This window comes from Mauremys mutica, chromosome 9 (assembly GCF_020497125.1).
Source record: "Mauremys mutica isolate MM-2020 ecotype Southern chromosome 9, ASM2049712v1, whole genome shotgun sequence".
Taxonomy (NCBI): Eukaryota; Metazoa; Chordata; order Testudines; family Geoemydidae; genus Mauremys; species Mauremys mutica.
In genome coordinates this window covers 2883348-3171705 of record NC_059080.1, presented here as the reverse complement: position 1 = coordinate 3171705, position 288358 = coordinate 2883348, and the positions used below count along the sequence as shown (strand labels likewise).

The following is a 288358-nucleotide window of genomic DNA, read 5'->3' as shown; positions in this document are numbered from 1 at the left end:
ATCAGCTTGATTGTTCCCCGCGTAGATTATCCAGTCATATGCAAACATCTCGCAGCTCCCACTTACAGTTGGATGCTATCCTTCCCTGACTGGTGAACACCAGTGCAAGAGCGTGTACAGAAATATGTGGAGGATAATGCAGGAAATCCCCAACCTCCTAGATTGATTATTAAAGCATATGGCTCAATAACCCATAAATGTGGTTGGTTGTGCAGGATGAGGGTGGCTGTAGGTGGGTTGTGAAAAAGGAAAGTGGCACTGGCTGAAATGAGAACTGAATAGTGTCATGTAATTAATAAATGGGGCTATTGAATGACTCAGCCTCTTGTTTCTTTGCTTTTGGGAGGGTTGCTTTGGTGGCTTGTTTATACAGCTTTTAAAGGAAAGACAGTGACTACATAGAGAAGACCCACACAACTCTGTCTCTGAGCAGCCATGATCCAGAGTTACATGATTGAGGGATAATAGCTGGGGGACAAATTAATAAATAATAATAATAAGGCACCAGGACCAGATGACATTCACCCAAGAGTTCTGAAGCAGCTCAAATATTCAATTGCAGAAAAAACAACTATTGTATGTAACTACTGCTTAAATCAGCCTCTGTACCAGATGACGAGCACAAATAATGTAATGCTGATTTTTTAAAAAGGCTCCAGAGGCGATCCTGGCAATTACATGACAGTTAGCCTAACTTCAGTACCAGGCAAATTGGTTGAAACTATAGTAAAAAACAGAATTATCAGACACATAAATTAAAATGATATGTTGGGGAAGAGTCAATACAGCTTTTGTAAAGAGAAATCATGCCTCATCAATCTATTAGAATTCTTTGAGGGAGTAAACAAGAATCTAGACAAGGGTGATCCAGTGGATATAGTGTACTTGGACTTGCAAAAAGCCTTTGACAAACTCCCTCACCAAAGGCTCTTAAGCAAACTAAGCTGTCATGGAATAAGAGGAAATGTCCTCTCATGAATCAGTAGCTAGATAAAAGATAGGAAACAAAGAGTAGGAATAAATGGTCAGTTTTCACAATGGAGAGAGATAAATAGTGGTGTCCCCCAGGGGTCTGTACTGGGGCCAGTACAATTCAACATATTCATAAATGATTTGGAAAAAGGGGTAAACAGTGAGGTGGCAAAGTTGGCAGATGATACAAAATTACTCAAAATAGTTAAATCCAAAGCTGACTGTGAAGAGTTACAAAGGGATTTCACAAGACTGGTGGCTGGGCAACAAAATGGCAGATGAAATTCAATGTCGATAAAAAGTAATGCACATTGGAAAACATAATCCCAACTATCCATACAAAATGATGGGGTCTAAATGAGCTGTTGCCACTCAAGAAAGAGCTCTTGGAGTCATCATGGATAGTTCTCTGAAAACATCCTCTCAATGTGCAGCAGCAATAAAAAAAGCAAACAGAATGTTAGAAACCATTAGGAAAGAGAGAGACAGAAAATATCATAATTCCACTACATCTCCACAGTACACCTGTACCTTGAACACTGCATACAGTTCTGGTCCCCCCCATCTCAAAAAGTCATATATTAGAATCAGAAAAGGTGCAGAGAAGGGCAACACAAAGGATTAGGGATATGAAACAGTTTCCATAAGAGGACAGATTAAAAAGGCTGGGACTGTTCAGTTTAGAAAGGAGATGACTAAGAGGGGCTATGGTAGAGGTCTAATCAAATTGTGAATAGGGAAGTGTGATTTATCCCTTCACATAACACAAGAATCAGGGGTCATCTATTGAATTTAAAGGCAGCATGTATAAAATAAAAATAAAAAAGGGAAGTACTTTGCACAATGCTCAGTCAACTTGTGGAACTCATTGCCAGGTGATGTTGTGAAGGACAAAAGTATAACTTGGTTCAAGAAAGAATTAGATAAATTAATGGAGTATAGGTCCATCAATGGCTATTAGCCAAGATGGTCAGGGATGCAACCCCATTCTCTGGATGTCCCTAAACCTCAGATTGCCAGATGCTGGGACTGGACGATAGATGTTGGAAGGGAGTCATAGTTGATCACAAGCTAAATATGAGTCACCACTGTAACACTGTTGCAAAAAAAAAAAGCAAATATAATTCTGTGATGGATTAGCGGGAGTGTTGTAAGCAAGACACAAGAAGTAATTCTTCTGCTCTACTCTGTGCTGTTAAGGCCTCAGCTGGAGTATTGTGTCCAGTTCTGAGCACCACATTTCAGGAAAGATGTGGAGAAACTGGAGAAAGTCTGGAGAAGAGCAACAAAAATGATTAAAGATCTAGAAACCATGACCTATGAAGGAAGATTGAAAACATTGGGTTTGTTTAGTCTGGAGAAGAGAAGACTGAGGGGTGACATGATAACAGTTTTCAGGTACATAAAAGTTATTTCAAGGACAAGGGAGAAAAATTGTTTTCTTTAATCTCTGAGGATAGGACAAGAAGCAATGGGCTTAAATTGCAGCAAGGGAGGTTTAGGTTGGACATTAGGAAAAACTTCCTAACTGTCAGGGTGGTTAAGCACTGGAACAAATTGCCTAGGGAGGTTGTGGAATCTCCATCATTGGAGATTTTTAAAAGCAGGTTAGAGAAATACCTGCCAGGCATGGTCTAGATAATACTTAGTCCTGCCATGAGTGCAGAGGACGGGACTAGAGACTTCTCGGGGTCCCTTCCAGTTCTACGATTCTATGATTCTAAAATAATGTTTTCTGTTGGTTTTTGAAAATGTAAATGTTCTGGTTTAATATTTTTATTTTGGGGGATTCCCCCTTTCTCTTCCTTTTTTACTTTTTCTACTGGAAACAGGGGGAAATAGTAAGAATGTGTGGGAAAGTGGGGAAACATTTTTATATTTTATTAGTTTTTCAAGTGTCAAAAATGGAGTTCCCACATTTTCTTACTGTTTTTCCCTGGTTTCCAGTGGAAAAAGGAGGGGAATGTATTAAAAAATGTAGCGGGGGGAATCCAAAGACAAACCATAGAAAACCAAAATGTTTTCGCTTCCAAAAGCCAAAAATGAAATGACACTTCAAGATGAAATAAAATGCAAAATTTCCTGTAAAAAAATCTGAAAATGTTCAGTTGAAAAAATTTTAAAAGGGATTTTTCCTGTTGAAAAAATTGTTTTTTCTGACTAGCTTTAGCAATGAACATTTGAATCCAGCAAGAGACAAATTCTTTGGTTCTTCATTTTATATTATATATATTTATATTCCTGCCTATGAGATTCATCTTATGTGGACATTTTCCACCCACCACCAAATAATCAATGAATAAGGCAACAACAGTTCACTGTAGGGAGCTAACTTCTTTCTGACACATTAAACATTCCTTTCATTTTGCATCTGCACAGTAATTTTATAAGTACGTTACTGAACCAAAGCAGAATTAATTTATCAGCACTTGCCAAGATGACATGCTGATCATAATTGTAGTTACCTTGTGCTTCCCCCGCATCTATCTGTTAGGTCCACCTGATTTCTCTTGTTGTCTCATACTTAGGTTGTAAGCTTTTTGGGCCACCTCGTTATGTGTCTGTACAGCACCTAACACAATGCGGGTGGGAATCCAGGCACTACTGCAATACATTAATAATTAATTAATAATAAGGCAAATATTTCTGGCCAGAGCTGGAAGCTGAATGGTGGGTCTTTGTAACTTAGGCTAAACTTCTAAACTTTTAAATACTTGTACGGATCCTCATTCTTGAGGAGTGGATAGTCTCCTCTACTTCAGAGTCTGCAAGTAGTGCATTTTAAGATTATGACAGTCCTTCATCTTTCCATACAGTACCTTAGCCCTCAATCCTGCAAAGACTTGTGCACATACTTAATTTGATGCACTGTGAATATTCCCATAGACTTCAATGAGATTACTCTCAGTACCTCAAACTAAGCATGGGCATGAGTCTTTGCAGGGTTGGGGTCTTAAATGGGACTCCACATTAAGGATTTCCTGTTAAAATATATTGCAGGTCCAGGAACAAGCTGAATTAGATTCATTATAGGTAGTTGTGATGTTATCTAATTAAAATATAATCAGATCATTATTGCTACCACTGGTATATAATTGCAACAAATTTTACACAAAGTATAACACATAGCCAGAAAGGGTTAAACAGCTGGCAGGCTAACTAACCAAGAGCCAACCGGTAGAGACATGTTAGAAATGGTAATTAGGGCCATTCTATAGTAGATAGGCTAGAACTTTGAAATGCAAACCTATATTGTTAGAAGTGATACTAATTGTGTACTCATAAATGTTAGCCATGTAAACAGACAGTTCCTGTCTGTCACTCTAGCTGTTGATTTAGAGATCAAAAGGGAATATTAATATTTAGATGAACTTTGGGTGCAATAATATCATTGTCTATATATCTCTTTGAAGTTCGTGATATCCCGCCTAATGGATAAATTGCCCTGTTAATTTGTGTAACTAATTACTGGGGGTGTTTAGGAAACAGAAGGTTACATCAAAAGCCTATTGTTTACACAGAACTGTATGGTCAAGTGGATGCTAAAACACTGGCTCTTGGGTCCTGATCCTATCATCTCAGATCTGCTTAAGCTTCATCGGGGAAGTTTGAGTCCCAGCCTGAGCTGGAACACCCTAATATAATATTGGACATTGAACTATAACCTATGGACTAAATTCTAAAAGAACTTTTTGCAACTATAAAGCTCACCATCTCTGCTAGGAATCTGAATTTCAAGATAGTGCTCATGTCTGTATGTATACTGATCTTTTAACCAATTCTCTCTCTCTCTTTTCTTTTTTAATAAATTTTAGTTTAGTTAATAAGAACTGTCTGTAAGCATGTATTTGGGAGGTAATCTGTCTGATCCCCTTTTTTATATGATTAATAAGATTTTCATTTATCCTCATCATACCTGACTTGGATGTCTAGGCGGAGCCCTGAGGCTGGATCACTTTAAGGGAACTGTGTCATTTGGACTTCTGAGTAACCGGTAAGGTAATAAAGAAGCTGTTTTATGCTGGCCTGGTGAATCTAAGTATTGGAATATCCACCAGCCGGGAAGCGGTGCAAGCCGAGGGATGTGCTGGCCGCCGCTTCCAGCAGCTCCCATTGGCCTGCAGCAGTGAACCGTGGCCAGCAGGAGCCGTGATTGGCCAAACCTACAGACGCGGCAGGTAAACAAACCAGCCCGGCCCGCCGGGGCTTTCCCTACACAAGCGGCAGACCGGCTTTGAGAACCACTGCTCTACATAGCATGTGGGCTTAGGCCAGTCTACACAGGAAGCTACATGGCCTGCTCACAGCATACATCCAGAGGACGGGCTGGGCCTTCAGCTCCAAAACCATACACCTCTAGCATTTGAGCCAAAGGACACACCTAGTAAGTTCCCATTCTCTCTGGACTTGCCAGTGACTACGCGGTGACATCACTCACCAAAAGGCAGTAATGGGTGAAGAGTAGCAGCCAACCAGATGACAATGGGTTGTGGGGGGTGGGGGGAAGATGAGGAGGGAGGGCACTGGGCACATCCTTAGGAAGTTTTTGTACTTCTAATAATAGGTAAGGTGGGAGCTGGCTGGAACCCTGCACGTTTATGTAGGAAACAAGAGGGCAAATATCTCATGCAGCAAATTACTGACGAGTGTTCAATACATAGCTCATATTCCTAGTCTGGCAGTCAGCATGACACATAGATCCGTTAAAGACAATAGAGTGGTCTCTAAATTATTAAAGCTAATGATGTAATCCTAATTGGAAAGACAGACCTCTACAGAAGTTCAAAAACCACGAAGAGCTTCTTGAATTTAGTACTTTGCCAATAGCTGAAAGAAATTGTAAAGCCGAGTATATTGTTGCCCAGAGGAAACGGTGTAGAGAACATTATCATCTTAAAGATCACCAAGAGCCCAAGTCTGGATTTACTCAAGTATAACGCCATTTACTCCTGCTTTGTACAAGCTAAAGATCAGAATCAAGCCCAATTTCCTATCTGTAGTGATCTTTGCCCTCACATTCTGAAAACTCTCATCCTGTGAATGTCTGAGAAGATTCACAGCAATTGTTAGACACTATAGCAAGTCAGTAGGATTATTACCACAGCACTAGCAATCAGCAACCTAAATTTCCTTTATCGGTTTGGACAAGTATAAAGTTGCATATTATGAAGGATTTTTTAGAGATGTCATTAAGCATCAGCAAATCTATTTGTTGATCAGAAGAGGCTAGAAAGGAAGGTGTGCACAAGATTTGGCAGCCACAATGCTATGTTTCTGCCAAGTTCATAGGAGCAAAACAGAAGAGTGTCTTCCATGGTTTTAATCTCACTCATATTTCTTCAGGGTGCGGTCAGGTGTTTTCAGTTTGTTTTAAAAGGTGAATATTGTTAACTTTCCTGTTCCCAGCCAACCAGAACAGCACAATTTGGGTGTAGCAGGAAGGGCCGTCTCTCAGGCGGTATGGGAGCCTGGGGCAGAAGTGACGAATCCGTCACTTCCAGGACTAATCCATCACTTCCAGGACCAACTACACCGGCCAATCACACCGGCTCTCAAAGCGCAGGGCCAGGAGCGTTCGTCCCGATTCACCATACCATAGGGACAGCTCTGGTAGCAGGAATACAGTTTCCAGAGATATAGTGTACAGTTCATGACTGGTATTACAAATTATTCAGCCTTTTTTCCCTCCAATCCAAGCAAATCTTTGCAGATAAAACTTCTGATTGGCATTGCACACGGCTGTGCTGAGTGCTTTGGCAGCAGGTAAGCAGAATAATGATCGCTGTAACTGAGAATTAGATTGTCTGGCTGAGGCTGGATTAACTACAATGCAGCCCCAATCTGGCATGAGGCTATGACCCCAGCTATACTGGTCCTAACCCAGCAACGAGGCTGTAGCAAATGGCCACAGGGCCCTGCTGCGAACGGCACATTTCATATTCACTGAATACTCATAGACGGCGAGGGAGTGGCACTCACCTAAGCCAGAGGTGAATTTGGCCTGAAAGAAGCAGAACACCTGTGTGCTCAAAGCAACTGTCACTGCAGAAAAAAATTAACAGGCCAAGGTTAACAATCGGGTCAAAGTGTCCTTGGTAATGCCAGTAATCTTAAAAATGTTCCAGATCAGTCAGCTCTCACGTGGCTGTGTGAAAGGGGAGCTGCACGCCAAAGGCAGAGCATGGAGAAAATGGAAATGAGTTCCTTGTAGTAAGTGCTGAGTGCACAAGACTTGACTAAATTGACAGCCCTGGCATTCCTGGCCAGTCAGTAGGAGTTCCCAGCTGAGGTGGCTCTGGCGGTTTGGTCTAAGGAAATAAAACAATCTGTCGATACTGCCTTTCTGTGGGCATGGCTGGAACACATCAAAGGAATGCCACAGGGGAAGGCTCACAGCTCTGGATGGGCTGTACCTGCCACCTGTGTGAGGAGGGAACTGGCAAAAACCTTTGAATGGAACATTTATTTTTTCTGGCTATTAAAAAAAAGTGAAACGCTGGTTCTGGTTCTTCCCTACAATCTGGCTGCTTCGCATCACTCCGGCTTAACAGGTTACCTGCCCCCAGTGGGATAGAATCAGAGTAGCGGCTCTGCCGCCTGCCCACTCCCGCCCAAGCTCAAGGAGTGTGGCCAGGTAAAAAGATGAATGAGTGGAGTGCTGTTGTGTTCTGGTGATCCCTGGAGGTCCTGGGTGTAACCTAGAGCAGCCCTGAGGCTACTCCAAGTTGTGCAATGGGCCAAACCTATCACTAGTCAGCCTCAGGGCCACAAAATTAATATAAAACTGCCTTTGTCCCTCCCAGACCTGGAATGAGCACAGCTCAGCAGGACACAGGAAATCTGGGCCATGGTTTCTGCACCCTCAGGAGCAAATTAAGCTCTGGCATTAGCAGGTGCAATTACCATTAGCATTAACAGGTGTTGCAGCAGCTCACCCCAGAGCCATTTTGCCTTCCTGGTGTCATCAACCAAGAACTGCCATGACAGCCACAATTGACAGGCAGTCACAACCAACATCAGCTAATGATTGTTGGTGTCTCCCCTTGGGCTTCCTTCCTCTCCCCCTTGTGATTGCTGTGCGGCCTCCTCTACCTCCCATAAGCAACACCCCTGTACACTGAACTTAATTCCTCACTTCATGTCTAGAATGTGCCATCTTGGTTCAGTCCATGTAGTTCCTATATGGGGGGTGAGGGTCAACTGCCAATGTTTGGTAAAGAAAGAGCGCCTTGGAAATGTTAACCTATAATTTCACTGGGTTTTCCATGGAAAGTGGAGTCTTTGTAGGGTCACTGATATACTGGTCTTGGAGTAGATCTCTGGCTTCCTGGTTAAATGATGATGATGGTTTCTCTAGTGCCCCAGAAAGTGCTCGGCGCTTTACAAACGTATCAAAAATCTCTAGTCAGGTCCCTACCTAAAGAGTTTACAATGGCCACAGGCAACACGCAGACACATAGCTGGGCAAAGGGCGGGACTGCCTTTCTTTAAATAGCCAAGAGAGGATGCTGTCTGAAGCACTGTGAGAAGAGGACCAAAGAGAGGTCGTGCTGCCTATAGGACGAGGAGGATATTCCAGGTGTATGAGGCACCATGGAGAAAGGGACAGAGGTACGGCTGTCTGTCTAAACAGCCCCCAGCATAGTAGCTGCTGAGCCACTCACAATCGTTAACCGATCTGCCCAAACCCCTGGGAAGGAGGGAAGTGTTAATATCCTCGTTGTACAATGGGGAGCTACAGCTCAGTGTAGATTAAGCAATACTCCAGCTGAGGCCTCACCAATGTCCAAAATGCTGTTGGCCTTCTTGGCAACAAGGGCACACTATCGACTCATATCCAGCTTCTCGTCCACTGTAACCCCTGGGTCCTTTTCTGCAGAACTGCTGCCTAGCCACTCGGTCCCTAATCTGTAACAGTGCATGGGATTCTTCCGTCCTAAGTGCAGAACCAAACTGCTTTGTCGGGAGCGAAATATGTTTGTTTCTTTTGGCAAGGAACTGCACTAAGCATTCAAATAGCATATAATGCCCATACTGATGTGAGACTCCAAATTGCACTGCTACTCATTTTCTGCTAGACAGAAAAACAAACAGCTGAGAGAACTCTCAGTGGAGCTACCCATCTGCCTCTTCAGCTGTCCTCCCAAAACTCAGAGTGCAGAAGTACTTATGTTTAAAGAGTTTTCCTGCTACTTTATCATCTTAGTCTTACAAATAAAAACATTTTAATTACACAGATTTGATGTAAAGACTTGTTCTTTATCCATTATTACTGGCGTGCTGCCAACTTTTGCATATGCAGATGAGCTATATCTCAATCTTTGCAAAAGCAAATATTCTATTGTCAGAAGTGCCATTTTTTATTTTTGTCTGGAACAGTCCAGGTGTGTGTGTGTGTGTGACTATATAATGGTTATCATTTTGTTTTCTGTGTCCTACTTCATTAAATATCTAGGAATCAGCTGCCATTTTATGAAGCAGAGTTGATACATCATTCTACAGCAGCACCACACAGTGTGGTCTCTCCTGGAAACTGCTTTTGTTGTTCCTGGTCTGTTTTCATTAAGCTAAAATAGAAGTTCTTCACACTAAGAAGTAAATGAGGTCACTGTTTATGCATGGAAAATGTGTGATACAGACAACTTTCTTTTAATCAGAGTTGGCAGGTTTACAAAGTTATAAAATAATCCAAAATTCATTAAGAAATTCAAAGAATTTTTTTATAAAATAAAGGAAATATTTTCAAACACATTTTTTGTAAAACAATCTCAGGCTTGAGAAAGAATATTAAAAATTAATAAAATAATTTAAGCAATTGATTTTGTCCACATTATCCCCACTGGATCCCACTCAAACCAAAGTGGCTGGGTTCAAAACATTCTCATGAAAGTCAATTGAACGCTATGATTGACGACACAAAGTATTTTGAAATGATTGTAACTTTATATGTTATAATACTCTAATGATCAGCATTAAGAAAATGTCCCAGTTCCCAATTGTCACAAAACTGTTCAAGGATGTTGTAGATGTCTGGGAATTGTCTCCTCCAAAAGGTAGATGGAGAAGGGGAACCAGGCTTTCTTGGGTTACGGTTGGAAGTTTAGACGAAGAGCTTTTCACTGAGGCTTTGTGCACCACCGATGGTCCAATATCACTTCAGATTTCAGACTCCTTTTTCTTCTTCTTCTTCAAAACAACTGGATGGATGACTAAATCTTCTGGAGAAGATGATTTCAGTGCAGCATTTTACTTGGAGAAAAATATAGCTGTTCCTGTGATGGAGAGAGATCTGCTAGGCCAGCAAGAATGAGAGGACTTCATCACGACACTTTGCTTCAGATGACACAATGTTTGGGCTGCGTGCAGAGCCATTAAGAACATAAGAACAGCCATACTGGGTCAGATCAAAGGTCCATCTAGCCCAGTATCCTGTCTTCCAAAAGTGGCCAATGCCAGGTGCTTCAGAGGGAATCATCAGAACAGGGAATCATCAAGTGATCCATCCCCTTTCACCTATTCCCAGCTTCTGGCAAACAGAGGCTAGGAACACCATCCCTGCCCATCCTGGCTAATAGCCATTGATGGACCTATCCTCCATGAACTTATCTAGTTCTTTTTTGAACCCTGTTATAGTCTTGGCCTTCATAATATCCTCTGGCAAGGAGTTCCACAGGTTGACTGTGCATTGTATAAAAACATACTTCCTTTTGTTTGTTTTAAACCTGCTGCCTATTAATTTCATTTGGTGGATGCTAGTTCTCGTGTTATGAGAAGGAGTAAATAACACTTCCTTATTTACTTTCTCTACACCAGTCATGATTTTATAGACCGCCATCATATCTCCCCTTAACCATCTCTTTTCCAAGCTGAAAAGTCCCAGTTTTATTAATCTCTCCTCATATGGAAGCCATTCCATACCCTTATTCATTTTTACTGCCCTTTTCTGAACCTTTTCCAATTCCAATATATCTTTTCTAAGATGGGGCAACCACATCTGCACGCAGTATTCAAGGTGCGGGCATACCATGGCTTTATATAGAGGCAATATGATATTTTCTGTCTTCTTATCTATCCCTTTCTTAATGATTCCCAACATCCTGTTCGCTATTTTGGCTGCTGCTGCACATTGAGAGGATGTTTTCAGAGAACTATCCGCAATGACTCCAAGATCTCCTTCTTGAGTGGCAACAGCTAATTTAGACCCTATTGTCGTGTGACAAGCATCCACTCTCTAGTCTTTCAACTCTTGCTCCTAAACACACCTTTCACAAAGCCTATCACTGAAACCACCACCCTAAGCAGCTCCATTCTTCATCCGTTCGACCCACACAAGCCGCTGCACTGGTGTGTAATGAATGCACCTGCAGGTCATGCAGAGCACCATGACTCTCTGTTGTATGTTGTCTTGGACAGTAAGCTTCGTAGGAGTGTGTGTGTGAGGGAGTTTGTGGCCGTCCCTCCCCGTCAGTCTCGGAGGGAGACCACACCCCTTCACTACAGTGTGGTATATGAACCTATATAGAGCAGATTAGCTTCATTTTCAAGGGGACATCAAGAGCAAAAAATAAAGTAAGTAGCTATAATTACCTACCTGTTTGTACAGCTTGGTCACTGAGCTATGTGACAGTCTGATGTAGAGCTGCTGCACTCTGGATAAATAATGAAAGAGTGGTTGGAGCAGGAGGACGGGATCCAGCTAACCACGGGGCTACAGAGTCATTCTCTCTGGCCCAGTGACCACTCCACTGTGGGCAAATGGTTAAACAGTCATTGAGCCAGAGAAAGAGAGTGAAGTACAGTCTGAAGAAATGTGTGGGCAGAACACTGCTCGGTATGTCACACATTCTAGTGCTAAGGCACAATAGGATGGGTTAATTCTGAATGTGCAGATTTTCCTGGGTTTAAATCAGATCCTGATAGTTACTCCTATACCATGCATCCACCTACTGGTTTAATTTTAGCCATGTACAGCTAAATGTTCATTCAATGCTGTATTATTAACTAATTTAAATGTCACAGTCCTAGATGAAGCACTCAACACTGGAATTAAATTAAGGGTTTCTGCTTCCGTCATGGTCTAGGAAAGCACAGTTTGCATGTTCTACAGTAGCAGCAAAGCCAGAATTACAGCCTGGGTATTCAGTCTGCATGCACACCTGACACTAGAGACAGCAACAGTCCAAACTTGTAAAGGCTGAAGCCAAGAAACAATGGAAATGCTGTGAGTGATTTTAGACCTAGCTTTGGAGGTAAGAGAAGGAATAGTTCCCAATGTTGCACTGGGATCTGCCGGTGTGGGCTCCCGTTCCTGTGCAGAGTAGCACTGGGCCTCTGTCTGGGCGTAGGGGTTCATGCTAGTGTGAGGCACTGCTTACTGTGCAGTACACATCCCTCTTGGTACGTGATGCCCAGAGGAGCTGACACTGCTACAGCTCCCAGCTGGAAGACTCCCCATGGGAGTCCTTTACAAATCGGGCCCTGGGTGTTTTAGTAGCTCACATTCTGGGTCAGGGAGCTGCCGGGTTCACGCCCCAGGTGTGACTGGGACGATCGTCACAACTCTGGCAGATTGTACGGCAGGATCAGGGTTTCAGCAAACATTAATTTAGCACAGACAAGGGATCCAAGCCAACCCCCTGGACTGCAACGATCTGAAGTCCTTTTCACGCAGGGAGAGGAGAAGCACTATGGTGGTTGTGCGGGAGGGAAAGCTAGAGCTGCGGGTAAATACACCCGTGCCCTGCAGCGCTGGCGCTGCCCTGGTGGAAAAACACCAGTGGGAGAAGAGAAGGAAAGGGCGAGTGTCTGTCCTGCCACTAGAAGGAGGCCCCCTGCTGTTGTCATCAGGCTCATCTACCCACTTGGGGGAAACACCTTCTTCAGAGGGAATGTGTCATCCTCTGGGGATGAGCGCATGGCTGGTTTGTGGGATCTCACAATAGCTATTGGGAGGCGGCATGGCCCAGTGGATAGCGCGGTATCCTGGCCATAGGAGTCTAAGTTCTCCCCTTGACTCCGCCCCTGACCTGTGTGAACTTGGACACAGTCTGTCTTGTCTGCTTAGCCTGGGAGCTCTTCAGGGCAGAGACTGTGTTTGTCCAGGACAAGGAGGCTCCAGCCGTGTTTGGCGTTATGCAGTGATACAAATAATAGGAAAGTGGAACTGGATAGAAGAAGCAGCCACTCTGCGTGCATGACGGGAGGTGAGAAGATACACAGCGCACACATTAGCTGCATCATTTTAGGGTGACGAGCACACGATTAACGTGTTTAACTGCGATACAATGTAGCTGTGAGCCTGTAGCATTGTTCCCAGCCCTTTCAGTGAGTTTTTAACGGGGTGATGGTATGGCTGGCTGTGAGGATAGGTCATGGACGCCCCACCTCACCAGCTACCTTCCTGTACCTGCTTCAAACACACAGAGTTTTGTTTTTGTTTTAAACCTTCAGCCCAGAAGGATTTTAAGTGCATCTACTTTTCTGCTTCAGCACCAGTAACCGTGAAGTCCTCCTATCTATGAACAGGATTACCGAGCTTTACCCCGTCACTAGCAGAGAACGTTCTAATCCTCAGAGTCAGCTGGCTGTGTTTAGCACTAGCATATATTATCAGAAATGCACCAGCCAACTGCTCCTCCTTCCACCTGCTGTCAGAAGGGAAATGTTTAGCTGTATTACCAGGGGAGGTCTGCCTAGGGATGTGGCCTGCTAACAGCTCTTTTCTACAGTTTGATACAGTGTAAGAGCCAACTCGGACGTTTTGCAGTTCTCAAATTGCCTTTGCTTTTTTTTCTTATCCTCCTAGCCACATTCAGGACATAATGAAATTCCCCTTCCTTTCTTCAGCTAATACTTAAAAAGGACAACAAACAACAATAGGAACTTTTCCAAGTGGATATCATGTGCAATCACACACACAGGCTTGCTACAGAAATGCTTGACTAGATCTTCACTACTGAATATCTCATCCCCCCCTCCACCCCCAGGACCCCTTTGGCAGATTCTGTAGATTCTCTAGTCCCTTCACTTGTTCTGCAGATTATTCCTTTTAACTAAAGCTAGTCAGAGAATGTTAAGTATTGGCTATGGAAAAAAATTCAAAAGAAACTCCCCCCTCCCAAATCTACACAGACATTTTCAGTTTTTTTCAATTAAAAATATTTTATGGATTTCAAAAAAGTTTTAGGCTTTTTCAATGAAAAACCAGAAGATTTAGGAAGTAAAAGTTTTCTGAAAAACGTTTGCTTTGAAAAAAGACCACTTTTGTTGCCAAGATTTTGACCAGCTCTCCTTTAAACAGTGTTTGTTTTCTCTGCACTCTTCTAGGCCAGGTCTGCCCGGAAGTTGCAATAGTGTTGCTAATAACAATGACGGGGGTCGTTGCGCCACCTCACCAACGAGGCGAGTACATTTTGAGAAACTACATTATAGTCTATACAGTGATTGCCATGAAATTCCATACAGCTGTTGCTTGCAAGTCACTAATGTTACTTTGCTATTTACAGAAATACTGTGGTAATTGGACAAAAAGCAGAGTTTAAAGGATTTTAATGACAACTTTGGAAAGACACCTTGTGCTATACAGTAACACGCTAATAAGAGTGGGATGGATTCCCTAGGCACATAGAATCATAGAATCTCAGGTTTGGAAAGGACCTCAGGAGGTCAACTAGTCCAACCCCCTGCTCAAAGCAGGACCAATCCCCAGACAGATTTTTGCCCCAGATCCCTAAATGGTCCCCTCATAACATAGACAGCCACAGCCCTTCTTAAACAAGAGACATTTGTTAGGGACGACAGCAGCATGCTATAGACAAAACATCTCGGCTTCCATCTTTTGTCTGTAACCAGAGCGCGCTCCTTTCCTGGAGCTCCAAACACAGCAGAGATATGTCGCAGGTGACCAGCATAACTGACGGCCTAACTGCAGGTGAGTAGTGTTCCTTCCCTCTGACAAATGGCAGCAGCAGAAGTCCAGGGCTTTGCAGACCTGCTCCTTCTGGGAGGCGAAATCACGGGTGCAGGGTCTGAGCACATGCTTTGTGCAATTTCTTTTATCGACACATACCCACTAGTCCTGGAACAGAGCAGGTCACACAGCGGGCAGGCAATTCCTTCTTCCAGAAATCTCGGCCCAACTCCAATGCCTGGCTCCCAGGGACCCATGCTGCCCCAGAATACACTCTCCTTAGAGAGATTAAAACAGAGAGCAAACTCCCTGGCTGCTGGCCATAGCTCCCCGCAGAGACACAGCATCAGAAAACTAGCAGCACAGCATTTCTCCAGGGACTGAAAACCTGCTCCCTTGCTAAGAAAAATCTCCAGGGACATGGTGTACAATGTCAGGGCAGAGGCCAGGTCAATCAGACTGGGAGGAAGTGTTGTTATCGTCATGTCAACTGTCATGGTGACTGCACCTGAGGTGGGGTCTGGGCCGTTTTACTGCACCTGTTTGGTGATGTCAGTGGTGAAATTTGCATGGGTGCAGAGGGCCTACAGACAGCCCTTCACGCTGTGTCTGTCTGCCTGCTGGTGCAATAGCAGCATGCCAAAGAGGTGTCTGCAGCTGGTCCCCTGGAGGGTCCTTTCTTGTCTTGATGGTGATGGGGCATGTGGATGGAGCAGCTGCAGCAGCTATGACTGGACACTCCAGTGGCCTTAGCACCAACCCTCTTGTAAGTGGTATGAACAGCCAGTAGCCAGACTCATTAGAAAAGGAGGGGAGGAGGGTTTGAGCACTGGCCTGCTAAACCCAGGGTTGAGTTCAATCCTTGAGGGGGCCATTGAGGGAACTGGGGTAAAAATCTGTCAGGGGATTGGTCCTGCTTTGAGCAGCGGGTTGGACTAGATGACCCTCCTGAGGTCCCTTCCAACCCTGATATTCTATGAAAAGCAGCAAAGCACATGCATTCCCCAGTAACACACAAACACCACAGCCTCTCCACTTAACTCCACTCAATACATGTTAAGGCAGCGTCCATGTTGTTTCCTGACTGATAGTCAGCTGTTAAGAAGCTGTAACTGAAGAGTAACATACACTGGGCAATGGCTATATGCTGCCTTTTGAAATTCTCCTTGATGCCAGCATTTGATGTCCAATTTCAACAGACTTTTACACAGGCCAGAGAAAACGCATACGTGTGGTTAGCAAAACTGATCAGTAAATAGCACCAGGCAATACCCACTGGTGACTCTCGGCCAGTACAACTAAATTCACTGCTGAGGAATGTGAAACGCCTGGAATAGTTTAGCATGCAGCCACTTTTGGGAACTGGGGTGGGGGCAGCCACTCCCACTGAAGACCCCTGGGACCCACTGCTTAAACGGTGGGCTGCTGCCCTCCACATCTGCCTGGGTTTGCAGATTTTCTGAAGGACCAGCCCCACCCAGGGTCCTTTGCAGTAATCAAGCCCAGCGATGCCAGAGGCAGGATCTCAGTACCCAGGATCACAGCTGCAAGGCATAGCTGGTCTCCCACCCAAAGATAGTGACGGCAGTGGTGCCAGAACAGGGGGAGCCAGGGGGCTAGGGCCCTCCCCGTTTTTGAAAGTGGGCAGGCCTGGCCCATCCACTTTTCACTGGGGTAGACCCCTTGCCCTTCCCCTCCTCTTCCCCCCGAGGTCCCACCCCCTGGCCAGGGCAGCAGGGACCTAGGGGCAGGGACACAGGCAGGGGCCTGCTTTTGGCCCTACCCTGGGTGGGATCCCTGGCCCCACTCCGGCTTCTGGTTTGGCTGGGGACAGGGCCTCAGGGGGAAAAGGTGGGGCAGGGGTGGGGCCTCAGGGGGGCCCCTAGACCTCCCCTCTTTTGTGAAGGCTCCCATGCCCTTGAAGGCCTGTCCTGGGCAGTGCTGCATGATCATCTAACAGCAGGTCAGGATCCACCAGCACCCCAGGGTATGACAGACGCACACCCCCAGCAAAAAGGGCATTAAGAATTCTTGCCAGAGCCCCCAGTTGCTGCCCCGACCTGCCGCCGTAAGAGCTAGGCTGCATGGGCTGTATCTGAGTTCCCCAACTGCAGCTAGTTTGACAGGTGAAGCAGCCAGTCGATTGGGTTACACCAGAATCCGCGCACGGGGATTCCAGCCCGAAAAGGGTGACGTGCTCAGACCTGTGTCTCCAGTGAACCGGCTCTCCTTGTTTAGCTTCTGTCCTCAGGGCCGGCGCCAGGGGTTTTGCCGCCCCAAGCAGCAAAAAAAAAAAAAAAAAAAAAGCAGTGATTGCGATCTGCAGCAATTCAGCGGGAGTGAGGGACCCTCCGCCGAATTGTCGCCAAATACCTGAAAGTGCCGCCCCGCTCCGGAGTTGCCGCCCCAAGCACCTGCTTGATAAGCTGGTGCCTGGAGCCGGCCCTGTCTGTCCTACCAAAATGATAAGTAAACTGTGGGCCTCATCCCGCTGCAGTCACATGAACGGGCTGGATCAGGACCTAGAGACCAGAAAAATGCATCCTCTTCTGGGGGGAAAAGTGCCGTTTGTTTAGCAACGAACAGAAACACCAGCAGTGGAGATTGGCAATGGAGGAGAAGACCACACCCTGCTGACATCTTCTAATGTAAACGATCAGGGCTGCAGTGTGAGTAGGGCCCCAGGACAAACATTCCCCACAGGTGAACAGAGTCACAGAATTATTACTGACCACAGGTCGGCAGGCCCTCAGGCTCACACCGCAGCTGAAAGTCGGGACAAAGGGCAGCAGAGTGTCACTGCAAGCAAGAGTTTAACTTAGCCTGCCTCCAAGGACCCTCCTTCCCAGGAGAGTGCCCCTACGCAACCCCACAAGAACCTGCAAATTAGCTGGTTCCCAGGTGCCACGCCCGAGGGCTCTGGCTACTTTCCAAAGGGCGAAGTGCTACAAAGACAGAAAAGAGGAACACAGCTGCAAGGAAGGAAGTGGGTCAGTTTCTGAGAGGGAAGCTGCTCCAGTTTGCATGTGGATATAAGGGATCAATGGAAAACTACTGAGAGTTTGCTTTTCAATACAACACCAGAGGGTGGTGCTCTGGCCTCATGCTTATAATCACACACAGGTTTAAAAAAGGAAACTTAGTGACAGCAAGAAAAACTACAAAGGGCACCAGGGTTTTCTTGGGTTATGTTAGCAATGTTGGACAGCAAAGCAAACTCTAACTGAAGTACTGGGTTTTTCCAACACCATGCAGACCTTATGATCTATAACAGTGCAAGACAGTGACCTGAAGGAGATTTCCTAGAGCAGCACTGTATTTAAACGCCTACATTTAAACTGTGAATCCTAGCACACAAGAGAAAAATAATCTGAAAACCAAAACTGAGGCTTAAAAAAGACATCATTCACGGAAAAAGCATAGTAGATGCACAGTAATGTGTTTTTTCTTAGAAGACATCCCTGAGAACTAACCCTAGACATGGTGGTGGTCTGATTGCTATGGAAAGTTGCTAATGAATTTTCAGAAATAGCAATGGAATATTGTTTGCAAAGGTACGGTGTCGTCTCCTGCACAAACAGCAAACTAATGACTGCTGTGATTGCTGCTTTTAGAGATGAGATTGGAAGAGCAGAATGACTAACAGCACATGCACACATCCCCCTTTTAAAGCATTCAGGTTGGCCCCGGCACTGCTTACTCAAGCAAAAGTCCCACTGAAGACCAGGGAAATCTTTTCCGAGGAAGGACAGCAGGGCCGTCCTTAGGATTTCTGGTGCCCTAGGCGAGATTATTAAACTGGTGCCCCTGTGCCTGATCTGCTCTTAGCAACACAAATATAAGCATACAGTATTAGAAAACTTGCCACATTCACGTTATTAAAACCAGTTTAACTTAATTAAGCACACTGTAATGCTGATGCACTAGCACTAAAGAAGTAGCACTATAGAAAAAATTCTGATTTGACAGAATGATGCAAATAATATAATTTTTTTAATTTGTCAAAATTTTATTGGAAATTTATATGAAGAGGTATTGAAACAAAGATTTGTTTTTAATTAAAAGCAATCTTTCTGGCTTTTTTGGCTGCAAAATCAGTTTAATAAGCTGGGTTTCCAAACAGTGGGAAAATATAACCCTAGTTTTACTGCTAGGTAAAGCACAAAGTGACCAAAATGAAGTCAGCACAGAATCATCTCATCTAGATTAAGGTAGCACAGAAATGTTACAGAAGTCCTATTGTACCTTATTTTTGTTTGGAAAGACATTAGCAATAGCAGCACATTCACATGATAAAATACATGATAAATCACTGCCTCTAAAGTTCCATCAAAAACTGACATTTTCACAGCTCTAGCATGATCTGCTATACAGATTCTTCACAAGGAAGTGTCCCTGGCCTTTTTAACTCATATTAACTATGTATTTACTTTATGAAAGTTGAAGAAAACATTGTGAAAACGTAAAACATTGGCTGCCCAACTTCTGGGCTGGCAAAAGCTATACTGACTCACAGGAAAAAAAAAAAGGAAGGAGAATCTTAGTACAACATATGGTCAGTCTATACCAGGGGTCGGCAACCTTTCAGAAGTGGTGTGCCAAGTTCACTGTAATTTAAGGTTTCTCGTGCCAGTAATACATTTTAATGTTTGTAGAAGGTCTCTATGTCTATATTAAATAAATAAACTATTGTTATTATCTGAGGTCCTGGCCACTGGTCCTGCTCAGGCCACTGCCAGCTGAGTAAATGAAACCCCAGACCGGCAGCGGGCTGAGCGGGGCTGGTGGCTGGAGCCCTAGACAAGGATCCCAGGCCCTGCTCAGCCCGCTGCTGGTCTGGGGTTCTGACCACCAACTCCTGCCAGCCAGGATCCCGGCCGCCAACCCCCCTCAGCCTGCTACCAGCCTGGGGTCCTGCTCACCCAGGCTGGCAGGAAGCAGAGTGGGGCCGGCGGCTGGGCTCCTGACTGGCAAGGGGCTGGCAGCCGGAACCCCGGAGTAGCAGTAGGCTGAGTGCTGCCGGCACCCCAGACTGGCAGCAGACTGAGCCACTCAAGCCTCCACCGGCCCTGCTCAGCCTGCCACCAGCCCACTCAGCCTGCTGCCGGCTGAGTGAATGGAACCCCAGGCTGACAGCAGGTTGAGTGGTTCAGCTGGCCTGCTCAGCCCGCTGCCAGCCTGGGGTTCCTTGGGGGTCCCCAGGCCAGCAGCAGGTGCTGAGTGGGGCCGGCGGCTGGTATCCCAGCTGGCAATAGGGTAGCAGCCGGAACCCCAGAGCAGTGATGGGCTGAGCCGCTCAGCCTGCCGCTGCGTACCATCAAAAATCAGCTCACCTGCCACCTTTGGCACGTGTGCCGTAGGTTGCCGACCCCTGCTTTATACACTAGTAAGGAGATGAGCATATTACAGTTGTTGGAGGGCTCTTATCAGGAGTAACAGGCTATAGGAAAGTCAGTCAACATTTTTTGTTTCTCTGATGAAAACTGGCCCACTCCCTGCCTAAAACCAAACCTGTCACTAATAATTGTCAACAACTTAATTTTCTGTTTTTGGCTAAGATATTGATTTAAAAAAATATTGAAATTGGATTCAGGATTGTTAGCAAGAATTTTTGGCAAACAAAGTTGTTAAATGACAATCTAAATGGCACCACAGCACTGCTTTCATGCTTGGCTCACCCCCCAGCCTGCTGGTCCAACAGCTGCAGTAGACCCCAAAATCCACCTCTTGGGGTGCAGAGTGGCAACAGCAGCAGCAAACCCTCAGGTCCAATCACACGCCAATGGGCACCACCACCAGCCTTACGGACCATGGTGAAGTTAGCACAGCATCTGATCTCAGGGACAGGTCACCCATGGAGCCACAGCAGCTCATCCTGCCTGTGTAGCTCCCCCCGGATGAGGTGGATCGCTGGCAGCTGCCAGCCCGGGAGAGAGGCACTCCCCAGCTAGGGTGCCCAGATCCAGATGTCCTGATTTTATAGGGCCAGTCCAGATATGTGGGGCTTTGTCTTATATAGGCATCAATTACCCCCACCTAGAGTGACCAGACAGCAAGTGTGAAAAATCAGGACAGGGGGGGCGGAAAGGAGCCTATATAAGAAAAAGACCCCAAAATTGGGACTGGCCCTATAAAATAGGGACATCTGCTCACCCTACCCCAACCCCCGTCCTGATGTTTTACACATCTGGCTAACCCCAGCCCAGCCCTGTGTGACATTCCAATCCTGGCCGAGGAAGTGAGTTACTTTCACTTTCATTCCTCAGCAGGCAGGCAGCCTCCCCCCCACCTACCCCCCAGCACCTCACCCAACCCAGCCCTGACGGAGGGGAGGGAGGAGAGAGAGAGGGATGCTCCTGGGGAGGAGGGAGAAAGGAGGGGGTGCTCCATGGGGCAGGGCGGGAGAAGAATGGATGTTATGGGGGACAACAAAGGATACTGGTTCCAGAGCCTCTGAGCCTGCCTCGCCTCACCTCACCTCAGCCGGGGCGGGGGGGGGGGGGGGAAAGAGTCACACTCACAGGTTAGCTCCTTCCCCAACCCCTACCCCCTCCCCTTCCCAGAGACCCCAGCAGCCAATCCCCTCCTTCAGCCTGTGCTGCATTCGGCTCTCTCTAGGACCCAGCAGCCTGCTCTTACATGCTCCACTGCTTCCCTTCTGTCTGGGCTCCCGGCAGAGTGGTGCCCCCAGACCTAGTGGTGCCCTAGGCGGCTGCCTGTTCTGCCTATGGCTAAGGACGGCCCTGAAGGACAGCAGAACCGGGCTCATTGTAAATACCTCATGAAGGCTCTGATACCTTTCAGCACAGGGCTAGCCAATGACACACCTACGACACGTCACTTAGTGCCTGGTCCTGCAGCCCTTACACGCGCAAGTGATTCTATGAAGTCAATAGTGTGACTTGCATGTGTGAGCACTACTTGTCTGAGTATGGGATTGAAATACTGGGCCCCTGTTCTTTACCCAACGCAGATTGGGGCGGCATTGTCACATCATTTTAGTCAGATATGAGGAACCATTGTGAAAGGAAAAACAATATGTAGCTTCTTCCATGAACTGCAGACTAAAAGAAGTGATTTGAAGTCCAGGAAAGTTGTCTCGACTTTGCCTACTGACATGAGTAGACTGTGTCCTGTGCTTTGTGCCTGAAAACCTGTTCGCATGCTCATCACTGCCTTGTGATATCCAACAGGAACCCATGTATCCTTGATCACCTCTTAATAAATGGGACCCCGGGGGAGTTTCTCCTGCTCAGTTTCTATGATTAGGCTCTTGGGACCAATTGCAATAACAGAGCCAATAGTTTAGCAATAAAATGAGCCCAGGTTTGCCCCTGACAACCTGAAGTTTTGAGTTATGGTTTATTTATTTTTTTAAATTTCAAGTTTAAAAAAACCCTCAGACTAGATTTCACCAAAATTTCAGAAAGCGTGAAAGCTAAATTGTCCCTGTTCCCGTACAGAATCTATTTTAAACAGGGTAATTCCTAAAAGTTTAACTTTTATCCTGAATCTCCTGGTGTGACGCATGGCTAGAAAGGGTTAAACAGCCTGCAAAATAAGTAATCCACAGAAGACAAGTGGGAGATAATTTCTGTGTTTTTGTGTATTTACGTATGTGTAGGGTCCACAATGTAATCAACAGTCCCTGTGTCTGCTGTATTCCGATATCATTTACATGAATTGTAAACATGGGATACCTCGGTATTCATCTCTCTTTGAAATGTACTGTGAATGGTGGAGGAGAAAGCAAATGGCCACCTCCTTCAAAGTTATCTTAATTGCCTTGTGTTCCCAGAGGAAATCCCAACTTGTCAAAGAGGACATGAAATTGTATAAAAGATCCTTGGGTCCTGATTCTGTCTCCTCAGATCTACTTAGACTTCATCAGGGGACGTTTGAGTCGCCAGACTGAGGCCCCAGTTATGCTGGTACGCCCTGAATATGAGATTTGGACATTGGACTATGACTTATGAACTGAATTCTAAAGAAACTCTTTGCAACTACGAAGCTCACCATCTCTGCTGTGAATCTGCACCTCAATGAATTGAAATCATGTCTTCACGTATATTGATCTTTTAACCATACTCTCTCTTTTGTTTTTTAATAAATTTTAGTTTAATTAATAAGAATTGGCCGTAGCGTGTATTTGGGTAAGATCTGAAACATTTGTTAACCTGGGAGGTGATGTGTCCGATCCTTTGGGATTGGTAGAACCTTTTCTTTTATAAGATGAAATAAAATTTACAAAAATGTTCATCATATTTAATGTGGGTTCCTGGATGGAGGCCTGAGGCTGGATGTTGTTTGGACTTCTGAGTAACCAGCAAGGTAAGAAAGAAGCTGTTTTATGCTGGTTTGGTGAATCTAAGTATTGGAATATCCACCACCTTTACGGGGATTGTCTGCCCCATTCTTTGCAGTTCACCTTAATTGAATCCTGTGGCACCTTATAGACTAACAGACGTTTTGCAGCATGAGCTTTCATGGGTGAATACCCACTTCTTCGGATGCAAGTGGTGGAAATTTCCAGGGGCAGGTTTATATATGCAAGCAAGAAGCAAGCTAGAGATAACGAGGTTAGTTCAATCAGGGAGGATGAGGCCCTGTTCTAGCAGTTGAGGTGTGAAAACCAAGGGAGGAGAAACTGGTTCTGTAATTGGCAAGCCATTCACAGTCTTTGTTTAATCCTGAGCTGATGGTGTCAAATTTGCAGATGAACTGGAGCTCAGCAGTTTCTCTTTGAAGTCTGGTCCTGACGTTTTTTTGCTGCAGGATGGCCACCTTAAGATCTGCTATTGTGTGGCCAGGGAGGTTGAAGTGTTCTCCTACAGGTTTTTGTATATTGCCATTCCTAATATCTGATTTGTGTCCATTTATCCTTTTCCTTACCTCAACTGCTAGAACAGGGCCTCATCCTCCCTGATTGAACTAACCTCGTTATCTCTAGCTTGCTTCTTGCTTGCATATATAAACCTGCCCCTGGAAATTTCCACCACTTGCATCCGAAGAAGTGGGTATTCACCCACGAAAGCTCATGCTGCAAAACGTCTGTTAGTCTATAAGGTGCCACAGGATTCTTTGTTGCTTTTACAGATCCAGACTAACACGGCTACCCCTCTGATACTTGACACCTTAATTGAGTAACCTGAGCTGGCTCCCCATTAGGACCCTGGTCACAGTGGCGTAGTTGTGCTTGGATACCCATTACCGCAGGTTTATTAGGTTTTTGGATCCGAACCACACGCTTGTCAAAATTTAATTTTGATATTGGAGAGTTTAAGGGTTAAAAATCAGTTACAGTGAGTGGCCTACGATCAAGATCCTGACAGAAAAAGCCTGGAAGAAATGTGCTCACAGAGCGGGTTGTATTTTAAGCAAAAGGCCCCAGAGCAGGAACTAAAAAATCTGTTGATTGCCAGTGATAAGGAAGCAGACCCAGCGAAAATGCTTGCAGTGAGAAACCAGCAGTTAGAACGTGAACAAAAGCAAAAAAATAGCCATTATGGAAGGAGAAGCTGCTGAAAGAGAACGCCTGGGCTTTGAACATGAACAGAAAATGACATAGATTCAATTGCAGGAACTAGAAGCTAAGGCAAAGTGGACAGACTTAAGCTCCAACTCGAGAGAATAAAGGAACAGGAACTGTATCATCCTGAAGAGCCAGCTCCTCTCAGCAACAAGATGGGGATAGAATCTATCCAGTTTGTAACAATGCTGGTATGTTGAGCAGTTGTCTGTGTGTAACCAAATTTACCCCAACACTGCCACCTTTTATGTAAATGATTTTACTGTGAGCTCAGGTGAAGATAACCCCATAACTTGTGCAGAGATTGTAGCAGTCAAGGGGAAAAGCTGTTTAGGGCAAATTACAACTTCTAACATCATTCTTGTTAAAGCAGATCTTGTCAAAGAGGTAGATTATTTACCAAATCAGAGTGTGAATATTGTGATCCTCTGTGAGTTTACTGTACGTGTGCCTTTAGCCAGAATCCATGGAATGGTGTTAAACAGGAAGTTAAAACTGGTGTAAGAAAGTTATTGCCTACGGCTCTTTTGGTTGGGGATGATATTAAAGCTTTGTTCAGTCAAGCTGATGACATAAATCAGCCACAGGAAAGCAATAATACTGAACCTGTGTCTACTAGGGGCAAGGATTTGCCTATGGAGGGTTTCTCCAAATGTTTGTATGAGGAAGATAGTTGTTTTTCTGTGCAAAGAAGCGTCATTAATTTCTAAGTGTCTGTCTGGTATCTCAGAAGTGAATCTGGCATTAGATGAGGCTCAGGGAAATGTTTCTCTAGAGCAAATTAAAATTGGGTTAAAGCCCTGACTGAGGAAGGAAGGGGGACATTCTTAGTGAGTGATACCAAGTGTTGGCTAGTAAAGCTTGGGAAAGTAAGCCTGACCCAGGGAAAAGTGATGTGCTTAAAGTGCACTAACTGAGTGACCACAGCTGGCCCCCACTAGGACCCTGGTCACACCTGGAGTAGAGGAAATATTGTCCATTGCAACCTCCTCAAAGAGGTTTCACCAGTGGGCTAAAGGATAGAGGAAAGAGCTCATTCAGGGGACATGCACTGGGGTGTAACTCTCCTTAGAGATTTCCCAAGGCATGGCACACATTACATTACCCATTTCCTCAAGCAGAAGAAAAAGGTAACTCTGCCAAGATGGAAGGGCGCAGATTCTCCTGCAGTAACAGGCTGGCAAAGTGCATTACTGCAGGTTATAAAAGTGGTATTTACTGTAAAGAAAATAGACCGAATATGTTCCTCAGAAAATGGGCTAAAGCATCTCCCCAGGTAAGAGAGACCAGGCTGTGTCCTGCTGTGACTGGATTGCCTCGGGATGGAGGCTGGGATTTGTCCTCTCCTCCACTTCCTTCAATAACCCATGAGGAGTGTGGCTTAGCCACGCTTTTGTCAGTGTTTTCCCCAAAGGGGCTGGCAGTTCTATTGTTGGCATGGCAGGCCTCACCGCGGTAGCGTGTGTGTAAGTAAAACATTTTTATGAAAGCTAATGTTTAAAATCAAATTTACACAAGTTAAGAGGGAAGGTCCTGTACATCTGGGGTCAGGCTTGAGTTGTGGGGGATTACAAGTGCCAGTTACAAGGTTCATGAGATACATACATAGCACATAACCAGCATAGGCCCAGATTGGGGTGCGGGAGTTTTTAAAGCGTCAGTGGATAAGTGGGCTCAGGTACGCCACCCAAGGAATGTATTAAGCATCCAAGTCAGTATTGGTGTAGTGAATAAGTACATGGGTGGGGTGCATCCCTTGGTTCGTCAGGCAAGGAAGTGGGTTATTTCCCTGGTCAGCGTTCTCAGTTACTCAACCTGGTACTGGTGGTGTCCCGTGATGTGTTCTGAGTAGATGTCTCTGGACCACCATGAGCTGTCTCATGAGCTGGGCATAGCGCCGACCGACTCTGCATGCTCTCAGCACTGGCTTGTTGTGGGGGTCCCACGCGCCCAGGGCTCCCACGATCAGGGCGTGAACCTGGACCTTGTAGCCATGGGCTCTCAGGGTGTCGGCCAGCGGGGTGTATTTCAACACCTTCCAAGCTCAGAAGGTACACTTAGGGGTTGTCCACATCCTAAGCCCTAATTTGTTTTTACAGTAAGAGAACAAAGGTCTAATTCTACGAAGCCCACAAATACGGCCTTGCCTGTTTCTGAGGCCAGTGCTGGAATACCCAGCTCTCTAGGCCAGTGATACTCAGACTGCGGCTCGCAAGCAGCTCTTTGCAGCACATGCTATTAAAACACTGGGTGATTTCATTCTTAACCCATCTAGGTTATTAACCAATCTGGATGCGTTTACTATATCGTTGTTGATAAAATAATTATACTTGATCAGTTGTTTTGCTGTGAGAATAATATATATATGTATATAGACTAAATATTTCCCCTGTCATGCTGTTTCAATATGACTAGGTAGTACGATATCAAATAAAAACTATGAATTCACACTGCTGAGGCTCTTTTGGGTAATGTCGATTGCTAATTTGGCTCCTGAGCCACTGAGGGTCTGAGTATCGCTGCTCATCTGGCTTTGATCTCAAAGCAATAGGTCCAAGGAGAGAAGAAAACACATTCCCTGATAGCACATTGCATTTAAAAAGCCCAGTGTGTGGCTGCTGGTATGAACTTACATCCTGGAGCAATGATGTCAGTCTCTTCAAACAGAAAAGTTCAACAGCTTCACAAAAGTCAGCACTGCCCCCTCACTGGTACATCTTGTTTCAGGAGGCTGGTTTATGAGGGCTCAGGCCTAAGGCCAAGTACCTGCTATTTTCAGCACTGTTCAGAAACAAAACTGAGTTCCCCGAACCAGTTCAGAGTGAAGACAAACAGTGACATTCTGGGGAGGAGAGCATAAAGTCGCAAACAACACCTCCGATGAAACTTTATTTAACCAGACAGAACCTTTATGCTTAGACGCAACTGCTAAATCCACCAAAGACCAAATGTCAGCCCTTGCCCTTTAAAGCACAAGACAAATGACCATACTAAAGGCCACATTACAATAAGTAAAGTTGAAATTGTCATATGTGCTCAGAGTAATTGGAGGAGATGAGTGCTGGTTAGCCCCAGCTTTGGGCTGATCACCATGCTGTTGTGAGGGCCAAATGTTTGGACCCACAATTAAATACCTACCACAAGACACTGTGACCAGTTTCCTAAAAAAAACCCAAAGAGACAATTTCCTTTTCTTCTCTAGGGCATCAGGACATCAACGATTCAGCTCCTTCTAGTCAGAACCAAGCTGCACTAATTAATTTTCATGAATAGCTTTCTCGAAGGCAGAGTGCAGTGTATACCTTTGTGCAGTTATGTTGGGCTGGCCAGCCATGACTAAACCCCTAAGATGTGAGCACCCACTGTTCAAAAAACCCAGAAGAAGCAGAGTGAGCTCCAACATGCTTAATGTGTGAATTCTGGATTGAAATTAGACAGGTATGAATGAGCTCCTTCATATACAAGATGTGCCAAGAGACTGGTCCGAATCTCCCACCTGTTTACCTTGTGAAAGCATATGAATGGCTTGGCCGACCTGTCCAATCTTACTGCTGCCTGATGCATTTCTATGGATGACGGGGATTATTATGAACCGAATCGCACTGCCACACGCACAGCTGATCTGACAGGACCACCATTGCAATGGGAATGGCATCTGCTCAAGGTATTGCTTATATGCTTAGCAGTCCAAAAGGCGGCTAGTTAAATGTCTGGAGGGAGGTTAGCCAATGGAGCAGGAACGCTGGGAGAAAGGCAATCACTACCCAGACACAGAACTAATGCAGATGAAAGGAGCCCAGACTGACAGTCACTGCTATAGAGATGTAGGAACTGGCCTGTGGGCAGGTCTAATGGTTAGAGTCAGGGGCATGGAATGAGAGCTGGGGTCAGAGCCAGGTGTCAAAGCAAAGGACAGAGCCAGGTGCCACGCTGGGGGTAAAGCTGGAATCAGCATCACAGGTAGGGTGTAGGAGCAGGGCTCTGGAGCAAGGCAGGGCCTGGGAACAGACAGGGTCTGGGATGAGGAGGGCAGGCAGGGATCAAGAGTCAGGCAAATCTGCGGCTGCCAGGGATTCACTTCGTTGCTCAGACAACTTCCCGTCCCTCTTTCTGGTTTCAGTAGCGCATCCCAGCCAATCGGTGGGGCTGGGCATCTCCCCCAGTCAGGAGCTTCATGGATGGGGCCCTTTGTGAGCTACAGTTTTGCTCATCCCATTCTCCAGTGGTTTGGATGAGAGCCCCGGTCTGAGTGATAGCGGAGGATCTGCAGGCCTGGGGTTGAAGCTCACAATCCCTCCCAAGGAAGGCATATGAGTTCTAGATAATCAGGAGTCCCTTGTGGTTAGCAACAGGACAGGGGGGTAGTTGGAGCCAAACAGCCTTCCACTGCTTGTCTACACTAGTCAGGGATAACTGTGTGAATACTCTTCCTCTGGAAAAACAGGGGCCTTTTTCCAATTTAGCTTAATACGTTTTGGATTAAGCTAAATAAGTGTCCACATAGAGCTATTCCGCAATAGCTTTCCAGTCAGTGTCCCTGTGGAGATAAGTCCTGAGTCCCCAGGCGCTCTAATCCAAGTGCTTCATAGAGCCATTGCATCCAACGGGCTGCAGAAATCAGGGCAGAATTTGGTCCTATATATTAGTATAGTAGGGATACATTCGGTGTGTACAAGGAATATACTTGGTTCTACGCGCTGGCAAAGCAGAGTAGATCAGCTGAGGTGGCTGGTTACATGCTTATGAAATATTTAGCATGAACATCCCCACTGCCTCGGTTACTCTCCTGTTGCGCAGTCTGGCGGGCAGTAACGCAGCTGTTCTCAAACTGGGGTTGGGACCCCACAGTGGGTCGCGACCACCAGGGCTGGTGTTAGACTTGCGAGTGGCCAGGGCCAAAGCTGAAGCCTGAGCCCTGGAGGGCAGGGCTCTGGTTACAGGCCCCCTGCCCAGGGCTGTGGGGCTCAGGCTCTGGCCCCGCTCCTGGCGTTGCCTAGTGATTTTTGTTGTCAGAGGGGAGTTGTGGTGCAATGACGTTTGAGAACCCCTCTACCTCAGCTGCTCTAGGTACTGTTCAGTGGACTGATTTGTGGGGAAGTCGATTGCAACTGTGGGCACTCAGCTCCTCTGGGAAAAGTCAGACCATGGATGGTCTATGGGCTGCAGGATACATGGAGGCGGCTGGATGGGGTAGGAGGTAGGAGGATGAGAACATCTTCCCCTGCTCACGATGCACTCCCTGCCCCAGGAGCAGTGTGTAGTGCCTCACAGGGGGCACTGCCTGGCCCCTTTTAGCTGGATTGGCAAGTCTCTCAAAGGGCGGGGCTTTGACAGAGGGTGGGAAACTGTGTGTGAGAGAGAGATCCTGGAACAGAGATTTGAACCCACTCTCAGGCAAGTCCCCTAACCACTAGGCTATGGGGCAATCTGAGGTGGGGACTCCCCAGTCTCTCTTGTTGATACTGTTCCACTTTATGTGACACACTTAAAAGTCCATGGGCCAGGGAAAGCGTGAGAATGACTCTTCAGCCAACGGAGACGAGGAGAACGTAGCTGGGCCATGGGTGCATATCCCTGCTCCCCATCAGGCAGAGGGGGAATTTGAACCCAGCTCTCACCCGCCAGCCTGGCGGAGGGCTTGAATCGCTTGGCTATAGGTTTTAAGGGGGCGGGGGTTGCATTCAGGCCTAACTCCAGGAGAGGATTCGTGGCTGTGCAGCCTGAGCAGAGGGAGGTGCTGAAGTGCCTTTGAGGGGTGGAGTAAGGCCCGTCTTCTCTCCTAGGCCTTTCCCATTGGCTAGGTTCAGCAGCTCCCCATGCAGCGTGCTGGCTTTGGTGAATCCCATTCTGCGGTGCCTACCTCTCCCTAGGCACGGTGTAAGGAGCCGGGGCACCTCGCACGAGGCTGGGGATTCCACTAGGGGGCAGCGTCCCTAACCATTAGGCCTTGTGATGCTCAGCCCGTCCCCACTGCGAATCTAGCCCCAAATCTGCAGCAGCAGAGGGGCAGTGTCCCCCCGGCATGCTGCTCCTGCCTCCCAGCCCTGCTGTGTGAGAGCCCCAAACCTGGGGCCGGGGTAGCGTTCTGAGGGTGGGGCAGGAATGACCGCTGAACTGGGCACGAGTGTCCCACCTGCACCAAGCTTCGTAGCCAGAGAGAGCTGTGCTGCCAAGGGAGATGGAGCGCCGAGTCCAGGACTCCACATCGACAGGACCCAGAGGCAGGGTTCTGCACAGACTTCTCCACGGGTCTCTTCATCCTTTGCACTGGCCTAACCTCCTTCCCCCTCAGGCAGGGCAGCTGTGCCTTCGATCCACAGCACTCGGGGTACATATCTTTAGGGTGACCAGATGTCCCAATTTTATAGGGACAGTCCTGATTTTTGGGTCTTTTTCTTATATAGGTTCCTATTGCCCCCCACCCCCGTCCTGATTTTTCACAGTTGCTGTCTGGTCACCCTACATGTTTTAGCTCCTCATGGATTTATATGCAGGAATGTAAAACAAACACCGTGGTTTTTTTAAACTCATGCTCGGAGCATGGGGAATCCCATAAGCAATGCAGTCCCTGGCTCCCCCGTGCCAGAGAAGCCCCATCCGACTCTGCTCGGCGACAGGTACTAGCAATAGTTCCAGGCCTTGTTGCAACTGAGCAAGCTTTAGTTTGCACTTTTGAGCTTGGTGATGAGCTATGAGACACACAAGAGGCCTAGTTTTCAAAAGGGAAATGCTGCATCCTACTGTCTCAGCCTCGCCAAGCTCCCCTGGCTGGACGCTCACCAGGCTGCGGGTTTGGGTTCACATGCTGGACCCACGTACCCTTAAGCATCCCTTGGTCCCAGCCAGCATTTGTGCCGCCCCAAGCGGCAGGAAAACAAAATAAATCCGCGATCGGCAGCAGCTCTACCGCTGCCGCTTCATTCTTCAGTGGTGGGTCCTTCCCTTCAAGAGGGACTGAGGGACTTGCCGCCGAATTGCCGCTGAAGAGCTGGATGTGCTGCCCCTTTCTGTTGGCTGCCCCAAGCACCTGCTTGCTGTGCTGGTGCCTGGAGCTGGCCCTGGTCCCAGCAGAGTCCTTTCCCTTGGCCTCTCTGGCACACACACTGATCCCTTCCCCAAAGTGGAAGCTCACAGTCCGGACAGTCCATCTGCCCGAGGCCCCCAGGGCTGACCCCTCACATCCCCAGTTGTTGAAGCAGACCCTTTTCCAGAGCTCCAGCCTTGGCAATGCACCTCTTCAGGGACAAAGGAAGCAGCTAGCATACAGGCTTTGGAAGGGTTCCCAAAACCCAACTGCTCTTCCCTCTAGATAGCACAAGGGTGACACAGATCTAGACAACACAGCAAAAACCCCTGGATGCCTTTCCCTGCCTCATTTCCCTCACCACTCTGGAGCATGCCTTGGGTCAGAGCCATCTGAGGAGTCCAGAGCCCACCCCCCAGCCTAGGCCTTCTCCTCAATCCTTGGAGTCTCTCTGCTCTGCAGCCAGTTTCCTTCTTGCTTAGCCGGTCCCACCCTTAGAGGTCCCCTATGCAATGGAAGCACACCCTGCTGTTCCAAGCTTCCTTCATCTCTCTGAGGTTCCCCTGAGTTCCCCCTTTTTCAGGCCTTCAGTCCCACCCCGAGCCATTGCCTCCTCCCAGAGTTCAGACCTGGAAGAACGAGTTTGTCCAAACAGCAGCCCACTCTTTGCCCCAGGGAGCTTCCGAGTGACTAGGGGACTGTCATAGGTTTATTCCCCACTTGGAACTTTAGCATCCACAAGATGGGGACCTGCATGGACTCCTCTAAACTAAAATCCTAGTTTGGATCTGGTTCTTGCTGCCACCAGTCAAGTTTTAAGTGTCTGACACACTCCCTGTTCCCCCAAAACTTTCCCTGGGGAACACAGATCCAAACCTGAATCTCAGCACAAAGGGAAACAAACCATTTCCCCCCTGCCCTCTCCTAGTGCTTAGGAGAGATACCTGGATTCAAATTTTTTGAATCAAGACAAAGAGGGATTCACTTTCCCCCCCTCCCCTTCCCCTGAAAATCCAAACAAGGGAAGAAACCAATCGAGTTCTAAGAAGAAAAGATTTTATTAAAAGAAAGAAAGAAAGAAAGTACACTAGCTCTGTAATACCAGGATGGAAAAATTTACAGGGGCTAACTTATAAAAACTGAAGAGACTTCCCCTCCCTCCTCAGAATAATCAAAGTAACAGCAAACAGAAATAAAGATATTCCTTCAGCAAACACACAACTGCACATGTAGAAATCAAATTATAAGACTAGTCCGCCTTTCTAATACTCACTAGACTGAATAGAAGAAAATACTTCAGCAAACTTGGAGAACTTGAAGAATATGTCTGGCCTCTCTTAGATCCAAAAAGAGAACAAAGACCCAACAAGGAACACAGAGATTTTAAATTATCTTGTCCCCTGATTGGTCCTCTGGTCAGGTGTTCATCAGGTTACTGAGCTTGTTAACCCTTAACTATCTGTTATGACAGGGACCATCAAAGTTTAACACCCCCCCTTGTTCGCCTTGTCGAGGTTCCAGTGTGGGCTGGTGGGCTCCCTTGCCAGCCCCAGAAAACTCAGCCTCATGCCCATCGCTTTCAGGCTCTTCCCTCAGGGCACAGGTTATGAATTCAACTAAAAACCCCTCAAAGAAACCCAAACCAAAGCCATTCCCCTACCCAGCACCGCCTGCTGGGGCCTTTCACTCTATGCCTCCTGGTCTGCTCTAGGGCCCATCACGGCAGCCAACCTCCCTCCAGCTGAGCTCTCCCCAGCCTTTGTAGGGATTGCTTGCCTCTGATAACTGAGCGGCGCTGGCTGGCCCAGCTACCTGGCCCTTAAAGAGGCATGCCACAAGCAAGAATTTCTCTGGTTCTCTCCTGTGAGTTTTACCTTGCCAGGAAGCCAAGAGACAGCAGACACAGCAGCCAAGCCCCACACCCGTACTGGAATTTGCAGTTGGCACCAGATACACAACCCCCCGTCTCACACAGAGTTCATAAAGTGCATGGCCAGATTCCCACTACGCTTGGTAAGTACGCTCATGTCTGACCTGCCGGAGAGAAGCAGGGACTAGCGATCACAGAATCATAGAGCCATAGGGTTAGAAGGGACTGCCAGGGCCAGCTAGTCAATCCCCTACTGAGAGGCAGGATTTGTTGTGTCTAAACCATCCAAGACAGCTGCCTCTCCAGCCTCCTTTTGAAAATCTCCAGTGAAGGAGCCTCCACAACCCCCCTAGGCAGCCTGTTCCATTGTCCAACTGTTCTTACAGCGAGGAAGTTTTTCCTGAGATGAAGCAAATGCAAAGCTGTGGGGAGAAGGTGGCAGCTGCGAGCCCGGTTCTCCCCTGCCACTCACACAGTCATTGACACTTGTGCAGAGCGGGTGCCCAGTGCCGTGAGTAAGTGGTGAGTTCTGACTGCCTGGCCATTCACACTCCCTGTGCCCAGGTGTGAATGGCTGGACAAGGTACAGGGCAAGGGAAAGGCAGGCGCCAGAACACCCAGCCTGTGTCGATAATGTGAGAAAATTAATTTGCTGCTGACATCATCCTACTTCCCTTAGGACACCAGGTCACATTTTGCCCAGGTGTAAATGGGCTGAAATCAGTGGAGCTTCACAAGGGACAGGCTTGGGTCATTCTGTCTACATTACCAAAAAGCTGCGAAACAAGCCCGCAGAAGCAGCAGTCCTGCCTCCCAAGAGGTCCCTGCAGAACTGGAAGAGAAGAGGTGCTGGAGATCTTGACTGGCTGCATTGATTGCACCGTGTGCAGCAGTTACCCTTAGCCAGCCTGTGCTCTGCCTGCCTCCAGCCAGCTCTATAAATAGCTCGCGTTCATGAGCGCTGAATTCATCACCGAGAAAGAGCAAACAGACGTATTTAACTCACACCAAGCCTGGCCTAGTCTTAGCCCAGAATTTAGCCAGGACTTATTATGACAGGTATTAGCTATATAGCACACAAGTGTGCTGGACAATCGAGTGCAATGGAACCACACAGGATGTCAGGGGGCAGGGACTGTTCCAGGGGGCGACTCGGACAGCCGGGCCTAGTTACTTGTAATGACGTTCAGGGACAAAGTCAGCCCTGCTGCAAGCGGCCGCATTTCTGCTGGAATCAGAGCTGACGTTCTTTTCCATTCATAAGAAGTCGTCAGCCAACCTCTGAGGACATCTGCAGCCAACTGCAACCCACTGGGCGTCTGGATAGAGCAGCGCAAACACACAGAGAAATGACTCCTCCCCAACGCCCAGGAAAACAACCCCTGGAAAAACCCTGGCTAAACAAAGAAGCCTTCAGAATGCCCCAAAGAGCAACATACTCTGGCTCTCTCAGCCCAGGGCGAGAGAGTGCCAGTGGGGAGGGTGCTCCACCACGAACACCCTGATCCCAGTCCCAGACGTGCCAATCTAGGCACTCTCAGGTATTCGTCTCAGCTGAACTCAGAAGCTGGGATGGATGACAAAGAGAGAGGCAGGTCTGAGATACATTGGACCCAAACCATTAAAGGATGCCAGTGTCAACAGTTATGAACTGGAGCATCGGTGAAGCATGCTCAGGGTGAGAAGCCCCGGTTAGCAGACCTGTGCATTCTGCACCAACTGGATTTCTGGAGTAGCCCCATCCAGAAACCATTGCAGTGACTCAGTCCAGACATGACAAAGGCAAGGACAGCTGTTAGGAGAACACCGGTAAAGTCACACACTCTTCTTGCCAAGCACATTTGCAATCTAGTTCAACTCTGATTTGAATCAAACCTCTCTCTATTGATACCTGTTCAATGAACAGTTCCACAGGCCAGTATACAGGTAAGAATAATAAATAGTCCCTAGCTCTTTTCATCAAAGCACTTTACAAAAGGAGATCAGGATTTTACAGAGAGGGAAATGAGGTACAGGGAGGGGACGTGACTTGCCTAAGGACACACAGTAGGCCAGTGGCAGAGCCAGGAAGAGAATGCAGGTCTCCTGAGCCCCACCTTAGTGCACTCTCCATTACATCACACTGTCTCCCCACTGCTGGTGGCACTGAAGTCTAGTTCTGTATTGGAACCAAAATTAGCATTGAATAAAATTCTAGATGAGCCGTAGATCAGGAATAAACCAGAACACGGACAGGAGCCATGCTGGATTTCTCTGCGTTGTTTAATTTAGACAGGTGCCAGGAAGAGAGGTGCTTTAGGAAATACAACGTGTACAATTCTGAAGGATGCATCTGGCCCTCAGCCTATTGAAATTTTAAACCCACTGTCATCTATACCACTTACCTCTGATTTCCTATTCAGCCAATAATGATTGTTTTATTTCCCCCTATTGTAATTTATTAGATCTAAAGAGCAACTATACTGGCTCACCCTAGGACACCTCCCATAGTTTACACCGATTTATACCGACAGAAACCTAGTCATGAATGTGAAATGGGGGAATCTGCTTTGAGTCCTTATAATCTAAACTACTCTGAGGCCGAAAAGTGCCTGGATTTACATCCCAACAGACATTTAGATAAAGCAAATATCACATACTATTGAGCTGAGTGCAGGCAGCCCAATCACAATGCAATGTTTATAATCAAAGGACATTACAAATCTGATTCAAGTGCTTGCTGCTGCATGTATACCAATAACACAAAAGTTCCTGGTTTGCAAAAGGAACATGATGGGGAAAATGCTAATGTGGCTTTTGTGGCCTATTTCCACTGGTAAACCAAAGCCCCAAGAAACAGAAAATTGTATCGAAATAAAGAAAAGACAGGTTGGTTCTACAGAATGGCTTTACTGCCTTGTTTGAAATAATTGCAAAGTGACAGAAAGGAAACAATTGGGGAGGAACAGTACACAACACATTGTACTCTGAGGGGATTGTTTCTAGTCTGGTAACTATACAAGTTGCAGCCCACAAAGAAAAGAGAGATCCTATGCACCTGGATCATAACTAAGTCTAAATAAGCCATATAAATACTGGAAGAGAGGGGCTCACTTCTCAACACCCTACACTCACAGGTTCGCTCATTCGGTTGTACTATTCCAGGAGGCTCAGTTAGTCTGCATCGCTCCTTATAACAGCCAGCCTCTAGTTCCTACAGAGGAACTGAAAAGCTTTGTGCTTGCCAAGACTTTGGTTCAAGACCATGTTCATATGTGTTCTTTGGTGGGCAGCAGAGCTGATCAGACATCTGCATTCCGATATTTCAGCACTCCCATTTGTCCCGAATCAGGACAAAATGTCAAAACATCACTTTTTTTGATGAATAGAAAGTTGGAAAACTATTCAGTTTGGAAATGTGAAAATATTTCATTTTAGGTCAGTTCAGCGTTGAACTGCCTTTGTCTGCACTGCTGCAATTCTTCCTGGGAGATGTCGTTTGGGCGTCTTATGCCCCTTCTTCGCCATGGATCAGCTGCCCTGGCTGAGTACATTGCCCAGGATCTACTAGATTAGGGGTTCTCAAACTGGGGGTCGGGACCCCGCAGGGAGTCATGAGGTTATTACATGGGGGGGGGTCGCAAGCTGTCCAGCCTTTGTTGTTGTTGTCTTCCTCTAAGTATTCAAAAGAAAATAACAAACCAATAGCATCTGCGTATCGGGGACATTTATTCTGAGTAGAGCTGGATGAAATTTTTTTTGTGCAAAACCTTTTTTTGCTAAAAAAAAATTACAGATTTGGGTGAACCAAAACAATTTGTGCATTTGGGTGGATTTTGGCAAAACGTTTAGGCCAACATTTTTTTCATAAATGTCAAAATATTTCACTTCAGCATTTCCCAAAATGAAACATCTGGAATTTTCATTTTGGAAAAGCACTTCTTTTCCGAATTTCCCTGAATTCTATTTTTAAAACAAAATGAAATACCGTGGGTCAAACTAAGTGCTTTGTTTGACTTTAAATGAATTTTTTTAGATTTGCTGAAAAAATTGACAAATTTTAATTTTGGATCAGCCTGAAACAATTTTTTTCTGGTTCAGCCAGTGTGTCAGGGGACCGGGTCATAGGTGGTCATGCCTAGTGGTCGGCCCAGGAGTCAGGCCTAGTGGTCGGAGTCCAAATACCAGATCCAAAGGTCAAGACAGAGCCTGAGTCAGAAGTCAGAGCTGAGGACTGGAACCAGATTACCAAAAGTCAGGAACAGGCCGGAGCAAGGCTGGGACCAGATGGGAACAAGGCTGGGTGCAGGGCAGGATCTGGGCTGGACCTGTAGAGGAGCAAAGCAGGAACAAGGCTTAGAGAGACAGTACAGGGAGGCAGAGAGTCCATGGGCAAGTGCATTGAGCAGCCTATGAGGAGCTGCTGCTGCTGAGTTTAAGAATCAGCCTGCTGGCTTCCTCAGCCTCCTGTCAGGCAGCCTAGCTGGCTTGTTAGGGCATCAGGAGTACTGAGCAGGTGCAGCTGAGGACCTCATTCCTGACATAGTGAGGCAAAAAACTGGATATTTATACAGCTGTACCTATGGTGCCTTGAGTCCTGTACCCTGGAACAGACCATCAGCTGGTGTAAACTGATATAGCTCCCTTGAGGTCAATAGATATGATGATTTACACCAGCTCAGCTAATTGATTTTATTCGTGTAGTACCACTACAAATACCTTGCTCGAATTAAGAATGATTTCACGTCCCTTACATTATGTTGGAATGTTTGATACATGTGTTCTGCCTGGATGTTTTTTACTTTTTTGCTAGTGTTTGTTTATTATAAAATCATAGAAAGGTGGTGGTGGGGGGGTTTTAAAAAAAGGTGGAGCCCTTTTGTAGCACTGGTTAGCACAGTAAGTTCATTTGAGCTTCTCACAAGCCAGAGGCTAGCGTGGCTATTTTGATTCACTATTTTTATAAAATGAGAGTAGTTCACCCTCTCTAACAGGATTGGTTCATTCATCAATATTCCCTCTTTCCTAGATGCATCGGAACATTTATCTGCAGGGGATGACATCGCAGCCACTCATTCCAGGTGCTTATGTGCAGAAGAGTGTGTTTCTGAGAATGCCATTAGAGCATCTCACACCATCAAGTACTCTGGTAATTTGGTTCTACCTCCAGGTGGGCCCAGATACTGTGCAATCTCTCTCTCTAGGAGCTAGCTACATACTGGGCACTATAGCCTAATGCACAGCACTTCCCGAAGAAACGACAGTCATTTGCATGCTGAAAGCTCTCCGTTATATTTAGGAATGAACAGAGCCTTTTAAAATTCCTTCTTTCTAAGCCAGTTCAAGTTTCTCCAGCTATCTTTTTGTATTTTGGGAACACAAGTCCCACCCCCATTGAGGAGAGATCTGCCCGAGGATGCTTTCTACAACGACTCTGAAAATGGAAAATTGAGTCATAGCCACAGAACTACGTAATGGAGAGGCAGCGGAGACGGCCCTTCACAATAAATATCTGCTCTCCACCTGCTAGAAATGTGGTGTTGACAAGATCCAGCAGGACAATTCGATTGTGGTGTTCTGGCTGTTCATTGCTTACGCTGGCCTTTTTCTGCAGGCACATGTCAAAAATCCCATCTTCTTTAATATTCTTAGGAGTCCTGGTTCAAAGCTGCTCCGCTGGGGCGCCTCCTTGCAGCTCATCTGGGGATTAGCTCTCAGTGGGTCTGGCACCCCCTCCTTCGGTTGCTCACTCTGAGGTGTCTCTCTCTCTCTGGACTCAGGGTGCTCCCTCTTTGTGATTTAGGGGGCTCCCTCTTCGTGGCTTGGCCCTCCAGCCAAGTCACTGTAGTTTGCTCCTTTTGGGGTGTCAGAGTCTCTCAGGACTAACTGTCCCAGGCAGTCTTCAGCTCCACAGCCCAGACCATGGCACTTCCCCAGTGGCTGGTAGGGGAACCCGGGCCCACCCTCTACACTGGGTTCCAGCCCAACAGCCACGGTCTGTCTAATCTCAGACCCTGCGGCTGTTTCCCTGGGCTCTTTCCTACCTTCCCTTCTCTGCCTGCTGGCCCCCTCTGGGTTACCACTGGAGCTCCCTCTGCTCCCTGTGGCCACTTCGCCCTCTCTCGGGTTCTTGTCTGAGTCTGTGTTCCCAGGCAGGGTCCCAGGGCTTCTGCCCCACTGCTCCCTAGGGAGTGACTGCGGAGTTCCTCCCTACAGTCTCCTCTTACCACCATCTTCTTCTTTATGCCTGTCTCAGCTCCTCCCCCAGCTGGGCTTCATCCACCATTTGGGCCTCGTCAGCTCTGACTCTCCTCCAGGGGCAGCTTCTCATGGGGTTAATTGGCCCTTTCCCCCGCATCAGGCCTTGGTGGGGTAGACACCCCAGCACACTGAGATACTCTACATCACTCCCGGGATAAAAGCACGGAGGAATGATCAGTGCTAAGAAAAGCCCAGCTAAATGGAGCAGAGTGAATGGGTAGGTGATCGGCCAGCGTGGCGTGTAGTCCTTTGCATGTCTGTTTGTATAAGAGAGGCTACTTCTTCCTGGGCAATATACATGGAAATGTGGTCACGTTGTATTTCAACAGTAAATCAAGGACAAAAGTATAATCCAAACTCCTGGGTGTTGCTGGGGGTGCTCCCCTTTGGAATTCACTTCCACAGAAATCTGTCTGAACCCGATGACAGGCAGAACACGTTGTCCGTGTTTCACAGCCTGGGGGCTGGGTAGCCAGAGGAGGACTCTTTTTACAGAAATGCTGCCGCTAGCATTCAAGCCACGTGCAAACAGAATGACTTCTTCATGCCTCCTCCAGAGTCTTCCCTCCTGCCACCTGTGCTTCTCCCTCCACATTCCAGGCAGGGTGCTCCGGTCCAAACCAACCTCTGTCTGTGGAATCAGGATTCCTGAGGAGCGGGGGATGCCAAGGAGACATGGTCACATGGGTGTGCAGCATTGAACCACCTGAGCAGTCCAGAACTCTGACAGGGACGCTTTGATATTTGGGTGTTGGGGAGGGAGAAAGCACAGGAAAATATGTGGAGAGCAGGCACTCTGTGTGGATGTCCCAAGCTCTGTAGGGTTGGCACCAAGATTTGCCCCAGATGCTCAGGCATCACATGGTCCCCAGGCCACAGCCCCGCCCTGTCTGCACAAACCCTCACCCCTTTTCTAGAAAGGGAGAATGAGTCATGACATTGCTTGGAGAGCTTCCTGCGCTTGGCCACTTCTTATCTCGGTCAGGGAAATACCTAGAAGTCGCGTTGTGCTAAGTGCTTTACAGACTTCACATAAAAAGACGGACAGCACTTGTCTCAGAGAACTGTCTGATGTCAAAAAGGCAACACTGGGACAAGACAAGACAGACTTTGGCTGATTGTGTCTAAGTGATTTATGCAGCGTTCCCGGCAAGCCCAGTTTTGAATTTCTTTATTGTTCTTTCTTGAGCAAATCTGGTTACAAATAAAGGCCCCGATCCTGCAGTGTAGCACACGGCCAATGCCCCCGTAGAGTTTGGTACAGGATCAGTGCCTCAGATTGGTTTATCTAATCTGGCTCCTTCCCAGCCATGTCCCCATGCAATATAATTTCCTCCTTCCCTGGCATATAATTAGAGTGATTCACTTGAGAATGTGCAAATTTTGGTATTTTATAACCTTTTTTTAAGGTCAGATAAACTGAATTCATTTCAGAACTTAGGGTTTTGTTTCCTAAGCAGAGTTTGATTTCATTGACCTTCTAACAACTGGCTGCAGAGGCTAAATTCATATCCAGAATAATAAGAAATAGGAACCCCAGAAAGTTAGCCAGTCAGAGGAGTGAGGGACAAACTCTGGAACATATTTCTTTTTTCTGCCCTGTGGAAATCACCTGCTGATTTGAATAGGGCCAATCACAAGCATTTGAGGATTTAGTTATTCAGTGTATTAACACTGCATGAGAAAATACTGCTCTCAGCTATTGAGCCAAGCCTCACTTTCTACCTCCCTCCCCAGGGGAAATTAACCTCCATATAGAGGAGCTGCACAGGGTTTTCTTCTGCTATCAAACCAGAATGGAAGAGTCCAAAGGTCTTGTACTGGGGTGACTTTGACTCCAAGGGGACAGGTTCCACATCGAAACCATCACCATCAACAACGGTCTTTTCAGGCTGGAGAGCGGTACTTTCTATTTGCCTTCTGGGTTTTATAGGACCTTTAGGATACATATTTTCAACTAGTAGGGCTAGCAGGGCCAATATTCTCAAGTAATCAGTTGACTCCAGGAGCTGGGGCTTTGAGAAAAAACACCAAAGATTGCAAGACTCATGTTAAAACAGTGAGAGCTGGCAACACTTGAGTAGAATGACTTTAATCACCCTCTAGCATACTGTATAAGGGGAACAAGGCTATGGTTTTTATTTAAAGATGTCAGGCTTCAATTTCTTAATAACCAGTCACACATCATACTAACCCTGCCACTTCCTTACCTCACGTGTGCAGGAAAAACGGCAAGTCACAACAGCATAACCTACATGACATCCCAGACACTATGTTCTCAGCTTTCTTACAAAGCTGCTACTTTTCTCAAGTCAATTTCCCCAGCCAAGCCCGGACAGTGGTACTAAACAAGAGCAGTAATTAGGCCGGCCTTTCTTCCGTTTTTAAGCTGGACAGTCCAGTTTTTAAATGGTTTGTCCCCATTCTGGTACTGAGACAAAACTGGTCATGGTTTGTCCCATAGCATTTTGAAGCACACTGCTATGGCCTCGCTGGTGTGTCCTTGCACGCGACGCTTCAGAATGGCATCTTCCACGTGGCGTGACCAGGGCAGGGTGCCCTTCAAAACGGTGTCCTCTGTGCAGCATGACCTAATGCACACTGTGCATGGTCCTGCTGGTAGGGTCAGGGTCATGCCGTTCCTACAAGTCCCAGAATGTCCAGTGTTCTGGGGATGCCTGAGCAGCCACCCTAAGAGTAATACATCACATTTTTCAACCAAGAATCACTTTTCAAAGGTGTCTAAGCAGCTGTTTCATTATTCCTGAACTTATTTGTTGTGCATTTTTCAAGTAGCTTCTTTGCTGGGTGCAGTTTTGTCGTGCCCTATTCTATTAGAACCTAGCACTATTATTTTATAAATTTGTCCGGAGGAGACTTACCTAGTGGCAAACACATCAGTGAAACTAGGTATAACCCACCTGCAAAATGGGCAGAAGAAAGAAGTTGTAGCAGGATAAGTAGCCAACAGGAGGATGTATATGAAGGTGTAAAATCAAGCACGTCTGCTTAGCTTATATCTTATATTGCCTGGTGGTTGCTGCTATGAGCCCACCCTGCCCCGGCCCCGGCATGTAATCTACTGCTACTTGCCCTCATTTGCGCTGACTTTGTTATGTGATACTTTCACTACATCTAGTCTGAATTTGGCCCCAATGGTTTACACATCCAGAGACTTGCAAAACTATTTTAAATGACTGTAACCAAAATCTTTAGAAAAAAGCGTCAAAAGGTATTACGGTTGCATGCAAACAGAAAGGTGCCATGAGTTTTCAAAGATAATGGCCAATGGCTCTGCAATCACATCAGCCAACTCCCTCAGCACCCTCGGATGCATTGCATCTGTCTTATGCATATCCAACTTTTCTAAATAGTCCTTGGCCTGTTCTTTCACCAGTGAGGGCTGCTCACCTCCTCCCCATACTGTGCTGCCCAGGGCAGCAGTCTGGGAGCTGATCTTGTCTGTGAAAACTGAGGCAAAAAAAGCCTAGAAAATTATTAGGCTATTCACAGCCATGTTCTTTGAGGCTTCCCATCAACTCTTCTAACCTCCCCATCCCCCCATGCCTCCCACAAGGTCCCTGCCAATGTGACCTGGGAGAAGATTCATTCCTGACCCCCAAATCTGGGGAGCAGTTGGTCCCTGAGCATGTAAACAAAACTCACCTGGCAGGTATCTAAGAAAGAGAATTTTCCGTACCACCTCAGAGCTCTAGCCCACCAAACCTGAGGTTCCCATCTCCAGTTGCAGCCAATCTCAGAAGCTTCAGAGGAAGGCAAAAAACTACCCACCAAATATATCTGGCCAATTGTGCATTGGGGGAAAATATCCTCATGCTTTAGGGGACAGCAAGACTTGATTATGGCCATTGTTTTAATGCAGAGCAGCAAGTGTTAAGAGCATGCCGAAGTCAAGGCACAGCATCCTATTCTCGTCCTGGCCCAAGAAGAGAGGGAAATGAGCTGGGGCAGTGGTATAGTCCCAGGCCAGAAAGGACCACCATGCCAACCAGCCAACCCATCCTCCCCTCTGCCACACACACGCCACATCTAATCTCTTCTTAAAGAGTGAGCCAGGGGGACTCCACCACTCCCCTGAAGCTGTTCCATGATTTAATTACCCTCACAGCTAAGAAATTGTGTCATGTTTTAAAGCTGAATTTATCCAATTTCAGCCACTGGATCTTGTGATGTCTTTGTCAGCAAGGCTGAAAAGCCGCCTACTATCAGATCTCTTTTCCATGTGTAAATATCTAGACCCGGTGATCAAGTCACCTCCCAACCTCTTCTTTGATCAGTTGAAAAGACTGAGCTCCTTAAGGCTTGTTTTCTGGCCCTGGGATCACTTTTGTGGCCCTCTTTTGAATTCTCTCCAGCATTTCCACATCCTTCACGAAGCACAGACACCAGAAGTGGACACAATATTCTAGTAGCAGTTTTACCAATCCCGTGCACAGAGGCAAGATCACTTCCTACTTCTGCTTCTTGATATCCCCCTTTTTATACATCCAAGGATTATATTAGCCCTTTTTGCCATACCACTGCAAGGAGAGCTAATGCTGAGGCAGCTGTCCTCCTAAATCTTCCTCCGACTCTCTGCTTTCCAAGACAGTGTCCCCTCCTCTAGGTGTAGCCTGCATTCTAGATTCCCAGATGTGCTACCTTGCAACTGGCTGTATTAAGGTGAATTTTATTGGATTGTGACCATTTTACTCTGTAACAGTAATCTAACCTCCTTATTATTTACTACTCCACCAATCTTTATCAGTTGCAAACTTTACCTCCACACATTTCACATCACTGTCTAGATCAGAGGTTCTCAAAAAGGGGAGCTGCACAGATCATATTCTGGGAGGGTGGGTGTGAGAAACTTTAGGGAAAAAACCTACCTGCGCACATTCTACCCACAGCAATGAATAACTGGCCAAGCTGATTCCTCCAGACTGATCAGGTCCTCAGAAAAACTGTGCATTTGACTCTAGATGGCGCTGTGCATTTTGACGGATTTCTGTTAAACTGCCATAGCATTGTACAAAGTCGTTGCCACCTGCACATTAATCTGTTTGTTATGATGTGGTGGGCACATTTAATTATAAGCATCGACCACAACTGCAGTTTTGCATTTGCTCTTATTACAACAGACCCTTGGCTCTGTTTGAATCAATGCCTTACTGTTTTCAATATTTAGTGAGAGTTGCATGTTGATTTTTTTTTATCAGTTTATGTACTTGTGTGTGTGGGGTGGTAAACTACTACAGACACAAAGAAGTGGGGGTGCGATCAAATGCGTCTGAAAACCACTGGTCTAGCTCATTGATAAAAGTATTAAATAGCATTGGACCAAGAACCAATCCCTGGGACCCCTGCTCAAAACAGTTCTGGTCACTGATAATTCTCGACTAACAACTACATTTTGAGATCGGTCAGTGACCCAGTTTGTAATCCATCTAATCTGTGCTGGGCTGGTTCCATATAATGCAAGGTTTCTAATCAAACTGTGGTACTAAGTCAGATCCTTTGGAGAGATCCGACAATACTGTATCAACAGACACAGTTGCCTTTACCAACCAAATCTGTCAAAAAAGACTAACAGGTTTGACAAGAAATACTTTCGGTGAAACCATTCTCACTGGCGTTAGTTCTAATTAACCTCTAATTCTTTGTTGGCAAAGTCCTGGATTAACCATTCTCTTATTTTTCCTCAGGTTGACTGCAGGCTAATGAGTCTATAGTTCCCTGGCTCACCCCTTTTACCATTTAACATATCTGTGACATGCTTTTAATGGTCCTTCAAGGGCAAGCTGCCCTGTTCCAGTGTGAATTAAAACGGATTGAATTAATCGGATGTGTGCGGACACTCTCATTTCAGATTACCAGTCCCAGAGGAAGATTAAGATTCACTGGGGCCCTGGGCACAAAGAACGTTTGGCCCCACCACACCTCCATTGCCACAGGGCCCCTCCCCCCAGCCAGGCCAGAAGCCGGAGCTGGGCTGTGGTAAATGCCGCCCAGGGAGCCTGGGCCGCTATGGAGAGCCCTGGACCCTCCACCTGCCCTGGGTGGTGCACCTCGGGGGACAGGGACAGGGGCTGGGGGCTGCTCTCAGGCCCTCCAGCCCTTTGCCCAGGGAAGATGGAGGGTCCGAGGCTCCCCTCAGCAGCATGCGCTCCCTGGGAGGCTGGCTCCGGCCTCTGACCTGGCCAGGGGGCGGGGCCTCAGGGGAAAGGAGGAGCATGGGGCAGGGCCTCAAGGAAAGAGGAGGAGCAGGGGGCGGGGCCTCAAGGAAGGAGGAGGAGCAGGGGGTGGGCCTCAAGGAAGGAGGAGGAGCAGGGGGCGGGGCCTCAGGGGAAGAGGAGGAGCAGGGAGTGAGGCCTCAATTCCAGTGCCTGTGGCCCTACCGCTTCTACCCAGGTTCCAGAGCTCCTTCCGAGCCCCCAAATTGGCCAGGGCCCCTGGGCACAGGCCCATGCCACTGCCAGTGGCCTGTTTTGAGTTAGCTTAAATAAAACCACTTGAGAGGAGAGCATCCACACACGGATTTGCACCGTAGCAACCAAGGGTGTGAATGAAAAGCAATTCAGCTATTTTAGTGGTAGTTTATGTGGAACGCTGGAGACCAGCCCCAAGGCCCAAAATGAAGGCGGTCTCTCCCCCAATGTCACATTGTTTGAGAGACACATTTTCTTCTGTTGGTGGAGGAAACACTGCTTAGCGCCACAGGGTATAAATAACTGTGGCTGAGAGCGTAACAATAGCTTTGCCTCTTCTATAGTGGAGTCAATAATTTCACACCCAGTGAGCACAAACCAGTGAAATAATAGGCAAAGCTGATAAGAGGTCCCTTCAAGCCTATAAATACAATTATACTCTGCAGCTATAGGTGGATGTTCAAATGAGTTCCATCTAAAGCCAACGGCAGAACAGAAACAGGCAGTCTTTATGTGCTGTTTCCTTGGAGTACTTACAAACAATTGGAACCTGCTACAGAAGGAGGCTAAACTTTTTCCCCAGCGTAGTGTTGTTGCTCTAAAGATTCTGTTTGCTCTTTCTGCTATAGCCCTGGTCCCACTGTGGTGCTGAGAAAGATGAGCCCTCTCAGTGCACACGAAGGCACTAATGTTCAGTTGTCGCTCTCTCCATGCAGTACAAACGAGCAGCCAGGTGTTTGTGCAGTTGGAGAAGTGGGGTGTCATTCCAATTGCATTTTCATTTTTTGGAAGCAGCTACTTTTTTTTTTTTTAAAGAGGAATGGAGTGAACAGAAAGCAGCTCTGCGACCAATCACAGCATGTTCGTAGCCGTGCCGCAGAACCATAGTCAGCAGTTTGTACTTTAACTAGACTCCAAACAGATGGCTGGTTAATGGCACAGCCTCCTGGCTAGTGCTGTGTGAACAACCAATTTTTGGTTCTCTAGCAGTTCCGAAAAAACAAAAATTAATTTAGGATCAAATAAAACATTTAGTTCTCCCTGAAACAACAAAACATTTTGTTTCAAGTTTGAGCTTTTTTAAAAGTTACATTTTTTTAAATAAAATTGAAGGAAATGTCCAAAAGACAAGCCATGTCAAACGGAAAAATCAAAAAGTTTAGCTGCGAAAATGTGGAAATGAAATGTTCAGATTTCTTCCGGGTTTTTTGTGACTCAGACAAGTCAGCGACTTTGACACAAATTCACACAATGTTTCATTTGACCTCAGTTTGCGTTTTTGATGTACACAAAAAAAGTTTCAACCAAAATATTTCACCCAGCTCTATTTCCGACCTCCACTCCTCGAGCTCTGCCATACCTGGCTGGTTGTGCCCATTCAGATCTGCTTTTTATGAGGCTCAAGACCAGAGTCCTCTAACCTCAGGGCCAGAGACACGTACAGCCCTACACATTGGCTGATGGTGCATGAGTCATAGGCATGCAGCATGCCATAATGGTACAGAATGACAACATTAGCGCAGGAGAAGGGGGGATCTTCTCTGCTTGCTCCTGTTCATTGACAGTCCAGGTTGTGCCATTCCATCCAGGCTGGCAGAACCGTATGTCCACATCGAGTCACGTTGACTTCACTGGGGCTCTGCATAGGTGTGAAGGCTGCCTGCAGGATTGGGGCCTTTGTTTGTGCTAGGTTGGCTTAGCTGCTTGCCTCCGAGTAACGCCGGGCTGGAAGGAGCATCAAGACCCCTTCTCCAGCAGAAATTTCAACTGGGACACAGTAAATCATTCAGAGTGGAAATATTGCACTGGTGTATTGTGGTCACTTTAGCACTAGTTTTCCTCTCCAAGCTTATTTCCCCAGTGGCTGTTTCTTCTACCTTCTTGGCTCTTTTTTGGACATATTTTGGGCTATGTGTTTTATCTCTGTTTTATTAAAAATAATACTAGAGGGTCTTAGAGCACTTCTCCCAAACAAGCAACACATAGCTCTAGATTCAAATGCTGCAGGGTTGGTCGTAGAAGCCATTAGTGGTTTTGCAATGTTCTGGTAAAAGAGTGTAATACTTGTTTTTTCTTTAAAGGGGTTACGGCTGCTATAGAAGCAGCAGCAGCAGCAAAAGTGGTAATGGACACCTCGGCTGTCAAAGGCAAAAACCTCTCGACTGACAAGTGACCACCCACGCTACAGCAAAACTTACAAGTTCACAGAACCATCCCTGTGAAGCTTATCTCAGCTGAGTCATTCTGTGAGTATCTCGCATCATCTGAGGTCAGTGTGATAGGAAGTGGTCCCCGTACAGCACTGGGCAAGGCGTGTAATGTATGACTTTATGTCAGGCTTTGAATGCAGCTGCATTTCCTATGCGTGTTCCTCTCTCAGCACGCTTTATTGCCTTCCATTTCAAAGCACAGTTTTGACCTTTTGTGCCTGTTTTAGTTTATCAGGTTGCTGGATAGCCTCCAGAAATTGTCACAAAGTACCAGGCTGCCTGCATACCCTGAAATTCATGCATCTCCTCTTGGGGATTTACTTGATTTACTCTTTACATTTTCTCTCCTATAATTGGACCTGGTCTCCTCCTCATTTTCCACTCTGTTTCTTGTTTTCATTATTTCCCAATAAAGAAATTCATGGAATTGCAAGAAAACAGCTCTTTTTAGGTCTTCCTTACCTCTGCCCAAGTAGTACCACCTTTTGATGGGAGTGTTTTCCTTGGCTAAACAAAAGTGGATAATGCCAGTACAAACTCCACTAACAAACGCCAGAAGACTGGAAAAACACAGAGACTTGCAGGAATCTTTGATCTACCACATTTCTTTGCTTGAGGTATCATTGCTGCCTAGCAACAGTGATTATGACAGGATTCTTGTCAGCAGGACTGAGACCTCACATAGCAAGGATAACGGCTGGCTTCTGAGCATTTAAAGTTGCTTGCAGAGTGGTTGTCGCTGTGTTGGTCCCAGGATATGAGAGAGAGAAGGTAATATCTTTTATTGGACCAACTTCTGTTGATGGATAGTACAAGCTTTCAAACTACACAGAGTTCTTCAAGTCTGGGGAAAGAAATCAGGAAAGGATTTTAAAGGCAGCTGCTACCTTTGTATTTTGCACATGGTCCAAGAGGGGGCCAGCAGATTTCCCTAAAACAACACACCTAAGGGGCAATCACAGACATATATGTAATACTGTGTGTAGAATCTTAAGGACATAAAGACCATGCTGTCCGCACAGAAAAGGTATGAATACAAGAAAAGCCCTGGAATGCTTAGTCTCTTCAGACATTAAGAGTGTAGGTGTTTTCCTGCTCTAGTGGAAAGGAGAATGACTTTACCAGGGTGAGTCTCAAAGACTAGTGAAAGGTCAACTTGCAGACAAACAAACAAATATCCCACCCCATAGACTAAAGTGGTGACTGCCACCTGGAATTCACTTAAGTTATCGCTTCTATTGATCATAGTTTCTCCTAAACCAAGGTCAGTGTCTGTCTAACACTAGCAATGCATTATTCTTCAGCCACCTTGCTAATGCTGCATTATGGGACTGCGGCTGAGTACAACAAATTACATGCATAATTTCCAAATACTGTGGTACAGCTTCAACCATTTGTACAAAACCAATTTCCATCAAGCCATTCCAACCTACCCAGAGCGAAGGGCTTTGCTCCTATGTCCTTGGCAACGCTCTCCCCCAGTTCAGCAGTGGACTGGATGCCAGTTGTCTGCCCGGATACTACTGCTACTCCCTCTTTCTCCCACAATTTCCCAGAGGCCGCTGCATTATTGTTTGTATTACAGTTGCACCTAGAAAGCCAATCAAAACCAGGGGCTTTTGGGCTAGGTGATGTATAAACTGATACTGATATTCAAGCCTTGCCATAGAGAGCTTACAGTCTAAAAAGACACGAGAGACAGCAGCTGGGAGGGAAAAGAGTCACAGAGAGGTGGAGTGATTTGCCCAAGGTCACGTAGCAGGTCAGTAGCAGAGCCAGGAATAGAACTGGTCCATTTCACTGCTTTTATTAGGTAGGGGCAGCAGTGAAACGGACAAAAATCATGTCAGTTTGAGCTGTCAGGAGCATATATCATTTTGGAAACACCATGTTTTAGTGTTTCCTAACCAAAATAGTTTGGGATTTTGATTCTGCAAAAAGTTGAGGTTTTATCTTCATCCCTATTGAGAACAATCCTCCCCAACCTCTGCCCAAAACTCGAAGTAGTCTCAGGATGGAAATTCAGTTTCCCAGAATCCTAAATAGAACCCAGGTCTCCTGACCACCACTCCAGTGACCAGTCTGCTAGACCATGCTGCTTGCATAAAGTGTGTGTGTGTGGGGGGGGGGATTCCTTTGTGCATATGGAGCCTGATCTCTTGAGATTCTGAGCACCCTCAACTCCTGCTGATGTCAATGGAAGTTGAGAATGCTCCGCACCTTGTTGGATTGAGCCTGTTGTGTACAAAGCCTTTTGAGATGAAAAGTGCTATATAATCAGTTAATAAAAATGCCATCATTTTGACATGTGGTTTGACCGATGTCCAGCCTTGTGCATTTGTTAACCATTTATATTTAATGTAAGTTACTGTAGCATTTTAAAAATGATTATAAAGTTCAGCATGTCTCACCTCTTTCATTTAGGCTCTTTTATGCACAGAAAACAATCTCTAGCTAATTTAAAATCAGTTGCATATCACTGACTGAGAAACTGGAAACCAGCAAGAGGAGGGAATCTGTCAGTTCACATCAGAATCCCAGTGTATACCAACGGGCATAGCCATTGATCTCCACTCAAGAGAAAGGTTCTAGGGAGATATTAGCTCTTCATCTCCCAGATGAACAGAAACTCGGGTTTGATTTCCTGCCTTTTATTCTCTTTAGAAATTTTTCTCTCTCACTTTTGGAGACCTCCTGTTCCCAGCCTCCTCAAGCAATGAAGTAGTTTCTGTACACAGGGCAGCTGTGTTGTCAAGAACACTTCTGAATTCTAATCCTGTATTGGGTCATTCACAGCACACCTCATGAATACAGCCAGCACTGGAGAATGGGAGGAAGAGGGGCATTTGTAATAGGGAAATGCCATAGCAAGATGTGGAGTAATTTTTTCCTATACAACTGGCCTTAAGTGGAAGCATGGTTTAAATTGCTTCTCATCACTACAGGGACCAGATTTCCGGGTCACAATGGACTCGCTTGTTAGCTAGCTGGTATAACTGCTGCCAAGTGGTCATTAACTTTTAAAACATTTTTTATTTAAATATATATATTTATATTCTAAAGCAAGGACACTTCAAGAAACTGGCCTATGAAGTTTTACCAGTTCATATATTCCATGAAGATTAAATTAGTCATGAAATATTATTTTATTATTGATCAAACCCAAGACATTGGTGGGAAAGGATCAGACATTCATATTTATCCAGTCTATGTGGATACATATGTATTTCTATGTGACTAAGATTGATATATACTTTCCTTGAGTTCAAATTAAAAGAGTCTTTTCTGCCCCTCTCCCCATCCACCCCTACTCTCATTCTGACTTTATACATACCGTATATTAACTGAGAACAATAGAGCTTGAAGTGAACATGAAATCATGCATAAACTATTGCTCCATCTCCAAAGTCTTATTCGAGGGTGATTACAGGTGCTGTTGCAATAGCATTTTGAGTCAGGGTTATGGTTAAATTGTAGAGGCAGAAGACTCCACAAACCACTGGCTTCACAGTTAGCCAGCTGAATGTGGTGCAATGCAGAAAATTTCTGTATACTTTCCTCCTGTTGTGTACTGACAGGTGTCTAGAGAAGCACAGAGAATGATGCATCCTGGCCTCACTTAATCTCTGGGGCATCTAGGTAATGATAAATGTGGGGAAGGGGGAATATGGCCAATCATTTCTAGAATTTTTTCCTCTCTCTTACATTTAACTTTGATCTTTATAGTTCCTAGAAGGAAATATGTTAGATACTGGAAGGATGATGAACTGAGCAGACAAATGCATGTACAGATCAAATATATTTGCAGCTGCCACTGGTTTGTCGTTAAGCACTGATTGATTCCCAGTGGCATTAAGAAGGCCCAGGCTCACATGTTCTTATGGGATAGCCAGCATTATTTAGCTTTCACACCACTGGACTTGCTTCTAAAAATTGGTTTGAGCCATCTTTGCTAATGGGGCTGCTACAGTTTGGAAGGAACTGCCAACAAAGTGCAGACACTGTTTGCCTGTCACTTTGTGGTAGGGGAAGAGTCAGGATTTACTCTGGGTGGAAGAGAGATGAAGGCATGCAAATATACAGGATGAGATCCAATATCTTGGGGGAAATTCTGTTTGTCTTTTGGTTACCTTGTCCTCCGAAACAATCCCCCACCCCCTATTCTAGCCACCTCTTGTATCCTGTCTGACTGACACTTAGGCCTGGTCTACACGGGGGGTGGGAATTGATCTAAGTTACGCAACTTCAGCTACGTGAATAAGCAACATACTTAGACCTACTCACCGAAGTGTCTTCACTCTGTCTGCGCCTCTCGTGGTGGTGGAGTACAGGAGTCGATGGGAGACGCGATAGACTAGACTAGACGTGATAAATCGCTCCCCCCCGGATCAATAGCTGCCTGCCGATCCAGCAGGTAGTGTAGACATATCCCTAGACTGTGAGCTCTCTGGGGGGAAACTCCTTTCTTTATTACATGTCTGTACAGCATCTAGCACAGTGGGGCCCTGATCCTCGGCTGGGGTTCTTAGATGTTACTATCGTAAATGATAATGACAGGGCAGCAGCCTCTCAACTGGGTGAGGTGGACAGGGGTCTTTCTTTCTTTCTGAGGAGCAATGAAACGTGGGAAGACAGTACTCCATGCCTGGTCCCCTCATCCTTCCTTTACTCTGCAGACACACCCACTGGAATTCCAGGAGGAGGCTCCCAGGGAGGAAATCTCAATGACGATGGTCTTACAGAGATATTCCCTGCTTGGACATGGGGCAAATCCTCAGAGATCTGTGCCCAGCCCAAGGGGATCTGCAGAAGGCCAGAGCAGTGCTGCCAACTCTCATAATATCTAGTGTTTTTTCTTAAGGCTCCAGCTCCTGGAGTCATGTGAACTCAACTTTCATTTTTTAAAAGGTAAATTTCTGGCCCTCCTGGTTGCAGAGAAGAACTTGAATAGTGACTTTTAGAGGTTCAGAAACCAGGCAGCATATATAAGAACCCCAATTTTGTTATTTTAAAAAAATCTCATTATTTTAAAGCCAATTTTATAAATTTCGGGGGCCTGACTCATGATTTTTGAACACTTGAGGCTGGCTGTACTACTGGAGCCAACCAGATGGGGCCCTGTACCTTTGAACTGGTTCTAGCCTGACTCCCCCAGCTCCACTGGAGACAACCCCTCACCGCAGCCGCAGCTAGGAGCGCCAAGATGGGTATGAGTGGGAGTGAAGTAGCATCGAGGGCTCCATGGGAGTCCTGGGATGGAAATTTCTTTTCTGACCAAGTGCCCCAGGACATCAAACAGGCATGTGGCCTGGTGAGGCTTCTCCCTCCCCTCCCCAAGCACGTTCCCCCTTGGGACTGGAGGATCTTGGGGGACAGTATCATGGATCTCAGCGAGGAATGGGGGAGACAGGGCCCTTTGTTAAATAGATATTTCATCTCTGTAGGGCAGCTTTATCTATGAGTCTCTCACGATTAAGCTGGTGCTTTAGGACTGGCTGTGGATTGCATCTGCTGGAGTATTCTAACAGGGGGAAGTTGCTAAGGACTCTTTTCTAGAGTTCTGCTTGTCGTATAACCCTCTGAGAGGGCTATGTTCCTTCACTATTGGCCCCAAGAGTAAATCATATTAAAATATCAGTTGAATAGAAAATGAAAGCACTCTGGTAGTATCAGTATTGGGGGAATAGATTGAGGTAAGGAGCATTGCAACTTTGTCTCAGTGTGTGTGACTGGCCCATTCAAATGTATCAGAACGCAGCAATGGGCCCTACTGCTTGCAGGTGGAGAAAGTCGTATTATTTGGAGTCAAAATGCCACCAAAACCTTTCACGTTCCCATTGTCTTCATGAAAGCATTTGCTGCTGATCTGAAAGGAAAACAAAATTGTAACCATATTTAGAGCTGTGTAAACCCAACAGATAAATATATACACCTGCCAGTTTGTAAAGAGACAAACTACAGAGAGAGAGAGCAGTTCATTTGGTATAAATATATTCAGTTATTTCAGCTAAAATTAGTTAGGGACAGCAGCACATGAAATAAACAAGATACCATCATTTGATTTTAATGTCTTTCCACCTTGCTGCAGGCCAAAATTCAATTAAAATTCAGATTTGCTATGTTAAAGTGCAATTCCCCCCCCCCATCTCCCAGGAGCTGCATAATAAAGAGAAAATGGCATCCACAACACCTGCCTAGAATTCTGAACGTCAACAACCACCCCAGAAAGTGTGGGAGCTGCTGTGCTGCAGCAGGAGTAATTTATCTTTTCAGGCCTCCTTGCCAATAATATGGGGCATCAACGAAATATTTTTGCATAGTCAGAAATTTGTGGTTTTAAACCCTAGGCTTCTTGATTGAAAAAACATTGGAAATTTCCCAATTATTTTCTCCCTCCTAAAAGGACAATTGATTATTTTAAACGTGAGTTGTGAGCCAGACAGTGCAGTGGGTCGAAACAGGCTCAGCAGTCCTTTGCATTCATAGAACACAGAGAAAACTACAACAAAACCTGATAATGATAGATAAATGTTTGACAAGCTGCAGCCAAGTCTCACAGTTCTGTTGCCAGCAGGATCGTCATGTGGTGTAAAAATCAACACCCAAAACCACAGCTTGCTCATGTCTATAGATTTTATAAGTTTAATTTATGCAACCACTAGTTACAGCAATCGCATCTGAATTTAGTAATACACAGTATTACCAACCCCAAACATCCAAAAATCATGAGTCAGACCTGCCACCCCCAAATCATGAGATTGGCTTGAATATCATGAGATTGAAAAAATGGGGGACTTTTTATTTGCCTTCTGGTTTTTGTGTCTTTAGGTTTCACATTTTCAAACTTTTCTCTGCAACACTGAGGGCTAGTAACTGATCTTTTTCTTTTTTCTTTTTTTTAATGAAAGCAGAGATTCCAGGAGTTGGGGCTTTAAGAAAAACGCCAAATATTATGACACTTGTGATAAAATGCCACAATAACAGCTGGAAACACCTCATAGCAAACATAGCAAAGAAAAATAAGGTACAATATGCAAGTGATTCCTTACAATGGTAGCTTTGGTACTACAACTAAGGTGTTTGCCACGGAAATTCAGTGTGTTTGAATGTATTCTGTGTATGTTTAATTCAAATTTTAATACAAACTGCTATAGAAAAGACTTGAAAAAAATAAGTTTAGTCACCTAACATCAGATCAATATATCAAGGCAAAAATGTAGAGTGCGGTCTGTGCTGGGCAACTCACAGTTATCAGCATGGTGAATTTTTCTTTTCTTATAAACAGGTTTACACTGAGAAGAATAAATGCCAGGGTTCAGATGTCATCATGCATAAGTCTGTGCTGAAAACCCCTCCCCTAGGATTTCCTCCCACCAGTCACAGCTTCTAGCGCATGTGTTACAATGAGAGGGTACCTTCCATCCAGCCTTGTGTGGGCCTGTGGGGGAAATGGAGGTAAGACTTAGGTCAAAGAGGATCCTTCACACTGCGGAGAGCCCCTGTCCTGGGACTAGCTTTCCCGAAGTGGGCAGGAAGGGGATGGGTTCAGGTCCTCTAGGCAGGCTAAAGCAGGTCTAAGGATCACTTTGACTTGTACCCTGTTGCAATAGCTACAGTGGGGGTAGGCAACCTATGGCATGCGTGCCGAAGGCGGCATGCGAGCTGATTTTCAGTGGCACTCACACTGCCTGGGTCTTGGCCACCAGTCCAGGGCGGGGGGGCTCTCTGCATTTTAATTTAATTGTAAATGAAGCTTCTTAAACATTTTAAAAACCTTATTTACTTTACATACAACAATAGTTTAGTTCTATATTATAGACTTATAGAAAGAGACCTTCTAAGAACATTAAAATGTTTTACTGGCACATGAAACCTTAAATCAGAGTGAATAAATGAAGACTCGGCACAGCACTGCTGAAAGGTTGCCGACCCCTGAGCTACAGAATGGCTGGGGCCTAAGATTGTCCTGGCCACATCTTCCTCCTCTGCCTTCCCTGCCCTAGCACATCTCCTCTGCCGCGGAGCTCCTGTGGAGGTGGCAGAGAGAACACAGCTGCAGGAGGGCTACATGTGGAGTCTGCAGAGCGGTGCTGCACTGGGCCCAATGTCTTAGCTCCTGCTAGGACAGTGCATGTGAATGGTTAATGTAAGTCCACGGTAGGACACTGGGCAAGGGGCTGGAGAAGGATCTAAGCAGAAAGTGAGCCATGAAGGCCCAGCTTTATGGATAGAACTGAGCCTCTTTCACTAATAAAGTTCTCCATTTGGTGGTAGCAGAAAGCTGCTCTGTCATGTGACAATCATACAGGGTACGTCCAGACTACCTGCTGTATCGGCGGGTAGCGATCAATTTTTCGGGGATCGATATATCGCGTCTCATCTAGACGCGATGTATTGATCCCCGAATGCGCTCCCATCGACTCCGGAACTCCACTGGAGTGAGCGGCGGTAGCGGAGTCGACACGGGGAGCCGCGGACGTCGATCCCGCGCGGTGAGGACGGGAGGTAAGTCGGAATAAGATACTTCAACTTCAGCTACGGTATTCCCGTAGCTGAAGTTGCGTATTTTACATCGACACCCCCCCCCCAGTGTAGACCAGGCCACAGAAACACAGCCCAATAACATGGGTCTGTAGCTGTAGCTACCTTCAAGGCAGTAGAGCTGAGCAAAAAACAGGAGGGAATTTCCATCCAAATGAATTCCTATTTTTTCTATTGAAATTCAAAAACAATACCTACAGCTTCTCTTTTTCTTTCTCTGTCCTACTACTGAGATTAGCTTTGTTTCTAAGGTTATGTCTACACTATGAGCTAGGGGAGTGATTCCCCTGCTTGTGTACCCGTACTTGTGCTATTTCTCATTGAGCTAATGCTAGTATAAATAGCAGTATCGCCATGGTAGCATGGCTAATGGCTGCACAGCTGAGCCGCACCAAGTACATTCCCACTACACAACATTGCCTCTGCTAATTCTTGTAATTGGGAAGTCTGCTCCGCTCTTCTGAAAAACTAATACAGCTGCAGCACAGCCAGTTCGGATTTCTCAGCCCCTGTGTCCATTAGTTCTCAAAGGGATTTTAGAAATATTTGCTCTGTATTTGAAAACTGCAGTGGTCCAGACAAACTGAAGAGCAATCTAATAGGCTCTGGCATACTACCCATTTTACCTCTAATTTCAAATTTAAGGTATTTCTGCATTTCATGCACAGTATCAACAGGATTTCACTGTGCCACACATCTCATTATTTAAAAAGCAATATTTTAAAGAGACATCAGGGCACTGCAGCTGCAATCAGTACTAAAGTAATGAGCTTCTAAAGTGATTGACCTGTTCCACCTCCGTGTTTAATGTGTTGCATATCACTTATAATTACTGTGCCAATAGTGATGGCCAATGCTTTACAACGCACACCCTGTACTAATTCATTCTGTCTCTTTGATAGGAGTGTCACAGAGAGCTGGGAATTTCAGCCAAAACTCAGAGCATTGCGAATCTTAAAATTCAAGTGTAAATTCATATCTAGAAATGAGACAAGCAAGGAGTTTTAGAGGCAGGCTTAGACACGGCCATTCCTTCAGACGCTAGCCAACAAAGTGGTATTCCCAGGAATAACATCTTAATAGTTTTACACACACTGATGTGCACTGGGCACTGCTGTAGTGAAATCCTCAGGGATACCATGCCACCAACCTTGTCCCCTAAAACTAGCATATAGACACACTGCAATCCTCACCAGTGGGGGTGCTCCCTGCAAGGGAGGGTATTCAGTGATGGCGTGAGAGACTTGTCACTTAAGAGTATCTCCCATTCGAAAATTAATCTCCATGTACAGGGCCAGATTGTGATGCCTTTACTCACGTTGAGCAGCATCTTTCCTGCCTCCAGTGGAAACGCTTGTGGGGAAAGGTGCTAGTCAACGAGTACAGATTGCACAGCTTAGCCCACAGAAATTTTATATTCAAACGTGTTGTAATGCGAATTGACATCGTATTGGTTTGTGTTACTGTCTTTGTTACAGAATATGAACATCTGATGCATTGCTTGAATGACCCGCCATCTCTAACTAAAATATTCCTGGGCTGGGGGCGGGTGTGTGTGCAGCATTTTCCTTGCATTGGCTGGTACAACAAGGATGATTTTTTTTTATCATTTTACAGATTTAAAAATTAGGTGACAGAAGAAAACAAGCACATAGGGTGTTGTGAGAGAGACCATTCAACAAGACACTTGTTTAGAGGGGTGAGTCTTTTATGGTTGCTTCAGTTCACACCATGCTGAGTCCAAGGATTTTAATTATCTTACAGGGAATTTTTGACTGGCTTTCTCATTTTTAAAAAAATCTTTCTTTTAAAAGTTTAGGGTTTGTTTGTTTTTTGGCATATCTAATCCTGTCCCTAAGGATATTCAATTCAATTGTTTGTAGGTTTTAGGATAACTTGTTTATTTATCTCTCAACAAGAAATAACTTACCAAGGGCATGGCTACACTTGCAAGTTAAAGTGCTTTAAAGCAGCCCCAGGCGCCCTAACTCCTGACCCGTCCACACTGGCAAGGCACTTAGAGCGCCTGGACTCTGCAGCCGGAGTGCTCCTGGTAATCCATCTCCATGAGAAGCATAACGCTTGTTGCGCCTCGGCTGAAACACCCCAGCATCATTGTGAACGAAATGTTGCATTACTGCACTTTGATTGGCCTCCAGAAACGTCCCATAATCCCCTTAAGTCAGTGGCCACTCTCCTCATTGTTTTGGAATTGGCTGTAGGAATGCGGATATACCCTTTCAAAGCTCCATTTCTGACATCCGGCATGCTTATCTGCTCTGGGACAAAGCAACCATTAATGTAGAATATTGCTTGCTGTGAGTGTGTGAGAGAGAGGCGGGGGCAGAAGGGTCTGAACTTACACGACAGCTTGCTGACACACTCTCAGCACCCCCAAAAACCCACTCTCTCTCCCCCCACATAAACACAACACACTCTCTGTCACAATCCATCCCATCCCCCACATTTGAAAAGCATGTTGCAGCCACTTACTCGCTGGGATAGCTACCACAATGCACTGCTCTTTGTGGCATTGCAAGAGCTGCTAATGTGGCCACGCCAGCGCGCTTGCAGCTGAGCGCGTAAACACTCGGCAGCGTTTTCCCTGCTGTGCTCTCCGAAGGCTGGTTTAACTCCCAGCGCTCTACATCTGCAAGTGTAGCTATGCCTCAAGTAAACACTGTGCTGATGCTACTGCAGTCTAGCCTGACTGTATTCACTCTCCCATTCTCTGTAATTGGTTCCTGCCTCTGACTGTGAGAGAGCCTGTGAGCTTAATATGTCCTATATTGCTCTGAGGATGATCATGATGAAGCACTGCTTAGTATCCTGCAGGACGTGTGGAACTTCATACCTCCTGCTAAAGCGTTGCCCAGAGCACACATAATGAATATTCTCTCATTGTCCCCATGATCAGGTTTATGAGTGGTATGGGGCATATTAAGCTCCTTCACTAGTGGATCAGCCAGAACTGATTGATGGAAAACTCCCAAAGCATTGACATTTACTATATTTGGTTCACTTGGAGCCATCGATCTGTTCTTGTCTGGAGTTGGATTTGGTAATGTATTTCCTGGCAGTAATCAATAATTATTTTATATTCAGTATGATACTTAATTGTGAGTAAACCAAAAGACAGATTGCTTGGATAGAAGAACTATTGATTGCCAGCAGAAGGCACACTTATCAGCTAACTTTCTGAAGAGCAGGAATATGAAACTACTCTTCTGTATTGCGCTGATGACACTGGGAAAGTGACAAATAGCTCTTCTACTCAAGCATGAATGGATGGTATTGAATCAAACTTGCCACATCTTGGGTCAAATTCTACTTGCCTCATTCACATGAGCAGGGACATAGAAAATCAATGGGAATGCTTGAATAAGGCAAGCAGGGTCTGGTTCTTAATAGGTGCTTTATGATTTTTAAAGTCATAGGTAGCAATATTTTTATCCTGCTTAGATACTATGGTGATAGATGATTTACTAATACCGATAAATATTCTCAGTTTCCAGTTTGCTACTCTTAGTGCACAAGGAAAAACAAGAGGCCATGCATCACCTCCTTCTGTATGGAAAGAAATGTCCATAAAGAGCTATCAGTGGTGCCCAAACTATTCCTGTTAACGCTCCCCCCCCTTACCAGTAATGGAATCTGTCTGTGCCCCCCTCCCCATTACAGTACAGTTGGCTCAGCAGAAGAATTTGGGCTGAAGGCGGAGCTGGGGTTGGAACTGGGATAGAGGAGGAGCTGGGGCTAGAGGTGGAACTGGCCTGGGGGTGGAGAGGGAAGGAGGGCAGAGCTGGGCTGGGGCCGGAGAGAGCTTTGGATGGGGTGGGAGCTGGGTAAGGGGTGGAATGGTGCTGCGACTGGGACCGGAGCTGGACTGGGGGTGGAGTGGAGTGTGGCTGGGAGGGGCTCCCAACGTGGGGACTGGCCCGGGCACTGCCACGCAGCCCCCAGAACATTTCTCCATGGCACGCCCCATAATTTGGGGACCACTGAGCTAGATTGTGACTTTGCTAAAAGCCCTGAGTAAAGGGCAGTGCAGAACCAGATTTTGACTCACTGAGCATCCCTGGTGTCCCCTTACACCAAGGGGAAATTATCTGCACCAGCCCTATACCTGGCACAGATTCCTTCCCTCTCCACTCAGCTGTACTGGGGGAGAGGCTCTGCCCTCTTCTTGTCCATCGCTACCCACCTGCCCAGAAAGGGCAACAGCGGCCCTGTGGAAGGTTCTCCCACCCTCCCCCTGCACTGCTACTGGCATGATGGATATGCCAAGGAGTAAGGATGCACCTTGTGCCCCCTGCTCCCCTGAGCAAGTGTCTAGCCAGTATCATGCCTGTGCCTATAATACCAGTTTTGTGCTTCAACAGGAAAAAGCCTTTTTAGATATTTGAGCAATAGGATTAAAATCTATCTATCTATCTATATCTATATCTAGATCTAGATCTATTCCACATTCACAAAGCTGACCAAGAGTGATATGTGAAGAAGGAATATCTTTTGGCACAAGGGAACAAAGGCATATAAGCGTGCAATGCAACACTGTCTAGCCAGTTGAATACAGAGTTTAGTGAGATGAAAATAGTTTTCTACCACTGAAAGTAATTTTTTATAGAAGGTATTATAGCAATTGGTCATCTAGAACAATAAGGTCTTCCTCTGAAGACAGCAATTAACCTATTATTTTAGCTGACCATTTGAACTTGTGCTCTGTAAATGAGAATGTGATTAGTTAACGAGTCACAAAACAGCCAAAACTTTCATTGCCATCAAACCAAAGCTCTGTTCATTCTGAATCTTGCTGTATGGACATTTTAGTAAAAGAGCCATTGATGGAAGTGATGTTAAAAGAGCTATTGTAGTAGGATGCATATTTGAAACTGAATACAGTACAGTTAGCCTTTTGCATTGACATTTGTTGGAAGCATTGCCATGCTGTTTGCCATTTGAATAACCAAAAAATTTGTTTTTGTTAATTTTTTGTCACAGTGGAAAAAGACAGAGAGGGAGAAAAACAGAGGGAAAGGGAGGATGAAGCAGCAAAGTTGACTTAAAGTATCACATAAGAAATAAGATTTCCCATCTTGAGAAAATCTTCTTTTGGGAAAGTCCAAGTCTGGATACAAATTGATGCTCTATTAGTCAGTAACATTGCTAATAGAGTGTAAGGAGTGTGTATGGATGGATGCAATCAAGTGAGCTATAACTGAAATTTGTTGTAGGGGGTGGGGGTCGGAGGAAGTGTTTCTAGGATCAGAAATACTTAAAATTAGTCACCTTTTTATCAGAAAATATTTTTGTTGTTTTTACCTGTTGACAAATAAGCAGCTGATTTCTTCCTTTAGAATTGTCTTCCTTTAGTTTGTTGTTACTATGCCATGAATGTATCCATCTATTCGGCACAGAACAGAGAGCATTAAGGCCCTGATCTTGTAGGCACTTATGCATATGCTTAACTTTAAACATGTGAGTACTCCCACTGACTGTAGCATGAGTAAGTGCTTGTAAGATCAGCAATTTAAATTGTAGAGTTCTTAATGAACCCTAAACATAATTATAGGTATCTGAGCTTTAATAAAGCTTAGCTTCTCATTTAACAAAGCTTCTTGTTGAGCTTTGTAACAAGTAATATTGTAGTTTATGACTTAAATCTGTTAAATTAAACCAAGTTCTGTTTACACCATGTATTGCTTGCGGCCTGGGGTGGTAGCTATGCTTTAATTTTGTTTTCTTGACTAAGTAGTAGCCCACGAAAGCTTATGCTCAAATAAATTTGTTAGTCTCTAAGGTGCCACAAGTGCTCCTGTTCTTTTTATAGTAAATACTGTTATATTGGGAACATCATTGAATGGACCTGGTTCTCTCTCCAGCCCTTTGCATAGTCAATAATACCAGTGCATAGCGTATAATCCATTACTGTTCTGATTAGGTAGTGTTTTGTGCTCACTCTGTATTCACTTAGCACTGCTGTAAAGGACTACAAAAGTTACAGAGCCACAGAGAATCGGAGTCTCCTTTGCTGAAAATACACAGATGAGTCTAAAGGTGGAAAAGCAGGTAGAGTGAATGAGCAGCCTTTTGCATTCCTGAGATTGGAGTTAAGACATCTAACAAAATGTTTAATTTAGTAGCCATTATGACAGCTAAAGTTGTGGGGAAAATGTTAGCATTAAACTAGATAAGGGACATACAGCCTACCTCAGCTGTTATCTTTTCAGCTTAATGATCAGGCATATTGGCAATTAAAAGGGGTACCTCAGAAAGCAGGAGTGATATAACAAATGAAATATTGTTTTTGGCAACAGAGTTAGTATATTAGGGTGTGAATATAGTATTAGCATGGATTTCAGCACATGCTGTGATACCTGATAGTAAAGTGGTGAATAAAGAAACAAAAATTGCTTTAAAAATGGAGAAATTGATATAAAGGTTCCTTTGAGTAAGCAGGAATTTAAAAGTTTAGTTAAAAAGCCTTTAAATACAGGAATTGTGGACTAAGGAGAAAAGAGGAAGAAGATTCTATGAAGTATGCCACAAAACAGAGGATAATGCGTGGCTCCAAAGTTATGAAAGGATCAGTGAGGTGCTCATAATTAGACTGTTAACTGGTCACTGTGGTTTGAATAATAATTTATAATACTGAATAGACACAAAGATGGATTATTAACACATGTAAAGTTAAAGAACCAGCTGATCCCTTGATATGGGAATGCAAGAGAGTTCCCAGGAAAGAAAGGATCTTTATGAAGAATGTAGAGCAGTTCTCAAACTTCATTGCACCACGACCCGCTTCTGACAACAAAATTACTACATGGGAAAGGGGGCTGGAGCTTGAGCCCCGCTGCCCTGGGGGTTGGGGTGGGTTTAGGCTTCCGCCCCGGTCCCAGTAAGTCTAATACTGGCCCTGGCAACCACATTAAAATGGGGTCGTGACCCACTTTGGGGCCCTAACCCACACTTTGAGACCCACTTAACATGACAGAACATGTTATGAGGGGTTCAGTGAGAGTACTGGGAAGGTGGGGTGACATTAAAAAGCTCTACTTTGTTTTTGGAGGATATACAGCAGGGTAAGAGAATGTAGTGCCATTAATGTACAAGGAATATTGTATGTGGTGATTACAGACTCAGCCATAAAGAATAAAAAGAATCACGTCCAATATATTTATGAAAGAAACATAGTGGGTGAGGTAATATCTTTTATTGGACCAACTTCTGTTGGCAGAAGGGACAATCTCTTCAGCTTCACAGAGCTCTTCTTTAGGTCTGGAAAAGGAAACTAGACTATCCAAGCTAATTATAAGGGGGCAGAATGTTTAGCATAATGGTTTCAGATATGTTGTTGGGCACCACTTTTAAAATAAAGTGGGCAGTTAACACCTCTGCAGTCACTGGACAATGGAGGGTTAGTAGGTAGCAGGGTGTGTTACAAGTTGTAATGGGCCATAAAACCAGTGCCTATTAAATCCAATTTTTTAGTGTCCAGCAGAGTTATGAATTTAAGTTCCCAGGCCCATCTTTTGAAAATGTGATGCAGATATAGAAGCTGTTCCAATAAAAGGGAGGGATAGCTCAGTGGTTTGAGCATTAGCCTGCTAAACCCAGGGTTGTGAGTTCAATCCTTGAGGGGGCCACTTAGGGATCTGGGGCAAAAATTGGTCCTGCTAGTGAAGGCAGGGGGCTGGACTCAATGACCTTTTGAGGTCCCTTCCAGCTCTAGGAGATTAGTATATCTCCAATTATTACCTAAACGATATTATCTCACCCACCTTATTTCTCTTATCCTGGGACTAAGCCCTACTCTACGCTACACAGGTTGACATAAGGCAGCCTACTTCATATCTTGTCCTCAGTGGAAAAGTTATATGGTAACTCTGAACATAAAAATAACACTTCTGATCAATTTAAAATGCAAAGGGAAACACTTTATTTTCGTTTGGCTACTAGATTTCTTATTTTAGGCTTGGACTGTAAAACCATTCAAATCTGTACAGAATATAACAAGTTCAAACAAAATGAAATGTAATATCTGCCAAATATCTCATCTGATGTGACTATTACCCATTTGCTCTCTCTGTGTTTCTGTCTTGTGCACGAGTTAGTATGTAACACAAAAGGAGAATGTGACATGCAGGGAAACAGTGGACTGTATGCACAGTGAGGGTGATGTTAGACCACATGGTACTTCAGGGGGGACTGAAGAATGAAGAGCCTCCAATAAGCAGCATTAACTCTCCTGAACAAGGAGCATATTGCCTCTTCTTCACTGCTGCTCGCATGACCCCTCCAGCACTCCTCCTTTACAGCAGGCACTCCCATAGCAAATACCCTCCTCTTTGTCCATCTCTCCTTTCTTGCACTATTGTTTTGTTATATTCCTTTCCCCCGTGATGTGTATTTTGGGGGGAAAAAAGACATTCATCATTTTACAGGAATAGGTGAAGAGTACCTAAAAGTCTCTAGGAAAAGCTGAAAATATCACATCTTATAATTCACTGGTTTGTATATTGCAGAAGAGCCCTAGTGAGGATCCTGGCCTCCTCATACTGGGTATTGTATGAACACATACTTTCTTGTAAAGCATCACATGTATGCATGACACTTTACAGGACAGTAAAATACAGATGTTTGCACTGACTAGTTTGCACTATAAAGCCTGTCACATGGCCACAAAGAACTCACTTCAGGATCAAGACTTACAGTTAGAAGTCACATGCATGATAGAAGATGAGACAGTGAGAGGCCTGAGGAGGGTTGCCATAGGTTAAGGTTGTGGTTCTCCTTGTAGCATATGTATCATATCGGGCCCTTTTGTGTCACAGAGCAATTTCATTTCTTGACTCTTGGTACCTCACATGGCTCAGCCCTGCTACCCCTGGATGTTACTTGGACACTAGGTGCTGCAACAAGCAGATCTGTTGATGCAGACAGTGGGTCAGATGAAAACCCAGGGTGCAGTTAGGCCACATGCATGACCCTAGGTCCCTCTTCCTCCTTATACAGCCATCACATGAGGAAGCGAGTGACTCCCAGGCAGGATGAGTCAGTATCACTGTCCTGTTACAAGGTGAACTCTGAGGCCCAGATTGATCAAGGGCGATTACCAGTCAGAAAACACTTCAGCCTCCCTGGACACTCAGTAACAGACCCAAAAGTGGCAATTCTTCAACAAAAAAAGTCAGAAACAGACTCTAATGAGAAACTGCAGAACTGGAATTAATTTGCAAACTGGACACCAACAAATTCAGCCTGAACAAAGACTGGGAGTGGATGGGTCATTACAAGAACTAAAAACTAATTTCCCAATGCTAATTTTCCCTGTTACTCACACCTTCTTATCAACTGTTTGAAATGGGCCACTCTGATTACCACTACAAAAGTGATTCTTCCTCTTGTTGATAATAGCCCTCTTTAATTGAATTGTCTCATTAGGATTGGTAAGGCAACCCCCATCTTTTCATCTACTATGTGTGTATCTATCATCTATCTATCTACTGTATTTTTCACTCTATGCATCTGATGAAGTGGGTCCTATCCCACGAAAGCTTATGCTCAAATAAATTTCTTAGTCTCTAAGGTGCCACAAGGACTCCTCGTTGTTTTTACCTCAGTATAGTGACACCAGCACAGGTTTCCCTAATCTACCAAGGCCTATGTGAGTGATCCAGTTGTTACCGAAATATCGGGTCTGTCTAGCTGAGAGCCAATAACAGCCTGACAGGGATAAGGAAAGATTGCTTTATTCTGCAGAATAAAAGGAGAGTTCTGTACTCAGGTACAAAGAACTCTGCTTCATACAAATTTCACAAACTTTTTATACACTTTCAGATAAAGACCATGCCGTGTTAACACTTCATTGGTGGTTGCCAGACCCGATGAAACCGTTATCTGGTCAGTGAAAACTAGTTTGAAGCTAGTTCCTTCTGCTTCAAGGCAGAGGAGGAAAGACAGTTCAAAAGTTCAGGTAACTGTGTATGTGAGGCTTCTGCTTTCCCCCAGTGGCTGCCTGCTAGTTGTTAAGGGGGGTTACCAGTAACTTTCACACAGTGGCGCCTGTGGCTGAGCTGGGGACCAGCAGTAACCCATTCTCAGGGGGGCAGGTGCCCCCCAATAACCCCAAGTCTTGGAGCCCCACCATGAGGCGACTGAGCTGTTACCAGCATGACGGGGGAGGAGGGCAGCCGCAGGCGTGACCCCCCCCACCCCAGAGCCGTGTCCACCTTCTCACCAGCTGGTGAGTTCCTAGGGGCCAGCCAGAAGGACACACACGGCTTGGGGAGAGTTAAGGCTGAGACCAGGGCGGGGACTTGCCCCTCCTCCCCTTTCCACAGCCCCAGCCCCGCCCCCTGCCTCAGGCTCGCCCCAGCCCAGCATCTTTCCTCCCCCCTCCCCTCGCAACTGCCTGGCCCGTAACTTAATCCCGACCCCCCGCGCAGGCGCAATGGCGCGCGGCCGCCATCTTGGCGGCGTGCCGTCGGCGGGGGGGCGGGGCGAGCGGGTCCGGGCCGGGGGGGGAGTCTCCCAGTCCGGACTCGGGACTTTTGAAAAGCTCCGGAGTCGGGGGGGGGCCGCGGGCTCCGGGGCCGAGCCGACCGGCGCCTGCTTCTCTCCGGCGGGGCAGCTCCGGGGCTTCCGCGCCCAGCGGGTGAGGCGGGTTGGTGCCGGGGGGAGCGGGCGCCCCTCGCCAGGGGTGGGGTGAGGGGGCGCTGCGTACCCCGCCCCGGTGAGCGGGTGCCGCTGGGGGGGGGTCACGGCGCGGGGGGAGGGGGAACAGAGGGGGTCACCGCGTGGGGGGGGGTAAGAGGGGGTGACTGCGCGGGGGGAGGGGGTGACTGGGGGGGGCTGTGTCTCTCTCTCCTCCCCCTGCCCGGGAAGCTGGGTCCCTCTCCCCCCCCCCGTTGGAAGAAGTGCCATGCTGCTGCCTTCCCCCTCCAGACAGGCACTTCCCGGGCTCGGTAACCCCCTCCCCGTCCCGCCCGTCACCCCCCTGCTGCCCTTTGCCCCCCGTTTCGGGTGCCGCGTGCAGGGAGCGTGTGCGGGGTCCATTGCCGAGCTGCCCAGTAAGTGGAGGGAAAGAGAGGTGTCTGTGACAGGAATTGACTTGGCTGGGCTGCCTCCCTGCTCTGCAGTTAGGCCCCGCTCTGTTCCTCCCTGGGTGCTATTCACGGTCCTTGGTGTGCAATGCTAACTTGTGAAACCCTCTGAGCTCTTAGCACAGTTCCTTTGCACAACTTCAGAGATGCACACGTGCACCTCATGTACCTTGTTTGCTTGGTAGAGGAGAGGGATATTTTTGAGAGTAAGCATTCCGAGTGCTAACAAGATACTGATACCAGCTTTCTGAGCTGCTGCAGTCAGCAACAGAGAGAGGTATTGTGCTTCAAATAATCTAGAGGTGTGAGCTATGTCTAAATATTGTACAGAATATTACTGAGAAGCCTCAGTAATTCTCATTTTGCTAGTCTATACATTTGGTAATCCTCATCAGAAACCTTGAGGAACTCCCCCCATTTCTCATCAGAGATTTCATAGCAAAGCCAAATCTGTAATCCTGTTTAATATTGCTAAAATGTACTACAGACTATTTTAACACATTAAATTTGGGTGATGATTAAGACTAATCCACGTTTCAAAATAAGTGTGTCTTTTAAAAAAAAAAAAGTGTGTTTTATGCCCTAATATGCAAAGTTCAGCAAACTGCAGTGAATCTCTAGCACATTAGCATTAGCATGCTGCGGTGCATCCAAAGCAAGAATACTTACAGGGACACTGTCAGGTTGAAACAGCTTTCCAATAATAAGCTCACTGTAGTTTTTCCCTGAGTTCCAGCCAGTTTTGCTTTTACATTTCCTTTTTAAAATACTTTCCCCTACAGTTCTGTAATCAAAAGGGAACATAGTAGTGGCTAAGGCCCCAGTCATGCAGAAAGAACTATGAAGTTGAAACCCTGTACCCTCAGAAAGTGGATGCAAAGAGCAGTCACTGGAGATCCCCTCTGTAGGAATGGGTAACTGACTGCATTGTGGCAACAGTGACATTGGCTATACAGGGAGTGCTGTTGCATGTACAAAGTAAAGTAATTTTTCCATAATTTCTTTAAATAGTAGTAACCAGAGATGTTGCTTGTTACAACAGCAGGTTTAAAAAAAAAGGCACAAAAGTGATTTAAGTTAATGGTATCCCATTTGCAAAATCTAAGATTCTCTGCTTTATCTTTCTGAGCACTTGTACACCCTTCTATTTATGTCAGTATAATTTATGTCACTCAGGGGTGTGAATAAGCCACCGAACTAAGTGCTGGTGTGGACAGCGCTATGTCTGCTGGAGAGTCTTCTCCAGATGCGCAGAGCCACCACTGTAGTGCTTTTAGTGTAGACTAGCCCTAAATGTAACAACACCCCTAGGAGATATTAGGCAGTGGAGGTCAAACCCAGGACCTCTGGTTCTAAAAGCATGAGCCTCTACTAGCTGAGCTAAAAGTCCCTGTTATGTTACATCAAAGGTTATATGGATTCGAATATCTGTGTGGGACAGCCATATTGATCATGGGTTATATAAACAAATTGAGAAATTAGAAGTTTTTGTTTTAAGAACTAGCTATATAAAAGAGGTGATGGTATTATGTTTTAAGTATCAATGTGTGTCAGTAGTAATATTACATAATTTTTTCCATGGCTCTTCAATAGCTTATGGGAATTGACTCAGTTGGGCTCCCTCAGACTAGGTTCCACTGAATAGGTATCCACTTAACAATCTATCATCACCACGTCTGACATCCTCATGAGTCTCAGAAGAGGTACCAAGGATTGAACAGATCTGGTGGATGAGCCCTCTTCTACCTCAAGACAGCGTCTATTCTTGAGAATCTTTAAAAATTCTCAGTATGCTGCCCTGGTGGAAGACTGGTTGCAAATGTTTTTATCACTGAATTTTTTTATTCTAGTTTTTGTGACAAAGGATTACTACATCTGAAAGATGGAGTATGGATAAATCTCAGAAGATTTGAGTGTCTCTGCTAAGTATGCTTCTTCTGTATCCTTTTGTGGTCTGTCTTCACTGAAAAAAGGTGTTTACACTAGGGCTGCCAAGCAATTAAATAAATCACGATTAATCATGCGGTTAAAAGAAGTAATCGCGATTAATTGTGAGATTATTCACACTGTTAAATAATAGAATACCATTTAAATATTTTTGGATGTTTTCTACATCTTCAAAATATATTAATTTCAATTATAACAATAGAAAGTGTACTGTGCTCACTTTATATTTATTTTTATTACAAATATTTGCACTGTAAAAACAAAACAAATAGTATATTTCAATTCAACTCATACAGGTACTGTAGTGCAATCTCTTTATAATGAAAGTTGAATTTACAAATGTAGGATTATGTACAAAAAATAACTGCATTCAAAAATAAAACAATGTAAAACTTTAGAACCAACAAGTCCACTCAGTCCTACTTCAGCCAATCGCTCAGACAAACAAGTTTGGTTACAGTTTGCAGGAGATAATGCTGCCCACGTCTTGTTTACAATGTCACCTGAAAGTGAGAAGAGGAATTCACAGGGGGGAGGGATAGCTCAGTGGTTTGAGCATTGGCCTGCTAAACCCAGGGTTGTGAGTTCAATCCTTGAGGGGGCCACTTAGGGATCTGGGGCAAAAATTGGTCCTGCTAGTGAAGGCAGGAGGCTGGACTCGATGACCTTTTGAGGTCCCTTCCAGTTCTAGGAGATTGGTATATCTCCAATTATTACCTTATTATTACCTTTATTACCACATGGAACTGTTGTAGCTGGCATTGCAAGATCTTTATGTGCCGGATGTGCTAAAGATTCATATGTCTCTTCATGCTTCAACCACCATTCCAGAAGACAAGCGTCCATGCTGATGACAGGTTCTGCTCGATAACGATCCAAAGCAGAGTGGACTGACACATGTTCATTTTCATCCTCTGAGTCAGATGCCACCAGCAGAAGGTTTTCTTTTTTGGTGATACAGGTTCTGTAGTTTCTGCATCGGAGTGTTGCTCTTTTAAGACATCTGAGAGCATGCTCCACACCCTATCCCTCTCAGATTTTGGAAGGCACTTCACATTCTTAAACATTGTGTCAGATCTGCTGTGAAAGTGTTCTTAAAACGAACATGTGCTGGTTCATCATCCGAGACTGCTATAACATGAAATATATGGCAGAATGTGGGTAAAACAGAACAGGAGACATACAATTTTCCCCCAAGGAGTTCAATCACAAATTTCATTAATGCATTGTCTTTTTAACGAGCATCATCAGCGTGGAAGCATGTCCTCTGGAATGGTGGCCAAAGCATGAAGGGGCATATGAATGTTTAGCATATCTGGCACGTAAATACCTTGCAATGCCAGCTACAAAAGTGCCATGTGAACACCTGTTCTCACTTTCAGGTGACATTGTAAATAAGCAGTCAGCAGTATCTCCCATAAATGTAAACAGACTTGTTTGTTTTAACAATTGGCTGAACAAGAAGCAGGACTGAGTGGACTTGTAGGCTCTAAAGTTTTGCATTGTTTTGTTTTTGAGTGCAGTTATGTAGCAAAAAAAAATTAGATTTGTAAGTTACACTTTCACAATAGAGACTGCACTACAGTACTTGTATGAGGCAAATTGAAAAATACTGTTTTGTTTATAATTTTTACAGTGCAAATATTTGTAATAAAATAATATAAAGTGTGCACTGTACACTTTGTATTATATGTTGTAATAGAAATCAATATATTTGAAAATGTAAAAAAAAATCCAAAATGTAATAAATTTCACTTGGTATTCTATTGTTAACAGTGCGATTAATTGTAATTAATTTTTTTAATCGCAGTTAATTTTTTTGAGTTAATTGTGTGAGTTAACTGTGATTAATTGACAGCCCTAGTTTACACATCAAGATAGCTATTTCAATATAACATCTTAGTGGAGAGAAAGCACAATAGCTTTTACCTATATGTAGTTATTTGAGGTGCATGTCAAGTAGGGTGTGTAGATTTGACCATGACTAGCTACAGCTAGGTAAAAACTACCTGTACCTTATCTCATCTAGGACATTACATTGAGGTACATTGGTGTAAAACCACACATTTCTTGCAGTGAAGATTTAACCTAAAATACCTTCCTGAGGTTGGACTTGTAGCTGAGTTCAGATTTCATGCATTCTGAGGCTGTTTACTCAGTGTATGAGACTTGATATTGGCAGTGACAAAAGGGCTCCACTGACCTTCAAAGAGCTTTTCATATATGGGCTTATTGGGGAACCATAGCGAGGAAGTAACTGCCCTGTTACTAAGTGGGAGTGTGTTTGGGGAGGAGGGAGGGAAGGTCGTATTTGAATTTCAGTGGAAAAAGTTTGCAAGATGGACCAAAATTTAGATCTGTGCTATGGTGCAAATTGATTTGCCTATATCTGCTGAAAACAAGGTGGAATGGCATCTCAAATAAGGCTCCATGGCCATTTCAAGGTGTTGAAATAGCCTACCCTATGGCTACTTATTATTTGTATTCTTAGTTCCTAGGAGCCCTAGTCATGGACCAAGGCCCCATTGTGTTAGACACTCTGAACAGAACAAAGGCAGTTCTACCCCAAAGAATTTACAATCGACGTATAAGACCCGAGACAACAGATGCATACAGATTGGGGAAGTACAAGGAAACCATGCAATAATATTAGTCAGCATGATAGGTTGTGATCTCAGCACATCTGCAGCTTCTCAGAGAAACTTACGCCTTTTAAAGAAAGCAGATCATGTGCATGAGGTTTCTAGAGGGAGTGTAGCAATTGAGTTATGTTCTTAGAGCTTAGGCTTTTTTGCTATAAGCTCAGCTGTAGTTTAATTTAAACTCAGCTGTAGGAAACAGAACGTTTTATTTCCTTTCACGGAAACAGCCGTGCTTTGTTGTAGATACTAATGACACAGTACAGTCATATGATTTCTTGTGGCTTTTGTTTTAAGTTCTTCTTTGTGAATTATGTAGCAATTATTGGTGTATGCTATAGTTGTAAAATCTTTGATGAAAAGCAGAGACTTGTAGGGGAGACTGGATTGGAATTGCACGAGCTGAAATTGTTCAGTTTTGGGCTTTATGGGGAAAGTTGGAACTTTACAGATACTTAATCTTTTGGGAAAAAGGGGTAAAGAGTCAAAATTAGAGTATTTTGTTCTTTCAGTATTCTAGGTGTGAAAAATGAACTGACATTAAAACCAGTTTTACCAGTGTATACAATTTAAAGATTGCATCTCGAGGCTAGGAATTGATAATCTGATAGAAAAATGAAAAGTTAAAATTTGGTGAATACTTCTCCATTTGACCAGCTGCAAATTGGCTTTACAAGAACTGGGGGAAAGTGAGTGGGATTTTCTGAATGATGGGAGGTGGAGGGGAAAGAGTAATATGTAACTTTCACAGACCAGCAAGCCAAGCTGCAATGACTTAAATCAGGGGTTCTCAAACTTCATTGCACCACAACCCCTTTCTGACAACAAAAATTACTACACAACTCCAGGAGTGGGGACTAAAGCTTGAGCCCGCCTGAGCCCCGTTGCCCTGGGTGGAGGGGCCAAAGCCTGAGCCCCATCACTGGGGAGGGGCGGGGGGCAAAGCCCAAGGGCTTCAGCCCCAGGCAGGGGGCCTGTAATCTGAGCCCCGCTGCTCAGGGCTCAGGCGTCTCAACCAGTTCCTCACTATTTGTCAAAATCAAATCTAGAACAGCCTCTCCCTTAGTAGCTTTATCCACCTTCTGAAATAAAAAAATATCTCCAATAAATTCTTAGAATGTATTGGATAATCTGTGCCCTGTTGTGTTATTTTCCCAACAGATGTCTGGTAGTTGAAGTCCCTCATCACTACCAAGTCCTGTGCTTTGGATGATTTTGTTGTTTAAAAAAAGCCTCAGCCACCTCTTCTTCCTACTTGGGTGGTCTCATCACCCTTGTTTTTTTTTACCCTTTTTATCCTTACCTAGAGACTTTCAACAAGTCTGTCTCCTATTTCCATTTAAACCTCAGTCCAAGTGTATACATTTAATATACAAGGCAACACCTCCTCCCTTTTTTGTGCCTGTCCTTTCTGAGCAAGCTCTACCCTTCTATACCAAATATTTCAGTCATGCGTATTATCCTACCAGGTCTCTGTGATGCCAACTATGTCATAGTTGTGTTTACTTACTAGCATTTTGAGTTCTTCCTACTTTCTTCTTGCATTAGTATACAGACATCTAAGATACTGATTTGATTCCCCCCCCCTCCAAGTTCTGTCTTGTCTCTTCTTTATCCCTGCTATAACAGCCCATGCTCCCCCGAAATTCCGACCCTTCTCCCAGGTCTCCATGTTTTTGACTTACCTGTGGGCTTTGGTCACCTGCACCATTTGAACTTAGTTTAAAGCCCTCCTCACTAGGTTAGCCAGTCCGTATCCAGATATTCTCTTCCCCTTCCTTGATAGGGGCCTCCCAGCCAGGCATTCACCTCCAGGATGCATCTGTTTTTGTCTGGGCCCCTACCCTTGACCATGTCTTGTATCCATTCAGAAAGATGGGAGAGGAGAAGAATGTTTTAAGTAGCAGCAACTGAAGCAAGAACTAGAGAAAATCAGAGCTCACCATGTATGAATTCAGTGATTTAATTTTGTATCCATTTCAGTTCAGTGGGACCTTGTATCTGCAGCCTAGATACCAGGGAAAGGTGTGCATTAGAAATGCCTGAAATGTGTGGAATGGTGGGACAAGACCGTCTTGCTCTTGCAGTGAGTAAACTGACTTTCCCTCAGGGCTAAGAAGGAGGTTCCACTTTTCCACTCAGAGTGGAGATCAGGCTTAAATAACTGCAGGAGTCAGTAGTTAACTCTGTTGGAAATGCTGTACCCTGGAGATCTTTAAATAACATCTACAGTGAATAATAGCTTACAAGCTTATGTGATGGTATTTTCTTTTTCTTCTCTGAATTTTGTTCTGTGTCAAAATTAACTTGGACTTCTGGGACTGATGAAGCAGAGCTCTGTATCACAGAGGTAGTCCTGGATTCTGGCATAAGTGCGTCAAGACAAGTGTGAAGTTATGGTCACATTCTTTCTAAAATAATTGTAAGTAATGAAGGCACAATGAAATAGTTGATGCTGCATTCTTAACTACTCAATAGTGTTGGCCAGTCACATTAATACAGGCGTAGTGTTATCTTTTTAAATAGCACTGAGGGATGATGATGAAAGTTAATAATTCCAAACATGCTTGTTAAGGTAATGTATGTTAGTAATACTCTCAAAACATCTAATGCATTGTACAAGGGTTACTTTGTTGGCTGCTAAAGCAATTTTTGGAATCCTCCACAATTCTCATAAGAAATTTACATGAAGGAGCTAATGGACATTTTTAGATGAGGAATTATTGTACTTATACAGGTGTTTAATTCAGCTAGCATGAGCCTGGTGTTCTTATCTCTTCTGGAATTTATTGACGTTTTATAGATGACAATTTCTTCCTGGTTTATCGAGTCCAGTAGAACTAGTACTTTTGAAGGCATACTGTGCTCTTGACAGACTTATGGAACTAAATGGTAAACTTTTATGAAGGGGCTTTGAATATTCTGTTTATGTTGCTGTTAGTGCGGCGATATTCTCAACTTTTGGGCTTTACAGTATGTGTAAAGTATGTAAGAAAATATCTCACAATGACATAGATGTTTCTATAATAGGTATGCACACTGCATGCTTTGTACATACTTTTCCTATATATACAGACATGGGAGTAGGATCTTCTACTATAGTCATGGACCTCCAATCCTTTAATTTATATTTAAATTAACATTTCCATTTTAGTTTCACTGGCACTGGAAGCAGATATCTCAAGAGGAATGATTTATCTTATTATGATGTATGAGATACTGCATGTGGACCTAGTGATGTACTGAATGTGGGGAGAAATAAGAATGGAATTTCAGGTTGTTGACACTAAATGTCAGCATTCATGGGGATAGAAGCTAGAATAGCTGTTTTTTGTATTCCAGGAAATATTTAGTTCGAAAAAGCTAGGTTTTGGAAATTTGCAGTAGTACGCAGATGTTGGAATGATTTGATAAACACTTTCTGCAATGTTACAGAACTGATAAATGGTGTTTAAATCATTTCTCCTTCAGGGGTTTAATGCTATTCCTAAAAGGCTTGCCCCATCTACAGCAATTGAGAGAGTTGAGTTTGTGTGCAACTTTCAAAAGTACCATAGTGATTTAGGAGCACAAATCCCACTGAAAGTCAATGGGACTTCATACTCCTAAATCACATAAGTGCTTTTGAAAATTGCACCTTTTCATCTTTAGTTTGTTGCAAAATCTACTTGCTCCTCTGAAGTCATACTGTTAATTGGGAAACATTAATTATAAGTTGGTTTCTTATGGATTCTTAAATACTTGAGATGAGTTAAAACTTGACACTGTTAAAGGGGCCTGATTTTTTTTCAGAAAGCGCTGAGCACCTGCTTTCTGAAAATCAGATCCTTTAAAGTGTCTTAAATTGGCTAGCCAAAAGTGGAAGCACGCCAATTGCTAATCGTGGTCAGAGTGTGCAAATTGTAATGAAAGCTAGTTACTTTAGAGGCTATATTAGTAATAGTATCAGTGTGGAAAATGCTAATTCATGGATCAAATGGCTGTCTGATTAGTGGTGGTGGTCCACTGTTGAAGTAACAGGGCAGAAAAATAGTTCTTGTACTCTTTCTGTAAGTTATGCCAACATATATATGTGGTGGGGATATTAAAAATGCCTAACTCTCTCATATATGTATATACAAGCACACACACACACAAACACAAATTTAGTGTGATTCACTGAAAAGCATCTCTTAGATGTGAAATAGTTTAGAAAATTTAGATTTACTTTCATACGTTACAGTAAAAGTAGGCAACCTTTAATCCATTTAACAAAGAGCCTTCAGTTTCTACTTCAAGGCATGTGGAATAATACTTTGTAAGGTAACTTAATCTCTAGCCAACTATTTTAAGAAGTTTGCTCTTGCAAGGAGTAGGCCAGGTGAAATGTTTACTTAAGCAGCCTTGTTTCTTTATTCAAGAAAGGTAACTCTACTCGTATTTCCAGAAGCACAACCTAGTGTTACTTAACCACTTCAGTTATCCATTTCAGTGCTGGCTAATATACGTGAGATGTTGGACAAACCAACTTTTACCTCTGCTTTATGCTTACATAAGAACACAAGAACGGCCGTACCGGGTCAGATCAAAGGTCCATCTAGCCCAGTATCCTGTCTACCGACAGTGGCCAATGCCAGGTGCCCCAGAGGGAGTGAACCTAACAGGCAATGATCAAGTGATCTCTCTCCTGTCATCCATCTCCATCCTCTGACAAACAGAGGCTAGGGACACCATTCCTTACCCATCTTGGCTAATAGCCATTTATGGACTTAACCACCATGAATTTATCCAGTTCTCTTTTAAACGCTGTTATAGTTCTAGCCTTCACAACCTCCTCAGGTAAGGCGTTCCACAAGTTGACTGTGTGCTGCGTGAAGAAGAACTTCCTTTTATTTGTTTTAAACCTGCTGCCTATTAATTTCATTTGGTGACCCCTAGTTCCTGTATTATGGGAATAAGTAAATAACTTTTCCTTATCCACTTTCTCCACATCACTCATGATTTTATATACCTCTATCATATCCCCCCTTAGTCTCCTCTTTTCCAAGCTGAAGAGTCCTAGCCTCTTTAATCTTTCCTCGTATGGGACCCTCTCCAAACCTTAATCATTTTAGTTGCCCTTTTCTGAACCTTTTCTAGTGCCAGTATATCTTTTTTGAGATGAGACCACATCTGTACGCAGTATTCGAGATGTGGGCGTACCATGGATTTATATAAGGGCAATAATATATTCTGTCTTATTCTCTATCCCCTTTTTAATGATTCCTAACATCCTGTTTGCTTTTTTGACCGCCTCTGCACACTGCGTGGACATCTTCAGAGAACTATCCACTATGACTCCAAGATCTTTTTCCTGACTTGTTGTAGTGAAATTAGCCCCCATCATATTGTATGTATAGTTGGGGTTATTTTTTCCAATGTGCATTACTTTACATTTATCCACATTAAATTTCATTTGCCATTTTGTTGCCCAATCACTTAGTTTTGTGAGATCTTTTTGAAGTTCTTCACAGTCTGCTTTGGTCTTAACTATCCTGAGCAGTTTAGTATCATCTGCAAACTTTGCCATCTCACCGTTTACCCCTTTCTCCAGATCATTTATGAATAAGTTGAATAGGATTGGTCCGAGGACTGACCCTTGGGGAACTCCACTAGTTACCCCTCTCCATTCTGAGAATTTACCATTAATTCCTACTCTTTGTTCCCTGTCTTTTAACCAGTTCTCAGTCCATGAAAGGACCTTCCCTTTTATCCCATGACAGCTTAATTAACGAGCCTTTGGTGAGGGACATTGTCAAAGGCTTTCTGGAAATCTAAGTACACTATGTCCACTGATCCCCCTTGTCCACAGGTTTGTTGACCCCTTCAAAGAACTCTAATAGATTAGTAAGACACAATTTCCCTTTATAGAAACCATGTTGACTATTGCTCAACAGTTTGTTTTTCTATATGTCTGACAATTTTATTCTTAACTATTGTTTCGACTAATTTGCCTGGTACCGATGTTAGACTTACCGGTCTGTAATTGCCGGGATCAGCTCTAGAGCCCTTTTTAAATTTTGGTGCTACATTAGCTAACTTCCTTGTGGAGTACAGGATTGCAACAGCATGTTGCTGAACGTTCCAGGAACATCTTCAATCTTCTCTTCAATGGGTTTTAATTATTGTGGTAAGTGTGGCACTGAAAAAGCTCTGAATGGGTTGATTTTGATAGGGTATTGATCCAAAAATCGTGTAGTAATCTTAAGTAACTTTCATGTCAGATAAACATGGCTGTGCTATTTCTGTGTTTAGGCAAAAAGCGTCTAGGTCAGGAGTGGGCAGACTGTGGCCTGCGGGCCACATCTGGCCCAGCCTCTGAGATCCTGGCCCAGGAGGCTTGCCCCTGGCCCCTCCCCCGTTGTCCCCCCCTCTCCTGCAGCCTCAGCTTGCTTGCTCTGCCACCGGTGTGATGCTCTGGGCGACGGGGCTGTGAGCTCCTGGGGCAGCACAGCTGCAGAGCCCGGCCTGACCAGGTGCTCTGTGCTGCGTGGTGGCGGTGGCAGCGTGGCCTGGCTCCAGCCAGGTGACGCAGCCATAGCACCGCCAGCCACCGGTGCTCCAGGCAGCACGGTAAGAGGGCAGGGAGCAAGGGGGGTTGGATAGAGGGCAGGGGAGTTTGGGGTGGTGGTCAGGGGGTGGGGGAATGGGGGCAGGGGTCCCGGGAGGGGCAGTCAGGAAGGAGGGGAGATTAGATGGGGCGGCAGGGGGACGTCAGGGGCAGAGGTTCTGGGGGCAGTCAGGGGACAGGGAGAAGGGGTAGTTGGATGGGACAGGGGTCCCAGGGGGGCTGTCAGGAATGAGAGGAGGGGTTGGATGGGGCGGTGGGGTCCAGGGCAGTGAGGGGCAGGCAACGGGGCTGTGTGGATGGGGCAGGGATTCCAGGGGGGCTGTCAGGGAACTGGGAGGGTTGGATGGGGCAGGAGTCCCCGGGGTGGGGGGGTAGGTAGGAGGTGGAGGCCGGGCCACAACCCTCTTCCCTAACCGGCCCTCCATACAATTCACAAAACCTGATGCGGCCCTCAGGCCAAAAAGTTTGCCCGCCCCTGATCTAGGTTATTTTGTGGTGTCACATGGGTCCAGTTCTTACACTGAAATATATTTTTGAATAGTATTGATATAAATCTAATTTTCACCTATTTACAAATATACGGTGAATGTAACTGTAGATTCAAGGCAAGATATAAATTGCTACACTATAAATGGAAGACAGCATTCAAATGGCTGATTGTGGTTTCTCTGTGCTTTAGAAAACTGGATCAGTGGTCCTTGCGTCTGGATTAATCAAAGCTAGGGACGTGTTCAGTTGTGCTGCCTTGAGGAAAGTATTCATGCAGGTTAAATGAGCAGCTGGAATCTGGACTACATACACCTTACTGCTCTTTGTAGTCCTCCACTCAAGTGGGCATATCCCACATGATCCATTTTTGTTCAAGTGGACTTGCACCGACAGACTCTAGCCACTGCCATTATTTAAGATTGCATATATAGTGCAACTTGTTTTTGATTACCAGTGGGTTCCCTTTCTTGACAGTTACAATAACTGTGGGACTACTGCTAACCAAATCACCTTTCAGAGGACAGTCCTTGATTTGAAGTCCTGTCCTTTTTTTCTTGTGTAGTAGTGAACAAAAACACATTTTTAGGGCATAATACTGAGCTGTTCCTTGTCCTGAGACTTGGGGTATATCAGCACTTAAAACAGTACAGCAGTGCAGCTGTAATGCTCAGTGTAGACACTACCTGTGTCGACAGGTGGGGTTCTTCTGTTGGTGTAGGTAATCCACCTCTCTGAGAGGTGGTAGCTAGGTTGATGGAAGAAGTCTTCTGTTGACCTAGTGTTGTTTGCAATGGCGGTTTAGTCGGTATAGCTACTTCTCACAGTGGTATAGATTTTTCACAAAATCTAACCTGCCTCTTCAGCATTATTGATAATTCTACGATTTCCATCTAGTAAAGGACCCATCGTAGGGTTCTTTTTGTTCCTTATATATTTAAAAAATTTCCCTTCTTATCCTTAACTCTGCTGACTATAGATTTCTCCTTGTGTCCCTTTGCTTCCTTTATTAATGTTGTGCAATTCCTAGCTTCTGATTTATGTTCAATACTATCAACTCCCTCTTTCTTCCATTTGTTGTTTTATTTTTTTATAGCTGTCTTCCTTTCCCTTCTAAACCAGCTTGTTTTTTTAATCAGTACAGCATTTGTCATATATTGTGGGATTTTTTTAGTTTTGGGCATCTAGTAAAGTGTTCTTAAATAATTTCCAATTATCATTTGCATTTTTCTGATTAAATTCTTCCAGCTGATTTGGCTCATAATTGTTTTCAGCTTTTTGAAATTGGATCTTTTCCAGGTATGCATGTATATATCACTGGTCTGGACTATATTCTGTTTGCACATTATAAATATGGTCAAGGCATGATCACTTGTATGTAAGCAACCATTAATTTTTAGTTCTGTGATCAGTTCCTTTCTATCTGTGGAAACAAGGTCCAATATAGAATTCCCCCATGTTGGATGCAGTACTTTTTGAGTTACGAAATTGTCATCTATAATATTTAGAAATTCTAAGGCTGTTTTAGTATTACCAGCATGAGACCTCCTGCATATGTCACTCAATTTTAATTCCTGTATAATCACGCTGCTTTTTTTGCCTACACATCATAGGCCTAGTCTACACTGGGGGGCGGGGGATCAATCTAAGTTATGCAACTTCAGCTACGTGAATAATGTAGCTGAAGTTGACATACTGAGACCTACTCACCTCGGTGTCTTTACTGCGGTGAGTCAACTGCTGCCACTCCCCCGTCAACTCTGCTTGCGCCTCTCGCGGCGGTGGAGTACAGGAGTCGATGGGAGAGCGCCCGGGGGTCAATTGCTGGATCAACTGCTGCCTGCCATTTCGGCGGGTAGTATAGACCTACCCATAGATGCGTAAGGAGCCAGTCATACTGTTTCCTAGTGTGATTTATTTGGTGTCTGCTACAGACGTCCAACACCCCATCTTTTAGTTTCTGTTAAGAGACTGATCCATAAGCATTCAAGATGTTTTTCTTCTGAGTTTTCAGTTACTTGGAAACAGGTAATGCCAGAGGGCCACTCCCTTACCTGTTTTGCCCATTCAGTCCTTCCCAAATAGGTTATAACCATTGATTTTTAGTAGAGCCCTGCTTGGATACAAAATTTGTATCTGAATCGGATCCGCAAACATGGTCTGCAGATACCCGCAGATTTGCAGGGCTCTAATTTTTAGCATTCCAGTCATAGGAATCTCCATTTGTACCTTGATCCAAAACTAAGCCAACCTTTGTTTCTCTCCATAATGCCTTGTCAGGCAGCAACTCTTGGGAAGCCTTAGATGCTCAAGTTTAGGAGGGTTCACTACCTCGTTCAACCACGGATTACAAAGTTGAGTCTAGGGTTTTTGCCCTGCCAGATATATTTGAAAACAGTTCTGTGTAAGTCCATAAATGCTACTGAAACAGCTAGGGGAATGTATTAGAATGAATAAAGCTGTCAAGCAACAAACTCCATTCTAATTAGATTAGCTTTTCTTGTCCATTATACAGACAGGACTTCACATCCAGGTGTGTTTTATGATTGTAATTTGGAGAATGGCATTCTGTTGAGTGTCTTGCTTTTGGAGAGTGAATTAATGACTTTGTTTTAGTGGTGAAGATTGCTAGAATGCGATCTTTGGCAGAAACATTTTGTGTTGGTTTTTTAAAAATTTATTTAGTGGACTTCTCTTTGACACAGGAAAACCTCAAGGTCAGTTGAACCAGTAACATGTCCTGAGGTGCAGCAGCAACAGAAGAAGCAGAGAACAACTTTGTTCTTCTAGCAACGGCAACAGAAGTGACAGCAGGCAAGTTAGAGTTTGTTAAAGGATTTCTTTTATATGGTGCCATTTTTGGTAATGCCATATTCTAGGTGTTGCTTAGAACACAATAAATTAATAAGTAATGCTTTCACTTTATTCATGTGAATCACTTTTAATGAATTGTGTCAGATTTGACAGTTCCCATTTAGGTAAGATTCTAGATTAGCATTTATCATGAATCCTACCCCTGAACAGAAGGGCGCCCCTTAAAGTTTTTTTTTAAAATTGGTATTTATTTTTTTATTTTTATTTTTTTGCATGGAGGTATTGGTATAGAGGGCTTTATTTGTTAACTGAGGCTGAGTGCCTGAGGGATTTGCAGAAATTCCTAAATTTATTTTCTTTTATGTAGGACTGACTGTAAGCTGGCGCGTCGGGGCTCAACCCTCCCGCTGAGCCGGAGGGGAGCCACACCGACTCGCTCCTTGTCCCCTCTACGTGGGAAGTCCAGACCCTCTGGAGCAGGGGGGCTGGATAACAGCAAAAAGTCTCAATATGAGTCCAGTCCCTCTGGAGCCGGGGGGCTGGATAACGGCAATCAGTCTCGATGTAGGTCCAGTCCCTCTGGAGCAGGGGGGCTGGATAACGGCAATCAGTCTCAATATGAGTCCAGGTCCAGACCCTCAGGCAGGGGCTGCACAAGGCACACAGTCACTAAGTATACGCCCCGGCCCTCAGTTAGGGCGGGCAGCCGGACAGCAGTCCTTGGGCTCAGACCTCTGGAGCAGGGGCTGAGCAACAGCAGAGTCAATATAGGCTCAGGCCTCTGGAGCAGGGGCTGAGCAACAGCAGAGTCAATATAGGCTCAGGCCTCTGGAGCAGGGGCTGAGCAACAGCAGAGTCAATATAGGCTCAGGCCTCTGGAGCAGGGGCTGAGCAACAGCAGAGTCAATATAGGCTCAGGCCTCTGGATCAGGGGCTGAGCAACAGCAGAGTCAATATAAGCTCAGGCCTCTGGGTCAGGGGCTGAGCAACAGCAGAGTCAATATAAGCTCAGGCCTCTGGGTCAGGGGCTGAGCAACAGCAAAGTCAGTATAAGCTCAGGCCTCTGGATCAGGGGCTGAGCAACAGCAGAGTCAATATAGGCTCAGGCCTCTGGAGCAGGGGCTGAGCAACAGCAGAGTCAATATAGGCTCAGGCCTCTGGAGCAGGGGCTGAGCAACAGCAGAGTCAATATAGGCTCAGGCCTCTGGAGCAGGGGCTGAGCAACAGCAGAGTCAATATAGGCTCAGGCCTCTGGAGCAGGGGCTGAGCAACAGCAGAGTCAATATAGGCTCAGGCCTCTGGAGCAGGGGCTGAGCAACAGCAGAGTCAATATAGGCTCAGGCCTCTGGAGCAGGGGCTGAGCAACAGCAGAGTCAATATAGGCTCAGGCCTCTGGATCAGGGGCTGAGCAACAGCAGAGTCAATATAAGCTCAGGCCTCTGGGTCAGGGGCTGAGCAACAGCAGAGTCAATATAAGCTCAGGCCTCTGGATCAGGGGCTGAGCAACAGCAGAGTCAATATAGGCTCAGGCCTCTGGATCAGGGGCTGAGCAACAGCAGAGTCAATATAGGCTCAGGCCTCTGGATCAGGGGCTGAGCAACAGCAGGTAATTGCAGGCTTCCATGCCTGAGCGCTGAGGTGAGGGGGAAACTGCCACCCGCGAGTGGGGTGGCAGGGGGAACACAGGCCCGCCCACTCCACTGTGTTCCAGCCCGGGGCCCTATTAGCGGCTCACGGCCGCTGGTCAGTGGGGTCCTGACCGCAACACACTGACATGGGCACCTCAATGTCCGTAGCCTGACAAGGGTCGGCTATCCCCGGGCTACACTCCATATCCCCCTCGGGGCCTACCTGCACACTTGTACCAGGTCCGGGCCAGTCAAAGGTCCTCGGCTCCTCCGGGTCCGGGCTTGGTGGGAGGTCTGGTAGCACCTCCGGAAAGTCCGGCCAGGCCTGGTCCGGCGGCTCCTCCGGGTAGCAGGGCCGGGGAAGCCCCGGCGGCTCCTCTTCGGGGGGGGCGCAGGGGCGGTCCGGCGGGTGGTCCCAGTACCTGTCACGGTGCGGCTCTGGCGGCTCCTCCTCGTAGCAGGGCCGGGGAAGCGGAGGCCAGTCTGGGCAGCTGTCTTGGTTCCTAGAAGGCTCCCGGGCAGGAGCTCCCGCCGGCACGTCTGCTCCCGGCGGCTGCTGGCTCCTGACTGAGCTCTGGCGTCTTCCTTTTATACTTCCTGTCCCGCCCCTTGACTTCCGGGGGGCGGGGACAGGAAGTGGTGTCTCAGCCCACTTGGGCGTCTGGCAAGGAGCTCCCTCTGCTGGGCCGGAGGGGAGCCACACCGACTCGCTACACTGACCCATGAGCTTTGTGGAGTATTTAAACAAATGTGCCATTTTATAAACCTTTTATGTGAAATTATTTTCCACTTCATGCACATGAATAATACAACTCATTTAACACCTATAAATGCAAATGAGAGAACAACCTGTTCAAAAAGTGTTTTAGGACTATAAAGCTCAGTGTACCATCTTTCATAAAAGTAACCAATACAAAGTTCATAGAGTAGCTAATTTTTGTTGCAATTTCTTTCTTTATAATACAAAATAGGAAAGTAAATAAGTTCAGAACTAAAAATAAGTGTAGTTCAGTGGTATATACTTTGCAGTGCATGAGTTACAATTCTGTGTTAGTTGCAAATGAAAATAGTGTGCTTTGCTAAGTAATATTGCAGCAGTGTGCCCTTTAGCAAAATCCGTAAATTTAAATTGAGTTATGATTGAACACTAGAATCAATCTCTAATTATTGTAAAGGTACTTTAAACCTTTGAGAATGAAGAATGGGGGGTTGATAGTGTAAATATTTGGTAAGTGATTGTGGTACATTTAAAAAATATGGCTCATAAAAATTGAGGCTTTTTTTTTCTTTCTTTTAGTGTGCGTATTTTATCACACACTGGTAATTTAGGCTGGTTCTCCCCTTTACTCCTAAAATAGTCACAGCTTCTGTTTTAGTAAACTGTTCATGGGATAGATAGGCAGGGTCAGGCACAGCTAGATTAAACCATGAGATTAATTTGAAAAATCTAGGGCCTGTAGTTTCCCTGCTCACTTGATTAGTTTTCATAATTCATCCTCATTCCCACAGCAGGAGTAGTAGTCATAGGTGTTGGAACTAAGAGTGCTGGGTGTGCGGCAGCACTCTCTGGCTTGAAGTGGTTTCTATCATGTATCAGGGTTCACAGCTTGGTTCATTGGCTCTCAGCACCCTCCTATACAAATTGTACCAGCACCCGAGCAATAGTAATATAATATTTGCCTCCAGAAAAGCATTTTTTGGTTTCTCTTTCATTCTTTTATCCCTAAGTGTCAGTGGGAACAGTTGGTGGAACAAGGAAGGAGAGAATCAGTTGAATAGGAATGATTTGGACAGAGCTTGCCCTGCTTTGCTTAAAATCTTTGGAATCTGGGAATCTACGCTCTATTTCTTGCTGTCAGTCTGTGACTTTCTGCTCCACTTTTTTTTTTTGTGTGTTCAACTGCAGGTGCATGAACAGCACAGAAGATAATTTTGCTTTTCAGGGATGATGTGGAGAGACACTTTGTGAGTAACTGTGTGTGTTTAAAAACAAAACTTTACTGTGTAGGAACAGAAATGAAATTGAAGTTGAATTTATTTTCCTTATTCCATGTTGCATTAAATCAACTTCCCATTTATGACAGTTGATCATGCTTCAAGTCCTCATTAAGCTCAGAAAAAACATGAGTTTGAGGTGCATCCCTTGAAAAACAATTAATTTAAGGTGCCGTTTGGATGGTGTCTTTAAGTTCTAGAACTAAAAAATAGATTATCTGTACTGCTTCATAAACAGCCATTGATGGCAGTAACCTTTCTGTGGTGACTGATCCACTGATGAACTTTAGTGTTACCATGCAACATAATTTGCTCTTTAGATATGAATAATATATAACCTGTGAAGCTTGTTCTGTGGATGATCTTTGGCAAGATTAACGAGATACTTTGAGTCCCTTCAAATAGTGGCAGTGCTCCATGGTAGAAGGGTTGAATTAGCCACCTAAGGATGAGCTTTCTTCACTACTGCTAATAGGTCCATGTAATTTATGAATTAAATCTCTCTAATTCTGATTGAGGACTCTGACTTGTATCACACAAAGCTGGTATAGTAAAATTCTATAATACCATTAATTCTGAAAACCAGCTTTTCATCCACCCCCTGAAATGCAGCAGCAGTATGACAGGACACAGACACTACACCACAATTCAGCACAGGAAGTGAAGAAAAACTACCATAGTCTTTTCACCTCTAAGGCAAAAGGAACGATCCATATATTTAGCTCCAGTGCTTTGGTCACTTTTCTAAAACATTTATTCTTGTGAAAATTTGTGTTATCTTTAATGACCTTATGTGTTCAAAGCCTCGGTCTGGTGCCTTATTTGACACAGTAACTCTGTCAGTACGCTACTTCCTAGTGCCACAGTGGAATACTGAGTCATCAAGCAGCTCTTTCCTTCGAGCCAGCAATTTCTTAGCAGTAATATTACTGTAGCCTAGAGTAACAACTTAAAACTATATTGTCACATTACTCTAGGACTTTGTAGTAGAAGAGTCCCCCAGCAGCAATACTATCATTTTGCTTAATTTTACTTTCATATAGTATAAACATGCTGCGTTCCTTAGGGTGGCTTCTGAATATTCCCACTTGGGACATGAGTTAATCTTTCTTTCTCTCTCACCCCAACCCCCACTGTGGGGTGGGAAAATGCTGTTGAGTTCCGGGAACATTCTAGAAAAGCAGTGCCTGTTGAGACAGCTTGAGTGCCCCTTCATGGCACTAAGCATCTGGAGCTGAAGTATTGTGAGGCCTTGTTAACCCCTATCACCTCAGTTCCTTCCTTTTTCATTGACTAAGTACAGTCACAGGAACTTGAACTTCACACTCAGAATTTTACTTTTATCAAAAATTCTCTTGTTAACTTGTTATAATTATTCTAAACTTGTATAGCGATTACTTAACCAGTTTTTAATTCGTTTGGATCCTATTACAGGTGATTTTGAATACTGGTTCTGCCTTTTCTTCTAGAATCCAGACTTACGATAAAAACACACTTAAGCAGTATATTTTGTCCCTCTCCATCTTGGAGCTACATGCACAATTTTATGGATAACATTGTTCTGGTTACTGTTCTGTAACTAATAGAAAAAACAGATTTCATTCCTAGTAGTGTTAAATTAGATTAACGCTTGACTTCCTAATTCGGGGCTTGATTTCAGCCAATTTAAACAATGGATGTTATTCCCTTTCTTGATTCCTTCTTGACTAAAAGCAAAGTGTTGGCTTCCAGTCATCTTGCTGTTGGCTCCTTTCAGGTTCTGCTTGCCAGTTCAGGAAGGCTGACTGACAGTTTTTCTATGTTCCAGTGCCCTAGTTGGCACCTGGATTCCTTATGAATCAGGAGAAGAAAGTGCTGCTTTTGTTACTCCAGGAGACTTCAGCATCAATCAGTTGGGTTGATTTGATTTACATGGTGTTCTTGGGCCCATTCTTCCTGGCCAGGGCCCATGTGGACTTGCCATAGTTGGCAGACTGTAGAATTTAGCAGCGGCCAGAAACTAGGTGTCTGCACATCACTTCTCTGCCCAGCGTCAGTTCAGAAAGACCAGGAGCTGCATCCTGATCAGCGGAGCCATCAGTGTGGATAGCAAGGAGGAAGATTCCACTGATGGCTTTCAAATTGAAATAGAGATACAGAAGCTGTGATCCCATTATGCTTCTCCTTTTCAGTGAGGGAGCTCTTATACCCTGGAGTCTAGCCTACCAGAACAAGGCTGCTGCAGCTTCATGACCTCTTCCTAGCAGAGAATCTTTTTGACATCCTTCCTGTTCTCCCCCTAGCAGAGGAACAACCTAAAGAGACTTTCCTTTCCACTACTTCTGTAGCATCCTTCTGTCTCTTCCAGGCCTGCCTTTGGTTCCCCTGCAGTCAAGATGGTGCTTTTCAACACAGGAGGGTACCCACTGGTGGCTTATCTGGTTTCTCACATCTCTGAGGTTCAAAACATTACTCCAGTAGAGTTCAGGTCTCTGGTTCAAGGTGGTGGGCTATCTATGTTTATGAAGTGAAGTCTCTAGAACTTGTCCTCTCCATCTTTCCTCCAAAATTGTGAATTTGAGATACTCCATCTTTTAGATGACTCAACTTAGCCAGGAAGTTACGGGCAGTAAGACTCAGACTTTGTCTAGAGGCACCACTCAGTGGATGATGACTGTTCACAAAGAATCATCTGAGCTAAGCTTCCACAATTAGTCTGCAGGAATCTATCAAAGTTAAACTGCTGATTGCCAGAGGACATGGCCAAGCACACATTCTGGTTTGTTCTGTCCTGACTCACCAGGTTCTGTGCTCAACTGTGGAGTGGGACATGTGTTCAAAATTCAAGCTCCTGCTTCTGCTTTTCAAAGATTTGAGGCTATTTAGATATGTCCCAGACTCTGCTGTCAGGATGTTTTAAAGAGGTGGTGTAGCCATGTTGATCCCAGGATATTAGACACAGTGGGTGAAATATCTTTTATTGGACCAGCTTTTATTGGTGATGGAGAGAAGCTTTCACACTTTCACAGAGCTCTTCTTTACATATCTAGGAAATGTACTCAAATGTCACAGCTAATACAAGGTGGAACAGATTGTTTATCATAAGTAGTTAACACACATTGTCAGAGACATTCAGTTCAAAGTGAAGTGGCCAGTTAACACCAAGATAACTCTCAATACCTAGTAGCCCATGTATGCAAGAACAAATCTACTTCTTCCTCCTTCCCAGACAAACAAGCATAACTTCTGATGAAATGGGTTCTAGCCCACGAAAGCTTATGCCCAAATAAATTTGTTAGTCTCTAAGGTGCCACAAGGACTCCTCTTTGTTCTCTCTAACAGTCTCTGGTCAGTCCAGACTGTAAGTTTCTGGGCTCAATGAAGGCTGTACACCCTGCACTACTTTGTTCACTGGCAAAGGGAGTGTCAGTTTATATGACAGAGAAAAATAAGTGGCTAAGAGAACATAGTTCTAGTCCAGTATTATCTAATTTGAATTTCTGAAAACAGTTAAATGTAGTAAAATTTGAGTTTGATTTAAATTGCTTCATCAAAAGTAGAGTAAGTTAACAAGTGTCACATCAGCCTGGAAACTTTGGAATTGCTATGTTTTGAGATTGGATTAAAGTATTCTCTAACCATCAGGGGAATCTAGTTTTATTTAACCACAGTTGTCTTTTAATTAAAAGACCACAAATAAATGTATTGATGAAAAAGAACAGCTCTGAATCAGTATAACTTATAAATATTGGATTCATTTAACTATAGTAATTTTCAAAGCAGGGCTAACTATGAAAAATAATCTTGGCATAGGAACATTTGGGTTAGTTATTTGTGATGCTAAAATGTGATGCACACAGATGATAAATGGTCACTATTAAAGTCCTCTAAGTACAGAAAGTAGATAGATTTGCTTTCAGTAACATATGGTTAAGTCAGGTATGCTCTGATTCTTAAAATGAGAGATATAGCAGATAAGGATTACAGACATTGACACCCACTCTGAAGAGTCTGTCTGGATTTGCATACAGTAAGACTATTCTGTTTCAGACAGCATGAGCAGGTGCAATAATAGGTAATATCTTTGTGGCATTTCTTGCAAATTGTTATGGATCAAGATGCATGAGGATAAAATAAATATGGGGCAACTGTGGGTCAGGCTGATTAGACTTGGGAGGTAGGAGCCAGCATATCTGAGTTTTTTTCCCTATTCTGCTTCTGTCTTACCCGGTAACCTTGGGTTTAACTTCTGATGTAAATCTTTGTAAAATAGTGGTGCTGCTTATGCAGTTTTACAAAGTACTTGATCTATGAAAGTGAATGTTATCTAAGTGTGAGTATTACCACTATTTTTATTTTCTCAAAATAAGTTTTTGGTAATATCTAAATTGCAGAAAGCTGGAGACCTCAAAATATTTAGCAAGCAAGCAAGCTTCAAAGACTTACTGAATGTCTGAAGAAATAAAAATGGGTTTATAAATGAATATGTTCACACTGCAATGTGTACTTGCTGCAACTTGGAATCAATTTAAAAAATATATAGTTTAAAACATAGAAATCTGGTGGTGGTGGTAAATGTGTCCTCATTCAGCAGTCTTGTTCAGTTCTTAAATTTACAGCCTTTTTTAGTGCTAGATCACGAGTGAACTAGATAGATAGTGTTAAACCTCAAGTTGTGCAAAGAAGACATCTATGGCTCTGGTTCACTCATTGAGCTTGACATCTGAATTAGGGTTCCTCATTCTCCCTAATATCTGCCCATGTCTAATTAGGAGACTCATTTGTGCAATACTACTTGAAACTTTACTTCAGCTGTGGCTAACAATAATCAGTAGATTAAGGGAGTTTGACAAGTTTGACAGTAAAACTCAAAAGCTTGTTTCTCACAACAGATGTTGGTCCAATAAGATATTATCTTATACTCCTTGTCTCTCTAATATTTCTCCAATTATGCCATGCATAACATAAGCTGTTCAATTTGATGACTGGAATAATCGGCTCTTCTGGCTGTTCCTAATATTAGTAACTACCTAAAGATGTATTCTCTTACAGCACCTGGCTCATGAATATTGGTTAGTCTGACACTGCGGAATAAGATGACCCAACTCTGTTCCCTTGAATTAGCAGAGATGTTTTCTCTTTTCTTTTCTTTTCTTTTCTTTTCTTTTCTTTTCTTTTCTTTTCTTTTCACCTTTTACCATTTCTGTGGTTTTGCTGCTGTGTATTTTTTCTAAAAGGCACTATTCAGTGAATCTTGCCTTTCAGTGGGATCCATTTTAGTGTGGTCTTTGCCTAATAGACCTATAATTATTTCATTAGATGAAACTACATTCATAAGCATATAGCTGTTGACTTGCTATAGCTCTTTGACTGGTCTAAGCCTGTAGTGGGTGAAAAGCAAAGACACTCTGCAGAGCATTTAAGGTGTGTGTGTGTGTGTGTGTGTGTGTATGTATGTATGTATGTATGTATGTAAGTACCTCCTATTTTGTAGCGTATTTCCCATTAAACTTTTAAAAAATATTTTGTTTCAAATTTATTAGCAGGAGAGTCAACAAAAAATCTGCAGAAAATATTGAGTTTAAGATTTTCATACATCTTGCCAAATAAACTTGCTCTACTTTGCAAATCAAAAATGTGTAATATTGCTGATCAAAGACTTCATTAATAAGTCATAAGGACCATACTTAAATTTATAAATACACACACATGCTCTCAGGGAGATTACATCAAATGAAGACAGACAACTAAATATTGACAAATGTTGTAAGTACTTGCATACAAATATAAAAAGCTTACATACTAAGATGGGTGAACCTGAGTGCCTGGTATTAAATGATAATATTGATTTAATAGGCACCACAGAAACGTGGTGGAATTATGATAATCACTGGGACATAATACCAAGGTACAAAATATATAGGAGTGGCATTGTAGGTTACAATGATTGGGAAGTGCCACTACATGTGACAGAGCATAGAATCAAATACAGTAAAAAATCTTAACTGAATAAAGCAGTACCCTAGAGACTCTATGGATGGAAAATCCATGCTTGAATAATAAGACTATAGGAGTAGGACTATACCACTGACCACCTGACCAAGATGGCGGTAGTGATTGTGAAAGGCTCAGGGAGAATAGAGGGGATACAAAACCAGAAAACTGAAATACCCTGTTATTGGTTATCTCCATTTTGACTGGGTACATGTCACATCAGGATGGGATGCAGAAATAAATTTTCTAGGCACCATTAATGACTGCTTCTTAGAAAAGCTAGTCCTGGAACCCACAAGGTGAGAGGCACTTCTTAATTTAGGGGGGGAAATGCTGAAGAAACCCCCAAAGTAGCATTTACATTAGAAAGGGGAACTATACAATGAGGAAGCTAGTTCAACAAAAATTAAAATGAACAGTCGCAGGAGTGAAATCCCTGCAACCTGCATGGAAACTTTTTAAAAACATCGTTAGAGGTTCAAACAATATGTATTCTCTTCTTCCCCCCCCCCCCCCCAAATATGCCACCGTGGCTAAACTGAGCAAAAGAAGCTATTAGAGTCAAAAAGGCATCCTTTTAAAAGTTGGAAGACAAATCCTTGTGAGGAAAATAAACTCTGGCAAGTCGGGTGTAATTAGGGAGGCCAAAAAGAATTTAAGAGCAACTAGCAAAAGACAGAAAAACTAACAGCAAATTTCAAGTACAGCAGAAGCAGAAAGTCTGTCAAAGAATCAGTGGGGCCACTGAAAGATCAAAGTGCTAAAGGAGCACTCAGAGAAGACAAGGCTGTTACGGAGAAGCTAAGTGTATTTTTTTGTATCTGCCTTCACTGCAGAGGGTGGGAGGGAGATTCCTGAGCCATTCTTTTTAGGTGACAAATTTGAGGAACTCTCTGAGATTGAGATGTCAATAGAGGAGTCTTTGTAACAGATTGATAAGTTATACAATAGTAAGTTCCCAGGACCAGATGGTATTTACTCAAGAGTTCTGAAGGAATTCATATGAAATTGCAGAACTACTAACTGTTGTATGAAACCTATTCTTTAAATCAGCCTCTGCACTAGATAAGTGGCGGATAGCCCCTGTAATGCAGAGTTTAAAAAAAAAAAAAAAAGCACAGCTGCAGAGATGATCCTGGCAATTACGTGACCATTAGTCTAACTTCAGTACTAGGTAAATTAGTTCAAACTATAGTAAAAAACCCAGAATGATCAGACACAGAGATGAACATGATATGTTGGGGAAGAGTCGACAAGGCTTTTGTAAAGGGAAAGCATGCTTCACCAATATCAGAATTCTTTGAGGGGGTCAACAAACGTGAGCCAAGGTGATCCAGTGGATATTAGTGTACTTGGACTTTCAGAAAGCCTTTGACAAGCTTTTATCCCCAAAAGCTCTTTAGCAGTCACAGGATGAGGGGGCAGGTCCTTTCATGGATCAGTAACTGGTTAAAAGACAGGAAACAAAGGGTAGGAATAAATGGTCTGTTTTCAGAATGGAGAGAGGTATAGTGAGGCCCCCAACGCTGTGTGTTGGGACTAGTGCTGTTCAAGGTATTCTTAAATGATCTGGAAAAGGGTAAACAGTGAAGTGGCAAAGTTTGCAGATATATAGAATTACTCAAGATAGTTAAGTCCAAAGCTGACTGCGAAGCGCTACAAAAGGGTCTCTCAAAACTGGGTGACTGGGTACCAAAATGGCAGATGAAATTCAATGTGGATAAATGCAAAGTAATGACATTGGAAAACATAATCCCAACTATACATATAAAATGATAGGGTCTAAATTAGCTGTTACCACTCAAGAAAGAGCTCTTGGAGTCATTGTGGATAGTTTTCTAAAACCATCCACTCAGTGGGCAGTGGCAGTCAATAAGCTAAGAATGGTTAAGAACCATTAGGAAAGGGACTGGTAATAAGACAAACTATCATGCCCCTCTATAAATCCATTGTATGCTCCCACCTTGAACGTGGGTGCATTTCTGGTCACCCCATCTCAAAAAAAGATATATTGGAAATGGGGAAAAAGTACAGAGAAGGGCAACAATTACTAAGGGTATGGAACAGCTTTCATGTGAGGAGTGTTTAAAAAGATTGAGACTGTTCAGCTTAGAAGAGAGATGATTAAGGGGGATATGATAGAGATCTATAAAATCATGAATGATGAGGAGAAAGTGAATGGGGAAGTGTTATGTACCCCTTTACATAACACAAGAACCAGGGGTCACTCAATGAAATTAATAGGCAGCAGATTTAAAACAAACTAAAGGAAGTACTACTTCACACAACACAGTCAGCCTGTTGAACTTGTTGCCAGGGGATGCTGTGAAGGCCAAACATCTCTAATTCTTTTTTTAACTGTTATAAGTTCATGGAGAGTAGGTCGATCAATGGCCATTAGCCAAGATGATCAGGGATGCAACACCGTTCTTGGAGTCCCAAAACCTCCACTTGCCAAAAGCTGGGACTGGATACATCACTTGGTGATTGACCTGTTCTGTTCATTCCCGCCGAAGCATCTGGCTCTGGCCACTGTCAGAAAACAGGCTATGGGGCTAGATGGACCATTGGTCTGACTCAGAATGGCTGTTCTCATGGTCTTATACCCCCCCACCCAATTGAAAAGTTCATCATATAGTAAAGACTCTCTGACTTTCTATTACTGCATGGTCCAAGAAATAGGAGTCCAGGGTTTGTCCCTGCCAGGCAACATATGCAGTAGCATATAGCAGTAGATATTTCAGTACTGTTTTCCCCTATTCTTATAGAAGGGTAGGTGCCAGATTACAAATTTGAAAATAGCCAAGGATGAAAAGGAGAGGTAAAATCCTATAGAAAAACACCTGTCAGGGATGGTTTAGATCAGAGGTTGTGAAACTTTTTCTGCCAAGGACCCCTTTGGCACCTGATTAAATTTCTCAAACCCCTTTCATTTAATATTCATAAATTTCATGTTTTTCTTCTATTAGTTAGGTTACTTTACTATTTAAAAATATATAGTTAAAATAAGACTCACAAAGGAACCAAAAGAAAAATGTAGCATTCAAACCTTGTCCTGCAAATGGTAAAAGTTACAGATTGTCATTCTGGTGTGCCCTACTGCAGTACTCCAGACCCCCGCATAACCCTGTGAAAACATCCGCTCAGTGTGGAGCAGTAGTCAAAAAAGCTAACAGTGTTCGGAATCGTTAGGAAAGGGGTAGATAATAGAGTAAATATCATAATGCCACTGTATAGAGTGCAGCCACACTGTGAATACTGTGTGCAGTTCTGGTCAGCCCATCCCCTCCAAAATATATAAGAAATGGAAAAAGTACAGAGAAGGGCAACAAAATTGATTAAGGATATGAAATGGCTTCTGTTTGAGGAGAGATTAAAAGGGCTGGGAGTGTTCCTCTTAGAAAATAGATGACTAGGAAGGGATGTGATAGAGGTCTTATAAAACCATGAATAGGGAAGTGTTATTTATCTCTTCACATGACACAATAACCAGGGGTCTCAAAGAAATTAATAGGCAGTAGGTATTAAATACACACGAGGAAGTGCTTCTTCACACAATGCACAGCCATCCTGTGGAACTCATTGCCAGGGGATGTTTTCAAGGCCAAAAATATAATGGGATTCAAAAAAGAACTAGATAAGTTCATCAAGGACAGGTCAATCAATGGATATTAGCCAAGATGGTCAGGGATGCAACCCTGTTCTTTGGGTGTACCTAGCCCCAGATTCCCAAAAGCTGGGACTGGATGACAAGGGATGGATAATTGTTCTGTTCCGTTTGTTCCCTCTGAAACATCTGGCACTGTCCACTGTTGGAAGGCAGGATACCGGGCTAGACGGACCATTGATCTGACCCAGTATGGCCATTCTTATGTTCATGGTGGACTCCTGGGGGTCTGGGTACCTCACTTTGGAAACCACTAGTTTAGGTATACTTAATCTTGCTCCAGCAGAGGGCGGAAGCCTAGATAACCTCTAAGGTCTCTTCCAGCTCCACATTTGTATGATTTTATGACAATTCAAAATTTTGTGGCCCAAACAAGGATGACAGAAAAATTGGGGGGGCAAAGAAGCTAGGAAAGGGTAAGTTTGTTGGGGATTAATACAGGGTTATGTGTAAATTATAAATTTGACTCTAAACCCTTAGAAGTAAGGCCCATATATGTCTTCCAGCGTGTTTCTAGAGGGCCTAGTGCAGCAGTCCCTACTTTTGATTTGGGCCTCTTGGCAATACTGCTTATAAGCCAAAGCATTACTTAATAAAACCCTTCTTCCTTCCGCCCATCCCTTGCATCTGCATAAAGTGAATCCTTCTGTTTTTTGTTTGCCTTGGTTTAGAAGGTTAGTAGAATAATGGTCCCAAAAATACTGTCAAGAAAATCTGTTTAAATGGGGATGTTTCGTGATTGCTAGTTTTCTGCACTGCCAGTTGAAAACACTAGTATATTGGAAAGCAATCTATGTAGTGAAATTGAGTTTAAATTTCATTTCGTACATAACAAGAGAGCCACCCCTGGACGCTACAGTGCTAATAAGCGATGGTCACCTAAACATTACCCTATACCGGAAACCTACTGATTGCTATACTTACCTACATGCCTCCAGTTTTCATCCAGACCACATCACATGATCCATTGTCTACAGCCAAGCTCTAAGATACAACTGCATTTGCTCCAATCCCTCAGACAGAGACAAACACCTACAAGATCACTATCAAGCATTCTTAAAACTACAATACCCATCAGAAGAATACCCAGAAGTCACCTACTCCAGGACAGGCCCAACAAAGAAAGTAACAGAACACCACTAGCCATCACCTTCAGCCCCCAACTGAAACCTCTCCAGCGCATCATCAAGGATCTACAACCTATCCTGAAGGATGAGCCCTCACTCTCACAGATCTTAGGAGACAGGCCAGTCCTCGCTTACAGACAGCCCCCCAACCTGAAACAAATACTCACTAGCAACTACACACCACACAACAAAAACACTAACCCAGGAACCTGCAACAAAGCCCATTGCCAACTCTGTCCACATCTATTCAAGGGATACCATCATAGGACCTAATCACATCAGCCACACCATCAGAGGCTCGTTCACCTGCACATCTGCCAATGTGATATATGCCATCATGTGCCAGCAATGCCCCTCTGCCATGTACATTGGCCAAACCGGACAGTCTCTATGCAAAAGAATAAATGGACACAAATCAGATGTCAAGAATTATAACATTCAAAAACCAGTCGGAGAACACTTCAACCTCCCTGGTCATTCATTTACCTAAAAGTCGCAATTCTTCAGCAAAAAACCTTCAAAAACAGACTCCAACGAGAAACTGCAGAACTGGAATTAATTTGCAAACTGGACACTATCAAATTAGGCTTGAATAAAGACTGGGAGTGGATGGGTCATTACACAAAGTAAATACTATTTCCCCATGCTATTTTCCCCCCTACTGCTACTCACACCTTCTTGTCAGCTATTTGAAATGGGCTATCCTGATTATCACTACAAAAGTTTTTTTTCCTCCTGCTGATAATATCCCACCTTAATTGATTAGTCTAGTTAGAGTTGGTATGGCAACACCCATTTTTTCATGTTCTCTGTGTGTATATATATCTTCCTACTGTATTTTCCACTGCATGCATCCGATGAAGTAGGTTTTAGCCCATGAAAGCTTATGCCCAAATAAATTTGTTAGTCTCTAAGGTGCCATAAGTACTCCTCGTTCTTTTTGCAAGCAGAGGTATTTTAAAAAAATAGATAAAATCAGGATCAGAGTATTTCCCACTGGCCCTGGTTATATGCTGATTTATTTGAGTGAAATAGGACAGTCTGAAACAAAAGTTCTATTGTACTTTTTGTATGGAGTCTGTCTACAGCTCTGTACTTAGTTGCTGTGTGAATAAGCAGGCAGTTTTCATTTTGAACTTCTATTTTGCATAAATCTTCCTTTAAAATTTGTCCAGAGGAGCAGAATTACTTGGTTTGTCTGTTTCTTGTTGCCAGACTGTGGCTGTTGGAGAGTTCAAGTTATGCATTCTGATTCTCAGACATGGATTGACTTGAAAGCCAAGATCCTTTAGGGTACAGACGCCTACGTACTTAGACAATGAAATAATCCAATTTTTAGCTCGGCAGCCCAGGAGCGTGTTGTTAGCCCAAATGCAAATACTGCATAGCAGCTGGATTTGTCAAGAGCAATTTCAAGCTTTTAGTAAGCAGGCAGCAAAAAATGTATATTGTTTTTTATTTATTAAACAGCTTTTGAGGCATATTTTGTTATATGTAAGGTGTCTTATTTTGTCAAATATAAGACTGCTACATCTACCATGAAATAAAGATTTTTGGATTATGGAATGTTCATGATACTGTACTGGATGATTTCAAGGCATACAATGAGAGGAGGGGCATGCAACAAGGGTTACAAAGGTCTGTTATTCACATTGCTATCTTTTGTTTTCAGTGCCAACTCTTGTCCTTGGTATTAATAATTCAACTTTGAACTACTTAATGAATCGGATGCTTAAATTTGCTTTAACAAAAATGTCTCGCTGTAAAAGCTAGCTATTAGGGTAATAGTTTATGCATAACTTTTTTTAAAATTATATGTACCATCTGGGAGGAAAAAAAAAAAGGTTTTGTATGACATAGTTCAGTTCAATGGACTATTCCAGTAGAGTAAAACAAAATTTTAGGTGTTTGATTCCTGAAATATCACTTGTTAGCAATAGAATATCTGTTCGGATTTCCTCAACACATAATGCTTAATTGACTGTACATATGTTAAATGCTGAACCTGAATGCACGTTAGTGTGGACTGTGAAGTCTCTTGATGATGTGAACGCCAGACACTTCCTTAAATTATAGACCGTGGCTTATCGCAGCACAGATGGAAGCACTCTTCAGTGTTTTGAATCTTGAGTAGAGAAATCCTGAGAAAATGGTTTCTAAAAATCATATATTTTAATTTCACACACTTCTCTTACTGAAGGAGAAAGTGGTAGTGAAAAACCTCCAAAGATTATAGCTGCTGGTAAAATTGTTCTGAAAATGTTTGTTTCTCGTGTCTCCATAGTAGTCATTGATAAGTGACCTGGCACAGTACATATGTAATACAATGTAGGATTTACATTTGACTTCAGAACATAATACCCTCTGTAAGAGAGAAGGGTCTAAATCTTTATATACTACTATCATGCTGTCTGAGTGCTCAGCCATCAGCTTACATCTCTTGTCATGTTTTCAATTATTTGTACAGGGTTTTGGAAATATAAAGTGCTGCATTAATAGTTACCACTTACCCGCATTTGTGATGCTTGCCTGTGGTATGTTAACATGGCTCTCCTGGTTCTGATATAAGAATGAGAGGTTAAAAACAATCTTTTTTGTAAAAGTACTTTGGCTTTACTCAATTTCTACTTTTTAAATCACTGTTACTAATTAAATGACTATTGTAATTAAAGAAGAAAGAGACTTTGAGTTCATCTACTTTTTTAAAGGCAGGCTATAGCAGCTTGAAAAATCTACTAGCTCTGGGCAAGTAGGAATCTTGAATCTTCAAGCTCTGCAGAATCAAAGCTTTCATTTTTAAAAAAATCTAACCTTTAAATATGAAAAGTGTACACCAATGCAGTTCATATTCTTCAACCTGCAGAGAGCCCCATTGTTCAGGTATTACAGTAGTGTCAGGAGATTTCATGAACCTACTCTCATGGGCACTGTGCAAACAAAATGAAAACACTGTTTCTGTCTCAAGGAGTTTACAAACCAAGTATGAGAGAACAGGTGGAGATGGGGGAGGAGGCCATTATAACCATAATAAGCAGCAATAACAGCACACCAGCTGCCAGTCTGTTGTTAAGTGTCTTGTAAGCAGGCACCATTGCCTAGGTGAGTTAAGGTGAGATGTGAAGAAGAAGAATGTAGTACATTTATGGATTTTTAAAGGGAGCTCCTCCCATATATAAGGGGCTGTATGGGCAAAAGCATGGCAATGCTTGTTGGACAGTTTGACTAATGGAAAATAAAGGCTGACATCCCTGGTGTGGCAGAAGAGGGCATAGATGACTCCGTACCATGTAAGAAATGGGGCAGAGCTAAGCCCGAAGGGCCTAAATACAGAATACAAATAGTTCATTCTTCATGTGGTGGAAGAGGAGGCGCCCATGGAGGGATACACAGAATGAGGGTTATCATGCATGAGATGACTATCCAGGAAGATGTTTGCCCCAGTGTTTAAATGAATTTAAGGGCAGAGTGGCAATATGGCATTTTCCAGACCAGAAAGGAGTTTTCAGTAGTCAACTGAAATAGATCAAATTTAGCTGTGTAGAAGTCCAAAGAAAGATGGCGTTTGGAGATGTTGTTAGGGTTGCCAACTTTCTAATTTCTGAAAACCAGAACCTCCCAGCCACCTCCGCCCCCCCGCCCCCTACATTCTGCCCCTGCTTTGCCTCTCCCACCCCCAAGGCCCTGCCCCTTCTTGCTCCTTCCTGGTCACTGCTGTCCCCTCTCCCCCTTTGTCATCGCTCAAGAGAGGATGTGACTAAAAAAGTTATTTCTGATCCCAGCATGGCTTATGTGAAGGTTACAATTCTTTTTCAGTGACACATGAAGAATTTGACATTTGCCAAAACTCAAGAATACCTTAGAGTTGAGAACTAGATACAGGGTTGACATAAGTTACCTCTTGATTTATCTCATGGTAGCTAAGATGCTGATCTTTGAGACTAACTGCTAACATGTAAGGATGATGGAGGAAATATTCACAGTTTGTTTTGAATACTTTATGGTGACAGAAGGACTTAGGTGAATTGTTGGCTTCCATTTGAATGGAAGTAGCAATCTCTTGAGTGCTAGTTGAAATTTTCCTTACAGCCCTAAGGGTATGCCTGCATAGCAGTCCTGGTGTGTAGACCTTCCAAATTAGCTGTATCTAGCTCGCTGGGTACCACAACATGGGTTTCAACTCGGGATGTACAAGCCCGCCTGGAACCCTGGATAGTTACATAAGGTACGTCTACAGTGGATGTGATTGGCAGTGTATTGGGTACATGTAGCTATGTGTTCCAGTGAAAAGCAAGCTGCGTCCACACTGCAGGGTATAACTACACACGAGTGAAAGGCTCCAGCAGTGAGTAGCTGCTCTAGCGAGCCTTTCCCTGTGATGGGGAAGGACTCTGGCAGCAGGACACTACACTGCTAAAAATAGCTGTGTGGACAGGGGAGGCATTGCTTGTGCTTGTAGAGAGATGTGTAGGGTACATAACCACAGGGTTCAGGCATGTCTTTACTTGCCTAAACAGTGCCTCACCAGCTACACTGCTATTTGTACCAGTGCTAGGGGGACATGCTTTGTATGTACTCTGCGTGCTGCCGTAAAGCCTGCAGTGTAGACATTTCTGTAGGCAGCTAGGTTGTGCTGAAGCCCTGGATTACAGCTAACTGGGATATGTGTACACAAGCTACAGTCACACCACATGAGGTGCAGACCTACCCTAAGAGTCAGGGGAGGAGGAGAAATTAATGCTCTGGGAGTAGTAATCACAGAATTGTCACATCAAGAAATCAGAATAAGAACTAAGCCCTCCCTCCCCCGCCACCTGGGATTCTTTCACCTCTGCAGCATTTCAGTTTACCACAAGTTATTTCACTTTAATAAATTGAGCTAACTGGTATCTAAACCTTTCCAAAAATGGAGGGTTTTTTTGCCTCTTGCCAGTAGAGAATCTCACCACAATTAGCCTTGCATATTGGTAAACACTGATTACTGGTTTAAAGACACAGATTTTTGCCCTGTTTATTAAGTATATTTATTAGGTCACTTACATTTTGAGGCATCATTTATTCAATCTAGAGAGTATAAACCATGTTTAATATTTCACTTACAACATTTTCAACGGAATGCAAAGTGTTTCACAAGCATACATTGAAATATCAGTTTCTCTGTGAAGTATATAAACATCTGGATTAAAATTTACAATTTGAGAATTGGTAAAAGTCAACCATTTATTTAGTTACCTAATTTTCAGAGGTTCTGAGTGTCCAAAATTGCCACTGAAGTTGCAGGGAGGTGACTTCAGGTGCTGACAACCTTTTACCATTTTTGGTGTTTTACACAATTGCCTGATGTTGGGCACTCCAAGTTTAAAACAAATTTGGCCTATAAACATTTAACATAGAAAAACTGAGAGTAAGTTGCTGAAGGCCACACAGTGACTCAATGATAGAGGCAGTTGCAAACCAAGTGAGTTGACTTCTAGTTTCCTGCTGTAATCAGTACTATTATTCCTTTGTGGTAAATTGTATAAGGCAGGGGTTGGCAACCTTTCAGAAGTGCTGTGCTTGAGTCTTCATTTATTCACTCTAATTTAAGGTTTCACGTGCCAGTAATACATTTTAATGTTCTTAGAAGGTCTCTTTCTATAAGTTTATAATGTATAACTAAACTATTGTTGTATGTAAAGTAAATAAGGTTTTAAAAATGTTTAAGAAGCTTCATTTAAAATTAAATTAAAATGCAGAGCCCCCCAGACCAGTGGCTGGGACCCAGGCAGTGTGAGTGCCATTGAAAATCAGCTCGTGTGCTGCCTTCGGCACACGTGCCATAGGTTGCCTACCCCTGGTGTAAGGGCTTACTTAAGAAGTTGGTTGCAGGAAAAGTGGCAAAACTAGGTATCTCCATCAATTCTGTGAGGCTTTTTAGCCAGCTGAATTAGTTACCTAATGGCATCACATGCAACAACTAGCAGAATTTATATTTAATCATGCAAGAGAGCTAGATACATTTGGGAGGAGAGTGAAAAAAGGCCTTTCTGCTGTTTACCCATAGCTTGTAGGTTTGAATAATAAAAATTTTATTTCCTCTACCCTTAAACTATACAATATCCTGGGACCATGTGAATTGGTCTAAAAAATCCAGTCAACTTTTAATTACCTGCCAGTTTTACTGGCAATTTTTTTTCTAATTTCTGGTCTTCTGCCGTACAGTTGTGCATACAGTATTTCAAGTTAGTATGAGGAGGCGGTAGATGCTGTTTGGGTCATACTTTTTGTTGCAACCTAGGGTATTTTTCTTAAAAGGTGCAGAAACTGAACATTTTATTTTGCTAAAATCCATACTCTGACACTTTGTTTGGAAATAGACCTCTACTAACAACCAAATTAAAAATCAGTATTCCTTTTGATATTAAATCTTTTGAAAATTATCCAAACGTTGAGAAATTCTCAGTCTTCTACAGTTTATTTGCTTATTTTGCAAAAAGCAAATAATTACACAGTTGTCCCATTTATTTGTTAACTTTACATGCTACTAATTGATTCAGCAAACACATGTGAGTAGTCCTGGTGAGTTCAGTGATACTCCTCACATAGTTACCCACATGCATAAGAATCTGTAAGGTCATGGGGTAAGATTACATTTAGCTCTTCCATTATAAACTTGCATTTCCAAAGTTTAGTTAGTTTTTTTGTTTTTTTTGTTTTTAAATATGCAGTGCAAGATACTAGCTGAAGAGTGATATTTCTTGGTTTGGATAAAAATGTTTGTCCTTTATTGATAAAGTTACCAATTTGTATTCTAAAAAAGGTATTTAAAATCTACAAGGGGTCGGGTCTTAATTTGTATTCTTGCATTGAAACTATTAGCTGTATCCCACTGATGATACTGTACATAACGTGCACGAGAAAGGCATTAATTGTATTCTAAATAAAAATAAAGTTAGCACTTGATCTGATAAACTCGCCCAGTTACTTTTTTAGAAACCCATTAATATTTAAGTATTGTGTTCTTGAGATCAGTAAAATTTTAAATCCAAAGATACACTTTTTATACATAAAATTCCATACTTTTTTTTGTATTGCACAGATCAAGGAAGCTCTAATAATTGAGAAAGTTAGGTAAATATTTTAATGGTAGAAAAATAACTGTGGATCTGATTACCAAAACCCTGACTTCAAAGTTACAGCTGACTCACAGCTTAAACTGAAAACATTTTTGAAGTTCTGCGACAGTAATAAAGGAGTTACAAGGCTCTTTTCCTGTTTTTTCACTATTTTAACTAATGCCCTTTCAGCATCTCAAAGATTCTTTTAGGAGAGAATTCTTAAATGGCTATTTAAAAACAATTTCCTATAACGTGACTTTGTGCCTCATTTGCAATTTGTACAATGTGGTTTCAATTTTTTTTTAAATATTAAGATGAGGCAATATATTCTTAATGACGTCCAGAAACACATTTGCTACTTCATTGTTAACAGGGTGGAATGCGATCAAACAGGTTAACCAGTTTCTTAGCAGTCCTTTCTAGTTGCACAGACAGGATCTAAATGCAGTACCTTGTAAAAAGTTCTGTGACTTCAGGTTTGCCAGAGTGACAGTTATGCAGGCACAATAAGTGAGGATTTGAAAGTAAAATTGTGCTAAACTGGCTTAAATATCTTCTATACATTCAGATTTTGTGAAGGAGATGGGGAGAACATAGTTCTAAGAAATGTGTTTCATTAGGGGGATAACTGTCTCTACTGAGGATTGGCAGTTTATGTCTATAGTGTTGTTTAGATATTTATACCTGTTTACTTGAGACATTTTAGTTCATGAATAGTAATTTATAGTTGTTTTGAGATGTAGAAAAATGGCTTTTCAACAAGGTCCTGAAAATAGTTTCTAAAAGACAGACAAAATGTTAAAAATATGTTCAAAACTAAAAAGGGAGGGGCAGTATGATTGCAATAAGCAATGGTTCAATTTACTGTGCCGCAATAAATTAATTATATAATGGACCTATTGTTCATTCTGTCACTCTGTTGTGCTTTTTCTTTCCATTTAAAACAAAAGCCACCTTTTCCTAACAAAACAATAGATAGGCTTCATGAATCTTCAACAGTGACTGCATTTTTAAGTCCCTCATGTTAAATACACTTTAGGGTAGCTGCTCCTTTTTAAAATTACATGTTACATTTTATCTCATTTGGTCAACAGGGGAGTTACTAACCTTGACGGCATGGATCATTCTGTGCTCAGAGGGGAGATGTCAGCAGTGCTTCACGACAGGTATGTTTTATATAAGTAGCTAAAATCAGGCAGCATCTTCAGTGCTTATTGTCAGGGTGGCTGCGATTTTTCTTAACCTTGAAAACCTATTCCTTTTTTCTTTCTGGAAAAGCTTGAAGAAATCTGAAAAACAAACAAAACAGAACAAAAAAGCCCCCCAAAAACAAAAGCAAATGTTTTGAGAAATAAAACATACAACACACAATATGCTGCTCACTTCATAAGTGTATTTGTTCCTCTGACGTAGAGTACATGATTTTTCCAAAATGAAAAGCTTGCAGTTCTATAAGTAAAATGCAAGGAATCAGTTAGAGATCCCTCCCTAGTCTATCTAGTGACGTGTAGCAGTCTTTTGGATCTGCTCTTGCTCTTTGTCAGGAACACAATCAGAATATGCTAAAGACACTTGATTGCTGGGCTGGTTGAGGAGGAATTCTGGTGTTTTTAAAACAAAATTCTGAATTCAACTACCCTGTTTTCTTTGATTTTTTTTCTCTTTTTTTTTTTTTAACTTCAGCTTTCTATTATTGATGCAGTTAACTGTTACCCAACCTTTCTAGAGAAACGGATTCAGGGTAGGAATCTAGACGCTTCTCTTTATATACTAGAAGATGATAAAATCCAGATTGTTTTAGCAGCTGCATTTCAGCCTTTTCTTTCTGTTTTGAACTCTATCATAAACTCTGTTTGGGATCAATCATGTTTTATATAATTGGAATGGTTCTAGAGTCCCTTATATAAAATCATAGAAATGTAGGACTGGAAGGGATTTTGAGCGGTCATCAAGACTATCCCCCTGCACTGAAGCTGAACCAAATAAACCTAGACCATTCCTAAAAGGTGTTCTTAATACCTCCAATGATGGGGAATTCTGCAGCCTCCTTTGGAAGCCTGTTCCAGAACAACTATCCTTGTGATAAGAAAGTGTTCCCTAATACTTAACCTAAATCTCCCTTGGTGCGGATTAAGCACATTACTCCTTCTCCTATCTTCAGTAGACACCGAGAACAATTTTATCATCCTCTTTATAACAGTTCTTAACATATTAGGAGACTTACCAGATTCTACTGCCGTCTTCTTTTCTAAGGTTTTCTAAACCTTTCGTCATTTTTGTTACTCTCCTCTGGACTCTCTCCAGTTTGTCCACATCTTTCCTAAAGTGTGGCACCTGGAATTGGACAGAGTGCTCCTGCTTTGAGGCCTCACTAGCGCCGAGTAGAGTGGGACAGCTACCTCCTATTCTTACCTTTGACATTCTTGTTAATACGTCACAGAATATTAGCCTTTTTCACAGCTGCATCAAATTGTTGACTTGTATTCAACTTGTGATCCACTATAACCCTCAGATCCTTTTCAGCAGTACTACCGCCTACCCAGTTATTCCCCATTTTGTAGTTATGAATTTCACTTTTCCTTCCTAAGTGAAGTACTTTGCACTTGTCTTTATAGAATTTCATCTGGTTGATTTTAGACCAATTCTCCAATTTGCCAAGGTAATTTTGAATACTAATCCTGTCCTCCAAAATGCTTGCAACACTTCCCAGTGTGGTGTCATTCACAGATTTTATAAGCATACTCTCCACGCCATTATCCAAGTCATTAGAGAAAATATTGAATAGTAATGAACCAAGGACAGACATAAACCCTCCCAGTTTGACAGCCAACCATTGATCACTACTTTTTGAGTATGGTCTTTTAACCAGTTGTGTGCCCACCTTACAGTAATTTCATCTCAACCACTCTTGCCTAATTTGCAGGACTGTGTCAAAAACCTTACTAAAACCTTACTAAGATATCTCGCGTCTACTGTTCCCACCCCCAGCCGTTAGGCCAGTAACCCTGTTGGCTATTCCTTATAACCCTCTTATTCTTTAATTTGATTGTTTAATAATTTGCTCCAGTATCTTTCCACATATCTTTCCACTTTTGGCTGACTGGTCTGTAATTTTCCAGGTTCTCTTTGTTCCCCTTTTTAAAGATGGGTACAATGTTTGCTGTTCTCCAGTCCTCTGAAACCTCATTCATCCTCCATGAGTTCTTCAAGAAAATTGCTAATGGTTTTGATATTGCTTCAGGTAGTTTCTTAAAATGTATGCTGTTTTGATCAGCTCTCCACATTGATTACAAATGTTAATATACTTATTGTAGTTGGATGCAGTGTAGAGAGAAATCTTTCACTGGGTGTCATTAAGAAGCTAGGACATGAGTATACCTTTAATTAATCTTACCAGGAAGCTCCTGGTAGCTGAAGATGAAATTTCAAACTTAAGTGTTACTAATTCATCAGCACATTATAAATAGGGTGCAAAAGACTCTTATGTCAATGTTCAATTAGCAGGGTATGAAACATACGTGTAAGAAAGGACATGAATAGATTGTTCAGATTGTAATAGTGGCTTCATCCCATTCCAGTATTACTTGGAAATAAACAAATAGATGTTGGTAAGTGACACTTTGTCTTGCTCTATTCTGTCGTTTAATCCTAATATTTGTACTCTGGAGAAACCACAGACTAAGTCTGGAAGTGCAGGTCTGTGCACTAGAGGGATATTTAACTGAAGAGTGGATGTACCAACCATACAGCTACAAACTTTAGACTTTTTATTAATTTTTTGTCTCATAACTCATTCTACTTTTTCTAAAAACAAAACTCATTATGGTGTTTTCAGATACTGACTATATTTAGAATTGCATTATCCTTCTATATTTATGCTTCATTTACCTCGCATACTGAACTGTAAGTAATCTGTTCTCAATTTCCTATAGAGATACTTGTGAGTTTTTTTTAGTTGTTTCTAAATGTTCCAGTCGTCTTTGTGCATCAGCATAACAGTATTTCCTTTCAGTTTTCCTAGACTTGAAGTAGTTGAGACACTCACCAGGCAGAGAGAATTTAGTATGCTTACAGGAATTATAGGTGCACTCTGTTTATATACAAACAAAATTCTCTTTCTTAGAAATATCAGCATGGAGGGATTATTTTAATAAACTGCAACTGTCACTCTTTAAAAAGTGGATAAGTAGTATTTAAACTAGCTGTGGTTCTGGGAGCCACTACAGGGATCCTCATAGCATCTGTCGTCCATTGGAGGGGAGAAGGATGAAATCTGTTAGATATACTTGGAAAGCCTTACTTTGAAACATCACTAAAAGGCAATGTATCATATGCACGTGTGTGGTCTTCTAAATGGATCTAAGATTTATAGCTTATAAGAGGTACAGTCCATGATCAGAAATGCTTAAAATTATTTGTATGAGGTACACTGTTAGAACAAGGGCATTTATTACGTAATAGCCAGGTGAACTGTAGCTTTGTGTGTGTGTGTATTATATATAGCTGTTTTTTTCCTGATATTGGTGTTTCATGACCTGTCTGAAAAGAAAACTTCTATATCAATAACTATTGTGCCTTTTTTCCTCAGACTTCTTAATAGGAATATATACAGCTCATTTGTTCAAACTGAAGTCAACTCAAAAAGTAAAGCAAAAAAAAAAGTCAATATAGTGATCCAAGTTCCGATTTATATATCTTCTTTTTATATCCCAAATTAGAGGGCAAAACTTCTTGAACTAAATTGAAAGAATCAATTCCTTCTTCCACGGGCCACCACAAAACTACACTGGTCAGGCTTCAGCTTCAGCCCTGGGTGGCAGGACACAAGTACCTGGGCTTCAGCTTTCTTTCCTGGTCCCCAGCGAGTCTAAGGTTGGCCATGTTTGAGGTCTCCTATGGGTCACCCTGGTTGAGAACAAGTGGCCTAGGTAAATCTCCGCTCCCCAGGCATGCACCCCCTCTGGAGCATAAACCCAAAATAATTAGTCTTGCGCTGCACAGGGAACTGTACAGCATAAGCTCATAGATTTCCCGCCCCCCCCCAACGTGGAGAGGAATATGCAACAGCCTCTCTGAGCTAAGATTCCGAAGCACTTCACTCCAACTCACTGGTTTAGATAAAACAAAAACAAGTTTATTTAACTACAACGATTTTAAGTGATTATAAGTGATGGCAAACAGGTCAAAGCAGATTACCTAGTAAATAAACAAAAACACAAACTAAATCTAAGATACTAGAAGGATAGGATATGAATTAGCAAATTCTCACCCTGGCTGATGGTACAAGCAGGCTGCAGATTCTTAAGGGACAAGTTTCACTTGCTTTACAGCTTGGAATCCCCAGGTCTTTCATACACAGGCTAGAAATCCCTTTAGCCTGAGTCCAGCACTTCCCCCAGTTCAGTCTTTGCTCCTCTGGTGTTTCCAGGAGTCTTCTTGTGTGGGGAGTGAAGAACAACAGATGAGGTCACTCTCTGCCTTCTATAGCCTTAGCATATGTCGGGAACCCTTTGTTTCAAAACTTGGTTCCCAGACCAGTTTGTGGAAAAACACTGACATCCCAAGATGGAATCCAGAATCATGTGGCCTGGTCACATGTCCTTGTAGAGTCATAGCAGCCATTACTTACAGGCTGTTGGGAGTGTTCTCAGGAAGGCTTCACAGGCGGGGGATAAGCTTCTCCTGAGGCCTGTTGTTCTCCCTAATGGCTCATTGCCCTGAATCGGTCCTTCCCAACCAGCTATCTAGACTGAAAGTATCCTGTCTAGTGGGTGTTACCTAGGTGTAACTACGTTTGAATGATAAATGATACATGTATACAAATAGAATAATCATATTCAGCAAATCATAACTTTTCCAGCTCACATCACTGTTCTTTCTTGCCGAAAATACATAATTATGCAATAATCATGTCATAATATCACTATGAAGAATATGGGGTGCAGTGTCAGACTTCTCAAACAAACAGTTGGGACTTCCCAGGTTGAACTTCTGTTTTGCATGAAGCTCCAGATGGTTTTATCTTCAATAAAATCAGTCCTGACAACTCCTATGTTGGATTCTGAACTAGTTTGAAAAGTTCAGGAGGTTCTTTTTCAAGGCTGGCCAGCCAAACTAATACTGTTTCCCTCTTAATGGCATTTTGTATTTATATATAGTTGTTGGCGGTGTCAATATCAAAATTCTCATGCATATTTTAAGAATGTAAAGTAAATTTAAAAATAAATTGTCATGTTTGTCTACATCATTGATCTTCTAGATCAGCTTCTTCCCCCCGCAGTTGTAATCCTTGCTTTGATTAATAGGGGCACCAATCTCCTGGATGATTGGCTAGGGTAAGCAGGAGGGCTTTAAATCAGCCACGAAGTGGGAGGCATTCACGGCATGCTAGCCTCATGGTATCTTGCATATGGCAAATCCAAGCACTGTGGGAATGTAAGGAAGAAATTTTGAAATTGTTTGCATACTAGTGCTAGGAAGGTAGGTAATAAACAAAATGGGTTGGAGTTTTTTTGTATGAGAAGAAATATGATATGGTTGAAATCCGGACCTCTGAGAGGCTGTCACTCCTGCTCTGCAACCTGGGGTGCCTCACAGTGCTTTGCTGTTGTAACTCCCACTGTAAGCTCCTCACAAACAGCATGCAGGTCACATCCTTTTTATAGAATCAGAGGGTTGGAAGGGACCTCAGGAGGTCATCTAGTCCAACCTGCTGCTCAAAGCAGGCCCAATCCCCAGACAGATTTTTGCCCCTGATCCCTAAATGCCCCCCTCAAGGATTGAACTCATAACCCTGGATTTAGCAGGCCAATGCTCAAACCACTGAGCTATCCCTCACCTGCTGAATGTCTGTGTACAGCTACAGCGCTGGTCCGACAACTCTGACCCCAGCAGCCTGTCGGCAAATACCAGCCACACTCTGGCTTCCAGCAGCCTCTGGTTACTGCACCTCTACCCCCATATAACACTGTCCTCGGGAGCCAAAAAATCTTACCGGGTTATAGGTGAAACCATGGGCAGCCTCGCCCCCCTGGAGTGCTGCTTTACCGCGTTATATCCGAATTTGTGTTATATCGGGTCACGTTATGTCGGGGTAGAGGTGTACTTGCAGAGTGACCTCAACGCGTTCAGAGTCCCAAATTTTCCCCCCAAACGTCTGTTCTGCACTGTCCAACTGTCTCCTGGATGCTCCAGATATAGTAGGCAGAGATGGATTAAGGTATCCTGGGGCCCTGGGCCAGAGCAAGTGGGGCCCCTCCCCAACCCTTTCTACCCATATTCCACCCAGGGTCCCCCCCATTCTGCCTCTCACTGCAGCCCCTCAACCCATTTGCTACTTTCTGCTCCTCTCCCTCCCCCTGTGGCCCCTAGACCAGAGAAGCTTTGTCCCTCCGCCATGGCCCCAGGCCGCAGCTGGGAGCGTGAGCTTCCCCAGCCCTGAGGCCGTGGCAGGTAGCGAGAGCTCCTCCAGTCCTGGGCCACAGCGGGAGTCTAGTGCTCGGGCTTCCCCTGCTACTCCCTGCACTGCTGCTGAGGACTGGGGTCAGGGCACTGGGGCTTTCCCTGCTGCCCCACAGCTGCTGCCAGGGAGCAGGATTGGGGGATGTGGGGGCTTTCCCTGCCCCGCCTAACAGCTGGGGCCCCCTGGACACTGGCCCAGTGGCTAATCCGCCACTGATATTAGGTCTGCTGCCCCACTAAGGGGATCAGTATACAGCTGTCTGCAATCTGAAATGGAGTGACCCAAACAATTTACAATACTGGATTGGGTTTAATTAAAGAATAAAACAAGTTTATTTAACTACAGGGGTTTAGGTGATTAAGGCTTTAATGTCAGAAGTGGTTACAAGAGAAAGATGAAAATACTTTCTGAACTTGACAAACTAGACTTGGTTCAAGGTGACGTTCTTACCACAGGTTCCCAGTAACATTGCTGACCAAATTCTCAGGCCAAGATCTGCTCCCAAAGTCCAAAGGTTGTTTCTTTTTTCTTAGGTGAAAAAGAGAGCGATGGATAGGGAGACACTTGGGGTGTCTTTGCCCCTCACTTTTATAGTTCAATCACCCTTTGAAATTGCATTTTCCTCAGGGTTACTCCTAGATAAATTTTATTCCCTCTGTGAGGATGGAGTCTCGTTGTGAAAGAGTATCAGAGGGGTAGCCGTGTTAGTCTGGATCTGTAAAAGCAGCAAAGAGTCCTGTGGCACCTTATAGACTAACAGACGTTTTCGAGCATGAGCTTTCATGGGTGAATACCCACTTCGTCGGATACCCACCGATGAAGTGGGTATTCACTCACGAAAGCTCATGCTCCAAAACGTCTGTTAGTCTGTAAGGTGCCACAGGACTCTTTCTTGTGAAAGAGGTTTCATGATTTTTGCTAAAATGTAGATTTTGCCTTGCCTCCTTCTTGCTATTTCAAAGGACCTTGTTTACTACTTATATGTAAATTGAATAAACACATTCCTTAGCTGAAGACCTGCTTGACCAGTCCTGCCTAATCTGGGCTATGTGGATTTGGACATGTGCTACCAACATCATTCAGGGGGAATTTATAACTTTACATATAATGTTGCTACATACATTCCACCATGATGATATTGACTAGGAAGTTATTAATTTTCAAATGATATCTTACAAGGCATATATTATACAAAGACTGTTACAGTGGTGGGTTGGGTGTGAATACAGGGCTGCATTTTGTCAGTTGCTATCGCTGATTTAGTAGGATGGGTCTTAAAACTGGAACATTAAAATCAATAGTTACAACTTGTTACATAAGAATAGAAAAGGAAAAAGTGGAGTGTGGTGGACTCTACATCAGACACTGTTACCTGTTAAAGTCATAGTTTAGAATCACAGAACTTCAAATGTTTTTGGAGTAAAGTTCTAACTGGTAAAATTAAAGACAGATGACTGGTGAACATGGATTATAGACCACCAAATCCCACTAGCAAATAGGACGAACTGTTCCATTATGTGTAGGACGAAAAGCTGTTATGGGTGAATTCAAGTTGCAGGGGTGGTTGCCAGATATTTCACATATCCAATAATAAAAATTCTTTAGAGTTTCTAAAAATAATAGAGGATATTTTAACACAGAAAGTCTTGCACCAACATATAATAACTCGGTATTGAACTTCATTTTGATGGACAAAAGAGATTATTGCTGACCTAAAAATTAACAATTTTCTAGGGACCAGTGATCATGATCTGGTTACATTTAATGTGTGAAAAAAAGAATATGCCATCTATCAATGATGTATATATTTGGAACTTCAAAGGCTTAAAGCAATGATTGGCACAACTTATTGGGAACATAAATTTAAAGTGAGATGTGTTAACGAAACTGGAAATTGTTCAAGGATATCCTATTAGATACCCCCCAAAAGCCACAATTCCACACACATGGGGGAAAAAATTATGCTGGGCAAGAAGCCATCTGTCTTCTTTAAACAGAGATGAGGAAATGGTGATAAAACATTAAAAAGAAAGATTGGAACAAAGAGGAAGTAAATGACAATGAATACAAGTTACTAATTTATAAAAAAGTAGGTGACTGAGAAAGGAAGCCAAAGTAATCAACAAAATATCAATGGCCAATAGAGTTAAAGATGAGGTATTTTTAAATAGGAGCAAGAAGAATACAAGATCAGGTATAGGTTAATTGTAAAGAGTGATGTAGAAAAAACAAATGTTCAGTAAGTGTGTGTTCTGTTGAAACAAAGGAGATTATAACCATCCCATATGAAGTGGATGTAATAAAAAGGTTACCATCTGTAATAAAAAGGTTACCAAGGGAGGAAGTGAGGCAGCATCTGCTAAAATTAAACTTTTTTAAATGAACAGGCCTGGATAACGAACACCCAAGAGTCCTAAAGAAACTAGGTAAGGAGCTCTCTGAATCACTAGTGCTGGTTTGTAACAAATCTTGAGGAAATTCAAAAGGGTTGTCAGTCTGCCAGCATAGTTCCAATAATTAAAAAGGTAAAAGGTGATGCAGGGAGCCATAGACCTGTTAGCTTAATGTTGATCGCAGGCAAAGCAATAGAGTGGTTATTCCAGGACTCAGCAGAGAATTAGAGGCTAAAAATATACGTAATATGAATCAGTGCAAGTTCATGGAAGGTAGATTTTTGTGAAACAAACCTGTTAGTCTTTTCTGACAGAATTACAGATCTGGTTGATACAGACAACTATGTTGATTTTAATATACTTAAGTTTCTCCAAGGTATTTGACTTGGTGCTATGTGGCATTTTGATTAGCTAACTTGCATTATAAGGAATTAATAGGGCACAGATCAGATGGATTAAAAACTGTCTCACTGATCTCAAGATATAGTTGTTAATGGGGAAATAGCAAGGACAAGAGCTGTTTTGAGCAGTGTCCTCAGTTCTTGATCCAACACTATTTTAAAATTTTTATCCATGATCTAGGTGGTGAAATTGCTCAAACACTAATTTTGGCCACTTGGAACGATCCTTCTATTTGAGGGACCATATTGTTTTGGTCAGTGATGCTTGTATTTACATATTAGACCCACAGTTTCTGTTTTAAAATATGACTGCATGTAATTGAACTTGGAAATTGTTCTAACTGGTTTGGTCCAGCAATGGTATTATAATCTAATCACATTCAGTTTGTCCCCAGATTTTCCTTTTGTTCTCCTATCCCGACTGTTTTGTCAAACACATATGAATTTGCATTACCTGTAGTTGTTTGTATGTGAACTCGTATCCATGTATTTACCAGCTAAAATCACTTAATGTTGCAGATAAAAGTGTACATTTGAGTTATGAAGGCCATATCTCTTCTGCTTGTTTTGGTATCTGCTGAACACAGTGCAGCTTTAATCGAAGTATTCCATAATTCAGTGTAACCAATATAGTAGTGATCATCTTTAATTTATATTTTAGTCTTTTGTTCAATAACCAATTTCTCTTTAACCTTATTTTTGAATACAGGCTGGATTAGTTCTTGTTGAATATAAACTCAGCACTCTGACAATCTTTGTGCCTGCCTTTAAGATGCTTCCTATTATGCCAAAAAAGAATAGTTCTAATGTGCAGCTTAGTCTGCAGTACATTTAGGCGTTATCCACATTTTATGAGCTGCAGTTAGAACGCTGCTTTAGCCAGCAGTTGATTATCTAAAAGAGCACTCCTGAAATACATGCTGTATCTCTTTGACACAGTGTAAAAAGGAACATGCTATCCTTAAATCTTCCTGTAATCTGTTTGAGAATACCATCTGTTGATAAATAAGCATTTGTTCTCAGGTTTATTATGCCCCCAAAATAGTCTTTTGGTGCTAGCTTTTAACCATGACTTATATTTTGACATGAAGTTGAGAATGGAACAGTTAAATTGATGCTGATCCATTTGGAATTCCCTCTTCTGTAAATGGATCTGTTGCATTTTTTCCCCATTCCTGGCTAGAATCCAGTGAACTACTTTTCAAAAGCAAGATGACTTTCTGTGTGGTGTTATTTAAACTACAGAATTTCTCTAAAAGCTAACGAGGGATTTCCATTTAAGTTGTTCCTTTAAAAAAAAAAAAAAAGTACTTGCACCATATGGAATACATTGAGGAATATTTTTCTTCCCATATGCCTGTATTGTTCTAAGAATATTTAATCCATTGTTTTTAGACACTTAGGAGATGTCTACGATTGTAGCTCACTTGAATACATAGTGCGGCACACTTCAGGATTAGAAGACAACTGTTCAGAGTGGCAGAGACTACAGAATCTAAAATATATGAATCTGTGCTGAAAACGTAGGACTGTGTGTTTCTAAAATGTAAGAAATGTTCCTTCGTTGTGCAAATGCACTATTAGGCTTTGCCAATATGGTGTCTATCAGATTAACTCTGACTTGTCGTGAGCTACAGTGCAAACTATAGAGGAAAAGTTTTACATATTTTTGTATTTGTAATTAGTGTAGGTATCTTTGCAGGAATGTGTTATCCTGGACAGCCTGCATTGTGGCTGTTACAAATAATAATGCTTCGCATTTAGAAACCTGATTTCTTTTTTAACATAATATTGCCACCAAAGCATATCTTCAGACCTTATTTATACTCTTTTAATTGTTTTAGTTCCAATCTTTTATGTATTTTTATCCCTGGCCTGGTGAGACCGCTCCTCAAACTCCTCCATGGGTATACTGTCAATTTCACTCCATCTTCATATCTCATTTTAAAAGAAAAATGTTAGCTTCCATCTCCATCCCTTTGGACCAATGTTTCCACATTCCCAAGGCCTATTATTTCATTGCCCTGCTTCAGGGTGCCTATTGGAGCCTGAGGTCTATCAGCAGGAGTTCTGGAAAGGAAGTGCATCTGAGACGGGTGTATTAAACCTCATATGTTCTCCTTGCCTCTCCTGTGTTAATTTTCATCTTAAAGATAGCTTCCTAGAGGTAATATAGAAACAGGCTGACAGGTCCCTCAGCACCCCTTTTGGACAAAGATGGCAGAATAGCAACCCTGTTTAAAGCTCATCAGTGTCCTCCTTAAATTTGCCAATAAGGACAGGGATGTGGATGGACTGAAGTACACAACATGGGAAGTGAAGTGGAGAGGAGTTGGGCTGGCTTTATAAAGCGCCACTTCTCTGGCTATCCTGTCATACTGTGGCTCCTGGCTGGGTTCCTCTTGACCCTCATAGCTCCAGTACATTCATGCCTGGGTTTTCCTCATCTGATAGGACCAGTATAACTGGCCAGCAATAAGTCCCAGTCCTGTTGCAGGGCATTGATAAGAGCTTGGCCCAGCTCTTGGATTTGGGTAACTGGCTCTGACTTTGCTTGCTGGCTTTGCCTTGGCACGGTAGCACGGCTGTTAGTGTGTTACCGTCTACTGAAAATTCTCTTCAGTGCAGCTGTGTTAGGGGTGAGTTCCCAAGTGTAGACTAATGAGGTTCTCCTGTTCGGTTCTGTGAACATGCCATCACCTGTATTGGTTTAACTTGAAGCTAGACTAGACCTCCATCTACTGTGGATGGCTTAAGGGTAATTATATTCAAGCTTGATAGGAAATGCAAAAACTCATCCTTTCTATCAATCTAGGAGAACTATCAGGTTAGAATATGATGGGAACGTTAAAAAAAAAAAAACACCAACAAGAAAACACCCACAACCCTCCTCCAAAAAACTGGAGAGTCAAATAGATTTAAAATTACAAATGCACTTTGAAACCTACACCTATCCATAGAACTTCAAGCTGTTTGGGTTCTGTGTTCCTCTTACATTAGATTATATATCAGAGTGGCCAAACCATGCAGCTCTTTTACCGTTAAAGTTACCGTTAAAGCTCTTTTATCGCTCACAGAGTCATCCCCCCCCCCCCCGCGCGGTTCTCCACCTACCAGACTGGGGGTGAGGCGAGATCGGGACCTCTGCCTTGCAGCAGGGTGGTGGGGTAGGGGCTTCTGCCCAGTGGGGCGGGAGGTCTCAGGTCTTCTGCCTGTGGGGTGCACCTGCCGGGGCTCAGGGCTTCAGCCCCACTCCTTCTGAAGCCCTGAGCCCCGACAGGTGCCTTCCATGGGACTGAAGCCCAGAGACGCCCCTTCCCACAGGGCTGAAGCCCCAAGTCCTGACAGGTGCACTCCGGCTCTCCATTGTCTGACGATTGTCATATGCAGCTCGGAGGGTCAGTACGTTTGGCTATCCCTGTTATATATCACTGTAACTTAAAAAGACTATTTGATAAGTTTCTGTGCAGCTTGGTGGTGCTGGTGGTGGTATAGTCCCATGTAGAAGAAACAAACTAGAGTAGCTAAATTCCAGTTTTTGCAGATCCTGGTTACTTTTCGTTAAAGTATCTGATCTGGTGGTTGTGGTCCTTGAACAATGAATTAATTACTTTTAATAGCTAAACAATTATTTTAGCAGTTTGTTTCAGCTCACCTTTAAGTGAGGCTTTGAAGAATTCTTTTTCCTCAGTGAATTAGATTTTTCTGCTGGAATCAGTTACTGCCACTGTTCATAAATGCAAAAAAGCTCATGCTAGGATCCAGCTTTTTGCCAGAAGTTGTTTTCTATGCAGAATGGTCTTGATAATCTAACTGAATTAGAAATATAAACATCTTTCTCTCTGAGCTTTGCCTCAACTCATTATATTCTTTGTATTCCCTCTTGTGTCATGATTCGCTAAACAAACCCACATATAGTGATTGTAGAAACGCTGATGTAATGTTAGCTGTTTCTCTAATAATGCTTATGTTTAAACCAGTATAGTCCAGTAGCCTATTTTATTTATCTAGTTTAGGAATAAATTTTCTTTTTACTCATTTTGCAGTCAGATTCCTGAGACCATCCCTACCAGTCTGATGAAATAAGGATTATAATCTTGGCTAGAAAATGTCTTTAATTTTTACTTTCTTTTGTGTGCTCCCCTCTCCACTTTCAGTTCCCCAGTGCTCTGTATATGATTATAATCTCCTTCTTAGTAACTAGTACAAGACATCAATTTATCTCAGACTGGTGACCGAATGTTGATGACTAAGTTGTTTCAGAGCCCCAAGCCCTGGGATGCAAAGTTGGCTATTGCTTTAATCTCAAGTGTGGCTCTTCACTGAAGAGTGACTGTCAAGCTGCCATTGTTGCATTACATATTTCTCAGTTTTTGTATCCGTGATCAGTTTATAAGTCAGATTTTTTAAAAAATAAACTGCTAGCCTTTCAAATTCAGCCTGAAATCTGACAGTGCAGCTGGACTCTTTTTGCCTTGTATCAGTAATAAAAGTTTTGCAGATCTAATTCTATCCTCAGCTACCGTGGTCCAACTGCACAGGTTCCAATGGGAGTAGCACAGGTACATCTGAACAACAAATCTGGTGCACAAGGAATAGAATTCTACTCTCTTCTAGAATTACGTTGACTTTGGAATGTTAACAAAGATAAAAGCAGTAGAAGCTTATCTTAGTTAGCACATAAGACTGATCACTTACATTTAACAGATATGCTCATAGTATTTAAATACTGGTGGTTTGAGGATGAATGGATAGAAGCCTGTGTGCTGTCTACGCTATTGTGCTGTGTTCTAGTGTCAACTGACCTCTCAGATAGGGTTATTTGTGTTATAATTTGAAATTCATCCGAGGGTTACCCTGTCCCAAAACCACCGACCAAGACTTACTAATGACTTACTAATGGTCTGTCACGGTGGTATAATTCACTCAGCAAGTGAGAGGTGGAGGGTTGGGGGAGGTGTTACAGCAGGATAAAAGGTTATTTAATGGTAGATAAGATTAAACTGGTTGTCAAAAAATAATGTAACCAGGCATTTTATTTAAACTGGAACAAATGGAACTGGATTCCGCTTACCTACAATAACATTAAATAAATGAAGAATATGTATAATAAAAAACACAGAACAATTCAAACACACACACACACCAGCTTACTACTAAGTGTACTTAACTAAATATAATCCTTGAAATTAAAAATATCTATATCTCTGTATGTACAGGCTATTCTCGGTTATAGGTGGTGGTTGTTTTAGTTCAAGGTTCCTCTTTCCCCAAATATCTTACTGGATGCGGTCTAATGCTCAAGTCAGTCTTTGAGCCTCACGTATCTCTTGTGACTTCCTGAAGAGATGGACTTGTCTCCAGTGATGGATGCTTGTGGGCCAGACCAGATCAGACCCGACCCATGGTTGCTGAAGGACCTTAGGTACTCCTGTTTCAGATCTCCAGGACCACATGAATCGATAGGGGATGACCAGAACAAATGATCAGGAACTGGTAAGAACGGCCATACTGGGTCAGACCAAAGGAGCATCTAGCCCAGTATCCTGACTTCCAACAGTGACCAATGCCAGGCGCCCCAGAGGGAATGTACAGAACAGATAATCATCAAGTGATCCATCTCCTGTCACCCATTCTCAGCTTCTGGCAAACAGAGGCTAGAGACACCATCCCTGCCCATCTGTCTAATAACCATTGATGGACCTATCCTTCATAGAATCATAGGACTGGAAGGGACCTCAAGAGGTCATCTAGTCCACTCCCCTGCGCTCATGGCAGAACTAAGTATTAGTTAGACCATCTCTGATAGGTGTTTGTCTAACTTACTCTTAAAAAATCTCCAGTGGTGGAAATTCCACAACCTCCCTAGGCAATTTATTCCAAGGCTTAACCACCATGACAGTTAAGTTTTTCCTCTCGGCGGCCCTGCTTCTGCATGTTTGTTCTGTTCAATCTGTCTCTTTACTTACTGTGTTTCTCTCTGTCCTAGTTTCCCTCTGTTCCTCTGTCTGCCTTCTCTCCCTGTTTCAGTTTACATAGACTCTCTGTTTCTCTGTCATTTTCTCTCTTAGGCTCCCCTCTGCCTGCCACTGTTCCCGCCCCCCCAATCTCCTCCAGCTGTCAGTCCCCCTCCCTCTGAGGGCAGGGCCATCTCCTCTCACTTTCTCCATAGAAGAGTGACAGCACATTTACCCTGAACACACCCTAAATCATTTATCCCATACATGGTAGAGTCTCTTTACCATATTTACATTAGGCAGAAAAGAGTAAATACAAAGTGTTTCTAAATGCACCCTAGAAGAGCTTCTGAGGTTAGTTTCTTTGCCTGCCATTGATGTGTATTCCCAGTAATTTTTGTATTAAATCTGTACGTAAATTTTTAGAGGCCATGGGGGTGGAGGGTTATATTACCAGTGCTTACAGTGTCTCAGGGCAAACATTTTTTTTTATTCTGTATCACTGAGGGGTAGGGACTGTCTATTTGTTTCAGTGTACAGTACCAAACATATTGCTGCTTAGCAAATGTTGTGTGTGTAATTGGCAATGGCCCTCACAGAGAAGTGTGACTACTATATCCTGTAGCTTGGAATAGAGTGTGTCTGGCTCAGCTATAAGATTTCATGGATGTCTTCACCAGCAACCAGACCCTGGACAGAACACCCAATAGCACTTCTGCCATCCTTTCACGCTTCCCGTGAATGCCATGTGAAGATGGACTGGAAGACTTCAAAGGCTTCAGCCTTCAAGCGATCCCAGAATCTAGACTCATGGAAGTGCTGAATATATCTGAATTTAAGCTTGTCTCTACTGAGACATTCATTGCCTAAGCTTTGAAGCCTGAAATTTAGCATGGCAGTCCCTAATGAACAGTAGATCCTTTGCTAAACTGCAAAAAAGCAATTATCAAATTGTTATGAATGTCTGAAAACACATAGCTGTACATGCACAATGCAGTGAGTTTACAATGGCAATAGATTTGTGTCACAAGGCTTGATTATTGTAACACTTTCTAAACAGGACTTACAGCAGAGCATTTTTGCTGACTACGGCTTGTTCTGTATGCGGCGATGTTTGCTCCCTGATCATGAATTACAGTGGTCATATGATGCCTACCTGTACTTGGCATGGAAAATATATAAACTTCACTGAAATATAGTTGGTGAACTTGTTCAGATCTACAAAAGAAAAAACTAATTTGGTTACATAAACCTCTTATTTTAAAATCTGATTTGACTTTGTATTGTAGTTTCCCCATATAAAAATATATATGTACATTTTTTTTCCCATTTGGCTCTGTGGCTATATACAAAACAAAGAGCAATACATAGAAATTCTGTAATTACATTGCTCATAAAAATAAAATTTTGTTTGGATAGGACACGTGACATTTAACAGTTTCTCTTTTTCCACTGCTTATGAAACAAACATGGGGACTTTGTGAAAATAAGTGTTAGGTATGCTGAGACAAGGTGAGTGAGTAATTTGTATGGGACTGACTAACTTCTGTTAGATATGCTGGTTAGTTCACACAGTCACCAGAGGGTGGCATAACTGATTTAAAGAGTGAACAAGAGTTACAGGACAGAAAATACAGTGGATCCTAGCATTCAAGTGTTTGGCACAGCTAACCATATTCAAATATTTAAAGTTTAGATCTGAAGGAAGTCATAGCAGTTTAGCCTTTATATTTAAGGGACAGATTATAAAGATACATACGTTCTGCTTGCTTCTGAAATGTGATTCCTCTCTAATAGGACACAGCTTTATTTTTATAACTTATTTGCATTTCTGTTTGAATCGTAAGATGGAAAGAAGGGCATTCTTGTCACAAGCATAGGGAATTGGGAGACCTAGATTCTCTCCTGGATTCTTCTACATACTTCCCCTCTTACCTTGAGCAAGTCATTTAAACACGTTTCATTTTCCAATCTATAAAATGAGACCAAAATACTTGCCTGCATTACAGGTGAGTTCAGGTGCTTCAAGCTCTTCACATAGAAGGTGGTATGCAAGTACAAATTACTATTAATATGGAAGTACATTTTACAACAATAGTAAATTTTTGAAGATGTATGAATGAAATTTATATTTAGAATGTTCAAGCTATCTAGATTTTTAGACATAGCTGTACCCTAAATTTTAGAAAGACGATTATGATATAGACAGTGTATACTGAGAAGATTAATATTCATAAAAATGAAAATAGTTTTCATTGTGAGAGGTAGCATACCTTTCATAAAGCCAAAATAAATTAATATTTTCTGCAAAATAGCAGAGCTAACATCTCCAGCATCAAATATTTCATCAACATTTCTAAATTTTATGTACAATAGTCAGTATTTTAAATAACTTAAGAATACTTTGTAAATTTAATAACTAGTATAGAATAACAGCATATGGAAAGTAAATGTGTATGGAAGTTTCTTTTAATTAAATGAGATAAATTATCCCTACCGGGCAGTAAAGGTTCCTAGGGGTGCACTCACCATCTGCTGTTTGTACTTTTCATTGTACAAACTTGTGTTTGTAACTTTATACTTTACGCCTTTGTGTTTTCTTGGCAAAATAAGCATAGGTTTGTCCTCAAGACTTTGAAAGATAGAAAAATGACCCAGTGAATTTCATGGATTCAGGGGTTCACTCTCACTACATAGTCTCTGAAAACACCTATCTAAATTTGACTTGCATGTCTAGGATAAGTTCTAACTGACTGATGCTTACATCGGAGTCTTTATTTCATCCACTACAGAGCAAACTTTCCACTGAAGATAAGCCATCCTTAGATAACTAGTGTGAACTACAAAACGTTCTTTGCAAAGTTTCTTGGGCTTTACACATCTAGTTTTGCAGCAACATGTACTGTTTGTTATAGTACTGATTTACTTCTAACTCTTTTGGAAAAATTAGATTTTTAGATTAGATTCAGTGCTTTATTTTTCATGTTGATTGGTGCACAATTTACCCCATATACAAAGGTGTTAAATCCCCACTCTAATCTCAATTCACTCAACTATGGAATCACTATTGAAATCCATAACACTGAGTGGAATCCAGAGATATTAAGTATCCAACTTCTATTTAGGTATATCACTTTATTTTTCACTATATCCTCACTAATGCTACCAGAATTTTTGTTCATTAGCAGCAATTCTTTCCTTTGATGTCTGACCTCTGTAGCTAAGTTGCCATCTAGTTATTAATGTAATTTGTGCTAAATAAATAAGGCAAGAGTACTAAGTGCATACATCAAAACTGCCATCTTAAAGTTACTTTTGGAAATGAGTTAATGAATACATTTTTACCATAACAAATTTGTGTGCAATACCAAAATAGCTAGCATCTTTGAATATACATCTTCCTTGTTGACTCTAGTTTGATTTTGAAGGTTTTCAGAAAATATCACAACTCTTTAGTTCTTTTCTTTCATAGTTACTGAATTAAATTTCTTTTTGTGTTCAGGACTGTTTTTGACATTTGGTAATAAATAGCTCTGATGTGGAACATGAGTACAGGTAATTACATGTTTCAGGATAAACTGAGCCATCAGTTCTGAAGACATAATTTTTTCACAGGTACAACGAATATACTGTGAAATTTGCTAGATTTTCTTTTTAGTGAGAGTAAACTGGTTAGTCAGTTTTGTACGCATGAAACATTACTCTAGCAAAGCCATCAGTTGCACTGTTAAAGCATTTTATTTCTTTTCTTAATTAGACATTTAAAATGAATGAAATAATATCCTTTATTCAAACAGATCTCTTAATGACAAATATCTGAAAGAATGTCCTAACTTTGTTTAGCATGCATCTGTTCATTGGTTTTCTGTAATCTTTGGTAAAGTGTCCATAATGGGTACTTATAGTAAGAGCTACAACAGGGTTTGTGAAACCAACTTTCCTGTGGTGAATAGGCACCTTTGGATGAGTGCCATCAACTTCTGCAGAATCTAAGCTTTTGTTTAAAAAAAAAAAAATTGTTGCACAGGTTGCAAAGCTGCTCTTCCAGACATGAAGAGAGTATACATCTTCAATCTACAGACTGGTCTAGTGCCTTTGCCGCTGCCTAAGGCTTCCCCAGGAACTTGTGAAAACTAACCATGTTGTCAGTTTTCACGTGTTGCTCCTGGGAATATGGGAGTGGCGAAATTGATGCAAATTAGGTTAGCTCTACTTTGCTGCAGTTTGGGAACGTTATTAGCAATGTAGAAGTTATCACTGGAGCTGTTCACTGACGCGGGGGAAGCAGAATAGAAGGATAGATTAGTGGATACCCTCCCATTATTGTCTTCATAGCAAGGAAGAGGCTTTGGGTGGGAGAACAAAATGCTTCTACTTTCTAGCAGGAAACTGAGGGGGTGGGGGTGTGTGCGCGCGTGTGCAGGGATGCCCTCAGGTTTTTCAGATATCAACACACAGACAAGGAGTTGGAGTGAAGGAGCAATCTGAGATTCTATTTGGATTTTCATTCATTTACATCTCACTTTCACACACGTATAATGTTCTTCCTTCTCCCTGTCTCCAGACAACTCAAGGTATGGCTACACTTGCAAATTTGCAGCGCTGCAGCAGGGTGTGAAAAAACACCCTCTGCAGCGCTGCAAATTGCGGCGCTACAAAGCGCCAGTGTAGTCAAAGCCCCAGCGCTGGGAGCTGCGCTCCCAGCGCTGTCCGTTATTCCCCACAGGGAAGTGGAGTACGGACAGCGCTGGGAGAGATTTCTCCCAGCGCTGGGGCTTTGACTACACTTAGCGCTTCAAAGCGCTGCCGCGGGAGCGCTTTGAAGCGCTAATGTAGCCATAGCCAGACTACTACTTCAGTTTTGGTAGTAACTTCACCTGCTCTCCATCACTATCAGGTGGAGGGGGCTGTGCCTTTGAACTGGGGCTCCCTGGAAGGTATTGTTGGAGGACCGGGTTTGCCTTATTAAACATATGTTGATTACCAGGCTTTCCTGGGGACTCAGCAGGGTTCCTCTCATCCCATCTTTGTCAGACATTGAGCTGCTTATCCATTCATAAATTGATGACCAAGACACTGGATCTGGTCTGGATTCCTAATAATTTATGCCTAAAATTGGCCCTCTAATAGTTTAATGAACATCCTTATAGACCTCTTAATCCTTCTTAACTGTGAAATCTGTTGGGCATGTAGATGGAACTATGGATTGGTTACAGCCCTGTTTTGAAGCAGTCTGCTAGTTAGATATCTGCAGTGTAACTGTAGCTGTGTCGGTCCCAGAATATTAGAAACACAAGGTGGGTGAGGTAATATCTTTTATTGGACCAACTTCTGTTGATGAGCGAGACAGGCTCAAAAGCTTGTTAAAGATATTACCTCATCCACATTCTCTCTCAGTTAAATATTTGTCAGTGATAGAATGGACTTCCACAATCCAGGCAGATGCGGCTTCTTCAATCATCTTTAGAAAGTCGCAGAAAGTGCTGTGTGTTATGTTACTATTGGTACCCTAAATGATATAGCCCAGGATGTTATCACATTGGCTGCAGCCACTCTGGCTTTGATTAGAAGAGATTGAGATTAGGTTGTGGTGAATTAATGCATATTTTCCCCAGGATGACCGGGACTAGCTAAATTGAGGTGTTAGGTCTGGTCTGCATTTAAAACATAGGTTGATATAGCTACAACACTCAGGTGAAAAATCCACACCCTTGAGCAATGTAGCTATTCCAAGCTAAGCCCTGGTGTAGATTCTTCTGTTGACCTGTCTGCTTTAATTCATATCTAATTTCAGTTTAAAATTGGCCAAAAGCAAGTAAGATGAAAGAGGAAAATGTATCATCAATTATAATTTGACTTCCAGGTAAACATAGAAAAGATCCAGAAAAAGGGAATGAAAACTAACAGCTGCAGGACACTATCCCATTTCTAACTGACCAACACTCACCTCTGTCTCCCTCTTAATTATTGAACTGTTTAATATTTTGGAACCATTCTGGTATACTGAGTGAATGTGTTTAGGCAAGCTTTAGTAAATAGAATTGTTTGGCCAATAGACTGTACAGCTACAGAGAAGTTGTAACTTTCATATAAATCCTTTGTAGTTCACAGATTGATCTAATAAAATGAACTGTTGCTTTGGACCAATTATTTGCAGCACTGTCAATCTGGCTGCCATGTATGTGTATTGAGCGCTCAGAGTGCTTTGGAAACTTAAATATATGCATGCTGCTTTTGGAAAATGAGCATAGTACTCTGAACACTTTTAATGCTAATTGAAAGCAAGAGCATTTCTTATTGAGCTGCAGTTCCCCAGCATAGTCGCTGGACTGAGATTAAAAGAGGGTGAAGAGGAAATGTGCTTACTTTTATTACTAAAAAGTAAAAGTGACTTATGAAGAATTTATTTTACCTACTGCTCTTCTGTAAGAAGTATTGTGACAAAGTAAAACTGAGTTTTGTTAGTACCTGTGATATAAATACATAAAAATAGCCATACTGGGTCAAACCAGTAGTCTATCTAACCCAGTATCCTGTCTTTTGACAGTGGCTAATGCCAGGTGCTTCTGAGGGAATCAGTAGAACAGGCAGTCATTGAGTGATCCACCCCGTCGCCCATTCTCAGCTTCTGACCGTCAGAGGCTTGGCGACACCCAAAGTATGGGGTTGCATCCTTACCTGTTGTGGCTAATAGCCACTGATGGATCTATCTTCCATGAATTTATCTAATTCCTTTTTGAACCGCATTATAGTTTTGCCCTTTATAACATCCCCTGGCAATGAGTTAAGGTTGGCTGTGCGATGTGTGAAGAAGTACTTGCTTTTGTTTGTTTAAACCTGCTGCCTGTTAATTTCATTGGGTGACCCCTGGTTTTTGTGTTGTGAAGGAGTAAATAATGCTTCCTTAATCACTTTGTCCACACCATACGTGATTTTGTAGACTTCTATCATGTCCCCTTTTAGTCATCTTTTTTCTAAACTGAAAAGTTCCAGTCTCTTTAATGTTTTCCATATATGTTCCATTTCCTTAATTGTTTTTGTTAGCCTTCTCTGTACCTTTTCTGTTGCCAGGATTGCCTCCGGAGCCTTTTTTTAAAAGTCGGTGTTACATTAGCTATCCTCCAGTCATCTGGTACAGAGGCTGATTTAAATCTTAGGTTACATACCAGTTAGTAGTTCTGCAATTTCATATACAAGTTCCTTCAGAACTCTTGGGTGAATATCATCTGGTCCTGGGGACTTACTACTGTATAACTTATCAATTTGTTCCAAAGCCACCTCTGTTGACACCTCAGTCTGGGACAGTTTCTCAGATTTGTTATCTAAAAAGAATGGCTCAGGTGTGAGAATCTCCCTTACATCCTCTGCATTGGTCTTCGCTGCAAAGAATTCATTCAGCTTTTCCACAATGGCCTTGTCTTCCTTGAGTGCTTTTTTAACACCTTGATTGCCCAGTGGCCCCACTGGCGGTTTGTCAGGCTTCCTGCTTCTGATGTACTTAAAAATATTTTTGCTGTTAGTTTTTGTCTCTTTCTAGCTGTTCTTAAAGTTTTTTTTGGCCTTCATAATTCTACTTTTACACTTGACTTGCCAGAGTTTATGCTCCTTTCAGTTTTCCACAGTAGGATTTAACTTCCAATTTTTAAAGAATGCCTTTTTGCATCTAAGCACTTCTTTTACTTTGTTGTTTAGCTATAGCGGCACTTTTTTAGTCCTCTTATATTTTTAATTTGGGGGTATACATTTAATTTAAGCCTCTATTATAATGTTTTTAAAAAGTTTCCATGCAGCTTGCAGGCATTTCACTTTTGGGACTGCACCTTTTAATATCCATTTAACTAGCTTTCTCATTTTTGTGTAGTTCCCATTTCTGAAGTTAAATGCTTCTGGTGGGCTCTTTGGTATCCCCCCCCCCCCAAAAGATGTTACAATTAATTATATTATGCTCCCTATTACAGAGCTGTTCAGCTAGATTCACCTCTTGGACCAGATCCTATCCTTCACTTAGAAGTAAATCAAAAATTGCTTCTCCCCTTGTGAGTTCCAGGACTGGCTGCTCCAAAAAAGAGTCATTAATGGTGTCTAGAAACTTTATCTTTGCATCCCATCCTGAGGTGACACACAACTAATCAATGTAGAGATAGTTGAAATCCCCCATTATTACTGAATTTTCTATTTTTATAGCCTATCTAATCTTTCGGTGCATTTCACAATCACCATCCTGGTCAGGTGGTTGGTAGTATATCCCTAGTGCTATATTCTTATTATTCAAGCATGGAATTACTATCCATAGAGATTTTTTGGTACAGTTTAATTAATTTAAGATTTTTACTATATTTGACTTTATGCTTTCTTTCAGCTGTAGGACCACTTCCCCACCAGCATGAGCTACTCTATCATTCCTATATATCAGGGGTTGGCAACCTTTCAGAAGTGCTGTGCCGAGTCTTCATTTATTCACTCTAATTTAAGGTTTCGCGTGCCAGTAATACATTTTAACATTTTTAGAAGGTCTCTTTCTATAGGTCTATAATATATAACTAAACTATTGTTGTATGGAAAGTAAATAATGTTTTTAAAATCTTTAAGAAGCTTCATTTAAAATTAAATTAAAATGCAGAGCCCCCTGGACCGGTGGCCAGGACCCGGGCAGTGTGAAAATCAGCTCACGTGCCGCCTTCGGTACGTGAGCCATAGGTTGCCTACCCCTGCTATATATTTTGTACCTTGTTATTACTGTGGCCAATTGATTATCATCATTCCACCAAGTTTCTGGGATGCAGGGTAGGCTAAACCAATATATTTAGAATACTGATGGTACAGACTTCAAAGTAGTAGTATCCTCATTTAATACCAGGCACTCAAGTGCAGCCATCTTAGTAGTTAGCATTTGCATACAAGCACTTATGGTATTTGTTGTTTTTTAGCTGTCTGCCATTATGGGATGTAGTTGAATGGGACTCTTTTTCATTTGACTATTTCTGTTCAGTTCCTACCTTTACTTCTATCCTCTCCTCCTAACTAGGATATAGAAAATCCTTGTTCGTAGAATATCAGGGTTGGAAGGGACCTCAGGACATCATCTAGTGCAACCCCTTGCTCAAAGCAGGACCAATCCCGAGACAGATTTTTGCCACAGATCCCTGAATGGCCCCCTCAAGGATTGAACACACAACCCTGGGTTTAGCAGGCCCATGCTCAAACCACTGAGCTATCCCTCCCCCCTTCACTAAGGGATGTCTCTGTCTGAACTGTGTGCTCTCTGTCGGATTTCCCCCAGCCCTTAGTTTAAAAACTCCTCTACAGCCTTTTTAATTTTACAAGCCAGCAATCTGGTTCTGTTTTGGTTTAGGTTTAGGTGGAGCCCATCCTTCCTCTATAAGCTCCTTTCCCAAAAGGTTCCCCAGTTCAAACCTAAAACTATCTTCCCTGTACCATTGTCTCATGCATTCATTGAGACTCTGCAGTTCTGTCGGTCTAACTGGCCCTGAATGTGGAACTGGAAGCATTTTAGAGAGTGCTGACGTGGAGGTCCTGGACTTCAGTCTCTTACCTAGCAGTCTGAATTGGGCCTCCAGAACCTTTCTCCTCCATGTACCACGACCACCGGCTCCTCATTTTAGAGAGACATGTGTTGTTAAGTTTGAAGTTTAAGTTAAAGCGTGCTATAAACTTTCCTTAAAATCTCGGTCATAATTGTGGGAAGATTTTTCTTTTAACCTGATTAAAATTAGATGTGAAATTGGAGAGTCCAAAATCAGATCGTATTGCTTTTGAATGTTATGTCAAAACAAAATTCAAGTAATAGCAAGAGATTTAAGAAAATAAGACAGACTTTGATGGTTCAGTAAAATGCTCCCTCAACTGGGAATACTTGTTGGGGGAACATTTACAGAAATAACTTCTCTAATCATTATGCATAGTTACAATATAACCTATATTAATACATTCAGAATGCTTGTTCAAATAATTCTTCCAAATGCTGACTATCTTCTAGAATAACAAACATGCAGTGCCATTTTTTGTCACCATTTCTGGTGTCTGGTTACATGACTTGGAAAAATTATTTTGCTTGTTTTAAAAGGTTATATCTCTGACTGTCTTGTATTAAATAGATTTTTACAAAATGTTGCTGCCTGCAGTGTATTCAGAAATTCTTTGAGCTATCAAAGTGTAAAAGGTTTGCCTTATTAACATGCCATTACAATTGAAAAATGTTTTTATTTTGTTTTGTTTTTTGAAAAACACATGTAAACCACATAATACTTACACTGGTAATGCTGCAGCTTATTAGTTAACTTGGTTAGTTTCCAGAGAACCGTTATCTCAGTAAACTGAATGTCATATTTTGCTAGTCTGAAAACCAGATGAGGAAAATCTCCAAATAAATATTATTTTCCAATGGGGGTGTGTGTTTGTGTTGGAGGAGAATGACTTTTTTTATTCTTTGAAGTAAAATTTCCTTGTCAGATAAAGGGGATCTGCTGTATGTAAGTGGCTGCAAAGCTGCTTTCTCTAACATGGTGCATCCTAGACAGACAAGGTGGGTGAGCTAATACCTTTTATTGGACCAACTTCTGTTGATGAGGGAGACATGGTCCAATGAAAAATATTACCTTACCCATATTGTCTTTCTAATCCTGGGACCGCCACGGCTACAACAACAGTACATAGTGCATCCTAAACTGTTGCTGAAGAATTTGCTGCAGTAAGTGTCTAGTTTATGTGGGAAAACTGTTGAAAGCTGCAGTATTTCGTGTTTAAACATGTGATACATACCCTGAATGGAAGTCTGACTGATGCTTCACTTTTGATATTTAAGGATTTTTTTCCTTTTTTTAGCAGTAGCTCTGCTTACATTGCTATAGAGACTGAAGCTTGTCCCATAATAGTGTTTTGACAGCACTAAGAGTAGGCTACAAATCACTTTTGTATTACTCTCCCCACTCTCAGCCTACTCTTCTCCACTCTCGATTGTTCCTCATGTTTTTGTTTTTATTTAGGGCAGCCAAGCATATCTGAAAGTATTAATTATCTTTCAAAGTAACTTTTGTAGACTTACACTCTTCAGGAAGTGAACAGAAATATGTCAGAGTGATCTAGAAGCACTACTGCTTTAATATATTGGCACCTACATTCAGTGTAATATAATAAAATATTGTCAAGGTAATGGGCCAGCTCTTCAAAAAACCAAATGTAGGTACAGTTAGATGGATTGTAGGAAGGAAGAGGGAGAGGCGTGGGGGAAAGGCTCAGAGTGGGGCACAGGCTGACCAGGTGTCCTGATTTTATAGGGACAGTCCCAATTTTTGGGTCTTTTTCTTATATAGGCTCCTATTACCCTCCACCCCCTGTCCTGATTTTTCACACTTGCTGTCTGGTCACCCTAGTGGGGCGGGGAGATGATGGGTAAGGAAAATGGTTTGCTAACATTTCGTAAAGGTTTTAGGGATCCTGACTAAAAGTGTTATGTAACATTGGTTGGTCTCTTTCAGTGTCTAGGCTTGTGTCTTGAGACCTCCATTTAAAATGCTGGTTGTGAAGTGAAGATCACATTTGAGTTCCATGTCTTTGAGCCTTTTGAGCTTTAGTTCTATTTCATTTTTTGTTGATTTAAAATAGCTTTTCGTGATAGTTCATGTCAGTTCAGCATTTTAATAGCTCTAAAACACACAATCCCAATTTTTTTTAGATTTGAAGTTGGGTTTCTAAATTTAGTTTAAAGCAAAGTATTTTTTTAGTCTTTTTGACTCTGATGTTAAAATGGAAAATGGGGTTTGAAGTGCACACATTTTTTTAGAACAGAGAAATTGGGTGGAAAAAACAGAAAAACAAGTGCAGTAAAAGCTGTTTTATCCAGCACTTCACCAACCAGAAAGCTCTCTACACCAGCATTTCTGATCTTCATTGAAATTCCGGTTTATAGTCTGGTTGGCTTGGGGCCGGCAGGTGCCCAGTTGGAGCATGGGCTCTGGGAGGGTGCTCGGGGCAGGTTTTGGGGCCACTCACCTCGGGTGGCTCCCTGCAAGTGGCGACCTGTCCCATCTGCTCCTAGGTGGAGGCATGTCAGGCAGCTCCTGCTGCTCCCATTGGCAAAGCTGTGTAGAAGCAGCTGAGAAAGGTTGCCATTTATGGGAAGCCACCCCAGGTGAGGACCCCTTGGATCTGTCACCTCCTCCTTTGCCCGCCCTGCCCCCTGTGACCTTCATGCCCTCCCAACCCCCATCCTGCATTCTCATTCCCCTCCCCTGCACCTGAACTCCCTCCCTCTTAGTTAACAAGCATTTTTCACTTATTGGCACCCCCCATTCCCTCACCATGCTGGATAAAACAGCATTTACTGTAATTCTAAAGTTAGGTTACCTATCTCATAGAGCCGGAAGGGACCTTGAAAGGTCATTGAGTCGAGTCGAGTCCAGCCCCCTGCCTTCACTAGCAGGACCAATTTTTGCCCCTGATCCCTAAATGGCCCCCTCAAGGATTGAACTCTCAACTCTGGGTTTAGCAGGCCAATGCTCAAACCACTGAGCTATCCCTGCCCCCGCCCCAGTACTTCTAGCACTGACTGATATTACCCTGTTCTCATTTGATTTTTGCTGCAGTACCTGACACTTTTTTATTATAGATGCATTCTCTCCCTCTCCCGTTTGAGGAGTAGCTCAATACTATAGATCTTTAAATATTTTAAATCATTAAAATAATCTTAGATTGTTATCCAAGTCTCTAGATTATTATAATAGTAGGCATACATCACACAACCAGCATAAAATTAGACACTGATAGTAAGTACCCTGTAGTCAAAAGGCCCAGGACTAGAATTGCAGGGCTTTTGCAGGTCATGTTGAAAGTGGTTGGGAGAGTTGTTGGGAAGTTGTCAAATTGCATACCTGCACTGTGCCGTTTCTAGCTAGTGCATTGGTAGACTCTTACTGTCTCAAATACTAGATAGGGCACACGTGAGTAGGGTGTTAACACACTTGTTTGAATAGAACAGCAACACAAATAGTGTGGTGAACATTAAGAGAAGATGAGTTCAAACAGAGGATGGAATTGGTATGTTTTTAAAAATGCTAATGGCAGTGTATTATGACACTGTTACTAATCAGCACTGTTATAATCCTATTACCTTTTAATGTACAATAATGGATTAGTCTAAGATACTTACAAATTAAAGAAACAAAAAACCCGAATATGGTTAATCAAGTTCTTAGGTGGTTCTGTTCATTGGCTTAACTTAGAGGGGTCAGAGCTGATCAGTGACTAATGGATTCTTGCTCTTTGGCAAGAGGTTGGTTTCATCAAAGCCACGGTAATTGCAAATATTAGTTCAGGTACAAGGGACTGGCTGAATTGCTTATGTGTACATTTATACTGGCTGAGCCAGAGTGTGACACAGATATCATCTTGAGGCCATTGTTTTTTAAATTAGTCTGTTTATTGGCTTTTAGTGTTTTCCATTAATACGTAAACAGACTCTTTAGTCCTCTTGTTTTTAGATATTGCAGGAACAGCTAAACCTTTCTACATTCAGAGAAAAAAATCCATAGTATGCTGTGGTGGGGCGATGACTCACTGGCGCGGCGCCTCCTGCTGGTCATCTCGGGAATTAGCTCTTCCACCCCGGAGCATCCCCTGCAGACCAGTGTTTCGCCTGCTGCTGGCCCCCGTGCCCTTTGCCCAGGGGTTCTGCCCACCTCAGTACCCACTCACTCTGGGTGTCCCCTCCCAGGGGAATCCCCAACCCCCACCTTGCCTCAGTGGCTACTGCCGATCATCATCTAGCCCCCGCTCCCTGGGGCAGATGGCAATTTGTAAACCACTCATCATTGGCAAGGGGAGTTCGACTAGCTGCCTCTGTGGGCCCTTAGCTTGGCCTGCAGCCTGGGGCTTTGCTAGGCTGGAGCTCCCCAGCTCCCTCTGCCCTGCCCCAGTACTGCTCCACCCTAGATACCCATCTCAGCTTCCCAGGCAGCCAGGTCCTTCTCTCTCTCAACAAGCTAGAGAGAGAGTGTCTCTTCTACAGCCTCTGGCCCTCAGCCCTCTTATAGGGCCAGCTGTGATCTGATTGGGGTGTGGCCCCACCTGTGGCTGCTTTCCCCAATCAGCCCAGCCTTTTTCCAGGCACAGCCCTCTCCCAGGGCTGTTTTAAGCCCTTCAGGCCAGGAGCCAGGTGACCACCCCACTCCATATACATTAAGCATAAGGTGGGGCTTAAGAGCATTGTATTGTTGTGCTTTAAGGCTGTATACATTAATTTACATTATTCTTGCTATACAGTTTTTTTTTCTTTTTTTTTTTTTAAGTCTAGTTTCTTCCATGTGGTTGTGTATTAGCAAATATCAAGTGACTTTTTTTTCTAATTTAAAAGAATGCTAAAACATGGATTCAGATAGCGCAAGATCTAATCTGGCTAGTTGTTGTATGCCAATCAGTCTTTTCTGTGCATTGCTGGTAAGTGTGCCTGTGTGCATACAAGTACATAACTGTAGTCTTAAAAAAAATAAATAAAATAGGGCCTGTTGTTATGCATGTGTCTTATTTTGACAGACTGCCATCAGCTAAAAATGGATTCTTAAAGCTTGCAAGACTTCCATTTTTTCTATAGGATTACAGAACATAAAACTCATTCTTCCATATTCAGCAAGTACCTCTGGATAACTTTTTTGCCAGTTTCAAACTGTCGCCAGTGTACATCTTTTTTTTCAAAATACTAAGAGATTAGCCCCTTAATTGCTTGCCGAGTAAGTGCAAATTGTTTTTGAGTTAGAATAATGAACTCCCAAAACTGCTTTAGTTTATGTCCTGTGTTTATGCTAATGTAACTTTAAACTGCCCAGTGCCATTTTGGGGAAAACGTGTAAAGACATGCAGTGCTAAGTTTTAGTTTAGAACAGATTCCTAGAGTAGTTATAAATTTGAAAATAAAGATTTGTAATGGATGTGTTAACAGCCCCTTTACAGTAGTGCTTCCAAGCACTGCTAGAATGTTTTAGAAATGTACAGAAAAGCCTGGCAGGAATACTAGTGATAAATGTAAACACTATCACTGTTTCTGTCTTTTCCCAGTATACCTGAAGAGGCTGTTACTGTGTTAGGAAAGAATAAAGCCATGCTGATAACCAGAATAATTAGCTTGGAATACTAGCATGATGCCACATGTAAAAGAGACTACTTTGAAGTCTGTACCATCAGTATTCTGAATATATTGGTTTAGCCTACCCTGCCAATACACTAACATTGGTTTAAAGAAGGTGTTATGTGGTAGTATCTTTAAAACAAATATTAAACAATGATTTCAGTGAAATAAGATTTGTTGTGTTTGTGCCTTTTCTAGGTACATAAACTCCTTATGCAAAATAATTTTCATACAGTGCCTAAATGTCTGTTTTTAGCAGCTCACCTTTTAAGCATCCCTGTCAGTCATCAGCCCCTGGAGGGCACCAAACAGACCACAGAGCTGCAGAGTGGTCCCTGATGGACACCTGCGTGACCGGCTGCTTCATCAGTATTTCAGGCAATTTGTGAGCTGTTGGGGGGAGGTGAGGGAAGGGGGGCAATGAATTAGACTGTTGATAGCGTCCCTACAAAGACTGCTATTAGCAGCATGCTATTCTGTGCTTCTCTACTGCAGAAGACAGAGTGATATTCGTGTTCCCACAGCATGTTGTAAAATGCATGAGATTTTGCTCATCCTTCATGGAAATAAGAATAGAAAAATGAGAGCAGCCTGAACCAGAAGCTATTAGAAGAGCATGCAGAAATCTGCAGCAATTTATACTTATTCTTACATTTTGCCTCCCTAACTATGGATTAGAAGGACTGGCATTTTTGCAATGGGCTTTTTCTATAATGGCATTTTTGTATTGTCTGGCCAGAGCTTGCACAAGAGGAAAACAGGCTGCTGAATTTAGTCACTGATCTCTATTAGCCGTGGCCTAAGGCTATGCTGAGATTCATATCCCATTTGTATTGTTGCAGCTCAAAAGAAGAATGTTCAGAGGATGACAAGTGTATTCTGAGTAGGTATGTTGTTTCATTTTCATATGAAACCCATTTTTTTTCCTGCTACCATTGGTCAGAAATCAGGTTAATAGGAACAGAATGAAGCACAGTGCTGCAAGCACAGTACTGCAGTGTCCCTGTTAAGGTAGAACAATAGCATTACAATAGCTTTAAAAAAAAATCTTAGCTGGTTTAATTAAATAAAGCTGCATTGTGCTGGTTTGCACAGTGCAGTCTTTTTTTTTTTTTTTTTTAAACATATACTGCAGTCAACGCTTCCCTAACGAGGTGGCACTATTGTTGAGTTAGAATGATAGAATCATCATATTGCTTTAGGGGACAGCAGGATTTAAAAGGAGATGCCTCACAGCCCTATTTTACAGATTGGAAGCATCGGTTTAAGGGCATTGGCAGAATCGCTTGCTTGTTCTTAGCAGCAGCCACTGCTGTGTCAGTAGTGTGTGGAATGGAAGTCCTAGTTGGTAGTCTGTTATGGAAACGCTGTTTACTGTTATTGTAGTACCGTGGTGACAACATGCCATTGAAATGGAAAACGAGCTCTCCTGCTATCTGGAAATTCCCAGTTCCTGTGCTTAAAACATCCAGGTCATCGCCACTTTCTCCAGCATACATGTAAGTGAGAGAAATGAGGATAAATAAGGTGGGATTTCTTTCATGAGACTACCATGTGGCAAAATGCCCTGTTATATATTTAATGACATTGGCACTCAGAATTTTACCTTATTTTTTCTTTCTACATATACAACCTCAAATGTTACCTTCTTATTGTTTTCATGGTAGTTGTTGTCAAGTCTTTCCTTTGTTGAAATGCAGAGAAATTGTGCAGATTTATTTACAAATACTTTTAACTTTTCATTTGAAAAGTTCAAGTTATCATTGATTTGTAAAACAGATCTCAGATCAATAAGTCTAAGCATCTAGGCAGGCCTTTATTTGTGGCGTATATTCTAACAATAAATAGCTCTCTGTTACTTCAACATTGAATATAGAATCACCTGCTAATTGTTGTGAACTTTTGTGTGTATTTTAGTTTTGGGATGGTACATCTTGACTTAGTATTGCTTTTTAGCCTTTACAGTCATACTCTTTAAGAATTTAACATATCACATTTTTAAAAAGAATACTGGAAATAAAAGCATGAGGGTTAAAACATTTTTTTATTTTGTATAATACTTACATGTAAAATGTGTACGCATTTGTTTATGCAGTTTGTGCACTTACAGTAGGTTGTAGATAACTGTGCGTGTATTTTAATAGATACATAAAATCTATATGCCTGAATTTATCTTGGTAAATCTTAGTAAAGCTTATACTTCAGCTTTCTGATTATTGTTGTAAGTTTTGTATTAGTGTATACAAGTGGCTTGTTTTGCTTTAGCAATGTGAAATAAAGCTAAATCTTGATTGAGTACACAGTTTTTCCTCTTTTTAAAAAGCTATTATGGCATTTTTCTTTAAATCAGGAAGATTATTAAAAACAAACAGCTTAAGTACATTTGATACTGCACACAACATACGCTATGAAGAAAATTAATGGAATAAAAAGTTACTTTTAGTAGTATTCCTTAGTATAATAGCTACATTATTAATGCATTGTGACTTATACTTGTGTAAAATAGGAGATGTCATTACTCAACCTTGTTATACCTAGGGTTTTGCTTTATCTCTTATGAGGACACAGTGTGACATGTAGATGCTTACGGGTTCCATAAATATTTTTCTGTTGAGGGGTCAGTAATAATTTGTCAGTAAGATTAAAGCAAGATAAGGCACCTCATATGTATAGTCCCTATTTTTGTGGTGAAAAAGCTAATGGTTAAAAAGCTAAATTCTCAGATCCGATCTACAATATATATGCCCTTTATTTAAATTTAGTTTTTGTAAATGCAATTCAGATAATTTTCTTAGCTAAGCAAGTTGTTAGCTACCAGAAAGTATCAAGGTATTTCTACTAAATGGAGGATATGAACTTATGTAGTAAAATATAAGACAAGGTCAAATATAAAAACAGTAGTATGTCAGAGAAGAGTTTGAGGCCTTTGTACCTATTTGGGAAAAGAATGACTAGATATTGTCTGATAGACATTTTTGTGGATTTTTAAAATCACAGGATTTAATAAAGTTAAGATTTTAAAAAGCTCCATTCCATTCTTGTCTGTCTACAGACATCTTGAGAGATGTAATTTATTTTATGCATCATTTCTAAATTGTTACCTTTGTTTTCTATGTGCTCCAGCACTTTGATTTAGATGTGTTATTGACTTATATTGATGTAGTCAATGTATGTGGAGCAGTTCAGTGATCACATATTAACTATCTTATGTTAGGTACGTCTGCAGCATGTGAAATACATGAACAGCTGCTTTAATTAAAAAAAATTAGTGCTACAGTAGGCAATGATTAGTGTCTAAGCAGACATTTCTTCATTGATACACACAATCCTGGCATTAGCTGGAATATTACATCTTAAATATCATACTGATATTATACATACATATTAAATGAGAAGAATTACAAAATGGATCCAGTTTGATTAGGCAATATATATAAAATGCTAAAAATAGCCACCTGAGCTAGTTTTAAGAGCAAAATAGATAATAGACACTCACTACTTCCAGTGCAAAGATTACGATAGATTTGTTAAGTGTGTAATATAGTATATATTGGTTTTCATCTCCATGCATGCGTTTTTTTCTTCTACAGGAAGTACTTGTGTGTGTATATGTTTAATAAAACAAACCACAAAAGACCTAAGAACTGACTATTTTTATCGTGTCGCTACAATTTCTTAATACTTTGGAGAATCTGGAATATTTGCACCAGTATCTAGTATTAGAAAACCAATTATAGGAATTAAGGTTAATTCTGACATCTAAATAGTGAAATAATACTAGTTTAAATGAACTTCATTCATATACTGGCTATGCTAGTAAAGGTTGGGTTTTTTTGTTTTTTTTTAATTTCTCTACTTGGTGAGGTGCAATTCATATTTCAGTTGTTCTAGAACAGTTAACTTTGGCTTTAAATATTGAATCCTATTTGCTGTTTTAACCACTAGATAGTGATTCAGAAACAAGAGTAGGAGTCAGGATACCTAGGTTTTATTCTTGGACCATCTACTTATTTGTGGTGTTATGGGCAAGACACACTGCCTCAGTTTCCCCATATGTAAAATGGGTTTACTACACTTTACCCATCTTGTTGCTGAATATTGAGTCTAATGTGTGGGCATTCTGAGCTTCTTTGATGAAAGTTGCCATGTTAGGTACAAAGTATCATTGTTAAATATTTATTGCTTCTCAGAATGGCCCTGTAAGCTCTTCTGTAAACTGAGTCAGTTTACAGAAGATTTTCTTATTTAAAGTTTGCTACTACTTGAAAGGCTACAGAAGTATTGTGTAGAGATCAATTTAAAAGAAAGCCCTCTGCTGGAAGAGATCTGTATACATTTGGTGTGTGAAACAAACTATTTGTTTCACCTGAGCTGATATCATTGTAGACTGTAAAACTCGGGTGTTCTAACTGGCCCTCAGACTATTTCAGAGGTGAGATTACACTTCCTTGGTAGTGGGAAGGAGAGAAAGTACCACTTTTTCGAACCCCCTCCCTGCTGATTAGTGGTAACTGTGACCTTAAAGGAAGTTTCTTGTCCTACTAGTTAAAGCACAATGAGTGCAGTGATTTATATAAACACTTCTAGATCATACTGGAACAGCAAGAGATAACTGTTTAAAACTGTAGAGAGTGGGGCAGAATTTCTTTGGGTGAAGAGATGAGTGAAACCTATGAGCTTTGTTTCAATTGGTAAAAATAGTTTCAGCTGTTTTACCTGGTCTGGTGAGAGATCATTTGGCATATCCTAGTTATGGTTGAGTAAGATGAGAACTGGGGTGTTGGCCTATGAGAAATATTTTTTCAGTATCATGCAGCTTTTCTTCATAAATACACAAATTATAAATGTACAGGGAATCTCTGTGTGTGCATTTTCAAAAACTACCTTTCACTGCCATCCCTTCAATAAAGCTGATATTATAGATTCCTGTTCTAAAATCGGAGGGTTAGAGCTATTGAAACAAGTAAGCAATATCATTGGCAAGAATGTACATTAGTATTTCAATTATTAATTGCTGCCTGCTGTTGGCAGTACTCGTCAGTTAATGTTAGTGTGGCAATGTGTGCAGTTTACCAGTAGGAGTATCCTAGAAAAAGGACAGGCAAAGTTAGACCATTATATGCCTTGCAAAAAGTGCATTTGTTGTAGATATGCATTGAGAAGAACAATAGATATATTTAAATGAAAGTGGATAAAGGACATATAAGACTTAATACTTAAGTGTGGAAACACCATCCTGGAGGAAGGGTAGGAACAATTCATTGCTAGTTTGGTCATACAAGACACTACTTTTGGGGTGGTAAGAGGAGATGTACTGTATCAGTGTTTGCTAACTAAGTGGGTTGGTTTGCTGAATGTTTCTTGGGTTCTGCATCACTTACATGAAATGGAGAAAAATTCTTCTCAGATCTGTACAGTAGAAACTTGACTTTTATATTCTGTTCTCCCAACATGTGCAGGTCTCCTATTGACATTTATGGATATCTACACATGTACAATATGAGAGCAAAGTCCTACAGTGCCTATCTGAAAGAATGTATTTTTGCATTAAATAAACGCTTTCAGCAGATTTTTTTAAAATGAGAACACCTATGTCTTGGTTTCTTACTGGAAGAGTTTCTATGAAAATGAACACACTGCTAACTGAATAAATAAGTCTTCAATATGTCTTTTTGAAAAAATTAAGTAAAATTCAAAAATGAAAAATGAAAAATATCTAATTTATGTTGTACAATTATTTGGTTTTATAATTAAAAGAATAAATGTTCAATATGACATTGATAGCTGAGTGGCTAATGTTAGAAGCAAGCTACTTTAAGTGATTCTACAAATACTTTGCCATCAAATGGTGTATAAAATAGTAGTTATTGTGAGTCACTCTTTTTGTTTGATGGAGTCAAAAAACTGCCGTGTAGTAATGAAAATCCTTTACCATGTAGAAAAGTATAACCAGTGCTAATCCCCAAGAGCAATTCAGTGTTAGTTTTCAGCTGGTGATGTGGCATATGTTTTTCTGTTTTCTCCTATTAAGTCTCCTATTGCCCTATAGTGGACACTGGGGTTAACTGATGCTACAAAATATGTGTATATCTTTAAAAGTTAGGAGTGGAAATAGCACTTGCCATTTTGCATGGGTCTGGCATTTCCTTGAAATCAATAAAAATGGTAATGTTCTGTTATGTGGAGTGACTATGGTAAAGCACTCAGAATATTTCTATTAAAGAATCAGAATTTGCTAGTCCTTACTACAGAGTTGTATCCGAGATACTACCGCTGCTCTCTAAACATAGAATGGTGTTAGCAGGGAGAGAGGTATTTCTGGGAGTTGTAGTTCCTTTCAATGGGCAGTGCTCTACCTGGACATAACAGACAGGAAAACTGCCAGTCCCAGAGTCTCTTTCTCCCCCTCCCTCCAGTGGCTTCCTAGGAAGCGTAGTCTCTGGTCCCCCTTCCCTGCTCAGGACTGGAGCAGAGAGAGACCCTTCCTCAGAGCCTGAGTACTGAACCTGTTGTTTTGAACTGGTTTTTGGGTTTAGTTCTAGTTTTCAATGCGACCGACTGTTTGTCTACACTTAAAACTTCACAGCCCTGAGTACCGTAGTTATGTTGGCCTAATTTTCTATTGTAGATCAGGCTGAGAGATTTTCAGATTGGGTTCAGTTCCAGTTCTCTCAGATCCCCCTTCTGAACCAGTTTTCAGGTTCAGTTCGACTCCCTGGATTGAGTATTTGTAGGGGGATGCAAGGGCTGTGGGCTACAAGTCATGCCTGAGGCAAACTTTGCATTATTTGTATCCTCAGGCTCCTAGCTAGGTTTGGTGCTCTTGTAAAATAAAGAGAAACCTGAGGAGCAAATTGGGGAAAGAAGAAAATCCTTTCTTTACCTCAACCTCGGAGATCCCACCCAAACAGGTTGGCAGTATTGTCTGTGAAGGAGTATGGCACACACTGTGTTGGGCATTCCCTCCTTTGCTGCTACTGCTGGGTCCGTGGGAGCTGTTTGTGTGCTGGTTTTGGTCACAGTGTAGAGTGGTCAGATGCTAAAGAACGCACGACGGAATGCATGCAGTGTCATGCAGGGACCATCTTGCTCCTCAGTGGCCTCTGTCCTCACAAACATCTCTGTTTGACGCTATAGAAAATCAGATCCTCTTAGTATCCCCCTCCTTTCTCATTTTCTCCATTTCAGCCTAAATCACATGTTGTGCATGACTTCTTGACGACAGATTTTTATGCTAGGGCTTTGTTGCTGGGTCCCCACTGGGGATCTAAGCAGACTCAACTTTACCCTAGAAACAGAGGAGCAAGTTTCAGGGACTAACCTATTAAAAATAAAAAGAGTCTAGCCATTCAGAATTGCAGGAGGGGTTGTTTGTCACTTTAACATACTGGGGGGAATCTGCCCCAAACCTGACCTTGCTGGCAACAAGGCACCAAACCTGAATCATTCAAATTACTGTCTGAGCATATCATTATTCCTAAACTATCTTGAATTGGTGGGTAGCCCTGAGTATCCCACTGGTAGCCCAGTGATGATTCCGCAGCTTCCCAAGGCAGCTTGCTTCATTGCTCAACAGTTTCTATTTTGAATCTCCTTAAAATATGGCCAAAATTTTAATAAAATTCGGATAACAATTTTTTAAAACTACATACGTGTTTTCCCCCAGTGATTCCTCTCTGTCTTCTAGGGCCAGGTAAATCACTCTTCTCCAAGGGGCTGTCTGTCTCCATTCCTATGTGCTAGCTGTCTTCTCTGTGTGTGGATATTATCTCTAGCTCCCTCGTCACCTTCTTCCACCCTCCCACCTGGCTTGCCACTGGCAGTTGCTCTCCTACCACCATTTGTGGTAGCAGAGGGGTGTCTGTGTTCAGCTCTGTATAGAGATGGTTGCTGCAAGATGGCTGGGGCAGAGAGGAGGAATGATCTCAAGTTTAATCAATGTTGTTTTCTGTACCTGAAACCAGGTTAAGGGGGCAGAGCACTGACCAGTCAGCACTATCAGCATTTGATGCTATCATTATTTCTAGGATCTAGCACAGGCAGCATTTCCTTGCTGGGACAATGGGTTTCATTTTTCAGTGAGAAAGGACAGCAAATGCTCAATTAAGTAGATTTTTTAGTCTCTTCAGTATAATGTCATTTTAAATAGATCCATATAAAGTTAGTTTCATAACATTTAATGAAAAATGCCACCTCTGTAGCTTAGACCTATTTCTGCTTGTTTTGTTGTCTTTGATTGGGTGGAATAATTGATACAGTTCTTCTTTATAGAGACAGCTTTGTCATAAATTTAAAAAGGGATCTTTTTCACTGTACTGAATAGAGCTATTTTTCTTGAGATTTTTTTTCTATGTTATAGGCAGCAATTTTTTTTACTTTTATTGCTTTCCTGTGGAAGTGGAATAATTACCTGGTATGTTTTACACAACTTATGACTATTACTGTAGTTCAATACAGTGTTACCATTGGTATCACATTATTGGCGTATTCAGTTTAGCATCCACTATATAAACTAGAGAGCCTTCTCTGTGGAACTAATGCTTAACTACTATGTCTTCTTTGGTATATCTCTTCACTTCCTTTCTTTGTAAGCCATTTAAAAAAAAATCTAATTCTGTTGACTTATTCCAGTTGTTAAATTATAAAGATTACACTGCACTTATTTTTCCACAATTAGTTGTGGGTTTTCTTAGCATACTTACAATTCAATTATCTGAGTCACTTAGGAAATTTCAGTAGAATTGGAAGTCTTCCCTTTTCCTCTCATAAGTATCATGAGGATCAGAAAAGAGAAGAGGAACCACGAAAGTGAGTGTGCAGCTGAGACTTTCATGGTCTGAAAAGAAAAGTCTACATGCACCTACAGTTGGGACATGTAAAGTTCATTCCAGTTCTGCAGTTATTACCCACTTAAAGGATTCTCTGACATATTTGCTATCTCTAGCATCTCTATCTCTGTATTAACCTGACAAAACTCAGTGAATTCAGAGTTTTCTGGAAGTGGTAGCAGTGTTTAGCACAATTCTCTGATTCTCATTATCTCTAAAAACCAAAAGGAATCATTTTAGTCTAACTGCTGTACCAGTGGTGGGTAGCAGGCAGCGGAAGAGTTGGGCTCTTTGGGAATGAAAGACTTCTTCCCTGCTCTCTTTGGTAGGTTTTGAGAGGTAACCAGAGTTGGCAGCCCAACTGCCAGTGCTGCCTTCTCCTTCATCTCAATGTGGCTTGTGGTTGGCCACCCTTCTATAGCAGTTTAGGGATTCTGGAACTCCAGCCCTCTGTTATCTTTCCTGTCGGCCTTTTCTGGAGCCTTGGGAGACAGAGAAACCCCTTCCCCATGGTAGTGTCAGCAGCAAGTGGTACTCCGCTTTATGCTGCCTGGTTACCTCTTTGCTTCTGTTTTGACATTATAAGAGCAATACCCCTTGCCTCTGTCAGGAGGTAGAGGCTAGGAATAGAAAAATTGGTCTCCGTTTAAATTGTTACTTAATTTAAAACTGGATTTTATTTTTTGTCCTTTTCAATTTGTGTGGGTTTTTCTGTGACCCACACTCTCAAGGATGCAGTAGTAGCACACCTAGACAAGTACAGCATTTATACATTGCTCTTTTGTGACCCTAACACATTCCACAAGCAATTTCTTGTTTAAAAATAAAAACTGGGATCTTCAAAAGTAGGCACCCAAATCCTATTTAAAAAATCAGTGGAATTTCTGCACCTAACGCTTTAGATAGCTTTGAAAACTCCAGCCAAAGAAGTTAAGCTATAGAGTTCATCTGTTTGTGACTTTGAGATAACTAAAAATTATTCAGAATGCTGCTGATCACTGAGACCCATTTTAAGAGAACAGCACTCAAAGGCTATAATGAGGGAGGAGGTAGAAGTTGGACTTCATTAACTTGGTGAATAAAGGGTCCAGATTATTCCACCACAGAACTTGCAACTTCTGTTGAAGTCAGTGGAACTAGGGTGTGCAGCTGTCAGGATTATTAAGCCCCTATATTTGATAATAGAAGTTAATGTTTCCTTTAAATTTTTTAGCCAGAACTGTGTGTGTGACACCTACAAATGAATAGCTTGTGACTGCACACCTCATCAGAAAAGCATTCCAAGTAGAAAGGTCTGCTTTAGTTATCATTTAAAGTCTCAGAGGTCACTTCACTGATCTCTGCTAGTGTGATGCTTTCATGCATCTTAACTCTGGATATTTCACAGCAGAGGAGAGCACAGAGTACCCTATTATATTGTGAGTCAGCACCTGTGTGTCCTAAAAGAGAAGATGAAAATTTCAAGTGCTTGTTTGCTAAATATTGCAGTTGATCTGTTAAAGATGAATTAGACTTGCTGTCAGTGCTCTTCCATATCATCAAATTAGTTCCCCCCCTCCCCATCTCAGATGAAATCATTCATACATTTGTACTAGCAAAACTTTTATTTCTTGTATTAATTCATAAGAAATTTTCATTATAAATAGGCATTGGCAAATCACAATGCTGACTACTTTAAATTGTAGTTTAAATGCTAGAGGAGTTGTGTGTTACAAACTGTAGTCGAGTAATATTAATTAAAGGACAAGACTTTACTATTTTGGAGGAGGACAAGAAGAACAATAACTAATACATTTAATCTAGTAATTTTTTGCCCAGTTAAAGTGCTTCTTTAAATTACACAGATGAATGATGCAGAAGTGTGTGTATTAAAAAAAAAAAGTGAAGAACCATGCATTATGTAACTGGATTCATCTGTGTTACTTATTATAACAATATTAAATTCCCTAACATCAGAATGATGCTGCCCCATCACTGTTCAGCTTACTCAGCTCTTACATGGCCATCTAATTTATTAGAGAATTCCTAAATTTGCTAGTCAAGAAGTTAGAACATCTATTCTTAATGGGAAGACATTAAGGTACTTAATATTTAAAAATCATTTTTGGCAGGCTAAGGACAAGCATTACTGTATTTTCTAATAATACATGAAAGCTTCATTATATTTAAATCAGCCTCTTCATTAAGTTAATAGTTTCATTAGCTAAACATATGCTTGGCTACACATATATATACCAGAGTTTTGGTTACATCATAAAATAATAAAGATCTGTCATGAGATAGGATAATCTTAATAAGAAATTGAAATTTAGATCCTTGCTGGCTGATAAATACCATGGTGCTGTCACATGACAAGAGTAATTTCAGAAGATGCCACTTACCAGTGACCAGAACACTTGCAGTCATGGTTCATCGGAGAATAATTTGACAAAGAAAATAAGGTTATAATCCTTTAAGAAACAAACTGCTGAGCTACACAAAGTTATCAATATACTGTCTGGACTATGTTGCTTTGGTAAATTTTTAATGTATTATCTTGTGTCGTATTTTTTAAAATTACCCATGAAAATATGTACTCTGGTATGAAGAAAATTATGCTAGAGAAAATTTAGGCCTATTCAGTATTTTGTGTCAAAAGAAGCATACATTATAAAACATTTAAAACAAATTGGATTTATTTTCCTAAATTAATAGATTCACAAAATTATTCATTCTCGTAGTTGTCTTGCTGACATGGGATTGGACTAAATCCAATTTCATAGTGAGAGCAATGCAAAATGAAATACACCTCTACCTCGATATAACGCTGTCCTTGAGAGCCAAAAAATCTTACTGCGTTATAGGTGAAACTGTGTTATATTGAACTTGCTTTGATCCACTGGAGTGCGCAGCCCCGCCCCCCCGGAGCACTGCTTTACCGCGTTATATCCAAATTCGTGTTATATCGGGTGGCGTTATATCGAGATAGCGGTGTAACTGTTTTATTGTTGTTTTGACAATAAGTGATAATATAGTCAACAAGAAAAAACTCTCAGTACTTCCTACTAAATTTTTAATGGTATACTGTTCGTTGCATGTGCTCACTCAACAGGCCAAGATCTAAAGGGAATGCAGGGTTTTAGTTCCAAATATTATACATACTGTTTTTAAAAACTGTTAAAGGAACATTAAAGTTTCAAAGTTAAACACTCTGGTTAAGAAATTCCAGAAATAAATTTGCTCATGTAACCTTAATTTGGTCTCCTTGTGCACATGCATTATGGTACAGTATTTAATTACATCATCACGTGCAGTCTTTTCCACCAGAGCTCTGCCTCATTCAGGGCATGGGATGGATGATGCGCTGGGAATAATTAATCAAGATGGTGTAACAAATGAGGCAGTTGTCTCTAATACCCCTGCTAGTCAGTCTCCAGTCTTCCTGCTCTCAGTTCTGGTGTCCAGCGCCAGTTGCCCTGGGGTCTGCAATTCCAGGAAAGCCTTGCTTAGCCTTGGGATGAACCAGGCTTGGTTGCTCTCCAGAGGTGGTGCATGCACAGTCTGACTGGCACATAGGTTTGGGCCCTACCAAATTCATGGTCCATTTTGGTAAATTTCACAGTCATAGGATATTAAAAATAATAAATTTAATGATTTCAGCTATTTAAATCTGAAATTTTACAGTGTTGTAATTGTGGGGGTTCTGACATTAAAAGGAGTTGTTGGAGGGTCGCAAGGTAATTGTAGGGGGGGAGGGTACTGCTACCCTTACTTCTGTGCTGCTGCTGGCGCTGCCTTCAGAGCTGCGCAGCTGGAGAGCTGCAGCTGCTGGCAGGGAGCCCAGCTCTGAAGGCAGAGCTGCCACCAGCAGCAGTGCAGAAGTAAGGATGCCATGGTATAGTATTGTCACCCTTACTTCTGTGTTGCTGCCTGCAGAGCTGGGCCCTCAGTCAGCAGCCACCACTCTCCGGCCACCCAGCTCAGAAGGCAGCACAGAAGTAAGGGTGAAAATACCACAACCCTCCTAAAATAACCTTCTGACCCCCCTGCAACTCCCTTTTGTGTCAGGATCCACAATTTGAGAAATGCTGGTCTCACCCATGAAATCTGTATACTGTAGTATAGGGTAAAAGCACACAAAAGACCGGATTTCACAGCGGGAGACCAGATTTCATGGTCCATGACACGTTTTTCATGGCCATTAATTTGGTAGGACCATACACATAAGAGCTGTGTAGAATGGACTGTGCTCGCTAGAGATGAAATCTTTGGAGCATGTAGCTTTCAAATTCTAACACATCTCTGAGCATGTGCAAACAGATCTTCAGAGACTTTATGATTTGAACAAATTTGGACACATTTTCACAGGGATGGCAAGACACAGCCCTAACGCTAATCAGTTGTTGAACAACATGCTGTACTCTGCGGGGGTTAGGGGGGAGAAGGAACACATACATAGTTATCCATGCACACTTCCAAATATATATACACTTAGGAAAAATGTAGCAAAGAATATCTTTTGCTACTTAGGGCGTAGGGTCTGGTGAGGATTTTAAGGAAACTGGAGATAGGAAGCTAATTTGCATTTTCATTCTTAAATCTGATGCTTTGATCTGTCAATACACAGGATTAACTAGTTTAGCAGATTGTGCAGCAGGCAATATGTAGCTGAGTTTTTTTTCAGACCACATATTTGGTTGTCATGGACGCCAGACAATGAGATATTTTTAGTCTGGTATAGTCTGTTACACCAAAGGAAAGTATTTTGAAACTTCCTGAAACAATTTAATGAGAATTGTTAGCATTTAGTAAGCATTTCATAAACAACCTGTGTTTTCCTTTGTGTACTCCATGCCTGTAACTAAGACTTTTGCTGTGTTATTTAGTATTCAAGTTTGTTCATGAAATGAGATAAAAATGCTGTTGATGCAAACACATTACCGTGGATATTGCAGTTAGCTAGTTTAGTGGAAGGTCATCCTATATTGTTTTGAATCGCAAGTTTTGTACAATAACTTTGTACAATTTGTTTCCTATTCTAGTCTTAAAGCGTGGGTGTATGGAGAAAAGGGTAACCTAGTTGTATCAGTTAGGCTGCTGTATACTAGTAGAGACCAAGGAAATGCAAGCAGGAAAGAAACATGATGCAAAGATTGGCTGATGCGAAATATGAAGAGTAAAAGGCTATATTGTACAGAACAGAGAAGACTCAAGGAATGGTGATGGGATACACAATATATCTACAAACATTTTCAAGGCAACAATATAAACAAAGATAATATTCATTCTTGGATGATTGAGATAAGAGCAAGGCCCTGAATATTTTGGGGGGAAAAGCTTAAAATACGCATTAGGAGAGTTCTCTACTAGTAAGAGCTGTTGGGTAATGGACTTGATGAAGGACAATAGCAAAGATACCTTCACTGCAAATATTCCAGAACGGGTTATGTACAGTGTTAGTGTAAATAATGTAGCTGGCAGTCATGTAAAGCACTTGGGTCACCCGACTAACTGTTGGGTGTTAGGAAGAAACTTCTCCAGTTGTCCACTAATTAGCTTCCTGCACCTTTCCCTGAAGCCATGGTACTAACCTCTGAGAGGGGTTACTGAAATAGGTGGACCCTTGGTCTGATCTGGTATGGCAGTTCCTGTGTTCATTTCATAGTTAACTCAGCATTCCTTTGACCATAAAGCTATTATAGAATACTGTGCCCAGTGTTTCCCCAGACTGACTTCTTTCGATTAAAGTAGTGTTAACATCCATGTTTATATCAACTTGTGAATTCTCATTCTCCATTATTGTCACGGCTGTAGCTCTGCCTTTATCAGCCTTTTTTATTCTGATTAAAAGTGCTTCTGCTGCACTTTTTACTTAATGACTTATTGATCAGAACAATACAACTAATTAGAAAATGAATTAACTTTCTTCTTTGCAAGTAAGCCTAATTGTGATATACTGTACTTATTGTAAAGCACCGATCAATATATTTACATTCATTATTACCCAATTAATTATAGTGCTTGGCAAACCACATTAATAAATGGAAGTAAAATGACTTTTTGGTAACAGTGCCTATTCTACTTATTTTGTATCTTTAGGCATTAGATATTTGGTTACCTTATATTGAGTACTTAAAGTATATTCACCTGCAAAAAAACCAAATAACTAGTATATCCATCCTTTTTTTTTTAATAACAGTTGATAGACATGCCTGGTCTGTTAAATATATGTAATGAGAGATTTCACTCAATTTTAATAAAATCACTAGAAGTGATATGTCATAAGTGTTGTAAAGGTTTTCACTCTGTAATATGGTAACCACTTGTTAAACAGAGAGCACTGACTATGTTCTATAACGTCTCTTTAAACAGCCACCTGTTGTAATGATTTTGTTTCTGGTATTTACATGGTAAGGATTTGTAAACCTGTTAATATAAGATTAAATTAGTCATGTTTTCCCAGAAATGAATAGTAAAGAATCACTTTTATGAAAGTTTGGTTTACAGGCCTAAAAGTGCAGGTTAAATAACATTTTGAATAAATCTGAATTCTGTTTGCAGGCTCAGGTTTTTTTTTTAAATTACTCACAAGTATTTCATGCCTTATGATATCTATTTATTTGCCGTTATCTTGGATACTGCTAGAGTAACTGAAAATATATAGGGAATACTGCATTTTCACTTTCTTGCAGAGATGAGTTTTTAATGCTATGATAGCATACATGGGGTTTACACAGTGTCAGTAACAAAATCAGAACTCTATCATTTTGGGAGGCTGCATTTTGTAGTGGCTATGTCAAAAGATTAGGACTCAGGAGACTAGAGCTTTATTTCCAGCTCCTACCACTGACTTGCTATATGACCTTGGGCAAGTTGCTTAAATTCCTGAACATCACTTTCATTGCCTGAATAATGGAGAGAAAACTTTCCCTTTCTAAAGCATTTTGAGATCGTGAAAGATGCTGAGTGCCCACTATCTTTTTTTCTTTCTTTTTAATCTTTTTCTTTTATTGATGGTGATATTAAATAGAAGTTGAGAGTCCACTTCTTAAACTTGACTGGCTGGGAGATAGGGCAATCTTGTTATTTTTAACATGAAAATACAAAATGTTGAATGGGTTACAATTTTGATACAATGAACTTGACTTGCTTGGCAAGCAGTAAAATCAAATCTTATGGTTGCTTGCTTTTGTTTCCTTAAGATAGATCTGGATATCTAAGAGCTTACTCAGTTCCTTCTAGTAGGTCACTAAATTTTATAGTGTAAATGCCAAGGGTACTGTAGTGCTTGCTTAACTATAGTGTAAAGGGTAATACCTATTAATCCATTCTGCACCACACATTTTTAAATGTGCAAATATAGCCAGTTGCAATTAAATGGTTCTAGTTTACAAATGTTGCCATGAAGTGTTATCTTGTAAATACATAAATTGTTCTAATTTTATTGTAACATGAGAAAACTCTGTACAGACTTGCTATTTGTTGCATCTGTGCCAGTGACCAGTAAGAGCCCATACTTTCCCCCAACTGTTTAGAAATCCATAAGCAGTAACACCCCAGACAAGGATCTTTGCACCTCTTGGTTGAAGTTACTGTGACAAGATTTGCTTTTCTAATGTTCCAGTGGTACAGCTGTCCCTGTGGTAGCAATGATCGAAGTACTAGTAGAGACATTCACTGGCATTTTAACCTGCTCAAAAGAGATCTGGGTATCCTGGTCGTTAAAATGGTGATGCTCACCAGTAGCCTGACTACAATAGTACTTCCATTATTACTTCTACCTAGTCTAGTGTAGACAAGGCCTTTACCTTCAGTTCAAATCTTTAAGGTTCATGCTAAAGTATATATGAATATTGTATGGAATTGTGTCATATATTATGGCTGAAATCTTAAAAGCCCACTGAAAATGTTGGCAAGTAAGTGGGTTTGCCTGTTTTTCTAGTTACCGCATATTAACTATGCGGCAAGTTTTCCTTGGAGTTAAGAAAAGCCTTTTGAAAGTTACCGCTTCGTTGGTTATCTGAGCTGATACTTTTATTAACTATTCTTTCAGAGAAGTAACCTGACAATGTAATTTTAAAAGGATCTTAGTAATAATTCTTTTTCTCACAACAACACAATTCTTTCCTCCACATCAACACAAATCTGTTTGAAAGGAAGGACACATGACATGTAAACATAAGGAGCAAATGTCCCTCAAAATCACTTGAGACAATATACTTGATATGAGTACATTCAGATTTTAAAAAAGAGAGCCAGAGCAAACTGACCAAAAACATTCAGGTCATGCACTAGAAACTGCTTTATCTAACCTCTTGTTGAATGTTGTTTTGACTGTTGTTTTCCAAAGACAAAGTATGGAGAGTAACTTTCTGATTACAAAATAGTGTAAAATATTGACTTGTATTTTAAAGAAGAGTTCCAATGAGATTTAAAACAGTAAACTATTTTAATTGTAAACAAACTGTACTATAGTGCATGCTAAAATATATTCACATTTATTACAGCTTGTTCAAATTTATGTGTATTAGGTTTTTACATGTGAATTCAAACCTCTGAAGCATACCCTTGTTCCTTTACTGTGTGTTACTGTTATGTCTGTGTACATAAAATCTTACTGTTTCAAACCCATGTGCATTGTTGAGTGATCAAAATGGTTTGTTTTGAGTTTTTGTTGTTATAACTGGCACTTTAAAAAAAACATGGGTTTGAACATACAAAATATATTAACACTATCAGAAAAATTCTCAAGTTTCAGAAACTGCTTTTACTAGAAAATTTTAAATGTGTATATTGAGAAAAAATTATTTGTTAAAAGGCAATTCACATTTTAAATTGGGCTTCCTCAATAAAAGTGCAGTGTAAAATATTGGAGATCAAAGTTGAATTATCTTCTGGCAATGATTTTTAAAGTGATTTCTGAAACTAGTTGGAGGCCAATGTTACAATGTGGATGAGACTTTTTATTTCTATATGAGATGTGCAATAGTTGCATCAAATTGGTTACGTGTTATGAATACTTTACTCAAATACACAGTTCTTTTACGGATCACTTCAATTCCATATTTGGGTTTATAACACATTTGCTAATGCCTTCTATTGAACCATGCCGATATGCAAATTGATAATTTACAACATTCAGTAAATCATAAAATACTGTAACTGGTTAATATTGATAATTTTCTGAAGGCCTAGCACCCAGGTGATTAAAATCTAATTATTTGTAAAATCTCTATTATTTATTTAATGTTAATGTATCAAAGCCTAGTTTACATGTCTTTTTATTATTTAAATAGACATAAAATAAGTAGCATTTACATAAATATAAGATCTAGACATCCTATAAAGTTTAAATGCACTTTACATCACAGGATGAAAGTAGTAAGCCAGCAACATTGCAGCAATTGAAAACATTAGCATTTTATAAAGTTGCTCCACCATTAGATTTGGACAATAATTATTGGGAATTAAAAAACCCATGTGCAAGGATATCTTTTGTGTTAACAAACTGTGGCACCTTTTCAGTATTCTTTTCATACTGGAGCAAGACTGCAGTAACCAATACAAATGAAAGTATTAAACTTTAAGAACATATTTTGCACTAATAACCTCCAAATGGCATGTGTTAGTCTGATGAGGTAGTAAGACACTTAATTGTCAAATTAAAAAATAAGAAAATAAAGGCATCTTAAATTGTAAACACAAATACAAATATATTTTAGGGAAGTGTCTTTTTTAAAAATAATTTAAAGAAAATGGAATTGACTGACTTTTTGAAGACCACTTGTATCAAAAACCCTTGCTGGTCTACTTAATCAAAAATCTAAAATGAAATGATGAATTTTTAAATCATGATATGTTACATGCATAACCTGTGAACACGTAACATTCCTGTTAAGTAAATCTGATGGGCAATAAGGACCCAATGCAGCTCCCACTGTAATCAATAAAAACAAGCTCACGTTGATGTTGGCTTGGAGCCTAAATCACTATGGGTTGAATGTTTATCAGCAATTAATTTAACCAGCTGTGCGCTTAAGCTTGCTCTTTTGTTTCCCCCATTTTCTTAGATCTCTAGTGGAAGAGGAAGATCCTCACATGAAAGTATCTCTTGGTAGCAGCGATATGGGCGTGTCTGCCCATCTACAGTCTTCAAAGACAGGGACCACACGATTTTTCACCAGCAACACTCATAGTTCTGTGGTATTACAGGTAACCCAACACAGTATATTGTAATATTTATACCAGTCTTAATTGAAGATTTTCAAGGCTTTGAACTGTATCTGCGCCTAAGGAAGTTCTCAAACCTGGAAAAATGCCCCAAAGACCTTATTAAACATTTGTTTGTGTCATGTTGACAGTGCCTTTGTTGAATAGACAGCATGGTTTTGTGTTCTTTATTTTCTCTGAGAACTCACGTCCTCTGTGAAAATCAGATTTTTTTCAAGTTAAATGTTCAGATCACATCAACAATTTGAAAAACATGAGCTTTCTCTCTAACTATAGACTTGTTCCCTGTTAACTTCAAACAGGTAAATAAGGCTTGCTAAAGTGAGGGACCACTGTCTCAAAGAAACTCACCTTTTTAATACAGTCAAGCAACTTTTTCAGGTGAATTTCCTCTTCTGGCCTTTTCTGTGTGAACGCTGTGTTAATATGTTGTCAGGAGGCTTAACCATTCCTCTCTTTGGGCCCCTAAAACATGTATCAGTTGGCAATTTCATTGTTTGATCTATCCACATACTGTGCTGGAGTCTGAATACTTCCCACAAACAGCCCTAGCAGCCAGCTGTAGTTTCTACATGGTTTCGAAGCCACAGTATGTGACCTACATATGAAATCATTATTAAGAAGCTTGTACTTTCTGCACGTAGAAAAACGGTTACATTATCCTCTGAAGCTCATCAGTATACCAGCTCTCACTTATTTTTTAATAAACATGCCACCTGTCTTTTACAGACCAACCATGAAATAGCCTTCAGTTTCTATTCTGCCCTGTTCAGCTAGGGAAAGATTACCTTTGTTTAATTCACAGCTATCAAATCAAGCAAGTTTCATGTTTTTACGATGATAATATATATTATACATACAGTGGTACCTGATGCATAGAAGGAAGTAAATGGCTTTGTTAATGTTTGTGTCATAGGTGTACACACTTCAAGAAAAGCACACAAACCCCCTGTGGATAACCTCATAACCATATATTAGCATATACTTGCCCCTTTGAGTTAATTCTTCCAAACTCAAGTATAAAAACTCAAGTTGCATTAAAGTAGGTATACAAACTGAAGAGGAAGGAAATGTTAGAGAGTGGTTCTACTCTGAAAAGTGACTGTAAAAATGACACTTCCATCCCCTATGTTTATTCAGGGTCACTTCAGTGACAAAAATAAAATTGTAGCATTTCTTACTTCCATGAGCTCTACAGAGCTAAGGAGTTAGACTCTGTTTCATCCTGCACATGCCAGGTTTGGCTAGTATATCTTAACCTATTAATCTGGGCAATCACTTGGAAGGAAATAAGTAACTGTGTAAATGAAGGTGCATAGGTGTAAATGGAGACCTAATATGAAGTACAGAACCTTTATCACTAGTGATGATGCACAAAATGAAGAGAATTCAGCTACAGGGCCTAGCAGGCAGGGGAAAATATCTTTTTACTTATAAACTGGGCACATGTGAAATGGAAAAAAATGAGACAAACTTGGAATTCCATAGTGCTGTTTTTGAAGCATAATTTTTCAAAGCAGAACTGCACTTTAAACATTCACCCTTGTGGTTTTCTCATCCTATTGTATGTAGGTGTTTCAGTCTTTTTTTTTGATCTGAGACCCTCCACTTGCCCAGCAAAACAGCATCATTGAGCTTTAGCATTCACTTTGAATTTTCTCACGTGTCTTTTCCATTTTAATTTAAGTGAACTAAAGTGGTGGCCTCACTTTGTCAGTTTCCTATACCTTCTATCTAAAGCAAACAGACCTTGAAATGTAAGATTATTTTATTGCAAATATTTGTTGGCTTATTGTGACAGGGTCAGGCCAGATGGCTACAGGAGAGTGTTCCTGTTGGGAACCAGGAAGTGGGCGGGCTGAGCCTAAGAGGAGGATCCACAGGGCCTGGAAACCAAATAATTCTGAGGGACAACTAATGAGATAACAGGGACGGGAGTGAGGTCAAAGTGTCAAACAAAGGGAACCTGATGGGGACACCGAGCAGAGAATCCCGGACAGTGCCCACTGCTCCTCGAAGGCGTCAAGAGAGCCAGCGGATACAGGAGAGTGTTCCTTTTGAGTACCGGGACATGGGCGAGTGCTAGCTCGCCCACTGCTGAAAGCCCCTCCTCCAGCCTAGGAAGGGGCTACTAAACCCGGAACCCAACTGAGTTCAGGGGACAACAAAGGCAACAACAGGAACAGGCGTGGGGGTCAAAGGACCAAAACTAAGGAACTGTAAGGGGACACCGAGCAGAGAACCCCGGACAGCGCCCACTGCTTCTCGAAAGCATTGAGAGAGCTGGCGGATACAGGAGAGTGTCAGAAAGCAGATATGTTAGTCCCAGATTAAGTAGGTCCCTTTTCACTGGGTAAGGTAACAGGGGCAGTTCCAGAACAAGCAGGAACTTGCTGGAACCAATTAAGGCAGGCAGGCTAATTAGGACATCTGGACCCAATTAAGAAGAAACTGCTAGAATCAATTAGGACAGGCTGGCTAGTCAGAGCACCTGAGTTTAAAAAGGACCTCACTTCAGTTTGTAGCGTGCATGCGCAGAGCTGGGAGCAAGAGGCACTAGGAGCTGAGAGTGAGAAGACATATTGCTGGAGGACTGAAGAGTACAAGCATTATCACACAACAGGAGAAAGGTCCTGTGGTGATAATAAAGAAGGTGTTGGGAGGAGGCCATGGGGAAGTAGCCCAGGGAGTTGCAGCTGTTGCACAGCTGTTCCAGGAGGCACTCTAGACAACTACAGTCCACAGGGCCCTGGGCTGGAACCCGGAGTAGAGGGCAGGTCCGGGTTTCCCCCCAAACCTCCCAACTCCTGATCAGACACAGGAGGAGTTGACCTGGACTGTGGGTTCCACCAGAGGGGAAGGTCTCTGGGCTGTTCCCCGACCCATAATCTCTGAGGCAAGCAAATCCACCAATAAGTGCAGGACCCACCAAGGTAGAGGAGGAACTTTGTCACATTATGTAAACCAATTGGCATATTTACCCTTAAACTTGCTAATTGCTTTATAGAACTATACAAGTACTTGCAATAAGATAACCTTCCATTGCTGTTCCAAGACTTTATTTAAAAAATCCCAAGAATTATTAAACCTGAAGAAGAAGAGAGTAGGTTAGTTATTTACTTCATTGGTTTCAAAAGCCTGTTGATGACTATAGCTCAATATGTATAACTTGAAAAATGTTTTCATTACCAGCAGATTTCTGTTTATACCCCTGCAGCACAGAGACATAGCTACAGATAAGAGAATTACACCCCAGTTGTTCCAGCCATTGGAATGAGGGACTTTGAATTCTCAAACCAGTTTGGGTCAGTGAGACTGGGCCTTCGAACTTACTGCATGAGAGAGCTAGCAGTGCCAGAGGTGTATGTTTGAATGAGTGAGATGCTATCATGAAGCGAGCTGGGGTATTCTACAACATACTAGAGAAGGGGTAAAATGTGCCCTGAATTGCCACTAGCTCTATCTTTCACCTCCACCCTCTGCCCTACCCCATAAAGGTTGATGAAAGACCCATCCCATTCAAAACGCTATTTTTTCCCTTGTTACAATAGCTGTGACATCACTCACCAGAGAAACAAGCCTGTAGGTCTCACTTTTTAGGATCTGAGTACAGTATTTTCATATAGTTCTCTAACAACATTTTGAAACACTTTGAGCCAGTTTTTCTTTGTTCAGAATATTACAAGTTTGTAATATATACAAAACCTGTGCAGATACAAATTTTTAAGCGGAGGAACATTTTTTAATTTGATCAGTTTTTCTCTACAGTTACCATTCAGAAGTAAAGTTTATAGATCTACCAAAAGGTGCAGATGGATTAAACAAAATGTATCTGAGCAACTTCTGGTATATTCTTTGTTGCATCTATCTCCATGAGGGGAAATTGTCTGGTGGGAGCTTTGTATTCTGCTGGTGATAATTTTCTAAAAATGGTCTTCTGGCCCACCCTGAACTAAGTTCTCTTTTTCTGTTGAAGCAATCAAACTAAGGCACTCTGGGATGCTGTCACATGGTGTTGCTCTCCTCTGGCAGATAAAAATGTAATCCTCTCTCAGAAGCTCAGGAAGCTTTAAAATGTTATAAACTTCAGAAGGTAGTTCCTCTATGTTTCTGCTTGAATTGTGTAGGCATCACTAGAATTCTTCCATATCCTATGGATTCAAGCCTACAACCCATACAATCCTTTGCTATATCCTACTAGAACTTTACGCAGAAGTGCTGTGTGTATTCTTGTATAGGATGAGGATTCCCTAAAGAATTACGACTTATTTTAGGACTTGCTACCAGTATAGCTTAAGTGGATCACAATGGGTTTTCAGACAAAAACAAGGCAGAGATTTTTTTTTCTTATTTTAGTTTTGGGGTGAAAGCACCAGTAGTGTCTCAGTTTATAGCTCCTGGGCCTCTGCTTGGTATTCTTCTTCAAATCTTAGGACAGGTCAAACTTTTCTAATTTCCCCCCAGGTACCCACAGTGTTTATAGTGCACCTCTTACCTTGCTGGGAACTATCACTGAGTCTCTTTTTCTGTATGATTGGAATGGGCCTCTCTCTGGAGCCTTTACAAAGCTGGAGTTAATCTTATGGAAAGATTTTCCTCAAGGCAGAACCCAGGTTACTGCATGAGTAAATTGATTACCATCCCACTGGATAGTATATACTCAGGCTACAAGGAGCCCCATGTATATACAGTAGATTCTGTGCTTAAAGGGGCTTTCACAGAAGCAACAAAATTGGTGGCAGGTTGCTGTCTGTTCAGTTCATAGTTTATTAGAAAGTGACTCCAATCATCAGTACTGCAGCAGAGATATTTTTGCTTCATCTTTCAGCATGGCTGCTAGTATAGCAGCAAATAACACTGGCAAATAGACATATTGAACACCGCTCATTGCCTTCAGATTCCAATTGTAAAAGAATATTTTTTCTCCAAAGTCTTAATACCTATCCTTGCAATATAAATTGGAGAACTGGTAGGGTGCCTCTTTTTGCAAGGACTAGTTTCAGAAGGCCTGGTAAAAATGCGCCAGTTGAGGTTCATTTGATTACTGAAATGCTTCATTCTGGTCCTTGGCTAAAAATTAATAGATGGGTTAGTTTATATAATTGTATTAGATCATTGTAAAAATGCTATGTCATTGTCAAAAACTCCAGTTAGGTGCAAAATATTTTGTCCTGTCCTTGGATCACACTCTGGTTTGCCTGGATATGATGGGAAGAACAGCAGAGAAGGCGGGAAGGCTCCCATATTTCCATGCAGCCCAAAGGCTCAACATAGAGAAATTCACTGCTCTTAGGGTATGTCTACACTACAATTTAAAACCCTGTGGCTGGCCCGTGCCAGCTGACTCGGGCTGCAGGGCTGTTTCATTGCAGAGTAGACGTCTGGGCTTGGGCTGGAGCCGAAGCTCCAGGACTTTGCAAGATGGGAGGGTACCAGAGCTCGGGCTGCAGCCTGAGCCGGAATGTCTACCCCGGAATTAAACAGCTTCACGGCCCGAGCCCCACGAGCCGAGTCCTTTGGCACAGGTCAGCTGTGGGTGTCCTATTGCAGTGGTAATCAGGTTTGCAGGGCACTGACTAGCCACTTTGGTTATGATTGTAGCTGTAAATTTTGGTTCAAAGCAAGAGGTTGTCTTCATATCTTGGGTTATTGTGTATCTGAGCTGGGTTCAGAACAGGGCTCTGTCAATATGTTGAATGTTATGAAGGATTACACTGAATTCAACTATGCCCATATTTATGCTTTCCTCTGGTTCTTTTCTGTATTCCCATTGTGTTCTTTCTTTAGGACAAATCGGAGTTTTCATCTCTGTATTTCTGTTCTCCACAGCTTTAAAGTCCAGGCTTCTTTTTTAATAAAAATAATAAATAAATTCTGGAATTTGGAGCTGAGATTCTCAAGTGTTTTCTGTAAGGCTATTTGCATCCTTTCCCTCCCCCAACCTCCTTTGACCTTATTAGTATTGATGGGTTAGGTGACATATGACTAAATGAAATTGATCTAAGCCCATCCCATGTTAGTGTAATGCATGAAAGGGGTCATTATTTCTATTGATCTTTAAATATTCCCAAAATAGACTTTTCCCTCTATATGCAAAGGTGCCATTGTTATCTGAGACCCAGGGAGTTGTAGTTTGCGCCTCAGACTTCTCTGGAGAAGGAAACGACATGAGAAATACTAGTACAACGTGAGCCTTCTGGGAGGTTTTACATAGTTAAAATTGGTAATAAAATTGACAAAAGTTGTGGTTAAGTGACACCCTTCCTTTAAGTCCCAGTATCATTCAACCTTCCAGGTTGCAGAGTACTTTGAAGGAGTAGTATGGAACTTAAATGTATCCTGCACATGTTCTATTTTTCTAAGAAGTGATGCTGATCCAAATGGGCAAATGTCAGTTCCTACCTGAAACCATTTACATCTGGAGAATAAGTGGACAAAAAACATACCCTTTCTGAACAAATTAAGTTTTTGAATGATTTGATTATACTTTAAAGTCTGAGCACATGATGATTATAGTATGGAAGATCACTCCTCAGACTTCAGTTTCAAGCAATTGTCAAGGAATGTAGACAATCTTAAAGTAAATAAATAACTTCCCTTAAAGAAATCCAAACAAACTTTTACTTTCCGCTTCAGATGGCTGAGCAGTTCAAGTTGTAATCTTGTTTTAGGGTTTTGACCAGCTGCGAATAGAAGGTTTACTTTGCGATGTGACGCTAGTACCAGGCGATGGTGATGAAGTATTTCCTGTTCACCGAGCTATGATGGCATCAGCTAGTGATTACTTCAAGGCTATGTTCACAGGTAGTGCTTTTGTTTCTGTAATAAATTTGGACTCTGAGCTGTTTTAAGCTTGTCTTCTGTGTCAGATACGCTAATAAATGGCTAATATAGATACTATATCAAACACTTTTTCTTCCACATGATATTACTATCATAATCATAAAAAATCAAAATCTTTTCATTTAATTGAAATTAAAGTTCAGATGAATTAAATTAGCTTTTTAATTGTGTAAGAATATGTATATTATTAGAGTGAACTCTTTCAAATGTAATTGAAGAACCCATTTTAATTTTCTTTCTTAGGTGGAATGAAGGAACAAGATTTAATGTGCATTAAGCTTCATGGTGTGAACAAAATAGGTCTAAAGAAGATTATTGATTTTATTTACACTGCAAAACTTTCTCTTAACATGGACAACCTTCAGGACACTCTAGAAGCAGCCAGTTTTTTGCAGATTTTACCTGTTTTGGACTTCTGTAAAGTGTTTCTGATCTCTGGGGTAAGGTATTTTGATTTGACATTAGTTTCAAGTTCTGACTTTTTTAAAAAAACACAGCGATTGTGTAATATCCATAAGCGAGGATTTAAGCATGACACTGGATAACTTGGGTTCGCATACAGTAAGTTCCTCTAGCTTCAAAGGAACCATAAAATTGAATCTTATTTACTGTACCTAACTCTAATCACACTAAGCTTGTGATTTAAGTATCATGGCACATTAAAAAATGTAAGACCTTGTTGCAATTTCCAATTTTACTGCATGAACTAGAAAATTAGATTCCAGTAAACAATAGTCATAATTCATTAGTTGGTTACTGCATTTCTCTCACTGATGCTCATTTTTTATAACATACCATAAGAAAATTACTTGGTGAATTAATAGTAAGGTAGTCATTATTGTACAGTGAATTATTTGTCATTCTCTTTATACTTATGTGTCTTGTATATAACATTTTCTTATGGGGCACATAATTACAGTGGTTGTCACTGAAATCTTTACAGTGTTATCTTTGAGTTGATGAGGTTACAATAATGTTCTTTAAACAAAGTGCAGTATACCCAAATACAGGGAATATGTAGGGAATGCTACAGTAATGTTAGTTACATGAGAAGGTAATTATAAGGATTTTAATGGTGACAATTGTATATTTCTGCAGTACACTAAAAGAAAAAACGTTTACCTTGAATATATACTTAAGTATTTCATCACAATGACTTTGATAATAGGTTTTGTAAGGGACAGAACTCAGTGATTTAATAGTCTCTGTTTTCTCCCCATTAACTAATCAGAGGATCATTTATATAGTTTTTTAATATAAAATGTTGTCGCGCTCTCTCTCTCTCTCTCTCTCTCATATATATAATATGCTCTGTAGATGTAGCACTTTGCAAAGTCATCCCACTGCTGTCATTTGGTTGAACAGTTTTTTAAAATAAAATCACGGCATCACAAGATGGGGGAGATGTGTGCAAGTGTACACAATAATAGATCTGGAGAGACTTAACTTCTGAATCTCTGGAGGTTTTCCCATCACTTAGTTGTGACCTGAAAGAGAGCATAAAAGGGTTTGTCTGCACTAGGAGTATAAGTGGTGTTTTTACAATAATTGAAAAACTCACACATTTTACAGCACTACTTAGCACCCAGTGTACATAGACAGACAGTCGCATTTAAAACCCAAGGAGTGGGAAGGATACTAGAACTGACCATGACAAGTGACCGCAGTTTTAAACACTTTTCTTCAGTGTAGCAATATGTCTACAGGTGGCAAAATGAGGTGTCTTGGAAAATCCATTGGCCATGTCCACACTAGGAAATAAATTGAGGCAACTGATCGTTCCTGCAAATACAGTTAAACAAGAAGAATACTGTTCTGTGAAAGGGAGATGTGACATCTTCTCTGGGAAGACAGGTTATTGCATAATCTACTCTTACTAGGAACTTTTTCTTGCCAAAAAAAAATTCCCCTTCTGACCTTCTTTCCATTGCTTTTGGAATGATTTCTTCTTGAACTTCTTACAACGTTTTTTGATCTCAGTATGAATTGCCATTTCTAAAAACTGTAGTAAGGTAGGAGAGTGTTATATAGACTGTTGAGCACTTTATACTCTTATTTCTGAATTACTAAAATTGGTGGCTGGGGTAATGAAAATCAGATTAAAAAGTTCTCTCAAGTGTAACTCTATTTATTACACAGTCTTACCACGACGTAAGCAAGCAAGAAAACTCAGTGTTGTGAGAATTAAGTATTTATTCTACAAAGAAAATACTAAAGAAAAGCAGGCAAATAAACAATTTTAGTTCACTTACAATCTTGGCATATCTTATTCACCAACTTGCTTAAAGAATTTCAGATAGGCAGATTAATGAAAAATTAAACATCTTAAATTAAATCCAACATAAATTGGCTGAGGGAAACAGATTATCTCCTCTCCAAGAATATGATGTCGAGCTACTCATGCTTAAACAAAAAAAGCTGTTAAACCTTAAATTGCAATAAGATTTCAATATAGAGTTAAATCAATGTCAGAAATAAAGTTAGCCTAATTCTTGGCAATGCTTATGCAGAGTTTCTCTCTAGCAGAAACTTGAGTTTTAGTGGTGGCATGTTTTTCCAGTGCAACGCCAATGAGCTTCTGCGCTCATCTGGTCCTTGCTTTGTGTGTGTTTCGTGTTCTGTGAACTCTCCTTTTGAATACTGTATCAGGCTGTTCATCATACTTTCTTAGGGAAACAGTTGTTTTTGTTCGTTCTAAATAGGATCAATTTAAAGGAATTTTTTTATCCACTTTCTCATAGATTTAATTGAAGGTGGAGAACACATCTCTCATGGGTTTGGTTAGATTCTGGTATCAGTGTTTCATGTTTTTCTATGGCTTCCTCCTGTTTTTGGATGGGGTCAATACTGTGCTAAAGCATTTGTAGTAAAAGTGTTACACTGTTGTCTTTTATGGCATGCTTTCTGGCCGAGATGGGTCTGAGAAACTTTTTAAGTTTTGCTTTATTCATTCCATTTTCAGAAATATTTTTATTCCAAAAATATCTTGGGGTACTTTCATAAATTCTAAGGCCAGAAGGGGACCATAGTGATCTCTAGTCTGACCTCCTGTGTAGCACAGGCCACAGAACCTCACCGACTCATTCCTTGATTTGAAGACTTCAGATTACAGAGAATCCACCACTTATTCTAGTTCAAACCAGCAAATGATCCAGGTCTCATGCTGTGGAGGAAAGTGAAAACTCCTCAGGGTCCCTGCTAATCTGACCCAGGGAGAAATTCCAGCCTGATAGCAAATATGGTGATGAGCTAGACCTTGCTTTTTATATGGGCAAGACCCACCAAAAAGACCTGGGAAAAAATTCTGTGTAGTAACTCAGAGCCCTCCCCATGTAGTGTCCCATCTCTGGACATTGGGGATATTTGCTAATAGCAGGCATGGATTGGCCATACGCCATTATAGACAGTTTCATCATTCCATCCCCTCCATAAACGTATCAAGTTCAGTCTTAAAAGAAGTTAGGTTTTTTGCTGCCATGCTCCCCTTGGAAGGCTGTTCCAGAACTTCTCTTCCTCCTGTGATTAGAAACCTTTGTCTAATTTCAAGTCTAAACTTATTGATGGCCATTTTATATCCATTTGTTCTTGTGCCCCTTAAACATAGTTAGTTACTGCCCCCTGACGTCGCTAGTTATCACCCATCATTTTGTACATGTTGGTTCAATTAAAACATTTCTATTACGTACTGTCATCCTGACTTTATCTTTTAGGAGGGGTTAATGTGTTCCTGTTATCCTTGGGGAATGTTTTTGTACCATCCTTAATATCAAGATGTTCTGGTACCACTTGATATCAGGATGTGTTTGCATGAGCAGTCTGTGACTAGGACTTCTTAGGAATGTGTATTTTTGCAATATTAGCCCTGTTCTTGCCAAATTCTGTAAGCAGGTCCTGCCTCATACAAGGGCTTATGTCTCAGGCTCTCTTTCTACTACAGAGCCCGAGGATGTCGCTGTCAGGGTGATGCTCTACTTCTTCCATGATCAAACCATCTGAATTATGCCTTCTTTTCCTTAGCAGTCCTACCTCGGGTCTTCTGGAAGATTCATCAGGACAGGGCACAAGTTGTCCTCACCACCCCCATTGGCCCAGACAATTTTGGTTTCCGAGTCTCTTACACATGTCACCTCAGTCACTGATCAACAGTCAGCCTTTTTCCGAACTCCTGACCCAGGAAAAGAGCAAAATCAAATATCCCAATCACTCCATCTCAGACTGTGGTTTTAGGATGGTTGTTGACTTTAGAATGTTCATACTCTGAAGCTGTACAAAGCATCCTTACTAATAGTAGAAAGGATTCCACTAGAAAATGCTGCATAGCCAAGAGGAGGCATTTATCTAGGAACAATAAAAATGTATATCCCCTAAACTGTGGATAGTCCACTTATTCTGGACTGTAAAAGCAGCAGAGTGTTTTGTGGCACCTTATAGACTAACAGACGTATTGGAGCAGGAGCTTTCATGGGTGAATACCCACTTCGTCGGCATGCATCCGACGAAGTGGGTATTCACCCACGAAAGCTCATGCTCCAATATGTCTGTTAGTCTATTAGGGGCACAGGGCTCTTTGCTGCTTTTAGAGATCCAGACTAACACGGCTACCCCTCTGATACTTATTCTGGACTATCTTCTTTCCTTCAAAACAGGCCTTTCTATCAATTCTTTATGGATCCACTTGGCAGCAGTCAGTGTATACAACACACCTTCTCAGGGTTACTCAATTTTCACTTACTCACTGGCCGACAGATTCTGGGAAGGTCTAATCAGAACCTTTCCTGTTCTGAGGGAGCCTACTTCTCAATGGGACCTAAATATTATTCTTTCAGTGCTCACTAAGCCTCCCTTCGAGTGACTGGCTTCATGTTCCATGTTTCTCCTGTCCTGAAGGTTGCATTCCTGGTAGCCATCACCTCAGTCTGTAGCAGTGCATGGGATTCTTCTGTCCTAAGTGTAGGACTCTGCACTTGTGCTTGTTGAACCTCATCAGATTTCTTTTGGCCCAATCCTGCAATTTGTCTAGGTCCCTCTGTATCCTATCCCTACCCTCCAGCGTATCAACCACTCCTCCCAGTTTAGTGTCACCTGAAAACTTGTTGAGGGTGCAGTCCATGTCATCCTTCAGATCATTAATGAAGATATTGAACAAAACTGGCCCCAGGACCAACCCTTGGGGCACTCCGCTTGATACCAGCTGCCAACTAGACATGAAGCCATTGATCACTACCCGTTGAGCCAGACGATCTAGCCAGCTTTCTGTCCATCTTATAGTCCATTCATCCAGCCCATACTTCTTTAACTTGCTGGCAAGAATACTGTAGGAGACCATATTAAAAGCTTTGCTAAAGTCAAGGAATAAAACGTCCACTGCTTTCCCCTCATCCACAGAGCCAGTTATCTCCTCATAGAAGGCAATTAGGTTAGTCAGGCATGACTTACCCTTGGTGAATCCATGCTGACTGTTTCTGATCACTTTCCTCTCCTCTAAGTGCATCAGAATTGATTCCTTGAGGACCTGTTCCATGATTTTTCCAGGGACTGAGGTAAGGCTGACTGGCCTGTAGTTCCCTGGATCCTCCTCCTTCCCCTTTTTAAAGATGGGCACTACATTAGCCTTTTTCCAGTCATCCGGGACCTCCCCCGATCGCCATGAGTTTTTAAAGATAATGGCAAATGTCTGTGCAGTCACATCCGCTGGTTCCTTTAGCACTCTCAGATGCAGCACATCTGGCCCCATGGACTTGTGCTTGTCCAGCTTTTCTAAATAGTCCTGAACCACTTTTCTCCACAGAGTGCTGGTCACCTCCTCCCCATGCTGTGCTGCCCAGTGCAGTTGTCTGGGAACTGACCTTGTTCGTGAAGACAGAGGCAAAAAAATGGTTGAGTACATTAGCTTTTTCTACATCCTCTGTCACTAGGTTGCCTCCGTCATTCAGTAAGGGGCCCACACTTTCCTATAAAACCTAGGGCTGGCATTAAGGGGTAGCTAGCAGGGCAACTGCCCGGGCCCCATGCCACCAGAGACCCCACAAAACTCAGTTGCTCAGGCTTTGGCTTCAGTTTCAGGGCCTTCAGCCCCATGTGGTGGAGCTTCAGCTTTCTGCCTTGGGCCCCAGGAAATCTAATGCAGGCCCTGCTTGGTGGCCCCCGTTAAACCTGCTTGCGGGCCCCCAGGGGGGCCCGGACCCCTAATTGAGAGCCACTGCTCTAGCTGGTTGCTCCCTTGATGTGCTCCTTTTAACTGAAAGTTTAGCTTTTGGGGGTTAATTTGTTGGGTGAATTAACCTGAACTGTTTTGCTGTGTAGGCAAAAATATCCAAAGTGTAAAGAATGCTTACTTGGAATGAACTCTCCCTCCGCTCCTTCTGCTAATGTTTGTCCAGTTATAACCTTTCTATGCCTGTGTATAAAATGTCTGTTCTGTTCAAATATTTCATAAGCTTTTTTTTTTTTTTTTTTAAAGAGAAATCTTACATTTTTGCTTAGGCTGTTCCTTTAAGTCCTGAAGCTTTGCCATTCATTTCAATGGGAGCACTTTTGGGGCCAGTAATAGTGGTTGAGATATTCCATTGCCTGTTAATGAGCCCTTTCATTCTTGGGTTCCATACAATAGAAGCAGCTTCTGTGTCTACCGTAGCTGTTGTAACATAAGCCATAAAAATTAAAAGGAACTTAAATGATCATGTAAATGAAATTCTATAAAGTACGTTGCTCTGTATCCTAGCAGTATTTGGAAAAGATTGTATCTGCGTACTGTATCTTGTCCAATTTTTGAACATTTCAGTGCGAGTGATTATTAGACACCCTGCTGTTTGTCAGGGTTTTTTCCAGATGAAAACCAAGTATATTTTATATATTTTAAAAAAGGGAATAACTGTAAATCAAGCTAGGATTAGTCTATACAATATAATGTAGCCTGGTACCTGTCTCAATGCTCAATAAAACCAATCAAAAATTACTAATTGGGCTAGTGGAAAGGTAGCTCTCAAGAAATAGCCTTTCTCTGTCTGTGTATTAAATTATTAAATGTATAAAATTATTTAACATTTTAATCAAAATTGAAGTTAATAAAGGAAATTAATTTATTAATCAAGACAAGCACAGAACAGGGCACAACCCCATTAATGCACCTTGGGAATAACTGATCATAATGCTTAAAAGGATTATGCACAATAAAGTTGCAATAGAACAGATTTATACCAACTAATCAATTAAACCATTAAAACTATTTAAATTTTAAAGAGTAAATATTTTGCAGAATAGATTTGAGATGGTCTATTTTCAGATCTGCAGATAGTGTTTAGCAGAGTATCATACAAACAGTAGCAATATAAAAAATGGATGAGTCAAACAGGAATTGTAAAATTCACAACTATAGGTGGCAAGTGCATTATGGATATTAATTAGATCTAACACAGAAACAAGATTTAAACCTTCTAGTTTAAAAACAATTTTTTAAAAATATACATGTCAAAACTTTCTAACAGGCATGCACTCTACTCTGTCTGCATGTTTCAGTGGAACATAAACTCCCTGGATATCTACCTGTACCTCTTTTGCCCTGCATTTGACTGAAAGCAAGTGTTTCCTGGACCATTGCAGTCTGCCATAACACCATTTTCTGTCTGTCCTTTGGAAATAATCCTGCATCTTTCTGTTGCATACAAGTTCTCTCATTGAATAGCTGTGTTTTAGCATGTACCTTGATATATACCGTATATACTCGTTCATTAGCCCGTTCGTTTATAAGCCGACCCCCCAAAATGGATAGATAAAAATAGCAAAAAGTGTATGACCCTTTCATAAGCCGACCCTATATTTCAGGCGTTGGAAAACTTTGGCTCCTGGCCTGTTAGGGTAAGCCACTAGTGGGCCTGGACGTTTTGTTTATCTGGAGCATTCACAGGCATGGAGCCCTCAGCTCCCAGTGTCTGTGGTTTGCCGTTCCCAGCCAATGGGAGCTGCGGGAAGTGACTCGCCACTTCCTGCTGCTCCCATTGGCTGGGAATGGCAAACCACAGACACTGGGAGCTGAGGGGCTCCGTGCCTCCAGACGCTCCAGGTAAACAGAACGACAACATATTAGATATTCAATTCAGTGATTCCATAGAGTTTAAAATCATCAAATTTTGGTGTAGACCCATTTATAAGCCAACCTCCGCTCTTTAGTGCGTTGCTTTTTTACCAAAAATATTCGGCTTATGAACGAGTATATACGGTAAGTAACTCTTGCCTTAGTTACAAGTTAATTGAGTTGTGGGACACCATGAATTGGCTGCTTATTGGAGACAGAGTATGGTTCTCCTATTTGGTTTGTTTCATTTTTATTATATAACTTGAAACAGGTTTAGAAATGAGACTACTCCCAATTACACTAGTGTTAAATAAATTTAGTGTGTGTTGTTCCCCTTAATTTGCCACTAACTTATGTAATTATGAAGCCTATGAGGAGAAAATAGAGAAATTGGCTTGATACTGACAAACTTTAAAGGAAAAATAAAATAAAAATGTTTGTGAAGTTTCGTAGAATACTCGGTAGGTGATTATTAGTTAATTTGTTATCTAGCTTTTGATATAAACAGTTTTGTACTTCTTTCCTAACAACTATAAAGCAAGTTTAATTCAAGTATATGATGTATAGGCATTTTACTGTATAAATCCTGTTAGCCTGCCACCTGTTAATGTTCTAGTTTTTAAAAAATAATAATTACAGGGCTTGGTTTTACAGAAGATTAATAAGGGAATATGGAACATTTCACCTCTCTCTTGTTTGAGGGCATTGCAGGCCATCTGTGAATGAAGATTATCATCTGGTAGTTCTCCAGTGGCCTATGTAAAATGGGTTAGTGTTTTTAGGCCCTGTTCCTGGTGAAGAAAAACCATCGTCACCACTACAGTTTGCTGATTTGTAATTGCTCAAATGTTGAAGGGGCAGTACCACACTCAGGAATGACTTGCACATGATACTGATAAGATCCCACGTGATGAACCCAAACAAATGGGCAGCTTATGTTTCTAACTTAAAACCTTCTGCTATTTCCCTGGACAAGATCTTTGAAAAAACCCAAATGTTCTGCGATTTCTAATGGGCACTGCAGTACTGCTAGTCCCAAACATTCAACAATCATGAGTCAGACTCCAATTATCAAATATGTTTGAGTTATTTTTCTTTGTTTTCTGGTCTCTGGGTCTTCAGGCTACACTCAGGTGATGTTGTCTAGCTTTACCCCCGACCACAAAGATAAAAACTGACTTTAAAAAAAAATTGACATTCTTGTGACCCTCAGAACTGGGGCTTTAAGAAAAAAACAAGTATAGTGAGATTCCCCTCACCAGGTCCTAGAGCCTGGACTCCAGCCTGAGCCCAGAAATTTTCACAGCAATGAAACAGCTCTGCAGCCTGAGCCCCGCAAGGGCAAATGAGCTGGCATAGTGCAGCCATAGTCTAATTGCTCTGTAGATGTGTGCTGTCTGCAGTACACCACATACTCATTATTGAAACTAAGCTTTAAAATTAACAGTTTTCTATACATTAGTTAGGGTTAGGCTTGGCAGAATTCAATTGTTGTTTTTTGATAATTTTGACAGATAACATCAATGTTTATTTTAAAGATTTTTTTTAGATTTTTATCTATTTAAATATTCACAGTTGCACAGAATTATGAGGAGTCAGGCAATGGGCGTCAGGTTATTTAATGACAGCAGACAGCAGAGATTCAAAAATCTAAAGCTTTATAACTGTTGTCTACATCACATGTCAAAATATACACTACATATCCTTAAATCAAACCCTAATAATTTTTCAAGCAGCATTTTCTTACTTTGCTTCTTTGTAAATTTTGATTGACAAAAATATTTCCCTCAACAATTTTTGTGTGTATGGTAAAATCAACATTTATCATTATGTACCCATCAAAATCTAATCCTTCAGCGCCTGGTTATGGCACACAAGTAATCTTTTATAAAGAACATACCTAAGGAATTAAAAATTCAGAGTAAAAGCTGACTGTATGAAATGTATAGCATTGGATAAACTGGCAGTGTTTCTTTCAAACACTTTCTGGTTTTGCTACTGTTAACTTTGATCCGGAGACTTTGAACTGTAGACATTTCTGTGCTTTGGGGCATGTTAACCTGTCTGGTCACTAAATTCTTAACTATTATTTTCTTGCTTTTGCTTTGTATAGGGTTACCATCATGTGCAAGTAAATGTTTCTTAGGGAACATCTTGCATAATAAAAATTATGCACTGTGGGTACTGTTTATGGAGGGTGGCTTAAATGTGGAGGAGAATAGTCATAAAATAGTACAGTTTATTTTATTGTAAACAAAAATTAATGAGGAGGGTGTTGGTGTAGTTGTCTGAGCATGGGAATGTGTTAGGCATTTGAGGCCAATCCCCAGTTCACATGATAATTCACTCTGACAGAGCTACGCATCCCTCCTCTTACTGCACTTTCCCCATTCCAAACATATAAGGATGTTTGCAGAGCACTTTGAAGATAAAGTGCCTTATAATTGCTATGTATCATCATTTTAAGATAGCAGATCTGACATATAATTAATATATGCCATCTATTCTCCAGTAGTCTTATGTCTTTCTTCAAAACAACAAATACCTTACTGGATCTTTTCTTGCAATCATGAATATACACTTCTGACTGAATATTTATTTGCTCATATGCATAAATCACTTTGAGCATTGCAAAATGTTGCAAATATTGCTGGTTCCATAGTATTCCTTAAATTGTGTATTATCCTAATATGCCTAAATGAACAGCAAATTAGGAAAAAGTGTTTTTGATTCCTCTTTCTACTCACTTAATAGGTTTCTTTGGAAAATTGTGTTGAGGTTGGGCGGATTGCCAATACGTACAACCTCACAGAAGTGGATAAATATGTTAATAATTTCATCCTGAAGAACTTCCCTGCATTATTAAGTACTGGTGAGTTTGTGAAACTCCCCTTTGAACGTCTTGCCTTTGTGCTTTCAAGCAATAGCCTTAAGCACTGCACTGAGCTCGAACTCTTCAAGGCTGCTTGTCGCTGGCTACGGTATGAGGAGCCTCGAATGGAATATGCTGCAAAACTAATGAAGAACATCAGATTTCCACTGATGACACCACAGGATCTTATTAATTATGTACAAACAGTGGATTTCATGAGAACTGACAACACGTGTGTGAATTTGCTTTTGGAAGCCAGCAATTACCAAATGATGCCGTACATGCAGCCAGTCATGCAGTCAGAGAGAACTGCCATTCGATCTGACAGTACTCACTTAGTAACATTGGGGGGAGTGTTAAGGCAGCAACTGGTTGTCAGCAAAGAATTACGGATGTATGATGAAAAGGCACATGAATGGAAATCGTTAGCTCCCATGGATGCACCAAGATACCAACATGGCATTGCTGTGATTGGAAACTTTCTTTATGTAGTTGGTGGACAGAGCAATTACGACACGAAAGGGAAAACAGCGGTTGACACAGTCTTCAGATTTGATCCTCGCTATAATAAATGGATGCAAGTTGCGTCTTTAAATGAAAAGCGTACCTTCTTCCACCTAAGTGCCCTCAAAGGACATTTGTATGCAGTTGGTGGTCGAAATGCAGCGGGTGAACTAGGTAAGTGTATTTTATCTTGAATGTATGAATTTTGGGCTTTTTTTTCGGGTCTTAAAATGATGCTGACCTGTGAAAAAGGGAAGAAAAACAAGTATCCTAACTTAATTTGTTTTCAAATTATTTCTTTCCAGCAGCATCTGTAGAGATTAATTTGAACACTGTCAGTGAATTTCAGGTACACTTTTGTGAAGGAAGCTCATAATAAATTTAACTTTTAGAATAAAGTGACACATTGCTGACTGATTTAGATATGTAATATCCAGTGTTTTCATCTTTAGCATCAAACTATTTTTTAAAAATCTCACTGCCATTTATTTAGTGTTTGTGGAAGCTTCTGCTGAGTTTTGCAAAGTTTCTTTAGAAGGAGCTTTAAACATTTGACTGAAGAAATGTTTGCTTGCAAATAGATTAACCTTTTCTAGTTCTGCCTCCATTTAACAGTTGCTTTTCAAACACATCATGATTTAGTAACCTTGTATATCATGTAAACCAAAATAATTTAACACATTTTTATTTGGATAAGAATGTCTCTTTTGTATTTGAAGGAAACCTGTGCAGTTGCACTCAAAAGATGTGACTTTTTCTTGTAGTAATTGCAATAGTGATTTTGGAATATCAGTGTTTTAAACATGTTTGTTGCTTAAAGGCAGGCTGATAACTTATCTGTGAGACTAAAAATGTTCTGACATACTCCATTTGTTTGTCACTAAAAATTACTTGTTCTTTTCCATAATCTCTGCCCCTCATGGTTAAGTGTCTCACTTCCTATTAATCCTCCTTTCTTCACTCCCTCCTTGCCAAAAATTGTAATTCATTTTACTTGAAGAGAAAAAAATAGATCTATATAAAAATTAGAAGGAATAAAATAGGCTCAGACTACAATAGGCAGTAGCTAGTCACTACTACAATAACCAGGAGCTAATTTAGCATAAGCCATCATAAATGTAAGTTTATTAATCTTTCTCTCCAAAAGCAGAGTTGATACAGATTTGACTATATATACCCATTGTAAATTTTGTCTTTGTGTATTAGAAATACAATAATGAGATGCAGTATTATATTTCACATTTCTGATTGCGTAATATAATTTCACTTACTTAAATCACACTAAGTGTACACATTCAGATGTTTTATTTAAGCTTGCAGTCTCTCTATCTCATCCCCATTCACAGCAGAGACTTGGCAGCAGACGTGGCTTTGTAGTGAAATCTCCTGTTACTAAAACTTCATTACTTTTGTGGATATACTGCAGTGTATTTTATAAATGTACTGTGAAGTATTGTCTTAATTAAAACTAATCCGAAAAAATGACCTGATTGTTTTGTGATGTAGCATCTGATTCTCTCCTCTCCTCCCCCTCCCTCCCATTTTACTCATCCAGAAATCTGCAAAATTCAGATGATCTGCAATGGATTTCCTAGTCATATAAAAAACTTCCTTTTTGGGAAGCATATAGTGTTACAGTTGTAGACTTTACTATTCAAAACTTTGCTAAAAGAATTAAGAATTGATTTTTTGTGTTTTTTGGTGTTATATGTTAACTGTGTTTTTAACATAACTTGGTTCTTTCATGCAACCATTTCATGATTTTAGCTAGAAATGCATTTAGATATAAATGATTGTTGATTGGTAACTTTTCACTTCATCTGCCTGGTGGTGCAACATGCAGTAAAAGTTGAGTGTCTTGTCAGTGTACCTATTGTGTAATTAATGAAATTAATGAATACCAGCCATCATTCACATGTGTGAATTAGTGTCAGAGCATCTGGGCTTCAGTGGAGGACCCATGTTAATGGTTCACCCTAGGAGGATAATCCATTCTGCCTGTTACTTGGCATGGGTGGCACCTTGGTCTCTCCTGTTCTCTGCCTGTGGCACACAACAGTTAAGTCTCCTGAGAACTGATATGCTTTGGTCTAACTGAAGTAATTGAGACCAGTATAGGGGTATCTGGGTAAAGCTTAATGGTCTGTGATATAGAGGTCAGACTTGATGGTCTCTTCTGGCCTTAAACTCTGATTTTCAGTTCCAGCAGACACCTAAGGAGCTTTAATCAAACTCACATACATAGATGTTCCTGCAGTATAATATTTTGCTGTCTGCCAGCACAGATTAAATGGCTTGTAGATGTCCTTTTCTTTGCATTAGGGTTACCAACTTTCAAATCGCACAAAACCAAACACCTTCTGTTAAACTGATGCAATTTTGTGTGTAAACCAGGCTTTGAATTTACAGAGAACACCGAACCTATCTCAAGTGATACATTCTGACCTAAATTTCCTCTGCAGTCTCAGTTTAAGACAGGAAATGAAGAATATTTGGTGTAACTTTTGTGTAGAAGTACTACTAAACTGCTGCAGTGATTTCCATGTAGAGCTGGCAAAGTAATTTTGATCCTTTCGCATGAAAAGCTCTATATAAATGTTCGGTATTCTGGTTGTCTAGGATTTTGATTTGGGGACTGAAATATTCTATTTTTCTTCCCATCAATTGCCATCCAACTAATGTTTCACTTTAATGTTTCCCTTCATAAAAACTGGCCGTCTAAAAATATGAAATCCAGATATGAAATCTCTCCCCACCCCAAATAAAAAATCCTAACTTTTCATAAAACAGCAGGTTAAATGTGCATTGGAAAACTATTATGGAATTTGACCTCTTGGATTCAAACTGATTTCAACTTCTTAGTTATTGTATGTGATATGAATTTCTGAAAACTTGAATTAAACTTTCCAAGGAGATTGGCTTTAAATATTAGCTTTCTATATGTTAAACTATCTCTCGTCAATTCTGTTGTACTGACTAATTTACCATCCACTTCGGGCACAGCAGGATCTAAGGGTCAGCGTTATTAAAATACATATTCTTCTTCTTTTTTTTTCAAAAAGTCTCCTTTAATCAATAATAAAAGGGATATTTTATGGGGTCCTTCAGCCTTGATACCCAAAACGTTTCTCAAATATTTTAAGCTTATCAAAACGGTGTAGTGTTACCTTTCACAATAGCAATGTCTGTTTTTCACTAGTGGTAAGAAAATAATAATTTAACAATGCATACTAGTACCCATTTGAAACGTTCAGAGGGAAGTTACCAGAATTGGAATTTGGCAAAGACCTCAAATACCATATGTATTCTAAAATTGTAATGAGTTTCTTTAAGGCCTCATTTTCAAAACAGCAAAAGTGCAGGGCTATGGACAGCTCTACATCTAATTTGAGCATAAAATGACCCCAATTGTGCATGGAAATAAGATACGGCTGGTTAAGTGGGGGTGCGATCGGATAGAGAAGGGAAGCCAGAATCAAGGGAGAACACTCCAGGGAGTGTATCTGTTGGAACAAACAGAGGAGGTGACTGAGAAAAGGAAGACTCCTAAGGAAAGAAGGTGTGGAAGACAAATTGGGAGGTGCCTTACAGAAAAGCCTGAGAGATCAAAGGGTGTACAGACAATCTCCAATCATGATAAATGCTGGTAGATTGATAATAGCAAGGGTGGTCAACTTGTGGCTCCGGAGCCGCATGCGGCTCTTCATAGGTTAATATGTGGCTCCTTGCATAAGCACCGACTCTGGGGCTGGAGCTACAGGTGCCAACTTTCCAATGTGCCGGGGGGTGCTCACTGCTCTGCCCCAGGCCCTGCCCCCACTCCACCCCTTCCCCTGAGCCTGCCATGCCCTCGCTCCCTCCTCTCCCCCCATCAGAGCCTCCTGCGCACCGCATAACAGCTGATTGCGGCGAGTGGGGAGGGAGCAGGAAGCACTGATTGGTGGGGCTGCCGGAAGGCAGGAGGCGCTGCAGGTTGGAGTGGGGGGAGCGGATGGGGGACTGCTGACCTGTTACTGTGGCTCTTTGGCAAGGTACATTGGTAAATTCTGGCTCCTTCTCAGGCTCAAGTTGGCTGCCCCTGGATAATAGGCTCCCTTTCTTGGAAGACAAATAGAGGTAGCCAGAGCTTGTTGAGAGAGAGGATGGTTGTATTGTGAGAATCATGTGGCCTGACTGGGGCTGGGGTGGTGATACAGGTTAGATAAGCATCCTGCAGTTTTGATGGTTAATCTCAACATATCCAAAACTCTAGAGATTCTGGGTTCTCCAATAACTAGTTTTATATGCAGTCTTGTGAGTAGGATCTTGTGTGCTTTCATATGTATTTTTAAGTATACTGTTACAAAACATCATCTTGTATTGATATCAAGTCATGATACAACACAGAGGGGGTAGAGAATATTGGATTTTCATGAGAGAACATTAGAGCAGCATGGAAATTTCAGTTGTGAGGCCCAGTTAAATAAAGAGATTCATGTAACAAAATAATTCACCAGAATTGGATTGGAACACCAGTGATGTGACAGCTGAGAGCGCAGTGGTATTCAATTTGTTTATTCAGAGAATTGTCCTTGTAAAATTTATAAATGGTGGTAACAACCATAAAAACCCTCAGTAGTATCCAGCTGGGTCAATCTGCGACAGTAACTCAAATACCAAAGAGAATGCTGTATAAGAGATCCTTTCAGCCTGCTAGTAGGAGTAGTAACCATTGCTATGCTATATTTGTGAAAAAGATGCAGCACTTTATAAGAACAGGCCATACACTCTCCTCTCTGACAGGATGATCAAATGAAAATCCTACAAGTGGGAACAAAGTAGAGTTCCATTTCCCAGTGCTGGAACACCCCTGTACGGGGAAAATATGTCTACCGTGCATCTGGGGGTGAGCCTCCCAGCCCAGGTCCACAGACCTGCGCTAGTAGGGCATGTGCTAAAATAGCCATGTAGCTGTTCTCACTTGGGATGGAGCTTGGAGACTCAGGCTCACCCCAGTCCCCTAGACTTGAGAGTGAGAGCTGTAGCCTGAGCTGCAATGTCTACGCAGGTATTTTTAGCATGCTAGCATGAGTCCCGGTAACACAACTCTTGCTCTCGGCGGGGAGGCTCACTCCCAGAAGCACTGTACACACACTCTGGGTGCTCCTATAATACGAGTAAACAATGGTAATACATCTCAAGAGTCATTAGAAGCTATTGGGACAAAACTGATAAATGTCTACATGCTGCACAAACAATACCACAGGGGGCCATGCTCCAGGTGTGCCTTTCGCAGTATATATTCCTTTAATTCTGTCAAAAAGATATTCTGGGCTGTTTTATGGGATACATGCTGGTCAAAAGTTCCTCTGCTCCAATATAACAAAACCTAGTGGGATCACTCAAGCTTTTGAGAGAGAGAAGGAAACCTTCTCAACCTATTTAGAATGTACCAGTCTAGTTAGTAAATTACCTTCAAGTATGTACTATATCTGCTTTCAAGAGACGCTGTCATCTTACTGGGGGTGGGGTAGAGGGGGCATTGATAGACTATTTTTAAAAAACCCTTTATGACAAACACCTTTAAATACTACGGGCTATAATTTTTAAAAAAATATATTTTTTCTGATGCCTTGTTGAGGTTTACATGGGCCTTGTTATTTAGGGAGAAACTGACAGACTATGCATGGAAAACAGCAAAACTGACTATAGGCAATGTAAAAACCCTGAAAAATAACTAACTTCTGTTAGTTGTGATAATCTTAGAAGTTAGTTGTGAGTGTAGCATCCACAAGATTTTCAGTCACTTATGATCTTCAAGTTTATAGTAAAAAGCAACAAAGAGTCCTGTGGCACCTTAAAGACTGACAGATGTATTGGAACATGAGCTTTCGTGGGTGAGTACCCACTTTGTCAGATGCCACAGGACTCCTTGTTGCTTTTTACAGATCCAGACTAACACGGCTACCCCTCTGATACAAGTTAATAGTGTTCATCTAAAAAATGAACACTGCAGCTATATAGCTGATGTTCAAAAATTAAGGATTTTGGAGCTGATAATAGTCCGTTCTCAAACAGGCAATTCTTTTATAACTTTGTATGAGCCATAATATTGTACACTAGCTTTTGCATGCTGTATTTGCTGTCCCCTCTCCTAACTTGCCTATGCGTCCTCATCTGTTGATCCTCACTCCAGTTGGTGTAGGATGAACAGCTGTTTGGTGTGTTGGAGATAGAAGAATGAAGTGATGTGGCCATCAGTTGAATTTTTGGTTCCTGCTAGGTCGTCTGTGACTCTTTTTTTTTTTCTTAGTTACTTATTCCATAGTGTGCTTAATATTTTACTAGAACTTGCTTTGGTTTTTTGAATTTTTTTTTCCAGAATACCAAGAAATGCCAGGAAAAAACTTTACATATTGTCCATGTGTTCACATTGCTGGGCTAATGAAATTGGTGGTGTTGATCCACTACTAGGAAGTAAACAGTCAAACTAACAGGGTGGATTGATTTAAATCATCAATTTTAATCATGATTTAAATCAGCAAGCAGTTAACTTTGATTTAAATCATTGATTTTAATTACATTTTGCATTTGTACTTAGTTATTTTCCTAAAGAAAGATGATTCTTATTGGTGGTAACCATTAAAACATAATGTATTGCAACTAAATATAGCCTTTATGCTAAATTTGGTGCTGTTTTTGCAAATCAGGAAGACACGCTATATCTATACACTTTTATTTGCGCAGTTATGTAGCTTAACTCACATCCTTAATTTTTACATTGTTATTATGCTAGAAAACAGTGAATAATGCATTTCTTATTTACTAGATGGTTCATTTTTTTTTTACTTGTGCAATGTGTCAAGTTCTATTTGGATGGAAAGTCAAACACAATTAAAAATGAAAAAAAGCAGCATTTTAAAGTTACTTATTTTTTTAATTAGTTAAATAAAACTACCTTAAATGTCCTGGATACATAAGAAAAAAATTGATAAAAAATGATCAAAACATGTTTTGCATTTATGAAGTAAAGGAACTATTATCTACAGTTAGTTAGTGAATCAAAGTGATTGCTTCTTGTCATCATGTCCTTCCAGATTTTAGAACTAGTAGATCTCCTAGATTGGAAGAGGGAAACAAGCTGTTTTGCTTTTTTCAACTTCCTATTGATTTTTAACTTTTAATTATTTCAGTTCAATTATTAGTTCATTCAATCAACTGAAATGAAAATATTGTCCCTGAACCTGCAGATGAGGTTACTGCTTTCAAAAGCGAATTTAGCATACCAGGGAACTCTGAATCCAGGTGCTTGGCTCTTGGCTTCCACTAGTTCAGTGCTTTGATTTTCTTTAAAACTGCTGGTAAAAATATACTGCTTAATTTTTTTTTTAATGTAAGTTAAATTATTTTAATAGATTTGAGTAAGTTTAGGCTTTAATGTAGGCTGTCATAACTTCAAATTTAAATTTAAGTACATTTGTTTTTAAAAATAAACCTGCATTTAATTTAAATAAAATTGGATTTAAATTATATATATATATATATATATATATATATATATATATATAGATTTTTTTATCCTCCCTTCAAGATAACTGTTGCTCCATTTGGAGAAAAGGCAAAATTGGAACGGAAGGATGTTTATCTAGCAATAGGTAGGGGGTGGAGTTACCTACATCAGAGCCAAGAAGTTGCAGTATTTCAGTTCCAGACTTGGAACTCCTTAGCAGAAAGTAAATGTAGACACCGAGAACCAAAATATTTTTGGCTCCAGATATGAACAGTTTTATCCCTGTCATCTTTTTAGTCTCATGCATACAAATGTTGCTGCATCCATTGATAATTGGTAACTTTTGTATTTCAATGACTTGGTGTAACCTAAATATTATTTAACCAACCCAAAAGTCACTTAACAATTTTATTGTTTATCACAACTTTAATACATTGTGATATGCTATAGCATAATTGATAATATTTACCTTATTTATAAATTAAATTTGTTCCATACTTTTGGTCCATTTAACAAAGATATCAAAATGTTTGGCACAACTGGCAGCATCTATTCAAGAGATTGATATTAAAACAGCAGATGCATTTGAGGTCAAGACTATTGGTATTTCCTCATTTTCATAAACACTAAATTAGCTCAAATTATACCTGTAAATCAAGTGTGCAGCTTGTTGTGAAAGAAATGGAAGTGGGATGGGTTTTGTCTTTATGTCCTCCAGGAATGACGTCTTGTGCTATGGCCTTGTCAGATCTCACAGAGTATGCAGAATTTACTTGGACAGTACTTGGATGAGAAATGTCCAAGGAAAATCCAGGATGCAACTGGAAATAGGGACTTGTGTGAGTAATTTAATAGCTGGCGCTTTCCTTCCGAGTTTCTGCTGAATCAATTGTTCAGCACACTGTTCAGGGTATTGTGTCATTGGAAGTGTCATTAGTCCTGAGGTAGTGATGAATTTTTGTTTAGGGAGCTGCATTCTGTGCGGAGCTTACTAGTGGGTGGGTATATGGGTGTGTGTGAGAGAGACAGCGAGAGTGAGAGATGCCCCTTTTTGCTAGATTCCCTTGCTAAAGTGCACTTTGGAAGTACTCTCAAATTGAGAATTACTGCCATAGCTAAATCTTGTCCTTAGAAATTGTCCCTAAGGATTTTTCAGACAACTGAAAATAACCTGTGTGCTTGTTTAAAAAAAAATAATAATAACCAGAACAATTAAATAGTCCTTTTATAGTCCTTGTATCATGGTACTGAGTCACACAATAGATTCCTGCCAGCACTGCAATTGTCAAACCTTTAGAATGTCAAGATTCTCAGCCTTTCAATTTTATATATTTGTGTGTCATGCTGATGGTTTGAGATGACAGACTTTAAAATTAACCCTGGCCCATCGCACCAGTTTAGGAGTTTCAGTACTTGTCTATGATTGAATAAAAGCAAGTTCTAGGGTAATATTTAACCTCTGAAAACTGAAGACATTTGTAGTCAGTGTATACAAAACAGTTTGCTAACCCGACCTGATTTATTTAAAATTAAGAGGTTTAATTTGCTTTCAAGACAGCAGCAGTTTTAACATTATAGGTTGCTACAACATGCATTGTAGTCAAACTATATTACTTCCTCTTAAGTCTCTGGTCACATCTCCTCTCAAGCTGCTATTCTGAATACCTCATTCATATCCCTTTCTCAGGACCATGTCTGTGCCAGTCATAAGGCCCCTAAATCTGGAACTCCTTTTCTGACCCCATCCTGTTTCCAGGTACCTCCTCTAAACTCTCCACCAAGGAAACTTAAACTATTTGTTTCTTGTACTGTTCTCAGATGCCTGCATTACGTTCACAAGCAACCAAATGCTTGTATTTTTGCCCTTGACCTCTTACAGTTTGCCTGTTCCCTTAGTCCTCAACAGGGCAGATTGATTTATATCAGTGATTTAATTCAGCAGCAGGAAATCTTGATGATAATAATCAATTTTAATCTTGTTTTTCATGTGTACTTTTTATTTGTCTAAAGAAAGGTTGATTCTCATTGTTTTTAGTTTGGTACTACTTTTTGCTACTCAGGAGTATATACTATAGCAGTTGTATGATTTGACACATGCTTATTCAGATTCTTAATTTTTACTTTGTTAAAAAATAGTGAATTATGCATTTCTTATTTCCTAGATGATTAAGTATTTACTTCTGATTTGTGTCAAACTGCATTTGGATGGAAATTGAAATTCAATTAAAATGCACAAAAATAATAAAGTGGTTTATTAGTTAAATAAAATTATCTTAAATATCCTGGATACACAAGGAGAAAAGCGAGTTTATGAAAACGTTTTGCCTTTAAAACTGATTTATTAAACAAGGAAAGTATTATCAATAATTAGTGAATTGACATGATTGTTTCTGGTCACCATGTCATTAAAGATTTTAGAACTAGTAGATCTCATCCTCTCACCTCATTTTTATTCATAGATAGTAGCAGGAAAACAAACTTTCATGCTTTTTCATTTGGTTTCTCAACTCTGAACGAATGAATAATTTAACTGAACTAGTTGAAGAAACTGAAATGAGTGAAATATTTTCTCCGCAACTGCAGAAGCTATTAAAAGCTGGTTTGTCGCTTCAACAGACTCTGGTTCCAGGTATTTAGCCAGTGACTTCCACCAGTTCAGTGGTTTGAAGTTTCTTTAAAACTTCAGCAGCAAACATGTACTTGTTGAATATTTTTATTTAAATTATCTTACTATATTTTATTAAGTTTAGGCCTTAACACAGGTGGTCATAGTTTTAATTTTAAATAGGTTTATTTTTAAAAAGAAAATGTATTTAAATAATTTAAAAAAACATTTTAAATCATTGATTTTTTTTATCTACCCCAGTCCTCAGTCCTGCAAACAAAATTGTATAAACAGAGCCGTGTTCCCACACACCGCTGCATTTAAGTCAGTACGGCCCTACATAGTTTTCTTTGCAGGCTTGGATCCTGGAAGCAATTTGGGTTAGACCTGTATTCTTTTTTGTAAAGTGCCATGCACTTCTGTGGTGCTGTATAAGTAGTACATAGCAGTCGCTACAAAAGGTGGTACCACATTCCCAAATCAAGAATTCATGTGTCAGGTGTCCTTTCAGGCAATCTTTGAGTGAGTGACATAATGGGATTCTAATGCAGTAGGTAGAACACAAGCTGGGTCTATATATCCATATGTGCCTGGGTGGGACACTTTTAAAGAAATGTGACTAACACAGGTCCTTCTGATTCCCTAATGCTTTCATCCTCTTAGGCATGTTTAAAGTTTGCTTTGTATCAGTTTGCCCCAAACACTGGAAGGGTTGTATGAGAAGGAGGATTAGAAAAGCAGTTATACCTACTTTTATTTTTACTTTTTTTGAGCACATCACAGTGTGTACAGAGCAAGATAAATGAAAGCTATGGCAGGCTAAACAGCAACTGTATTGAATGCAAACCAGGAGAAACAATTGGGCAAGAGTTCTTTTTCTTCTGCACCTGTGGGACAGAAAACATATAGGTTATTCAAGGATATCTTTACGCAGAGTATCTGAATGTATCTCTGAAACTGTCTTATATGAATAACATATTTTTTCATTGAGATGTCTATTTATGAATGTATTAATTTCACTACTACTGCACTCAAAATCAAATTACCATGCTAAATTCAAGCACTCTTTTTTTTTTTTTTGGTTTAACAGCCACAGTGGAATGTTACAATCCAAGAATGAATGAATGGAGCTATGTTGCAAAAATGAATGAGCCCCACTATGGTCACGCTGGAACGGTGTATGGGGGATTAATGTATATTTCAGGTAAATCGTTCTTATACGTTTATGAACAAAATCCACCACACGAGACATATTGGCTACATAGTTTTCCCTACTCCAGTGGGTGAAGGAAGATTAAAAGAAGTGTTCTTACTTTAGATATAAAACATACGTGTGTTTCAAACAGCGATTCATAGCTTCATACAAAGTTAGTCAAATAACATATACTTAAGAAAATCTCTAAAAGAACCATTTTAGATAAAAATACCACAGTTGTTAGATGCTTATTTTAAACATCTCTAATTTGCAATGCTCACTGGTACATCTTAACCTTCAGTGCTGCATTTTTATGAACACAAACACTCATATAGAATTTGTCATTTTGCCCTTAGATAAATAGTTACCTCACTAAGGATTGGAAAGGTTAGCTAATGCTACAAATACTGAGATAAAAGTATCAACTTATGTAAGACAAAGTTGGAAGGATTTTAAGATTAATCACAGTATGTGAGTGGTGTCTTTACTTCTTTCATTGCTTCTGTGTTGCTATAACTTTGGTTGGCCCTGTGCCTCTGAAAGGCGATAATGTAATGCATACTGTTCAAATCAGGAGCCATAGTTATTCCTGAGAAAGCAAGTTCTCCGATCTCCCAGATAATTGTTCTCCTTTTTGGGGTATTCCATGCCAAGTCAATAAATGGTCCCACCTGACCTACTCTGATTTCACAGGCTTTTCGTGGGTAGTAGCATTTAGTAGGCTCCATGCCCACATTTTTGCCTCATGCTTGTTCTAAATAACACTTGGCTCAGAATTTCCACTGACCTCAGAGAAGGACACTTCCTTTTTATAGCGATAGTGCAGTTGAAATGAGTGCATTGCACCCAGTGTATATTCTACAACCACTCTAACAATTCTGTTTGCCCTCCTTTAAGAACTCAAATGCAGATATTCTAGGACATTGGTTTATTAGATATAGATTGAACCCAGGCATGACAGGGTGGTCTTAGTAAATGGATTTCTCGTCAGAAGGGATCTGTATTTTTTTTACATGTTACATATTGGGTAAAATCAGGGATTTGTCATGCTGCAAAAGTTGTTTTAAAGTTAGATTTCTGCCCTCATCTAATTTATTTTAGTAGCTGTCCCATTTACACTTTTGTTTGTAGGAAGTGATCTGAGAAGCAGGTAAGTTGCCTCTGAAATTTGCGCTGTTTGAGGGGATGTCAAAGTTGCTGTTCAACATCAGCTGAAGTGGCAGCAGTGACATGACTTGAAAGTGAGTAAGTGCTGCTTGGAAATGGGTCAAATGGAACAAAAATCCTTCCCCAGGCAGCACTGTTCATTTCACTCAAAGCCATCACTGCTGGTTCTTCAGCTGATGTCAGAGTTTCTCTGATATGCTCTTGACAGAGGTGCTCTTCAGATGTAGCTTACTCACACTTGGACAATTGTCTGTCACTAGAGAGCAGGTAAAAGAGATACTAATTTACACTTGTAAATCATAGTCTGTCAGATTGGGACCATGAGCAGGGACAGTGTGCTCACTTCTCAGAACTGTTGCTGGTTCTTTAATTTCAGGCTCTTGAAATAAATGAAAGTGGAGGAAAGTTTGCCAAATCAGAAAGTGTAAAATGGGAAAGGAATACAACTATTTTCTCTCTTTTTTTTAAAAAGATTCATATAAACAATGGAGAATTAGTCAGAGAGCCAAGTTGCCTCTCTCAAATCCACAACTAGAGGGGGACCTTTGCACATGTCTATCTCCCCAGTTCAGTTCAGAGGGAGGGCTCAGCTGCCTCTGAGGAACAGTACTCTCCCCTCTTCAGGACCCAGCAGAATCCTCTTCACATAGTCCAAGTTTTGTGTTGACAGAGGTAGAAACTGGGTGATCTGTAATGAGCAATGGACAGGATATAGACGGAGCCAAGGGAGATGCATTTTTTCCCCAGCACCATCTATGGCTACAAGGTTCTTACTCAGAAAAGAGAATACAACCTGGGGCTATGTTATCTTGCTGATTGAGCCATTCCCCAGAATTCCCAGGTGCGGCCACACTCAGGGAGTGTCCCTACTAATGCAGGTACCATGGTGTGGAGATGGGTGTGCTCCACACAAATGTTTCTGGTCTCCCGTATCTATATCCTTGGGCTGTGGTTCTCAGGCAGGAGTACGTGTACCCCTGGAGGTATGCAGAGGTCTTCCAGGGGGGACATTAAGTCATCTAGATACTTGCCTAGTTTTACAACAGCTTATGTAAAAAGCACTAGAACAGTCAGTACACACTAACATTTAATACAGACAATGACTAGTTTATACTGTTCTATATACTCTACACTGAAATGTATGTACCATATTTATATTCCAATTGATTTATTTTATAAATATATGGTAAAAATTAGAAAGTCAGCAATTTTTCAGTAACTGTGCTGCGACACTTTTGTATTTTTATGTCTGATTTTTGTAAGCAAGTAGTTTTTAAGTGAAGTGAAACTTGGGGTATGCAAGACAAATCAGCCTGATGAAAGAGGTACAGACGTGTGGAAAGGTTGAGAGCCACTGTCCTTGGAGATCTTCTAGAATTAGTTGAAATACTCTGACATTTTTTGCTATGACTTGTTTACTCCAGGGTCAATATTACTTTGATTTCTTTCTGTCTTTCTATAGGCGGAATTACCCATGATACTTTCCAAAAAGAACTTATGTGCTTTGACCCTGACACAGACAAATGGACTCAGAAGGCTCCAATGACAACAGTCAGAGGTCTGCACTGCATGTGTACTGTTGGAGACAAGCTTTATGTTATTGGCGGAAATCACTTTAGAGGAACAAGTGATTATGATGATGTTCTAAGCTGTGAATATTATTCACCCACCCTAGACCAGTGGACTCCAATTGCTGCTATGTTACGTGGGCAAAGTGATGTTGGGGTTGCTGTCTTTGAAAATAAAATCTACGTTGTTGGAGGGTACTCTTGGAATAATCGCTGTATGGTGGAAATAGTCCAGAAATATGATCCGGAAAAGGATGAGTGGCACAAGGTCTTTGACCTCCCAGAATCACTTGGTGGCATTCGAGCCTGCACTCTTACAGTTTTCCCGCCAGAAGACCACACAGGGTCACCTTCTAGAGAGTCACCTCTGTCGGCACCTTAAAAAAACCCTTTGCCTCACGGTGTTGTGGTAATACCTTTGCACTGCATCATGGAGTGTCTCATTTTTCTTCAGTAGTATCTGTTAGGCTTAGCCTACAGCAATTGGTACAGTTACTGAGGGAGGAAAAAACAAGACTTTGACATTACTTGTGCTGTTTGTTTGGCCTAGAATGTTTATCGAGTGGTTGACAAAGATTATGGAAAAATGTACTCAACAGAGCCAAATCTTTAACAAGTGAGAAACGAGATATTGTCTATAAAATATATGAATTAGGTACGTTTTTAATGTTGTGTATTGGGTGTGAGGTACCTTACAACTTACATTAGGAAGCCCAATAAGTCAAATCGGAAGGGGTTGTAGTGAACATGTAATTATGTTCACTTAACTTTATATTTGAAAGTCTTTCTTCCTTTCATCTTTGATTGCAGATTTTAAAGGGAGGCAGCCTACACCCATGTGAACTATGACAAAAGGTTGCCAGCAGGCCTGAGCTACCTCCCTCTTTTCACAGAGTATTTTTGACATATCTCTTTACTGCCCAACTGGGTGGGTGCTTTAAGAGCATATGGAGTTTCTTAGGCAGACAGGAGAAATCAAATAATAATTTAAAAATATTAATATTATGCAACAGGTGGACCCTGTGTCCCGGGGTTTTTTAATAACATATATTGTGGGTTTTTTTCCCTGACTCAATTAAGTGACACTTCAAAGAGAAGACTTAAAATGTTTGGGCTTTTTAATTTTTGGTCTCTTCCTCCTCCCCCCCACACAGTAATCAGCTTCTGCTTGTAAGGGAGCATAAGCTATTAATAAATTGGAATTCAGTACAGTTGTATGACCTGTTGTATGCCTGTATTGAGTTATGTAGATAAGGGCTAGAAATGTTAATTCAAGCCACTAAATTTGACCAAATTGTTCCTTCAGATCAAATTTAATCTAATTTTTCTCCTTTGCTGTTGAGATAACTTACATATTACATGTCCTCTGTATAGTCTCAGTTAATAAGGTTATTTAGCACAAAGTGCAGCTTCAGCAGGAGAGCTGCTTTTTGCTCAGTGAACTCAGACTACCATGTTTTACCTTCTTTTGTTCAATAAAACTTTTAACTGCAATTATTCAGCCTAAGATACCTCATTAATGTTACTTGGATTTTCTTCTTTTGCTCATTGTTGCCAGGGATACACATTGCGTATATCTGTGTGGGCAGATTAATTTGCTAGGAAACCAGTGCACAAGTGGTCTCAAATGGGTACTTTGACCTACTTTCAAGGAACTATTTTGGCCATTCTTGTCTATTGTAATTTTAAGGACTGAAAATGTGGAAATAATAAGTGAACAATTGTGCATAGAGTGAGCTAATATTTAAATGTTCAGCAGTACAAATGTACTATACAGTAATCTTTATTGGTTCCAACATAGTAATTTGCTTCTGAAAACGTTTTTTAAAAAGTTCTAGTTTTAAATCAAATTAAATTAAAATGCAGGGCAAATAATCGCAAATGTTAGTCAGTTTTGATTATCTAAACCCACAATCCTCATTGTTGTTTTTGGTTTTCCATCATAAAAAGCACAAGAATTTGTACTAATTGCTAGCAATCATGGTGGCTTTTGCAGACATCTGGAGATGGGCGTTTACATTATTTAATTTATTTTATTCTGGTATATATTACCAGTTACACTATAAATCTTAGTAGCATGCTCTCAGCATGAGTGTTCTTTTCCGCATTTTTCCACTATAACAATATTGGGGTTGAACCCCAAATCTTCTAACTGCTGGTGTTTGGTTTTCTCTGATGGAATTTAATTGGTCAAGTGTCCTTCACTCATTATTCAAATATACTTTTATCACAGGTTTCGTATTTTAACATTATTTTGCTTAAAAGCGAAGTGGATCTTCCTAAAAACATTTTCTAACTCTGGGATAGTTATGTTGAGTTACTGCAGGTGATCCTGTATGGAATGAAAGATTGAATGCTCTTGGGAAATATTTGACCTGTCGACGATCTAATGAGTATAGGTAAAATATTTTGTTTCACTCATAGGAAACAGAAGATGAGAAAATATTACTGTCACTAATGCAGGTATTTAACATACACTTTACCTATTTTTAGATTAAATGCCAACTCTAGTTAACTATTGTGAACATAAACCCAGAGGCCTGTATCATATTTACTTTATTTTTTAAGTAGAAAAGAAATCTTCCTCCTAAGAGAAACAGCAACTCATTTTGGATGATTCAAGTATGTTTTTGGTTTCTGAATCCTTAGGGTCCACTTCTTGAAAGTGGATCTTAGCCCATGATGGTCTGCACTCTGAAGATGCTGATGATGGAAAGACCCTTTGGAGATATTTTCCTGAAGGTTAGAAGAGGAAGTCTAGCAGCTTCCCTGTCTGAGAGCAGCCAGGTAACTGGAACATGGCAACTCTTTCAGTTTTAGGCATTCTTTTTAATAACAAAATGTTAGCTACAATCCTTAAATGCAACGTGCTTGTGTTGAATTTCTGCACCAATGCTGGATGTATATGGGATAATGGATTAGATTTGTCCTTAAATAAAATGCTTCTCCTTTTGAATTTTTTTCCTGTTATTTTTATGGCTAAAGAATCCCACCACACAATGAAATTATTTCAGATCAGTTCACCAGGATTTAAGAGTAAATCTCAAAGACTCAATGGAGATGGCAAATTGTTTTTCTTTCGTGGTGTGCTGTTGAATAACTTGACACTGACTGCATCTCTTTTCATGGTAACCTGAGAAAGCCTCAGTCTGTGACTCTAGAAGGAATTATGGAAAGCTGCTTCCAGGAGAAGGATATTAACCCTCCACTTTTAGCAAGAGATAATGAGCTATCATGGCATTAAATGCTCACAGTACACAGATGATGCCCAACTCCTTCACATCAATTCTTAATAGTAACATCTTCTCGTTGTCGCAGTACCAAAGTGAGAATGGTAATTGAATACAAAGTTGATGCTTACCCTGAGCTGGATGCAAGGGATGTTAAGGGGACAGCTGGAAGAGCCATGGTAATCTCCAACACTCAAAGACCAGAGGTGTCTGTCTTCCAACCATTAAGGCAGTTTGTAATCTCAGGGTTGATCTAGACTCCTATCTTGGATCCCAAACAGCATTCCTAGCAGTGGTTGCTTTTGTACATTTACAACTGGTCAGGAGACTGTCGCTATCCTCTCAGAAGCCACACGTTTGACTTCCAGGCTTGACTGCTGCAATGCGCCATACGTTGTCCCAAAGCCATTCCGGATTTCATTTGTTGCTTTGGCTAAATCGTGGTGTTGCTGGACTGTCTTTACAGTTTAAAGTTCTTTTTGAAGATGGATGCTCACTAGTTGTCTTATTGTAGCATCTTATTCTAAATAATCATCCCCTGTTCCACTGATGTCTACTCTTTTTGTTCTAGCCTAACGACTGGTTTCACGTGAGAAATGTCCTTTGCCTGGAGAGGTTAACCTGTATCCCAAAGTCCTGTCTGTCTTGTTTCTGAGTTAAGACAGAGCTCACGTATGTTTATAATTCTCTTAATATTTCTGTGTCTTCTGTTTCTGGAAGGTGCACCAAAATTTGTAAAATTGTCATGACTTGCCTGATTTAGGAAGGACTGAAGGGCAAAATGCACCATTACTGCTAAGTAACAACTCACTGTTTTCCTAGGAATAAACTTTGGAAAGTTAATCTGATCATAGCACAACATTCAAAATTACTGACAGTGTTTCTTGAAAAGCAGATATTTGCTTATCTTACTGCGGGAAAAATACTGAGTCTTATACTCCACTGGCTTGCACCTTGCATAGTAAATCATGCCTATACAAAGTGAATGTAGTCTGCTACCCACCTTGTAGAGGTGTACCATCTATGCAAGAATCAGGCCCACTGTATACAGTGCTTTACATTTTCAAAGCACTTTACAGCTGTTCGTTTCTTTTTATTTAAGCACTGTGTAGTTAATCATAGTTTCCACTTAGCCGCAAGAGAATGATAGTTCTTAAAGTATAGCTGTTGTCAGAAAACGTCTATGTAAAAACACAACATGTTTATATTTAAGGAGAAAATCTGTCAAATGTACAGTTATATCAGTTTTGGTGACAGAAATAAGTTTTTGTTTGTTCTTACTTATGTCAGTACTGCAGAACCAGTATAGCGATGGAAACGTGAGCCTGGTCTGGGAATCAGACCTTTTCTCCTTGGCTGCCACTGACAACTCTTGTGACTTTTGGCATTTACTCTCCTGGTACATCTTTACCCCTGCTGCAAGTTAGGGATCATGTCAGCCTCCTCACAGGAGTCTGGTGAGGCCTAATGGTTGTAAACTGCCTCGAGTGCTCCAGAGAAGGGTACGAAGCAGGGGATTATTTATTGGGGTGATGTTTTTGGTTTATTTCATCCATCAGCAGGGTTAAGTGAATTTATTACCTTATTTTTCATCCCTCATCCTCAGTCTGTTCCACTTGTCTTCCACTACACTCACTCTTGCTGGTGTACCATGGAGAATACCACAGTAGCCTCAGGTTTCCATCTTCAACAAAATGTTTTGCCTAGTTTCTTCTGTTTGTAAAGATGCTGCCTGTTAGATATTAGGAGGGAATTAAGGCAACCAGTGGCACAAGTGCCCTTCTGAAGTGTTTAGATAACTAGGCTGTTTGCATGTTTTCAGGGGATGCAAGTTCATATAGCCTGGGAAAGGTGCTGCTGTAGAGGTTTGTCTGTACTTCATCTGGGGACATGCCTCCCAGCCCTGGTAGACAGACACACGCTAGCTCTTCTTGAGCTAGCGTGCTAACAATAACTGTGTGAATGTTTGTGACACTGGGTGGTGACACGGGCTAGCCAGCCAAGTATGGACCCTGATGGGCTTATACTTTGGATCCTAGCCCAGGCTGCAAACGTCAACACTGCTGTTTTAGCATGCTGGCTCAAACAGAGCTATGACATGTCTGTGTACCCACGCTGGGAGACTTGCTGTCAACCTGCAGTGCGGGTCTGGAATGGAGTTTGCCCGGCAATTATTAGAAGTAAGGCTGATCTTGGCTGCTATGGTTCTTGACCGTGGGAGGCATATTGAACCTATTGCTGCCTTCTGTTTTTCAGATTTCAGCCATGAATTGGATAATGCCTTTTTTCCATCTGTGGTTGGACTGGAAGCTACAACTGGTCCTTTCTGATCCAGAGGTTGCCAGAGTGTTCATGTATTTACAAACAGTCCTTGCTGAATGTGTATTGTTGATAAAAGGAACGCTTAAGACACTCCAGAAGCATTCCTCTTCAGTTAACAGATGATGACCATCATGGCCAAGATATTCACAAGCAGCTAGTGATTTTGAATGCCCAACCTGAGACACCTTAAAGGTGCCTGACTTCTCAGAGGGAGGTGTTCCCTGGCACTTTGTAAACATCACTCCCCCTTTGAGCTGTCTCAGATGGGCCACCAAAATTGCTAGTTACTTCTGAAAAATCTTGGCCAAAGAGTGTAGAGTGGGAAAGATGCCTCTTTAGGATGAGGTTATTTAAAATGTCCTGTGGGCATGCCATAAGCGAGCAGGTTTGAAGTAATGTTTACTAAGTTTAATGCTATGCTGTTCATTACATCAGTTCACATTTTAAAACTGATAGAGAAAGTTAGGAGTTATCTTCAAAATCCCAGTGCGCAAGTTTACTACATGACGAGGTTTACATACATGATCTTATCTGCATATATATATATATATATCTCCATCCATCCACTAATAGGACTATATTACTGTAGTGATGTATTTGTCCCCAAGGCATGGGGAAAGGGAAGTAATAGTATCCCATTTAACAGATAGGAAATTCAGACTACGTGACTTGACCAAGGTCACCCAGGGAGTCTGTGGCAGAGCAAAGGATTGAACCCAGGTCTCCCAAGTCCCAGCTTGCATCCTTACTACTTCCTACTTTACAGGAGAACTTCAGAGTTACGAGCCTCTCGGAAATGGAGGTCGTTCGTAACCCTGAACTGTTCATAACCCTGAAAAACGGTTATGGTGGTTCTTTCTTGACTTAATACAGCTTTGGAACGTTACCACGCAGAAGAAAAATGCTGCTTTCCCTTTTTTAGTAGTGTCCGTTTAACGCAATGGTGTATCTGCTTTTCTGTGTGTGTGCGTGCGCGCTGCTGTCGTATTGTGTACTTCTGGTTCCAAATGAGGTGTGTGGTTCACTGGTCAGTTCGTAATTCCGGTGTTCATACCGTATATAGCACTGATAGGTTGTAGTCTGGTTAATAAATAAATCAAATAACTGAGTAACTGCAATGCAAGTCTAGTCAACTTACATTTTCAATGTGTTATATAATACTAATCCCTCTTAATGATTTTATTTTTAATTATCCCTGTAGTACACAAATGAGACAAGAATCAAGAGCCCAGTTCTTCTCTCACTATCTGTAACTCTCAAGGGGGCAGGGGGAACAATCTTTGTGTTGTACTCCACGTGGTATGACACAGTACTGGAAACGGGAGTCCAAGTGGAAATCAAGTGGTTTTTTGCATTACACGCACCTGTGAAGTTTGCCTCTCAAATGTACAGCTGCCTTTGAAACATTATCAAACCAGTGTGAGACAGAAAGATGACTCCCCACCCCACACACACTATTTCTTGGCCTATATTTACAGCTGCATCTCCAGTGGCATTCAGTGCAGCTGCAGGAAGCTCATGTAACTATCACTGCCGTCTGATCCTTCACAGTTCTTGCAGGATGGGCTGTGTTTACTGGCAGGGGCCGTTTCCTCTGGGCTCCTGTGAATGAGGTTACACATCTCCTTGTTTCCGATGATTATTCAAATACTGCATTTCGTTTAACTGTGGTTTTAAAGGGAAAAATTTATCTTGTATTCTGCCATTTCAATTTCTATGCCTAAGATGCATTTTTTTCTTTCTCATCTTAGCAATTAGTTACCATGGCAATGGGCACTACATAAATATCTATATTTCTGATACAGTACTTTGTTCAGGTTTGGCGTCTGTTGTAGAAGGCAGCACCTTTCCAATTAGCTGTGGAATGTCAGAGGAGGTTGTGTCCCCCTGCTCCCAAATCATCTTGTAGGGAAGGGATCAAATGTTCTAAATCTCTTCAGAAGGCAGCACTTCTCATCTGGTTGCTGCCTCTCGGAATAGCATTGCTTCCCTCTCACTGCTATGCCTGCGTGAAAACTTAGAAGAGGAAGGGTTGGTGTTTGGTCATCCTGCCATCTTGCTAATCAATCTTGTGTCAAAACATCAGAGGAAAACAAGCTTTTGCACTCTAATCCAGGCGTGTGCTGCCTTACCAGATGTAGAGCTGCCATAATGTTTCATTTACTAAAGCATTGCTCTAACCCGCTGAACACAGCAATCCTTTTCAAAGCATTTAAAGCCAATCCCACTTCTGGTGCATCATCCCAGATGTAACATACTCGTTAAACCATTAGTAACATTATCCCAGCAAGCATCAAGAAAAAGATGTGAAGTGCACTCTTCCAGCTCCTAAGGTGAAGCCTCCTGGTCCTGAGAAGTCTGTACTGGGGACAGGGAGAGCTTAGCTTAACTTTGATGGAAAATCAAAGGGGCACCTTGGTAGCACCACAATAAAATAAAATCAACATCTTGATTTGCTGGATTGACCCTTTAGAAAGGGTCAGGGGAGTTTGTTTCCCCTACTAGTGTTTTGTCTTGAGTGAAGGGTATTCACAAATTAAATCTGATCATTGCTGTAAATAAAAACATTTTAGCAAATCTCTCAATGCTGGCATAGTCCGTAGCTATGAGAACCAAAGCAGATGACTTCTAGGTCAATATGCAATACTATTAAATTCCTTGACAAGAATATATTCAGAAGTGTCTGACAAGTGCTTGCAGGGAGAAGCAACACCTGTTTTTCCAGTTATATGTTCCTGTAATTTTATTTGTTCAAGAAGACTCAGTTTAACAAGTTATCAATCAAAGCTATGTGCTCCCTTTGTGATTAAAACTCCCGAGAGCCACATTTAAGAATATATATCAAATGCTGCTGAAAGTGATTTGCTTTCCATAGTTTTGTGACTATCCTTTTTCCAAGTGAGATTCTGCAAGTGGCTGTTACAGACCCGTTGTGGTTAGTGTAACAGACAGACAGACGGTGCTAGGTGTCAATGCTTGGTTTATCATTCATTTTTGAGCATTGCCTCCTTTTTGCTTTGTGTACAATATTTGTAAAGCCCTATTTTTTCCTTGCTACAGTGAAGAGGTGGAGCAGTTTTTAATGTAGCCTTTATCACTGTATAGATTCTATCAGCAGTTGTGCACATTGGGGCAATTCTATGATTTTTCTCCAGCTGTTAAATGTATCTTGTTTAATAACTCAGAAGGTCTCTTTTTGGCTTGCAGTAACATAGTGCTGAGAGAGCAAATGCCAACGTCTTTGAATTCTTCCAAGAGCTGTGGCTTGTCATTGTATGTTTTAGAATAACAGCATTTACCAATGAGGCAGGAAAACTGAAATTCCATCTCCGTACGCCTGCCTCTGGGACAATCTTCCCCTCCATCAGCGAGAAGAACATCCTAATGCCAATGACAGAGTCATGTAACTTTATATTCCCCAGCTGAGACTCCGGCTGATAGCATCAGGAAGCTGAAGGTCAATGCAGTAAGCGTTTGTGCATTAAACCACACTGCCAGCTGAGGCTGTTTATATTTTCATCTGTGTGTAGCTCAGTTCTAAAGCAGTGTGGTGAACAAGGATCCTAGTTTAGGCACTAAGAAAAGGGAAGAGCTACTAACTTCCTACCACCAGTCAAAATAAAACAAATTCATTTCATCTACCTGATCTCTCATAGAAATTATCTGACTCCTTCCCCAGACAGAGCAAGCCAAATTTGAGCCAGGAATCTTCTTTATATAAAGAGCAGAAAAGGCGCTTTTCTTGATGGGAGATAAATTCTGAATTTTGACATTTTCCTATCATCAATTTTTGTGTCATTCTTTACCATTCTCTGTTACCTCCTAGGGCCTTAAACATCTCACTCAAGTAGTTTGAGAGTTACTCAGACACTTCTCTCACCCTCATTTTTTTAATCAATTCCAAATTAAGACCAGTTGTTGGTCTTTCCCAAGTACTGTATTCCACTTAAGGATGTGCAGTCAGTACACAGTTACCCTGTCTTGCATGAGAGTACCACAACAGGAAACCCAGTTACTCTTAAGGAAGTGCATTTGTCTTTTTCCCCTGGCTATTTGGAATTTTTCTAACTTGACAAAACTTCCATGAAGCCCCATCATGGATCAATGACGACACGTGCCATATGGCAGCTGAGACAGGCTGTCACTTCATTAACACGTGATACAGTATGGAGGCAGATGAAATGGCAGCTTCAGAGGACTGTAGACAGGCTACTCATGTTATCTGAGCCATTCGGCCATACTGACTTCACCACCTTCCAACACCTGGCAGCGATTCCCTCCATGGCCCCTGCCGAACCGACCGGACCTGCTGTCACAGGATCACGTTGCACCCCAACCTCATGTCCCTCCACCTCGTGGTGTGGATGTTGCATGGCTGAACCCTGAGGAATGGCGAGGTCCAGAAGGTCCTCGAGAGTAGAAAGCCCTCGACTAGACAGACTTACCTGGCAAAGTGGACAAATTTCTCCCACTGGGCAGCTGAACAGGGCATCTCCCCTTCGCATTCTTCGGTGCAGTCGATCTTAGCAGGTTACCTGCTTCATTTGAGGAACCAGGGCCTGGCACACTCCTCTGTCAGGATGCATCTGGCAGCCATTTCCGTCTTTTATCCTCCAATCCAGGGGCAGACGTTGTTCTCTCACAACATGATGGTCAGGTTCCTCAGAGGTCTTGAGAGACTTTTTCCACAAGTTCGGTCCCTGGTCCCTCAGTGGGATCTCAACTTGGTTCGACCCAGGCTCACAGTCCCGCCCTTTGAGCCTTTGGCCTTGTGCTTCCTGTCTCATCTATCGTGGAAGGTAGCTTTCCTGGTAGCGGTGACGTCAGCGAAGCGAGTCTCTGAGCTGCAAGCCCTGACCTCAGAACCGCCATGCACGGCCTTCTATAAGGACAAGGGTCAACTCCGGCCTCTCACAGCCTTCCTTCCCAAGGTGGTGTCTACTTTCCACATGTGCCCGGACATCTTCCTTCTGGTCTTCTGCCCCAAGCCCCGTGAGACTGGTGAAGAGAGGCGCCGTCACACTTTGGACGTAAGAAGGCCTCTGGCTTTCTACCTAGAGTAGACAAAACCTTTCCGCAAGTCAACTCAGCTTTTCATCTCTACAGCTGATAGGATGAAGGGCCTCCCGGTGTCCACGCAGAGGATTTCTAACTGGATCACCTCCTGCATTGGCACCTGCTATGAGTTGGCGGGAGTATCTCCACTGCTGATCATCAGAGCCCACTTGACCAGAGTGCAGGCATTTTTGGCGGCCTTCCTTATGTTCTGATGTTCCTTCCTGGCACACTTCCCAATCCAGGACATCTGTGGTCACATGTTCATGGCCCACTACACCATCACTCAGCAGGGCAGGGACGATGCTGGGTTTGGCAGAGCTGTATTGCAATCTACATGTCCGTGAACTCCCTCCTGGAGGGAGGGATAGCTCAGTGGTTTGAGCATGGGCCTGCTAAACCCAGGGTTGTGAGTTCAATCCTTGAGGGGGCCACTTAGGAATCTGGGGCAAAAATCAGTACTTGGTCCTGCTAGTGAAGGCAGGGGGCTGGACTCAATGACCTTTCAAGTTCTAGGTGATAGGTATCGCTCCATAATTATTATTATTACCCACCTCTGAGGGGTACTGCTTGGGAGTCCCCTAAGTTGAATGGACATGAGCAAGCACTTGAGAAGAAAAACCGGTCACCTCTTTCCATAACTGGTGTTCTTCGAGATGTGTTGCTCATGTCAATCCCATGACCCGCCCTCCTTCCTCACTGTTGGTGTTTCCGGCACGAAGGAAGGGTGGGAGAGCTGTTGGCACCCAATATACCACGGCATGTGCACACCACTCCAGGGATCACCGGAGCTGGTCCCCTATGGATACTGCTGAGGGAGAAAACTTCCAACACCGGTGCATGAGGCGAGCACACACACCTAAGATGAATGGACAGGAGTAACACATCTTGAAGACCACCAGTTATGGAAAAAGGTAACCGTCTTTTCCCAAAGCCCCCAGTCAAGATCAGGACCTTGTTGTAGTAGGTGCTGTATTAACACCCTTGGTGACATGATTCTTGTCCTGAACAGCGTAATCTTTAAAAAGGAAAGACTGGTACATCTTGGTCTTCACTTAGTTCATTTTCCCCACGCTCCCCGGAATGGTGGGAGGGTGGAGCATGTCCCCATCTGGGCTGGTAAATGCTGTTGGCACTGCTGGCTATGCACACACTTGCAACGCATGATGGCTGCCTCCTTTGTGGGTGTGCAGCTGGGTTTTGGAAAGGTTTTCTGCCCTGTCTTCTCACTCAATGTGCAAGAGATGCTGTGTTTGCGCCTTGCACAGGAATGTTATGGTGAGTGCAAGTATGGTAACATATGAACAACGTCGGAGAGCCTCCTACACAACAGTATTTTTAAATCAATGGTACGAAAATCTAAAATGTCCTGAGTATCCCTGATGGTAAGTGTTACTTGCTATGGGACATTTCCAGTGCAGTAGCACCTAAAGGCTACAACCAGCTTGGGCCCCACTGTGCGAGGAGCTGCACACCTGTAATAAATGACCGTCTCTGCCCTAAGGAGCCGTGTATTGACCGTGTAATCTCTTCCCTCCTGTACACACATTTCAGAGCTGCTGTTGTGATTGCAAAGCTCTGCTAGTGGATTTTGACAAGCTCAGCAGCCTTCCTCCCCTTCCGGCACTGGAATGTGGATAACGTAAATATCGGTGCAACTATCTGACGACTTGATTAATCGGGACTTCCTGGGACAGAGCCTAAAATATAAGGGAATGTAGGTCTCCGAGAGTGCAATCATAATCCATTATGGAGCCCAGCAAGAGCAGATTTTGTGAAACACACAGCTACGGACGAAGCTACATTCATCCGACCAAGTGGGTATTCACCCATGAAAGCTCATGCTCCAATACGTCTGTTAGTCTGTAAGGTGCCGCAGGACTCTTTGTCGCTTTTTACAGATCCAGACTAACCCGGCTAAACCCTCTGATACTTGACACAGCTACTGAGGCTGCTGTGTCTAGCAAAACAACCGCTCCAGCAGGGGCTGGTTATGCCTGTTGCTGTTCAGCATTCATTGATTGCTGGCAGTTACTATTTTAAACTGTATAAAATCAGTCTAGTTGTTAGGGAACAAGTCTAAGTTTTAGCCGGTTAATTTTAGATTGGCCTATGTTTTCATTCCCCTAACACGGAGATCCGCTACCGTGCCCTTACAAGAATATTCTAGCCCATTTATGGTATCTCTGGGCGGGGGTCTGTCCCATTGGCATTTAAACTCTGGTTTTCATGGGAGGTGGCCAACTGGCCGAGTTTAGACCTGTGCAGTGCAGAGCACTGGCAGCTGACTGTAGTACCGAGTAGCTGGCAGGGTTTAAACTATATGATTTGTGTAGGGACAATAGGTAGACGGCAGGTGCTGCTACAAAGTGTTTGCTGCTTACAGAAACAATGCTTGAAAAAACACAGGTGATCAGGCTGCAAACGAGTGACTGGATGAAATTCTGGGGTCTGTCTTGCCCAGAAGTTCAGACTAACAGATCCTGGCCTAAGTTCCCTGTAAGCTGTGTGGTTGCCTCCTTAGCACCGCCCGGCCTGGACCTACCCACAGCCGAGGCGCCCCTCCCCCCGGCCCAAACCTGCTGGGGGAGGGGCGCCTATCCTGCGGCCCCAGCCCTGAAGCTGCCGGGGCGGGGAGAGGGGCCTCCCCCCAGCAGCACCTTAGCTGTGGGGAAGAGTCCTCTCCCTGACATAGCCCTGGAGCACCCTCCTGCACCCCAACCCTCTCATCCCAGAGCCTGCACCCCCAGCCCAAGCCCTCACCCCCTGCACCCAGCCCTGAGCCCCCTCCCACACGCCGAACCTCTCGGCCCCGCCCCATGAATTTTGTTATGTGCACCAATATGGAGATCATGTGTCACACATCACCTCCACATTGGTGCACATAAAATTCATTCTGCACATGGGTGGGACCTGATCTTGGCCCAACGTACTATGAATCTGAGTCCCAAATGCAGGGTAGGGGAGGCTGAGTGCATATTGTGTTAGCACCATGACTTGTGTGGGCCATTTGTTCTCTGCTGTGTTCAGGCGTCACAGTCGGGTGATGGAATAACTCTGCACTGTGTAGAGTGATGCATCTTAAGGAGCTGGTGGCATCTCAGCCAGCTGAACTCTCAGCCAAGAGACACTTTTCTTTGCCAGTTTATGCCTCAGACAAGACTCTGCACATGTCCTGTCTGCATAACATGCACCATCAGCTAGTACGTGGGTCCTATCCAGGAAGCTGCACGTGTCATTATGGAGTCCTTGTATCCTCCAACCCCCATTGCCCTGAAGCTGAGGGTTCACTTTGGAACTAGGGTCTTTGCCAAGGGATCTCATACCCCCCGGCATTTCAGGTGGCTAACGCAGGATGCAGCATTGTCGCCTGCTGGGAGCGGAGTGGTTCCTGAGCATAGAGGCCGCTGCGCCCAACCCAGGGGGAGCTGGGACATCCCTGGCCTCGCCCTCAATCCCTGAGGAGCCAATCCAGAGCCTTGCCTGCCAAATCTGTGCCACGCTCACCCCCCACCTACCAGCCTGGCCTGCCCTGATGCAGTGTCTCTCCCCATCCCCGAAGCAGCTGCTCTCCCTAGCTCTGCCTCTGTGTGTGACATGCATACAGCTGCAAGAGCCACTGAACGTGGGAAATGGTCAACTTCAATCAGGAGTGGAGGGGTTGGGGGTCAAAGTAGGATTGTCCCATAAAACTTGGGACTGCTGAGAGGGCTGGATCTGCCTGGCTTCATGAAGAATAGACAATGGGCCTGGTAGGCGAGACAGTCAGATAGAAACGTTTCAACACCGCCAAGTGGCTGCCAGCTAGGGGGAGCGCAGGGCCCCGACGGCGCACAGAGACCACGCTGGCAATACAAACTCACTGTTCGAGCAGACACGCACCCCGGGCTTCCCATGGTGATTTCGCGCCGTTTCTGCAACTTGCTCCTGAATCCTGCCCTTTCACTAGCAAGAGATGTGAATTACCAAGGGAAAGGTCGTGTGCCTCTTGCTTACATAGTCACCTCAGCCGCTGAGCTCAGTGTGTGACTGCGTCAGCCTGGATACAGCATTGGCTATAGTCAGGCATCTGCCACTAATGAGGAATTGCAGCAAAGCTTCATTGGTACGCAGCAGGCCAAATGTTGATGATATAAATTATTTATCTGCACTACCTGGCTCCTAGGAGGCCCAGTTGTGGGCTAGGTGCTGCTTTGCGTCTGGCAGCTGTCCAGGGACAGAAACCAATTGTTGTCAAGGTGGAGTGGGACATCTGGTAACCAAACCGAACCCCACCTCCCCTCAAATAACAGCAGAATGCGTGTGTAGGGCTAGATGAACGTGCATGTCCTGTTCTCGGGGAGGGATGATGGGTCAGAGACCAACACTCCATTTGTAAAATGTGCGTTAAGATGGCAAATATACAATAGTGTGGGCCCTACCGAATTCACAGCCAGGAGAAACGCTTCACAAACCGTGAAATCTGGTCTTTTGTGGGCTTTTACCCTGTACTACGCAGATTTCATGGGCGGGGGGAGACCAGAGTGTCTCAAACTGGGGGTCCTGACCCAAAAGGGAACTGCAGGGGGATCACAGGGTAACCTTAGGGGAATAGTGGTATTCCCACAGGTACTTCTGTGCTGCCTTCAGAGCTGGGTGGCTGGAGAGTGACATCTGGTAGCCGGAAAGTGGCAGCTGCTGGTCAGGCGTTCAGCTCTGAAGGCGGTGCCCCGCCAGCAGCAGCACAGATGTAAGCCTGACAATACTATACCATGGCATCCTTACTTCTGCACTGCTGCTGGCGGCAGCTCTGCGTTCAGAGCTGGGCTCCCTGCCAGCAGCTGCCGCTCTCCAGCTGCCCAGCTCTGAAGGCAGCACCACCGCCAGCAGCAGCACGGAAGTAAGGATGCCATGGTACCCCCCCCCCCCGCAACTATAACCTTGCTACTCCCTCAAAACTCCTTTTTGGGTCAGGATTCCCACAATTACAACACGACAATTTCAGATTTAAATAGTTGAAATCATGAAATTTATGATTTTTAAAATCCTATGGCCGTGAAATTGACCAAAATGGACCGTGAATTTGAGAGGGCCTAACTATAGATTTCAGCCCTGACCTCTTCCATTGCTTCTATGACGGGCTTTACCCGGTGTCATGGACACATGTTCCCATCTCTGTTGTCTATCAGCATGATGCCAGAAAGAGCTGCAGGCGCTTAATGTGACAAGTGAAATGATGAGTTTTTAGAATATGTTGACAATAGCATGTTTTCATCCCAGCACTCGAGTCTACTTGTCCTCTTGAAATTGCCTGACCTTCTATTTTATGTGCTTCATTTACACTGTTGGTACCGCAGTTCTCCACTTTGCAATCAGCAATGTTGGCAGGCAACAAGAGAGTAGCAAATACATTAAACGGTGGAACAGCTTTCCTAAAGCTACTTATGCTGATCTATTACCAACCATATTCCTTAATATGTGACCCCTCCTGTCTTAGGTGGTTCCACACCATTACAGTGGTGAGGCTTCACATGTTCTACAAACTACTTCCGATAATGTGTGTCGTGCTCTGGAAAAGAATTAAATCATTTGTTTTAAGGTTACCAGTGGTGGGATCTCTTGTGGGCAAGTCAGTTTTACCAAAGCTATGATTTGTCTTTAGCTAGCTTGGTAAATCTCGAATTCATTATTTTTAAGAAGAAAGAGCTAAGCTATAAAAACGGGAGCTGGAAAAGCAACTCACAAAAGACTCAAAAACTGAATAGCAAAAAACGTAAGTCATCAGAGCAGGAAGCCTGGGGCCACTGGACGATTGAGGTGCTAAAGGAACACTCGAGGCTATTGAGGAGAAGCTAAATGAAGTCTTTGCATCGGTCTTCACTGCGGAGGATATGAGCAAGATTCCTACACCTGCACCATTCTTTGTGGATGACAAATCTGAGGAACTGTGCCAGACTGAGGTCAGTAGAAGAGGTTTGGAACAAATTGATCATTTAAGCAGTAATAAGTCACCATTAGTTATCCTCCAGCCAGCACGTAGATGATGCTTTGGTGGCTTCTGGCATATTTAACACCACATAATGAAACTGGCTTCAGAGACTAGTTGAGTTGTTGGTAACAATGGGGGAACTTGATTAAAAAGTTCCTGACTGTAGGGAACAGAACCCAGCACCTCTGCTCCACGCTTCTGTAAAGGCAAATGGTCTTCTGATACTAGACCCAACAGGCCTATCTGTACGGACCCTCAATAGCAGTTTTATCTTCTGCTAGTACAGGGGGTGGACAAGGAGGCCTGAGGCTGCTCCATCTAAGGAGCAGAGGTGGCACCTGCACGTTACCTGGGGCCTATCTAGCTCATCTGTAGTGCTTTTCAGTAATAGACACATTGCTTGGAAGTGGAAACTATCCCCTGCTTCAGAAAACATCTCTAAGTCTAGGGGTGGTGCAGTTACTTTCTGCTTACCCCAAAAGCTGTGCCTGAATCATCCGTTCTTCCCTACACCCAGTCACAACAAGAAAAACTTTGCAAAGTCCTTGGCTCTGTTTTACAATTTCCCTCTTGCTGGAAAAACTCTCACCTGCCAGTACATTGGTTTTTCTTTTAAAATGCCAGAGCGAATTAAAAAAAGATGTGCCAGGAAACAAAGGGGAGAAAAAGAAACATGCAGCTATTTTCAACACCACCCAGGAGCAAGGCCTAGCGCTGGACGAGAAGGCCCCCACAGCAGCCCTCTCTGAGAAGGATGCATTTGCGGGTCTAAAAATGCCTAATTGCTGCTCCTAGTTAATACAACAGCTCTTCCGAACTCCTGCTTTCCCAGATTAGCCGCTCATGTGGAAAAGCTAAGCAAAAATTCACATTCCCCGGGCTACAGTAATTCTACAGGAATGACACGCAGCTGGAAGAAAAAGAAATGTCCAACTTGGAGAAGTTCAACCAGCAATTTCTAGGTGTTCCTCGGGTTGCAAGCATGCAGTGGTCCTAGGGGGACACAGGTGAGTCACAGGTTAAGAAGCCTGACTGGTAATTAGAGCGCTTAGGAAGTATCTAGGTTATTTCCAGCTGACATGTAATCGTGCCAGCACCAGGCTCAGTAAGAGCTGCTTTGAGACGTTCCAAGAGGCATTTTAAAGAAAACAAGGACATAATTGTCAGTAAGATACATGGTTTGAACCATAACACAATGCACATTATAATTTATACATGCATATTATTATCACTAGTTTTCAGAGCCAGGGTTTTTTGGGCTATTACATTGTCAAAGTAAATAATAAAACAGCCCATTTCGGCTGTTTCTTCCAGTCACTGGGCCCTAAACTGATCCTCTGGTTCCTTTGATTCATTTTCCAGTCGCTGTTGCTCTATTAGATCAGACTTATCATGATTTTCTAGAGAACTTTACAGTCTTCACAGAGACAAACTAGGAGTATTTAAGCAAGAGGATGGACTAACGGGAATGGCCAGACAAACGCATTTTCTTTAAATATTGCAATTTAGGGTACAGACAATGCAAACATAACTGATACAAGCGACAAAGACGTCACATGCGTCTGATGAAGTGGGTGTTCACCCACGAAAGCTCATGCTCCAATACGTCTGTTAGTCTATAAAGTGCCACAGGACTCTGCTGCTTTTACAGATCCAGACTAACACGGCTCCCCCTCTGATACGTAACTGATACAGTCACCAATCCAGTGTGCATTCTCCAAGCAGGATAAACAACACTTTCAGATTTTGAGTGGGCGAATATATTTAATATAATTGCATGTCCTAGACAGTATTAGTAACTGATTTATCATTCATGGAAAACATGCTATGATCATACATTCTAGATACAATATGTAAGAGCTGAGAATGACTTTTAGTAAATTTTATGCAGTAGGATGAGTTAAGCATAAAGGGAAGTAAATTTACTTTTGCAGTACAAATGGGAAAAGCCTATTTTCTGTTCAAATAAACAGACACGGCTGAAATGTCGAGCACTGTACACAAATACATGTGTTCCCTGTTGCATGAGCTCAGCTTCCTTTGTGGCTTCCAATGCCTGTGACTCAGCTGGGTTTGCACACCTGACTAGGACTGTGCCTGTGTAACATCAAATGTTGGCATGAGCATTAGATGTTGCATGCACATTGAAACTGGGCGTCCATGGATGTGGATGGGCAATCTTGAAAATACGCTTGCACTGAGGGGGCGTTTTGTTTAAGGAAGAATTGCATCTCCTAAAGCCTGTTACAATGATTAATCTCTGGGGCCCCATTGACTGTATATTACAATGAAAAGGCCTCTTGCAGCTGATCATTTCATAAGCGAACGTTGTGCATGCTCACTGCACAGCTAACGAGATAAAAGGACAACACGTAAAATAAAAATGCACCATGTAATATGTAATAAGTATGTCCATGCCATTAACTAATGAATCTCACAGCAAATGGATAAAATGAGTGTTCAAATCCTCCAGCTCTGACTCAGGCAAAACTCCCCTGGAGGGCTTGTAAAAGTGCGTGGTAGGTATCAAAAACCTTGTATTCCTTAAAAAGCCTGGGGGAAGAAGCCCTACTTTAACACAGAGGTGTTAAGTGAGACGGGCCCAGATTGTACCCCCTCTCGGGAGAGAAGGTCAAAGCTCCCCAGGCCCTCCCCACGCACTACGAGAACTGCGGGGATAGCCGGAGAGCCATTCTGCAGCAGCTCCAGGCGGCTCTCCTGTAACACGGGCCCCAAGCAGTGACCCACCTCTGTCTTCCTCCCTAACAGCTGCCGGTTCTGTGCTGCGCTTCGGCCTGTAAGTGCAGCAAGCGGTTAGATCCCAGCACGTGCCGCCGTGCCCAGCTAGCAGCAGCAGGCTCCCGTGCCCTGAGGGGATTCGAGTCAGACGTCACCTGAAAGTCTTGGCCTGAGCGGGCAGGTCAGTTCTGCAGTGTTTTTCCTTGTCGCTCTGAAGACGCTGGTGTGCACAGGGAGGCAGTAAGGTAGAGGCTGGGTAGGCGCTCGGTCGCATCTGCCCACATGGTCGTCCTCATCTCCCATCTACGCCCCACGTGCTCTCTGTCTGCATGGCTGGATCGAGAGCAGAGCCGGCATCCTGCCTCCGTCAGGATCGTGCATGTCCTGGAACGTCCCCCCTTCCCCACAGGTGGCCCGGTGGGCTCAGATCTAGACTGACTCTTTGCAGAGCTTTTAACAACTCAGCAGGGGACAAAAATGTCTTCATTTATTATGCGGCATCTGGCATCTAACGAGCACCAGCTCCTCATTCTCGCTGCTTGTTGGCCAGCTGGTTGGTTGTTTTTTTACACAGCCCAACCCAATCCTATTAAATGTCTTTCACTGCACAGCCCTACAGCTAGCAGGGGGATGGAAACCTTTGGTCTCCCTTATTCCCAGCCAGCGAACTTACTGGGGCTGGTTATAGCCGGCGTGCCCAGTACCAGGTCCTCCCTCCAGAGCCGGCCTTGTGCGAGGCTCTTCCATGAGCCTTGATCATTGAGGGGAAACTTAGTATTATGACATCTATGACATAGCCAAGGGAGAGAGTGGAAAAGTGCCGTCCTTCCTGCGAAGGCTCCATGTGTGCTCCTGTTACACGGTGCCGGCAGAGCTGCCTTTGGTCCTTGCTGTTTTCTGGACTCCCCTGGGGCTGCGTGTCATGGTTCTCATACGGGCTAACTGCTGCAAAGCACCTACATTTTCCCATTCACTGAACCTTGTCCACAAAAGCCGTTAAGCTGCTGTGGCATCGCTTAAGTGATTCCTTGCAGTAGCTAAAAGCTGCTCCGCGGCCGGCTGAAATGAGGGGCTTGCGTTCCCTCCGTGTTGGGCTTTCTCTCTGTACTGCTTTGGATGACAAGGCTGCCGTCACAGTCGGTTTCCTGTAATTAGGCTGACGGAGTGAGGAGCTGGGATTGTTGTTCAGGTTTGTGACACGCTGACTGAGCTGCTGAGCGTTGGCCAGTAGCTGTGATAGACAGCTGCCCACTCCTGCAGACAGCCCAGTGTCTCATAAACCTGTCGTTTGTCTGCAATGGCCAATTGGGAAGTAATGAAGCAAACTGCCTCTGAACTGCCTTTTCCTTCAACCCAAAGCGCTCGGCTCAGCGCAGCTCTGGGCCTGCACACACGACTGGTTCGGCTGAGGCTGCGGGACTTGCATTTCTAAAAGCGCCGTTGTCGGGGGAACGGGCGCGAGGGGGGTTACGGGTGCCTGACTTGAGACGCTTTGATGACCCTGTGCTCCCAATCAGGCCTTTTTCAAAGTGTCTTGAGCAGGACCTGACGCAGCTCCAATGGGAGCCCAGGGAGCTCCTGGTGCTCTGTACCTCTGGAAAGCGAGGCCCAGATGTCTGCCAGGCTCCAAGCCGTAGCTGTGATAACGGGGGAGCCACGTTTCTCCTTTCCCCTTCTCGCTAGTCACCAAGTGACCCCTTATTTTGGGTGCTCCAGCTTTGGGATCAGACGGTGACTCGGGCTGGCGTGGTGGCTGATCAGCAAAGCAGGCCTTGGCGGGGGGCTTGATTTGGGCGACCAAAACTATCTGCCATTTTTTAAAATTGTCACCTAAGCTAGTGCCTGAGTCCCCTTGTGTCCCTCGGTCCCAGGCCTGGGAGTCACAACATGCTTCCCACTCTATGGCGGAGCAGCTGTTTATGTGTATTGTAACCCTTGGGTTAAATAGCAACGCCCCTCAGAACTCGAGCCCTCCACCCCGGGGCTGGAACCAGCATGGCCCTGCCTGGGTGTGCCAGGGAGGGAAGAACAAGGCGCCGGCCCCAAGCCAGGGCTTTGTGCTAGGTGAGCTTTTGCAGGAGAAGGACTGCTAGCACCACGGCCGGTGCTTGCCTCTCCTAGGGGAGCTGAGCAGCCCCCGTGCCCACGGGCTGTTAGATGTAGTGCGGGCACTGCTGGAGGGTGACGCTGCTGCTGCTCACGTCCCAGAGCTCCGGGAGGTGTTAGTCGGCTGCGGGACTGTTATTGCCTCTGGAGCCTTGTTGGGGTGGCGTTCCTCTGCCTCGCTGGGGGAAGCGCTCCTCTGACCTTCCCCCAATGGCCTTAGCGCTCCTCTGACCTTCCCCCAATGGCCTTAACATGACAACAGAGCCCAACTATTCAAGGGACACATGAAAACGGGAGCTTGCTTCAAGTGCGCCACCGCCTGCTTCTCTGGCACATGCTTCTCTGGCAAGCCTGAAGCTAGGCCACAGAAGGGATCAGCTGATGGAATCGCGAACCTGTATGTCACCAAGCAGGAGCAGATTGTGGCATTGGAATCAAGTCTGAATATCCTGAGATGGAGACAGGTGGTGGTCAGGGATGGGCCTATTGCTAACGGTATGCTCAATTTTAACATGCATATTTTGTGCTCTGTGTTTTCAGTTAAAAAAGACATCCGTTCAGAGATCAGGAACGGTACCATGTGACCTATGTAACTAACATGTTGCAAACGGTGAATTTTACAATCCCGAGCAATGTGAAATTTTTGCTCTTGGTGAACAATCAAGGTTTATACTTGCAGTGTATTTCCTGTGGGTATTTCCACTAGTAAAACTCAAGGGCTTGAAAGGTCAAGGAAACAAACATGAAAGGGCCGTGAACAGAGTCAGATCAAAATTAGCTTCCAAATCTCACAAGCATTCACAAATCGGACGTTCCACTCGGACACAATGAATGATTGTTTCTTAAGGTCTTGCTATCTTGCTAGCTCAAAATGCTAATGCCGAGACAGCGACCGCAGGCTTGCACTTCCTCCCGCAATAGAGTATTTTGGATGCATTCATTATGTATGGAAGCAGAGGTACTGGAGTCGCTTTGGTTGGGGCTTTAAATAACTCGAATGGTTCCCTGAGGCAAAAGTTTGCTTTTATAATTGCTAGTAAATTCCATCACTCAGTGATATTTACTAGCTATGAAAACATACAACAGACCATTCGCTGGCATTTGACAGCATGGATTAAATCTGCGGTTTCACTGAAAAAATAACCGGCGGGGCTTTAAAGAGCTCAGGACACCGGTGAGCTGGCCTGGTACCTGTAAAAGGCAGAATCCCACCAAACGTGCGTAAAAGCAATGCCAGTGGATCACCCAGTGATGGACAGCACCTCTCAGAGGTGCAAGTGCCATCGGGGGCTCAGACCCACAGACCCATCCTCTCCTGCTGTGCTTATCTGCTGCAGAGCAGAAGGAAACAATCGCATAGCAATGCTAGACACACCTCCAAACCAGATTTCTCCCCTTTGTTCCTGAGCCTCTAGGAGGAATACGGTGCATGCATCTGGGGAGCTACTTCCTGCTGTCAGCCTGCTCCTTTTCCAGCCTCTCTCCTGCTTCGGCGCGGGGATTGCACGATGCCCTGATCTCACCGGGAGCATTACCTCAGGGGTCAGCAGCGCTTGGCACTGAGCCGTCTGAAATGTTTTGGCTGGGCAGGGAGGGAAACATTTCACTCTTAATGAGAGTGTCTGTGAGGAGTGAACTTCGAAGGGCTGGTTTGCCAGACTGTGTGCAGGCGGCATGGAAGGGAATTATCGGAGATCTTTGCCCCGCCCCCAAACCTTTAATACAGCTTCGAAAGGTCATGGGACTGGGAGTCAGCTGACCTGGGCTCCACGCCTGGCACCACTGTCACTGTGGACTCTTAGGCAAAGCACTGAACTAGTTTGTGCCTCCATTTCCTCATCTGCAAAACGAAACCAGTAAAACTTGCCTTCCGCGGGCCGTTGAGCAGCCTGACTAATGGGCCGGGAAAGAGGATGAGCAGTGAATTGGCAACACTTGCAGATGACCTCAAATAAAGTAGGTTCATCAAGATCAGAGGAGACTGAAGAACCCACCAGGGACCTAGCCAAGGTAGGTGACAGGGCAGCAGGATGGCAGATGAAATCCAGTGACAAGTGCAAGCTTATGGCCAAGGAGAGGAATTGTTAGAACCGTTTGTGCACATTACTAGGTCCTAAACCAACTGTAACGGCTTGGGAAAAGAGCAGCACATCACCAACTGAAAACATTGGGATGTAAAAAGGGACAGACAATAGCTCTGAGAGTATTAAACTGCCATTATATAATGTGAGGGCTGCTCTCCCCTTCACCAGCCTGGCCACGCCTGGCCACCCATCTGCAAAGAGAGAGAGTAGAAAGGGAAGAGGTCTGTGGACATTAACTACTAGGGGCCTGGAAAGTCGTCTACATGAGAAGAGACTGAAGAGTTTGGGACTGTGTCATTTGCAGTGTATAAGAACAAGGCGAGACCTGATGGAGGTTTGTGTACAACAATGAAGGTCAATGTGATGCTCCAGTACAAGAACCAGGGACCATTCAATGAATGTGAAAGGCAGCTGGGTTAGAACGGAAAACAAGAAATCAAGTTTTTTACACAAAATATGATTAACTCGTAGACCTTCTTGTCGCAAGCCACTGTTGAGGATTTAAAAGAGGGACTGGACTTTATATGAGAAAAGGGAACATCCGCGGTTGCACCAGACAGGATAAAAATAAGGATACAGAGCTGTGGTGTATTGAAAACACTGAAAATTATGAGGAAACACTTTAAATTATAAGAGGTTTCTGGTCCTGCTTGTAGACTAGGGGGCTCTGAGGGAAGTTGTCTGATCTGGGTCCATGTGGGCAGTCTGAAAAGGGCCAGCCTGAAGCAGGGTGGGATGAGTTGAGCCCTAGGGAGCAGCCTGCTTTGTTGCTCTCTTTTTTGGGGGGTTGTGTGTCAGGGATCTGGATTCTAAGAAATCAAGTTGTGTTATGTTGGCAACCTTCTAGAAAGAGTATTTTCTTCTACTTGGCTGTGTATATGCGTGCGGTGAACATAACAAGAGCTGCATGCTTTGAGGCATAAGCCAGTTATCGTTAGGAGTAGGAAGGCGTTTTCCCTGTGAGCAATGTATTACACAAGTGTCTCTTTACACCTTCCACAGAAAGTGCTAATACCGGCCGCTTTTAGAGAGAGGAACAAGTACTAGACTGCTGGCCCAGCCCTGGGTTTCTGTGATTCTTCGGTTCCTGGTACAACCCCGCTGACATCAATGGCCCCCTATAAGCTCTACAGATGGAAAGGAAATTTAAGTAAATGTTATTTTAGAGATAAAATTAGATGTTGGGGGCTTCTAGCCCTTTGTGATCCGAGTCCAGTGCTTGGCGCAGGGAGCCAAATAGATTATATTTTAAACTGAACTATAAATAATCTCTCCTAACAGAGGCACCTCCTTGGTACACCCGGCTCTCAGCTGTTTTAGCTGATGCTTTTCTGTCACCACAACCATGGGCATTGAGTTCCCAGCATTTCTTGGCAGCGCCAGGTCTCGGTCCTTGGATGCTCCCGGTTCTTTAGCATGAATCCAGCTCTGGGGTCACGTTATTCAAAGCTCTGCTGGCTTGGAATTTCTAATCTCTGTCTGCAATGTGTGCGCCATGGGCCACGCAGTGTTCAATCTCACACAGTGGTGTAACAGGGAGGAGAGTGTAGCGCTGCGTCACGCGATTGCCTCCGCACTGAACAACACTTGTGGTCATTGAGCCTCACAAAATGATTGTGTCATAATTAGCTAGTCAGGCAGAACACAGGGTCGCCATCAAAGGAAATTAATGAACTTCCAAATCCGTGTCTTAAAACTATTTCTCGTTATTTCCTCAGAATACAGCACAACACCTGCAGCATTGTAATTTCCAATTTCAGCAAGTGTGGCTGGCAGCAAACATGAATTCGTTCAATTATCGAGGCAGGAATTAAGCATACATTGGACAAAAAGAAAAGGCTCTCAAGGAATTAGATAAGATAGTTACATTAAATGCCAACCTGTATTAGGGGAAGAGGGGGCACACAGCTTCAGCTTGGGAAAACACGCCACAGTCTAAGTGACTGACAGCTAAAACACTCCTCCATGGCAACTCCTAGGCCTGGTCTACACTTGGGGGCGGAGGGGGGAGGGGGTCGATCTAAGTTAAGCAATTTCAGCTATATGAATAATGTAGCTGAAGTCGATGTACTTAAATTGACTTACCGTGGTGTCTTCACCGCGATGAGTCGACTGCTGCCGCTCCCCTGTCGACTCTGCCTGTGCCTCTCATGGTGGTGGAGTACAGGAGTCGACAGGAGAGCGCTTGGGGGTCTATTTTATCACGTCTACACTAAACACAATAAATCGATCCCCGCTGGATCGATTGCTGCCTGCCGATCCGGCCAGTAGTGTAGACGTACCCTTAGAGTCATCGGCTAATTCTGTTCCCCACCCGCTGGATTGATCGCTGCCCGCCGATCCGGCCGGTAGTGTAGACGTACCCTTAGAGTCATCGGCTAATTCTGTTCCCTACCCGCTGGACTGATCGCTGCCCGCCGATCCAGCCGGTAGTGTAGACGTACCCTTACAGTCATCAGCTAACTCTGTTCCCCACCCGCTGGATTGATCGCTGCCCGCCGATCCGGCCGGTAGTGTAGACATACCCTTACAGTCATCAGCTAACTCTGTTCCCCACCCTCTGGACTGATCGCTGCCCGGCGATCCGGCCGGTAGTGTAGACGTACCCTTAGTCATTGGTTAACTCTGTTCCCCACCCGCTGGACTGATCGCTGGCCGCCGATCCGGCCAGTAGTGTAGACGTACTCTAAGAGTCATCGGTTAACTCTGTTCCCCACCCACCAGTGCGAACGTTCAAGAGGCAAATGCCCCTTTACAGTGTCCTGTCCTCTTGGCCATCTGCTAAACTCCACTCTTGGTTTGGTGTCAGTGGGCAGCACAGCCCCAGAGGCGCGAGGTCACTCAGACAGGCCGGTCCCTTGGGAAGTGCTGCCTGGTCCTAGCCTGAGGCTCCACCTCCTAACCCATTGTCCAAGTTCAGGGCAACTGCACCTGCAGCCGCCCACAGTGGTCCAGCCAGGGCACCCAACCACAGCCTTCCTGCTTCCCAGCTATTGCCTTTCTTGGGTGGAGGCCTGCGTCTCTCTCCCTCCTGATGGGGTATTTCCAGCCCGCTCAGTTCCCTGCCTTCACAGTGTTGCTCCCAGCAGAGCTGAGCCATGCAAACACACTGGCTTTCTCTTCCGAGACGGCTAGCACAGGGATTGTCAACCGTTCGAAGTTACCACACAGCTCTTTCTGTGCAAGACTGCTGTATCCCTGAAGTGAAAAGCATTTCAGAGGAAACATTTTAAAAACAATAGAAGAAGCTACACGCATATGAATAAGCTTATCGGCACTCACCCCAACCCTGACGTGGGCTCTGGCAGGAACAGTCCTTCAACACCCCACCCTAGAGGTTTCCTTATGGTTACGAGTTCAACCTTCGCCTCAGAACAAGGACCTAGCCTTATGGGGCCTCAGTAAAATAAGATTAGTTTCCTGTATAAATAGGGGCATTGCCAGCAGATGGAGAGACGTGATCATTCCCTCTATTCGACATTGGTGAGGCCTCATCTGGAGTAATGTGTCCAGTTTTGGGCCCCACACTACAAGAAGGATGTGGAAAAATTGGAAAGAGTCCAGCGGAGGGTAACAAAAATGATTAGGGGCTGGAACACATGACTTCTGAGGAGAGGCTGAGGGAACTGGGATTGTTTAGCCTGCAGAAGAGAAGAATGAGGGGGGATTTGATAGCTGCTTTCAACTACCTGAAAGGGGGTTCCAAGGAGGATGGATCTAGACTGTTCTCAGTGGTGGCAGATGACAGAACAAGGAGCAATGGTCTCAAGTTGCAGTGGGGGAGGTTTAGGTTGGATATTAGGAAAAACTTTTTCACTCGGAGGGTGGTGAAGCACTGGAATGGGTTCCCTAGGGAGGTGGTGGAATCTCCTTCCTCAGAGGTTTTTAAGGTCAGGCTTGACAAAGCCCTGGCTGGGATGATTTAGTTGGGGGTTGGACTAGATACCTCCTGAGGTCCCTTCCAACCCTGATAGTCTGATTCTATGACTCACTCTGCTCAAGATGGTCACAGAGAAGGGCTCAGGCCCTAAAGGTCTCACCAGGATCCCGGTATGGAGACTCTTGTGGTTGGAGGGGGTTCCGGATCGCCTGTTGATTCTGGGCCCATCCCCACTCAGGAAGCGTTGTGTAACAACTCTCCTCACCTTGCTGTCGCTGTGCAGCATGGCAGGGCCACCCTGAATGTTCGTGTCAGGAGACATGGGAATCAGGTGAGGTCTGTTTGGGTACCTGGCAGCAGGCGTTCAGATCACGAGCTGATGTTCCTGTGAACAAAGGCAGTTGGAGCAGCTATACGTGCCATATCCCAGTATTCAGACTGGGACAACCAGCTACGTTTGGAGGGGGCTGGAGCAGTGTGACTGGAACCATCACGGGTTGGGTTACGCTTTACTAATGCAGGAGTCCCATTAGGATGTGCAGTTTCCCCCACAAAGGAAGTGGGACTTGATCCTGCAGGATGCTGACCACTCTGGCCTGGCCCAGCAAAGCACTTACACAAGTGTTTATCTTTAAGCACATGAATTAGTCCCACTGAGTTTTATGGGACTGCTTAAAATTAAGCATACGCTTAAGTGCTTTGCTGGATCATGCCACAGTGTTCAGCACCTTGCTGCTATGAGCCCCAGGGACTGTGGGTGGCTAACAGTGATCACGGGTCAGAGGGATTCATGTTAATAATAGCTGCAGCCAGAGGCCCTAACTCAGAGACGTGTGTGTCGTTGTCGCCTGCCCCGGAGTGGCACTCGGCAAACCGACTTCTTGAGGCCCTGTCCCAGGGCTACGTCTGACCCCGATTTGGCTGTGAAAGCCTGAGTTATGTCACAGGAGACTGTGTGTTAAGCATGTCCAGCAAACTGAGAATAAAGCCCTAGTTGTAGTAAGGAGATTTTTAAAAGACAATTATCTGAACAAAGCTCATTCCTATAGAGTCCAATCCATTCCCTTCCATAATTACTGCTTACAATCTGGCAAGCCATGCCAATAATAAAGGCCCTAATAACATGGAAGCAATCCTTATCCGCTGTCTGTGCAAATTCACTCATTTCTCCAACATCTTTATAGGGCTGGCATAAAAGCCTTCATAGATCTGTTGTTCAGGAGATAAGGAAGGAAGCAAATTAAAATCTTAGGAATTTCTTCTGGGAGTTTTCTAGGGCAGAAGGAGGTTTTAATTTGAGGGTTTTACCTCATTCTTTGCTATCACTTCTTGTTGTTATGTTCAGTCCATTGTCATTCTGAACTTCTTTAAACAAATACAAATTTGCCATTTGCTTTCTGTGTGTGTGTGTGTGTGTGTGTGTGTGAGAGTGAGAGTGAGAGAGAGAGAGTCAAATGACTATTCTGGAGATGCCAAACAGCAGAAGGTAAGCAGAGAAGACCAATTGTTAAAAATGAAACCGATTTGATATGCAATATTTTAGTTTGATGGATTAACCCCATATTGTGTTATATATCAAATGAAGTATGAAAGGCTGCTAACTATATTCTTAATTATTAAACACTTCCCTGGTGTTCTGTAGCTGGTCTGGGTTTAAAATTCTCAATTGAAGCCTTTAATTTTTGCTTTAATTCCACATTTAAAAAAATATCTTTAGTTCTAAATGTCTTGATTTATATAGGTCTGATGCAGCATCAAAAGTTTACTCTGTTAATTGCAGTACATACAAAACTGCAGATGTCTTTCTTATTGATCTCTGAGCCTTTTCTTCTTGTCAGTCAAAGACAGAAGATTGTGTAGGCATGAATCATTCTGCAACCCACTCAGCAACAGGAGTAATGATCTTTAAGTGAACCACATCAAGACAGCGAGGTCGTGTGTGTAATTTAGACAAAAAATTGGAACAAATCTTAATTTCTTTCAAATGTCACTCTAATTTTCTGCTTAGTAGGTGCACACAATCCACTTGTACGAAAAACCACATCCTGAACTCTTAAGAAGCAAAGTATTAGCTATATATTATTTTTAACAAAAAACATTTGTTTACCCAGCTTCCCCTCGAGAGATGAGATTTTTCACATCAGCGGTTTCCAGCTTTGTTTCATCAATAACTTCTGCAGTTGTTGTACGGGCAAATGTGGAATAATAGACTGGTTCTTTGTTCTTTATTCTGTATTAGTCTTTACTACCACTTGAAACCAGCATATGGACCTGATCCGAGACCCACTGAAGTCAATGGAAAGGTTCCCAGTGGACTTGCATTAAGAATTTACAAGGTGAATTCTGTTTACCTCCAGCCATTAGCACTCCAAACAATACAGCTGTTAAACCAGATGGAAAAACAGAGTAACAATACACTAGCATAAGGGACTACATTATTTCTTGGGCAATTCCTCTGAATTCAGTTGGCATTACACCAAGAATGAATCCGGCCCAATTATACTGAAGCTGATTTGGAAGAAAGAAACCACCAGCTCTCTTCAGGAAAACATCCCAAGCCAAAAAATGTCTCAGTAGATATCGGAACAATACAGGAGAGAGTTGTCTGCACTGATTCTCTCTGCTGACTTGCTCTAGCGCCAAAAATGATTTTCTTCCCAAAGTCTGAGTTATTTTCAAGCATTCCTATTCTCTCCCAGTGCTCACATTTGAATACCTCTGATGCACATTGAGGAACAGTGACATGACTCAGTAGTTCAGTTGTTTCCCTCAGCCAAACTGTTGAGACTGGGATATTTATTGTGCGATAATAGAGGTGATTATATGGATAATGACTATCTAGATGGAATTGCAAGGTACAAATAACAATCTTTTTATTAGTGTGACCTGCATTGCTACAATAGAGCTATAGAGCCTCATGTCTTTTGTTCTAGAGTCCAACTGTCCAACTGTCCCGCCCTGATAGAGCCTCAGGCCAAAACGGAAGCACATTTGCCCCAACTCTTTAGCCAGCTGCAGTTGGCATGACAGGCTGCACAGATCCCCTGCACTGCAGCTTGGTCCTGACTGGTACACGCCCCTCTTGTCAGTCAAACAGGGCCCAATCTTGCCGGGCTGAGCAGCCCCTGTCCGAGCAGGAAGAATGCAGTCAGGAAGCTGATCGGATTCACTTTTCCAAATGCTGGCGGAGCAGAATATAAAAACCTAAACGGTGGCGCCAGATCCCCAGCTGGCATAAACTGGCTTCCCTCCATGGTAAACAAGGCAGCGTTGCCAATTTACACCACTTGAGGAGCTGGCCCCGTGTTGCCAGAAATCTGTTCCCCTTGTCAGATATTATATGGAAAGAACTGTGAATTGACACATTTAGCCTAAAACCGAGCAGCAGTGACCTGCCGTGCGTCTGTTCAGCCCCAGTGAGGTGCACCGCACTTGATGGACGTGGATGCAGATGAAGCCCTTGGTTTTGAGAGCTTGCAGTGTAAGGCTCTGATCCAGAACGTGTGTGTGTGTGTGTGTGCGTGTGTGTGTGAGAGAGAGAGATTCACATAACACAAGAATCAGGGGTCACACAATGCAATTACTAGGCAGCAGATTTAAAACAAACATAAGGAACTACTACTTCACACAACGCACAGTCAACCTGTGGAACTCATTGCCGGGGGCTGTTGTCAAGGCCAAACTACAATGGGGTTCAAAAAGCATTAAATAAGTTCATGGAGGACATAGGAGGGATAGGAGTGGAAGCTTCTGCTTCTGCCTCTTATTTGAATTATAAGGTTTCTCAATGGGTAGGATGCTGTGTTACTGCTGCTCGTGTGAGTAAGAGGATCACATCTGTTTTGTGGGATGGGAGCATGCCTCCCTTTGGTGGATATGAGGATGAGGTACTTTCTCTGGGATACTCACCAGCAGAGTCGCGGTGATGAGTGGAGACCTGCAATTCCAGTTGGTCCCATGAACTGACATCAGCCAATTTAGGATGCTACCGCTCTTGTAAATATGAACAGCGAGTGACTGCAGGAGCAGCCCCTTTGGGCAGGGTGGTCATTGGATGATAGCTGTGTGTTACCGAGGTTAACGTTTGTAATACGAGCTGTAGCCATTACATCGGGGGGCTTGTGAGGCAGAGTTGGGCTCCTCCTTCTCCATCAGCCTTTAAGTTTAACCTTCCTGTCTTTGCCTTCTGTAATCCTGCCCCTCCCTCTTTGCCCAGCTCACAAGTGACACCCCGTTCATCTTTCTGTGTTACGTTTTCATGCCACTCCAATCACATGAAACACCCTTTCCACTCCAATCTTCCTATTTAAATGTTCCCTGAAGACTCAGCCTTTCTGTGGGACCCACAATAAGTGAATCACAACTCTGTGTCATACAGGGATGCCAACTTTCTAGTTGTACAAAACCAAACACCCTAGGCCTGCCCCTTCCCGAGGCCCCGCCCCGCTCACTACATTCCCCCTCCTTCGGTGGCTCGCTCTCCCCCACCCTCACTCACTTTTGCTGGGTTGGGGCAGGGGGTTGGGGTGTGGGAGAGGGTGAGGGCTCCATTTGGGGGGTGCAGGCGGGCTCTGGGGTGGGGCTGGGGATGAGGGGTCTGGGGTGCAGGGAGGGGGCTCCAGGATGGGGGGTGGGGCTGAGGGATTGGAGTGTGGAAGGGGGCTGCGGGTTGAGGCAGGAGGTTGAGGTGCAGATGGGGTGAGGGCTCTGGGCTGGGAATGAGGGGTCTGGGGCTCAGGGTTCGGGTGTGGGCTTATCTTGGGTGGCTCCTGGCCAGCGGGGGTGCTAAGGCAGGCCACGCACTGTGCCCGGGAAGCGGCCAGCAGGTCCAGCTCCTAGGCACCGCCCCCTCAGCTCCCATTGACCGGGAACCAGCCAATGGGAGTGTGAAGCCGGTGCTCGGGGTGGGGGCAGCGCATGGAACCCCATGGCCTCCCCGACTAGGAGCCGGACCCTCGCCCAAGTCACTTCTAAAATGTAGACCCTGGTCTAATGGGACTACTCATTAGAATAAAATTACTCAGGTTCCTAAGTGTTCATATTAGCGAGAGAAGGTGGGGGAGGGAATATCTTTTATTGGATCAGCTTCTGTTGGTGAGAGAGACAAGCTTTCGAGCCACACAGAGCTCTTCCTCAGATCTGGAAAAGGTACTGCTGGCTTCAGAGCAAAGTGTTCATATGACTGAGCTCTTAGATTGTAAGTTCTTTGGGGCAGGTTCTGTTTTCTTTGTCTTCTGTGAAGCACTTAACATGCTTTGGGGTGCCATTAAATAATAATAATAATTAATAAGGCCGGAAGGCCCGATTCAATTAAAAAAGAAAATGTTGACAATGAATCTATCACAGATTGTACCTGGCAAAAGAGCAGTGTTTTGGGAAGGAAATGATGTTTTACAGAACTACCTTCTCTTCCTTTGATTGAAGGTGAGATCATTGCACATCAAAGCCACCATGCCCTAGCCAGGATCTCATACCCCTCGCACGTCGCAGCAGTGTGCTGGATTCAGTGCACGCCCTGCACTGTGCTTTGTAGCAGGGATAAATTAGTCCTTCTCTCTGGGTTCATGTTTGGTTTTACAAATCAGGATTTACGGTGGGTGCCGGAACAGCTCTGCTTTTAATAAATGCACTGTTTGTCTGAATAGATTTTGTAAGGTAAATGGAGCGAAAAATCATAATGACACCAACATAAATTGCAGAGCATTACATCAACAAACCACATTCCCTTTAATCAGAGGCTCATTAAGGTGAGTGCTCTGCCAGTGCAGCTAACCGCCCTTCCCTCTCACCCCATAATGAGAGTTCACCGGCGCTGCCTGTGCCATGGCGAGCCAGGCACAGAACCGCCATTGCTGAGTGGAACAGAGTGCCCCTTTCTCGAACGGGGACAGATCCAGTGGGACTGTCCTATGGGAGCAGGATGGGAACGTGTTGGAACCGGGACTCAGTGCTTTATAGAAACAAACCTGGAGGGGGACACGATGCGCTGGAGTCTCTCATTCATGAGCCTTCATGCCCCAGAGTCTCTGGGTGTGATTTCTCAGGTGCCTTGATGTGTAAAAATCACTGAAATTCATCACTGGGCCTGGGCCCTAGAGCCGTGTTTGACTGAGTAGCTATTTCAAACAAGCCTCTGACCCGCAGGTACTGCTGGAGCCACCATGCTGGGGTAGGGGATGGGCGTCTCCATGGCGATTCCTGGGCTTAGTTGCTGCTGCTGCTATTTCTGATTTACTAGTTGTGCTCTGTGGCCCCAGTCCAGACAAGGCTCCATTGAGCAGGGCACAGTCCCTGCCCTGAAAAGCTGCCAATAGAATTCTCCTTCCTGGCTGCACAGTGGCCTTTGGGAAGTCTGACGGTTCACTATGAACTCATGTGCGTCTCCTCCAGCACATCAGTGATGCATGGGGAGGAAATAGGTGACTTTTGTGACACTCTTCCAGAAAGAACACGTGTTTGTCTTTCAGAGAGATCAGCTGATCGGCTTCTGGAGTTTTGAACTCACTTCTTACTTTTTTTTAATTAAAAAGAAATGTTTTAAACACTGGTGTGGGCAGAGAGACGAGATTCCTAGTTTGTTTAGAGATCAGTTTATCACACCCTGGCTGCTCTTACCTCCGGAGTGGTCTGGAGTTCCTCAGGCATACAATAGAATGACCAAAGAATGGTACCTTCCTGAGCAGGGCCTGTCTTTAAAAACCTCAAACCAAAACACTTTCTCAATCTGTGAATACCTTGTCAGGCCAATACGTCTCAGTGAATTGAACTGCTGGGACTTAAGGGATCAGATGAAAAATGGCTTCCATGAATCCAATGTGAGATTCGACTGAGGATGACTTTGTCTGGGCTGTGTTTCGATTGTCGGTATGAGCTATCTACTGTGACTTCAGGGCATGACTTGGTAAAGCCTTTTCTGTACTCTGTGGCCCCAGACTAAATCAGTAGTGGTGGTTTCACTGTATTGTCTCTAGCCCCTGGATTTATCATTTCTGCTCTGTGCTCTGTAGCTCAGTGGTGCGTGTACAGAGGAATGACTAACTTGATCTATTCTCTTTCTCTAAATATTCAGTTTTCTAGAGTAGCCAGGTCCCAAGGTGCAGTGACACGACACAGCGAAACACAAAATGGCACCGGAGAGGAGGTTTATGTAAGTGCAGTGGCTCTTAGAAAAGGCAGCGTGGCGTGCTAGTGGCAGAATGCACACCCCTCATCTGGGGAATGTACTAACCCAGCCCTGCCCATGCAAAGAGTGGGTTCTGGAGATGCATAATCTTGGGCAAGGAGGCCGGGGAATGCACAGCCCTCAGTCCAGAGGTGGGTAGTGGCTTACAGTCCTGTAGGGACAACTTGGATTCATAAATTCTAAAGCCAGAAGGGACCATTGTAATCATTGACCCCCTGGCCATAACTTCCTCCAAATAATTCTGAGACCAGAGCTCTTAGAAAAATCTTCTTAAATCTTGACTTTAAAATGGTCAGTAATGGAGAATTCATCATCCTTGGCTAATTACTCACTCTTAAAAATGTATAACTTGTTTCCAGTCTGAATTTGTTAAGCTTCAATTTCCAGCCAGTGGATCCTGTTAGACCTTCCTCTGCTAGACTGAAGAGCCCATCATTAAATCTTTGTGCTCTGCATAAACTGTAATCCAGTCATGCCATAGCTGGCTCTTTGTTAAGTTAAATAGATTGAGCTCTTTGAATCTATCACTATAAGGCAGGTTTTCTAATCTTTTAATTATTTTTGTGGCTCTTCTCTGAACCTGCTCCAGTTTATCAACATCCTTGTTGAATTGTGGGCACCAGAACTGGATACACTATTCCAGCAGTGGTCGCACCAGTGCCAAATTCAGAGGCAAAATAACCTCTCTACTCCAACTTGAGATTCTCCTGTTTGTGCATCCCAGGATCACATTAGCTCTTTTTGCCATAGCATCACACTATGAACTCATGTTTAGCACCAAATCTTTTTCAGAGTCACTGCTTCCCAGGAGAAGGACGGCAGACATTCGTCACTCCTAGATGCACACGTTTGCATTGTTCTAAAATGCATATTGTTCCTCGTGCCCTATTCGCCAAGTGATCTAGAGCGCTCTGAGTCAGCGCTTTATTTACTGGGGTCATGCTCGTCTAGACAACTGCACATGAGCATATGGAAAAGTGTGGGGGAAAATGACCAAGGAAATTCTGACATCTTCAGATCAGAGAGGATGGGGGAGGGGGGAGATGTGGAGGGGGGAAAGCTGGAGGAGAAAGAGAGAAGGGGTGTGTGTGTGTGTGAAGATGATGCCAGAAAGAACAATGCCTGACCCTCTGAGCCAATGCAGGACTGATGCATAGAGAAAAAATATCTAATCTTAAAATTTACATCTGGAATCTCTGAAAGACAATCAACAGAAGGGTCTGTTATGGAGCGACAACAATTTACACTGGCTTAGGACTGCTCCTGAAATCGCAGTCATGTCGCGTTTGAGGGAGTTTTCCTGCTAGCACTGCACTCTAACGAAGCAAGGTGGGATTTTTCAAAGCACCTGGGAGTCGGGAATGCCCATGTGAGATCAGTGCTCAGCTCCTCTTTGGAGCTTGGGGAAATCTCACCCACTGTTCCACGAGAGGCGCATGCAAGCTCAAGTTGTACCTGAATGGCTTAAGGTCTATGTACATGGTGAGGATAAGACGTAACCCACTTCCCAGTGATTACGCTGCACTACTTACTGTCTCATCAGTGAATGTTTTATCACAATGGCTCCCCTGGTACATCACACTCTATAGTTACGCTTCTCTGTACTGGAATTCCCGCCATGACTACAAGTTGTCCTGCGTGACATAAATACTTCCCTTGTCTTTAGATTTTGTTAAATTTATGCTCCCATTTATTGCTGCTTATAAAATAACTAGTCCTGTTTTCACAGTCACACATTCCCCAGCCTTCATATTTTATTAAAATTATAGCCTCTAGTTGTTGTTTCACATAACATGAGCGCTTTTCGCTGAGTTTCTGTTAGACAGTAAATCTTCTGGGTCTCTTAAATGGCTAGCTTTTAGGTGGGTGTGTGGGCGTGTATGTTACTGATTTCCATAAATGAACATTAGCATATATCTAGGCTTGACTTAGAAAAACATTGTGGCTTTTCATTGAAAACTGAATTTTAAACATACTTGAAAAGTCACTTTCCTCAAACAAAGGTTTCAGTGAAAAATTCCCCCCACCCTAGCTCTCAGCGTACATTGATAGTGTTACATTGTCATTTTCCCAGCAGCACAAAGAGTTCGGGCTTGTCAAGCTTCTCTGCTTGAGTTATTTCTCCTCTTAGGGACCGAGACTGACTCTCCTTCATCTCCTGTCATCACCAAGAGCAGCCGCAGCTTTTGTTAATGGCACCTTTATAGCAAAGGCCTTTTAGACATCGTCAGCAGCGGACGAGATGAATCTTCTTTTCTCCCACCCTTTGCCTGTCTTGTCTATTTAGATGAGCTCTTCGGGGAAGTGACTGTTTCTATGTGCTTGTACAGCTCCTAACACAATGGGTCCCAAATATTGGTTGGAACCTCCAGGTGCTACTGTGAAAGAAATAATTATCCCAGTGGGGTGCTAAGCTGGGCTGGTGACATTAGGCAAATAATTAATAATAGTCACATATTTTGAGCACTCTTAAATTGCTGTCTTGGAGCAGCTTAAAGAAGGGTTATATTGCGTGCTTAGCTTTTGAATTCCTCCTGGGCATACGCTTTCCCGCCAATGCTCACCCTTCGGACCTGGAATAAAAGTGGTTACACACTGCACTGGTTCCAAGCAGTAGAATTTGGGATGTCTAGCTCTAGATCGAAACTTAAAAAATGTCTCTTGCCACCTCTTTGATTACATTTTTCTGGTCTCTGTTCTAAAGATATGAAAGGTGCTTATGTTTTCTTGATTACGGGTCTGCTCCAGTGAGGAAGGTGATTATTGCCAGAGAGACGGAGAGACATGGGCATTATCAGGCTCCATTGGATACATGGAAGATTTTAGATATTTTGTCATGAATGTCTCTATCTCTTCACAGGCTCAGATAGTGATCATTTCAAGACAGACAATGCTCACATCTACAAGCGCTCTTCAAGTTTTACATGGGCTGGATGCTACATGTTATCAACATAAGGCAGCTGTTTCTTTGAACATAAAAGACTCGCGGTCTTCAGTGTTGCAAAGGATTTTTGTAATCAGCACTGATTTATGACCTGGATATGTCCGAACATTTCTAATCTGTTGTGCAGGAGTGATATCCTCCCTAACATGGTCAGAGCAGAAAGATTAGCTTGTTATTTTGATACTTGGTGCTTCAGGAAACAATAGTGCAAAGAATTAATTGTTCCTTGCAAGTGGCGCAATACATGTGGTTCATTCCCTGAATCTGTAATGCCTTCCATATTGCTGAACCGCATGGTGGGTAGGTAACAGAGAGCATATTTTTCACTGAGCTCAATTAGAAAGAAATTTACTATTATGTTCCACTGCTATCATATGGCGCTGATAGAGTACCCAGAATAGAGTTTGCAATGACTACATGGAAGAAAACATGACTAGGCTGCCGTGACTGAAGAAGGGAGAATTTGGCTTTATAATGTGAAAATAGTAAGTCTTTAAAGTTTAATGTGTGTGGTGGAAGCGTCTTGGTCTAAAACTTTGCATTGGCTACTCTGTTTAAACGATCAGTTATGCTGATGAATAATATATGCTCCTTCAAGCTTGAAAAGGCTGGTGTTTTGTCATGAAAAAAGGGAACAAACAGCCCCTCAAGATATGTCAAAGGTGCCAAATGGTCAGTTTCGAATGAGGATATTTCCTCTATTAGTTGTTTAGGATTTGGTAGCAAACTACATGTTAAACCCACTATAAACAATGGTAACTTCCAGGTAGTAAACTTACTGCATTTACTCATGGTAACATGGTAAAGCCTTGATCCTGCCAGGTGCTAAGCACTCTGTTCCCAGTGCGATGAAGCTCTCAGCACATGGTTTAATTTTAAGCTGTATAAGCGTGTAAAGTCAATGGAACTACTAAGGTAAGCACTTGTGTCACCACTTTGTTGGTTCAGGGCCAAAGTGCTCAGCACTGGCGCAGGGTGACATTGTTCAGCACAAAAAATGCAGATTCAGTGACTCTGACACGTTTTATAAACTCATGTCACTTTCACTGAATTATTTGTGTCAGGAAAAAAATCCCTCCAAAAGTCAACATTTTGATTTTTTCAATTTGAAATGACTCTTCGTTGAGAACTGTCCTTCAGTGGTAGTTATTTTTTTAAATGCTTGAAATCAAACTTTTTTTATTCAACCCAAAACAACTTTTTCCAACTTTTTTGATTTGCTGAAAATTTGAAAAAATTTGTTTTCAGGTCAACATGAAACTATCCTCTCCTCTTCCCCCCCTCCACCTGCCCAGAATTACCAGGGGACTGAAAAATCAACTAGCTCAGCTCAGCACCTTGCATGATGGAGCCCTTAACATATTTCAGCATGGAAGGACACAGGAGAAAGGAATGAATACATGTGAGTGCCTGGGCCTCTTCCGACTGGGAATGTGGCCCTGTGTCTGTGGTGTGTTCAGTTCCCTTGCTTTTGTCTGTGTGATTTGTACATATACCTGATAATCACCATTAAAGGGAATATTGTTGATCAAAAGGTATTTGGATTAGCTAGCCAGCTATGCCCCAAATAAATCAATAGCACTGATGGATGGCGCACCACAAACACAATTAAGGGGCGTGCTAGGAAATACAGACACTTACAGGACTCCTTATTGAATCCTAGATCGCTCTCGAGTGAGGAGGGAGGCCGTGCCGCCTCACCATGGCAGGCAACAACAGTCAGGCTGGGGCCGCTTTGGGTGGGACAGAGCAACAAGCAGTCTATGGCCCGTAGCCTCCTGGCTACGGCAAACAAAAATTAACAGTCTGTGGAAAGCCCTGGCCCTCTGGGTGAGCAGAGCTGTCTGTAGTGTTTAGCCCTGCGCCTCTTGGCTGGGGCAGACAGCGATTTAACTGTCTGTGGCAAGGCCTTCTGGTGAGTAGGCAGCCAGCCCACAGGTGTGGGGGAGTGGTGGCAGGCAGGGGTAGGGGGACCCAGGCCCACCCTACTTCATCTGGTCCCCCCCATGGCCCTAACAGTGACGGGTGATCCTGCTTCTGGGTCAGCGGGCAAACCACTGGAACATGCTGCCTCACTTCCTGACAGCACAACCGGATCAAGGACTGGTTCTCCGGGGCTGCTACTTACCCCACTCAGGCAGTGTTGTTCCATTGAAACCAGGCTCAGTTTGGCTGCTTCATAGGCAGTGTCTGCTCTGGTGCCTTCTCACGGCCTTCCGCCTCCTCTGTCAGCAGGGAGCTGCTCTGCTCAGGGGCTGGTCCAGTATCCTGCAGAGGGCTCAGCTCCCTGGAAGGGACGTCCGCTCCCTCCCTTGGTCCAGCACCAACTGAACTCCAGGGCTCTTCTTTTATACTTCTTGTTCCACCCTGGTACTTCGGTGAGGAGGGGTGGGGTGGGTTTGGCTCCACCCACTGCGGGAATGGAGCGGTTCCTCACTTTTGAGCCCGGAGGGAGGCCATTCCACCTCCCTACACCAACTCATGATCTGACCAGTGAAAGCTGAGCAAATACTCCCAGGTTTAGAAACAATTGAGGGGTGAAATCCTGACCCCATTGAAATCATAAGAGTTTTGCCATTGACTTCAGTGAGGGCAGGATTCACACCTTCTCCAGTACCTGTTTTTCTTTACTTTGTAAATCTAAAATAACCATTGGGCTTTTTATTCTCTTTCCCCCCCACCCTGAATTTAACCTTATTTGTCTTGAGTTTGCTAATAATAGACTCTTAATGAATGCGACACTGTAAGGGAATTTCTATTAGATTAAAGCAGCAGAGTATCTTCTTGATGCTCTTTACAATGGGTTATTTTGCTCTGACAGAACAACATGGTTTCTCTCCCTCAGTTAGATTTATCACAAATGTCCAATCTCAAGTACTGACAATCAGGAAATGTGTGTTTGGGAAGTTTTTTGCCTAATAAAATACATTTTTAAAAAAGTAATAGAGTGATTAACAAAACTGCAACGATTTATGGATATATCCAAACCTGTCAAATATGGGATTTCTCACAGTAATCTGGGTTAGTCTGAGTATTCATTATCATCACGATACCAAATCACTTTTTATAAGATTGCACAACTGAAAACCAAGCCTTTTGCTAGCAGGCTGATATGACCAAATACCAGGGAGAAATAATTGACCCAAGTATTTAAAAGCAAGCTGCTCTCTCATGGTAGTGCACAATAATTACCTTCAGCGAGGCAGACTAGTCAATACCCGCATACGTATTTTGTTTATATTGCCTGGCATTTATCTCATTTTATATGTACCTCTTTAAAGTGCATTTGTTGGTTCTTTGCCCTGTAGCTGGGAACAATAACAATCTTCTTTAATAGCAGTTTTTATTGATTCTTGCATCAGGCAGTAACCAGGTTGATGGCATGGCATATTCTTCAGCCATTACTATCAATGAAAAGGTAATAAAAGCTTTTACAGTGAAGAGTTATGGACTAATGTTAGAAAAGGGGATGCACTGAGGACAGCTAACGCAGAGGGGTGGGGTAACAATTCTTTTCTGCACACATACAATTAACTTTATCTGAATACTGGATCCAAAGACCACAGCCACTAGGATGTTTCAGAACCAGATCCAGAGTCACACTTTTGCCTGGTTTTCCCCTCTTCCCTAATGGGCTAACCCAGACCCCCAGCTCCCATCAACCCGGAACTTTAAAACAATTGGTCTGAGCCCATCTCGAGTTAGAATATGCTGCTATTTGGCATTTCTTCTTCTTAAATGTGTTTGTGGATCACACCATTGGTCTTCTGATCGTTTAGGGCATTTCAGTGTGAACGATTTCCTCAGTCGTTTACTAATATAGTAAGCTTAGAGAATCCATACACATTGCAAATGTTCTTGTTTGGGCAGCAAAGGCTAAGAAGGTTATTTCTGATTTCAGCTAATCCTTAATGGGTTTTTTGCTTTGTTTCATTCTATAACAGTTGGTAAGAAACTGGGTTATTATTGTTTTAGGCTCATGTTCCATTGCTAATTATATATGAAACAAGACTGTTTTTTTTAAACCACTTTGAAGTTTTTATAACCATGTCTTAGAGTGAGAATAATAATAGCCTAATATTTCCCCTTACTTTGAAGTTATTAAAACCACATCTAATTATGAAATGATTAAGACTATGAGTCACCATTTTGTCTCCCTTCCCAACGTATCTTTCAAGCAATATAAATATGTACAAAATATGTAAATTATAAAGTTAGACATTTGGTGTAGTCTGAACTTTGTGAGAAACTATAGGTTGCTTTTCAGTAAGTGATGCAGTCATGTGAAACATCAGAACCTAACGCTGTGCAATGTGGAAAGCAAAGATCTTCCTGCTTATAACGAAAAATCAGTGACAAAAGGGCCTCAGCTATATTGTTTTAATCTAAAACTTTTCCTTTCCATTTTATTAGTCATTAATTTATATTTTGTAGGCTTAATAGATATGCTGGTTTTAAAATATGCTGCCAGGGACTGACCAAAGTCAATAATTTCATTTTTATTTTCATAATGATTCTTTGCATATTAAAAGTCATAGCAGTTAATGATTACTCAGAACGATAGATAATTTAATAGATTTAATAGATACTTGATTTTAAAATACTTGCTTTGAATGACAATTGTTCATCCTTACCATATAAACATTGTTAAATAAACAATAGATGGATTGTTAAATTAAACATAACTCTAACCTGCTTTATAGACTATAAACTACATTAGTATAATTCTAAAAATGTCTGAGTGTTCTAGACAAGGAGCAAATGAAGACCAGTATGGATTTTTGTTTCCATATATTAGTGCTCAGTCTGTTCCAGCTACAGTAGGTGCCACTGTGCAAGGTGAAGTCAAATGGTCAGTGCCTGACTGTAACTGGAGGGGAGAATATTCTTGTAATGGCCACTTACTGCACTAAGGTAGCACGTAAGAATGTGGATTAACAAACAGCTTGAGTTGGACATTAGAGTACAGCTTTCTTTGTAATGACCAAGAAGGAAACTGCTGGGCAAAACTTTGGTAGCAATCCTCGAAATTCCAACCCTCTCGCCTGAGGCAGCTTCATGAAATGGGCTGCTAAGTCCCTGCTGGAGGAGGGTTAGGGTTAGGACCCGGGAGTTGTGTGCTTATGGCAGGAAACACCGCTCAATAAGCCAGCCACATATGCTGCACCAGCTTCAGTTTCCATACCGGTTTAAGATGCATCCCTACGTACAGCATGTTGCAGAAACTGAGTCTTGAAGTAACAAAGACATGGATCACAGCAGCACCCAAAAGGAAGGAGCGTGGTTTCTAAGCCAGGCAAAGATGAGAAAAGCCATCCTGGATTGTGCCACTATATTATAATCCGGTAGCATCTGGGAATCCAGCAACAGTCCTGGACTGCGGACTCTATTAATGAATGGGGGGAATTCATCCCACAACAAGGCCATGGCTACGCTAGGGGGGTGAATCGCTATTCCTATCCCAGCGCACTGTACCAGCTGTAGCCTTTCTGAGGATGAGAGTATGACCCCCCAGCAAAGTGCTCCTAGTGTGAACACAGCTGTACTGGCAAAGCAGTGCTCTGTACTGGTACAATAAAGCCGTCCTCCAGGAGCAAAGACAAGACCAGCGTTGGCAGTTTGATCGCTAGGGGCTTCTGCCGGCACAACTAGGCCGGCCCCAAGTCGCATCTCTTCAGTTGCCTGACACAGCTGTGGTGGCAGGAGTCTGTGCTGTAGACCTGGCCCAAGAATGACAGATATAAACCAGGCCATATTATCTGAGGGCTGCCCCCAGTTTAGCAGCGTGGTATCCCCTGAGTCTTGTTCACAATGAGCTTCAGCCAGCACACCAGGTCTCCCCTCGGGGTGGGGTATACGAACCCTGCATTAGACCTGTAGCTATGGGCTCAGCAGCTCTGCCCCGCTGCGCCTGTGAACCATGCTGGGCTCGGAGGAGGCGTGTTAAAAGGGAGAAACCCAGGTCAGAGGGTGCTGGAGGGGAGGGTGGACTGATCTCTCATTGTCTGCTCCCAGAGAGCCAGGCTGCCTGGGGACGTGGCGCAGTCGGGTGGACGGCTGAAGGACCCTGGTGTGATAATAGGGCTGGTGCCGCTCTATATTTCTGGTCACTTCGTTTTCTTTCCTCTGTTACGGTGGGAACTGGGATGTGGGGCGTGACCCTAGGGCAGACCCCTGCCAATAGTGTGAGTCCCCTGAGGAGAAGGCTGGGTTACCAGACTAAGGAGACCACCAGTGCGTCTGTTTGGCAAGTCAACAAGGCTATGGAGAGTGAGAACCCCGCAATGCTGCATCCAGCCACAGGACGGCAAATGGCTGGTGAGGTATCTTGTCTCACACCCTTATTAGACCAGGGGTTTGACTGCATTGGCTGTGTCAGATAGGAGTGTTGGGGGGGGATCATCAGCCAGATGAGAGTGCAGCAAACTGGCTAAGTGTCGTGTCTCCATTTTCTGGCAAGTCCAGAGAAAGTGGATCAGAGTCCAGGGCGGGTCTCTGTGGTTGGCATTTCCTGGCTTTTCATTCTGTTGTTAGAGGCTAGGGCAGTGGTCCGGGGATGACGCTGGGGGCAAGGGAAATGTTTCACGTCTATTCGGAGGAAAATATTATGTTAATTGCAATAGTTAAATGGTATCTAGATCCTGAGGCGATGGTGCCCTATAGATAAATATAATAAATTGTCCTTCTCGAAGGGAGTTGGGCATAAAACCCGGCTCTCATAATGAACTTCTGAGCTCTAGAGTTTTTCCAGTCTATTTGCTGCTGCCTCTCTCTCTCTGTATCTATGGGTGGCTTCTTGCTGCCAGCACACAGTTGTATGCAGTGTATATGTAGTACAGACGGAGGTGAAAGTAAGCGGGTACGGGCCGGTACGGAGGACCAGTAAGAAAAGGAGACTGACTGAGGGAGGGAGAGAGAAGCCTGCTCCCTGAATAGTTTAAACTCAGCTGTTCCCTGATGGTTCAGCTCTCAGGGCTAGGTTTCTGGCATCCTTGTTAATTTCACTCACAGTAGCTGGGGGGAGGGGGTCGAGGGGAGGGTGTGTGACACCATGGCAGGGGCAGTCCTTTTCTGTCCCCGGGATGAGGGGATCTCCTAAACACAATCAAAATCAGGAACCATTTCCAAGTTCAAATCTATCCCATTCCCTCCCCAGCAGAGGATCATGGTTGTGATGTCCAAACTGCTTGCAGATCCTCTTTGAAATGTTACTGTTTAAAAAAAAAAACAACACAAAAAACATGGAGAACATGGTGGAAAGATGTGCCACGATGATTAGGGTTTATTTTGGGCAAAGCAATTTTGCTAAAGCACCTAAAGATTCACAGGGAAAGCAAATAGCCCCCATAGACAAAAACACAAAGAGATTGGAGGGGAAAACTGAATATTCAGGGAAATTATTGTGCCTCCTTTGAAAGAAATAGTAGTTTTCATTCCAATCCACCCTCTTTCTATATTGATTTAAACACCTGAAATGTCCTTAGGACATCGGGTGCAATCTCAGATCTCTTTTTGTTTTGTCCTGCCTGCAGAGCGCAGAGGCTGAAATTGACAAAACTTTCTCTAAATATCTTGTTTATTTCATGAAGGCTATTCCAGTTGTCCTTCATTCACCCCTAACAACCCCCCCGCCCCGGCTCCCTCCCTGTCAGGCTGGCCGTGGTTTTTGCCTTGGTTACTTACTCCTTGGCAGACCCAGCCCAGCGGCACCTGCTGGCTCTCTGCAGGCAGCAGCCCACAGGGGCCGGTTGCTGGGGTCGGTGCTGGTCGGTGGCAGGCTGCAGCTGCATTGTTTGTGACACATTCATACACATACACATACATACAGTATGTATTACTATCCTGTGGGGATGGCACCGGTGCCCTTTTGAGGGGTGGGGGGACAGGAGAGACAGTATTTCTGCTGCTCCAGAGGTGAAAGTAAGCCGGTCCGGTCCGGTCTGGCGTACCGGCAAGAGCCAGTACGCCGTGCTGGACCGCATCAACTTCCACAGCAGAGATTGAAAGGGCTCTTTAAATCCCGGCCGTGGCTCTGGTGGCTGGGCTGGGGCCGGGATTTAAATGTCTCAGAGCTCCCCGCCACTGCGGGCAGCCCAGAGCCCTTTGAATCCCGGCCGCGGCTGAGATATAAAGGGCTCAGAGCTCCCCGCCGCTGCGGGCAGCCCAGAGCCCTTTGAATCCCGGCCGTGGCTCTGGCGGCCGGGCTGGGGCCAGGATTTAAAGGGCTCCGGGCTTCCCTCAGCGGCAGGAGCTCCGGGCCCTTTAAATCCCTGCCCCTGCCCCAGAAAGCTCTGGGTTCCCCCTGGCGGCCGGAGCACCAGGCCCTTTAATTTGCCCCTGAGCCCTGGGGGGCGCCCAGCCACCTCTGCAGCTGAGAGCCCCTGGTTGATTTAAAGGCTCTGGGTCTCCCAGCCACAGGTGGTTTCCCAGGGCCTTTAAATCTTGAGGCCACACCCCTTCCGGATGAGGCCACGCCCCCTCAGGACTCCGGCAGTACCAGTAAGTCCTGTAAGTTACTTTCACCCCTGAGTACAGAGCATATGCCAGATTTATTTATTATAAGATTCTGAAAGATGCAGTGTCTTCTTGTTGTTGTTCTTTTTCTTTTTGATGGTCACTTTTTTTTTTTGTTGAAAAACCACAAACTCTAATAGGTCCATTTTTAAGCATAAATGCTGTTTTAATATTTGCCTTTTCAAAAATGTCTTAACTTCTGGGGAAGGCAAATCCTCCAAACAAGGCAAAACACCCTATGTTTTCCTCCGTTAGGTAGTTTTCCTGTTGGGTAAAACAGGGATGATCATACACTACTTTCATAGCAAGTATGTTTTTTCTGTTTTTTCTGATCCCCTTGTTATGGATTCGGTTCAGAGCCATGTTGCTTCTGCACAGAATCATCAAGATCAAGAAAAGAGCTGTTTCAGCCGCCAGACTGGAATGATAAACAAGTCTCATCAGTTGCTTTTCAGGGTCATGGGTTAATAGGATCATAAATCTAGGAGTAATTTCTCAGAAAGCCACAGTCTTCAGTTTAATATGTCAGCTTTATGGTGAATCTACTGCCTGTCTGAGAAACAGAGTTAGAGGTAATTTGTGAATTGTGCAGAAATGTTAGGTCATGCATAATCGCATGTATTAAACTTGTGTATGTCTTTTTTGCATAATTACTAAAGCAGATGATCCAAGTTATTCTCAGATACAGCTCTGTTTTGGCTGATTGACATTGCTTTGATGGCACTGCCAAGAACTATATTGGGTAATGTCTTCTGATAGATTTAGTGCACAATATCTCGGCATGGTGGTAGGATCCTTAAATTGATGACAAAAAGATTGAGGCAATCGTAAACAGCAATATCTGTTGGAAATTAAGGTTGTGATTCCAACTCTGGCATTTACTCAGTGTTATACACATGTAAGTGTCATCATCTGTGCCAGTTACATAATGGCTGACACTGAATGGTTGATCTTATCACAGCCATTAGACTGCGTCATCTAATTCTGTGGGCAAACTACATCATTTTATTGAAATGAAATACGGTTGGCTGGACAACCAGTAGCAGTATGCACTCCAAGATTGAATATTATTAACATTTTTCATATCCATTTCTGACACTTTCTTACGAAAAACAGTTTTATTGGGGTTTTGTTCATTTAATTTGACCTTGCCTTACAGTATTTAACTTCATTAAAAATAGAAGTAAACATTATTTAACATCTTACTATACAATTTATTGTTCCACATAGAAAAGCCAAAATTATTTGTTTAATGCAAATATTACAGCTGATCAAATGGCTTGTTGCTAATTAGTATGAGTGAACGTTGGTATTTTTCAGTTTTCATACTGTCACACAGGCCAACTGACAAAGGGTTCACTATTTTGTATCAGCAACACTTCTCTGGCCTGACAAAGCTACTACACCTAACCTGCCACTTGCATGGTATCTATCCATAAATAGTGCCTTGTAAGGTATCAAATGAAAGCTGGTGTCATGCTGGTCATAAATATCATTGTAAAATGCATGTACAATTTGTGTATATACAGAAAAGATATATTGAGAGTCTGTATCAAGTTCTGAGGCACCAGCATAGACAAAGTGGGTATTCACCCACAAAAGCTCGTGCTCCAATAAGTCTGTTAGTCTACAAGGTGCCACAGGATTCTTTGCTGCTTTTACAGATCCAGACTAACCCGGCTACCCCTCTGATACTTGACAGCAGAGACAAGTTTTCTTTCAGAGAAGGTATGTGTATTCACCCGTCCCTGTCTCTGATGTAAATTAAGTATTGTAAAGCCAACACAATGGAAGCCCTAATTACATGTAAAAAGAACAGGAGTACTTGTGGCACAAGTACTCCTGTTCTTTTTGCGGAAACAGACTAACACGGCTGCTACTCTGAAACCTAATTACATGTGAAAGTCAATAGGAAAAGCAGGTCGATAAGGGGGATATGAGACAAACAAGAACATGGAAAGATTCCCTGGACCCAGCCCTCCAGGAAGGGAACCAGAGGGTCACCCTGTCTTTGTGGACAAAACAATGAGTTTTGGGAAATATAAGGAGAAACCAAAAGATGTTGTAATAACCATGACTGGGAAGTAAAAAGGATGATGATTTTTGTATTCATGAAAGTTGGACCCTGGCCACTGGGGCTAGTGACTCTGGGGAGGTTGCTTTGGGTGAGAAGCATCCAAAGATTTTAGCGGTTAAAGTTAAATTCAGACTCTAAGAAGCACATTATACCTTTTTGTTTTATTTGTAACCTGTTGTCGTTAGCCTTGTTCACTATCTCTTCAGGGGCGGCTCCAGGCCCCAGCACGCCAAGCGCGTGCTTGGGGCGGCATGCCGTGGGAGGTGCTATGCCGGCTGCTGGGAGGGCGGCAGGCGGCTCCGGTGGACCTCCGGGAGGTCCACCAAAGCTGTGGGTCCAGCGGACCGCGGGACCAGCGGACCCTCCGCAGGCACGCCTGCGGGAGGTCCACCGGAGCCGCCTGCCTCCCTTCCGGCGGCCGGCATAGCACCCCCCACGGCATGCCACTGTGCTTGGGGCGGCGAAATGTCTAGAGCCACCCCTGTATCTCTTAAATCTTAACCTTTGGTGTTAAACTTACATTTGTTTTTTGCTATTAATAGATTAGTGCTACCTGCACCTGATCCTGCGCTGTACCAGTCAAGCTGTGTGTACACTGTTCTGTTGGGGACAGCTCCCCTGGTAATTACTGTGTCCACTGACAGGGGCTGGATACTACAGCGGGACACGTCTGAGGAGTTCAGGAACTGGGGTACACCAAGAATCAACCTGCAAGGCAGAGTAGGGGATGGCAGAGCTCTGTGGATAGTGCTTGAGTGGCTGAAGGGCTGGCAGTGCCAGGGAGCTGGCATCCAGTGACCACAGGAAACACTTCCTCTAGCTGGAGGTAGGGGGTTAACAAAGTGACTAACAATCCTGGGCACCCCAAGTCAGTGTTACACACACCACACACCCAGATGCAGATGCTCTCATCAATATAAGAGGAATAGTTTGTGAGCTGTATATGGATATGGATTATTTGTAAATTGTTCATCTCGGCTGTTCTCACTTCATTATTTGTGATGTGTAATTTATCCCCTACTGAGGTTGTTTTTACTCCCTGGTTGGATTTATGAAACTTTGAAACAGGAGAATAAGTAGTGTGTGTGGATGGAATGAATAACATGGATGAATAACATACTCTCTGTTATGACTTTTCAGATGAATAATCATTTCTGTTCACATTTGTTATACCAGACAGAGTCCATCTCCCATGATGCATCACAACAGTTCAGCCAGAAGGGAGACCAAACTGCATCATGAGAGATGGAGCCTGGCCCATAGAGGAGAATGGGGGCCTGAGGCACCCAACTTCATCTCCTCTGAGGCACTGTGGTGGACATAGATTAATGTCTCACTGACCTGAAATAAAACATTTCGATCTGGGTTGACAAACTGAAATGTTTCTATTCGGAACAACCCAACCCCAAACAAAATCTGTAGTTACAATGTTCCTGATTGACATTTTTCGGGGAAAGCTAATTTTCCTTTGGAAAATTGTTGGAAGAAAAATTTGCAACATCCACAGCTAGTTAGAAGGGAAAGTGAAGCAGCAAAACTGATTCAAAATGATTAGCCAGTAACAGAGAGTTTCAGTGATAACGTGTAATTGCTAGACTAATGCATCTGATGAAGTGGGTTCTAGCCCACAAAAGCTTATGCCCAAATAAATGTGTTTGTCTCTAAGGCGCCACAAGGACTCCTCATTGTTTTAACCGGTAATGACATTTCAAAGGAGCACACAAGCATGCTCATGGTCTGCTAGTTCACATCCCCTTTGGTTGTTGATTTAATGTCATGCATTAAAAACATCAAACCAACACGATGGATTCCTTTGGGAATGTATCCCTGGCCTGCTTTTCTTATTTAAAATAAGGGGGTGGGAGGGAAAGACGGACACCTTTGCTGTTAACTACCCATTATGGTTTGTGGAGGGAAGACATTCCTTCACTCCACACACCTTATTAGCAAGCTGAAGAGCCTGCTTTGACAATGTCTTTTTTTTTTCTTTCAGTTTCAGCATAAACTTTTATTGCAACAAAGCTGAGAGTGCCCAACAACAGCCACCAGCCCAGTGAAGCCTTCTTCCCGCAGATGCACGCCAAGCTTTCGGGTCTGCCTCACCAGCAGGCTGGCTTTAAGGCAGGCCGTCATTGGGGCTGGGTGGGAAGACTCCACGGGGAGCAGGTAAGAGCCATTGCTACACCCCCTTCCATCCACATCCTGTCCCTTTGATGCTCTGCCTTCACGCTGAGGAAGGGCTGGGTTATCAAGCAGCTGAGAAATACTCTGCCCAGGGTTCCATTGTACCGGGGTCAGTGCAAAGCTTCTGACCACACTTTCACTGGAGAGCTCACCACAAGCAGCCTCAAGGGTCAAGGAGAAAATGTAAGCTTGCTTATCGTGTGTGTGGCAGTAGACATGAGAGTGTTAGTATAAAACATGACTTCATTATCTACATAGAACCCGTGTATGAGAACAAATGGAGGCTCGCAGAGCCCTGCAGGTCTTTCCCCTTGAAAAATTCTCTGTTTTCTTATGACTACAAATGGAAAGGTGTAAAGCAAAAAAGAAAAGAAAAAAAATCCCACTGCTTGCGGTTTTCTTCAGGCAGCTAAGTTCATATCTCAGCCTGACAAGACGACTAGCACTGCGGATGTGAGAAGAATTTTATTTATTTAGTATTAAGATTTTTTTTCCTCCTCCCTTGGAGATGTTCCTCCATCGTCATAGTAACCTGTGAATCCGACTCTGATAGCTGTTTTAGTCATAGTTGCTTGTGTTTATGTACAACCACAAACAGCAGCAAAATACTTTGCAGCATTGGTACTTTGACTGTAAGGGACTCTGATTTTAATCCTTATACATGTCGTGTAAGGAACTCCGGAGCCATAGTCTCCTAACATCTGCGTCTCAGTTCCACTAAGTATCCAGTTCTGTGGTTGGCAAAGGGCCCGAGGGTTCGCCTAGATAAAGACCCAGGCGGGTTCCACCTCCTCTGTATTCCTGCTCCTTCTGTACATTCTTTTTTTCCATTTATTCTCTCCCTAGCTGATCTCTCTTAATCTGAAGCTCCAACTTTAAAGCCCAGGCTGTGATTTGAGGCCCAACCTCTACTACTTCTAACTTGGCAGCATAGCTGTTCTGAAAATCCTTCAATTCTCCCAGTTCAGTTACCCATAAATCTCAATTCCTTTCTCTTCTGCTTATCCCTATGGCCATATAGAGGACACAGATCTGCTTGCCTTACTCACCTCTGTTGATGTCATGGAATAAGGCAAGTAGGATTTGATCCCAGATCTTGACATGTGTAGCCCTCCTTCCCTTTATCTTCCAAGGCACGTTTTGTTGAAGTCATGGTGTTATGACAATCTCCAGTGTGGATAACTTTCCATTTCCATTATCACCTTCATACTGGTTCTTCATATACTGTCTGATATCTTGATCCTTCCATCTTTTCCTTGCTCTACTAAACACTATAATAATAATAATAATTGGAGATATACCAATCTCCTAGAACTGGAAGGGACCTTGAAAGGTCATTGAGTCCAGCCCCCTGCCTTCACTAGCAGGACCAATTTTTGCCCTAGATCCTTAAGTGGCCCCCTCAAGGATTGAGCTCACAATGCTGGGTTTAGCAGGCCAATGCTCAAACCACTGAGCTCTCCCTCCCTCCAAGCAGTGAGCAGTGCTTCCACCACCCACTTAGCAGTGCCTCCACCATCTGCTAGCTGACAATTCCCTTAAAAGTGAGGTGCTTTTGCACCTGCGTGACTGATGCATTCTTCCTCTTCCATCTCTTATGCAGCCACCCAGCTACTTCCTCCACTCCAACAACACTCACCTGCTCTTGTGTCACCTTCATCCTTCTCATTCTTGATCATTGGTGCTTCTCTGGCGCTTTGCTCAAGTGGAAGCCAGAATACATACTTACCCCCTAAGCAGTCTATGGCTCTGACTGAGGATCTGAGCTGGGTTTAGGCTCAGTCAGCAGTTGAAGGATAGTTTTTCCCCCTTGTAATCCCTCTGGGGAGAGGATGAGAAAGAATGAACCAACTCCATGTGACAGGTCTTAGTGGAAGGATCTCGGAGACTATGAAGATGAGGGTGGTATTGGAACTTGTATAGAATAGAACGGAATTCTCCTCTGCTCAGCATGGGTCACAGCAACTCCAACTGAGTTTAAATAAACCAAACTTCATTCACTACAGAAAAACAGAGACCCAAAGTAAACAAAAGTAATTTGCCAAGTTCGGTTAAGCTGCATGAGGTTCCCTCACCACTTGCTGGTTCGCAGGCAGCAGTTAAAGCTTTAAGCAGAAAATCCTGGCATCAGCCATTTCCCTGCTTGTCCATTTTGCTTGTCTACCTAGCTCCCAGCTCAGATATTTGCTTGTTATCATCTGTTACATTCTCCTTTTGTTAATGCCAGTCAGACCCCTTTCTTTCTTATTAGGTGCCTCCTAGGCTATCTCAAATTGATCTTTGAATAAAGCAACACCCCCTTTCCAAATTGGTGGGTGACTATATTTCTCTTCCAATCCCACCCCCATATGTTTGCATCATAATTCATGAACTCTTTGCATATCCCTTGCTTGACACTGCCCTGGCATTTTCAATAACGATTGTTCATTAGCACAGTTGGGCTAGTTTTTTATGCTGTAATAAAAAGCCCATTACATAGTTAACAAATGTCGTCTGTGCAGACACTGTGTCGACTTTAACCAGGCTGGATGTGCATCTAACCCCCCCCCCCCAAACCAAAAGTATCTCAAATACATAAATATGGAGAAATCACATCTCCCCAGTAAATATAATTCTTTGCTGGCAGTAACTCAGCCCTTTGCATCTTGGCACATAGATAATGCATAAAGAGCTAAGAACCTTTCACCTCTGCAGTTTGCTGATCCACTGAATAATGTTGGTATCATGATGGAATATCTGCTAAACAAAACCACTGTTGGCCAAATCCCACAATTATGTTTCATACCGTGCTCTTGCTCAGTGAAGATATATTAAACCCATGATGGACATTCCCTGGCATTTCTGCTTAATCTGTACTGTCAATGTCTTATTAGTTCTATAAAATTATGTGTCTGGTGTTTCAGAAGGATAGTGATAGAAACGTGTAAATTCTAAAAGTCTCAGGAAAGTAAGTGTAATGGCAGCTATTTTCAAGATTTCCCCAGATACTTTAATGGCAAAGCAAAAGAACGGCAGAACAAGCCATTCTTTAAACTGGGAAAATTATAGTAAGATGTCTCCTCATAACCCCAGAACCCATACATATTTAATCAGCTGTCAGTCCACAGACTTTTTCGCCTACAGCTGTGCCATTTATCAAGCTAATGAGGTCATAATAGGTAATGGATTACTGTGGATGGCAAATCTTCCTGTATCTTACTTGGGCACAACATGATCCAAAGGGGAATTAAACACCTTGTACCAAATTAATATCAATGCTAACATACTCTGTCATTTCTAGAATCTGATTAGTGTCTTGATATCTTTCTTAAGTGGCTTTACATTAATATATTGTGTGTGTGTATGCACCTTGTATCTGTAGTATATGTTGGGTATTGCCTTGTTTCATTTTATGATTTTATGTTTATTAGATTAAATGTAAATGAACTGGCTAAAACTATTCTATTGTGATAATTTATTATTTTTCCTCTACCAAAAATGAAAATGTTGGGGTTGAGAGAATATTGGGGAGAAAACTTTCCATGCACATTCCTTAGAATTCAAAAATCTGCTCTGATTTGACAGTGTTAATGGACCTTTTTGAATTCACTTTCAATTAGCATTTGCGTGTTTGGGCTCTGCTACCCTGAATACTCATACAAACACACGTTAAGCCTAACTATTTACCAAAAATGACTTTGGAATTGTGTATTTCTTTGTGAAATTGAGTTGTTTAATTACATAAGACATCCAGAGAACAGAAATAATACCACATGACTGCTGTAACATCCAAAGCACAACATGAAAACATTTGCAGTTCTCCATATGTGGATGCTCAGAATACCAAGAAATATTTTACAAAATTTGTTGCTGGGCAATTTAGGCATTTGTAAATAGAAAACTTACAAGACAGTAAAAACAGAGAAAATTGTCAAATAATTTCTTCTTGTTGCAAGTTATTTTTCTCAGCTCTGAAAAATACCGCTGCCACCAAAGTGCTGAGATATTACCTCGAACAATAGCATTAGGAGGATCATTGTGTCATTCATATTTATACACTATTCAGTTAGCAACTGGATAGAAGAATGTGCCTCATGCAGATGCAGAGTGGAGTCTTTGGCTGTTTAACGCCGGGGCAAGATTTTGTCATTAATATGCAGTTCAGTTAGGGATGTTGCATTACTATTGTTCATCGATTGAGAATTGCATTATTTTCTTTATTTACATGAAGTAGGAAGACACAGATCATGCCCTGAACAAGTTACAACCTAAATTACAACTGATCTTCAAATATCTCTGGGAGAAGGTTTTGGAGCAGGGCTGGTTCCTCATGCACCCCATGAAGCTCATGTATAGCAGCTGGCCAACATTTGATCCTTTATTAGTTTCTCATTCTTGTGTACACCTTTGGAACAGACGGGATCTCACTTTGTCGCAAAAATTGATCTCTGCTGTTCCTTTTTTTTAACTGTCGCTTTATTCCTTGCCAAATCGGCATTGCTTCTCCGCAGCTCAGTATTTCAGCCAGGAGACACTAGGCCATTCCTTTGTGGCTGTTTATTGCCTCAGATGTTTTTCCTTTATTGCACACTTCAGACTCACTCAAAGAAAAATGAAGGATATAATACACAACCCTGGCGCACAGCTGTACAAGCTTGGTTGATAAAGAAAAGTGTGTTGACATAACAGACTTCTGAAAGGCATTTACTTTAGTCCTCCATGGCATTAGGGTGACCAGATGTCCCGATTTTATAGGGACGGTCCTGATTTTGGGGGCTTTTTCTTATATAGGCTCCTATTTCCCCCCACCGCTTGTTGCGATTTTTCACACTTGCTGTCTGGTCACCCTATGTGGCATTCTGAGTTAAAAAAAATCTCTACAAAATTAGTGTGACCCATATTAATTGGATTAAAAACTGATTAATAGATTACAAAATGAGAAATTGTCATCCAGTAGAGGTGTTTCTAGTGTTTAGCGGCGTCCACTGGGATCTGTTCTTTGTGTAATGCTGTTTAATATCTTTACTGATGATATGGAAGAAAATATAGACTCATTACTGGTAAAATGTGCAGATAACCACAAACCTGATGGAGCTGTGAATAACGGCAAGGATAGGTTATTTATACAGATTTACCTGGTCGGATGAGCTTCTTTGAACGAAATGTGTTTTTTTTAATACAGCTGAATGTGAGGTCATACATCTAGCTGTACTTACAAGAGGGGAGACTGTTTCCTACAGTGTGGTGACTCTTGAAAGGCCTTGCAGGTCATGACACCCAAGTGTTTTACCCATGTGATGCTGTGGCTAAGGGGTTGAATGCAATCCTTGAATCTATAGGCAGAGGAATACCAAGTCAGAGCAGCGTGGCGGGATTACCTCTGTACACAGCTTTAGTGAAACCATTTCGGAAATACAGTGTTCAGTTCTGGTGTCCACACTTCACATGCTGCATGGAGCTCAGGACCGGGGCTATAATGAGCATGATGGTTACCTCTCCCAGAAGGCTGCCCGTACAACAATGCTAGCATGGGCTTTATGTGGGTAGCTCGGACACATCCCTTTCCCAAAGGTCAATGTGTTCATGTATTATTTTTTATCAAGCACAACCCTATATAGCGTTAAGCTCCTTCATGGACATATCTCTGTATTGATGCTTAGAAGGGTCAATGGAGACTTAATTTTTCTGTTAACTCAAACAGCTCATTGGTGTCCTGGAGCTGCAGGTTTGCCCCAATCCAAATAATAATTAATGCACTTGGTAGATAGGAGGAAAGAGAGAATCCCCCAGGCTTATTTTGATCTATCCCTGGAATACGGAAGTGTCCGCAAATGCTTAAGAATTTTCTGTGTGACAATCTATATAGCAGCCCTCCAGGAAAAATCACATTCAGGTTTCAAGCACATTATGGCCATTCCAGTGCGATGTTGCTGTATGAAAACTGTCGATAGAAATAAGGTTATAGATCATTAAAAGCTGAGGGTTGCGGAGTAGGAAATATTTATGCAGACCTTGCCTTGTGTATCTGGTCTATTACTTGTGTGTAAGAGAGACCAGGGCATGGGAGAAGTCATGTCCATTGCTATTCCTGTTCTCCTTTGCTCCACACGGTACCCCCAGCTGGCCAATAGGTTATAATTCTTCTTCTAAAAGTCAAGGAAAATATGGCATACTGACTTTCAGCTGTGTCTGGCTACAGTAGGTTGCAGTCCCTTGTTGACTTTTTAGTGTTCTGTGAAATCGGCTAGAATCAGGGTATTTTTTGTTTCTAAATCTATATTTTGTTGTGAGGACCAGTGGGCTCGGCAGTGTATGGAGCCACTGTCTTGTAGAGCCTGTAGGCCAAGGATGCGATCGATAATATATCAGAATATATTTGTAGAACACAACTATGCTGTTCACTTCATAAAATGCCCCAGGGAATGGTCTAGAGACTTTAGGAAACTTAAAACACTGCCAGGGTCTCTCTCTGGTGCACTGTGATGGTTGATGGAGAAATTAAAAGGAATAAGTGAATATTGAGGAATGATAAAACTATGGGAGGTGCAACATGCACTGCTAGCTACTATATAGAATCATAGGACTGAATGGGACCTCAAGAGGTCATCTAGTCCAGCTCCCTGCATTCATGGCAGGACTAAGTATTATCTGGACCATCCCTGACAGGTGTTTGTCTAACCTGCCCTTAAACATCTCCAGTGATGGAGATTCCACAACCTCCCTAGGCAATTTATTCCAGTGCTTAACCACCCTGACAGTTAAGAAGTTTTTCCTAATGTCCAACCTAAACCTCCCTTGCTGCAATTTAAGCCCATTGCTTCGTGTCCTATCTGCAGAGGTTAAGGAGAACAATTTTTCTCCCTCCTTCTTGTAACAATCTTTTATGTACTTGAAAACTGTTATCATGTCCCCTCTGTCTTCTCTTCCCAAAGCTAAACAAACTCATTTTTTTCAATCTTCTGTCTTGGGTCACGTTTTCTAGATTTTTGTTGCTCTTCTCTGGATTTGTTCTAATTTGTCCATCTTTCCTGAAATGTGGTGCCCAAAACTGGATACAATACTCCAGTTAAGGCCTAATCAGTGTGGCATAGAGCGGAAGAATCACTTCTCATGTCTTGCTTACAACACTCCTGCTAATACAGCCCAGAATGATGTTCGCTTTTTTTGCAACAGCGTTACACTGTTGACTCATATTTAACTTGTGATCCACTATGACCCCCAGCTCCCTTTCCGCAGTGCTCCTTCCTAGGCAGTCATTGCCCATTGTGTGTGTGTGCAACTGATTGTTCCTTCCTAATTGGAGTACTTTGCATTTGTCCTTATTGAATTTCATCTTATTTTCTTCAGACCGTTTCTCCAGATCGTTTTAAATTCCATGGAAGATATTAAAAGTGGCGTGACACAATTGTTACCCTAATTATGAAGCACCATGTCTCTGTTCGTGTTTATTTATGAAAATGCTGAGTAGGCGTATTCAGGGGCCTCTGGCTGCACCCTCCATGCTGACCACTATAGTCTCCTGAAGGCTGAGATAGTCGTCAGGAAGCCACCAGCCTCCCCTCAGCAGAGAGAAATAAAACAATGGACAGAAAGAGGCTGGTTCTGTGGCTAAGCTACACCCCTGGGACTCAGAGAACCTGAGTTCTAATCCCAGCTCTGCCACATACTTCCCATGGGACCTTGGACAAGTCCTTTTTCCTCTCACTTCCCCATTGTAAAATGAGGACAATACAGCTCCTGCTGTTGGAGGTGTGAATTCAGGGGCTAAGCTCCTGAGGGTCGGGCTTCTCACTAGGGGGTCTTGGAACACTGCCCACCCTGGGTCCCTGATTGCAGTTCGGGCCTGTGGATGCTACTATAATATAGATAATAATAATAATAATAAAGGAAGAAAGGCCAGGTGCTGCCTGGCCCCTGCAGATGTCCTGGCAACATCCTGTGGGTTGCAGCAAAGCTGATTCCTATAACTTGAGATGCTTTATTTCCAAAAACTGAAGAGAATAATTTCTGGAAGTGAGCAGACCTCTAACCCCATGGTCCACACATGTTTCTCCACAATCTTTAATCTTTGATATTTCTCTCAGCTCTTTAGTATTTTATTTTATTTTTTTGTGTGATTTGCTAGAAATCTAATTTCATCCCAACACATGTTGCTGGGTGATTCAAAAATCATTAGATGCTCATTAAAATGGAGTCTGAGTTCACAGACACAAAAATCAATCTTAATGTCATCCCTCTCGCACCTGATGTGTGAGGCATAGTAAAATATCTACACTTTAAATAGAGATTTGCTATTGATGATAAAAGGAGCATGTCTGTTGTATGGGTTTGCTTCATCTCTGACTTGAGGTGGCAGCCAGGTTCACACAGAAATATGTGGAGAAACGTGTACCCATGCCTCCGGTTAAGTGGGTATTCACTCATGAAAGCTCAAGCTCCAATGCGTCTGTTAGTCTATAAGGTGCAACAGGACTCTGTCGCTTTTTACAGATCCAGACTAATATGGCTACCCCTCTGATACGTGTACCCTCAGGGGCTGCTAGCGCTTTTAAAGGCAGCTGAGTATTTTATGGTGTGTGTGTGTGTTTGGTACGTGGATTAAATGGAGGGTGGAGGGGACTGCTCTCTTCAGCACTGTCCTTCTACAGTGCTGGCCTGAGAATATCAACAAACTCACATGGGGGTCTTCCACTGCTCCCACTGAAATCAGGGCTAAAACTATCACGGACTTCAATGAGGGAAAGATAGGGTGTCTGTTTGTTTTTAGTGTTTTCCATTAATCCTTTTTCCCTTCTAGAAATGTGAATATTTTCTTCTTCTCCTTAACTTAGTGTAGTTCTTGGAAGCCACCTACATTCTATGTAATTATCTTGAAATTATGCCTTTTAAAATGTTGTTCGTTCATTTTGACAAGCTTAAATCTTTTCCAATGGCATTAAGTGCTCCTACACGTTCCTTTCACAGATTGTTTCTTCTTCTCTTTTTCTTTTTCTTTGGCACTGCCCTTATAAAAGTTTCTGATAGGTGATGTTCACCATAAAAGAACCTATTTATTATGCGCAGGATAGCATGAAACAGAAATATGCATAAATCTTCCGCTCTTGCTAGTAACTGCAGCCTAAAGATTTATCTCCAAATCTCTGCTCCTCACAGGCAGTTCATTAATGGACCAAAAAAATGCAAGATTGAAGCCTGAATTGTAAATAATATTGCCACTTCATAACAAGCATTTGTTTTGTGGGGTTTTTTTAAACCACCACCCTCCCTCTTTTCTTCTCTCCAGAATGGCGCCTGGCTACTTTTAGAAGCAGCCAAGCTGCAATACCAGCAAAACACTAGAGGTAATGAATGTTTTGGCACCTTTACTTAGGGACAACACAGGTTGCCCCTCTGTTAATGAACAGTGTGTTGTCAGTTCAGTGGAAGAGTAAATAAAACCCACAGCAAGACAGAGCTGATACCACAGGCTTCCACTTCATAGAGCTTGTCTTTCCCTCAAACTTCCTATCAATTCTTTTGTGATTCCTAATGAACAATGAACCCACCAACTAATGAATAGATATTAAAAATGACACATCTGCATGCAGATTCTGATAGGCCCTTATGCATCATGCATGTATGAAATACTGTCTATTTAGATGATACTGTCTGTACCTAATGTGGGGTCCGAAACAGGAAATCATTACTACCAGGTGTAGTGCTTTCTAGAGGGAGCACTTCCATTCCTTTCAAGGAGAATTTTTATCTGAGTAAAGTTACATGCTTATTTGCAGGATCTTAAACTATAAAGTTAATAGTGCATATTCTAATATGTTTTTGTAGCACCAAACACTATTGATTTTCCATAAATAATTATAATAAAACTAGTCAAACTGTTTTGAACAAATACCCCCCTCCCTTTTTTTAAAGCCAATTCACAGAAAGTAGTGGACATTATTGAAAGGTTTCATGAAGGTTTTGTTGAAATGCTTATCTGAATTATTTGTTTATCAAGAACCCAGTTTTCAGTAAATGACATTTTTTACAACCATTTGGCTAAAAATAGATTTAAAAAACATCACATTGTGAAAAATGAAAGGTTCCATTTTGACCTACACAATGAAAACTTCATTTTTTTCAGAAATTCTCTTTTCATTTTTGACCAGCTCTAAATGAAAATCATTTCTCTGCTTATTTAAAAATACACCATACAGAATAAATGAATTTAAATCACATTGTGATTGCACAAGGATCTCTGTTCCTTACGATGCTGTCAAGAAGAGTCGGATGCTTCCCCCACTCAGTGATCATTTTGAAAGGGTGGTAATGAATCCAACATCGTGATCAGGGTCACATGGTCCCTCACTTCCTTGGAGTAATTTCTTGATAACAAGGCCTCTACTACACAGGGGTCCTTTCAGTGTTCCTAGAGGCAGAACTTTGGCTCTTCCCTAGGACTGAGTGAAGATGCAGCTTGAATACGACTAGAACGTGATTGTTTGCAATGAAATCATCATGCCCCATCTCATCATGTTATAAAACTCACTAATGTACATTCCGATAAGAATACTAGGGAGCACTGAGCCCCTCCTGAGAGGCCCAAAGCATCCTTTAATAAAGTGCTTTACCTTGGATAACTAAGTGCCTTTCGAATGACTGAGTCTTAAACTGATTTCTGGTTTGATTGAAAAGCTCGTTTTTTCTACTCAAGCAAAATAGGAACTCCCTGGAGCTCCTTAGTCATACCACTGACTCATTGCCGTTGTTATGCAAGTGCAAGCACCAGGTGTTATAGGCCATGGCATGCTCTGGGGTGTTGCGGTCGAAAAGGTGGCCCCAGCGCTAACAGCAGGATATCTCACCCAGGTATGGCCTTGCTGAGGTGGCTGGCCAGTCACCAGTTGCTGCTCTAGTCACCTAGTGGGTCATTACAATCAGGTCACAGGTGCCTTCTGTTGGTGTTTTTTGTTTTTGTTACTTAGGCTGTGTGAGCAGCAGTCCTGTACCTTCTGTCTGGCGCCCTGTTCTTCCCCAGCACATCCTCCCTGTCTGCTGATATAGGTCTGCTGGGAGTCCCAGCTGCTGGGCTTGCTGCCACCTCCCTTAGCCCCTCACCCTGGGTCAACACCCTAGCTTCCAATCAGGTGCCAATCGCTACATCCTGGTGGGGGGTTGAGTGGCAGGGTGCCAAGTTAGCTCTGGATTCAGCACAAGCCCAGAGCAATTTCCGTACACGCTGGATCTCCGTGATGCGAATGCACGGAGCGGCCAAGCAGCCTGCCGGTACGCGGCTGGGTCAGGCACCACCTCATTGGGCTGTCTTGCAATGAGCTGACTTAACCAAATGATAGTGAATGGCAATGTTTGCTGCTTAATTGGGACAACATTAATGATGGTTCCACCTAATGAGGATTCATTCAGGCAAGGCCAAGTCATTAAGGAGTATTTAACCATGTGTTAAATAGGCCTGAAATTCTAAGCTTCCATCACTTAGCACGGATGTGGCTAAATAAAGATGTCAGGAAGGGATAAAGATCAAGGAGAGATGAAATATGGTGAGTATCATTTTCATGCTGGTGTCTTTATTTGAAGCTGTATGTTACTGTGCTGCTAAGTCTTTACAGACTGTTTTCCAGTGACTCCTCTTCTCAGTTATGGCAGCTGCTTAGCTTCCTCCAGCTAGTGAGCTCTTCTTGGGTCTGCCAGGTGATGCCCTTTTCAGTCTGTTAGGCAACTGTTTGAGTGGCGCACAAGCTCGCCTTGATTAGGCTCAGTGGAAGGCAGAGGCACTGTGCTCTCAGGACCTGTGCTGGAGAATACTCCATTGCAGTAATGGAGCAATAACCTTTAGAAGAGCTGGATGAAGCACCTTAGCTGGGTCCCGACTGCCCTACTGCAGGGACACACTTAAGTGGAAAACTCCAAGGGTTTGATGTCACAGATATTCTACTGCATTGCATGTGAAAACCACAGTTTTGGGTTTTTCACATGGGTAGGATGACCAGACAGCAAGTGTGAAAAATTGGGACGGGGTGGGAAGTAACAGGTGCGTATAGAAGAAAATGCCCCAAATATTGGGACTGTCCCTATAAAATAGGGCCATCTGGCCATCCTAAGCATGGGCAACCTAATGTGTATTGAGATCCACTGGGAAACTTGCAGCTCTTAGACATTTGCACACAGCCTCAGCCTTGGATTTCCTTCTCCGGCCCCAGGGCTTCATCTAGCCAGCCATTTATCTCCGCCAGCGATAAGTCATCTCCATGCACGTAACTAGCACAGTGCAGAGCATTAGGTGAACGCCACCAGAGGCAGGAAATTCACCACAACGTCCCTGCATTTGGTGGCAGATTTTTAACATGGTAACGCTTACCACCTGCCACCCAGCGCAGCGTTGGGGTGGGGGAGTGCTGGCCCGGTCAGTCACGCACTGTGTCTGTCTCTGAGACGGTTGAGTGGGTGAAAACACACTGGCCATGGTCGTTTTCAGAGCGACAGAAAGGGAGGGACTCAAGCAGAATGCTTTTGGCAGTTCTATTCCAGCTCCCTGTGCAGACGGCCGTGCTGTCCAGGGAGACACGTTACATTCCCTACTCATTGATTGAGTTCGTGCCTTTTAAACTCAGGCTCATGAATGTTTTGTTCGCTAACCCTCCCCCAGCCTGTTCATCTCTTGTAAGGGGATTGACTCCCAGTGCTGCGCTCTCTTTGCTAGGCTTGCTATCTGTTCCCCTTGTCTGTTCTCTCATTAGCACATTATACCATCTGACACTTCATCAGGATGAGGGCCTGTTTGCTGTATGCAAATAATACCTGAGTCATGCATGAATAATTACGAATTTGCACATCAGATTCCTGAGCTGGCATATTGCCGTGTAGAATTAGCTTCACTTGAATGGGAGCGCACAGAAACAAGCAGGCGCGGTCAAATACTAAACCCAAGGAAGTGTGAGATGCACAAAGGCATCAAGCCACCACTAGGAACCGGGGGAGTTCAGGGGCAGTGGTCTGGTCAGGCGCAGCCGCAGGCTAAGATCACCACAGGATAAGTGTCATGGAAAAGTTTAGGGATCTCTACGCAAGGACATTTCTGTCTCCATCTGCCCCCTGCATTCCAGGCACTATTCTTCATGTCCCAGGTATGGCAGACACATGATAAACCATGGGCTGGATAATTGCAGAACCAAAGGATGGTGCTGCTTTAGTGGACAGAAGCTTTTCAAAACTGAAATTAAGTATTTAAATTCTGCTTCTCTGCCATTACACTGGTCTGCAAAATATAATTCGAAAGAACCAATCTCTCTTTGAACAGATAAATCAACAGGCATAAAATATTTCCAAAGCAGAAAGCTCCAGTTTTTTTCTATAAGTAGCTGGAAAATGCTTCATACCGAGACACCAAACTTCAGTTCTGACATTACTGTGTAAGAAATGCCACTGCTGAGAAATCTTTACCAGACTCACTTACCGTAAAAGAGACAAGGAGGGAAGGGTATATTTTTGCAGACCCTTCACATGATAGAATACAAGAACTGAAGCTCTTTATATTTCTCCCAATTCATCACAGAATATGTTTTGAGGGAGTTTGAAGACACTGATATTCAGTCTTTCTGGCTGTTGCTCATGCAGCCCTTTGGAGAAAACAAATCTTTCTCCACTGGCAATATGTGCTAATTTAGGTCTGAACATCCACTGTCCCTTCTAGTAAGCTCTTAGCTGGTTCTGCATTTAGTAGTTTCAGGCTCATGTGTCATTGTATAAACGTTCCAGTTACTGTTTTCTCTCTGCATTTCCTTCAAGGCCAAAGCTATTGATGGAAAATGCTCATCAGCAAACGTTTAAACATCTTTTGAATCCACTGTGTCATATTGACATTCTCCTGTTCTGTAGCTGAGTTACTTGATAAAGAGATTTAATGTTGTTGTAATATTTTGTATGTATTGAAATCCCGGTGCAGTATTTCAGTGGATCTGGGCGTGCTTTCATCCTTCATTATAAAAGTCTTTGGCTACTGTTTGAGCTTTGTTGTTCATTGCCAAACCAGAATGAGCTTTATGGTGGTGAGTCACTTTAGGATGTAGATCCTCGACTGTAGTGATCAAAAGGATGATGTTTTCGTGAGTTTCAGTTGGCAGACAAAAATGACATATCCCTTTTCTTTAAAATCAATTAAATCTTGCAATCACATACACATTATTATCCTAATAAGCTTGTCAGTCATTGAGAATTGACTTCAGTATAATCATCTTCATTAAAAAGAGAGAGACCAGTAGAAAATTGATGATATAGTTTTATTATTTTTGATGTGAACCCAGTTTCTCAGCAAATGGAGATGTTATGTGTGCTTCATCTCCCTTGCATACTGAAACACCAGTCAAGAAAGTCAATGATATCTGTAAACAGGGCCGGCTCTAGGCACCAGTGTTCCCAGCATGTGCTTGGGGCGGCACTCCGGCTTTTTCTTTTTTTTTTTTTGCTTTGGTGGCGGCACTCCGCCCCCCCCCTTTTTTTTTTTGGCTTGGAGCGGCAAAAAACCTGGAGCAGGCCCTGTCTGTAAAAGAGTTATTGTTTGTTGCTGTACCCAGCAAGTAGCAAAGATAACTTTAAATGGATCTGAATGAATCCAAATCAGTGGTGAAAGTGACAGGGAAGTTTATCAATGCAGCTTGCAGCCCAGATATACCTCAGAGATGACATTTCCTTTTCTTACAGTAATTGAAACTGGTGGGAGAATAATCAGGATATTTTCGATGGATGGCTACTTTTCCCTTTATTCATAATCTCCTCCTCCCATCAGACTCCCTCTGCTTAGAATGCAGGTACCTTGACCCAGGGGCCGTCTTTTTGTTCAGTGTTTGCACAGAGCCTAGCACAATGGAGTCCTTGTCCAGGACCAGGGCTCCTCGGTGCTGCTGCAGTTCAAATAATGAATGTTAAAGTCAGTGATGCCATCGTCCACGTGACCTCAAAACCCACACCTCTGTGCTGCAAGTGAACCTACCTGATGTGTATTAAAAAAATCCCCGTCGATTCCTGCTTTTTCTTAACCTCTGTCTACTTCTCTCTCTGTCCATCCTTAGACTGTGAGCTCCTCGGAGCGCAGACCGTCTCCCTTCTGGAAAGTGTTTAGTGCATCGATGGTGCTACAATAAACAACAGTTTGACTCCACAGTTACCTTCAGGAGGTACCTTCATGGTGGTAACTATAGTTACCTTCATAAGGATAAACTGCTGTGAGTCTGTCATGCTATGTTTTGGCCCCGCTTAATGAGTCGGGTAGAAATAACTGGCTGGTTAGGAAGGATGGAATAGAACTGAAAGCAGAATTTTGGCTCGCAGAGCACAATCCCAGAGATGGAAAGACCCAGTGACTGCAAGGAAGAAAAGGAAAACTTGGCATTGGATTGGATGACTTGGGCAAACAGCAATGGGATGGGGAGTCTTTTGCAGCTAGGTCACAGGTTTGAATCCAACTCAAGTCAATGGTGACCTAAGGTTCTTTGACTCGCATGTGATAGCTAATTGGTATCTATGTAGAAAGAGTTGACTGCCTCCATTGTTCCCCAAGTATCTACATCACTTAGCAGCTTGTGGTACTCAGAGGGGCAAGCTCAGCTGAGAGCCTGGTGGTTGAATGGGCTTGTATTCCTGGGCACGTGGCCAGAGGCTGATCTCCATCACACTGGTGGTGTTCTGCAATAACGCCACTGAAGAGCAAGATGGCAGCGTTGCATTCGATTTACAATGCAACCTGGCACCTCAACCCTTCACCGCAGAGTATAAGCGGGTTGGTGGGGCACGTAGGGACGTACAGCTGCCTATGTTGCATTTCTGCTGTGCATAACTGGAGGGATCCCTCTGTCTTTGGGGACCTCACTCTGGCATCCTTCTCCAGCACTAACTTCAAACAAACAGAAAAAACCACAGAGTAGTACGGAGCGCTTGAGATCAAAGGGATGTTTGAAGCATATCACCATAGCATGGTGGCTGCTTTTTAAAATTGTTCAGGCCTACAGTACTGCCTCATTAGCAGAGGGGGACATTGATAGAGAAACGAAAGTGCACATTTGCATAATGTCTCGATCTGCACTCAGTTATTTCTTGGTTCAGGCACAGGATGTGATTACGTTGCACTGCATAGGTTGCATCTCCAGCCTGTCTTTTTTCTCATGTACAATTTACTGACTGAACAAAGTCTGTGACATGGACTCCAAAGGAATTGGAGATACCCAACATCCTCAAGTATGGCAACTGCAGACTGCCACCTGGTCTCTAGTCAGACAACTGATCAAACAATTCCCATCCTCCTCAGTTCTTAATTCATCTTCAATAACACTCTGCCTTTGCTGGAACCAACTTTGTCTTTTGGCTGTAAAAGTTTATAAAGATTCTATTCAGAGAAATCTGTGACCATTGCCTGGAACACCGATGTGCACATGCTTTGTGCTGGGGAGCTCAGATGTAGAAGCAGAAGCCTCTGGCAATAAATTGAACAGCAGAGTCTAGTACGATGTAGGAGAGACAGATAAAAGGAGGAGGGGAGGGTGGTTTTTTTTTTAATTCATTTTTTTTGCCCCCAGGCTTCTGTATCATGCTCTGGTTTGAGCTCTTTCAAGGATAACCCTGGGCAGTGACTCTAGGCTATGTCTTCACTGACAAAAAGGGTGTGTTGTATGCACGTTCCCATGGGATAACCCTCTCACGCTAGTCGTCCTGCTGTAAGAACAGAGTGGAGACCAAGCACGTGCATTTTACCACAAGACCAAACACAGGCAGGTGGGCTGACCCTGCCGGGCTACTTAAGGGTTAACCCTACAAGTGCCTTGTCTCCACTGGGGGCTTTATACCAAAATAACTACTGTGCATTTGTTACCTTGCTGTACTAATCTTCCAGCACCTTAAGCTGGAGAAGCCAAGGCCCAAGAGGTCTCAGATCTGATTCTGATAGGGTGGTTAGGCGTTACCCCTGACTCTCAGTGGTGTAAGTGATATCTTAATTACACTATCGCCTTCCAGGGCTTGCTGGGTCCGTGATGCTGGCTCTGATGCAGTCAGTTGTGTTGGGAGGAAGGCGGGTCCAGTGGCTACAGCTCTAGGCTAGGAGCTGGGTTCAGGTCTCTGCTCTATCGCTGACTTCCTGTGTGTCCTTTGGCAAGTCATTTGGTGCCTTAGTCCCAGTTTTAGGCACTACTAGCATCCACAAAACTTCCGCTTGGCTGCCGCCTAATCCTGTAGATCCCTAAACTCCCTCAGCGCCTATGATTTTTCAGTAGAAGTTCCCAAGGGGTCTGTGTTTCTGCCTCTGGGCATGCAGGCAGCTGCCTCCCTCTAGGCGTCTATCTCCTGCCTAAGCCCAGAGCAGCCTACAAACCAGGCCGACGGGTTTGTCTGCCTGACTCACGGGCAGGGCCAGATCTGGGAGCTGTGCTCAGAGGCCACCTACTGGATCAGGTTCCCAGCAGGTGAGAGACCCAGGGTCCAGTCCCCACAGCTCCAGTGACTAGTCCATTGTTTATCCAAAGTGGAAAGACTGAGCATGTCCCACATCACACTGTCCTGGAGCGCTGCGATTACCACACTCACCTGGGAGGATTTCCACAGGGGGCTTTCTCCCCTGCAGGCAGAGGGGGGAATTGAACTCAGGTGTGTGCGCTAACCACTGGGCTAAAAGGGAGAAGGTGGGCAGCTGCCTCTCTCCTCCTCCTGTGAGCGAGGCAGGGTCTAACTCATTCTCACAAGAAACACCGTAGGCGCCTCAGCCAGCTGGCTCCAGCAGTGGATCACTAGTGGAGATAGGCAGCTGCCTCTGTAAGAGGGGTGGGATTGACCAGACCTCGCTCTTCGCCGGGCTAGCTTAGGCAGCTCCCTACCTATCGGGTTGGCTTTGTGGCTTGCACTGGGAGGTGCCTATCTTGCCCCATGCATTGTCTAGGGAGCCCATGGGCCTAACCCAGGCTTGATGGATTGCAGTTATTTCTGGCATAGCACCAGTGAAGGGTGCATTGACATCAAAGGAAGAGCTGTTCCTATATACCGAACCAAACTGACGGTTAGTTGTAACATAAATTGGCATACAACATACTACATCTTTTTCTTTTCTTTTTTCCTGAAAGCAAGCAGTCATTTGAGCTTTGCCGAAAGCCGAAATGGTTTTTCAAAACAAAAACATTCAGCCTATTCTGCTACTCCTTCATCTCTCTATATTTTCTAGATTTTTTTCATATGCTGTCTGTTAGTCTCATCGTGACAATAAAAGCATGGCAGCCAGCAATGATAGTCTAATGGAGCTGCAGATAAAATCGTAAAGAGCATGCAAATGAAATTCCATCATCATTTAGGAGCCACAGCTTCTATTAAATATAAGTACTTTCCACTGCAGCTTTAAAATGAGGATGGGTTCTATGAAATTTAATTATATTCCCATGGGGATTGCAGAGTAAAGGCACATGGTAAATGTGCAGTTTATAAATGAGGGTAGCTTCTTAAAATTGCTAGGAAGAAGTGCAGTTGCTAACTATATGTATGATAAAGGCACACTGGTATTGCCTCAATCTTTTATTTCCTCTTTGAAAATGTGCCTCTCTTAAACTGGCTTTTCTCCAGTGTCCAAGTCCTCCCAGTTGCCAAAAAATGTTTCAAAAATAATGGTAGGGGTTATTTTAAGGTAATTTCCTAATTCATGCTCTTCACACCCCAGGGAACATCTGTACCTCCCGCCTGTTGACCAACTCCAGGTCTCACTGAAATTGAGCATTCCCATTGATTTCAGTGAGAGTTTGATCAGGCACTAGGTGAATGTTTCCTAAATCCACTTCTCCACGCATCTCAACCACTTCTGAGTCACTAATTTCCCCTCCTCCTCCTCATCTGTTAGAGGACTTACTTCCTAGTGCTGCTTTTCCTTGGAATGTTTATAAACGCCCTTCGTATTCTCCTGGTCTTTTTAGTTCGTATTAATTCATTCGTCTCTAGTTCCTTCCCGATCCTCCCCCATCCCTACCTGCAAGACTCAGCTAACTCCCTGTTCTTGTTTGGTTACCTGACTCTCTTCTTTTCCAGTAGGTCTCCTCTGTCCATAATGACCAACACTCGTCTCTGCAGAGTTGTTTTTCAGATGGATTATAAGAGGCCTTGACGTTATTATGGTATTTTGAAGGGTTGCTAGTTGTCTTACACATGACTGTATTTTACTCTAGTCGCTACATTTCATAATTTCTCAACATGTTCTCCTGCAATCCAGAATGCTTCTACCGAGTTGTATGTGATTGCAAACCCATTCTATACTATGGTGAATTCAGTCAGCTCACCGATTTAAACTTTGACAGATTTCAACATAAAATAATATCCATACGTAGCTGTAATTGTTACCAGTTGGGCTGAATTTTATACTCCGATTAAGCACACTATAAAGCGTTACATTTATAGTGACCTAGCAAGATCCGCTAGTTATTAACTCAGTTTTGTGTCAGTCAAGCTGGTTGTCATGTTTATAGGAAAGCCATTGTAAATGTAACCTCATCTTCACTGATGCATATAATAAAATCAGGATAACATTCACTCTGTGACTCTGTATACACTGCGCTCTTAACTGAAAGATGTGCTCTGGAAGACACAGATACGAAATGATTGGAAAATCTCTGTCAGCCATGGTTAGCATCAAACTATGTCCTACCAGTAAAAATATCAGGGCTGAAACTTATTTTTAGCCTTAGTTTTACATTATTTGTTAGCAATTCAAGCCACATTTTGTCTGGATTTTAAAATGTGACTCGGACACCATGGTTATTTGAATGGTAGAGAGAATTTTCAGTGCTTCCCAGCACACGCCACAGCGCTAGGGCAGGTGTAAGCGTTTCAGAGGAATGTGGGTGTGGCAGAAGGTCCCAGAGAGAGCAGCAATAGTGCTAGGTTGTTTAGGGCTGTGTCCATGGCAACAGGCGCTGTGAGCATCACCTGTAATGGTGTTGACAGCTGGTGCTGTGTGGGGTAGAGGTGCGGTGTCCTGCTGCTAGCATTCAGCTCCATTTAGAACACATGGAAAAATGCAGCTTTGCCCAATCTGTCCGTTTGCTATGGGCTCTGGGCTCCCCGGCGGTGAACCAACTGGCTATGCTGCAGTCCAGTTGTGTTGGGGGTTCTTGTATCACACCCATCACTGTGGCATCTGAATGCTTTTCTCCACCTCTCTGGTCTGTGGTAAGTCACTGCACTGCAGGGGTGCAATGTATATGGTGGCGATGTCTGGAAAATACTAAATTCTTCTCAGCCAGGCAAAAGTCTTGGGCCAAAATAATCTAAAATGGCTAGTAATTTTGAGTGCTCAGCTTGAGACACCCTACAGAGGCCTGGTTTTTGGAGGGCATATGCTCAGCACTTTGTGTGAAAATCCAGCCTCTGGCAGGCATCTCACGTTGGGCACCTAACATCACTAGTCACTTCTGAAAATCTTGACCTTTTTCTCATAGTCTTTTTGGTTTTTTTTTTTTAACCCATGACACTATAGACAGAAACCATGGGCCTGTTAGGCTGTTGTGAATCTGCAGTAGCTGAAATCAAAGAAGTTACAATGCTGGAGAACGGGCATAGGCGAGAGGAGACTCAGTCCCCATCTTACCTTATAAAGCATTTGTAAAGCACTTACGAGAACTGAAGGCATTTCCACTGTTTGATGGTGAAAACAGACTGGGAACCACAGATTTTGAAGACCACAGGTACTATAACCAGCAACCATCTGTGTATATGAAGATTTGAGAATAGCTCAGTGGTTCTTTCAAGGTTAACAAAACTGATCTTATTTTGCTGTGTGAATAAGTGATTATTTCTAAGGGGATTAGTTCTAATCTAGAAGGTAACACTTCATCTTATCCTTGATGGTGTCTGCACATCTCTCTTCTTTTTGGCAGTTAGTCGTGCCAACTCAGTGCATTTTATTGGGGGATCTGCTGCAATTTAATTGTTGTATATGGTCTTCGTATTAAGCAAAACCAAGGCAAACCAGAATGATATCGGAGGAAGTTTGTAAACTATTTTGTCCAAACACCCATAGCACCTGGTTGTTTCCTAGAAGACCCCACCATACAAATGACCTTTTACTCATTGTTTTCCCCAGTAGTGACTGCAAGATGATTTTGCCTTTACAAGGAAAGGCCATCTGGGTATGAGCTAACCCCTATGGGGATAATGAAACTGGGTTAGTCAGTGCCTCACTCAGGGCCATCCCTAGGGGGGTGTGGGGCCCAGGACACTCCCCTCTAGTCTCCTTGCCGGTGCGCCCGCCCAGCCAGTCACCGCTCGCCTCCTCCGCCCCCTGCTGCTCTCCTCCTCGCTGTCTGCCTTCCTGCCCACTGCTTGCCTCCCCACTGGTCTCCTCACTGTTTGTCCAGCGCCCTGCGCGACTGCCTCGCTCCTCACCCCCTCTCCTGCCTGCTGCTCACCTCCTCACACTGCTCGCCCGCCCGCCTCCTCACCTGAATCGCAGGACAAATGGCGTCCTGATTGTACATCAACCAGGACACAGGACAAAGGGGTAAATAGCGGGATAATCCCGATTTTATCGAAGCGCGGGGCCTGGGGCGGTTGATCCGATACCCAAGGAACAGCTCTGGCCTCATAGACTAACTGTTCTTGCTCTCTGAAATGGTATTGCATGTACCAAAAGATAATTCATGGCAGAAATACCCATTTCAGTAGCTTTTAATTTTCAGCATTGACAAGACCTTTCTTCTGGGACGTGACTCCGTAAACGTAACAGTGCAGCCCTTTGAAACACGCGCCGTACGTATTAAAGGGTTAATTCTGCAACCCTTACTCCGAGTAATACTTAGGCAAGTGCATGGAGTTCAATGGGACTACATGCATAAGTGCTGCTTAATGAGTAGAATTGCAGAACTGGGGCCCAAGGCAAAAGAACTATAAAAGAAAAGCATTTTGGTACAAGAAGCCTATGTAAGAGGTATCCGGTGGTATTAGCAGCTGACTTATTAGCAGCTTAATCTACAATACCATTCCGGCTTTGGGTCAACTTCAGCTATGCTCAGGTGGCCCTGGAGAACCTGCTCTGAGTAAAGCAATACGTCTTTGTGAGTATAATCAGCCCAGGCATTTGGTTAATGTTCACCTATCAAGTTTGCTCAGCCTTGTCAGCTTAATTGGCACTGTTAAGCTTCCAAGGATGAGGAGGCCTACACAATAATGCAAATATGGAGATATAAACATCCTCCAAATATTTAGAAGTACATCAATTTGCCTTTGAATGAGATGTGTTAGTAAAGCATATGGCCCACATAATGTAAGCTCTCATTACTTTCAATAGATAGCGCCAGAGGAATTGCACGCATTAGAGATATGAATTGTTAGTATTGCTTTTTCTTACATTATTGCTTTTTTTGTCTCTAGAAACATCACAATGTTTTAATTTTACAATATATAAAGATTACCTTACTTGAAAGCTAGTGATCTCTTTGTTTAGGCATTGCAATGAGCGCACCAGATATTTATAGCTGTTCTGTGTTCCTCCGGCGCTTACAGCTATGTTTACAAATGTGAGAGCACATCAATCTGCCTGTGTAATAAGAACAATCAGAGCTGTGTAAGATACTTTTCTTTCAGCAGTTGTACTAGCATGGCTATGCATGTACCATGCAGCAGGTCAGAGAGTGTTCCCATGCACCTTCCTGCATGAACGCTCACCTCTTCTATGACACACTTCGCTCATGCTGTGTGATCTGAAGCCAGAGGTGAAAGTAAGCCGGTACGGCCCAGTGCGGCACACTGGCAAGAGCCAGTACGCCGGGCCACACTGGACCAGCTTCTCTGGCGGTGATTTAAAGGGCCCAGGTCTCTGGCCCCTGTGGGGAGCCTCAGGCCCTTTAAATCACCGCTGGAGCTCTGGCAGCCGGGCTCGGGTGGGGATTTAAAGGGTCTGGAGCTCTGGTGGCACTATAAAGGGCCCAGGGCTCCCCGCAGTGGCCAGAGCCTCTGGCCCTTTAAATCACTGCTGGAGCCCCAGGGCTCCTGCAGCCAGGCTTGGGTGGGGATTTAAAGGGCCCGGAGCTCTGCGGTGGCATTCACCCCTGAGCCCCGGGGTAATTTAAAGCCCCTGGGGCTCCCAGCCACAGCCAGAGCCCCAGGGCCTTCACATCTTGAAACACCCCGCCTCTTCCAGGTGAGACCCCGCCTCTTCCAGGTGAGGCCACGCCCCCACTCAGGACTCCGGCATACCAGTAACTCCTTTACATTACTTTCACCCCTGTCTGAAGCCCACCACACATGCTGCCGGTGCCTTGGGCTGATTGGGGCAATAAAGCAAGGGAGACTGGAGAGTGGTTACACAACACTCACGACTCTGATTAGAACAAATACCGAGAACGTTGATGCTTGGCAAATATTCTCAGCAGTTTCCATGTTGTCCCTTAGAAGGTGAATCTCTAGATGTCACGTAATCAAGAGCAGAAACTTGTACTCAATGGCATTGGCCGACAGGCTGCTATCCTAATGCCTTTCTCAGCATGGAAATAAAACCCCGATCCCCTTTGCACAACCTTTTGCCTACACATAGCGTTACAGATCCTCTACTTATCTCAGGGCACAGCCCAGCTACCAGCTTCACCCTTCCTTTCTTTCCTAAACTTGCACTCAGATTTATGAGAGGGGAATGCTCTCGGGGCTTAATTTGTAATGGAAGAGGTGCTGGGGCTCAAAGCATTTTTTTACTTTTATAACTGATGCAGCAAACCCAGGGGTGCTGCCCTGGCACAAATTAAGCACTGAATACTGTCTATTTATACACATACATACTTTGAACACCAACGTGCATCTAATTCAGATTGGGACAAGGACATGGAATCATAGACTATCAGGGCTGAAAGGGATCTAGTCCAACCGCCTGCTCAAAGCAGGACTAATCCCCAGATTTTTACCCCAATCCCTCAAGGACTGAGCTCACAGTGCAGGGTTTAGTAGGCCAATGCTCAAACCACTGAACTATCCCTCCCTCATGGGCAAGATCTGTTCTCACATGCACCAGTGTCAATCTGGAGTAACTCCACGGAGGTCTGTGGTGGTACACTTTCATCATGCTGAAATGCATCTCTTTCTGTGCATGCACAGCACTCACTGAAACCTGCTGGACTCCCCCTAGCATGTAATCTCTGTGATGATACAGGTTACTACCCTCTGACAACTGGAAGAGTTCTGATTTGGGGTCAATGGGGAGAGGCTTGTGGTGTGGGTGTAGAAGATGCTGGGTTCGGTTCTTACTGACAAAGGCAGGGTCTGTGTGGGGATGTGATCACGAGCATGCTAACAAGGCTCAGTACATCATTGCACACACAGGGTTTTCTAGCTTAAAAGAATGTGATTTAGTCTGGAAAGTCAAGCACCTGAAAGTTAGGAAATGCCAGATTTATGGTTGCCTCCATAGCCTTAATGCAGCCGCCCGCATGCCCATCCTGTGCACTGTGTGAGGCAGGAGCCTGATGGGGAAATAGTATGTGATTATGTAATTAAAGACTGTATCCTAATGCTCTGGTGCCACCCTAAAGACTGTGCAGGCAACTGTGAACCTAGATCTTTGTAACCTTTTAGTGCTTGGCATTGCAACCTAAATAACTTTTTTAAAAAATGTAACCTCCCAGGTTTCTTTAAAAAAAAACAACGTTTTTTTCCTCTTGCCCTCTTTCTTTCTCCTCATATTTAAAATGCCAAATCTGTCAAAGCCACGTTGCTTGTTTTGGAGAAATTCCACATGTTTATTTGAGGAAGGATGCAAGGAAAGATGTTTCAAAGTCAATGTGGCTATATCTGTTTTTTGCTTTTTTATAGAACCAAACTATTTTTATGATCACATTTTTCCTTTGTAGGTCTGGAATCTCAGTCTCTCTCTCTCTCATCTATGTATCTATGTATCTATCTATCATATATATATATATATATGTAATAAATCAGTATTAATATAGCTATATTCAAAAGTGAATGGTAATGTGTTTAACATTTGCACTCTTTAATCATTCTAGTCTTAGTAACATGATCTGTTATAAGGCTGATAACCATCCTAAATTTTCTTCTTTTGTAGCTTTTCATGATAGTTCTCTCTACCATGCTGATGGCATAAAAATGTACTAAGATTACTTTAATCATTTTTAGTTGATACCTATGGTACAAAACTCTACTCGCTGATCGTAATATACACTTTTTTGACAAACTTACTCTAGTATCTCTTTGCTATCTCAAATAAAAACAGTAAAAGGAACCCCGTCCCCCCCAAAAAATGCTGCCATGGCTAAACAGCAGAGCAAAGGAGGTGGTTAGAGCATCCTTTAAAGATTGGAAGTCAAATCCTAGTAAGGAAAATGGAAGGGAGCACTACCACCTACCTAAAGCATATTTGCATCCTCTTGGGTACTCGCATTACTATTGATTTTATGGGGAAATAACTTTTTTGGTAGATTTTATTTTCTTTGACTCTCATCATCACGTGCCTTAATAACACAATCAGGAACACACACAGATTTTACCACCATATAATAAATAATATTTAAAATTTAATTAAAAACACGAATGATAAAAGCTGCTTATCAAGCCAGATAAATCACTGGATCGATCGTGTTTATGGGTATAAATTAGATTTAGACCATCGCTCACTTTTACTTGGTCTGTTTTCAGCTGCTGAGCCCACAGCACAACTTCAAATATACACAATAAGCTGAGTATTTGCTATTGTGTTTCCAAAGTTAGTCCACTAGCTATTAGTCCACTGGCTCTTGTGTATTGGCTTGTGTCTGTGTGTACGCTGCCCTCAGCTGGATGGAATACCTGAACTCCTCATGCACTAGCCATTTCTTAGGCTGAACTTCACATGCCCTGACAATCTGACGACTTGCCTGTGTATGGGACACAGATGGCTAAACTAAATGTGTTTTGAAAGTCTGTCAAGTATTGTCACAAAAGAGTGACATTTTCTGGATCTGAATTTGTTGTTTAGTCATATGGAAAGTCATCAGCACCTATTGGCATATTGACATTTCGTTGCTGTAAAACTCTTTATTTAATGCCTTACATCATTTGCTGCAACCAAAGGGAGCGTCTCACCCTCTTGCTGTCCATTGAAAGGTCAGCTATATTTGTCTATGAAACAGGAGGCCTATGTGAAGTGAAGTAACGGAAATAGATTTTGTCTTTTCACGCTCTCTATACTCATGCATTTGCATGCTATTTCTGACTTAGAAGTGTCACGTTTTCTTCTGCTTCAGCCTTCTATGGGTTGGGCTGGCAGATCCTGCAGAAATCTCCTATTAAAATTAAGAGACATGCAAAACTCTGCAGGACAAATTCACATTACCTGAGTCATTGCTGCTGCAAGGTGATATGGACTGGAGCTTGCAAGGTACACTTCAGGCCTTTTGATGGAAAGCACTGCAACATGATTTAATTCATTATTTTTATTTTAACAGCGAACTCTAGCTTATTTTGACATAGAATTTATCTGAAGACACCATGCTGTGAAAAGACATTTTTTGGTGTCTGTTTCTATAAAGCACCACAGAGTTGTTGTGGCAACACTGAAACTGTGACTTGGTTAAATCACCTGTTCCTGATGGCCTCCAGAGGAAATGTTCAGGAGCCCCGTTCTTACAAATGCCAATTTCCTTTAAGTTGCACAGACTTACAGACAGCTGGTTGTCTCTGCCTCTTGCTCTCTGAACAGATTGAACTTTGCAACTTCATTGCTATATAATTCGCACGTTTTCAGATGTGGGTAGGTATCATTGGCACTTAAATCCAAATCAAGGCACCTAACTGAAGTCAATGGGAACTGCAGGTGCTCAACACCTGTGAAGACTGGATCACTTAGGTACCTAGGAATGGATTTAGGCAGTCATGATGGACAATTATAACCCTAGGAACCATGCCAGATTTGTCTTAAATGGTAAATAAAATAAGTTGTTTTCCTTTTCTCACAGGTATCTGCCATTAGCATAATAACTGTTGTACATAATTAAGATGAAAACTGAATGTTATTGTTTAGTTTCCCATGATGCATCACTACTGTCTGTATTGATCATGAATATTCATGTAAAAATTGCCATTGGGAATGTTTATATAAAAACAGAGAATATTAAAAAGAATTGTTTGGGCAAATTAAATTATTTTGTCTTTTTTTTCTGGAGAGCTACAATATTTTCTATTGGAAATTGGGTGGCCATGTCCCCTCGGCAGCTTTGAAAATCTCAGCCTATGTGACTAAAATATTATATGACTAGGAAAAGAAGCCAAAAGTTGGAACCAAGATGCCCTCGGGGAAGATGGTGAAACTTGTGCTGTCAAGAGATAGAGTAGTGCTGTGAAGACCAATTGACTAGAGGAAGTTGCCATCTTTGATAAAGGCAGCCTGGGTTCCATGTCATTGCGTACAAGAGGAGATGCAGCCATTTTGAAAGAGGGCAATTCTTTGTGAGGCTCTCTAAAGGAAAATGTCATTCTTCAGCTTCTGCTTTATAGGTCAACTTTCAGTTAGAGGGAATTATAGAAAAAACAACCATTAATCCTAAAATTTCTTTTGACAATCTACTCATTCCAACAGATCTGCTCAATAGTCACCTGTCTACCCATTATTATGTTCATAGGCACAGGAGATTCATTTGAGGCAAAAAACCCTGATATAAAATGCTCAATTGCTTAATAGATCCATTTTAAATTACATTTTTTATATCAGAAACAAATAGATTTACTTGTAAATTCCCAGACAATTAATTCAGCACTTAAGAGTAAGTGCTGCAATTTTGAGGGAGACTATGCTCTGTTTCGTGAATAACAATGAGATTGAATCATAGGTGCTGGAAATGGGGGGCTGCTGCACCCCCTTGGCTTGAAGTGGTTTCCATCATACCCAGGGTTTACAGTTTGGTTCAATGGCTCTCAGACTGCCTCCCGCCCCCGCCCTCCCGATTGAATACAATCTTTAAGTACAAATCTTGACACATTCACAACTATATAGACATGACTGGAACCTCCTCCATAAAAATGGCATCATAATATTTTAATTATTATTCTCCATCTCCTTCCTACATGTCCTAACCTTTTCTTTGCTTTTTTTAAAACTACTGTTTCACATTGCTCTGAAATTTCATGAGAAAACAAAATGTCAAGGGCTTCAAATTACCAAAAATATTTTTATCATTTCATTTAATGTAAATAGTCCTTGCTTATGTAAATCTAGATACGCAAAAGTATCTACATTTTCAGAAGTTTATTAGTATAGTTAATAATATGCATTCATATGTTTCCTCATTTGGCTTATACATTATTATTCAGTTTTTCCTACAGTAAAAACCATTCTAATTCCACACTGTAATAAATTAACTGTTTGTTTTTCTTTGTGCTTCAGTAAGAGCACAGAAGGGTCTGGGAGGTCACTTACCTATAAATCTAAACCTGTCACTCTTGTTTATCAACTCATTGACATCTATGATTTCCTTAAGGAAATTTACTCCTTTACAAAGAAAAAACCACATGCAGGGATATGTCCTTTGTGCAGAATTAAGGGATCTAACTTTAGTGTCATTGTACTCACAGAATTAAGCAGAGTTTGAAAATTGCTACTTATGAGATAATGCTCATCACAATGTCTGCACAATTAGTACCCTGCGTAGAGATTTCAGGTCCATATTGCTCTGCTTTGGAGTGGTGGTTTAATTTTAATGTGAGCACTATCCTGTAATCTGTTTACTGAGGATGGAATAAAGGCAGAAATATTTAGGCCAGATTGATTGTAGAAGGCTGCAGCTATTGCAAACGAGTATTTTTCAAATGGCATATGGATAATAAAACCCTAACAGATACAATGTACTGTAGAGTACAGTAATATAATTTGTATGTTAATTTTTAACCTTTATCTTTAGACATTTGGTTTTTGCTATACCAGGCCACTGGGTAACATATAGAACTGGTGTGAGAGTATTTACTGAATTCAACGCTAAGAAATTTTGGCTTTTTGTTTGTTTGTTTCACTGTGTTTTCAAACTAGGTCCCTGATTCATGAATGTACTGGCTGTTTGAAACCATTCTAAGGACAGCGGGATCGAGCCCAGGGCATATGGCAGATTATTTCCTAGGCCTTCAATGTTGGTATTTTACATTCAAATTTCAAAATGGGACACCCAAGAAATGGAGTGGGCCACATACAGGTATGCTACATCCGACATGTGCATTAACGTCTGAATAATGACTTTGGCTTCAGATATGTGTTGTCAACAAAACCATGCCGACCAGTTTTGAAGCTTCATGAATTCAAATGCTAACAGACTTCAATATGATCACACCAAACAGAAGCTTTTAATAGTCACAAAGTGGTCTTGATACCCGCCCCGCCCCGAGTATTCCACTGGCTAAAGTTAGCTGATGGTTTGAATTCATTTCCCATGTTCAGTATCTCATATGAAGTATGATCAGTATCATTCTACAAATGTGGGGACTTTTCTGACTCATTTTTCTCCCTTGTGCCGCTCATAGTGAGGGATCATGCAGCCAGATTTGGGGCCAGACTGGAGAGGTAACTTTATGCTGCTCTAATTTGTGTCTGGCTTGCCACAGCCCCAAGAGACTGTTCCAGCGGCTAAGGATTACTAGGCTACAGAAGTAAACTGACCTGGGGGAACATGCCCTACGTGGGAGGTGGGATGGAGCCACTCAGATACAGGCATAACAGTGCTTTCCACCTGGCCCCAGCATAGGGGATTCTACGGGCATAGGGAAGATCCAGAGGTGACCAGTTAAGCCATCTAGGCAGAATGTTCCCAACACATTGGTACCAATCTTGGCGGACACACTGGGGACTGAATCAGTAACCTCCCGAGATGAAAGCACGAGTCTCTACTGCTTGAGCTAGGCACTGGCACTGGAGGCTGTGACATACTTGCATCCTCTGTGGTTTGGGCACAGAAGGGAACACACAATACTCACACCACTGGGTTACACAAGGGGCCTATCTTCCCTCCATTCTCCTCGTGCTGTTAGTTGGGCAACATCAATGCTGCTTCCATAATCTCATTCTATTGAATGCACTTTTTTTTTAAAACGTAACTGGAGGATTTTGCAGTGTGTCGAAAAGAGCAGTACAAAGAGTGCTGCCATTTATTAACGATGAAATGCAGTGAACATAGAAACGTGGCTTTAGGCTTCTCTGACTATTCTGGTGGGAAAGGAATTATCTATATCTCAATGACAAAACAATGTGAGCTCATTGTAGAGGCTCGTGTATGTCTAGGAAACCTGTGAAATTCTCTTACTTTGCTACTTGAGCTAAGATTAAATGTAAGTCTTGTGAAATGAGGTGCAGAGACATTCTCCAATATCCTATTAACCCATTTACAAGAAGATACAGTATGGAAGACACTGTGTATGTGCAGGGAATTAAAATTCTGCCTAAATGAGGCTCGGTAGGTGTTTGTTCAGCAGATTGTTTAGTCTTTAATCATGGTTAAATCGCTTCGTTAGATAATTGTTCTGTCATCTGATATGAACTGTATTGAAGAACAATGAGCTAAAACAACTTCTGCAAAAAGAATCAATAGAAATCAGTTTTGAATCCTCTTGGGTACACCACCTATGCTTCCATGCAGCTTGTATATTTCATTCATGAGTTTTAGACTACTGCATTCATTTCCTCTTTAAAAAAACAAACAAAAACCCAACCCTGAATAGACATATTTTTGAGGCTTGACTTCAGTTGCTTGTGACAGTGGATCCTCAGAAACCAAAAATCACTATAACCAAATGCCTTGAGAGAGTCCAGTGAATAAGCCACTGACCTGTGGTCAAAATATTTGGTTCCATTCCCATCTTATACCATCATTTCAGTACATGATCTTACACAAACCACTTAATATTGTGGTGCCTTGATTTCCCATCTCTAAAATGGGTGTTAGTGCTTATATTGGTATAAAAGTGCTTTGAGTTCTAAGCTGAGTAGCACTATGTATTATAACATCATGAATATTCCTTTACTATGATTTTAAAAATACCAACATATCTTGGTTGTAGTGTGTTAGTAAAATATATAGACATTAGCTGGCTATAATGCGAAAACATTCAAGCAATGTCATTATACTGTAGCCCCTTTAATTTATTGTATTATTTATTTTGATTAAATGCAGTCTGCCATGCCAACTCCTTTATAGCACATGATCCCTTTGTATTAGAGTAAATGTCACTCTTTATGCCATATTCTGTTATATTGCAGTGTTAGCATCATAACTTCAGGTGGCTAGTGAGAGGCAAATGGTACTATTGTTACATGATACAGTATTTAGGATTCAGAAAGGTGCATATGCTAAAGTGTGCAGAGAATCATCCTGAAAACACGAACCAGTTTGTGACCAAATGGAGAAATTGTTTCAATCTGTTTCCATTCAAGACCACTTTCAAAATACTAAAGCGAGGAGAAATCAATGTGCAGGGGTTATGACGAGATTACTTTAAGTGCTTTGTGTTGCTAGGGAAACCTTCATTTTTATCCATATGTCTCATGTGGCTTCCTTATTTTGAGCCTGGCTCTTAGAGCGGGGGGATGTCATGGAAAAAGATTCTAGGATTATTTAAAAACTTTGCCCATCACCCCTACCTGTCTGGCTCCAGTACTCTCACAATGCCTGCTCTTCCATGGAACTTGGATTGTCCACTAAGTCTGAGAGAGAAACTTGACATTAGGACAGATGTAGTAGGGAGAAGGAAAATGAGGAAATTAAGGAGATGATTAAAGTTCTCTTGCTCTTTTTTTTTTCATGCCTCTGTGAGGAAATATGGAGACTCCAGATTCATTCTGTGGCATTGATGGTTGTGGCAAAGAGTGTTGTGTCATCAGAATATCGAAGGTTAGTTAAGAGGTGTCCACCAATGGAAATCCCAGCTCCTTCCGCTTTATCAAAACCTTCCACAGTTTGTCTCAGGATAAATTTGTTGAAAAGTTTAGGGGACAAACTGTACCCTTGGCTCACACCTTACCCAGTGCAAAAACCACTTGCTATCATGCTCTACTGTTCAAACTGGGATCTGCTGTTGACTGTTTAGATCTGTGATGAGTTCAATGAGATGCTTTGGAATCCCTATGTCTACCAGTATCCTCTAGAAGTGGTCACGTCACACAGTATCAAATACTCTGGAGTAGTCACTGAAACACACCATCAATGGGTGATTATACTTCCTGCATTTTTCAATGATATGCTCAGTATTGGCAGTTTGATTGCATATGCCTCATCCCTTTCGGGAATGAGCTTGTGGTGTTGGAAGTTCTGCTTCAATCGTTCATTCCATGTGAACCTGAATTATACAGAGCAGCACTTTACTCAGGTGCGATATCAGGGAGATGGTTGATAGTTAACGAACCCTGTTATACCCCCTTTCTTTGGTCAGATAAAAGTGTGCAGCATTTGTCTGGGGGTTAATTCCTGCTCCTGAACCCAAAAACTGTGAAGGGGAACCAATGAACTTGGGCCTAGCAGGAGGCAAGTGAGGTTGTTTCCAGTACGTGGCTTGGGATTTGGGACCTATTTAACAAACCTGGGGTGTCCCCGCCTCAGGGGGATTGCATGGGACAGGCACGCCTGTCAACAGGACATGAAGCCACAAAAGTGCAGCTTCACCAGTAAGCCTCTGAGAACATCTCTCCTCACCTATTAACATCCTTAATGACAAGATGCCCCCCCTTTTTCTTTTTCACTGTGCGCACCACATCCTCTGCGAGGGACCCCATTAACTTCCACTGTGGATCCACCTCAACTGCACAAAGGGCCTGAGTGGCTGGAACTGATGTGCAAGAGAGCAGCACAAGCGCCTGTGTCATGATGCTGGTCTAGTCAGGTAAATGGTGGCCCTTGGACCCACCTCCTCAAAGGTTGGGGAGGGATAGCTCAGTGGGTTGAGCATTGGCCAGCTAAACCCACGGTTATGAGCTCAATCCTTGAGGGGGCCATGTAGGGAACTGGGGTATAAATCTGTCTGGGGACTGGTCCTGCTTTGAGCAGCGGGTTAGATGAGATGAGATGACCTCCTGAGGTCCCTTCCAACCCTGACATTCTATGATCTACATTTCTAAAGGTGATTTCAATGAGAGATGGGCACCTGAGGATCTGAGAGACACAAGTGGGGGAGGGAATATCTTTTATTGGACCAACATCTGCTGGTGAGGGAGACAAGCTTTTGAGCCACACACAGCTCTTCCCCTGGGAAAGGTACTCTGAGCGTCACAGCTCAGTGCCAGGTGGAGCAGAGTGTTGAGCATAAGTAGTTAACATACGTTACTAGGGACCATTCAAGGTGCAGTGGGCTGTTAACACATCTCCAGGAAAGCAAGGGAGAGAGGAAAAACAAAAGGCGGGTGGGGGTCTGGGCTTTCTTGCTTAGTCAAAGAGGTCAGTTTCACAGCAAAGAGTCCAGTCCTGCTGCCCTTAAAATCAACAGCAAATCACCCACTGACTTCAAGAGCTGCAGAATCTAGTCCAAAGTTTACTAGTAGATCACATTTTAAATAAATCTGAAAATTTAAACACTTATTTGTATCTCCTGGTTCATGTATCTTTATAGAGGCAAAACTCCAAGAGCGGTTCCCCTTTTCTCACAAACCTCTTCTGGCCTGGCTTTCAAAGGGGTCTAGTGGCTGCAGCTCCCATTAATTTGTGGGTACGCTGCACTTTTCAAAGTTAGCACATGCATTTTTTTTGTTTTGCCTATAGGCCACATAACCGGACACACAATGTCTCAAAGCCTTGTGACAATCATGCATTTTCCCCTGCTTTATTACCCAATAATGTCAAAACCCATTGAAAGAAAACACAGCTTGGAAGGTAAAAATCCAATTGGACTGGTAGTATGTTTGCCAGTCTGAATTTTCATTCCAGTCTGATTTCAAATGGCTGTGCTAATACAGCCCCAGATGGAACTGCTAATGGAACCATCTGAATTTAGCTAATGCAGTGCTGAAATAGTAAAATAATAATAAAAAAGTAGACCTGAATTCCAGATCATGTTCAGTTCAAACATCCTCAGCTCCCTGGTGTTTTAATGCCATCTCTCCTGGGCAAAGCACGGTGTCGTGTATACATCTGCACAGTGTTTATCAGGATGGCCTGGCAGTCTGAAGCAAGATATAATTATACGTTAACCATGAGATTCCTGACTGCACCTATATATTCTTTTCTGTGATCGTTCCGTAGCCTTTATTGCATTTTTGATCTGCACTCAAATCAGCTGAGAGAGAGAGACAGAGAATTTTAAAAAGGAGCATGGAGCAAATCATGAGTCTGGTAATGAGCATAAGATTACTAATTGCCTACACTTGTGTAAGCTAATTTCAAGCTGTCTGGAGGTGTGATTCTTCAACAAAACTTTTTTTTTTTTACCACCCTGGCAAATAAAACCGTGTGATGCATGACTTTACAATAAAATGAAGTGCTCTCGTTAGGTAAGCAGTTAATTTTCCATGTTGGCGCTTACAGTACAGCACATTCAATTAAACACAGAATTCATTACGTTTTGAGTGCATTCAATAGGCACTTATAGAGAAAGGAGCTTAAGCAAGTGTAACTTACACTTTCCTCTGGCTCTCTGCAACAGGATGATAGGAACTGCGAACCCTCCAAAGAATGTTTGTGCATCATTGACACACCCCAGTTAGCAGAAGTCAAAGATGTACCTAAAACTGCTGAATATACACTACTGACTTCCACCGGGCACACGCCTGGCTCCACTGAAGTTGATGGGAATGTTGCTGTTGACTTAATTAGGGTCAGGATTTTACCTACAGGGAAAGACCCAGCTTATCTCCACCAAGATATTAGAGAAGTGGGAGTGACTGCTCTCTGGTTGTGCAGGGAACCTTAACAACATCCAGCCATAAGGAAACCGCTAAGACTGAGATTCATGTTCTCTTGTTATTGAGTTAGCAGTAAAAGCCTCACCTCATAAAGGGGATAGAATCATAGGGCTGGAAGGGACCTTGAGAGGTCGTCTAGTCCAGTCCCCTGCACTCATGGCAGGACTAAGTATTATCTAGACCAGCGGTGGGCGACATGCGGCCCATCAAGGTAATCTGCTGGCGGGCCACCAGACAGTTTGTTTACATTGACCATTCACAGGCACGGCTGCCCGCGGCTCCCAGTGGCCACGGTTCGCTGTTCCTGGACAATGGGAGCTGCAGGAAGTGGCGCGGGCTGCAGGGACGTGCTGGCCACCGCTTCCCGCTGCTCCCATTGGCCGGGCATGGTGAACCTCGGCCACTGGTAGTCATGGGAGGCCGTGCTTGCAGACAGTCAATGTAAACAAACTGTCTCATGGCCCGCCAGCGGATTACCCTGATGGGCCGCATATGGGCTGCAGGTTGCCCACCACCGATCTAGACCATCCCTGACAGGTGTCTGTCTAACCTGCTCTTAAACATCTCCAAAGATGCAGATTCCACAACCTCCCTGGGCAATTTATTCCAGTGCTTAACCACTCTGACAGTTAGGAAGTTTTTCCTAATGTCCAACCTCAACGTCCCTTTATGTACTTAAAAACTGTTAACCTGTCCCCTCTGCCTTTTCTTCTCCAGACTCAACAAACCCAATTTTTTCAATCTTCCATTATAGGTCAAGTTTCTAGACCCTTACTTTTTTTATTTTTTTTTTGCTCTTCTCTGGACTTTCTCCAGTTTGTCCACCTCCTTCCTGAAATGTGGCGCCCAGAACTGGACACCATACTCCAGTTGAAGCTTAATCAGCACAGAGTCGAGTGGAAGAATTATTTCTTGTGTCTTGCTTACAACACTCCTGCTAATACATCCCAGAATTATGTTCACTTTTTTTGCAACAGTGTCACACTGTTGACTCATATTTATGTGTGATCCACTCTGACCCCCAGATCCCTTTCTGCAGTGCTCCTTCCTGGGCAGTCATTGCCCATTTTACAAACCCTTAAGCAGTGCATGTAGGTTTTGGAATAGAGTGGGAATGCTGGTTGCTCTCTCTCCTTTACTGTGTATGGGAGAAGCATGTAAAGCTCCACTTACACTGACTTAGATTCTCTTTCCCTTATTCTGGTCTCTCTTCCGCCAGTGTAAATGTGGAGTAACTCCACTGCAGTCAGTGAAAGTAGTTACATGTAAGTGATAGCAGAATCTGACCTCTTAAACCAAGGCCCTGCCCACACTATAATGTTTAACTAAGTTTGTAATCATGGCTTTTGTCCACTCAGAACATGGCTAATAGTGGTTACTAATAAAGTTGGGCAATTTTTTTTTTAGTAAATTGCAGTTTCACCAAAAAAATGCATTTTTCACAGTTCAAAACTATTCCTGTTTTTTATCAAGGAAAAATTCTATCTAGGGTCCTACCAAATTCATGGCCATGAAAAACGAGTCACGGGCCGTGAAATCTGGTCTCCCTCTGTGAAATCTGGTCACCTGACCTCAAAAAGGATTTTGGCAAATTAGAGGGGATTTAAGAAAGTGATGAAAAGAGGGGCCTGGAAAATCTTGGACCCAAAGAGAGTTTGAAGAAAGGGAGTTTCCCAAAGAAGAAATAAGAGGGGACATTATAAATGTATGTAAAATAATCAATGTCGCACAGAATGTAGATCAGAAGTTTCTCTTCTCCCTCTATCATAACACAAGAATGAGGGACCGTTCAAGGACATTCAGCTGAACCAGGCTACCACTGACCTCTGGAGCTGACTTCACTGAAACAGTAGCAGGCCTGGTAGAGTCCACTTTGTTGTACCAGGTCCTGGCAGCTGCAGATCCAGCGGAGCTGCTCTCAGGGAACCCAACCTGGCAGCTTTAAATCAGAACAGGACTTGGTGATGTGGATTTTATGGGACAAGAGCAGGCGGACTGACCAGAGCTGCCTTCTGGTGTCCACTTGGTCTTGCAGATATTTACACACATGCTTAAATTTCCGCATGTGAGTAAACTCATCAATTACGCATGTGCATAAAGTTAAGCACATGCACAAGTGTGTTCTGGGTCTGGGTCTTAGTTGGGGGAAAATAGGCCCAAGAAATACCTGTCTGTGTACACTAGGGGTAAATGAATGTCAAATCCAGCATGAGCTACAATGTCTGCACAGCTCAAAATTCATTAAGTGGTTCCAACTTTCTAAGCGACAGCCCAGGATCTTGTGCAGACAGAGGTGGGGACGAGTGTGTGTTTATGAAAAATTTTCTTTTCAGCCTTTCCCTTGATTTTCCTGTGTTGCATTTTTCACCCATCCCCCTTTTCTTTTTCTCTTTGTGAATTTTAAACACTTCTTTCCATTTCCAGGTTTTTAAAAATTTAAATGAATTTTTTTTTCAAAACACAAAGTGAGAGCTGGCTTTTAACTATTAAACAAAATAGACAATCACTGGTACATCAGACAGCCAGTATGCATCACACCCATGAGGCCTGAAAGGGAAAATTACTTCTGTTGCATATGATGACTGACTTGATTAAAATATTTAGTAGCTTTTTCATTTATGTTATATGAATATTTACACAATCATCAAGTAAGGAGAAGGAAGTTCAGATTTCTTTCTTTCGTTTGTTTTGTTGTTGCAGTAGAAAGTTCGAATTAGCTCCATCAAAAGCTTAGCTATTTTTGCTTTTGATAAGTAGCATGTGCCACCCTGGCAGACTGGAAACGTGTACAGATGCTGGAACACAGGTGTGAACTGCTCCATGCAAAAAGTACTGTTAATCCAGCTGCCTGTGTCTGTCTGCTTCAGCAGTAGCAGCAGTTTCTGAGTATTCCTCTGAGTAAGTAGCCTTATCAGGAGTTTATTGGAATCATGTAATCTGGAGAGGAGCTCCAGCTGAAAGCAAATGAGCAAACTGTGAGTGTGTGTCCAGCCAGTCTCACGCAAGGTGCAAGGGTTCTGCTAACAACGCTACCTGCTGCAGTCTAGTTTGTACTGTGTAGCCCCATCTACACCTAATATTATGGGTGAGGCTATTTGCCAGAAGCTGGGAATGGGTGACAGGGGATGGGTCACTTGTTCATTCCCTCTGGGCACCTGGCATTGGCCACTGTTGGAAGAAGGATACTGGACTAGATGGGGCATCGGTCTGATCCAGTATGGCTCTCCTTATATTCTTATGACTTTGATCTCTGTGCATTGGAGCAACACAAGTGCTATGCACTACCTGAGCCGTGTTTGTTTAGTCTGAGTTTATTAGTTACAAGTCAGTTCTTTCACTTTTGGCGTGAGGGTCTGGAATCACAGCCAAGGGCGGAGGGAGAAGTGCCGTGTCTATATCTGAGACCATGTAGGAAGGGCCAGATGTGTGGCTGGTGAGATGAAGGCAGCTGCGAGGCTAAGGGAGTGAGCTAGCAGAGTTCGCCAGTGAGGTGAGTCCCCCTTAACTTGCTGGTACACTACAAGGAAGATTTTGAAACAGGAGGAAAATGGCATGTTGCCAACATCACTGCTCGCTGTCCCTTGGCCTGCACCTATAGGCCTCTCACCAGGCAGGCAGCCTGTCCCTGGAGGCTGTCACCCAGGCCCTGGTCTTCACTTGGCCTGCATGTCCCTGCTGAAGAAACCAGGCCAAGGAAACCAGCCAGTGTGAAAGGTGGCTGTGAGGGAGCCCCGCAGGCAGGGCCGGCTTTAACAAGTGCGGGGCCTGATTCGTACTCACCCGGCGGCGCTCCGGGTCTCCGGCGGCACTTCGGCAGCGGGTCCTTCACTCACTCTGGGTATTCTGCGGCACTCAAGGATCTGCTGCCGAAATGACGCCGAAGATCCCCGGAGTGCTGCCGGGTGAGTAAAAATTAAAAAGGCGCCGGCGCGCGGTGTGGGGCCTGATTCGGGGGAATTGGGCGAATCAGCCTAAAGCCGGCCCTGCCCCCAGGAAGCAGGTGAGAGAGCTGGAGGAGAAAGTGGCTCATCTGCATAGCTTCTGGGAGCACGAAGACGTTGACAGGCTGTACATGTTGATATCCAGGATGGGGGATGCTAGGCAACCAGAGGAGGCAGGAGAACTGGCTGCTCTATGTGGAGGAGACTGGCCTCTGGCCACTTCAGGCAGTTCTCCACCCCACCTTCCCCAAGTCCCCTGGTTCATTGCAGGCAAGACCTGAGTGAGGTGCAGACCCCTATGGGTGAGAAGTAGGAACCTGAAGGCTGGGAGATTCATGGCCACAGCACCCAAGAGGAAGAGACGTAGGGTGCTGGTGGTCGGGGACCCCTTTTGAGTGGGATGGAGGCATGGCTCAGCCGACCTGACATGATGCCGTGGAAGGTGTGCTGGCCTGCATCTGAGACATTACAGAAAGGTTGCTGAGGCTCGTCCATTCCTCTGACCCTAGCCCGTACCACTCCTCCACATGGGCACTAATGATTCTGAGAGGTCTGACCCTGAGCAGATCAGTGACTATGGGCTCTGAGCGTGAGGCCAAAGGGGTTGGGGGTTTTCTTTCATCCTCCCAGTTGAGCGTAAGGGTCCAGACAGGGATATGCGCATCCGGCAGATGAATGCAGGGCTGAGCAGATGGTGTTGACGGGAGGGCTTTGGCTTCCTCGACTATGGGATGCTGGTCTGGGAAGAAAGTGTGCTGGGAAGAGAGGGGTTTGCCTGACCAGGAAAGGGAAGAGCATCTTTGCACCGACTCACCAACCTAGTGAGGAGGGGTTTAAACTCGGCTCAAAGGGGGCAGATGACAAAAGCCCACAGGTGAGCATAAAAAGAGGTGGCCTTAACAGAGGACTAGATGTTGTGGAGTGCGGGGGCAGGGGACGTGAAAAATCACAATAGGAGCAACAAGAGTGAAATCAGTGGGGGATTCTGCTCAACATTTTATGTCTATACACAATGCAAGGAGTATGGGAAATAAACACAACTGGGACTGTTAGCGTATAAGCTAAATCACAACTTAATTGCCATTGCTGGGACATGGTGGGATAAATCTCAGAACTAGAATATTGGTATAGAGGAGTATGGCTGATTCAGTAGAAACAGGCCTGGAAAAAAGGGAAGAGGTGTTACATTATACTACAAGGTACATGCCTAGTTTTTTTCTGTCTTCACTAAAAAGGTTAATGGTGACCAGATATTAAACATAATTAGTATTAACAAAAAGGGGGAAGGAACACAAGCCAAAATGGTGTAAGAATAAAGGTTAAGAGTATTAGAATTTAGCTGTATTCAAGTTGCAGAGCCTGATGAAATTTATCCTCGGATATTTAAAGATAGCTAAAGCACTGACACAATCATTGGTAATTAGAGAACTCCTGGAGGACGGGTAAGGTCTCAGAAGGCTGGAGAAGGTCATAGTACCTACCTATCTTTTTTAAAAGGGGACAAAGAGGGCCTAGGGAATTACAGTGCAGTCAATCTAATTTACATATGTGGAAAGATACTGGAACAAATTATTATATTATCAATTTGTTAGCACCTAGAAGATAATAGTTATCAGGAATAGCCTGCGTGGATTGGTCAAGAACAAAACATGCCAAACCAACCCAATTTCCTCCTATGACAGGGTTACTGGCCTCATGGCTAGGGAAGAAGCAGTAGATATGATATATTTTAAATTCAGTGAGGCTTTTGACACAGTCTGTCATGACATTCTCATCAGCAAATGTGGTCTTGATTCAGTTACTATATGGTGGGTGCACAACTGGTTGAAAGACTGTGCTCAGAGTAATTATCAGTAGTTCCCTGGCAAATTTGGAAGGGGTTATAGCAGATTACAAATTGAATCGGAGTCAACAGTGTGATGCAGCTGTGAAAATATCCTTCTGGGGTGTATTAACAGGAGTGTCGTCCATAAGACATGGGAGGGAATAGTCCTGCTTTACTCAGCACTGGTAAAGCCTCAGCTGGAGTACTGTGTCCAGTTCTTGGCACTACACTTAGGAAAGATGTGGATGAATTGGAGAAAGTCCAGAGAAGAGCAACAAAAATGATTAAAGATCTAAAAAAAACTGACCTGAGAGGAGAGATTGAAAAAAACTGCGTTTGTTTAGTCTGGAGAAGAGAAGACTGAGAGGGGACGTAGCCGTCTTCAGGTATGTGACAGGCTGTTAGAAAGAGGAGGGTGGCAAGAGGACAAGAAGCAATGGGCTTAAATTGCAGCAAGGGAGATTTAGATTGGACATTAGGGAATTTTTCCTAACTGATAGTTAAGCATTGGAATAAATTGCCTAGGAAGGTTGTGGAATCTCCATCATTGGAGGTTTTTAAGAGCAGGTTGGACAAACACCTCTCAGGGCTGGTCTAGATAATCCTTGGTCCTGCCGTGAGTGCAGGGGACTGGGCTAGATGACCTCTTGAGATCCCGTCCAGTCCTACATTTCTATGATTTTCTTTGTTGGGCTTCATGAGGACGAAGAGCTTTAAGTATCGCCTGAGATGCTCTGTTCTTAGAGTTATTAGCTCTGAAGATGTGAACTTCTCACAAGTCAATCAGTGGCTTGAAGCGTTTAAAAACTTTGCTTGATGCCCTGATGAATTTTTGCTGCAGATGCTTCGTTACAAAACGTCACCAGGAGACACACTGGCATTGGTAGAGTTTTCGTCCAGCACTGTACAGACCTGAGTTATGCTGAACTCTGGATTTTATTAACTATGCTAGTTATGTGGATTTTCACAAGCCACTCTGTGGGTTTTCCCCCCTCTTTTATCTTCCTGGAAAAATAATAGCCAGACAAATCAGAGTACGTGTACAGAACAGCTGGAAGGTGCGATTCCCAGCTCTGCTAGACCTGCATAGGCTAGTTTGGCTTGAGCTAACAGTGGCTATAGTCACCTGGGTGGCAGCTTGGGCTGGCTTCTAGAGTACGTACCCTGGGCATTGGGTGAGATTGTGCTTGGGTAGTGAGCCTGAACCACCATCAATGCCACTGCAGCTACCCTGCTACCTTTAGCATGCTAGTGTGAGCAGAGCTGGCCCACGTATGCCCACTGTGGTTGGGGATCGCACTCCAGCTGCTGGGTAGGCATACCCCGAAAGGGCTGGATTTGGAGAATGGGAAAGGGCTGCTTCATGGGTGCTGTATTCCAAACCCAAATCTGACATCTATCCCCCCATGTTTGTTCTTTTGGGGGACTCATTTGGGGACCTCTGATGAAGCCTGCAGAGGGGAGACAGCAACGCAAAGAGAAATGGCATGAGGCTATGGAGTAGCTAAGTGCAGCCAGCCAGTGGGGAGTGCAAGCCAGGTCTGGCCAGCGATAGCAGTGTCATTGCCAGATTAACTCACATAAGGAAGAGCTGGCCAGGCATGAACAGAAGATGTCTGGAGCACAGGATGCAGAAATCGGCCAGCCAGCCTGCCCAACAGCAGGAGTCCAGAAGCGATGTGTATAAGTGAAGGACAATGTGGCAAGCAACATGGCCGGCCTGGCAAGGCGAAGTGGGAGTATCAGCCATTTGGCACGCAGCTAGCATTATCGCATGGTAAGAGAGCGGAAGCAGCGCCAGTCCCACACGCGCTCTGGAGAGCAGTGCTGCTCTTAGGTAATGCTATTGTTACAGCATACGGATTCCCCAGGGTTCGTCTGAGATTTTACATTCACATCTGTTCTGAGTGGGCGACTTTCCTTTCGAGCCCCTGTTTTCTTTCCTCCTTCAGGCAAATGTAGGGGTTAAAGAGTGACCTGCCGAGCTGTTTAACGAACATAACAGAAGCAGCGTGATAAATCTTCTAGGAAAGTATCACATTGTCACAAGCTCCACAGCTGATGGACACTCCTATTGGGGGTTGGTGTAGCACAGACGTAGTCACATGAAGCTGCATGCTGGGTTTAGGCACACTAGGCTTAGGAGCATGGTTACTGATGAGTTCTGTCTTTTGAACTCAGAACCAGTTCTTTTTGTGTCTACATTTTCCCCTTTGAGGCTGTATATCATCTCTGTCTTTGATCTGTTTCTCTCTCTCTCCTGCTGTTTACTTTGCAGAAGCACTTGCGACTGGACCAAGCTGCAACATTCTGGTTCATGAATTCAGGGCCGGCGTTCAACCCCCCCAATACCCACCAAATGCAGGAATGTCTGAATTCTGCTTTTCAGCTTGATCCATCCCACAGAGAGAGGCTAATAATGAAATTCACTCCTGGGCGCCCACTCTGGTTTCAAACCCCATTGAGAGGCAGATGTGTTTCAGTTCTACTGCTGGTAGCTGTGGTAGCGGTGCCAGGGGAGATGGGAGCCATGGTGGCCATGGGCATATGAACTCTAGCCCCTCAATGAGCATGTATATTGGCAATGCCAGTTTAACACATATTGTGTATAGGTCCAGGCCTAGTGCTCCACACAGCAGTGAGACAAATGTCAGAAAACAAAGGCAAATAACAGTGATATTTTCCTTCCCGTTTGAGAGGACACCTCCCCCAGAGAGGATTTATTTTCTGGCTGAATGAGACAGATTATTCCTCTTGTTTCAATTAATTAACTCTCTGAAAAACTGACCCTGTGAATCCACCTCCTGTCTATGCGTGATCAAAACAACCCAGCCTCTGTTTCAGTATAGCGCACCCTTGCTCAGTATCTGGGGTCCATCTTCTCATGCGGGCTGGGAGTCCTAAGATGACGTCTTAGCGGTGTTCAGCTTGTCAGAAGTTGTTCTGATCAGGATTAGGTTGTTTTTTTAAATTTAACCCAGCATCTGGTTGCTAAGAAGAATGAAGGTCTGCTCCGCCGGCTCATGACACAGTACTCCTGGGGGAATTCTGTGCCAAAAAATAAAAATTCTCACACAATATTTTAAAATTCTGCAAATGTTATTTGTCAGAATAATGCTACATAATCACACCAGTTTCAATTATTTTGATAATATATTTCGAAATAGTTATCAGCAAGTATGTCTGTAACAATACAGACCCACTCAAAATTTCCCCCCAGGAGTAGAGAGTTAAAGAAACTCCTATGACAACCCTTTTGTTTTTGGTTTGTTTTTGGCACAGAATGCCCCCAGGAGTAACACAGTGCTGACCAGAAAGCAACTCTCTTTCTCATGAAAGGAGAAGGAAAAAAAGTCATCTGTGCTTGAGGGTGCCTGCTCTCATACAAAGGGAAGGAAGGCAAGCTTTCCAGCTGAGCCGTCAGGGTCTGAGTTTGACTGCTAATCTCACCCTCTGACTAGATCACGGATGATTCAATAGATTGTCTGGAATCCTCTTCTATACTACAAAGTGCCAAATAACCACTGCATCCTACAGAGCAGATCTGGTGTGGCAGTGCAATGGGAGACCTAGCTCTTGAGCAGCACCAAGTCATCTTGTGACTTGGGTGCGAGTTTTATAGTTGGGATTTTTCTACAAAGTCCAGTTTAGTCCCAGGATGCTCAGGCTCCAGTTTATTGAGATGTGTCAGGAATTTTGCAGTCCCATCAGCATTTCATCACTTTCTGCCATGGGTTGGGTGCAGAGCTCGGACACCCATTTCAGCAGTGGTCAGAACAAACTGACGTACATTTGATTGCACAGGGTCATTCTCTCTGTTTTCGCTTTCTATTAACATCTGCAAAAGTTGCTTGAAGTCAGAGTGGCAGCTTCTTCAGGCGCCAACACTGCAAATGTAACCCACACACCTCCTGGGTGTGGTGTTCTGTCCCCTCTGGAGGCACCAAGATCACTTAGAGAGTGAGGAGTCTGCTCTACAGCCTTAGCTAAGAGGCAGTTAGCTTTTAGCTCATCTAGTAGAGGCTCATGCTTTAAGCTCCAGAGGTCCCTGGTTCGATCCTGCCTGCCGACAACTGGGGTCTGTTGGCGTTACACAAACACTAGAAGGAAAGACCTGAACAGTAAGTGACCCTTTCTGATGCTCAGGGTCTTGCAGGAGCAGGGCCTAAGGAAGCAGAAGAAAATGTTACTGTTAAGGGGCTGGAAGAAGGTGTTTCTTTTTTTTGGCTGCCAGATGAAGAGGCAAGAGATGAAGAGACGAGGATGAGAATAGAGCAGTTGGGAAAAGAAAAGAGTTTTTGGCAGAGGGACAGAAGGCTCTCTGCTCTACTCTAGCTCTACTCTAGCATGAGGCTTTGGCACCAAAACAAAATATCAGAGGTGCAAAGTGTTCGTAGAGAGTTTTCCAAAACAATTGGCAATAAAATAGTGAAGTAGCATGGAACCTGGTAATTGTGAACTCTGAGCTATTATACAATAACTAAAGCAGTTATTGGATTGCATCTGTACTGAGAAATGGCTTCCGTATAAGACAAGCTTATACAGGAGCCTGTTTAGAATAAAATATAAGATCTGTATTAGAACGATAAGTTCATACTAACACTGCTCACTGGAAGGAGAAAATGTCAGTGCAGAGACGGCCTAGTTTTTGTAAAGCTGCCTTGTACAACTGAACTGGAGCACATGGTTATAATATTATGAAAACATAGCTGTACGTATAGTCAATAGTTCACAACGATCGCTTATGTCTCTTGCACGTATAACTCCCATCAAATCAGGAGCATCACTGTGATTTACTCCAACAGCTGGTTGAAAATTTTTCATTTAATTCCCCCCCACCCCTGCCAAACATGGCATTTTTGTAGAAAAGTTCCAGTTTTTTATTTAATAAAAAGTGAAAATCTTTTTGGTTTCTGTTTTCCTCCACGTTCTCTTTCTTTTCCCTTTGTAGTAGAAAATGAGGGCACAATGGAAACAAGGGAGAGGAAGTGAGAGCAGCTTTTGGGCTAAAACTAAAACGTTCAATAACAAAATTCAAATGAAACAAACGAAAATGCACAGTGTTGTCTAGTTCTAGTCGGAACCCATCGTGTTCAGTAGGGCTGGGATTTTAGCCTTTCTATTTAGACTAGGGTGACCAGACAGCCAGTGTGAAAAATCAGGACGGGGGTGAGGGGTAGTAGGAGCCTATATAAGAACAAGACCCAAAAATCGGGACCGTCCCTATAAAATCGGGACATCTGGCCACCCTAATTTAGACTGTTGTACAAGCAAGTGATGTCTTGAAGTGTTTAATTAACCTATTCAAGCTGCCCTAACCCCCATTTTGGAGGGTGTTGCTGGGGCTCTGGTTTCTGTGTTGCAATGTTCAGAGAAGAAGTGAAGCCGTTGGCTGGACTGTGGGAAGAACAGGGTCTACAAGAAGTAAACAGAAGAACAAAATTGCTTATGGTAACTGGAATCAACCAGTCCATGCTCCTCCTGACTGTTCTGAGCTGGCCCTGCCCTGGTGGATGACAGAGGCTGTGCGTTAATAGCCAGGGACCAGAAAAGGATCAGCGGTGACAGCTTTGTACTTATCAGTCAACATAGGGACTGATTTGAAGTGGCAGCCTGCTGGAAAGAGCAGGTGCCGACCCTGGGGGAGGGACCCAAATGGGGAGGTGAGGCCGTGGTGGTGTGTGCACCGTGAAGGAATGAGTCCTTCTCACAAACAGAAGCCTCTGGCCCAGCTGACAAGACCCAAAGCAGCCAAAAGGGCAGGGTTGCTGTTACCTATGAACTGGGTGCAGAGACTGCAGGCTGTTTGGAACTGGTTGGCTACTGGGTATTTGGCAAGGAAGGAAAGCTTGAGCTCTGGGTCAGGGCTGGCTCATTTTTAGCCTATATACAGTGGTGTTATAGCTGTGTCCGTCCCAGGACATTAGAAACACAAGATGGGCGAGGTAATATCTTTTATTCGACAAACTTCTGTTGGTGAGAGAGATGAGTTTTCAAGCCACACGGAGTTCTTCTTTATTTCCAGCATCTTTCTAAATAGAGCTGTGTGGAAAATGTAATTTTTGGCAGCCAAAACTACTCATGAATACAGATTTAATTTGACGAAGAGTTTTGGCAGGGAAAAATGATCCCCCCCCCCCAGAAGTATTGGGATGGTTTGCAATGGTTTATTTTGATATTGCTGAAATTGTTTCAATGTTTTGTCTTAATCCATATTCATTTTTTTCTGTTTTTGGTGAGAAAAATTGAAAGAATTCAGTTAGAAACTAACTGAATTTTGTTTGGATTTTTCGTTGTGGCCTGTAAACAGAAAAATCAATTATTTGCTCAGCTCTGTTCCTAAATACACAACCCAAGGCCACATGTGGTGTGCCTAATTTTTGCTTAAACAAATGCCATAATTACAAGTACAAATTGCTAGTTCGATTCCTAACTCGCTCTTTGTGACTGCTGCCACCCAATTTACACATGGAGCTGTGATGACTGCAAGCATATTTAGTTTGCAAATGCACATTCATATTTACCCAGAGTGTTGCATTTCTGAGACTTTGAAAAAAAGGCCATCAGGGGCTGACATTTCCCCTTGAAACTTCCTGTAAGGCCCAGTAGGCCTCAAACCCATGACCCACCGTGGGCACAAATCACAGGAAGTCCCACCTCAAGGGGTTTGATAGACAGCAGCCTCATGGCACCTGATTGGCTCCCTGCCCTATGTAAATCCAAGGAGTGTTCCAGGGGACATCAATGCAGCAACGTGGATCATTAGCTCGCTGCCATGACCATCCTGCATTCCCCATTCCTGACCTCCTAGTATTGACCTTGGCTCTGAATTGGACCTTGACTCTTGCTCATACCCCAGAACACCCACACAGGCCTTGGTACCTGGTATTGACCCTCAGCCTGATTCCCAGCCAGGCTTTGGCTCTGCCCTTAGCTCTGAGCCTCTGCTCGATCCTCACCCCGACTATTTACTCTGACATTGACTCCGAACCCCGGTGGTTGTCCCTGCCTACTGAGCTCCTGCCACTAGTCCTGGCTACCTTTACCCAGGGTCCTGACAATGGCTCACTGGATCTGCGAATCCCCTCCCCACATGTCAGCAGCCTGAGAACAGGTGAGTGACCTATGGTGAACGCTAGGTTTAAATGGCCATTTGTTGCTGTGGGTGTACAGGACTGCCCCCTTTCCAGCTGGTACTTGATTCACCTCCCTTCCCTGAAGCTGGCCAACTCAAGGCTTCTCTATTTTCCTGCAAATAATTCTCCTGTAATAAAACCAGTCCATAGGTTCTGACTAAAGCTGTGCACCAGGCAGCATTCCTGAGTCTTTGGGGAACGTTGTTTGGATCTGATGAGGACTAAAGCCTTCATTCACCTGAGTATCCATCAGCTGTTTTGTTGTTGTTTTATGCTGCACTTAAAACCATAAAGCCCAAAGAGCCGATTTCACATGTCCAATGCAGCACATTTTATTTACTCTCCTTTCATTTACATGCAGATTGCAATATCAATTTTCTATAAGGGACTGGTGTTTGCAAATTGAATTTGTCACTCTGAATCCATCAGATTATGGGAAATGGAAGTGAAAACTAATTAAAAAATCAGAAGTGAAATGGATATTTGCAAACCCTATGTTACTAAATATTTGTTTTCTGTGATCAGGGAACACCATGCTGGTTTTAATGCCACATAAATGGCCTATCTATCCCTTCTCAAAACACAGGAAATTCTACTGACAAACACCACCCCGTGAGCTGATCGCTCAACATTTAACTTCTGTCAGGAATGAGTCACCTGCTGTTTAGGGTTTTTTCAATAACAGTAATTTTCCACCAGAATATTATTAAACAATGAAGTCAGGGGAGTGGGTGTCATTCGTGCAATTAGCAGGTAATTTAGGGATCTACATCTGGTATAAGTGAGGAGTCTACAAAGATGATAAAAGGCCTGATATTGGCACCTCTACTGAAAAGAATTTTCCTCACCAAGAACCTGAAAACTAAATGTATATTTCTCTTTGAATGGACTTTATCGTGAGAAAGAAGATTGTGTTACAATATTTAAAAAGAAGTAATGTAATAAGTGCAGCAGTCAAATAATTTATATTGAATATGGGCCAGGTTTCCTATCTTAGCTGAAGAATGGGTCCTACTGAATGAATTATGGTGACTGCTTTTCTAGCTAGGGGTAATTTAAACACACAATATTTGTGTGTTCCTCTCTGACGCAAACAATGGAATTTAGTTCACTCCGGGTTCTTAAAAAAAGAACAAGATATTAATTAACTTAATTTTTGTACTATGTGCAAAAGTTTCTTTAAACTCTTCGTCTAGTTGTCATAAGGGTTGAAGAAGCATTTGGTTGTTAGTGAATGAGGCTTATTATTAAAAATAGGAATTTTTTTGATATTCTCTTGGGGGCTACCACCTGTCAGCTGTTTACTTTTAATGTTGATTCATTATTTTTTTGTTTATCCCCATTTAATCCCCACTTCCAGAGCTGGTGACATTTTTTAAATGATTTCTTATGGGGGAAAAAAAGCCTTTCAAAGCAGAACCAACCAAACAAAATAAAATAAATTCAAGAAATAGAGCCTCCTTGTTTTTACTAAATAAGTTTTTCCATATTCAACTTCCCACTTATTTTATTATCTATATATATTTATATACACAAGAATATGAATGAATAAGAGTGTGTGTGTAATAAATCAAACTTATTCATCCACATATTCTCTGCAGGTAACCCAGCCCTGTTCTTGCAATACACATTTTCTGCATTGCTGGTATAATCAAAGGGCATTTTTGCAAATTAGCATACAGAGGATTTTTTTGTCATGGAAATATTCCCAGTAGCACCATGAAAGATCCAATGTAAAGACAGTCAACCAATCGTTTTCGCTTATATGGGGCTTTTAATGCCAAGCCTCTCAGACTGCTTTAAAATAATAAAAAATGAAATGTCAAGCAAATAAAAAGCTAATTAAAAGCACAATCAAAGAGACTTAATTTAGTCCTTAAAACAGCCAAGGCTTCTGCAGGATACATTCAGCAGGGCAAAGAATTCCCCTAATTTACAGCATAAACCATTAACTACCAAGTGCCAAAAGTTGATGCCTGCACCTGAGGTGTGTTTAGTACCCCAGACAAAGCCAAATGTAGAGGATATTGTATGCCAAGAATTTGAGGAAATAGCAAGGCAGTGAACAGAGAGAGGGGCTTTGAAATGTTGTAAAGGTTAAGACACTTTAAAATCATTACGTCTTTGTACAGAGAGAGAGAAAGCTGAGCTATTCCAAGGCTAATGTAATATGGGAATTAAAGACCAGATCCTACTCCTACAGAAATGGATGGAAAGACTCTCATTTACTTTAATGGGAGTTGTTCCCATTCTCACACTAGCTGCAGAATCTTGAAGAAGCTGAAGGCAATGTGGAGAGCTAGCAGAGTGCCCAGGCCGAACCAATCGGCAAGTAACCTAGTGCAGAAGAGGCCAAAGCATAGAACAGTGTCTGCATCACCCTATTGCACAAGCATTTGTTCTGGCTTTGGAACAACAGTTTTCCATAGGAATTCCTGTTTCTTCAACTGAGATTCTTACTGATGATAATAAAATGCTTCTCAATGATCATAACCGAACCAAAGAGAAGGAACAAGATGATCTTATGATGCAAGAACTTATACTTTTGGGGCTGGGGATAAAGGGCAAGAAGGAAAGTGAAGGATCCAAGTGACACTGTAGGCCAACCAAAACCAATACTATCCTATGGGAATTCGATTTTAAGATGACAGCAGTCATCCAAAGGTACTGCTCAGTGAGGCAGGAAGTTGATAGACCGCCTCAGTGGGATCCACCGGAAGCAACATATCAATGAAATGATCAAATCTCGATCTGTGAATGATACTGCTGAGAGGGAATAGCTCTGGTTAAAAGAGCTGCTCGAGGAGTTGTTTTGGGACAGGTCTGTGGCCTGCATTGTGCAGGAGGTCAGACTAGATGATCACAATGGTCCCTTCTGGCCTTGGAATCTAGGAATGTGCTGTCCACCCTCGGTGCTGAGAAGACCTGGGGCCAAGTAGAACCCAGGAAGATGCGGCAGTTTACAGAACCATTGTTTCTGCTGAGCAAACACCAAAGAAGTATCAGAGGGTTAGTCTGGATCTGTAAAAGCAGCAAAGAATCCTGTGGCACCTTATAGACTAAGAGACGTTTTGGAGCATGAGCTTTCGTGGGTGAATGCCCACTTCGTCGGATGCATGACATGTATTCACCCACGAAAGCTCATGCTCCAAAATGTCTGTTAGTCTATAAAATACCCAAGAAGACATTCCCAAAGAGACCCTTCACCCCAGTGCCCTGGGTGGATTTATGTCTATGATCAGATGCAGAGAGAGCTGCGTAGGGGAGAGGACTAGCAAAAGCACTACATGGGAGAGTGGACTGTATGTGGTAGCACTAAACCAAGCTCCACCTTTTTGGAGGGGATGGGGAAACGGGAGAAAAACAGGGGAGTTCCGTGAGGTAAGACATGGAGTGTGGAACTAGGAGCAGAACTTCCACTCCCCGGGCTCCCACAGCTCCTTATGAAGTCAAATAGAAGAAAGTTTAACAAGAAAACATTAAATACAAATGGATGCCAGTCTGAAGTGTGACAAGACAAGGACCTTCATGTTTCCAGGTAGAATTTCATCTTTCTGTCATTGATGGCTGGTCTACATGTAGGCGGCGACTCTGTGGGTGCCCCAGCAGGTGCTTAGCACCCACTGGCAGCCAGCTCTCCCGCTCCCCCTCAGCCCCTCCTGCCCACCAGCAGCCCTGCCCAATCAACTCCTCCCCGTCCCTCTCAGTGCCTCCCACCCACCGCAATCAGCTGTTCTGCGGCGTGCAGGAGGGGAGGAGGAAGAGCGGGGATGGGGAGGGGTGGAACTGGGGCAGGAAGAGGTGGGGGAGGAAACTGGCACCTGTAGGTCTACACACAAGTTGCACAAGTTAACTTAAGTT

The 288358-nt window shown here is 42.8% G+C and overlaps 1 protein-coding gene across 6 annotated transcripts; it reads left to right on the top strand.

The window, feature by feature from the left end:
• Positions 1-48867: 48867 nt before the first annotated feature.
• On the top strand, positions 48868-189393 carry KLHL13 (kelch like family member 13). Of its 6 annotated transcripts, XM_045031081.1 has the most exons (12): positions 48868-48953; positions 55468-55637; positions 58341-58422; positions 82195-82303; positions 85838-85896; positions 104882-104953; positions 154014-154155; positions 160845-160977; positions 161260-161456; positions 171842-172637; positions 183648-183761; positions 186382-189393. In XM_045031081.1, the coding sequence occupies exons 5-12, from the start codon at positions 85877-85879 to the stop codon at positions 186867-186869; spliced, it is 1962 nt and encodes a 653-aa protein (XP_044887016.1). In that variant the 5' UTR covers positions 48868-48953; positions 55468-55637; positions 58341-58422; positions 82195-82303; positions 85838-85876; the 3' UTR covers positions 186870-189393. The 6 variants fall into 6 exon arrangements, with proteins under 6 accessions (XP_044887016.1, XP_044887018.1, XP_044887019.1 ...); XM_045031083.1 differs by lacking the exon at positions 58341-58422; XM_045031084.1 differs by lacking the exon at positions 85838-85896.
• The last annotated feature ends 98965 nt before the right edge of the window (positions 189394-288358 follow it).

Coding starts and splice junctions, on each gene's coding strand:
- KLHL13 (XM_045031079.1), top strand. CDS start 136,538: ATGCCATTGAAATGGAAAACGAGCTCTCCTGCTATCTGGAAATTCCCA. Junction 154,156..160,844: donor ATAGTTCTGTGGTATTACAG/GTAACCCAACAC, acceptor ATCTTGTTTTAG/GGTTTTGACCAGCTGCGAAT. Junction 160,978..161,259: donor CTTCAAGGCTATGTTCACAG/GTAGTGCTTTTG, acceptor TTTCTTTCTTAG/GTGGAATGAAGGAACAAGAT.